The sequence below is a fragment of the Typha latifolia genome, chromosome 1 (assembly GCF_019914945.1).
Source record: "Typha latifolia isolate L0001 chromosome 1, TyphaL0001v2, whole genome shotgun sequence".
NCBI classification, from domain to species: domain Eukaryota; kingdom Viridiplantae; phylum Streptophyta; class Magnoliopsida; order Poales; family Typhaceae; genus Typha; species Typha latifolia.
In genome coordinates this window covers 6,536,368-6,767,089 of record NC_133086.1, presented here as the reverse complement: position 1 = coordinate 6,767,089, position 230,722 = coordinate 6,536,368, and the positions used below count along the sequence as shown (strand labels likewise).

Below are 230,722 nucleotides of genomic sequence, written 5' to 3'. Positions count from 1 at the left end.
GCCCCATCTCGGGTGGATACAATGTATCATGAGTTGATGGGAGCTCGGTGACACCTCATGGTGGATTTGCTAAAATGTTTTCGTTGATGGGTTCGTCACTTCTTTTTCTATTACACTTCTAAATATATATTAAATTTTAAATACGAAACTATTGTGTTTTGTCGGACGTGGTATATAGAGATTTGAAATATCGCTAAAAAAATCAAATTTTATTTTGATAAATAATGTTTACATCGATTAAAGAAAGATCTTCACTTTGCATGCAAATTTGTACAGAGCTTTGAGGAGGTTTCTCCTCGTTTTTCACGATGAATATTAGATGGCTTCCTTTGGCTATTTGTTTATTGATTATAGCATACAGGCTTTCTAGATGATTCAAGACTTTTTAAATAGGTGGAGTTGAACTCATGGCATAAGCTTTTTATCACCACCTATACATACTTGATCCACATTATATCTTCTCGTACGACTTGCTGTGTTGGAGAAATATTATAATCAAGCCACTTAGGCCATGGATTTTTCTTTTTCATATATATATATATATATATATATATATATATATATATATATATATAAACTAATCAAACTAGTTGAGCATTTTGTTTCGCATTTTGTTTTTCTCTTTGCTTCTTTTTTTCTTTTAGAAAGTCTCCTTTTCATAGTATTTGTAATTTCACCTCTTTGGTGGGTGATTCATCAACTTTGAATCCACTAATGTGCTTAAAAGTATATCATCTTTCACTTATCTTGGTCAATTTTAAATGATTCATTGCATCAAGTGATGCAGCATCTTTAGTCACTAAAAAGGGCTTATATTTTATGATTGTGAGCAAAATTATATTTTACTCGTGTTTGGCGTGCAAGTAACTCATATATATTTTTAACTTAATATAATTAATTCTTATATAGTTTAAATTAAAGTGAAACTGTTATTTTTTTCGTCTATATATCAAAAGACCGTATCCAAATAATTGATACCAACTTATTCCATCAAAAAAATATATTAAAATGACTAAAGTACATCTCTATTATTAACTCGTAAACTTACGACTGTATTCTAGTTTGATAAAGTGCATCAATCACATAATAATTTTGAGTCTCAAAAATACATGATCTATATATGCATCCTCCTAAGATCTCTCCTGAGATCTAGCTGATAAAAGTATGATACACCGTTAATCCGCTACTAAACAATAACTTAACATTTTGAGTCAATTAACATAATATTTATTTCACATTGGGTATTCTTATTCTGTATAAAATATTATTAGTTTGTTACCTAATAGCTTACAAACGGGCAACTATCCTAGAAGCTTCAACTTACATAGAATTATGCTTGTTTTTGTCTCTATATTTGGGGGAGGAATGAGCCAAAATCTATCACCCATCCTACTTATTGAATTTTTCCCTACCTACACCGACTTCCGTCTACAAACAAATGAATTCAAGCCTCAATAACAAACAAGTAGATAAATTTGAAAGATATTGTGAATAGAGGGAAGAAAGGGACTAGAATTTGACCCACCTAGAAAGACATGCATTTTGAGATCTTTGTGGGGCCCCAAAAAATATTTTTCTTTTGGTAGGTCAACGTAAAGCTTTAATTACACCAAGAATTCTAAAGAACGCAACAAGAGATAGCATCCAGAAGTAAGCCAGAGAGCATCAAATCTAATGCTTGTAATGAAAGTGGCAGCTGCGAGAAGATTCCCCCCCACCCTTTTCTTTCTTTTTTCTAGCTCACAATATATGTCATAAAAGATATGATAACTCCTTTTGCTACCCAAATATATTGTGTTGCAAAAACATAGCTTTCAATTGCTCTTGGAGAGTGAATGGGTTTGGTTATACTTCACATCTAATAGATTTAGATCTATCTTTTCTCCACAACCATAATTTGTATAGGGGGATTACAGGAGTACTGCTCCAAGATATCGTTAACGGAAATTTATATTATATCCCTTGCTAGTTTTAACTAACGTGCAATCGTTATTTTTTCTTCAACATAATATATATATATATATATATATATATATATATAATTTGTTTCTCTATTCTTAATCTATTTATTGTGGTTTAATTAAGAAGGATACCTGTGTTGCTTAATAAATTAAACTCCACATGATTCATGCAGGAGGCACAAAGAAAGTCAATGCCATATTCAGAAGGAAATATGCTGATTTGTTCTACTTGCAGTTGAAGGTTTGTGCATCCAAGCAACTATTGGATTAAAGTTACTTGCTGCTAATGGTATCTCCAACATCATACTAATTCTTTCTGGGGTCTTCTGATGCCTAACAAATAGTTTTAAGGGCCAGAAATAGCTTCGGAACATTGCTTTCTGATTGATATGTTTCTTAAACTTGGCATGACTCGTTCAATGCTGGCTTTTTTTCTTCCATGAAAAATATTTAATCTACTATATTTAAAGGACATGCTGTTTGAATAGTTAGAGATAGCATAAATGAGCACTGCCCCATTCTTGCTGAATGATCATTGCTGTTTTGGCTCAATATCTATCCTCACTGTAATCTAGACCACAACTTGCTATTATTCTTCTGCATCAAGAGCAGAGGGAGGAGAATATATTATCCATCTCACTCACTATCAAATGCAGCAGTCTGAGTTTTTTTTTTATAATTATTTGAAATTTCTTCTTTCTCAGTTAACTTGGGCACTGTTAAATTTAGAGAAGCTTGTAAACAATGATCACGGCATTCATAAGAATCAGATATCAAGTGATGCCTGCTTTCTTCCAAGGATTTTAATACCTAGAAGAAGGAAGAACACAAGAGCTAAAGATGGTCCCTGGAATCCAAGATCAAGAGGCTAAGAGACAAGCATATGGGGATGTACGGATGCACTGAAGCTGTAGAGGTTGTAGGAGACCATGGGATCAGGGGGGTGGACACAAGATTTTGGGGTGGGGTGGCAACAAGTGAGACAGCATCAAAACCTTGCTTCCAGGAAAGGAGGGGGGGCCACGTGGATTGATTGATTATTATTACTATGTGACATGGTCCATAAGAATATTCTCTTGTTGCAATGCTTGAATGGGACTGTACACTGTCAGTATGTACAAAAAAGAGAGATGCTAGGATATGATTTGGGTCCTTTTTGGAGCATAGCAATGATTCATGGTTTCTTTTTCCCGTTTCAATTTTAATTTTTCTTCGACATAGGTCCAAGAATCTAGTATCATCTCAGAGGGCAAAATGTCCGCGAGTTTATATTTCACGGTAGCAATATAATACTGGGTCATACTTCATTTCAAAAGGCAAAATGTGCTGTGTTTACATTTCAGGGGAGCAATGTGATACTGAGTCATAAGTTCCTTTCACGAGTTAAAGACGAGAAGTCAATCAAAAACTTGGAAAGAGATAGCGTTGCAAATTACAAACTTATAGTTTGGGATGTAGAGTAGAGTATCCTTTTGGTCTTTATCCTTTACGATGAATAAGGGCCTATGGGCTTAAATGCTTGTATAAATTCCAGCCCAAATGCCCAGGGCTACAAGTCCTATCTGTTGTACCAAAATTGGGGATCTTTTCTACTGTTTTTAATTAGTTTTAGGTTGGCTCACATTGGTTAATCCTCAGGTAGATTAAATGGAAGATGCAAATCTTTTCTAGTATAATCATTTAACCTAAAAACTTTATGGTTATTAGATAACATACCAACTATGTATACTATGATGTCTTTAACACGCCTTCTCATGCGCAACATTAAGAGTTGAGGAATAAAAATGGACTTATTGAGGTTTGAGCCCATGACATCTAAAAAGCCTAATAAAGTTAACTAATAAATGATAGGATAGTTTAGAGAAAAAGATAAGCAAGGTGACTTCTCTAAGAACTTCCAAAGAGTTAGAATATTAATCATCATCTATTGACTAAAACACTTTTGATTAATATTATATGACAACTAATTGTAAGTAGGGCCACAAAGATTTAAGTGAGTTTAGACTTAGCCTTAGCTCTGGCTAAATAGTCAAAAAATTAAATTTGATTCGAGTCAAGTTAGTTCGTCTTTTTTAACTTTATATAGGATCAAATACGACATGATGTTTATTATCTCTTGTCCAATTAAAGAGGCTCATATTGAATGAGTATACTCAGGTTCAAATAATCCCAACACACTGCTTTAATTCGGACACTATTATATTCCCACTTCTCGATTTCTCGATTTAAAAATAAAAAAATAACTCCAACTTTCTCTTGGCAACTATTCTCTCAAGAGAAAGAAAAAAAAACTTTTCTTTTAGCAATTAAAAACTTTCCTATTTATGTTATGGACTACAAGTTTTGTACCTTAAAATAGACTAGTGCTAATTTGAGGGTAGGCTATTATATGATCATAGCTGCCTTTCAAAGGAGAACAAACAATTGCATATAGGTTACCAAAATAATAGAACAAGCAATAAATCATACTATATAAACGGCAAACCCATCAATTCACAATGAGCATTGCTTTTGGGTACCCGAATTTGTCCCCCACAATGCCGTCTAAAAAGAAATTTATATAATTTTTCTCCTATTATTAGTTCATAAATCTCTTAGAATGTTGTTGATGGTTATCTGTTAAAAAAATGTTGTTAATAATTATGATTTTCCATAGTAAGATAATGCATGATATAAATATAAGCTTCTATATTTGGATTAAAATTTGATACCAATTGATCAAAGTGAATGGATCTGGATATATCAGTTAAGTTTATTTGATGGAAATATTATTCATAAAATGCCAGAAACTTTAATTAATCTCGTAATAAAATATTTAATTTTTTTCTAAGTTTCTTACAAAGAAAGTAAGAAACCGAGGTTAAGAAAAAGGTCATAATTAATTTATTGAGAAAATTGCAAATAACAACATATATTTTAGTTATATTGTGAATAAAACTCTCTCTTTTTTTTTTAATTATCATTGGCTTCATATTTGCTAAGAAAACACTTCTCTAATATAATCCTTGAGATTAAACAATTGTTTTGGGTAGTCTAAAAAATAGAACATTTTTTACGATTTTTACATAATTGCCATTTAAAATTTTTAATATATTATAATTGTCACTAAAATCTTTTGTCTTTTTTTTTTTCATAATTGTTATTTAGTGAGTTTTATCAGATATTCCTAAAAAATTATGATAAATTTAACAAATATATGTAAATAAATTCTTTTAGAATGAGAATCTTTATCAACGATATTTATTAAAAAGAGAATAGTTTTCATTGTATTATGGTATGTGATAAAGTATTGGATAGATTTGAATCTAAGTTTAATTTTTAATTATAGTTAGTTAGATTTAACTCACGGAACAACATCTTTAGAAGAACAATTATTTCGGTGGTAATTATAATTGCTCAAAGAATGTAGCTATAATTATGATAATTTAAAAGTTTTTGATGGCTATTATATAAAAATCTATTTTATTAATAAATAATAAAAATAGAGGGTCTTATTTATAAAATGCAGCGTGCTAATTGTAATTTTCTCTAATTTACTTAACTTAAGAATCAGATGCAAATCGTGGTCTCTTGCCGGTTCCCGAAGCATTGCATTCAGATAATAATAATAATAATAATAATAATAATAAAGAAAAAACCTGCAAAGAATTCACGCTTCCTCCTCCTCTCTCGCGCGTTTTAGTCACCAATGTCGTTTCCTTCTCGAGAAGAGTAGTTTCTACTGGACCAAGGAGAAGAATCCTCGACTTCATCCGTCTTCCCTCCTCCCTCCATGGAAGGTATTGGAATTTATAACCCCTCTTCAACCCATACACTCTGCATTTTCCTCTAAAAAGTTGTTTCCTTTCTTGGGTCTTCCTTGTTTGAGTCATGCATCGGTTTGCATTTCTCGAAGACCCTCTTCGTCGTGCGATTCGTGGGGTGTTCCTTGTTTTCTTGGAAATTTATTCTTTGTTCTGTAATGGGTTTTGTTTGGATTGTGATCCGTAAATTGTTTGAGTTGGTTTTGGAGGCAATGATATTGCCGTATTCTTATGGCTGAGGGCGGTGCTACGGAAAGGGCTTTTCCCCCACGCGTTGAATGGGGGAAACTTGTCTATTAGGCTTCCTAAATTATGTTCTCATTCAAGGATTTTGGAATTTGGAGCAAATAAGGTGTTTTTTTTTCTTCTAAGGTTCTTGAGGAGTGCTAATTATGTTACTGCGAAATGCTAAGATTTACAGTTGTGAGGTGTAGTAGTTTAGTTCATTTAGATCGTAGCTATGCAATATGTCATCTTTTTCTTGAGAATTTAAGGCAAAATGCAAGGAAAAGAAGTTTATACTAGAGGTCAGAATTTGCTATTATGTAGTCATGGTATTATATACATTTGGAAGATGGAAGTAAAAGTCTAAAGTTATGGTGCTCCATTTATGGAGAAATTATTTGGTATCCACAGGGATAAAATATTTCTCTTGTAACGAGATAAACGGAGGTGTTTATCCTTCACAAACTACTTTATATGTATTTTTCGTAGGTTTTGCTGATAAAATGCTTTCATGAAGATATTGCACCTTATAGAAGCATTTGAAATTGCAAACTTGAAGGTTATATATGGTATCTGTGAGAAATTTTTTTTGTCATCTCCTATCTCACATGAAATATACTTTAGAATTACTGAATATCTTAGGTGTTATTTTCTTAATGTGATATGTCTTTTTTCCTTGGAGATTCTGCAAGAACTACGGCTCCATATTTGTTTAGTTCCCAGACTTTAAGACCAGAGTCACCTTAATTTTGTTCAAAACACGGCTGCATCTTATACCTTTTGGCCCTTCCTAGAAAAGTTATTACTATTTTCGTCAATTTCAGGGTCATACGACATGTATGAGCAGGAGGATACACTTTCTCCTGAAAAAAGCAAGAGAAAGCAAAAGACCCCTGCACAAATTGAGGCCTTAGAGAATCTTTATAAGGGTATGTATGCTGCTTTTGTTGTTCCATGACTATGATGATAATTTGGTTTCTTTTTCTGGCTCAAGTACACATTACTGAATTTGCATAATTATGTTTCCCAGGGCACAAATACCCTAGTGAGTCAATGAAGCTGCTGTTTGCAAAACAAATAGGGTTGTCAGAGAAGCAGGTTTCTGTTTGGTTTTGTCACAGAAGGTTGAAAGACAAGAAGTTGATGCAAGGTGAAACCCACCTGAAAGGGAAACACAATATAATAAATGGTTATGCCAGTGGTCTTGTACAGGAATCATGTAGCAGCACCAAACAGGGGGAAACACATTTTGATCCGAGAGAAGTAGAAAGCAAAAGGTCTTATGGTCATAATTGTTCATCTGTAATTGTTGCACATGCGCAGGGTGGTCAATATATCAGTAATGGATGTTGTACTGCTGTAGATGATCATTTTTCAGGAAGTAGCTCAACATCATATGAAAGAATGCTACAACAGAATGAGAGTCCTTGCTATAAGGAACATTTGAGATCTTCATTCCAGAATGATAATTACACGTTAATGAACTCAAGGGCTGCAAATAGCGGAAGACACATGAGTGACCAGAGATATTCATGTTTGAATGTTGTGGATGGGAGTTCTACCATCTCTTTTGCTAAATGGAAACTAGGAAGACATTATCGTGAAGATGGTCCTCCACTTGGAGTCATTTTTGACCCGCTTCCACCTGGTGCATTCGATTCACCAATAAGTGTTACACATAATGGTAATAATTTAATTTTCCTTTTTCTTTGTCCCCTAATCTAAGCATTCATTCAGCTATACTCTCATCATCGCCATCATTATCAAGCATGCTACCTCTTCGTTCATAATAATCCATATCTACTGTTTCTGCAATTGGACAATCTGAGGATTTGGCTTCTCTCTTTTCCTGCATAGAGAAGTTGTGACCTATACCTGTTAAATTGTGAAAGGGCTAGTTCATCATGGGTGTTCATACATAAGTTCATTGTTCCTACACAGCATAATATACCTCTGGCTTCAAATAAATCATCAGAATAAGTGGTTACTAAAAGATCGTCATCCATATCTACTATGGATTTTGTCAAAATCATATTTGCATATGCACATGTAATTAAGGAAGATTATCATAAAGAAGATATTTCCAGTTTTATATATTATTAAAACGAGAAGATACCTATAACTCCACTTGTACGGCTGCAACCATATCTCTTCTTTATGTTCGTACAATTTAGCATGCCTTCTGTTAAATTTATGGCTAAATGGGAAGATGAATAATATATTTGGCTTTGAGGTGTTGATGCCTCTTTTTATATGTTTTTTTTTTTACATTGATGGTTCAATTGGTTTGGATCTGTTATAATGAGTTCTAAACCTTCTAATTGAATCTGATTGCTGCTAATCCTCCTTTCCAAGTTGCTGCATCTTAGATATCATGATACAACCTCTAATGGTGTCCTTATATTCAATTTCTTGCTAGTCTTCCCAATAGATCCTTGTAACTGTGCAGCTTTAAAAAATGTTGCATCATATTTGTACAAGGAAAGTCCTATCAAGCAGTTTCTACCATCACCTGCTTGATATTTATGACTTACATGTAGAAAAGGTGTCAATGTTAACTAGTATGATGGGTTGACAGAGAATGTTGGTCTTGGAGGGTTGCCTCAATAGTCAATAGAAGTATTTAACATCATTAGTTTTCATCATATAACTATATAAGTAGTCCGCCCTTGGCATATCTTGTCTGAAGAAATGTATAACAGCCCAAAAAAATTCCCATCTATATAGTGAGGGTAGAAAAATGATTCTGAGTTTACACGTGCAAGATGGGAATAAGCAATATGTACGCATGGAGAAATGGCAGACAGAGGGAAACAACTCTGAATACACATGTTGATTAGATGGCAGCTAAACCTGAGATTGGCTACCAAATGACCTATTAAAGTAAGGAAAATGTCTGGTTTTAAATCTAGTGCACATGACACCCATCACTGATATCACGAGACAGTTACTTTGACTTGAAGATCTTGAGAACTTGATCATCAACATTAACTTATCTAAGGAACAAAAACTTTGCCTGAAATCTTATACTTCAACTGGTGTGACAAGATTGGCTTTACAACCCCAGCAATTTAATTGAGGACCAGTCTCTGTGTACAACGAAAAGTACAATATCATATATAAATCTTTATATTTTTACTCGAGGATGCTAGTAATATATCAAGGAGCTTAGATGTGTTAGTTCTTATTGCATTTTGATGCATGCAGGTGATGTAGGTCTAATGTTGGCTATTTTGTGACTTCTCTTGTTAAAAGTTCAAGTCTTTATGTTCATTTATTTGAGGCTAACTGCTTGGTTTTCATTTCCTTCGAAAAAATATGGTAGGGCCATACTTTGTGAGAGATTTTGAGCCGAGGAGTCCCTGTAGCATCCGTAGGGTCATGAGTAATTGTACGGTATGTTTTCAGATTTTTCTACGTCATGACATCCTCTTTCACTTTCCATTTTGAATTAACAACTACTTCCATTGGTAATCAATATGCACTTCTAAAAATAACAACTCATTCATTTTTTTAATACAAAAAAGAACATGTGTGAGTTTTTTTAATTCTATGCAGCTCTTCTTTGGAGGACTACAGGAAATTTCCTTTTCTCCTTGAAGGTTCTTTTCAATATATTGAAACTCTTATTGTCTAATAATAAATTTGATTTTTTCTCCCAAATGTTTTAAAGGGATAATAATATTGGTACGATCACTATTTTTCTGGTTGACCAGTATTGAGTCCCTTGACCATTTGTGGATTGCCGGTACACCCCATGCTGGCAATACTTGATGAGCCACATGCTTATTATTGCTTTTCACTTGACATCGTGCCACTGTCGACTAGAAAATGTGTAAGGATGAGGATTAAGGGTTTATTTCCTGATAAATGGGACGGAGAGATTTTGGTTAGGAAAAGAGCATTCATTCCAATGAATTAAGGAATATGATGCTCTTTTTATCTAGGGTGCCAAATAAAAATGTTATAACTAAGCTGATATTGGAGCAGTTCTTTGTTATATATATTATTGAGAAAGGAAAATCCATGGGATTCAAAATGCCTTTTTTTGCCATTGCTAGTTTTTGGAAGTTCTAAAAGTACATAATATTTAAAGAATTGTCACAGTTTCTCCTGATTCTAAAAGGTCTTCACTTTTTCATATTCTGTACATTATCAATTAGCAGAAATCATAAAATATCTGTACTAAAGTGCATTTATACTGACAGTTTTTCAGAAGACAATATTGGACTTGCAATGCAAAGTATCTGGAGAGACTGTTTCTCATTGCTTATCTGGTCTCTATGCTTTATATTTAAGAACTTCAACTTCTTCCAGGTGTATCATAATTGTAGCAATGGAGTGCTTTCCAGCAATTCACATCAAAAAGGTTCTGGCTTGAAGAGGAAACTGCAGGGATTTCATTGTCTAAGCGATGTTGCAAGACGCCACTTAAACCAAAAGCTTTCATTTCCCAAGAGCAGTAATTTTGCGTCATTTCAAGTTGAAGATTTTGCAGAAAAAGCATCTGACTACAACAGACTTGAGCACCATATCTATATAAATTCCCGAATAGCTGATAGCAACAAGTTATATCCTCATCAGAGTTATAACTTCAACTCTCTAGTTTCAGAGAGAAAGGATCTGACAGGAGCTAAGCTGATGAAACAAAAGAGCTGCTATTCTCTAGATGCTGATGTCAATGACATTGTGCTCCCTAAAGGACTGATGAAGGTTTTATTTCAGTGCCAGTTTAAATTTTAAGTTTGCAATATGGACAGAGAGATGTATGGATAAAAATGTCATTGGAATAATTTTCCAAGCAGACATTAATATCTTTGCTTTTTTGTGTGTGTGTAATCCGCAGAAGAAAATTATTTCAAGAGAAGGAGATCTGCAACTATCCTCCCCTGTTAAACCTGTAATGCTTGGGACGAATGAATTAAAAGTAAGTTCAACTCCTCTATTCTGTTATAAGGTTTTATTATTTACTATTGTCTTTTGTTGTCTACTTGACAATCTTTTACATCTTTCAGCTTGACTGCAAGATGAACATATTTACGCTTCAAGGGCAGGAATTTGGAATGATAAGTTCTCAGAAACATCCAGAATCAAAACCAGTCATATGTAGGACTAAATAGCTATCATGGAAAATACTACCACCTTCATAGAATGAGAAGAATGACGCTGAAGAATTATTCCCGGCAGACTTGTATTTCCATGAAACCTACCTTAGACTAAAGGTGGTCTGTCGCACGGTATGACAGACTGGGGATACCTTTGCAATTCTGCTTCATTACCATCCAATACAAACATCTGCTAGAGTATAGAGAGAATAGTGTTACTTTTTTGCAGTTTCAATTGGCACCCTTTGCCATGTACATAGAGGGTTCTCTCCGCAGACAATACCTCAAACCTTCTTTTTTTTTCACTCCTTGAAGGCTTCTCGTATAGGAACGAGGAAATTGTGGAGCTATGTTGGATCCACTGTATATTGTATTCAATGTAATTTTATATATTTGCTCAGTGGAATCTGATGAGTTTACTTGTGACTTCCTCTCTCTTTCTCATACGATCAACTATAGGATATACAAAGTATTCTCAAGGGCTACTGCATAAATTCAATGTATATTTAAAAATCAATTAATATCAACCTCAATGTTTACAGGGAGGTTTAAACTCATGACTTTCGTTACGAGCCAGTAAGATTCAACTACCGAGCATGGACAGTCTAAAAGAAATAAGGTGCAAGGGACCCCCATGGAATTGAGCTAATGTGAGCAGTGGGCAATATTATGCACCCACTACTAGCATGGGGATGGAGATCAAAAAGTTGTAAAACACCACCAAACACCACTGATGAAATGGGTTCACTTGACTTGGACTTTAAACCTTTATTAGAGAGCCCCCTATGGCTGAAGAAAAGAAAGGCAAATTTGTGGGGATTAATTGGGTCCCTTGAGTGGAAAGTGAACATGGAGGAGTTGCATGTGTCTATATAGATTACCACTCCTTTGGCCATTCCTCTTTTTCTTCTTTGAACAGTGAAGAAATGCAAGCATGGTGAATGATAAGGGGGCCACTACCACCCATACCAGCCCCACTTGCAAGGGCAACTTTCTAGGGCTGTGGAAAGTGAGGTTGTTCATCTTTTGCCCCTATCCACAACATTAATAAAGCTATAGCTACAGTGGTCCTTCACTCTTTTTTGCTAGATTCTCACAATGCACATTCCATATGATGCAATCTCCTTAAGCTCTTAGCTAGAAAGCTTAAACTGTTAGATAGCTGATCAATAATCTATATCATACCTTTGATATACCTTTTCCCCTATATATCATAGTGGAATGGACTGCTGAAAGATGGTAGGTTATGCAACTCTTTACACTGTACAAGAATAGGTTTGAGATCCATCTTAGATAACCTGTTGATCTAAAAACTAAAACTATTATCATACCTTTTATGATGTTCATTCAGGTCATGCAATATTCTCCAATTACTGGTAGTTACAAGTCTTTATTATGGTAATAGGACTTGATCTTTTTCACAGACTAAACCTCCAGTTGACATGAGCTAAATTCTAAATCCTAAATTTAGAGCTCCCATAAAACACTCCAGAGTGGTTTAACTGCATGAATATAGATAATTGTTATTACATATACTTTTGACAATATGCTTAAAATTCTCTTTAAGCATTTAATAAATGGAGTTGTTTAACTCCCATGCAATAAAGTTTTATTAAAAAAAATGGTGCAATAATGCCTTAGAATTGTCCTTTTCTTTTTGGTTCATATTAATCCTTCAACTGATGTATAAAGTAGCTTATTAATATATTTTGGAGGAATCCAAAGCTACTGAAGTCCAGATATCATATAGTTGGAATTTGGAGAATTTTTTTTCCAGAAGAGGTTTATGGGTTTTTTTTTTTTCACTTGTATACCCTTAAAAAGTTTCTTATTTATTTATATGGCCCTCTAAAGTTAATATTTACTTGTATAAAAACACATATTATTTGCATATATATACTGTTGGTTACTTTTCAAATTAAGTCTAAATAATTTAATAGAAATATAATAAATACTTTTAACTAAAAAAATAATTGAAAATTAGAATAAAAATTTAAACAAAAATAAGAGATTTAAAGGATGTACATGCAAAAACTGTATCTTTTGAAATATATATATATAAACTTTAGAAGAACATACAAGTGCATAAGAGATTTTCTAAAACTATATATGCACAAAAAACCTAAAGTTTATTTAAGATTCAAAACTAAGATCCACCCATTAATAATATTTTATAATGTACATTTGATATGAAAAATTATTGCGAATTCACTGATTTGCAAAGGAATTCTAAAATTAATCATAAGTAGATAAGATAATAGTTGTAAAATTAAATTATAAATGTCTATTTACATTATAACAAAGAAAAGAGCAATAATATTAATTTAATTATTTTTTATCTTTATCCCAGCTATCATAACTAAAATTATTTCTATTTCTTATTTTTATTCAATATGTCATTATATTTATCTTTATTTTTTCAACCGAATACAATAAATAGATAGCAATGTCGCTTATTCCGTGATAAGTGCTTATTTTATTCCTATCCTAATTTTTTCTTATTCGACAGCTAAACTGCCCTTCATGTTCAAAACTAAGATCTATCACATTTAGCCCAGGGACTAATCTGTAAAATAAAACTTTTGTAGTTTCCTTATGCATATATTACTCAATATTTCGAAGGGAACTCGATAGCCCACCGAGGGACTTATCTGTAAAATAAAATTGACTGTTTCCTTGTTAAATTAGGCCCAAATTCTTCCTCTTAATTCCATTTAAACCAGTGGAGTAGCAATCGCCGGCGGTAATACTAGCTGGAAAAAGAAATGAATCGAAACCAAAGTAAAAAAGGAGAGAGAGAAAGAGAAGGAAAGCTATACTCTCTCTCCCTCTGCTTGTATTTCTCTCTCTAGCCTTCTTTCGCTTCACCTCGATTCCCCCCCGACACAACTCGCTTAGCTCTGCTCTCTTGGCATTCTTAAACTGAATCCGTGGTCGAAAAGGAGGAATATTGTGGGGGGGAGTTGCGGCCAATCATGGTACCAGTTGGAGCATCTCTTGATGAATTGGAGGGCTGAAATGACTTAGTTTTGAGGGGATGGGAAGTGGGTTCGGTTTGGGTTAGAAGGGTCAGCCGTTGATGCTCGGGATGTCGGGGTCCGCGTCGGATCTTGGCAGGCCGGGGCCAGTCGAGAGGGATATCGAGCAGGTAATGTTTTGATCACTGTTTCGTCATATTTGGGGTTTAATTGGGTTTCTGGCTCGTAAAGGTAGGATCTTTTTGTGTTTTGGATCGAATTCATGTGATTTGGTTACTTTGAGAGCTTGATATTGGTCGATTAAGCAAGGATGGAGAAAGGTGAACGGTTTAAATTTCCAGCTCTTTAGAGCTGTTGATCGGAAAATATGTCATTTAGGGTTTGTAGTACTAGAGTTTGATTCTGTGGGAGTCGAATGAGTTTTTTTGCTTAGTTATTGTCTGATGATACAGTAGCAATTTGGACTTACCATCACCAAATAATGAAGTTTTGGATTTAATGATTTATTCAATTTCTAGGATTTTGTGGTCTGGCTCGCAATAGCCCCACTAGTTCAATGCGAAAGTGGCTATTTAGAACTTTACATATAGTTAAGGTAAACTATGGATAGCTGCCTTGGATCACAGGAGGACTGCTTATATCACATACCTTTTATTGAACTGCTTAACTTCTTTCTCCAAGGAGCTATTTTACCTAGTCAGAATTTTGGTACTTCTATTTAAACTGGTTATGCTTTGAAGTTAGTAACACTTGCCTTCTCTTTTGTTTACTGTCCATTGTGATGTATTCTACGTATCCCGTCTTTGAAGTTACATGTATTCCTTTGATTGTTGACTAGGGAATGTAGCATCCATTTGGGTTTTCCTTTTTTAATATTACAGGAGAACAATTGGCTAGGTTATTTTTTTTTTCCTTTGCTGTCTTTTGTCAGTAACAGAATAGAAAATAGAGATGGATTTGCATGCCACCTCTTGGATTTTGGTTCATAAAATGTTGACTAGTGGTATGTCTATTAGGACAACCCATTGCGCAGAAACAGGTTTGCTAAGGTGATTTACTAGAGTGATAGGCTAAGATAAGTAAACAGGTGATAGTTAGAGAAGCATGTATAGAACATAAAATTAGAGAAATAAGCTATTGTAATAGGTCAGAGACGAGATTGGTGGAATCGAAGTTCGTAGACTAGAGAATGGGTAATGGTAATTGGATGCCAAAAACTTGTTGGAGAGAGCTAGATTTTCAAATTTCATGGCAGGCTTAGGTGGAGGGACTCCTTAATTCTCAATCGTGGCCTACATGTCGTCAGCAAACCACCTAGTTTGGCCAGTTATTTTGTTAAAGTTGACTTGGTAAAAGTAAAACAATATAAGGCTGTAGGAAGAAAGCAAGGCCAAAAGGAAGAAAGAATAATTGTGAAGAATCAACTAATGAGGAAAAGGGGAAAAAATTGAAAAAATTTACTGTGTTGTTCTTATCAAAGTCTTTGATGTCAAATTCTTGTTCCTAATGATTTAATATTGCAAGTAAACCCATTAATCATCTGTATCCCATTGTTTATAATATCACATTGCGTAGTACAGGAAAATTTGTTATGAAGCGTTAACGTGATCCTTCTTTTTCCTATTCCGACAGGCTATCACTGCTCTTAAAAAAGGAGCATACCTACTGAAGTATGGCCGCAGAGGGAAGCCGAAATTTTGCCCATTTCGACTGTCCAATGTAAGCATGAATTTCTATTTATTTCATTCAGAATTATATGAATTGCATGTATCATTTTTTTTCTGTTTGCTTATCCATTTATGACATGCTTAAACTTATATCTTAGTCTTATAAGCATGCACTGAATCTAAGTGACACCAAAAAGGTGTGCTTGCTTCTACTCTATGTTATTGGTTTCTTATACAGCTTTTTTTGTGACAACATGTGCAACAAGATAGATATTACTTTCACAGGTTTGTTGATATTTTGCATTTTCAGGATGAATCTGTATTAATATGGTTCTCTGGCAAAGAGGAGAAACACCTTAAATTAAGCCATGTGTCAAGAATCATGCCTGGTCAACGAACTGTAAGTATTTGTATCATTCTGTTTAAGGTCTCCATGAGACCCTTGATATATAGTTTCAACTGTCATGGAAACAAAAGTTGTGTCGTTTGTTTAAATAATCGTCAATATTGTACTGATGGTTAAGTCTAGACAGCCATCCAAGCCTTTCATATAGAAATTCCTGAGAATCCTCACAGTACGATATACCAATATATTTTGTATTTTTACAATTCATAGTTTATCTGTCTTGTCCCATATAATTTGTACTAGTACAGTTGAAAATCCTATAGTCTGTGTAATGTAGAAAATTAATTGTTCAAGTTCTAGGCACTATGATAGGTTAACCTATATAAAAGGAAGCTACTCTCAAATTTTGGAGGACTATAAAAAGGTGCTTCTTGGAACTTTGAGAACCAAAGAAATGACAAAATATTAGCACAAATTGCTCGCAAGTAAATAATTCCGATCTCACTCATCCCATTTTCTTAAAACTTTAGTTTAGATTGCCCAATTCAAGTGCATACTTTCTCAAATTTGTCTTTAGATGCAAACTAGAACTTCAAGTTTAGATGGTTGGATGGATTGTTGTGAATAATATCCACTCAATTTATTCTTGAAATCATGATATCTTCTTTTCTTTTTCAGGAGGGTGTTTAATTGTTCATGCTTTGGTAATTTGCTTCCTAGAAACTACTAAGCACTGGTTAGAGTTACATTTTTTTTATTTTTCAGGCGATTTTTCAGAGGTATCCACGTCCTGAGAAGGAATGCCAGTCGTTTTCTCTAATCTACAATGATAGATCGTTGGATGTTGTAAGTTCTTCTGTGTCGTGCATATCTTGTATGCTCATCATGTTGCTTCTTTAGCTGATACTTGGAAGCACGATGCTGCTTTATTTTCCTATCTTCCTTTTAGCTGTCTAATTCTGAAAGATGAGTATCTTACTCTAATCTACACCAGATATGCAAGGATAAAGATGAAGCTGAAGTTTGGTTTGCTGGTCTAAAAACATTGATATCACGCAGCCATCACCGGAAGTGGAGAACAGAATCAAGAAGTGATGGAGTATCTTCTGGCACAAACAGTCCGAGAACATATACTCGCAGAAGTTCACCTTTAAGCTCTCCTTTTGGTAGCAATGATAGCATACAGAAGGTGTCACATCTTCATTTTAATTTCTTTTTTACTTCGTTGTTCCTATTATATTGCTTAAAGCAAAGGTTATGGGCCTTTCTTTAACTCAAGATGGTGGTGACAATTTTCAGATCCGAAGTCCATATGGCAGTCCACCGAAGAATGGTCTGAATAAAGCCTTTTCTGATGTTGTGCTTTATGCCGTCCCTCCCAAGGGTTTCTTTCCTTCAGATTCTGCTACCTGTTCTGTCCACTCCCTGTCATCTGGATATTCGGATAATTTAAAAGGGCATCCAAGAGGAAATACAATGGATGCCTTTAGGGTAAGTTTGTCAAGTGCTGTTAGCTCCTCCAGTCAAGGTTCTGGTCATGATGATGGTGATGCTTTAGGGGATGTTTTCATATGGGGGAAGGTACTGGGTATGGAATTTTGGGGGGTGGAAATAGTAGAGTAGGAAACAGTTCGGATGCCAACGTAGATTCCCTAGTGCCAAAAGCATTAGAATCTGCTGTAATACATGATGTTCATAATATCTCATGTGGTGGAAGGCATGCTGCACTAGTTACCAAGCAAGGGGAGATCTATTCCTGGGGGGAGGAGTTAGGAGGCAGGCTTGGACATGGAGTAGATTCTGATGTGTCACAGCCAAAACTCATTGATGCTCTTGCTAATCTGAACATTGAACTAGTGACTTGTGGGGAATATCATACTTGTGCTGTTACCCTGTCTGGAGATTTGTACACATGGGGTGACGGTACCTTTAATTTTGGGCTACTTGGTCATGGAAATGTAGTAAGCCACTGGGTGCCCAAAAGGGTTGATGGGCCATTGGAGGGTATACACGTATCATCTATTTCTTGTGGGCCTTGGCATACGGCTGTTGTATCTTCTGCCGGGCAATTGTTTACCTTTGGAGATGGAACTTTTGGTGTTCTAGGTCATGGAGATCGAAGAAGTGTCTCAATTCCTAGGGAAGTAGAATCCCTCAAAGGCCTACGTACGATGCAAGTAGCTTGTGGGATTTGGCATACTGCTGCAGTGGTAGAAGTTATGGCTGGAAATTCAAGTTCTAGCAATTGTTCTTCTGGTAAGCTTTTCACATGGGGTGATGGTGATAAAGGCCGTTTGGGACATGGAGACAAAGAAACAAGGCTCGTACCGACTTGTGTTGCAGCCTTGGTTGAGCCAAATTTTTGTCAAGTTGCTTGTGGGCACAGCCTAACTGTGGTGCTAACGACCTCAGGCCAAGTCTATACAATGGGAAGCACAGTTTATGGCCAACTTGGAAATCCTCAAGCTGATGGCAAAATCCCTGTTCGAGTTGATGGAAAGCTCCTTAAGAACTTTGTTGAAGAAATTTCATGTGGAGCTTATCATGTTGCAGTCCTGACTTCAAGAACTGAGGTGTATACATGGGGTAAAGGAGCCAATGGCCGATTGGGTCATGGAGACACAGATGACAGAAATTCCCCTACGCTGGTTGAAAGTTTAAAGGATAAGCAAGTCAGAAGTGTTATTTGTGGCAGTAATTTTACTGCAGCAATCTGTATTCATAAATGGGTGTCTGGAGTTGATCAGTCTATGTGCTCAGGCTGCCGCCTGCCATTTAACTTTAAGAGGAAGCGTCATAATTGTTACAATTGTGCACTTGTTTTTTGTCATTCTTGCAGCAGTAAAAAGTCTCTTAGGGCTTCGATGGCACCAAATCCTAGTAAACCTTATCGTGTCTGTGACAGCTGCTATAACAAGCTACGTAAGGCAGCAGAAACTGACTCTTCATCTTACTCTGTGACTAGCAGGAAAGGATATGCAGTCCAGGGGTTCAATGATATGGTTGAGAAGGAGGACAAGTTTGATCCTAGATCAAATGGGCAAATATCTAGATTATCTTCCATGGAGTCCTTTAAGCATTCAGAAGATAAGTCTTATAAAAAGAACAAAAGGTTTGAATTTAATAGCAGTCGCGTATCTCCTATACCCAATGGAAGTTCACATTGGGGTGCCCTGAACATTTCAAAATCTTTCAATCCTGTATTTGGAACTACAAAAAAGTTTTTCTCAGCTTCTGTTCCTGGATCCAGAATTGTTTCTAGGGCAACCTCTCCCACATCTAGAAGGGCAAGCCCTCCCCGTTCAACAACGCCAACACCAACTCTGGGAGGTCTAACTACATCTAAAGTTGTTATTGATGACCCGAAAAGGACAAATGATACCCTAACTCAAGAGATTCTCAGATTGAGAACTCAGGTATGTTGTTTTGATGTGTAGAATCTTTCATACTCTTTTTTCAGATCCAATATATTTACTGAAATATATCTCTTACAGTTCATATGACATCTGAATTGTTGAGAAAGAAGTAATATATTTCTAAGTTTATCTTCTTATCAGTTTTCAAGAAGGATTCTTACTACCAAATAGCAGACACGATGTAGGAGATTTCTGATGTTGGTGGAGGGTAGTGTAGGTGGTTTTGGGTTCTTGTCGTAGTAACCATGCTCACTCTGCTCCATACTTGATGCAAAGTTTTTTATGGGCTTGGTACTTCCTAAGCTCATATGCCAGCTGGGGATTAAAAAACACTGTACTAATTGCTAAGATTAGGCAACTTGGATTCTGCCTCATATAAGTGTCACTGCAGGATTGGGATGATTTGTTGTTCGTTAAAAATATGATATACATTATTAGTTTGTTACCTAATAGCTTAAATTTTTAGTCAACTTATTATCTAACATGGTATAACAGAAATTTTTTTATACCATGTAAAATCATTAATTACTCTAAAAGCTTAAGCTGATAGAGAACGATAATTTTATATATATTTGAGGTCTAGAGTTCAAACCTTGATTAACCCCATTTAATCCTTATTTTCTATTATGTTTTCTTGTGCGATGCGGAGGGCCCAACACTCTAATTCTTTTTTATCTATCCACGTATAGAAGATGCATGTGACAGAGCATGTTATAGGTATGATATAAATTATTGATCCACTACCTAATAACTTAATGCTTTGGAGTAGTTGGTGAGTTAACACTGCTGCTATTGGAATCCTTCTAGGAGTCACATTGAATATCCTATATTATGTCATACTTAAGCAACTATGCATCTATCTGATTTCAATCTCCTATTATGTTGACAGTTGGGTTCAGACCAGGTCCAATTAAATTGCCCAGAAGTGCAGCCCAGCCATGCCATATAGGATTTCCACAGTCCCCAATTCTACGCACGTTGTGCAAGCTTAAATTTTTGCTAACCTTCTTTTGCAAACAAGTGCACCGTTGTGAGATTTCTTAACCAATTGATGCAATCTCTGATGGGGGGTTCAAATCTTCTACTTCATTTCTGTCTAGCTTTTCTTGGAATACATGTTAGGAAAAAGTAAAATTGCTCAATATATGTTTTTTTTGCCTCTGGTGACGGATATGTATCTTAGCTCTTGGCATCCTAAGGTTCAAGATATCATTCTGCTGATTGTTGGCGTAGTACAGAAATGTTTATTGTGCTTTCTTTCATTTTTCACCTACTTAAAAGACCCTGCCAAGACAAACCTTACGTTTGGTATCCGAAATTCTAAACTGTAGGCTCTGAAGCACGCACAGTTCTTTTAACAAAGGAACAAACTCTTCCTTTCTCTTAAGAAGGTGACACTTTTTAGAAGCTTACACATGAATCCTTCTTTTCCAGGTGGAAAATCTAACCCGAAAATCTCAGCTTCAGGAAGTTGAGTTGGAAAGAACAGCTAAGCAGTTGAAGGAAGCTATTGCTATTGCAGGGGAGGAAACTGCAAAATGCAAAGCAGCAAAAGAAGTTATCAAGTCACTCACAGCACAAGTAAGATTGCTTATCTTGAACTTTGACATGTATCAATATCTAAATCACTACAAATTCCATAGGCAATCCTTGGCTTTCCTGGCATCAAAACTTTTGGGTCATCTTATATGTCATATGATATGAGTGTGCTTTTTTTTAAAAAATGGGATTAGGCATTTAGACCCTAATTAGACTGTCATATGATATGATCCCAATTTGTTTAACGCTCAAGGCATGCATCTCAATATTAACTACTCTGAATAATTAAGGAGACATACATGCTAAAAACATAGCTCATAGTATATCTTCATGCCAATGTGCGGCGACATTGCATGTGAAAAAGGAAATAACCTATCCTAGGAAACATGGATACTTTCGCCATATTCGCTAATATATGTGTAGATATAAATATCTACATATATAAGCTATATATTGTAAGCATATTGTATCCTTATTTTTGAAGATTTGTCGTATCGGTTTACCCACATCATATCATATTATATCATATCATATCATATTGAAATACCCAAACCTTCCAATACACGTGTAAACCGCGTGGGTAAATTCTCCCACGCGGTGCATCACATGACCTGTGAGTAATAGAATTTCACAAGGCACACAACAACACAAATTCATACCACAAATAAACTAAACTATAAGAGTCCGGATACAAGTTCCACAGGCTACAACAAGCCTTCTAGATACACATCCAAAATACAATGCTAAAGTCCAAAATATATCGTCAATCATAACACCCTCGTAGGGGCTCAATACAACTAATAGACATACTGAAAAGAAAGGCAGCTACTCCTCGCTACCCGCACCTGCGTCTTCTAGCTCTGAAATAATGCCACCAAGAGATGGTGAGCTCACAGCCTAGCGAGTAGAATCCATACAATCTCAAATAATGAAATCACATGTGCATATCCAATGTATGCCTATATTTGCTAGCAATAACAATATGCTTGTTGAAATGACACCATGAGTTACTAGATCAATGCAAGCAATAAAGATTTCATGTCACTATCTTGAAACATGCTAGTTACTAAACGTATCAAGATAAGTCCACACAGATATCATGCTTGATACAATCTTTTAGTCATACACATCTCAATCATAGTGTTTACATGTTATGCACAGCAATAAAAGAGTAGTTTAGTCATCTCATGCCTACCGAGGCATTAATCATACTTATCATAGCTCACCAAGCTATTCACCACACATGGTAAATACTCTTAAGAAAATCATCCATCACATAACCATCCATCATCTCATACATCGAGGGAGGATATATACACATCTAGCGGTAATGTCACCTACACGTGTATGGCGATACTACATGTGACCGGTTGTCTGTGGTCATCAGACTAAGGACCCCGGTCGTAAGCTCATATCTCATTCTCTAAATCATCACCGCCCTCAGCGGGAGAATCGGGAGCCCTCGGCTCATCAACAGACGGCCTAACCCTGCGTCGTCGGGTACCGTTAGAGATATATCCCCGCCTCACAATCATGTTTTTCTATCATCTTAATCTAGTCCTGACTATGCAGTATAATTATCTGAATGCCACACAGGCTCCCAGGCCGCTAATAGTATAGTCATATAAGATACACTCTACCCTTAACCCCGGGCTGAGTGAGTAACGACACTGCCTAGTCAGAACCCGACTACTAATGATAGGTGGAAGTGGTGCAGTGTCTATGAGTGTATAAAGCATGCCATAGTCATCATGATCGTTACATTCTATATTCACACAGATATTTATGCAAGGGTATATCATATAGGATACATGTAGAATATCGTTATACTAATGTCTATGCTACATTAACATTCTCATAATATCATAATGAGCAAATTATCAATAACTGCATATGTAAAGATATATCATCGTACACTAAATGTATGTATTAATACCGACATTTCCTACAGTGTCATGACAGGTATAATAACTGTAACTACATTATTCTAGACTTGTATAAACTCTACTCGCCTGGGGGGTCTCCACAGTACACTAAATCTCGTTAATTAGCCGGCTCCTCCGGAATCCCAAAATCTTTCTCATGCGATGTCAATCCTATTAATTCACGCAACTCATACGTAAGATTAGCGAACTAATAGAATTAATTATCTTATTAGAGAATTTATGTTTAGGCATATACATGAGTCAAGGGTCTCCTAGGGTGAGTCCTATGTTATCCTAAAATTCACATGATAATAAATTATCATTATGGGGGGTTAGGCTAATTAATCAAGTGGAAATAGATAAACGGAGTTATAGGGTCCAAATGGCCCCAAATGGGTGGGGGGGGGGGGGGTATTGGGTTAGGCCCAAGCCTACCCAATAGGGCAAGGGGGGCTAAGGTGGGCTGGGGGTCCAACCACAACAGCCCACCAAGGTTGGATTAGTGGGCTGCAGTCTGACTGTAGCCCACCTAAGCCTAAGTTGGTGAGCTGCGGCCTACAGCCCACCAACACCTATCTCCCCCCATCTCCTTTGAGGGAGGGAGACAGAGGGGATGAGAAGCGGAGGCCCAGTGCTGCCGGTGGCCCACGCCGCCGGCAGCCCGCCCTCGGGTCGGCGGCTCGCGACCCACGCCGGGGAGGGAAGGGAAGGAAAAGAGGAGGGCTCGACTTGGCCCGACGGGCGTAACCCACGCTGCGGAGGAGCCACCGCCCGTCCTCCCCGCCTACGGGGGAGCGGGAGAAGCTCGCCCCGTGGCCAGGGTGGCCGACAGGGCAGGCAGCGAGGCGTGCTCCATGTCCGACGGCCATGGAGGTCCCTCCTCCCAACCCAAAGGCTCGAAGCCCGACCAGAGAGCCCCTTCCACCGGAGCTCTCGGACCGGCGGCCAGACGTGGGGTCGTCGGCCACCGAGGATGATGGCGAGAGGAAGGGGAGCTAGCTACCAAAATTTAACGACGAGGTTGAGGCTTACCGCGATCCGCGCGCTCAGCTTCGTCAGCTCCGGCATCGGCAACCCACGAGAAGGAGAGGGAGAGAGGTAGTGCGGTGGAGGAGAAAATAGGGGGGGTTGGAATGGCTGCGGTGAGGGGAAGAAGGAGATAATGGAGGTGAGGAAGGTAGCGTGCACGGCAAGGGAAGAAGAAGAAGAAGAAAGGAGAAGAGAGGACGGGGGGAAGGGTGGCAGGGTTTGACACACGTGCTTAGCGCGTGCGTCAGTCATTTTTTTTTTTTTTTTTTTAATTGGGGTGTTACACATATCATATCATATCCATATTCCATATTTGTATCCATGCTTTGTAGCCTATTAGGGAGGCAAAAGGGACCGGTATTTCTTATAAATAATTACTGAAATGGATGTAACCTATATGTTGTGAAGGCAAAAACTGTATTGGCCTAGAAACCTTGATAAATAATCAGTATCAAGATGGAATTAACTGATTTTCAGTACTTCCATGGTGATTATTTCATAGAGCAGATGTTGATAAGTCCAACTGATAAAGAAGGGAGATATCACTTCTTGGAACCTTACTAATCACCTGAAATCCGTATGATCGAAACTCTTATCTACTTTTCCATTCCTTGTAGCTTTTATAACACCTTTTGATTGTCCTTCAAGGAACAATATTTAGGACCTAGATATATTCTAAATATTCAGTAAGATTATCAACTTTGAACTGCGATAACCACCTGGAAACTATATTCAGATATCCTTACCATGTTTTTTCATCTACTTAGCCTGTGAGACAACTTTTCTTTTTCTTCTTTCTTCAAGGACTTCTTTAGAAGTTAGAACCACAGCATAATTTATGTATCCTGTCAGACAATTATCTTTTATTGTTTTCCTTTGTCTTTAAACTTCATCCATATACTTTATGAGGCAGTAAGATAATGAGGGTTTGCCATTACACCTACGATAAGACTGAACAATTATCCGTTTGAGCATGTAATAATTCTTAACTATTAAACTTAAGACAACGTGGATTAGCAAAAGAAAATGTAGTCCATCTGCAGTTGTTAAGATTAAACTTGATAGTTGATACAAATTCATTACATCCGTAGACTTCTATGCAGACTCAAATGTAGAGAAATAATTGATAGCTTGTAGTAGCTTATGCATATTCTTAATTTGTACGAGGAGAATCAAGAATACGTTAGGCAATTCCACATGAGGAAATTGATGTACTTGTGTGAACCTCTTTATGTTAAGGCATGGTTCATCTTGCTTATGGCATTATCTTTTAATAATAGTTGAAGGGCATGGCAGAAAGGATACCAGTAGGAGCAGTCAAGAATGGTAATGTACCTTCTTTAACAACTGTCACTGGTAGTCCCATTTCAAGTGATCTAACAGCAACAGGTGCTGAGAGTGTGAGTGGCCCAGTATCCAGTGAACCAGACTCTAATGGTTCTAATGGGTTATTGGTTTCAAATGGACCAAGTTCCATTAGCAATCGAAGTAGAGCAGGTCATTCAGACACAGTGAGGAATGGAAATAGAGTAACAGATGCAGACACTAATCATGAGACTGAATGGGTGGAGCAAGATGAACCAGGCGTATATATTACCCTCACGTCTTTGCCTGGAAGTGCCAAAGAGCTCAAGCGAGTTCGCTTCAGGTATGCCTATCAATCCCCAGTCTATTTGAGTTGCATATATGGTGATCATTTTCTGCGAACAAAGAAAAAGATATTACTTTATTGCCATCATTTTTATGTTATATCATCATTTATTGTAGTAGTGCTTTATAATTCTAAATTTAGATGTTTGCTCTCATGCATTTCTTCAAAGTAAAATTTGAAAAATACAGCTCTCTTGTGGAAGAATCTAATGGCCACCATGTTCTTATAAGTTATAACTTATAATTTCTGCTGTAGCAGTTAATAACAGTCATTGATTGTTATAAACACTGAAGAAGAAAATAATGGTTTCACGGGCACCAGTTGGGGTTAAAGCTCTCATCCATCATCAATAGTTAAGTAGGCTACATGAGCACTAGAACAGGATATATCCTGTTCTAGTCAGTACTCTTTGTGTTGTATAAGCACTGGTTTGTAACTACAGAGATTGCTATATGATATAGAACCACAAGCAATGTGCTTTCATTATTTCCTCAACATCAAAAGCATGTTCACCTAGATTTCTACCTTACAGGGTTATACATCAAGAACATATTTGTTTGGATTATTTCCTAAGAATCAAAACATTTTTAACTCTATTTTCCAAATGCAGTCGGAAGCGATTCAGTGAGAGACAGGCAGAACAATGGTGGGCTGAGAACCGTGCAAGAGTATATGAGCAATATAATGTACGCATGGTTGACAAGTCCCCTGCTAGTATCGGCACTGACCAGGGTTCTTTCTGATATTAGATTTGAGTTAATAAGTAATTGGAGCCAATCCCCATTCATGAAAAAGCTCTCATTGATTGAGCAGTTGTAAATGAGGCTATAGTTTTATTTAGCCCCAGGAAAGTGTAGAGGGATATGCTATTAAGAGATGTGGGTTGGTGTTCTCATCAATTCTTTTTTATTATTTCTCCTGTTATTGTGTGAGAAAGGTAGAGTGAGTTTTAGCTTGAGCAATGTAAATTCTTAGTGGCAGAGGGCTAGCTTCCATTCTTGTAAATTCATAACTCATAAGTAATTGCAAAATTCTCCTCTCAGCCATTCTCTGACAAAATGTAAAGTGAACTAAGCTGTTTCACATTAATAGTTGGAAGGATGTGTTAATATGGATGCTTCATGAAACCTTTGCTTTGGAGGGAAGCTCTTAACTAAACAGCTGCCTTGCTTGCTGAATTTAATGGCGGCTTCTGAATTGATTATATTGTTTACATATGAAGGATAAGATTGATATAGAACACATCTTTTAATTGACAAATATGTTAAAAATCTCTTGCTACAATACTAACTTATCATCTTTTCTTTAAAAAACCTTATGCTGAGCATTATTATATTTTTGAGGTAAAATGTATAAAAAAATGCGAAGGTTAGATGTTTTAAATAATTTTCCTAAATTTTATAACATCTATATAGATGGGATGTGCCTAGGGGTAAAAACAGGTAGGATAATATTCGAAAAACAAATTCGAATTTTGATATGGATAAAAATTTAAAAGGAAAAAAGATTAGGATTTATAAATTTTATTCCGATACAGATTGAGACCTAAATTCGGATTCGAATATCTGTTTATCAACAAACATATAAATTAAATTCACTAATATTTAATAAATTTTTTAAATTTTCTAGCTCTCCTAATGGGATTTAGTTATAATTTATTCTACTTTTTTAAGCCGCCATAAACCGCATTCTATTATATATGAATTATTCAAATATTTATTAGTATATTGTATATCCTCTAACTTTCTAACTCGTACAATACTCAAATGTGGATATATTTTAATTCGTTCATTTTCCAAATCTATTTAACTTCTTATTTTATTTGTTTTAAGGTTTTGTTGGTATTCAATTTGTATCCAACTCTATTTAAGATTTAATTTGTATTCAAATACATTTAAGATCCGATTAATTTTTTTTTAAATCTGTTTAAGATTAAATTCATATATTATTATCCATTTTATCTGAATATAATTTTATATTTTATTATCCACATTCATATCCAACTAATCCGTTAAAAATAGAGTAACAATTAGATTTCCAATAAGAACGGGAATAAGTCCTTATTCCGCACTTGTATCCTTGATAGAGGAGACGGAGGCGTAGGTTATCTGTCAAACTTATTCACCCGCGGCAGGTATAGATCTCCCGCTGCCGCCATGGCGGCCGCTGCCACCCCATCGCCGGACGTGTTCAAGCTAGGGTTCGTCGGCGCGGGGAACATGGCCGAGAGCATCGCCAGAGGAGTGGCCAAGTCCGCCGTCCTCCCGCCGTCCAGCATCCGCACCGCCGCCTCCCGCGCTGATCGTCGCGCCGTCTTTGATTCTTTCGGCGTCCACGTGTTCGACACCAATGCCCAGGTAAAAGCTTTCTTTATCTCATTTCAAGAATCTCGATGAAGCATGCAGCTGTCGACAAAATTCGATCTTTTCGTGGCAACGTCAGTTTATCGTTTGAGATACTTTTAATGATCTGATTTGTGGACGTTGATGAACTGGTTGTGGAAATGTGGTCCAAGTTTGTATTTTTAATCATAGAAATATGTTAGACTTGTCAATGAAGATTGTCAGTAGATTTAGTTGTTATACTGCCAAACGTTTGAATATCTCAGATGTTCACAGTTTTAGAGATAGAATATACACAAGGAGTTTGTATTTGTGCTGGATAGTCTGACATTATGTCAAAGTCAAAAGCATGACTAATGAATTATATGAATATCATATAGCAATACGACATATGCAAAAGTTCAGTGTTGCCAAGACGAAATATCCAGATTGATGAGAGGCTACTAGCCTACTAATAAAGATATAATAAGAAGTTAAGTGTGTTCAATACAAGTTAGGGGTTAGCAACCGTAGAAGATTACCTATGTGAAAATCAATTGAGGTGATTCAGAAATGTTCCAAGGATACCATATTATGCATTATTAATCTATTATGGAGTGATTTTTTTTGAAGTAGTTGCTTTTCATTGTCAACAACGAAGATAGTCAGCTGGCCTCCAGTTGTATCTCTTAATTTCTCTTTGCTAGTTATGATTTGCTTAGCATCTTCCAGCTTTAGCATGTTAGAGGAGTTCTGTTTTTCAAGATCTAGGGTCTCATTAAAGGGTTTGTGGTTGTTGTTTTTAATTCCACTGTAGTAAATTGTTTTCCGGTTTTTTATGTTACGTTAACTCCTCTGAGCTTGTCATTTTTTCCTCATTAATAGGTGGTTGATGACAGTGACGTAGTTGTCATATCTGTTAAACCTCAAATAGGTAAGCTTTCTTGCATAACCTTCAACAAATAGTTTTCTTCAATTTTGTATTTCTGGATTTCAAATTACAAAAGTCTGCTTCTAGAAAAAAAAAAGTATCTGCACTGATATCACCAGTTTTTTATATCCCAACTTTGTACTAAAATTTGAGGCTACATTGGCCATCAGTTCTCAAAAGAAGCTTATTCTGATGTTGGCATTTTCCTGATGCATTAAAAAATCAGACAGATTCAACTGAATTGTTTATCATTTTGAGCTATTTTGTGTTGATTAAACGTCTGCTCAGATGAGACGGAAAAGTTTAGGAGATTGAAATTTCATCAAGAATCTGATTTTAAGGTCCTCTAGATGCCAGCATTTTGGTTGTTTGTGGAATATCATCTTTCCAGAAAGCTGAAGAGCCTGGGCAATTTTATTTTGAATCTTACGACTCAGAAAAATTAAATTTTACTGTTTAAAGATGTGAACCATTATTGCCCGTCAACTGGCCGTGTTATTGATTTTCAGAACCTATGTTTATGAAGGCTTTTGAGGCTTCATTGTAATCAATTATCACTAAATGATACGCTGATTCTGAACAGTGTTTAGTTTTCTTGCTTATAATAACATGAGCTTGAACAGGACCTGGCTTCTCAAGGCCCTCTCCTTCAAACCCCATAGTTATTAAGGTGCTAAATGAAAGGGTCTCTGAAATCTACAATATGTGTTTGGTTTCACGCTCTGGTGTTACAACTCTCACATAAATGGCTGATAAGCCGATAAGTGGACCACCCTCTGTTTTGAGAAACATCATATTCAGCTTGAGGCTATTTGCAGAAAAAAATTCTTAGATTCTAATAATTGTAGAATTGGACTCTTAAAACTGAATGCGTTTATTTTTTATGCTAAATACGTATCTTTTTTATAATAAAATGCACATAATTTATACAAAAGACGTGCATACAATCGTCTACTTTTACTATTTTAAAAACAAAAAGACCTTTTTGTGCAAATGCACCATTGAGCTCGCTTTAAGATTGCAAATTATTTCTTTTTAACGAATGGTTGTTTGCTGAAGGAATTTTGTAAGACTGCTTTTTTTACCTTCCTCTGGTGAAATATTCCACATAATTTCTCTTAGATGCATACTCACAAATAATTGCAGTTAAACCTGTTCTTCTGGAGTTAAAGCCCTTCTTTTCAGAAGAGAAAGTTCTTGTCTCGATTGCTGCAGGAATAAGAATGAAAGATTTGCAGGTTGTATGCAAATAGTATATTTTTCATCTGTACATTTTAGTTACATTTATGGGTTCCATTGTGGCTTTTAGCATATGCATAGAGAATCAAATTTCCCTTACTTGATCCGTAACATCTTATACATACAGCTGTACAAATTGTGCATTAGTTTTCGCTTCTTCTGAACTTCTCTAATCAAGCATCTTTGTCATAAAATATGCTTGCTATCCTTCACCGGTCTATATTTCTGTTTTTGTGAAAAAACATTCAGCCTAACTTTTTTATATTTATATGAGAAGCTATCAGCATGTCCTCTGTATATGGTAATTATGTGTTGTTTATTTATGTTCTCCATGCAGGAGTGGTCTGGTCAGCAGCGAGTCATTAGGGTAATGCCAAATACTCCTTCAGCTGTTGGTCAAGCAGCATCTGGTAAGAGATAACTACTCGATCCAATTTCTTTATCTAGTCATCATATAGTAACAAAACTAGCAATGCCGATTTTCCTTGATGAGTTGTCAGAGATACAGACTGTGTGAACCTGCAATAACTCTGCTGACTGTTTGAACCTGATTCTGTTACATATGACCGTAGATGTACAGTTTCAAGATCGGACATTTGGATTTGGAAGATTGAGATGAAATTAATGATCGTAGAAGCAGCTAGGTTGATATTGTGGTTTGATTAAAGTAGAATAGAAAAGAAAGCAATAGAAAAGACAAAAAAGTTGAAGACAACAAGCAATATTTGTAAGCACTGGTGGAACGGCATTCTCTTTGTGCACTAACTTGGCTTAGCCCAAACGTTCTTTTTTAGTGAGTTGGCTCATATTCTTGAAATTTGGAGGACATTTCCTCCGAGATCTTTCTAGCCAGAGAGATCATACCATGGAGATTTTTCTAGCACAAATTTTGGTATAGGCGTGAATCCCTACCTTCTCTTTTGATTTAATTATTAATTGGACTAATCAAGTTAATTTGAATCTTCCTATATTTAGGGATTATTTATATCAACTAAAGCCAACCATTAGATCAGAAATTAACTGAATTTGGTGTAGCTTAGATATGTGTTTCTACCTTTAGAGGCCTCAGCCATTATGAGGTGAAAATTAGGCTTTTTGCCGTCTTGGCTCCTGTGCTGCATGCTCTCTTTTGTGGAGAAGAGTGGCAGAAGACCTCACCTGGAATAGGTGAACTGAGACATTGTGCTTCACTAGAACATTCTGTTCTGCGACTTCTTACATTCTTGCTTCTCTTTAGTCATGTGTATGGGGGAAATGGCAACAAAGAAAGATGAAGAACGTGTAACCAGTTTGTTCGGTGCAATTGGAAGTGTGTGGGTAGCTGATGAAAAGTATTTTGATGCTGTAACAGGCTTGAGGTATTATTTGTTGCAGATTGCAGAACTGCCACTTGTTGACACAATAAATAGCTTGTTTTCTTGTAGAGATTAGGTGACTACATGATTGATAATTTACTATTTCAAGTGTAACTTATCATGTTGTATTTATTCAGTGGTAGTGGCCCAGCTTTCATTTATCTAGCTATAGAAGCCTTGGCTGATGGTGGGGTCGCTGCTGGCCTTCCTCGAGATCTTGCTATTGGTCTAGCATCTCAGACGGTATGTACTAGTGCATCCATTTATTTATTGCACAGTTCAGCTATAATATTTTGAAAGATAAATGATAATCTATGTAGCTTTTAAGTTTCAAGGACATATTTGCAATAGTCTCTTCATTCATTCAATATCTGTTGTTATTCAGGACTTCTTCCTTGCACAAATGATTCACCAGATCATTTACGCAATATTTCAAATAGTTGAATTGTCTGCTTTTTCAAAAATTGTACAGCTCGTTCATAGTTTTGAGGTATATAAGAGAAGTAGAAAACTGATTATTTTGAAAATCAGTGATTTGTTTTCTACAAGTCATTATTTCTTTCTTCATTTCTATTATATTTGATGCTTATTTGCTTCAATTTACTTCATAATTGTCTGTATCTAGTATAGGAGAACCGAGTACCAACTTATGCTAATGCTAGAATATCAAATTGCAAGACTGTAAAAATTTATATCTTTATCATAAATAATGATACTATATTTTTTAGTGTCTTAGCAACCTAATTCAATGTCCACAGAACAAGCCTTAAATTTGAAAAGCATGCAATATATTGTTGCATGATCTATACATTTGGAGAAGAATTTAGATATCAAACTTCAGCAGATTTGAATATATCTACATTAGAAATTGTATGAAACATACATACACAACATGGGTATTGAATCACTTTCAACAGTCCGGATCTTCAGTAGATGTTGCATCCTCTATCATTCTCTCTTAAATTTCTGACAGTTTTCTTTGTATCATCTATATTTAGCTGGTTTAATTTCTTTCCATTATTTGCTTAACTCTGGATTTATTCTTTTTTTATCCATAAAAAATCTTTCATCCAATCATTTCACTTCCAATTGTCAAACATATGATTAATAGGTCCAATTTTAGCTTCATGACTATTTACAAGTGCCTCCTCAAACCCATTTGAGAAAAGGACTCTTAGGTTGTTCCTCTGGCAAGTACCTTATTCTTTATCGATCTATAATTCCAGCGGGGTCTGCTTTTTGCATGGCTTGTGTAACTGTAACATGTTGAGCCATACTAATAGGTTCCATATAGCTTTTTATTGTGTGAAAAGTTGACAAAGGACTCTTATCCTGGTAAGTAGGCCCTAATGTATAATTCTCTTCTGTACAGGTGCTTGGAGCTGCAGCCATGGTAAAACATGCTGGTAAACATCCAGGGCAGCTGAAAGATGAGGTCTCATCCCCAGCAGGGACAACTATTGCTGGGATTCAAGAATTGGAGAAGGGTGCATTTCGGGGTACCCTGATGAGTGCTGTTCTTGCTGCCACAAAGCGTTCCCAAGAACTTTCCTAGACATAGTTACTAACATTTGACTCATCTTCTGCAAATGATTAAGCACATGTGATTGATGTGCCGATAATTGAAGGTGCTTGCAAGGGACTTTACCTGCCCTAGATCTTTTCAGGATTATCTAACGATGCTGCCTGTCGCATCTAACAATTATTAAGTTTCAAGGATTGAAAAATTATATGCTTCAAATATTACATGCTGATCTATTGTTTGTAATAGACGTATATAGAGAGAATCATTTCAGTATTGAACAATAGAAAGCTTCAGTCTGCTTGAATAGTTTATTTTTGGGAAGACTAAGTGCTATGCTTACTTATTAATTAGTTTACTTTTGGGAAGACTAAGTGCTATGTTTACTTATTAATTAGTTTACTTTTGGGAAGACTAAGTGCTATGTTTACTTATAAATGAGCCTTCTAATATACATTGCATCTCAAAGAACACATCATGGAGTTGTGCAGTATCTCCATGAAATTTTGCCACCGCCTTTGAAGACAGAGCAGGTAAGCGAGTGTCACAATTCAGGTAATAGTAACAGGAGAGCGAAGGAAAGGAAATGATGACTCTTCTATTTTCCAGAATTTGAGTTGTGCTACTTCCTTTTATTCTGTGAATGGACTAAAATTCTGCACAAGTTCTACTTCTCTTTGTTGAGCTTGAACAAGTTTTCAGGCAATTAATTCTATTGAACTTAACATTTCCCTCCATTCTGTCTAAATTTCTGTTAATATGTTGTACTTCTTTGGTTTCTCGAACAAGTCGTGATAAATATAGTTAAGTTCGTCTTACTCTTTTAGCTAAAGATGCAAAAAGAGGAGTCCAGTCTCGCCAGCATTTTACCCAATCATGATGTAAGATATAAAAAATAATGATTCGTAAGTAGCAATACTACAGATCATATGAACATTGAACACAATATTTCATAAAGTTGAGATAGCCCTGAAAAGTTAAAAAGCTTTACTTAATGGATAGAAAAGTATTGAATGCACATTATTTAAAAATGTCATTGCATGTTCAATAAAAAGGCTGTCATACAATACAAGGGCCAACAAAGGCCAATACAGAAACCACTCCCCAAGCTACAGTTGTTTATATATACATCAGGTTGATATGGAGATTTTCACCGAGTAGAATTCATCACATGTATGGACGAGAAGACCATTTATCTTCATACCTTTCAAATGAGTAACCCAAGGATGGCACCTCAGTAAGATGGAGAGGATCAGGCTCGATTCCGTAGTCCGTCAACGGCCTATGCTCAAGAACCTCATCATGTTGATGAACAAACTCTGGAATCTCGACCTGTCCTTTCTTTATGTCTTCCCATAGATATTGCAACCGACTGATGTACTTGATTTTCCAATACAATCTACAAAGAGTTAAATGGTACGTGATGAAATGTGATTTGTTTATGTAACTGACAGAATTGGGTATAACCAAGACAATTACATAAGACGCATATTAGAGACAAAGGTAGGTGAGGGTAAGTGATTGCCCTAAATTTTAGGACACCTGTACTTCCAAATGCCTCCAGTAGTTTTGTAAATGTCATGACAGATATTGAGGGAAGAAGAGCTGACTGCAATGAAAAGGGTTGCCACTGTCCATCCCGCTTATGCGGTTTGAGGCTTCGAGTAAAACCGATCTCCCCAGTAAAAGGTACCAAGGCTGCATATTTCTTGCACACTCCAACCCATGCATGGGTGAAGACTTTGGGATGCCCTTCCCTATTGTCACTTAAATGAATTAAAGGCTCCCCAGTCATAAAAGAGACTAGCAAATGGCGTTATGGTTGTATAATGTATGCAATTTGCCCTGGCCAAACCATCGTAGCAGGAGCCTCATGTCTCATTTTCCTCCATGAGTTATATAGTGAAATTAATAGAAACAACAGTTGAAGTCCTTTAGATGGTTTACTTGCCAAGGTTTCTTGCTTACAGAAACGATAGTTTTTAAAGGTCTTAGCTATAGGATTACCTGATCAGAAAATATAATTTTCTGTTTTAGTTTCATAGTAATTTGTGAAACTTCAAATCATATCAAATGCATTGGTAATGACGCACACCAGCCAAATGGTCTCAATATAGATATGTACTTGCTATAACTCTGTCACCATTTTTCTCATAATTTCCATGTTCATGTTTCAGAGTTCAGCTGAAAAGGCGTAAGCATGCCATAAGAAATAACAAACTTGAGAGCCAGAATAGAAACTACTTACCCTCCGCTTAAGAACAAGCGTCCAAGTGTAGCAACAGCTAGCCTAGACCGGAGCCCCGGATGCAAGAAGTACAGGACTTCAAGCCTATCTTTGTACTCAGAAGGAAGTTCCTCGTATATCCACCTCAAGACGGACATTCCTGGGTTGTTATCCTCTGATTTCACGGTGCTGTGCATGTACACAATGCAGAATGGACCTTCTGCTAACTCAGTGCGTATCTTGTGAAACACATACCTCTTCAGTCGTTCCCCGCTAATTATTGGAGCTGGAAATCAGGGAGAAAGGCGATTTCTTTAGATAAGGAAGAACATGTAACAAAAAAATAAATACAAAGAGAATTACTCACTACTTTTCATCTGTTAATCACACCCAAGAGGACAACAATTTAGATAGTTAAAATTACTTCATAAAAGAACAATTAAAAAAACTTAAATCATTTAGTGAAATTCTGGAAACGTAAAGACATGTGGACCAATTTTGGAACTTTTAAGCAAAAACTTTTAAGCCGAGCTGAGCCAAACCCACATCAGCTCGATTAGGGCTCATTACTGTAGTTTCAATATATATGTGTGTGTATGTGTGTATATATGTAATGACTTGAGTTATTATGATCCATTGGATCTAGATCCAAAAAATACAAAGATAGCTATATCTCTCTCTAAAAAACCTAAACCCACCTTGCCCTAATATCCTCTTCTAAACTCGATACGTCTGCCCAAATCACATCTTCCAAAATCCCCAAATCACTGGCCACTCCTCTCATCCTCCGGTTTGGCTATTAGTTCGTGTGGCCAGCCCTGTGCCAAAAAGCCGTGGTATCGCTGTCCACATTTCTTCCCTCATCTTCTCTATTGGAAGAGATCCAAACGTTTATATCCGACAGAAAGAAAGACAATGACTTTGGATATGACAGCAACATGATGGCGGGAGTGGAAAAACTGATCTACATGGTCTCAAATGATACAGAGGTGGATGGCGGAGCACTCTGTCAAAGTGGCATTGGGGTAGTTTGAGTATTGCCTCATCAACTGAGTTTGTCGTGAACACCCACCTCTTCTCCAATAGAGGAGTAGAAGTGTTGGTCCACCCCGGTCAAGTGCTTGTGCGTGCTCTTACCTACTGCAGGACCTCTGTCCCCAAACAAAGAAAGAACAGGAACAAGAGGTTGGCCTCTCATGGCAAATGTAACCTTTTTTTCACTTAATGGCAAGTTTAACATGTTGCTCCTTTCTTTCACATAAACAACATAATGCTTTCTTGTCCTTTTGGTCTTCTTTTTCTGTGTATATTGATCTCCTGGCCATTCCAAAAGACATGTGCAACAAAGAAAGTAGGAAGATCTCAATCTTTGTTTCCATCCTATAATGGTTTTTTGGTTCGTTCATCAATTTCTTTAGTAACCTTTAGCCAAAATTCAATTCACTATTAATAATTTGACATAGTTGTGCGACTTGTGTCTTGTGAGAGAGTTCGTTTGTTGGAAAAAAAAAATCCTATAATGCCATGAAACAGTTTGTCGAGCTACCAAGCCTAAGGCGAGCCGATATCGAGCCGGCCTTATCCAGCTTGATTCGAGCTCGGGCTGAGAAAAAAGCCCTATCAGGCTGAGCCGAGCTAGGCCCAGCTCGTTCAAGCTTGGCTCATTTACACCCCTAGCACACACACACCATACTATCTAGAATATTTTTTTAATAAAAGCACTTTGATAATCATCAATAAGATCTCCAATCACATTACATAGTCTATTGGTCAGTAATTTAGTGACTATCTTATAGCTACAATTTAATAGACTGATAGGTCTATATTCCTCAAATTCTTTTAGCTCCACTTTTCTTAGGGATCAGCACCAACATTGCATAATTCAGTCAGTGTAGTGCACCCTTTCCTACATATAATTCCCGGGACACTTTCATCAATTCATTTTTCACCAAATCCTAATATTGATGGTAAAACTTCATACTAAATCCATCTGGGCCTTGAGCCTTATGCTCTGCCATTTCTGAAACAGCTCCATAAACCCGACGAACATACCTAATTAAGAACGTTTATTAATGCAGTCTCTATGCATGAAACGATTAAATTAGCTTAAACATAAGACTGGGATACAGAAACGCTAAGGAGATCGAACAAAGATCAAAACTTTCTATTCAAAATCCTCATATTATGTCCAAACCAAGAAAAATATCCTAATGTTAGGTCAATTAACCACGAATCACGAAATCCTAACCCTAGCGTGACTACAAAGAGAAAGAGAGATGGTAGTGGGACCTGGAAAATACTTCCCAACGATCCGAAGTATGCGATTCCCGGACTTATCGGAGCCCTCCACCCTGAAGGCATGCAAAGCTTCGAGATCAGAGAAGTCCTCGTCGCCGGCGAGGAGGGAGGGGCAGTCGTGCCAGACCTCGCCGCCGCCGCCCTCGTCCCCCTCCGACGCACGGCGGCGTTCCTCCGACGAGAGAAGGGACCGGGCGTCGACCCCGAGGTCGGAGGCCAACACCAACACTGAGAAGTCCTCGCCTGAGTCACGCGCCATCTCGATCCTTTTGTCTTCTCCTCCTCCCTCCGCCGCAGCAGCGCTCTTTACCTTCTTTGGTATCGGATGCGGATTTCCTTGCTCGCACCCGACCCAAGCATAACTAGGCCCATATGGGCCCAAGAAGTCTATATATATATATATAGAAAAAAGATTACACCGATTCCTTTCTAAGTTCCAACACATTAACAAACAAATTTTGCCCTCCATTAATTTAGAAGGAAAATAATTAAAAGAATCTCAAAAAAATTTAATACACATGCATGCAGTAGCTAAACCAACTTCATGAGTATCCGCGCCTAACAATTCACAACCCGGCAGCTCTCCCTCATCTCCCCTCGCCCTCCGGTGAGCACATCAATGAAGCCCATCTTCACCATTGCCGCCGCAAACTTGGCGGCCCACGCCGACCTCTCCTTCTCGTTAAACCGCACCATGTCCACCGTCGATGAGCTAGCTTGCAGCGTTTGATCGGAAGTCAGCAGTCCCCTGTTCTTCAACAAGTTCCTATAGTAGTAGTTGTCGAGACTACCCGGCGTCGCAGCGTCGAGGGCCACCGTCGGATCAGCACCACCACTTCCCGTTGTGGATTTCGGGCACTCGGTCTTCAAATACTTGGCAAAGGTAATGTCCGACGAAGGGTCTTGCACTTGAGCGGAACTAGAGTTGTAGAACCGACTCTGGAAGGAAAAGCAGTGCGAGCGGCCGATCGAGTGGGCTCCGGAGAGCGTCACCATCTCTTCTACGCTCAGCCCCTTCTCTGCGAAATTCACGACGAGTTGCTCGGCGTTGAAGGTAGGGAAGGGTAGGTTGGCGAGGACCTCCAACTCGCGAGAGATCCTCCCGTCGCGCCTACCGGTCGGCACGGCGTAGTCGATCCCACCAGCGAGGTAGGCTCCGTCGCGGGCGGCGTAGGCAATGATGTCGGCGCAGGAGACCGTCTTCGGGCAGGCGGCTTCCACCGCAGCCTTGGCGGCGTCGATCATCTCGAAGCCTCGTAAGCTCGGGTTGTTTGCTATCGACTTCTTCTCAGCGGGGTTTCCGGGCATTGAATCCACGAGTACGGAAGCATCACAGCCCTGGACCGAGTTAATTAAGAAATAATTAATACTTCGTATATAAAATAATTACTTCCTACCAGGCATGCATGTTAATTAAGTTACGTACCCTAACGAAGCAATCATGGAAGTGCATCCGGATGATCCCGGCCGGCGGCGAGTCCGGCATACTGCGCCACGGCTTGGCTTCCGGCGCGCTGCACGATGGCCTCGGCGGACGGACAGGTGTGCCGATAGAAGCCGACTTCCAACCTTTTGCTGAGCTCGTGGCTGAGGCCGGCCATGGCGCCTAGGATGACTATGGAGACCATCAAACAAGCAGCGTAGGTAGCTAGCTACAGAAGGAAGGAAAGAGATCGATCTACAGAGATTGGTTTAGAGGAGGAAGAAGGAGTACTTCTGAGCCAGCTGATGGCCTGAGAATGGTAGAGATTATGATCGAGTATATGTATACGTACGTAGCTGAGATAAGAGAAAGAATGGATTATCCAAAGTTTACCAAGTAAAATGGCAGGAAGACCGACAACTACAGGACGTACAGTTGGACAATTTAATGGACCTCTTCCTGAGCTGAAATGGTCTATATATATTACATACTAGCCTAGCCTATCACATAGATGGATAGATCATAGATATATGGCGTTGATAAAAAATCATGAATCAATAAGTCGATTTCGTTATTTTATTTCTTTCGTATCAAACAGGGATGATGTACGTGTTTATATCTTAGCTGTCCATTTGAATATGGTTAGTAGTTGGAGACTCGGTATCACACTATAATAAAACAAACCTTGTTATTCTGGATGTCTCTATTCTATAATTTTATATTATGAGATATATCCAACTATTATAATCAAACATCCTTTTATTTTATTTCATCACTTTTTTTTTTAAACAACCAAATATCATATGAAAAATAATCTATTTTTAATTTAATTTAATTCTATTTTTTTATAGAGAAAAATTATATTTTACTCCTGTCGTTATGTCTAAATTTACTTTCCCCACTATAATTTTATTTATATTATTTCATCTTTTATCAAATTTTAAAATACTTATTAGATAGAAAACCATTGTACATTTAAAATAATACCGATTAAATATTAAATAATAAAAATATAATAAATATACTAAACATATGTATATTATTATTGTATCAATATTATAATAGATTTAACCCTAACCAAATAAGGTAAAATGTAATTTCTTTTTGAAACGAGCAGATAGGTCAGTAAATTACCCAAAATGTGGCGTAAGATGACAAGCCAAGTGTAAAACGACTACTTGCTAAGATCACCACAAACGGCAGGTACCCAAAAAGTAGCTGAGAAATTTCTCGGGTAACGTGTGAAATGGATTTTATCAAAGAGAAATCATAATCCAATTAGTATACGCACGCAACCCTCCCTAATTCTCCCTCTCGTGTTCAAATTTCAACAATGATGGCTATTAAGAGAAAGGAGGAGATAGAAAATGGACTAGTGTTCTCCCCCATTAAGATAAAAGAATTATTTATACAATTAATTAAGCCCCTTAATTAATTGGGATCCTTCCCTCCCTCCCTCCCTCCCTCCCAGTTGATATTAAATAGCTAAATTTAAATTTCCCAATCCATCACTACCCGTCTATCACTATTCCTCATATCTGGCCGTCCATCATGCGCGCGAAGTCATCGAAGCAAACGAAGCCATCACCGTCCGTATCGACCCCATCGATCATACGGCGGCAGTCGTCGAGGGTACACTCGTCTTCCCCGAGCGCCGCGAAGACTCCGAGGAGCTCCTCCGCCGAGATCCTCCCGTCGCCGTCCGCGTCGAAGACGGCGAACGCCTCCCGGAGCTCCTCCTCCTCCACCCCGGCGCAGACGCAGCTGGCGTAATCATTAATGATTGCCGCCACGTCGTCCTCCGACGGGGGTTCCGGCGAGAGGCGCCGTAGGGCCGATTCGATATCCTGTCGCGAGATCTTGAGATCGGAGGAGGAAGACCAGGAGAAATCGCCGGAGGGGAGGACGGATTTGGGGGTGAAGTCGTCGGAGGAGGCGGCGGATCCGGAGGACGGGGTGTCGGCTCGGGAGATCGAGTGGGTCTTCTTCTTCTTCTTAGAAGAGTTCTTGGAGGAGCCGAAGAGGGATGGGACGACGGAAAGCTTCATGACGGCGCCCGGCGCCTGAGAGGGAAAAAGAGGGACGGATCGAGAGGGGTTGAGGCGAGGGGAAGGAGAAGGGTAGAGATGGGGGAGAGTTAAAAGGAGGGAGGGAGTGGGAAGTGAGCTTCCTGGAAGCTTCGTATTTGCTATCACTCAACGATGACAAAAAAGATATAGTTGGGCTAATTTTATGTGGTGTGAGTGGAAATTTTGAGAAGTAAATTATTGTTTAGGTAATTTGTACATGACTCACGTGGGATTGTGGGAGGCCAAGAAAGTGTGACATATTATATAATACATGTGAATATGTGATGTGAGGATTTGAGAGTGAAAATTTGTTTACCATTTTCATCCTTCCAACTTTATATACATCTCTTCTTTATATTTTAATATTTCTTTCTAAAATATGATAATTATTTTTAATAAATTTATTTATTAATTTATATTTAGTTACTATACGAATAATTAAAATCTTGTTTATAAGTATATATATATATATATATATATATAACTTTATCGCACCCTCTATTTGTAATAAAATTTTATGTATAACTTATCGTGTGATATATAAATGAGTGTTTAATTATAAAATATATTTAAGAGATATTTAATTTATAAATAATTACTTTTTATGCATGAACTAAATGTTATCTTAAAATACAAATAGATAAAAGTTAGACAAGACAACTATGTTAGATACAAGCTCCACACTTTTGTTGTAATTAAGCCGAACAATAATAAAAGCATAATATCAAGAATAATATAACAACTATAAGCATCGATGCACAATCTCAAATGGAGGAGATAGAACAATATCTCTAAAAACGAGCCTCTAACTTAGCTATCATTGATAGCACTAGAGGAAGAACGCAACAAGAGACTGACGAGGCAGAAAAAAAAAACTTCAATAAAGTCAGCCTTAGCAACAACACAAGGGAAAAAAATATCGAAGTCTCATGGCCCCATATCAAAATGACATCGTTAATGCCACACTAAGCAGCATGACACTAACGAGAAGAAGGGAGTTAGGGAGGACAGTATGCTAATTAAGTTATATTTAATATCGTTAGGATCATGTCATAATTAAGTCGATTTGCGCAATCCAAAATGATTAAATGGGTCACATTCATATTTATTATTTCAGCCAATTTAACTCATACATACAAGTGTAATTCATTAATAACTCAATTTTTTTTTATCCATATTAACTATTTACAATTTGTTAATTATTCAAATAAATTCATATTAAATTTTGACTTATTAATTAACTCATTTATTAAATAAATGGGGTCATGTTCTCTAATCATTTCCGGGCCGGGCCACACATGTACTTACTATATCAAGATCCAAGTTAGTTGGGTTTGGACTCGCAAGTCGCAATCCGCTATCGCAAGCCCACTAAGTAGTGTTAAATTGTTAAATCCTTTTGTAACCGCTATTAATTTGAGTTTGAGCAACGTTCTTCCCATCTCTCGACCATTATTATTTACTCATTCCCCGATCGCATGCACTTTGTCCCGCGGCCACCCATCCTTGAATATTTCCACCGACTCTTTCTTCCAATTAGTCCGGTTCTCTCCTGGTTTCTTCTACCGGAAGCGAGGGAGGAAGAGAACAAAATCATCGCCCTTGGAGAACCCAGAAGGACGCAAGCTAGCGTACAAATTAAACGTAGAAAGAGAGAGAAGAGAGTGGATGCCTCCCCACCGACCTTTGTTGTTACGACTCTCCTAACCTTCTTGGTGGCAGTATTTGGCAACCAAATGGCGGAGTTCTTAAAAATCTTCTACAACGCTGACCGGAACGCAAGCGCTTGTCTTCTTCTGTCAAAAATTCCAAGGTACCTCGCCACCTCTTCCTCGTGACCACCAACTGTTTGTCATAATGTCATAACTGCAGACAGTAAACAAAAACAGTGGGTGTGGTATGAAAGTGTGGAACTCCTCCTGACCTGGTATAGTCCGGGCCTCCGGGGAATTATAGGAAAGATTAGGATTCACATGAGGCGGCAAGGCAATAAATTCTTTCCCTTTTTTTTTTCTTTTTTTTTAAAAATTAAAAATTAAAAATGGAGTCTTTTTTTGCCAAGTAAAAATTTGGTAAAGTTAATTAATCAATCATACCATAATTAGGCGTCACAAAGTTTATAATTGTAAAAAAAAAGAACAATCTAAAATGTAAAATTAGACATGCATAATTGAATCCAATACTATCCAAAACTTTGAAGGGCCCCAGAAATATAGAAGAGTCGTTTCCAACTCTGGCTGGTAGTAAATTCTACAGTTGTGTTTCAAGAGGATCCGGTTGTAACAAATTTGTCGTCTTCCTAAAGACAAGACATCCACTACTCGAGTAGCCGTTGTGCTACCAGAAACGACAAACGGAAAGAGCTGCGTGCATGTCACCCCCTCCCCCCCCTCTCTCAATCTACAGAGAGAAGCAGACAAGAACGTAATTAAGGAGAAGCGCTTTGTTTTGTTAGCAACTCGCTGTCAGTTTGCGAGGATAAGGAATAACTTATCCCCCCCCCTACCCCCCCCCCCCCCCTATTCCCATTCCTCCCTACTCCAAGACAAAGCGCTATCCAACGAATGCTAGTGCTTATCGGAAGGTAGTAATTAATACGTCGAATTACTTACTATCCAGCGAATGAGACGAATGTAGTGCAGAAAGCGAGAGAGAGAGAGAGAGAGAGAGAGAGAGAGAGAGAGAGAGAGAGAGAGAGAGAGAGGAGGAAGAGAATGGAGACAAAGTCTGTGCGTTTTTGTCGCTTGGAGTAATGGGAGAAAAAAACAGGAAGTTGAGACTTTTTTTCTGTGGGTGAGGAGGAAGAGGAGGAGGAGAAAAGCATGTACTCTTTCTTGCCTTTCCCTCCCTATTCACATTTAATTTGGGATCCCATGGAGGTTTCGTGAAGACCCAATTTGGAGTTGTAAGGGTTATATTAGCACGCTGGTGTGCTTGCTGTGTTGCCATCTTTGTTTCCAAAAATTGCTCCTTTTCTTGCGCTTTTGCATTGAATTCTATTCGGTTATTCCCCCTTCCAAAGTTTGCTTGCATCTTTTTAAGGAGGATGGCTCGCGACGAGGCCTCGTCGTCGACCACTTCGTCTTCTTCCTCGCCGTTGCAGTCCTTCTCGAAGATGCCGCTGTCGCCGTGGGTGCAGAGCCTTAGCTCGGACGAGCGCGGGCTCTACCTCATCCACCTCCTCGTCAACTGCGCCAACCACGTCGCCGCCGGGAACCTCGACGCCGCCGACGCGTTCCTCGACCACATCTCACTCCTCTCATGCGCCGCCGGCGACGCCATGCAGCGCATCGCTGCGTGCTTCTCCGACGCCCTTGCGCGCACCGTCCTCCGCCGGACGTGGCGGGGCCTCTACCGCTCCCTCCTCCTCCCCACCTCGGTCTCCGCCGCCGCGCAGGCGGCGGCGCGGCGCTACTTCCTCACTCTCCTCCCCTTCGTCCGCGTCGCCGCGGCCGTGTCCAACCAAGCCATCCTCGAAGCGATGGAAGGCGAGAAGATGGTCCACATCATCGACCTCGACGTCTCCGACCCAACCCAACACCTCGAGCTCCTCCGCCTCTTCGCCACCCGCCAAGAAGGCCCACCTCATCTACGGATCACCGGAGTCCATGACAACAAGGAGGTCCTCTCCCAAGTCGCGCTCTGCCTGACCCGCGAAGCCGAGAAGCTCGACATACCATTCCAGTTCAACCCAATCCACAGCAAACTAGACCACCTCGACGTCGAAAGCCTTCGCGTCAAGACCGGCGAGGCGTTGGCCATCAACGCCACCCTCCAACTCCACCGCCTGCTCGCTTCGAACGACCAAGTTGGCCTCATGACCAACCATTTCCCGAGCCCAGACTCAGTCCTATCCTCCTCCACCTCCTCCTCCTCCTTCCCCTCTTCCAAACTAGACATCTTCCTGGCCTCCCTCTGGAGCCTCTCGCCCAAGATCATGCTAGTAACAGAGCAGGAAGCGAACCACAACACGGGGACTTTCGTCGAACGCTTCGTCGAGTCGATCAACTTCTACGCGGCCCTGTTCGACAGCCTGGAATCGAACTGGCCGAGGCACTCGGCGGAGCGGGCGAGGGTGGAGAAGGAGCTACTGGGCGAGGAGGTGAAGGACATCCTGGTGGGCGAAGGGATGGAGAGGAGGGAGAGGCATGAGAGGCTGGAGAGGTGGGTGAAGAGGATGGAGATGGTGGGGTTCGGAAAGGTGGGATTCAGCTACTACGCCATGCTGCATGCCCGGCGAGTGTTGCAGGGGTTTGGGTGCGACGGGTATAAGGTCAAGGAGGACGCCGCCGGATGCTTCCTTCTTTGCTGGCAGGACAGACCGCTCTTCTCTGTTTCAGCTTGGAGATGCAGGAGGTTTTAAATATCCCCCCATATATTATATATCTATAAATTTATATTTTATAGTTTTAGACAAATATCTATAAACTTTCTTCTTCTTCTTCTTCTTCTTCTTCTTCTCATGTTCATAACTTTCATGGTGCTCTATCTCTACTCTAAATTTTGGGTTTTATGAAGATGATCATAATTACTTCTGCTCTCTTGATTTACTTATACTTTTAGCGGATTAAATTTTTGTCGGTAGTTTTCGACACAAAGGTCAAAATCAACAATCTTAGTAACTTTCGGCCTTAGAGTAAGTGGAAGAAATTACTTCATTTTTTTTTTTTTTTTTTGTCTTTCCTTCTTCTTGGGGTGTAACTTTTGACCATAATCTATTAGTGGGTGTGAATGGGATGGACAATTTCAAATGCATTTATTGGTGGAGCTGGCAAGAATGATTCTTGCATCCTTTGATTGTGGAGTTAGGGCAGGCATTGATTTCCAGTAAGATAGGGGATGGTGACTTAGTTTAGATAAGGCTGAATCAAATTAATTGTTTGTTCCTAATATATGTTTTTATTTTAGTTTTTGTCTTTGTAGGGTTAGGTTTCCTGTCAACATTCCAACTCTTTAAAAGGTTTTGTCTGCTTAGTTTCATTAGTCCTCTTGCATCCTGTTTCCATCTGTTCTTGCTTGTCTATGAGCTGCAAGATGCCAAATAGTTCTTGTGCTGGCTGCTTTAAGTAATTCCATTCTAAACAAATTATTCTTATATATTCTTTCTTTTGACTTTCGCCCCTGTTAATGGAACAGGAATAAGAATTGTTAAGGTATAAATCTCCTTATATTAGGGGTATTTGCATAAAAAAATTTAATTTTTAGAATAGCAAAAATAGGTTATTTAATTTTTAGTACAAAAAATAAATGCATTTAGTTTCAAAATTTTAATCCCTATGAACAACCATTATATTAGTAAAATAAGTAAATAATTACTTATCACAGTGTATTATGTATAATTTAGAACTATTAGATCGAGCCAAAGTTAAAGCTAGCTTTGTTTTAAGGCTTGAAAATATACTCCTTCGTCTTCTTAGGCTTAGTTCGGGCTAAGCTCCGTTTGAGCGAAGCCAAGTCTGAACTTAAATCTAAGTTTAAAATTAATTTTAAGTCGAGCCTAAAAGCGGAGGGACAACCGAGAATCCCAACCTCTTAACATTGGCCCATGTTGCCCTAACTTAAAATTATGGCCCAATTAAAATTATTCGGCCCAAATACGTAGGCCCAAACTTAAAAATAATTGCCCCCTCTAATGGACGACCAATTACAAAATTATTTCTTATGCATCATTTAAATCTGGATTTCCTCTCTCTCTCTTTTTTTTTCTATTAAATACTAAATATATACAAATTAGAACGACATTAAAATGGTTCATGCCATACTCGATTAAAACCTCCTTTAATAAAATGTCAAATAAAACTAAAACAATTTACTTTCCAAAAGGAAGCGAAGGACATCTATTCGATGCTCGTCAGTAGCATTGAATCAGCACTCTATCACAATTCACGTTTTGTCATACATTCGAGAATCGGATCCTCCAACCGAGGAATAAATTATTTTCTTTTTCCTCTTCTTTTTAAAAGATTCTTGGCGTAAAATGAGGTCCAAATCCAGTGGAAGAACACTGGAATCTTGCATCACGACGCCATCATATGGATCTCATTGATCATGACTCTCGTCTAAGGAGTAAGGACTCATGCCAACTTGTAGGACACGAGCATTTCGAGTTAGTCAAGTTGATTGAGTAATGCAACAAACTGAGTTTTTTTGTTTTTAATTTTTTAACTTTTGACTAATTATAGTCTCATCCTAATTATTTTTATAAATTTAAATATGAGATTATAAATATACCAAACTCGCACTGACTGACGCATTTAGCAAGTGGAACTTATTAAAAATCTAAATTGGGCACTAGTAGCTCAAATTAAAATTAAGAAAGATTTAAGCCCTTTTGTTTATGGGTTTATATAGGTCTCATAATCTCGTTTTTGGCGTAGATACGGATGGATTGGGACAAAAGATCTGTTTTTATTTTAAAAATTATATAACTAAAAACGACAAGAACTCCTTAAAGAATTTTCGCAGTAAACATAAAAGAGGTTTTGCACAAAAGGCTTAGATTTTGTATAAGTGTTTAGTATAATTTAAATTTTAAATGTGAAACTAAGTATATTGTATCACAACAGCGCTAAGAAGACATAGTTTAGTGTTTTAAGTTTCAAATTGTATTAGACTCCTAATTTTTTTTTTTATTTTAAAAAAAAATAAAAAAGCTGCTGCAGAGTTAAAATAATTAAAAAAATGGCAATTTCCTGGAAACTTTATAATGCTATTAAACACTAATTATAAATTATTTCGCCTAAATGTCCACCTCACCGCGTGATTTCTCGCTCCAAGAGCACGCAAATGCGTGGGTCCCGCCAACCACCATTCGAATCCAGGCTCGTGGTCTCCGCTGTTAACACGTGAGATGGGCCCCACACTTCTCCCGGGTCCCACGTGGCTCGTTTCCCTTCCCCCCGTCCCCCCCGCCCCCCCCCCCCAACCCTTTTTCACGCGCTTTGCTCCTCTGGCGTTTCCCCGAGCTCTGGATTACGTTCGGTCAATTTATTAAGTCGTCATGGCGGTCGATAAACTAACTGCCTTCATCCCGAGTCCAACTATAATAAAATCTTATTTTAATTTAAAATAATAATAATAATATTTGATATGTATAGTGGATTGCACATTTGTAATAAAGTATTTACGATTAAAATTTTGTATATTACTTTAGAAAATTTAAATATTAAATGCGGTAACGTTACCGGTATTAATCCATTCTCTAACGATGAAGGCTAACAGAAACCGCAGTCCACTCCGCCGTTTCAGCGATGCTCTCGAGAACTTCCCCTCCTTTCCCATAACCTCCTATAAATACACGTCTTGGATTTCGGTTCTACTCCCAAAGAAACCAAAGGAAATCCTCTTTCACAAGAATCCAATCCAATCCAATCCTTTTTTCTTCTGTTCTCCATGGGCAAGATCCGATCCCTGTTCCGGCGCCGGAACCGGTCGAAGACCCCGCCGTCGACATCCCGCTCGTCGACCCCGCCGCCGCCGTGCGCGGTGCCGGAAGAGGAGGAGATGGAGCGCGTGTTCAAGAAGTTCGACTCCAACGGCGACGGGCGGATCTCGCGATCCGAGCTGGCGGCGCTGTTCGAGAGCCTCGGGCACGCGGAGGCGACGGAGGAGGAGGTGGATCGGATGATGCGGGAGGCGGACGCAGACGGCGACGGTTACATCAGCCTCGAGGAGTTCGTCGAGCTCAACACGCGCACCGTCGGCGACGAGGCGGCGGTGGAGGAGGACCTCCGCCACGCCTTCTCCGTCTTCGACCTCGACCGGAACGGGAACATCTCCGCCGACGAGCTCGCCCGCGTCCTGCGAGGGATCGGGGAGGCGGCGACGGTGGCGCAGTGCCGTCGGATGATCGACGGCGTCGATCGCGACGGCGACGGGATGATCTCGTTCGAGGAGTTCAAGGTCATGATGGCGAATGGATCCTCCTCCGCCTTAGCCCTCACCAAGATCGGGTGATCCCCCCAAACTCTTCTCCTTCTCTGTCTCCCTTTTCTCCGGTAAGTTCTCGTTCTGGATCGGAAGAGAGATCGACGGTAGACGGAGAGACGAGCTAAATTGTACATAATTGGAACTCCATACTGATCGCTTTCTTGTTCTGCTGGATTTGGTAAGAATAATTCGAATTTTGTCTATTTTAATCGCCTAATTTGGTACTGCAATAAGGAGAGAGAGCGAATATTCTAGTCAAGCTTACTCATTTATTAGTTTATTGGTCGGTGGGATAAGAGTGGAAAAAGCCGCATCCGATCATGTGCAGCTCCGGTACGGGAATTCGTACCATCCAATTATTTTATCTCCATTGCTAAAGTAAATAGCACGAAATTTCCTTTTACTACTACTACTACTTATTAAGTCCGTCACCAATGGCCGGCAATTAATTGCAGTCCAAATTTAAAAACCAACCAACATTTTCACAACTATACGACACGACGACCAAGGTATTGATTCCGCTATAAATACTATATGCTCTTGCTCAATCCGTTTATTTATATTTAGCCTATATAACCTTTGAGCTCACAATCGATAAAAATAAATTTTAAAAAATATATCATATGCCATTTAGTGTCTTATTTTGAATTTTATTAGTTAGTCTTATTTCTTAGTTTTAATTTTTTTTATAGAAAGTAAACTTAATTAAATATGAAAAAAAAATATTTAATTACTGAACCAGTTTAGTTTAGAGGGTCTTAAACTAAGGCCTTAATTCCCTACTGTTTTATCTGTTTGGCATTGCTTCCCATGCTCACAAATAAAAGAAAAGTGATTGAGGAAGATCAACTAACAACTTGCCCTGGTTGCTAACTGCCAGAGAAAAGGGAATGACAACATTGGGAGGTGAACAATATAGCTCAAATGCGACAATGCCACATATAGCCAAAAGTGCAATAATAGCAGAAGAGTGAGGATTAATAGCTGCAACACAATGTTGCAACGTACACTACAAAAGCTATACAAGTTCGTAGAGCTTCATCACCACCTTCCTGTACTCTGCATAAAACAATATAGTAGTAACTGTGCTACGAATTATGTCATAATGCAATCGTACTTTTAGCACCTGAATGTTAACGGGAAATGGACTTAGATTTAAATAGTTGTTGTTTTATATTTTCAGCTAAAGATGGAGCATGATATTATATTAACCCATCAACTACGGTAAAAAAAAATAAGGTGCAGTTAATAAAGCTTCACTGTTACCTCCCAAAAGGCTTTGAATTGAAAGAAGAATGGTTCTCGCATCATAATCCAGATGACCACTTGCCCTGAAAGAAAGAACTAACACCTGCCAGGAGTAAGTTAGGAACTTATTAGGCAGCAATTGGCTTTCTTCTCCCTTGCCTGTGTAAGACTGACATTGAGATTGAAGCAGGAAGTCTCCAGCATCACCTTTGGAGGGTTGAATGGGTTAGTCAGTAGAGAAAGCCGAGGAGAGCTTGTAGACTGTGCCATCAGAAACAGTGTCTTTGCCTTCCGGTGGTGGTCCTTTTCCATCACTTCTGAAGATGATAAGGAGTGCAACTGTGATTACGTAATGCTACCAAACTATAGTAGAAATTTGTGCAAAAGAGTCGCTTGATTCTTTCATCAATAATGCCTTCGGTTCTGACTGGAGCCTGCTTGCATAAGTTGACAAATAGATTAATTATTCAGCATCACTCAAATTTTTTGTTTGCTTTTTTTATATCAAGAATCAGTTCTCAACACAACAATGTATTAATCTCTACCAAAAGAGACTGAGAGAAAAGAAAAGAAGAAGAGGAAGAAAGGAGTGACCCAATTGAGCAAAACCAGAGAAATGGCTAAAAGGGAAGAGATAAAGACCTCCTCAAAACGGATAGGCCATTTCGGCCTCGGTCCTTCTCCACTAAACTGAGGCTGTACGGTGGCGGAACGAGAAGATGGAGGGTCAGCGGCGGCTGGAACATTGGGGGATATTATCTTGGACGCCTTTGGTTCCCACTTCTTGTCATCTTTGCTTGCTTTCTTTCCCTCGTTTCAGAGCTGAGATAGTTCTGATGGTACGCAAAAAAGAAATGCCAGGGAGAGAGAGAAGAGGGTTGCTCTCTTCTTCTTGTACATGTTCTCAATATAACACCAGGAGAGAGATACCTTTTCACTTTGGGGTGTCTGTTGGGGGTAAAATGGTCTCGACAGTCACGTGATACTTAACAAAAATATATCAAAATCTAACGGATAATTAATGATACTAAAATGTTTGAGATATTTGAAAATGAGCAATAATCTTAGTATTTTCTTTGTTTTTATTATTACACCAAACAACCCTGCTGTGTCACATTTACTAAGACGGTCAAAAAAGCTCGAGGCTTGGCTCATTTAGAGCTCGGCTACGAAATAGGCTCAAAATAATTATCGGCCGAGCTAGCATGGGTTTGCTCAGGCTCAACTAGATTAGACTCATATATATATTAGATTTACAACTATTGGATTCTATGGTTAATATGATCTCTATAAGTGAGAGAAAAATCCTAGCTTGGCAACATTCATCTCCCATTCTTTCCAAACCCATCGGCTGACATCCCCAAACTCTCTCCACTGAAACCCAAAACCCCTCATCACCAAACCCTCTCTAGTAAGCATCGTGAAACCCATCTTCACCGTCGACCATCTCCACCCCTCAAGCTCAACTCGTTTATGATGATTGATGACTGGAGCCACACCAGTTATCTTCACCGAGCTAGAGATGAGGTGAATCAAGCTCACCTTTTCCAGTCGAGTCAAGCTGAGCCGAGCTGGGCCCAGTTCCCATAAGCTATGACTAATTTACACCCCTAATCGTTACAAGGTTTGGATAGAGAAAATAAGGGGAGAATGAGAGGAATGAATACGATAGAAAAGGAAGAGAAAATAAAAATAATTTTCTCTCTTCTATTTGGATATACAAGAGAAAAGAAAAAAAAAACGAGTTATATTTCTTTTTCTTCACTTTTTAGAGAAAAAAATAGTAATCTTTAAAAACACTTTTTCTCACTTTCTTCTTTATTCTTTTATAAAAACTCTAATACTTTTCTACACTAATTTTCTCTCTCTTCTCTCCATTCTCTCCATCCAAATAATTTCCTTCTCTTCTCTTCTATTCTACATCCAAACAGGATGTAACTATTGAAAATTCAGTAACTCAAATGTTTGATTACCACTCTTGATATGCAGTTCTTTCTTTTCCCAGAGGAATAACATAGACAGAGTGGAGTCAGTTATTAACTATTACAAGCGGAATAAATTGGGATGAAGGTTATGAACAATCAAAGAGCATCACTTGAGAACTGGACAGATACCAAAAGAGAACAGGAGGTGCTGACGTTCTGCACAATACTGGCTTTCTATATGATATATGAAATAATTTTTCTTATTTACATTTGCACAGAGGAATACATGTATGTCTATGTGAGAACTTATCTACCTGATGAATATGCTGCGGCGAGGAGAGCAGCTCCTATCCCCGATCCATCCTCAGAAACCCTGAGGACAACATTTCGGGTAGCCTCCTCACCTAAGATATCAACCAAAGCTTCATTTAGGTACTCCTTGAAGAGTGAATAGCGGGTATAGAGACCCCCCTCGATGGCGACAACGGTTTTCCTTGGATTGCTTCTTGCTCGTCCACTGAGGACACCAACGCTTCCATCACGTCCAATTTTCTTCAGCATTCCAACAATACCTGCCGCAGCCAACCGAGCGGCTCTTCGGGTGACTATATTGCATACTCTTACTACAAGCTTTCGTGTCTTCAAAGGTATATCTGTCATCTGAAAGAGTAAAAATTAAGAAACAAAAAAGGAAGAGCAACCTAGTTTTCTTAGTCGTCTATCCAGAAGGAAAGGCTATGACTTAAGAAATCAATTATGACCTGAAAATTTTCTTCAAGAACTCTTCTAACTTCTCTCAAATCAGGGGAATCATCCTCATGCATGGCAGCCATCAATCGGGTCCTGGCAAGAAGTTCAAATCAACTTGCTATACTATTAAATTTCATAAGTATCCTCAATAATTATGCTACAGTTTTAATAACCAAATTTGCTGAATCAATCTTAGTGCCCCATGTATCTATATTGATGCTACATAATTTCACATAATGCCAAAAAGTGATGTGATCTGAGAATTTTATAACAGTAGATTCTGAATTAACAAAGAGTCAACTACAAATTATATTAATTGAAGGTCAGTGTAGTTCATTGACAATATCAAAGGTCCCTATGGCCAAAAATACATTTAATCGGAAGATCTGTTGGCTGTTGCCTATACATCAGACAAGCAGATAGGTGGATGTGGTATTCTAATAAGTCCGCTAGGAACCATGCAATTGGAAGCAAACTTCATAGCTTTTGATCTTCATTTGTTTTTGTACTACAAATCATGATGATTATGTAGATTCTTAAATTGGATGATCTATCATTTATTGTGTTGGCATTCACTTTTATGATGGCTTGGTTCGGAGGAAATGGCTCCAAAAGAAAAAGTTTCTTTCTTGTTTCAAAATATTTTTCTTAATGAACAATATGATCAATATTCATTGATCATATGAAATGAATCATCAATTTTTGTGGTACTTCACTGGTAGATCTACTTATCTACCTATACAGATAAATATGTATAATACATATGTATGTACTAATGTACATCATCTAAGCCTTTGCCTAACAAGTTGGTTAGAGCACAACTTAGTGCACCTTGATTCCTATTGATGCATAAACATGATGTGTGTATTATTATCATGATGTGATTGCCATGCTCCAAAACCGATATTGCACTAACAGGTTGATGTAGATCGCATTTTGTCAAGTGCGAAAGCAATGCTGCAAGAGGATAAATGCTAGGGATAGGATGATTAGGCATAAAAAGTGACAGAAGCAAGCACAATAGAAACAACAGCAATCAAATCTCTTTCTTTGTTGAGCACAATCATCAAGTCAAATACATTTGCATGCTATCCAATAGAAATATGGAAAGTGCATAGGAACAGTGGCAAGATAACGAGATAAGAACAGTTCTCTAATTATCTAATTAGATTAGCTAATCAAGAACATATATATTTGAATTTAGTAATCAAGAACAAATTAAAGTAGCAGTAACATACCTTAAACTGAAAGGTTCAGATAAATTTTGAGAAGCATCTCCAAAAATATCCGACTCCTCTGCCATTCTATGAAGCACTCTTCTTGCAATTTCACCCAAATACCTTCCAGAGATCATTTTCTCAAAACCCTATAGAGAAGGAAATACATAACAGTTCATTTTTTCACCTACATTGGCGAGAATTAGGAATTAAAGATAACTTCAAACTGTCTTGCCTGATCACTACGGTTTGGGCTCTCATCATCTAGAGCAATATCATAATAAGTCCTTGGTAAATGAGATGACCAGAAATTCCCCCATTCCATGTTAATGACCTGATGTGAAGAAAATTGTGAAGGGCATATATAACCAGCAACTTATTACTACATGCAATCATGTAGTTCAAGCAAATATGAATCTACACAGAACATATAATGTACCATGCCTCCAGAATTTGTAAGAAGACCTTGGGACTTGATAATTGCATCAGTGTGCTCAATATAGCAAGCATTAGTACCCGTTCCTATTATCACAGCAGCCACTGTGTCCTCGTCATAATAATGGCCCAGAGCTAATGTTCCCACAGTATCATTTACCTGGTTACAGAAAGAAGCACTAAAACTCAAATCCATTTGTTTAGGCAGAATATTACTTCATTATTATGATCTATTTATAATAAAAAGAAAAACTATAGCAACTCGATTAGGACAGACAAAACTGTCAAAAGTGTTAGCACAAATAAGACGGAGAATTCCAGAAAGTATTATAACAAATGAGAGTTCAACAGGTTACTTCAAGAAAATTCCATTTAAACATAAAAATAATAGGACAAAAAATTGGTGCAAGATGCATGCTCAAAACAATCAACAACCTGAGACAGAAGTCAAAGAAATTTGACGCCTGTATATGTGAACTCATAGTATAAAGTTGATTAAAGAAAAGCAATTATCAGCAGGCAAGGGATAGATAACTCGCAACATTGACTAGTACTTCCCTTCAGTAAAGGACATCCTTCAAGAACCCTTGATAGTTCTATACGTCTATATACTATGTTGAACCATTATTCAGCTGCCAGGTATATGATTATAAGCATTCTTACGCATATATATAATAATAATACATGAATTTGGCTTTCATGCAAGGAAAGAGATTGAAGCAATTACTTTAGTAATTGAAGACAACCCCCCACAATATTAGCGATAGTTTTAGCTAGAAGAGCCAGAGATCTCTCATACCAAGGCTGCCACCCGCATGTTCAGTCCTCTCTTGATCATGGCTTCCTCTAAACACTGGGTCACATCTTTTCCAACCTGAAATCCAAAGTCGATATTAGATTCTTCTTGAAATATTGAATTGCAAGAGTGCATCACATTTACCAAGCCAATTTACTAGTACATCCATCTAATAATACAATAACCACAACCTCAAACAGGATTGACAGGGGCGATACTTGCAAGAAGATTTATACATATCTATGTCTATTTCTATAACTACATCAGAGTGTTTTACGATGACAACATGAGTCAGATGGCTGCAGTACAGCTTATGGAAAAGAAGATCTCAGAGTCTCATTTTAACAACTCAAGGTGCATGATGATTGCTAGTTATTTTTCCATGCAGATGATTAAACTAGTCGACACTTGACATCACGTAGAACGGTATACAGACATGTTACACTATAAATCTGCTAACGCCTTCATCAAATATTCATATATGTGGGAAGCTTGTAGGGTAATAAATTATAGAAATTAAGACATAAAATTTCAAAACTTAGTCATACAAATGTGATAATTTGGGGCCAAATGTCAAAGCTAACAAAAAATTGCTCATTTATATATATGCAGAAATATGGAACAAACATATCATGCCCTTAGAAATAAGAGTTTATTGCATCTGAAGATACTACTAACGATTTACATATACAAAGAAGCATACACATCACATGTGGTCATTGTTGATGGCAAATAAAAATAAAAGTTTCTAAAGAAATTAGAAGATCAGTTGAAATTCAAATTTGCAAAAAATATACAACATTGAAGTTTATGTTATGCAAGCAATAACACAATTAGTTTAATTTTTTTTATTTAAGAATAACTCATGACTCAAAAAGACCAAAACAAAAATATTCATGGATTGTCAGCAGTGCCCTAACTTATATTTAAAGAACAAAAGTAGGAAATGTTAATCAGATATACACATCATACATATCGAAAGCGAACCTAATATCCAATGGAGAAACCAAACACTACATATACAGTTAAGAAGAAGCACTGCTAATGAGCTTATGGGCATTCATTAGCTTAAACAACTGAAATATCAAGAAGAACTCGAGTCAGCGAGTCAAAAGGAAAACCGACTTACAGCATTTTCAATAGAGAACCCTTTTGTCCACTTGATAAGAACACCTGAAGAAACAGAATTTTGTCTAACAGGAAAAGAAAATGTAAAGCCAAGTTCCCTTCTATCAATTTCTTTTTGCTCTTCTCTTTCAACAAATCTTTTCAGTGTTAAGGCAATGAAATCGAATAGATTCTGCAAAAAAAAAGAGAGAGAAATTAAATTGGACAATACAATGTAATGGGAACTAGCAAGTGAACATTAGGAAATATTGACTACCTCACTTGTACTGGTCATCAATTCTTGAGGAAAAGGTTCGCATACAACTTGGTGACTCAAGATCATAGACCTTTTACCTCCAAGATGAACCCGCAAGACTCTGAAATTAGTTCCTCCTAGATCAAGAGCATAGTAAGATCCTTCTTCACTCCTGTTTAAACAGCAGATATCGTCACCAAATCTACATCGACAATGAAAGAGATTTACAAGGAAGTAAAAGAAGATTGCATTGGGAAAAAAGCAAACAGATGCGCCTTGCATGTGAAGAAAAAGTTTAGGGAGTTCTACTTAAGTGGTAAGAGAGCATCAAAATCTAAGCCTTTTCCAACAAATATACGGAGTACGCTGTTAAGTTAACACATATTGTAAGGTGGATTACAACCAGCTTACGAACCTGATACAGACCATATTATCAAGAAGTGATCTATGACCAAGAACACATCTTTACCAATCAACTACGCCTAGAATATAAAAACAGATATGAAGAACCATAGTTACTGAAACAGATACACAAGCTCAAGTGACTCATTTACAGTCTAACCAAACCAGTTACAGATATCAAGAAAATACATTCTACAGAATGAATCAAATCGAATGGAGAGAACACAGCACCATCCAAGCAAGACGTAACTTCCTAGTCAGATAAGTAAGCAAATCGCGATATTGCAGTCCACAACCAATACCAAACCGAGAGAAACTAATCGTAAACATAGCCAAATCTTTCAACACGCAAAAGAAGATAGATAGAAGATTAATAGAAGATAGATATATATATGTATATATTATAGAGTGAGTGCATCAATACCCATCGGGAAGCGAGTCGATGAATGTAAGCAGCATCCTGAGCTTGCTTCCCCCGTCCGAAGCCAACCCGGCGTGCATCTCGACCGTCATGGCGTCCACCACCTGCCTCAACCTCCCCGGCGTCGTTTCGCACCCCTCCTCGAACTCCGCCAACAGCTCCACCGCCCGCCGCCACCGCATCCACCTCCTCGCCCTCCGCCGCACGAGCACCGCCGCCACCACGCACGTGACCGCCACGCACCCCGCCGCCACTCCGAACCCCACCCTCCCCATCTAATGACCCAACGCGAAACCTACCACACCGTCGATTCCAGCCGACGAGGCGGGCGGAGGGGTGTTTAGGAGCGGCATAGATAGACAGTACCAATATGTAGTAAAGTGTGAGGGGAAGCGGCTACGGGTTCTTGACAAAAGGAAAAGGGAGCCGAACGGCGACGGGAGCTGCGTATCCGCGCCGCCGTACGAATCCCAGCTGTCCTCCGCTAATTCCAGCTAAGCACCCCCCCCCCCTAACCGCCCATCTGTACCCACTCATCAATCAATGCGGATGCCCTACAATCCTGATGTACACATTCTGGTACAACCTCAGTTTGGCGCGCGTGCGCCGCCCACCCACCCCGCCCCCTAGCATGTACAAAATTTTAGTACAACCCCTCACTCTACTAAGTTTTCTTCTCAATTATCAAATCCTACTAAATCTGAATCTAGTAAGCCAAGCATCAATTTTTGTACAGGGATTTTGCTAGTGCCAACTTTGACCTTTAATTATAAGAATGGGGGGGAGGGGAATTGGGTTACGTACTTACATGGATGGACAAGTTGATAGAGGTTGGGGTAGTGCCAAAAGATGGTTTAAGACCAAAGCTTTTATTAGTTACTACTGACTATCTCAACAAACAAATGCTAGTTGGCCACATGGATGGACAAAAGCTTAGACTAGTCTCAGTAGAAACAAAGATAATGAAAGAATCCAACACATTGTGTCTATGAGGGCAAGGGCAGGGGCCCCTCCTCCCACCCTCCAGACATTGAAGCCTGTGCCTGCCTATATTATTGTGTCTCGTCTAACTGTGGACACTAGACTCTTTCTTTCTACATCACTACAGCGATAACAATTCTGACCAAAGAGGTTATAAGATCGACTCCAACCTTAAGTAGTAGTTTGATGATTTAGCTAAATAATTTGACTCGATTAATAGCTCGACGGTGCTGTTTGTTTGAAGGAGTAGGTTAGCAGCGTGATAATTTAGAGCAGAATTTAGTAGTGGTAGTTTAATTTCAAATAATAATTCGGTGATGCGTACAACTTAAAACCTAGACTATGCAGTTTAATATATTGATTAAAGCTCGGTGGTCAAACTAATGCCTTTGTGGAGTCTAAGTACAACATTTGGGCTGGGCTCTTGAGTGATTAAAAGAAGAAAGTAAAGTCACAACCACTTAAGCTAATGACTTTGTTTTTTTTTTTTATAAAAAAAATGGTTCAAATATGTCAATGGGAAAGTTTTTTGGGCCCTGGTTTAGGCTATAAATCTTGGGTTAGGTGTGGTCCAAGTCCACGTATGGTTCAGACCCATGGACTATTTGGTCTCTAGAAGTAGGGTTTGAGATGAGTTGGCTTATCAATTCTACATGGATTTCAAAATTTTCAATCGGTTCTATTTGGAGAGAATTAATTGATTTTATTTGAAATTTGATCTTATTACTTATTACTTTTAAATAATAATAATCTTGAAAGAAAATTCATCTAATCGTTTTTTTTTTCATATTTTATTCCTGCACATTAATAAAATGTAACAAATAAGAGTTAATTTGAGATTTTTAGAAATTAATTTAAGTGGGAAATATATTTCATATAATCTATACCTCAAATAATTAAATTTCATTATTTATACTTACTAGAATCAATCTAAATCTACTAAGATCAATTTAAAATTTCATCACTTAGTTATTTTCAATAGCGAGTTTGGAGAAATTATAATTCCAAATTAATTGAATTTTATCACTACAAACCCCCGAAATATCTAAAAAAAGTAAGCCGATTCACAATAATAATTTTTTATTTCATAATAATAATATTACTCTCAATCTCTTCAACTACTTAGTTTTTTTTTAATTAAATGGTATATTTTTTGTTTCCTTTCTCCATTTGTCTTAGTTTCTAAATATCCAAAGTCATTTGAGTTCATTATACCACGTCAGCACAGACACCCAACCCTAGTAAGTGCTTAACACGTGAAACGACCAATCATTTGCCTCCACGTCTTCCAACCCCCCCCATCCCATATAAACGCCCGCACGCACCAAGCAGCTGTTTATGGATCCCATATATAGACCTCTACACCTCTGCCGCTGGCCCATGATAATTTGAACTCGTTCGGGCGTTACACCTTACCGCTTATCCCCCCCCGCTCTCGGATCCTCCTCTCCCCGGCCATGGCGACTCGCCGGAAACCCTCGTCGACCACGTCGAAACCCTCTCAGATCTCGTCGGAGTCGGTCTCGCAAGACCGGAAAACGTCGCCGGAGGACCCTCCATTGGCTCCTCCAAAGCTAGGGTTTATCTCCGCCGCCTCCGCTGTCTTGTTCCTCCCTTTCTTCTACCTCCTGTTCTTCCACTACCCGATCGAATCCGATCTGAGGCGGTCCATCGGGATCTGCGCCGCCATGAGCTTTGGCGGCTTCGTCATTGCACTCCGGATGATCCCTGTGGCGGCGCGATACGTGCTGCGTCGGAATCTCTTCGGATACGACATTAACAAGAAGGGAACTCCTCAGGGTGCCATCAAAGTGTTAGTCTTTTCGCACCTCCTTTGATGGATTCTGACCTTGATGTGTGATGTTTGGTAATTTTAATGTGTCTTGGTGTTATCTGTTCTCAAGTTGATATATAGGTTTCTTTTACTGCATAATTTTGCATACAATTCGTAATTTTTCTGCAAATATTAGTAATTTGATTCATTATGTTATGATTTTTTTTACAAAAGAAGATCGCAAATAGGGTAGCTTGTAATTACAATGATAAATCGAATTTTCATAATTTGATGTATTAGGAGTTTTTTTTTATACAGATGTTATCATTGAACTACATTTCCGAGTCTCAAATTAACCTGTGGAATTTGCATTTTTATTCCTCTATTTATCTTTTGCTCCTCCATTCGAGCTTGTTTCTTAGTCGTAATGCCCACCATCTATATCACTAAATGGGTGCCCAAAGGAGGAAGTATATATAAGGAAAACTTTTAGTCACGATATATTTTGTCTTTTATCAACCTTGATGGGTACTCAAACAAGATATTAACTTAGAAGTGTAGCATAAGGGACAGTTACGGAATAGTTAATTAATAGTTAATTAATAGCTAATCAACTAACATAGTGAACCAGTTTTAGATATGTTAAATACCTTTAAACAAGCGGGCCAGTTTTACAAAAGTTATCTGACAAAATTATCCTAAACAGTTAATATATTGCTATGTGTAACAAAATCATCAGGATGGAATGACATGTGAAAAAGGTAAGACACAGTGGTTTAAATCTTTATGCACGGAAGCAAATAAAAGTAGCTAGCTGTTGGGGACAACTATTTAACCTGTTAATTGTTTATGATTTCTTGTTGACATCAATAAAATCTGATTTGTTCTTAAGCTTTCTTGTCTATGGTTTACTGATCTCAGTTTTTTCTGTTTTAGACCTGAGTCACTAGGCATTGTTATTGGGATTGTCTACTTGGTGATAGCTATACTGTTTCAGCATTTCAACTTCACATCAGACTCCAGTGTATGTTTCTTGTTTCTTTGATACGGCATTTATATATTGAGTATTGTGGCTGTTACAGTGTATTATGCAAAAGATAGTTCTTAAAATCATATTGTGTTTTTGGTTCTTTTGAAGATAATATGTTATACTTAATTATCCACTGTTCTAATTTCTATGTAATCCTTGAGGAACAACCTCTCTTATTTATTTTTAGAGGTTAGCCCAGTGCGAAGCTTTTGGCTTGTCTATGCTCAAAACTGTAAGCCAGTGGCACCATCTTTGTAAAATTTATTTAACCCGACAGATTACAATTAGTGCTTTGCTCTGACTGTTCATTCATGCATGCCTTTTCTATTCCGGTGTACTTTCTAATTTGTTAGTTTTAACAACAACAAATGTCTGCTTGTCTGTTACCTTATTGCAGTGGCTTGTCGAATATAATGCAGCATTAGCGTCTATCTGCTTTATGATTCTTCTTGGATTTGTGGATGATGTTCTCGATATCCCATGGAGAGTGTATGTTCTTTATCATCTTTAGTGATTACACAACTTATCTGTACATGTTTGCATAATCCATCTATTTTCCTATTGACAAGTTCTTTCATTTCTAATCTAAGGTTTTTATGATATCAAACTAATTCTAATACAACTGTGAACTTAGGAAATTGGTCTTGCCCTCGTTTGCAGCACTTCCTTTGTTGATGGCATATGCTGGCCATACTTCCATCATCATACCGAAACCTCTAATACCATATGTTGGAGTAGCAGTTTTGGATTTAGGTAAGCTTACAAAATAATTTCCAAGATGAAGTAGCAAAGTATCAACAATATAAGAAGTAAACACTAAGCTGAATCTTAATGTGTTATGGAATTATTTAATTGTTTACTGTGCAAGCTTTTCAGAAATTTTTTGCATAGAAAGAGAAAACCAAAATGGAGAAATTTTGCAACTGCTAAACTTTTTCTTTTCACTTTATTCAGCGAAATATAGTTGGATGATATATCATCAGTTAAGTCATAATCATCATTAACTTAGTTTGGTCCAAAAGCATCTGCCATATAAAGATTCCAGAATACTTTTAAAAAACTTCGAAAGTTAGTTGTTCCAAATTGTGGCATTAAATTCATCTCAGAACGGCAGCTGCAGGCTTCTTTCTTGCAACATCTGTGTAGTATTCTAGTTTTTTGTATTGCTCACATCAGCAACATGAAATGTTACATGAGACTTTAAACACTGAGATTAGCATCAACAACAATGCATTAGTTATTATTTAAAGGGGATTAGAAGTTTCTTATTTGCTACTCTTAGAAATGAGATCTCTTTGTTTTATACAAGGGGAAAACCTGTCAGTCAAATGAGACTATTTACTATGTGCAGGCAAATTCTTAATACTGCTCATATGTGAGTGATGATTTGTGTACTTTTAGCCCTTTGCCTTTTGATGTAATCTATGTTGTAGCTTTATTTATATTCTTTTTGCTTTTTGGGGGGAGGGCAGGTTGGATATACAAGCTATACATGGGAATGTTAGCGGTCTTCTGTACAAATTCTATCAACATACATGCTGGCCTAAATGGTCTTGAAGTTGGTCAAACAATTGTTATTTCAGCTGCGGTAAGAGCAATACCCTACAGAAGAACATTTAAATATATCTCAGTTTCAGCTCTAATGATAATTCTAGCTCTGAGTGCAGATTTTGATACATAATGTAATGCAAATAGGGGCATCTACAGACTCTGAGTATAAACAGGCTCATGCATTTTCCATTTACCTTGTCCTTCCTCTGCTGGCCACCTCATTGGCTTTATTTTCATTTAACTGGTAATGACCATTTGTGCAAAAAAAATTTCTTTTTCAGATGAAGCAATTTTCAGACTTTATTAATTTCCAAATGCTATGGGTTTTTTTTTAAAATTTTTAATACCAGGTATCCATCGTCAGTTTTTGTTGGTGATACCTATACCTACTTTGCTGGAATGGCCATGGCTGTGGTTGGAATTCTAGGCCATTTTAGGTAATATTGCCTCCATTGTTTGCTTTCCATTTGTCAACTGAAATAGCCAGGTTACACTATACTTGTAGGTAAGGTTTTATTTTATTGATAATGTGTTTCAAAATATTAAAAATGTGTAAAATTATTTAGAATCTTTATCACTGGTCTTATAATGAATAATAAAGAATTTCATGATAAGGGATATTGCATAGACAATATAATAAAACAATAAATTAATAACCACGTGCATATCCTCAAGAACCATGACACATACTAGAGATATCACATACTCATAACTAGAGATATTACAGTTCATAAGTTTTCACAAGTTTTCAAGGAGAAAGACCAAACATAATAGAGGCCAAATTAAACTAAACTAACCATTCCGACTAGCTCTTCCTCACAAACTCTCCCCATTTTTGTCAAAATGGCCAAATGATGTAATCAAGGAGAAGGAAAGTGCTGCTGCATAAAAAGGAACATGTTACCCAACAAGGTTCATTGACTCATCTGCTTTTAAGTCTTGAAGAATCTAATTAAGCTGATTCCCCAGACGGAATTGCACAAGACGAATTTCCTCAAGTTGACTGTGCAATTGATTCAAACAATCATGTAGATATCCATGCTCCTCTCAGACTGATAATCCACATCATCAGACTCATCGCAGACTCCTCATCTATGTCACTAGGAGCAGGTGTGGAACTTGACTGACTTGGAGAATCATATTTTTGACTTCTATTCAAGGTTTCCATTTCAAGTGAAGAAATGGATCAAAAAAGGGGACTTCTGCTATGGGCTATGCCACCCATTACTTTCATTGATTTGATGGAGGTTTCTGAAGGATGGACTTAAGCACCATTGAGAACACACAACTTGGACAAGAAAATACCAAAAGTTTTGCAACCCTTCTCTGGGAGAGTCCCTCTGAGCTGCACTGTCAATGCAATCACACATAACGGACACTAAATCAATAGGCATTCCAATGATCATAGCAAAACAATCAAGCACAGTCCCTATTGATCATGGAATGTCTTCTCTTAGGAGTTATGTGTATAAGAAAGATGCAGCATCCGAGGAAACTGAAGTAAACAAACATGCATCACCATGTTGCACACCCACTCTTCATTTGGCCCAAGTAACAACATTGCAACTTTAGTGACAAAGAACTAGTTGGAATGTTTAGTGTAGTTTAGTTTGGTCTTTAGTATTTTTGGTCTCCTTAAAAAGCTTGTGAACTATAATATCTCTAGTATGTGTGGTTTGGTTCCTGAGAATATGCATGTGCTTACTATATGTTCCTTATCTTGACATGAATAACATACTAAAAGCATATTTAGTATGTTTTTCATGTCACACATCCATAGATAAGGAACATCGTTGAAAAAAATGCTTGTGTATATGTTATTCATGTCACACCTGCAGCAGCCTTTCAATACATTGCTAGACACAAGCATTACAACGTCCTAAAAGAGCATATCACAAGGGTTATGAGATTCAAATAAACCTACAAGACTCAAAAATACATATACTAAGGATATTTAGTATGTTATTCATGTCACAAATCCATAGGTAAGGAACATCCAATTACCACTTCATATAGAGGGCATCATTGAAAAAAAAAATTTAAGTCTGATTGTTACGCTGAGTTATATACACGAATTAGTCTGCAGTGACTTACTCAAACATTCATTATGTTGTGCCACAGTCTATTTGGCCATTCTTTTGTTTCTATTTGCAGTGCTTCACAACTCCCAACTTGACAGTAAGTATTCTGTAGTAACAGAATCCATATCATGCTGAACTCTTATATAAGTCGTTTTATGGGGATAATCTAAAAGTTCTAATCAACCCTGAACTCTTGAAATGACTGTCATACTAGATACTAGGTAGGACTCCATCAACCTACTTTTGGACATTTTATGTTGGACTTTGTAGAAGTTGTATTTCGTCCTTGCTGGACCCACGTGGAGCTCGCATACATCATCAGTGCATTTGTGCAGCATATAATGTAACTTATTCTTAGATTACACTTAGACAATACATTATTTTGTGTTTATTCTTCATGGCAAGTATTAATTGATTCTTAAAATAGAATTTCCTTTGTTGGAAAGGTCCCTTTTCCTGAAAAAGTTTCAGGTATTGCCCCTGTACTTTCTACTGATTATGTGCAAGAAGAGTGAAGTTCCAAATGCATGATTAGAAGTTGCTTCTGAGCTGGCCTATGAGTTATCTTTGATTTCAGAAGTAATTGAGAGATTGCTAACTCTCAGTTGATTGCTATTATTTTTTATTACATTTGTCTATATGCAGATGTTAAGTGTGTGCATCATACTAGTGTCCTGAGGCTTCCATCATATTTGCCATCTTCATACATGTAAATGTGCATCCCATTGCTTAATACCATTTTTTTTTAAGTTCCATCTTTGTGATGTGTTCTGCTATGGTGTTGTGTCTACCTAAATTAATTCTCTTTTATATAACTAATGTTTGTATTTGCAGTGAGACACTTTTGCTCTTCTTTTTGCCCCAAGTTCTGAACTTCCTTTATTCATGCCCGCAGGTCTGTATAAACCTGTTTGCTCCTTGGTTTAATTCAGCTAGTTGGGCATTTAATTTTCATTTTCCTTTATTCTTGCAGCTCTTTAAGATCATTCCTTGTCCAAGGCATCGGTTGCCGAGGTAGTTCTATTGTAGCTTAATCATGTTAATGTAGTCAGAAGCAAAGAGGTTCCCTTTGTAAAGATTCTGAAATCCTTGGGCCCTGCAGGTTTGATCCTCAAACAGGACTTTTGACTGGGACAAAGGATGGGACCCTCGTTAACCTATTTCTTCGACTGTTCGGTCAGTGCTCTGAGAAGTCGCTTTGCATCAGACTACTTATTTTTCAGGTAACTTGTATTCCATGTAGAAATTTGATTGTTCATAAGCTATTAACCGTAGTGTTATAATGAACTTTTAGCAATTTAAAGCACCAGTCACTATGGCAGCTTGCATATAGGTGGGTTAATTTTTAAGAAGTCTTCTAATACATTAGAGGGGCAAATGGATCAGAGCTCATGCAATGAGCACTTTCCTGTCATCCATTTCATGTTTACTTAAGAGGAATATAATATTCGTCACCAATCTTAAATGCATAATACAACATTAAGATATAGAAGGATACTGGCTGTTGTAGAGTTTTAGAATTTAGATGAGTCTCTGTTTCAACCTCACCCATGTATACTGTTTGTAAACTTAGTTTATATCTGACGAGTGGTGATTACAACTCCTTCGGTGATATTTTGGTCATTTCGATTATCAATCTTCTAATTTAGTGTCCTTGCATAGCATAAGAATAAATTAAATGGTTAATTACACCATACTCCTTGAACTATAGTTATTTTTATATAGACTCTCTCATTATCTTTTTTATAACACTTTGATTCCGCCAACTATTTTAATATCTTTCACTCTCATGTCCAGGTTAATAGAAATTTACAAATAATCATTTTACGCAAAACTTTTCTCTTTATTTCTTCTAAAGTAAGAGTAAAATTGTCTCAAGAAAGCTTAAAATTGAATGCGTGACAATCATGTTATATTGTTTAAGGAAAAAAAAGAGAGATAATGGCTAACTAATGAAAGGGGCATTTTAAGAGATCTACATGTAACTATCCTTACATTAAATATTGTTCTCTCATTATTGATGGCATGCAATTTAATATGGTTAAGTATTCACTCGATCTATGATTATTGTCAACAGGCTTTGTCATGCCTTCTATGTTTCTGGTTGCGGTACATTCTAGCTGGATGGTACAAATGAAGCTTTGGAAAGTGGAGATCCAAAAGATCGGGATTTTGTACTATTCATTTTATACTGTTTAAACCCCCCAGTCTTGTTATTGTTGCAAAGCTCACAGATCTATTATTCTCGAATGTAGTACAATATGACTAGGAAGATACGAATTGGTTACACATGATGACATGAATGAACGAGAACAATAACATCCTGTTTGTTTGCTTTTTTTTCACACAGTTAATAATTATTCTCATCCATGTTTACTTATTTGTGTAACAAGGTCAATTCTAGAAGAAGCATTCTAATTTTTAATACCACAAGAACAGAGCTGATACAATTGTGTTAGTATAAAAAAAAATTATATTTGATGTGATGTTAAGTTGACATTAAAGGAGTAAAAAAATAGTGAATTTGTGTTAGGAATTAATAATATTTTAAATTAAATGATAAAGATACCATTGATTGTATGTGAAGCAGTAGTAATTATGTGTTGTCTAATTTATAATCAAAACAGTACTTTTGAGTTGTTATTATTAAATTAATTTTTAGTTACTACACTTTGTCTAATACCATAATACGAACTGGAAGCCGATTCGCTCTGCTTTGAGCCCGGCCCTTTACCGAGGAAAGAGATGTTGGGATTAACAGTATAGCTACTAAGTTTTCGTTTTAGATTAACAGTATAGCTAGAAATTAGATGATGTTTAAAGGGCTACATTTGAGTAATATGAGGGTGTCATGATTCGAGCTTACTTAAGCTTGAAAGAAGTTGAGAAAATGTAATCGAAATCCATGGTAATAAAAGTAGACATTAATTTATTTTATTGTAAAGCTTCAATTTATTAACTAATAGAGATACAAATACAAATAAAAAGCACTCTTGGTCTCGGTACAAACCCTTCCAATTTGTTGCTGTTGATGAAAAATCTCAAAAGTGTTATCAATTTCCTCCAATATCTCAAAGATATATCCACATAATTTGGTAGTAGATTAGCAACAAAACATATGTTTATGGAGGCACTCATATATTAGACATAGCCGTTGCAATTGAAACAAAGCATTCAATAAAAGATGCCAAATAGGTTACATACGCACTCTTCCCCGTAGATCGATCGAGGGAGAGAGAGAGTGGAAGTGAATCCATAGAGAAGCCGACGGAGATGAGCAGCTCCAAGATGTTTGGGCGGTACAACCGGCGTTACAATCATTTTAGCCCAACCCTCGGCTGCTCCATGACATTCACCATCTTCTTCCCCGCTTCGCCCGCACCACACACGGAATTCCCTGTAAGCTCCAAGATGCCTCTTCCGATCTGAACGTGAGGTGTTTGATTCTATTACTGTGCGTATGAGTGATGGAGAAGAAGGAGAGGAACCGAGATTAGATACGTGATTAGGGATTCTTGCTTGTGGTTTATATGTCAACGTCCCACTGCATTAGGTTTCCACCAATGCGTACGAGAATTACTCCTCTCGCTCTTCTTGTGGTTTCACAGTTAATTCGACTTGTGATTAATCTATAAAAATTGATCAGAAATTGTTCATGAATTCTTCCTATGTATTTCTTTTTAAAATATATATATATATATTCTTCACTAAGGAAAGTGTGGGCTTTGCAGCACTAAACTATTGATTTTACTGTTAACCATATGCCGGTTTGTTGCTTGTATTGCTGCCTGTTTCAAGTTGACGTTAGTTAAGGATTTTGGTATCTCTAAGTCTTAGTGATTACCGGATTTATGTGTTGCAGATTCTCTACTGGCTATCTGGCCTGACATGTACGGATGAGAATTTCATTACAAAATCTGGTGCCCAACGGATGGCTTCTGCCAAGGGCGTCGCTTTAGTTGCTCCTGATACATCTCCAAGTAAGTAGTAGCATTGCTCTTCTTCTTTATTTTCTGATAACATTCATTTATATTTTCATTTACTATCTTTCATTTTTCACATGCTGCTTGCTATTTGACATATTCCAAATTCAAACGAAATGTTATGACACCTACCACTTGTGGGATTGTCTGATACTGGTTTAAGATGCATCAATCCATACCTTTATTTGTTTAATGATTTTTTTCCTGAAGGTTTAAGCCATGGCGTCTAAATCCTGTTAATTACTTCCTTTTGATGCTAGCTGCATGTTCTTTATACTAACTTAACTCTCCTTCCATCATAAAGGTCGTAGCCCATCCTAACTGGCTACATCAGAATCAGTACAGCTCTTCGACTATACTTATGTTGTTATGGATTTAATTAACTCTTAAACCCCTCTTAAAGGTTTCAAATTAATCAAGGCACTGTCATACATATAAGATATGTATCCTATTTGTCATCATTAGAGGGTCCCCCCTCTTCATGATTCAAAGCATTAAGGAGTTTCTTCCTTTTCCTTACGATGATTACTTTAATCCTGTATCATATGTAACCCTAAGATAGTAAGATGTATTTACTACTAAATTAATCAACACGATCCATTGCAAATTTTCTTCTATTTTGACTTTCTATTACTGGGGTAGTTGGTTGTTGATTATGTATTTTTCTGTGATTTAATGCAGGAGGGCTAAACATAGAAGGAGAGGCAGATAGTTGGGACTTTTGTGTGGGTAAGGCTGGAAGCTATAAGTTTTGATCAATCTGATCTTTAATACTATCTTTTGAATGAATTAATTGCTATAATTTTCATTTAGCTGGTGCATATTTATGCAAGAATAACATGGCTATAAGCCTATTCGAGATTATGCACATATCTCATCATGCTAAATAGTCCCACTAGTATGTCCGTTTAGCTTCTGTTTTGGGAGGAAAAATGCAAATTGGCTTTTGAGCACTATAATGTTTGAGATTACTGAATCTTCAGGATATTATGAATATTGAGACATACCTTTCCTGGATAAATCAAAGAAAAAAGGGTAAAGATTATGACTATGCGGTTAGTTTATATGAGATTTTAAACTACAACTGAAACTTGTCCGTTTGGTCTAGTTATTGATAAAGCTCTTGTCATTGTTATCATCATCCAGTTCTCCTGGCAAAAATAGAATTAAGCTATAAAGCACGACTCAAAGTTTAGAACATTCATTGAGGACCTATTGTCAAGTGTCAACATGACATAAACACTTCAAAACTGATGGAGAACCAGTGCCATTTGGCAAGTAGGGAGATCCGTCTAGCAGTGTAAGCTCATGCAACTGATGAACAATAGTCTGAGCTTGTCCCTGGCTTGCAATGAGTTTAGAAAAACAGAGATGCTTATTTTAGTAAGGCACAAAAAGTGGAAGTGCAAGATGAAACCAATTTATAACTACGTTCCCTTTCCCTTTGCGAAGATTTCATTCCTTCACCTAAAATATGATTATCTTCATCTGCAATATCTACCTTGTTTCTTGCACTATTTTGTTATACTACATATGATATCCATATTTCTAACTACATATGGTTTCCTTATTCCTACCTTGTCACGTTATTTGGAGTTAAGATCTCATCTAGAATGAATCTAATGCTAGCAAATTTCTTCAAATTATGCAACTTGCACGTACTAGGTCCATATACTAGGTCCATATATGGATGACTGCAAAAGGTTTGAAACTTTGAATTGCCAATCTATTTATTCAACTTGGTCTTTGCTCATTGGCTTTCATTTTAAGTAGTTTTGGTGGTTTTGGGTTTCTAGAGCTTTCCATTGGAAATGTATTAGTATTTTGGGGGAAAAATGAAAAGAAGGGTTAACTGGAAGAAGGTAGGAAGCATGAAGGCAATCCTGAGGAAAGAACAGGAAAAAGCATAAGGGTGGGAGGGAGAGAGAGTCGGGGAAGGCAAAATGTGTTTGTGGGAGTTGACAGAGGAGTTCTTGGGCTTCCCACAGTCCTATGTCTTACCAGTTAATAACAATTTGTGAGTTATGGCTCCTGTATAGAAGTGCAATAAAGTCACGGAGACTAAGATATTGGGGGAGACTATGTCGCTATGATTCCCATTTCAAATAACTAGTGATATTCTTGGAGAAGCACACAAATTAAGGGAATTCTTTCCCTGATTCCAACCTACTTCAGTATTAAAATTTAAAAGAGAGCAAAGTTCTAGTGAATCTAACCACTTCCCTATATAAGCACCATTGATAGAATGAAGAGGTTCACTATTCCATCTATATATATATATATATATTTGAATACAGATAAAATGTTTTTCTATATAACAAATCTGAGCACTGTCTTTAGCACATCTTACAGTGAATCTTCTTCTCTTGACTAGGAGCCGGATTTTACTTAAATGCCAGTAATGAGAAGTGGAAAAACTGGCGCATGTATGACTATATCGTCAAGGAGTTACCAAAAGTTCTGAGTGAAATTTTGATCAGCTTGATACATCCTGTGCATCCATTTCTGGGCACTCAATGGGGGGACACGGAGCTCCGACAATCTACTTGAAAAACCTTGACAAATACAAGGTACTTTCTGATGGGTTGCATTATTTTTAAATGGGATTCACAGCTGTTTGTTTTTCAATAAATTTACTAATGAAATCTTTACACGGTGCTTGTCATAACTCGAAATTATTTCCAGTCAGTGTCTGCTTTTGCACCAATAGTTAATCCCATGAAATGCCCCTGGGGTCAGAAGGCTCTCTCAAACTACTTGGGTAGCAATCAGTCAGACTGGGAGGTAAGCATTCAATATATTTCGCTAGTTGAACACTTTACTTATTGGGATAAATTCCTCCATTATCTTTTCTTCTTTGCCAGATATGAGAAATGTATTTGGATTTCTTATTAATTGCAGGAATATGAGGCCACCTGCTTGGCTTGTAAGTGTAACAAAATTTCATATCCCATCCTGATAGATCAGGTAATATGACCTTAATCTTAGAATAGGCTGAATGTGGACCCTATGCATCTTTTCCTTGTTTGCAACTCATCTGGTTCTCCTGCTAATATCCGATCTATTTTTTGAAAACTAGATACTTAAATGCATGCTTCTCGGGCTTCCAGTTACTGGTTCTCAGGAGTCCAACAGCTATTCATAATTTCACTTGTAACACTATCCATGAAATCAGTAGAATTGTTAGTAATTGCTGCCATTGAACAATCTAAAAGGCATTGAGATGCAGGTGGTTATGACGCTGCATAGATGTTTATTAGTCTGTTGTAGATCTCCTATTGATTGCTTACTGCTATCTTGTCATACTGATGACATACCATTCTCACGTTATAATTGTTGTACTATTTTGGCATTGAATGCATCTTATTATGATCAGGGAGAGGATGACAAGTTCCTGCATGGCCAGCTGCTTCCGCACAACTTTGAGGAAGCTTGTAAGAGCGTCAATGCTCCATTAACTCTTCGAATGCAGCCTGGTTATGACCACTCCTACTACTTCATTGCTACCTTTATTGATGATCACATCTGCCATCATGCCCAAGCTCTTACGACAGAGTTCATGACTTGAGAAATCTCCCTATTTGCTGGTTAACAGTTAGGAGTGTAGCGTATCCTGAGTTTGAATTAGAAACTATTTTCCTTGTGAAAATCTTGTTAAGTCTGTACTGCATTTATTTTGACTCAGTGATGACGAAGCATCCATATATGCATCTATTATTGGCTCCTTGGGTATTTTTTTTCATGGCAGAAGCATGCACGTACGAGTTAACTATAGCAAATAATAAAGAACATTAATCCACGTAGACAAAGCAACTAATATATATAGCTCATCATCACATCGATCGATCACGTCTAACATGAAATAATGTTTAGATTTTGGCATCTAACAATGTAAGCTGCATGCGGTCTTATCACTCTTTCTTACTAAACTTATCAGGCAAGGAAACAGCACCTATGTAGATGGAGAATATATGGGCTATGGGATTGAAATAGTTTTGGTGTACTAGAGCTCTTTTGTGCTACATGAATTGACAGGAGTAACATGAATATATACATCTGTGTATATGGATCCACAGCATCGAATCTTGAAGCAGGCTAGTTGTGGTGCCAAAGTGGAAAACTTGCTTTTTGGCAGGATAAAATCTCATCTTTTCAATGCTTTGGAAAAGGAAATGCTGTGTGTCATCCGGGTTCATACATAAGAAAGGAGAATCGATTAATAAACTAGTAGGATATATATACATATATATACATATTTAATGGGCTATTTATAGCATCGATTATTGCCACACCAAGTGAACACGATCGGCCAGTGTGATCTTGTGCACCCTATTATTGTTCTTGCTATATATAGCATTAAAGAGTTTTTGACCAAACTAGTCCTATCTTAAAAAAATTTAATCTTATTAGTCATTTATTTAAAAAAATTTTAATAAAATACTAATAGATTCAACTAGGTGGACCTTAATTCTTTTTTTGATTGCCACACATAAGACGTCTTATATATAAAAAGAAGATGCTAGATTTATTAACATTTATTCTTCTTAAATAAAACGCTAATAAGTTTAGTATTTTACTAACTGCTACAGAAATATAAACATATTTTGGTAGTAAGTTCGGAGTTACATCTTTTTCGTTAAAAAAACAACAACAAAAGTTTAGAAGAAGGCTAATTTAGTCAAAAGAAACTCTAGTATTAAAAGCTAAAAAACAAAACAGTAGCTAGTACTAAGATGGTGTAGTTGGAGATAAAATTGTGAGTGGGGGGAAATGTAGGGGAATGACCATAGCTAAGGCATATAAGTGACACAACATAAATAATAGTGTGATGATGGATGCTTTGCTTTGCCCTGGCAAAGTCTGTAGACAGACAAGGGGACAAGATGGGAGTGGAATGTAGTGAGATGGAGGAGCCAACCATGCATAAGAGAAGAAAGAAAGAAGGAAGAGGAGACTGTAGCCTATATAGCCAATTCCTCCTCCCTCTCTACCTCTGCCTCTAGACACCCACTTTTTCAAAACAGTTGGTGCTGCTTAGTCTTTACATGGCATGATAAATATTCTTGGTTGTGGTGTTTGATCCCCAAAGAGTAGTACAAAGAACTCATTATGTGATCTTTTAATGGATCTTTTGAGTACCACTCTTAAAAGCAAGGTCTCCCTTTCCTTTGTTGTGGCTATCATCCCCCCCTAGCTAGGGAAATTTAATACAAATGAATGAATATTTGCTTCTTCCTAACAGTTACCTTTGGCTTTGCCTCCCATACACCAACTTGCTCTTTACTCTTGGCTTTGGATATATATATTTGAGATTTAATTCTCTGAGTGGCCACATAGATTATAGGGTGGTGCAACCTCTATACTTAGGGAATGATTACTTTAACAACTTGGAGGGGTATATATATATATATATATATATATATATATATATATATATTGATAACAAATTTTAATTAATGCAAACGAATTATTTGGTCAAAGCTAAGCTAGTGTTAAATATTTTTTTTCCTATGTAGTCATATGACCAAGATTCTATAAATTTACTCCATGATTTTGATGGAAATATTATGAAATCCATGCACTTTTTAAGGTTAAGGTGCACGATTAACTTTACTAATAAAAATTGTCTCACGAAACTAATTTATATATATACAGGACCACCGGATCGAACTCACCATGTACATACCCATCTTTCGAGTCATGTTCGGGTCAAAATTTAAATCTAATTCTGGCGCACGCACCCAATCCACTCAAACCCACTTGCATGCAGACTTAACTAAACTAAACTAAACTAACCACTGATCCATAGATTACATAAATAGATATATAAAACCTAGGTACATAGATTGCATGATATCATTGGGCATCCATTGTAGAGAGGATGCAAATAATTGTTGTTGTTGTTGCATCTGGGACAAAGAATTAAAGAGGCTTTTGGTATACTTTCTAGGAGTGAGCTTATTACAGTTACTTTGCACACAACTGTTTGTTAGGTGACCGTTGGTTAAAAGGTAGTGGAAACATCAACTCCTTTATAGATATATGATGAGTATTCAATTGGAACAAACGAGAAAGGAAGAAACAACCCCCCTCCCTTTTTTCTTTTCTCTCTCTCTCTCACCAAATCTTGATGACAGAGAAGGTTCATACAACGGAGGCTGCAGGAAATCCGGTTAGGGGAGGACCCACCATTAAGGTTGGTTGCTACTTGCTACTCGCTAGCTTTTGACTACTGCACACCATCCCACATCACACACGAGTCTAAAGTCGCCCGCCCAATCATTAGACTTCCAATTAGGACTCATCTAAACGTGGACTCCTATTGATGTTAATATTTCTTTTTCTTTTTTTTTCTTTTCTTTTTTTGCGGTTGTTTTAGTTTGTCCCATGGCCGGGAAGTAAGGAAGCACCATTATTTCCCCTTCCATCTCCCAAAGGCCGCCAGTACGCTGATGCACGGCATTCCTGCATCCTATAGCAGAGGCCAACAGGGGGACCCCCCTCCTCCTCCTCCTCCTCCTCCTCCTCCTCCTCCTCCTCCTCCTCCTCCTCCTCCTCCTCCTCCTCCCCCTCCCTCCCCTTCCCACAGGCGGCCAGGCCCCCCCCTCCCCCTAGTATCCCCCCGAAAGTCGAAAGTCGAAAGTCGAAAGTCGAAAGTCAGAAAGTCGAAACCCAATTAAGTCCATTGAGTTGGGGGAAATGCGGCAGTGGTTCCAGGCACAATCACGTGAGTGTGGGCTCCCTGGATCCACTGTCATTTGTGAGTCGAGAAACTCACTGCCTCGGGCCGGCCCGGAGATCGCTCTCGGAGCGGCACTGTTCCAGTGTTGGGCCACAAATGCCACAGCCACCACCACCACCACCACCAACAAAGTGGATCCACGCAGTGTTTGCCATCCCACTCTCCCCAGTGGTGGGGTCCCTTACCTCCTTCCCATCACGTGTCGCCCCTTCATTGCTCTTCTCTCTATCTCTGAAATCCTTGCAAGCAGCTAGTCGTCTTACGGATTCTACCAAACTCCCTAGAAAGCTAATTGGTTGACCAAACCACTACTTGCTACTGCTCCTGCTACTACTACTAGTACTACTAGTCTGCTACTACTACGCTTTAAATCTCCCTCCCATCTGCAAACGAGAACCACCACTTCTCGGCTCGGCTCGCCTCGCCACCCATGCATTCCCACGACTCCAACCTCCTCGTCAAGCTATTCCTGCTCCTAATACTCACCCTCATCGCCATGCACGTCTCCGACCCTGACGTCCCCTCCGCCCTCCAGGCCCTCGCCGTCGACGGCCATTTCAACTTCCACGACGTCTCCTCCGCCGCCAGGGACTTCGGCCATCGCTACCACTTCCAGCCCTCCGCAATTCTGCACCCGCGCTCGGCGTCCGATATCGCCGCCGTTGTGAAGCACGTCTTTCGATTAGGGCCCCGGTCCGGGCTCACCGTCGCCGCCCGCGGCCACGGGCATTCTCTTCAAGGGCAGGCGCAGGCGCCCGGGGGCATAGTCGTCCACATGGAGTCACTCCGGGGAGGTGAGACGAGAGTCGAGCACCGAGGTGAGTCCCCGTACGTTGATGTCTCTGGAGGTGAGCTATGGATCGATGTGCTGCATGAGAGTCTCAAGCATGGATTGGCACCCAAGTCGTGGACGGACTACCTTCATCTCAGCGTCGGGGGCACGCTGTCGAACGCCGGGGTCAGCGGTCAGGCGTTCCGCCATGGCCCGCAGATCAGCAACGTCTACCAGCTTGAGATTGTTACAGGTTTCAAACTATTACAACGTAATTAAACCGTAGATCTGCAAGAGTGTTTAAAAAGAAATATATATATATATATATAGAGAGAGAGAGAGAGAGAGAGAGAGAGAGAGAGAGGGAGAGAGAGAGAGAGAGATGTGTGTGTGTTCGATTGTAATATGGTAATTTTGCAGGAAAGGGAGTTGTTGTGAACTGCTCAGCTACTGAGAATTCTGATCTCTTCTACGGTGCTCTTGGTGGCCTGGGTCAGTTTGGAATCATAACGAGAGCCAGGATTGCACTAGAACCAGCTCCAAAGATGGTAGCTTTGAGAATTCCATCTACTAGTCTAAATAATGCCAACGACAACCTTTTTCTCATCTAGTCTCCTCTTTTTTTCACTCACAGGTGAAGTGGATTAGAGTTCTGTACTCAGACTTCACTAACTTCACTGAGGACCAGGAGATGTTAATATCGTTGAAGAAGACCTTCGATTACATAGAAGGCTTCGCCATAATAAATAGGACTGGTCTTCTGAATAACTGGCGATCGTCGTTCAAGCCACAGGATCCGGCGCAAGCCGGCCGGTTCGACTCTGACGGCAGGACTCTGTTCTGCCTTGAGATGACTAAAAACTTCAACCCAGAGGAGACCCACATCATGGAACAGGTGAACAGTTTTTATTTTATTTTATTTTATTTTATTGTTGAGAGAGAGAGAGAGAGAGAGAGAGAGAGAGAGAGAGAGAGCAGGTGAATAGAGTTGGTTCCTTTGATCGGGACATTGGGAAGAACTTATTCACCAAATTGTTTTCTTCCACGGTTGCAGGAAGTGGAGGAGCTCTTGTCTCGGCTTAGGTACATACCATCTACTATGTTCCAATCTGAGGTCACATATACGGAGTTCTTGAACAGGGTGCATGTCTCCGAAATGAAACTAAGATCAGAAGGCTTGTGGGAAATCCCACACCCATGGTTAAATCTCCTCATTCCAAGGAGCAGAATCCATGACTTCGCCAGAGAGGTGTTTGGCAAAATCCTCACAGACAGCAGCAACGGGCCCATACTACTATACCCAGTGAACAAATCCAAGTAATGCATGCCCATCTTATACACAATACATAACCAGGACTCAAACTCCCAAGAACTCCATGTTTTAACTCGTGTAGTTTTTTTTCTTTTTCCTGCTGCAGGTGGGATAACAGGACATCAGTGGTCATCCCAGACGAGGAGGTGTTCTACTTGGTGGCTTTCCTCTCGTCGGCGCCGGCCAAGTCTTCGCCGTCGGATCGCGACACCTTAGCGCATGCACTGAAGCAGAACAGTAGGATATTAAACTACTGTGGCAAGGCCGGGATTGGAATGAAGCAGTACCTGCCACACTACACTACACAGGAGGAGTGGAGAAGCCACTTTGGGGCGAGGTGGGAGAAATTTTCACAGAGGAAAGAAGCTTATGATCCTTTAGCTATCCTTGCTCCAGGACAAAGGATTTTCCACAAGGCACTACCTTGGTCATGACAACAACAACAACAACAACAACAACCCCTCATGTCATCTTAGATATTTTAGAATAACACACTTATACAAAACCATCCTATGTACAGTTACCTTCTTGGCTTGAAGGTGAGCAAGAGGGCCCATAGAGGAGGACTATGACCCACCCAGCTCAAAGCCTCAAACCCACAGGATTAACTGACCAGCCTGCAATAACTTGGAAATAAGTAGATTTAGTATTAAGAACGAGTTGGGAGCGTTTCGAATGATATGAATAAAAATAAGTGTTTATTCTCCAAGTTGCAGTTGTGTAACGACGAACAGTCCCCACTTAATTTGATAGGATAGTTATATTAACATAAGAATAGCAACGTAGTGGCGAAGAACAAACCTTTATAAAAGTCTAGTATAGCTTGGAGAATCAGAAAGGGATCAAGTATACGGTTACCATATCCCTTTGCTTTGTTTAATATGATTGTATCTTTCAATTGTTTTATTTATGGGGCAAATTGCTACTGTTGTTTAGAAATAGAATCAATATGGTTTTCACCACTCGTACGGTGGGAGAGAGGCTTCGACATTCTTCTACTAGTGATTTGGTCTCGACTTTGACTGCCACTAGCGTCTAGCTGTAATTTCTTGGAAACCTTTTTCCTTTTTCCTTTTTCTTTTCTCAATTTTGAGGTGTAGGTGCAAAAAAGATTAATGCTCGGGTTATGTTTGATCTTTTAATTATTTATCTAAGTATCTTCCACAAATATATGTGTATAATTTGGAGGGGTTGATGTGCAAAAATCAAAATTTAAAAACTTTGGAGGGCATGCTTGGAAACACGCATTATGTAGTTAACTGATTTGAAAAGCCAGTAGCTGATTGCCACGTAGCCCGACTGCAGGAATTCCTACCGTTGGGGTTGGAGATAATCTACTGCCAGCACCTCCCTATTTGAAAACCACACAAGAAAATAACTAAAATAAAACAAAAAACAATTAAACGGAATCGACGTCGCCGCCTTCTAAAAAGCGACCAAAGCGATCGTCGTGAAGCCACGAATCCAAATATCTCTCTTTCCCTCTCTCCCCAATCGGCCGGAAAGTTGATGACAACCGGCCGGCGATGCCGCCGGCGATGGTAGGTCTCCGTTTCCCAGCCGCCGTCGCCGCTGCCGCCTCTAATCAGTCCCCTCCTCGAAACCCTAGCAAAGGTCAGATCTCCGCTCCATTTCCCACCTTCGCCGTCGAATCCATGGATCGCTCAGACCTAGGGTTAGGCTTAGATGGAAGCTTTGCTTCTCCTGCCCCGCCGTTTCCTTCGGCCTCGGCTCCGGCGAGGCCGTCCTCTTCAGCCGGGCTCTCAAAGCCCCGCCTCGTAAAGGTTCGGAAGCATTTGGGCTCTGGTAGGGCAAAGCCCGCCGTGATTGCGGACCCGGAGGATTCCACGGGATTCAATCCCTTTCGCCCGGGTTCTTCCGGGGCGGACGAGAACCCGCGTGATTCTACTGCCCCCAGTTTTGTCTTCGGTCCTGGTTCTGATGCTGGTGCTTTCGTGTTTGGGAGCGGGGCGAAAAAAGATTATGTTTCTAGAGAAAACTCGGTGATGAAGGACTCAGATGGTTTAAAATTTTGTGGTTTTGAGTCAGTGAAATCTGAAAGTAGTGGCTTTCCTTTTGGTGCTGGTTCTGAAGTGAACTTTAGTGCGAAGAACCTTGTGGGTGATAGTGCATTTTGTATTGGTGCCGAAAGAGGTGAGTTTTCTGGTTCTGTGTATGGAGGTAGGGTCAAGAAGAGCTCAGTTGCTAGAGGAAATTCAATGGGGAAGGATTCAGGTGGTGTGACTTTGGGTGGTCATGTGCCAGTGCAGTTTGAAGGTACTAGCTTTGGTTTTGGTGCGGGCTCTGATGCAAACTCTGGTGCGAGGAGCATTGCAGGTAATCGGACATTTAGTATTTATGGCGAGCAAGGTGAGGTTCCTGGTTCGGTTGTGCATGGGAGTGGGTTGAAGGAAAAATCTGGTTATCGAGAAAAATCAGTGGGGAAGGACTTAGGTAATGTAAATTATGGCAGTTTTGAATCAATGAAATCTGGAGGGATTGGTTTTTCTTTTGGTGCTGGTTCAGCGACAAAGAAGAATGTAGAAGATTTGATGTTCAGTTTGGGTAATGAGGGGAAAAGATCACCAAGGCATTCAAGTTTCTCGAGTTTGGTCGGTGTAGAATCAGAGAAGTTTGATAGTTCTGGATTTATCTTTGCTTCTGGTTCTGTATCAGGTTTTGATAAAGAAACCATGGTTCCTGAGAATAAGACTGATCAGGTATTTGCTAATGCTACCAAGGGAAGTAGGAATGCTTCTCCAGATGTTTTTGTCTTCGGAATTGTCACAGAAGGGAGTTCTAATCTGCATTCAGAGTCATCAGAGAATTCAGAAGGCCCAAAGTTTAGTAGTGCCAGATCTGGAACGCCGGAAACAACTGCTTTTGCTTTTAATGCAAATGCAGCACCGCAGGCAGAGAAGAAGAATATTGGTTTTGTTAGTTCCAATACCAAAGATGTTTGGTCAGGAAATGTGCAAAGTGGTGAATATTTTTTTGCTGGTGAAAAAGGTGGGAAATCTGATGCAAAGATCTCTGTATTGGGGAGCGGCGTTGAACAAAATTTCAAATTGCATAAGAACTTTTCTCTTGGCTCTGATGTAGGCTCATTTTCAAAGCTTCCCGATGAGATGGGGAAGCTTAATTTGCAGAATTCTGGCAGTGATGATGGCTTTAAGAAGACAAAGGAGACCGATCAAAGGGATAAGATGGAAGAGAACAATAGTTTCATTTTTGGTACTACTACAGATCCTTCTAGTTCCTTTGATGGTGTTGGGGTAAATATGCTTCCAGGGGAGATTAAGAAGTTGAATATAGGAAGTGGAGCACCTTCAGATGCTGGGGTGTTTGTTTTCGGAAGTGGTGTTAAAGGAAGTTCCTACTTGAATGAGAGCTCTTCTCTTGGCTCTGATCTGAGCTCATCTTCTAACATTCATGATGAGATGAGGAAGCTAAACTTGCAGAATTCTAGCACTGATTATGGTTTTGGGAAGACAAAGAAGACTAAGGACAATAATTTGGTTAATGATGCTAATACAAATGATCCTAGTTTCTTTGGTGGTATTGAGGTAAATGTGTTGCCGGAGGAGTTGAAGAAGCTGAACATAGGAAGTGGAACACCATCAGATGCCCGGATCTTTGTATTTGGAAGTGGTGTTAAGGGAAACTCCTACATTAATGAGGACTCTTCTCTTGGCTCTGATGGGAGCTCAAATTCAAAGCTTCCCAATGAAATGAAGAAGCTCAACTTGCAGAATTCTGGCAGTGCTGATGGGTTTGAGAAGACAAAGCAGACTGATCAAAGGGCTAAGATGGATGGGAAAAATAATTTCATGTTTGGTGCTAATACAAATGCTTCCAGTTCCTTTGGTGGTATCGAAAATGTGCTGCAAGAGGAGTTAAAGAAGCTGAACATAGGACGTGGAATACCATCAGATGCTGGGATCTTTGACCTTGGAAGCGGTGTCAAGGGAGACTCCTACTTGAAGGAGAATTCTTCTCTTGGCTCTGATGTGAGCTCATTTTCAAAGCTTTCCAATGAGACGAGGAAGCTCAACTTGCAGAATTCTGGCAGTGATGAGGGGTTTGAGAAGACAAAGCAAACTGATCAAAGGGCTAAAATGGATGGGAAAAATAACTTCATGTTTGGTGCTAATACAATTGCTCCCAGTTCCTTTGGTGGTATTGAGGTAAATGTGCTGCCAGATGAGATGAGGAATTTGAACATAGGAAATGAAGCACCATCTCAGAGCACAAAAGGCAAAGCAGAGTATCAACCTGGTTCATTTATTTTTGGAAGCAATCTCAAAAAGAGCTCCTTTTCTAGTCAGACATCATTTACTTCATCCATATATGTTGATAAGAATACTTCCTCAGAAATAAATGCCACCAAGGATTTGAACACTGAACGTTCTACGGATGATGATAGTTTCACTAGAAATGAAGATATGCTTTCTAGCTTTAAGGATTCTGCCACTAACGAGCCTAGAGACTTTACCTTTGGAAGTTGTAGCAATTTGGTAGACAATTCTCAGCAGGCTGATGCTTCATCTGCACATGCACCTACTTCCTTCAAATACACATTTCAGGCTGAAAACCAGGACCCTGAATCAAGTAAGGATTCTAATGCACAGTCTAAAACACACACCTATGCAGCAACTACACCTTTTAATCTATCATCTCTTTGTCCAGATTTACAATATGGCGGCAGTGAGTTTGCTTTCAGAAGCACGCATGAAGGAATAGAAACAACATCGATGCAATTTGGAACTCCTCAACAGGGCGCCTTTGGGTTGCATGAAATCAAGAAATTCAATGTCAGCATTAAAAAAGAGAATTTGGTAGGGGATTCTGGGGAGGTTGCTGCTTCAGCTGCTGATGCACCTAGTTCTGTCAAATACACATTTCAGACTAGAAAACAGGATGCTTCTTCAAGGAAGGATTCTATTCCACCATCTGAAACAGACGAGTCCTATGGAGCTGCTACACCTTTAAATCCATCATCTTTTAGTCAGGGTTTACGATATGGTGCTAGTAGTTTTGCTTTTACAACTATGCCGGACAGGAAAGGAACAACATCGATGAAATTTAGAACCCCTAAACAGGAGGCTCCTGGGTTGTCCAAGGAAAGTTGGTTTACTGCACCACATCAAAAACCAGCATTCAGTGAGAAGAAGGGAGAAGCTAAAAGTGCAAGAACAAAGAAAAGGGTTGGAAAGCAGAAGAAATCTGCCCCAGTCCATCAGACTGTGTCTAGGCCAGTTTTTAATAGGCAAGAAAGTTACACTGGAAAAGTGGAACCAGAGTCTCCAGGTGATTATTCCCCAATGGATTATTCTCCTTATAGGGAGAATTTAGCAGATGAACAATGCACAAGGGAAGCTTCACTGGCATCTGATGAGCCTCTCCATAGTTTCTCTCGCTACTCTTCAAGTGAATCACAGAAGTCTCATTCAATAGAAGATCTGGTCTTTGCAACAGAGCACATGATTATTGACAAAAGAGACAAAAAACCGACAGAAGCAGTTGCTGAAAATGTCAATCATGCTGAAAGTTATTCTGATTTCGGTAAAGAAACACATTTACCTTCTACGGGGAGTCTTAGTTTCCAATTCGAGGATGTAGACGGTAATGATGATAGAAGTTCTGCTACAATGGAATCTGAAATTCATCATTCCAGTGTAAATATTGAGAGACAAACAAATGAAATTGAAACAGGGTATACTTTTGCACCCAAGTTAGAAAGTTTTGGTGAATCAAGCTTCACCTTTGCCGCATCACATTTCACTCAAGGTCCATTATCAGCATCAAAGCGCCATTACAGAAGAAAAAGTAAGACTAGGGGTGCTCAGGCTTTCGCTGCTCCAGATTTATTTCCCCTTGCCAGCACTTCCGCACAATTAGATACCTCCAAGGACCTAGAGCGCACATCATCTGTTCCTCAAACCGTAGATGATACAAGAGCAGAAACAACTAAAATATCACATGACAGAAAAGAATCAATAGTGACAGATGCAGGGAGTCTTGCAGCACAGGAAGCCTGCGAGAAGTGGCGAATCAGGTGCTGGCTTGCTTTTCATCCTTGGGTTCCATTTCAATATTCCCTACTTTGTCAAATGACAGCTGATGCTTGCTACTTTGTTTTAACTGGTTCTTAAATGTTTATGCTGAAACCAGCTGCATATCAGTTCATATTTCATACAGTTTTCTTACCTGCTTCTTTGAATGGAAATGATTGTGATTATCTTTCTTTAATGCTCTCATGAGCTGGTTTTCTTGATGTGGATTAGGGGAAACCAAGCTTATGCAAATGGACACTTTGCTAAAGCCGAGGAGTATTATTCTCGTGGAGTTAATTCTATCTCCCCCAGTGAAACATCTAGAAGCTGCAAGCGAGCATTGATGCTATGCTATAGTAACCGTGCAGCTACTCGGATGTCCCTTGGGAGAATGAGAGAAGCTCTCAGCGACTGTATGAAAGCTGCTGCAATTGAACCCAGCTTTCTCAGAGCACAAGTCAGGGCCGCAAAGTAAGGATTTGCTGTCTCTCCTAATCAAATTTATTTATACCTTTAAGATTAATTATGAATTCATCAAGTTAAGTTTAGGCATAACAAAACCTCATACAGCCCCGTCTAGGGTTCTAAAGAGATCTCGGAACCGCTTAAAATCAAATTAGGAGTCGAAGTCAAGTTTAGCTCTACTAATTTAGTACGATCTTTCCTTTATTAGACTTGACCTAGTCAAATAGATTTGCTGCACGACATCAGTTTCTAAAGAAACAAAGAATTGCTTGATCAAGTATGATGTGGATAATAACATTCTATCATTCTATGACATCCTCGAAATTGTAATGCCTATATAAGAATTTATTTTATAGATTACCATTCATATTATCTAGATTACGCTGAGAATCAAGCTATCACATAATCATGTGATCGGCATCGATTCTAAAATTAATTCATCCTGATTCCTCACAACAATTTTTTCTTTATTATTATTATTATTATTATTATTATTATTATTTATTTATTTATTTATTTAATCTATTTATTTTTTGGAACTGGGTGTTACATTGTAACTTTTCTACTGTTAATACAAGACAAAATGTGTATGCCCAAAAAAGAGCTTATCTTAGTGATTTGATTATCCTTTGATTAATTTTAGACAATTCTGCAAATTACTGTGATTATTGGTTACTGCCAGCAGTTGTACATGTTGTATGTACATAAGAAATAATTTTGCTGATTCACGGTTCCTTGGTGAAACCTTTCGTTTCAAGAAACATTTAGAAGTTACAAGAGCTATTAATTTAGTTTATCACACATTCTTTTGTGCCTTTTACTTCCCTTGGATATGAAAAGTAGGATTTAGGGCTAATGTAGGAAGTAACAAAGCAGATATCTACTTTATGGCTTTGGTTCACCATTTCTTTTTAAGTGCTCTTCTTCGATATAAGAAATGTGAGTCAGTGAGCTAATATATTGATGCTTAATTGGTCTAGCTGCCAACTTGCTTTGGGGGAGATTGAAGATGCACTGAAGTATTTCAGGAAGTGCTTAAAATCAAATACTGATGCATGTTTGGACCCAAAGATCATTACTGAGGCTACTGATGGTCTGGAAAAAGCTCAGGTAGCACAACCAGCCATGTTTTTTTTTTTTTGGTGCTTTCTCATTTGATCAGGTTGGAAGTTTTTTTTTTTTTCTTTCTTTTTTGTTTTGCCTTCTGTGGTTTGATGCTGTGGTATGAGTATATGATGCACCAATGAAAGCCTAGAAAAGAAAATTGCTCTTGCACACAATATTCATTTATGAAAAATTATTTCTCAAGTTATGTACGGCATGGATCCGAGGCCTTTAAATATTACGATGTGGTATATATAGCTTAGTTCACAGTATTAAGTTTAGTGTGCAATTAAGGTCTTCACACAGATATAACTTTTGTCTAACAGCACAAACTTTGATGTACTTAATCATTACAATGACTTCCAAGCACTGCAGCAAGCATACTTAATCATTACAGTGACTTCCAAGCACTGCAGCAAGCATGCAACCTTGCTGTACTCACCTAGTCCATTGTGTGATATACTTAACCATACTGATGGAAAAATGAGGTATGCTGTATAAATTTTATTTATGTATTCACTCAAACTAGTGACAGGTTGACATACGTCTACTTCCCATTGTAGGTGTCTAATTTTCATAGATCATATAAGTGCATATTTGGATCTATGTACTCCATGCTGATATCGGCATTACTTGATGTTGGTAATTTAGTCAATCATCTGATAAAGTTGATTAAGGAAAATTTTCTAGGTGCCACTAGGCTGAAGGTAGTGGAGACAATTATTGAGACGTTTAAACAATATCCAGGATGAATCGTAGACTAATGATGAGTGCCAAGCTCAAGAGAGTCTTTTTAATTACTTTAAGTAGGTGATTGATCTACTTAGGCATGTTCTATGATTAGATTGAGCTGGTGAAGACTCTTTGACAACAAGTTGGAGAATTGGGCGGCAAGCTGTCTTATAGAAACTGTTACATGTACCATAAGGTAAGTAAGGCACACTCACATGTCGAAAGAGGCAAAAGTTATGGAGCCTTGGGATGAAGGAGGTCCACATAAGTTTTTGGAGAGGGTGATGTCCTTTAAGGAAATGAGGGACAGAAAAAGAAAGAAGTTCCTCCACTGCCTCCAAATGTCAGAGAGGGTGAGTTGTAAGCCTGAGTAGGTTCATGTGAGAGACTGCTGTTTGGCTTTTAGATCTAACGGCGACCTGTCAAACTTTGTTAAACCCATAGTCTACCAGCGGGAAAAAGAATGGAGGAGAAGGGAATTATCCAGCTAGTTATGTTGGGAAAGGCAGAGGAAAATGAAGCAACCCAGCTTGTGGAAATTTAATGAAAAAAGAGGAGAAAAGAGCAGAAGCAAGCTCGCCAGGCTGTAGAAAAGAAGTAGATGAAAGTGGTGGGCGGGGGCAGATAGAATAGGGTGCAATAAATCTTATTTTCAGACTTTATCTTATTTTTTCTGTCCCTTATTGCTGTATATGGATTCTTTTATAGGCTCTTTTTGGGTTTGGTAACTTTGGTTTAGGTAGGTCTGGTATCAAATTGGTTTTTAACTCAAATATTAAGTTTCTTGTGTCTTTAGCTCTTCAAACTAAATATCCTAACCTTACCAGGAAGTATTTTAATTGTTTAATTAGGAAACAACTTGGACCCACCAATTGGAAGAAATTATGGCTTAATTAGGAATTGAAAAGGGCAATTAGGGAACGTTTGAGTCTCAGTTAGAAAGAGAATTAGGATTATAAATAAAATTCTTGTCAGTTCCTAATCCTATGACTTGAGTTTATCAATGCGGACAACCCCCACTTCTAGGTTAATTAAGCTGGTCAGCCCAACAACTATTTAGAAGAAGAGGTGGCCATTCTTTCTCCTGTCTATGAATAATTTTCCTTTTCTCTACAACATATTTCTCCTGTTTTATAACTTTAAACAACCATAAGTTCATTATAGAAGGCGTACTTTAATCTTCTTTTATAACATCATTAGCAAGTAAGGTCCTAACTATTAGGGTGTGCTGGTTGAATTTCCAAGTGGAAATGGCTCAAATAGGGAAGATATGAGTCTCAATTAGAAAGAGAATTAAGAATCCATAATAAAGAGAATTAGGAATCCACAAATCAAATTCTTGTCAATGCCTAAACCAACGACTGATTCCATTTGATGTGGACAACCCCCAGATCAAGGCTAATTAAGTTTACTAGCCCAACAACTATTTGGAAGAAGAGGTGACATTCTTTGTTCTGTCTAAGAATATTTTTTTCCTTTCTTTACAACACATTTCTCCTATGTTTAAACAATCTTATGTTCATTACTGAAGGCACACTTTAATCTTCTTTTATAACAACAGCAGCAATTAAGGTCCTAACTATTTACTATTTTTGGTTTTCTAGTTGAATTTCTTTGCTTCTTTCATTGTTTTTTCTCATGAAGATGATCCATGCTCTTTGAAACTCAATTATCTTGCTCTTCTGTATTTAATTTTGTTCTGACTGAGGAGTGTTGTCCTTTTCTGGCAGAGAGTATCTGATTGTATTATCCAGTCTGATGAGCTTCTCCCAAAAAGAACACCCAGCGAAGTGGCACGGGCCTTAGAACTGATCTCCGATGCTCTTTTAATAAGCACTCAGTCTGATAATCTGATGGAAATGAAAGCAGAGGCACTTTTAATGGTCTCTGTTTCCCCTACTTTTTTGCTGCCATACTGCATGTTAACTATTTACACTGTGGAAAAAAGTAGTCATTGGTTCATTGCTAATGTTTTATGTCTACTAACTACATATTTGAGTTATCTGATAGAAATTGTACAAACAACACCCCAATAACATTAACTTTTGTAGACACAGCTAACTAATTTGTTCTTGTTGCATCTAACAGCTACGAAGATATGAAGAAGTAATCCAATTTTGTGAGGAGACTCTAGAGTTGGCTGAAAGAAATTCTCTTTCACATGACCCTGATAGTGAAACAAAGAATATTGACAGTTCTCAAAATGTTAAATCATCTTCAAGGCTTTGGCGATGGCGCCTTATTTCTATATCTTATTTCTATTTGGGAAAACTTGAGGAGGCTCTAGAGTTGTTGAAGAAGCATGAGCAAGTGAAACCTGTGCTAGAAAGGTAATATTTATATGTTTTTGTGTCTCTTTGTTGGTTCATAGTTGATAAACTTTTATTGATCTTTGGTTCTAAGTTGATGAGAAAGTTGTTCAGGTATGGAAACAGGTCTACAGAATCTGCTTCATCATTCTCCGACACTGTTCGTGAACTCATATGCCTTAAAGTACGTCTCTTTGTTAACATCTAATTTACCTGTACAAATTGCAGTTGTGAAAAACATTATGTTGTCCTAGTGGCAGTAAATTAGTTACAATGATTTACTTCTTTTTCTCTGGTTGGTTGCAATGTGCTACATTTACTGTTGGATATTTCTAACTAGAAATATGCTATTTCAAATGATGTTTCTTGTCTCAGTTGACTGCTAGAATTTTCCTTTTAGTAGAGGTATATTTGTGAGTCTTGTTCTACAATCAGAATTTGGGCTTAGCTTATTTGTTGTCTTCAACAAGTATATTAGTGCTGAGATGGTGTTGGCTTAGTTATGCTCACTCTGCTCTAGATGGCATCAAGGGTTCTTGATGACATAAGCTGGACAGGCTGTTTCCTTTTCTTTTTTGCCTAGATATAGCTTGATTTAGGTATTAATTGATGACTAGCTGCTTTGCCTTATTCATGCATATAGTCTTACCTTTAATAAGAGAATAGTTAACTTCTTTAGACAGAATATTTTTTAACAGAAATTTAGATGTTGAGAAGACTTAATGCTAATTAGTATTTGATTTGTGTTGGTAGATTAAACTGCTACATCTTTTGGTATACTGATCTTCTTTTTCTCATTTGCTTTTATATATTTACCATGTTCAGGCTGCCGGGAATGAAGCCTTTCAAGCCAGTAGACATTCGGAGGCAGTAGAACATTATACTGCTGCTTTAGCATGCAGTAGTGAATCACGCCCTTTTGCAGCAGTATGTTTTTGCAATCGTGCAGCTGCTTATCAAGCCCTAGGTCAAATTACAGATGCCATAGCAGATTGTTCACTAGCAATAGCTCTCGATCCTTGTTATCCTAAGGTCAGTCTTTTTGACCTTCTATTCCTGTATGCTATTTACAATTTCTGCTGATACTCTTGCTATAACTTTCAGAGTTTGTGGTCTTGTTATCTTTTTAGCATCCAAACAATTTGAAGGAGACCACTAGCTACTTGCTTACATGATATGTTGTTTCCTATTTTGTGCTTTGACATGCAAAATCATTTAGAACAAATGTTTTGTTGATTCGGTGGTAGGAGGATGGACTGATGTAACATTTCTATTTCTGTTCATTTTTTGTTGGATTTATTTTCTGTACTTTTGCAGATAACATTTTTCTTTGCTGCATCTTGTTCCTTTTAGGATTATACAAAAATGAATAGGTAAAGCCAAAATGATGCAGGAACAAATGAAGAAACACAGAAGCAAAATTTTAAGTCCATGGCTTTTTTATATGAAGCTTGTTATTTTTCTTGGTTGGAGAGCACCGTAAGGATAATTTATACATCTGCGAACTTTAATTGTTGGTTTATGATTCTAATTATTGTTACTGTATTTCAGGCAATCTCCAGAAGGGCCACCTTACATGAGATGATCAGGGATTATGGGCAGGCAGCTAATGACCTCTGCAAGCTAATATGTCTTCTTGATAAACAATTACAAGAGAATCAGTCTGGAGCATCTGGGAAGTCAGTGAGCTACAATAGTGACATAAATCGTGCCCGTGGTCGACTGTCTTCTGTGGAAGATGAGGCCAGAAAAGGAATTCCATTGGATATGTACTTAATATTGTAAGTTATTACTAACAGTTACCTGTATGTGTTGGGTATCCTCAAATATCTGCATCTTGGTACAGGATTATTTCCTTGTAGATTTTGTTAGAATTACCGAATATGCCTATGCTCTTGAATTTCTACTCTGCTTTAGGTCTGAACAGTAAATAGTGCTTTTCCTTTCATGGTTTCTCGTTGCTCAACTGCTACTGTGCATACTATCCAGTCATAAAATATGGACTTTTAATACTTGGCTGTTCTTTCCTGATATATACTATGTATTTAGAGATATACATTTCCGTTACTATAAAAATCACAGGGTGGAAGTGAGCTATTTTCTGAAGTCATTTTACTTTATTGGAAAGATTTTCCGACCTGGCCAAATTTTTAGCACTTCTAAATGAAGTCAGAAGATGATTGCAGATTTCTTTTAAAAGGCCTAGGCCCTGAGCTAACATGTTGTCTAGGTGCTATAGCTTTGTTATCTCTTCACAACATCAGGTAGTTGTTTTAACTCTGGAATATAAAATAATATCACCTACTCCTGTTTGCAGAGGAATTGAACCATCTAGCTCTGCAGCAGATGTGAAGAAGGCATACCGCAAAGCTGCATTGAGACATCATCCAGACAAAGTCATATCGCTAACTTGTGCTAGAAACTTTTTTTTTCAAATTTTGTTTCTCTAACAATCTTTGGCATTGCAGGCTGGTCAGTTCCTGGTAAGGAATGAAAATGTTGATGATGTAGTTTGGAAAGAAATTGCTGCTGGAGTGCACACGGATGCTGATCGTTTATTCAAGATGATAGGGGAAGCCTATACTGTACTTTCAGACCCAACGAAGGTATGCATTTTAACTTTGTAATATTACTGATCAATCATGTGTGTTAGCTCTGCTATATTATTCATGGAAACATTTTTGAAAGAATATAGATATCACTTGCCTGAACAGAAAACTTGGAGAAGATCAATGATATATGTGCAACTAAGAAGGAAGTCTTTTGAAGGGTTTGGGTTGACAAATTCATAAGTTGAGGTATAGGGGTGAAAATGGATTGGATTAGTGCTCCAGATACAATTTCGGATATGGATATTAGATGGATAGTAAAATTTAAAACTATATCTTAACTAAAATATATATATATATATATATATATATATATATATATATATATATATATATATATATATATATATAATCAGATATGGATCAGATCTTAAACGGCCACAGATACAAATCAGATACAGATTGGATTTGCAGTGAATACGGATACATATTGGATATGGATCATATTTTAATTGAATACATACTAGAGTCATGCAATCGGTTACCATAAAAAATCAACATTAAAAAAATCACATTGTATACATACAATTCATCCCTTCCTCTTTCTAATAATGGAACCCGCATGCTAATTAACTTTAATTTGCGAATAAGTACAAAGATTACTGAAAAAAATTCAATAGTGGAATGACAACAGAGCTCAAAGTTTCAAATATCACCAACTAGATTATTTCTTATCCTAGTAACCTGTATCCCAAGATTTAATAATTTCAAGATATCAAGCATAATAATAGAACAGCAATTCCTGTTATCATCTTGATCTTTGGTGGATGTAAATGCTGACAGTTGCTAACAAGGAGAGCTAAAACAAATATTAGAGAATCTATGCAGATAGCATGAACAAGTAGCGAAGTAGTTGTTATTAAGTAATGCAATTAAAAACAATCACTTTTAAGAAATCTAATTGCATGAACTAGATTTCTGAAAGTACTGAGATAAAAGTTCATAAAAAAGAAAAAGCATTGAGATAAATGCACATAGACCAAATCTAATATAAGGCATTAACAAGAGTGTGATACTGTGATATAAGGATGAAATTTCATATTTTGGAGATTAATTCACCTCATGCTGAGCAATTGATTTTTCAAAATTTATAGATAGAAATCAGTATTGCCGCTCCTTCCTTATCTACACCTTCTTCAGACTCTTCTCTGCACTTTCCTCCTCAGACACTTTCTTTCCCTGCAAAAATGGTAATACACTTACTCCGAGTGACTATAAGTAGACAAAATGGAATTACAATAGTTTCACATACATCCTCCACATTTTCTGCATTAAGCTCCTCAGTTGCTTTATCAATATCCTGCTTTCAGCTCTGCAGCTTCCTTAAATGCTTCTTCAGTTCTTCTCCTTTTACCATACCAATAAATCCTCAATTGGGAATCAGCACATCCACATATACATATGAGACTTCTATAAGACTATATTATAGACAGCCATTTCCTCTGTTATAGATTTCCACTTCTCTCCACCTTCCTTAACAGCCTTTAACCAGAGAAATACACATGATTATAAGGATACATTCTAGATAATTAATACCACATGGGAATTATGAAAGAAGAAACTGAAGAGATAGATCTTACATCTTCCTAGAATCATCCTTTGTGAAATCAAATTTGAACTATAGGTGAGTTAAAAAAAAAACTTCAAGCTGAAAAATAACAAGAATATGCAAATTAATGGATAGAAGAGTAGGAAGCAATACATGAAGATGAAGAAAGCAGTGGGTGGTGCATGCTGCAGTCTTTGGATTTCTTCTCTTTCTTCACCTTCCTTTCCTTCATGTTTGTAGAAGTAGAAGCCACTCTTCCTAATACTGATCAGAAAACCACCATAGAGGACACCAAGCAATCTATATAAACCAGAATAGTAATCGCTTACTTCTTAAGCTCAATGTCCTTGTCCACAACTTCAGCCTCTAATCCAATGAGTAAAAGAGAATTTGTTAGAAAACCATTTAAGATTAAGGTTGACGAAGGAATGAGGTGGTGGTAGAGTGGCAGCAAGGGGGGTAGGGGGTGGGGAGGATCTACGGAGAGGTGGGAAATGGAGAGAGCAGAAGGTGGGTGTAGATGGGTTGGTCGAGGAGTACGGGGCCGCACTAGAAGAGGTGGTAGGGTTAGCGGGTTGGGTTTAGTTGGATCGGTCGAATTGGGTTGTATTACTAAGTCAGTAGAGCATTAGATTTAGTTATATTTCTGTGGGTAGACGGATATCCGATATTCGAGTCTAAATCGAAAAAATTACTTATACTTGTATCTATATCCAGATTTTTTTTTAAATGTTACCCATATCCGTGTCGGCATCCTGATCGGATAGGGTTTTTTCACCTATATCCGATATGATCCGGAGCGGGTAGCTGGTTGGGTCAGAGTTAATCTGACCCGCTTTCACCCCCAATGGTATATCATAAAGAGCTTGCTTATATTAACTCTGACTAGTTTTCATCCCTAGTGGTACATCTTGAAGAGCTTGCTTATGTTCATTGAACCCAGCAATATAGGGATTCGAAAAGGCATTGGTAGGACTGGAATGTGATGGATGGTTGTCGAATGGGATCTGATAGGCAAACTATTCTGAGGGATCTTGCAAAGGGTTTGAGGAGGAAAATATTATTGGGTTGGATATGCGTGTGAGAGAGAGAGAGTAATGCCTTTGGATATTCTCATAGTTTCCAGTTTTGGTCGATCCCGAGTGGGATTGGCTGAAACGGATCGGGATCCGGGCCGAAACTAGCCAGTTGGCTGGTTTCGGACATAGCAGCCACCTGCAGCAGTAGTAGGCAGCTGTCTGCTGCTGCTGACAGCAGTAGCTAGAGAGAGAGGGAAAGAGAGAGAGAGAGTGAGGGAGAGAGGGATAGGTCAACAACAGCTAGAGAGAGGAGAGAGAGAGGGAAAAAGAGAGTGAGGGAGAGAGAGAGGGGGAAAAAGGAAGAGAGAGTGAGGGAGAAAGGGAAAGATAAAAAAAAATAGAGGGTGAGAGAGAGCGAGGGAAAGATAGAAAGAAATAGAAAGTGTAGAAAAGAATGGATACTTCAGACTAATAGTTAAAAGGATAAAAAAAAAAGAAAGGGAGGAAGAAAGATTTTTAATTTTTTAGTTTTTAGGCTTTATATGTGAGTAATTATTATTTCTTATTTTTTTATAATTTTTTCTAAATTTGTAAAAATTTCTCAACATTTTTAAATAATATTTAGAATTTTATTTAATTAAAATAATCCGATCCGATACAGGCGGCCGATACGGCCGATACGTATCATTTTTCCGGACGGCCAATCTCGATCCCGATACCGATTTTTGGAACCTTGGATATTCTTTTTGTTTCTTCCTTTCTACCTTTTTCTTCTTAATTTGTAGTCCTTATTCTTCCCTCTTTCTCCTTTTCCTTCGGTTGTGTTCTCATATTCTACTTTTTTTCTCGGAGTGCCTATCTATGACAAGCAATTAGAGCTATATTCTAGGAAATAATGTTTCAAGATCTAAACTTTGCTCCTCAACATGCTTGGTTGGATAGTCTTTGGCCTATTCAGCTGAGCATCTTGTCTTGTAACTGCATCCTGCACTGACCAGTTATAAACTTGCCCTCTTCTTAATGTCTATTAAAATGCATTAGAATCATTACTCATGAGTGTTGGAAACAGTTTACTTTATTAATATGACACCTTTGAATTATCTTGTTATCCAACTAAAGGCTTGTTGTCCTTTTCAAGAGTTAAGTTTTGATGCTTTACTTTTGCATATGGTATCATCTAATTACAAGTGTTGTGACTCATAGACTTAAGATCCTTGATGCTTTATGTTTGCATCAGTCACTTCAAAATCTTTCATCCATGCATCGTACAAAATTAGTTGTTCATTTAGAATTACACGTTCTTTATTTTGTTTGTTCTCTTCAAAAAGTCGCATCTAAATTTTCCTCCTTGCAGCGCCTACAATATGACACAGAAGAGGAGCTAAGGATAGCTCTGAAGAAAGGTGGTAGTGTGAGCAGCACACCTAAGTCTGCAGCAGAGTACTACAGTAGCCAATATGACAAAAGTAGCAGTAGACGTCAGTGGCGCCCATATGGAAGCTCATATCAGCACCACCGGTCAGAATTTTCGCGTTCAAATCGGTAACTTGACAGGAGATGCAAGTAAGGGTTCTATGTGTGATCAATCCTAAGTTTTGCCTGTTTGCCAGCTGCGTTATTAGTTTCCTGACAAAGGTTGATGAGAGTGTCACAATTAGCCCATGTGTTCCATGGAATATGGGGCAAATACGGGGCTCGGACATCCTGCCCCAGAGTCGATCGGAGGAATTATGCTGTAAAATGTAAATACAGAGATGCAAAGCTTACCTACATGTACAATCTGTCTGATAATCAAAGTTCGAGGCATGGTGTGATAGTTTTGACGAATTGTTGTTGCTTGGATGAAGTGATGATTGTTTCTCACTACGATAAGATGAATGCCAGAGAATTTCTCCTGGCTTGTTCAAGTCCTTACCCTGACAATTTTGTTTTTCCTTTTTTGAGATTGTGTTGAATTATTTTGTTGTATTGGGAAAGAGTAAAGAAGGAAGTTGTCAATGAAGCATGGAAGAGTGAACAAGGAAATTATCAATGGAACAGTGCCATGATGTTTTCTTTTTCTTTGATTATAATTTGCTCTATATTCCATTTGAGTCCATCTCATGTGATTTGTCTGACGCAAGGACAAACAGGTGCAAATTAAATATCATGACCACACTAGCCTTGTGAAATTAGTAACAATCTTGCCTCATTATTCTGGTATTGTAATTAAATAGTAATTTAGCTTCTTTTAATATATTAATTTAACATTCTCTCCTCTTTTCTCTTACTATTGTGGCAAAGCACACTTAATTTCATACTTAAGTTTCGAAATGTACCAACATTGTAAGAAAACTCTGGAGGGCTAATCTAGTCAAAAACTCTAATTTATACATCCATCTAAAATTCACTACTTTAGTAGCAATTTTATTTAATATAAATTCCTTGGCTACGTGTAAAATGACAATATATATATATATATATCTATATAAATGGCTGAATGCCAATGGTTCAACAGTTTGACCCCAAATATAAAAAACTACTCACTAAGTTAATGATTTTTTGTTGAACAAAATTGTTATCTGATGAAGTGATATTTATTATTTGTGTTGTTATTGAGAGGACTAAATTAAGTCACCTAATCCCGTAAATAAGTTTTGAAACTCACTTAAACTCGTAATTTGACCTCCTCCTCCTCCTCCTCCTCCTCCAGGCTCCAGTTCTCCTCCTACTTCTATTTGGAAGGGAACACGATTCCGAATCCAACGCTCCCTAGGCGCACGTTAGCCCTGTGCCCTTCGCTTTCCTGCTTACCCTTACCCTTACCCTTACACTTACCCTTCTCTCTCTATCTCTCAATCTCTCTCTCTTCTCGCCTCCTTTCTTACGCGTTGGCACGCTCGCCATGCCTTTGTCCCCCACCGCTTCCTCCTCTCCCCTTAGTAGTTGTTGGAGTAGTAGACTACGAAGACCCCTGAGTCACGTGCCCACCTCACGTGCCGTCTCGCCCCTCTTCTCCTGTCTCCTATTTCCTTCGCCCCTTGTGCGCTTCCCAAGCCTCGTCTCTAGGGTTCGGCCTTGTGGGTAGGAAACCCTAAGCGCGCCCGCGCCCATGGAGCACCGGCGGCAGCACAGCAACGGCTTCTCCTACTCCAATCTCTTCAATCTTGAGGTAAATTTCACCGGGCGATCAGGTTTTTCTTTTTTAAATTTTGTTTGTGCTTTCTTGCGGCCTCTTCTGCTTGTTTTGGTTCCAAGATGGTTTCTTTGTGGTGAAAGTTGGGGTTTTGGGGTTAGTGGGGGTTAAATTTCTAATGGTTTTGGTTTTCCATGGTGGTTTGTGGATTTTTGTGTTTGTTCCTAGGTTTGTAGTTTTGTCGTCTTGGGTTTTAGTTGGTTCAATTAGCAGTTGTAGTTTTCTGATCTTCTTGATCTGCTTTGTTCTTATGATCGTGGAGGCAGTTGGTTTTCCAGTAATGCAGTTTGTTTTGTCTCTGGGCTTTAACCATGTAGTGAAATTTCAGTATTGATGCTTGTTTTGATTTGTTTCTTCAACTTAGTTACTTCGTAGTCCTCTTCGCTGGCTCTGTAATTGTTATTTAACTTCCCCTGAAAATAGGGCCACTTTCAAGCTCCAGCCGCCTATTAAGAGAATAGGTCCTGGTTCGATGTTGTCGTTGATCATGGGAATTGCTTGTTTGTCAATGCAGCTTGCCGTTTGTGATTCTGATTCTCAATTGGTTTTGATGCTTTCAGTTTTTATGCTCTTTTAATTGTTTTACTGTGTTTGCTTAGTAGGCTTATTATTTGTATTTAGTTGCTATTAAGGAGCATGTTCAATTCTATATCTTTGCCTTTGCATTCGTTTGCAGTCTTTGGTGAACTTTCAAGTCCCCCAACCAGATGATGCTCACGATGTTTATGAAAATAGTAGTCAGGATGAGAGCAGAAGCAGCCAAGGTAGGCTACTGTTTTATCTTTGCTTGGATTTCTTGCACCTTTTTGTTTATCTACTGTTTCTGGGAGAAGTCCATGTTGTTCATTTAAATTTGGACTTTGATATGGATTCACATTGTATCTTCTCTGAAGTTATGGCTGCTGTACTGTTAGTATCAGTATTAACACTGTTAGTTTTCCTTTAAGTGCTTTAAAAGTTAAATTTGATATTCACAACATCCCATGAGATGCTTTTCTATGGCATGTTTTAATTTGAGGCTTATCTTTCAGGTGAGGGAGCAATGCTAGACAGTTGTAATGGATCCATCACCAATAGGTCCTCGGATGTTACTAAGAGGCGGAAGACACATGTAGTTGAGCCTGAGGCTCTTTTGAGCTCTTCCACAAGGAAAGACACTGATAGCAGTGATGAGGGCAATGAAAACTATGGGACTCGGATATCTGAGGATCACTACCGTTCAATGCTTACTGAGCACATTCAGAAGTATAGAAGGGTGAGGTTCAAGGATTCTTCATCAGGATTGCCTTCTACTAGAACAGCAGTTCCATATCCAAAAAGGACTCATGGTACAAAAGTGAGCAAATTCAGTAATGAGCCTATAGTTTCTGTTAAGGAGGAGGCCATGTTACATGAGAAGGAAGCCTCACCGGAGTATAATGGCAGAGAGCTTGATGCAGAGTATGGTCGTAGTAGTAGGCTTGCTTCATCTGTTGATTCTGCCTATCTGGATATCGGCGAGGGAATTACATATCAAATTCCTCCGACTTATGATAAGCTTGCCACTCACCTTAAGTTGCCAAGCTTTTTTGATATTCATGTAGAGGAGCATTTCTTGAACGGTTCCTTGGATTTACGGTCTCTCGCAGCGATGGTTGCTGTGGATCAAAGAACTGAGGCCCGCAATCGAGGAGGGTTATGTGAACCTCAGTCACAGTATGACTCACTTCAGGCCAGGTTAAAGGCTGTTTCAGCTGCTAGTTCAGACCAAAAGTTCACTCTACAAATTTGTGATATTGGTCTTGATCCCTCCTCAATTCCAGAAGGAGCAGCTGGAAGGATAAGGAGGTCTATTATCTCAGAATCTGGTACCTTGCAGGTTTATTTTGTTAAGGTCTTGGAGAAAGGAGATACATATGAGGTTGGTTGAACTAAACATATCAGGGTTTTGTGTTTATTTTCCTTTTTAATACCAAGGAATGCTTTTATCTTATTATCTTTCTCTTGATTACAGATTATTGAGCGCAGCTTGCCAAAGAAGCAGGTGGTGAAAAAGGATCCTTCTGTAATAGAGAAAGAGGAAATGGAGAAGATGGGGAAAGTTTGGGTGAGTATCGCGAGAAGGGATATCCCGAAACATCACAGGATATTTATGAACTTTCATAAGAAGCAGCTAGCAGATGCCAAACGCTGTTCGGAAACCTGTCAAAGAGAGGTATGGAAATTTTTTTTCTATGTTTGCTGTTTTCAGTTGATCCTTTCACCCTCCATTTCTTCAGTCAGCAATTGGTGCAAATTCTTGTTTTGATGACCTTCTGGTTACGAAATCCAGGTAAAACTGAAAGTGAGCAGGTCATTTAAATTGATGAGGGGAGCTGCAATTCGTACTAGGAAGCTAGCTAGGGACATGCTGATATTTTGGAAAAGAGTAGATAAGGAGCAGGTTTCATCTCTTAACTCGATACATGAGGAGTTTTTCTTCTGCTACATATTTTAATATTGTTCAATGCCTGCAACTTGACTGGGATAACTTACATTGACTTCTGCAATACATCAGTTGATGTCAGTAGAATAATTGTTTGATCCTATTTGAATTGCACAGTTGATTTAGCTATTGCTGTCATTTTTTATTGCTTTTTCATCCAGTAGTAATTAAAGGTTACATGATTATACTATGGATGCCTTTAGAATTTAGATGATAAAAGAGAACCATAAAGCAGAGGTTTGTAGTTGTTTCCAATTTTCATCCACTGTTGTTTCTTTATTAATAATTTTTCCAATCTTGACTAGGTAAAGAACTTGCTAATTGCAAATTCTGACAGTCAATCTGCTTCAAGACCTCACATGATTAGTTTCATAATCAATATTTTAATATACTATTGTTTGGAACTAGTTATTTAGAATCAGATCGTGAGGTACACTCCCTACTTTTCAATCTATTAGGAGTGGGCCATTGATTGGCGATGTCGAACTGTAGTGTAATTTATAAGCAATAAATAATGTCATGCACACGTCCCTCCATCATTCACCTGGGCATACACATGCAAACTCCCCATATACTATAATTTATTATATTAGGGAAACTTTTTGGTTTTTATTCACTATTATCTGGGTATTCACTTGTCTGTAGGTTATCCAAGTTCTCTATTTGCTTTAATCTTTCATGTCCGAGAACCATGAAATTCAGTAGCTTGAATCCAAAAGCTTGGATTGGAAGTGTTAGTAAATGTGAATATGTCCTGTTTAATAGTCATCTTGTTTTCCGTTTGCACATTCAATTTTTGCACAATGATAAAGTAGTTGAAAATCGTGACTTCTATTTGGTGGTCCAAATTGGTGTAGTAAATGCAACAATGAGAAGGCAGCATTTGATAAGGAGTTCATTATTTAGTGATTATCACATACCATGAGCTTTTGAATTTTGCTTTGTGATGCTTTTGCAAAACTGAGAAGTGTTATAAAACTAGAAAACTCTGCAGATATCTATCTATCATCTTCCTTGTTTGGTGCAATTTTCAGTTTTTTAGCAGCCATTTTTCTGCTAAAGGTATAAAAGGCAACTAAGTGAATATTAGAACTCGGGATAGTCAAACTATATACAGTTAGCACAACAGTGAGAAAGCCATTGGGATGACAGAAGTCATGCAAACTTAATCTATTATCTCTTTGTTATTTCTTTTTGTTTAGATTCTAATCCCTTGTCAGTTGGCTCTTAGTTTGACTGATACTGTTTTATGGCATAATTACAGAAAAAAATACAGTTTTGATTGGTGAAATCAAGAAATAAAACCTAGAATTATATTTTCTGTCTTGACTCGGTAGGTACAATATATGATTTTAATGATAAACTTTTTCTTACCGGTTATTCTGTCTATTTGCAGGCAGAACTTAGGAAAAAGGAAGAAAGGGATGCAGCTGAAGCTTTGAAGCGGGAGGAAGAGCTTCGTGAAGCAAGAAGACAGCAGCAGAGACTTAACTTCTTGTTATCACAAACTGAATTGTACAGCCATTTCATGCAGAATAAGCCTACTTCTCAATCTGCTGAAGATATTCTCACAGCAGATGGCGAAGCTAAAGGGCCAGAAGAGGGATCTACCATTGCTGATGTTAAACCAGGGGAAGAGGAAGATCCAGAGGAAGCTAAACTAAGGCGGGAAGCATTGAGGGCAGCTCAACATGCCGTCTCCCAGCAAAAGATGAAAACAAGTGAATTTGATAATGAATGCTTGAAGCTGCGACAAGATGCTGAATCTAGTTTCCCAGCAAATGATTCAGCAATTTCAGGATCTACTAACATAGACCTATTAAATCCGTAAGTTATGCAAACATCAAACTAATAAGGAATAACCACAGGATAAATTCAAATTAAAAAGAAGCAAGACAATTCTTTTGCAGCAATGGATTATCTTATTTACAGCATGAAGCCATTGACACCATTTGATATTTTCAGCTCAACAATGCCTGTAACTTCATCTGTTCAAACGCCAGAGATGTTTAAAGGAAAATTGAAAGAATATCAGCTGAAGGGTTTGCAGTGGCTAGTGAATTGTTATGAGCAGGTATTTGGGGGATTATATTCTATAGTTTTTCTTTATCCCTTTTTTGTAGCTTCTTAATTTCTTTTTCAAATTTCAGGGTTTGAATGGTATCCTTGCTGATGAAATGGGTCTTGGAAAAACTATCCAGGCTATGGCATTCTTGGCCCATTTGGCTGAGGTGGGTTAGTTCACCATGTTGTAAGTTGTTTTGACAAGAACACTAAATTAGTTACTTTTCTGAGATTCCTTGTTTCACTTGTCTGATCACTTGTTTTCTCTTCTTTTTTCGAAATCAGTATTGCAAATCAGTTCATATGTTAGTTAACTATTCTTGTGACAAAATTGGCACGTCAAGTTTTCAAGGATTTATTTTAGTTGTAAACTTGTAATGAAGTTCCTTACCATAATTTGATTGCCCTTAAATATTTGTTTTAAGCAGGAAAAAAATATATGGGGTCCTTTTCTAGTGGTTGCTCCTTCGTCTGTCCTAAACAATTGGGCTGATGAAGTCAGTCGATTCTGCCCTGAGCTGAAGACTCTTCCTTACTGGGGTGGAACTCAAGAAAGGACAGTTCTTAGGAAAAATATCAATCCCAAGCGTCTCTATAGAAGGTAGACCCTGTAGAGCTTGAAATCTTGTGTTGTTTTGGTGCATCTGTCTAGCCTCAGCTCTTAATTTTTCCTCCATAACTTTTGCTAACTCGTTCAATATCAGGGAGTCTCGATTCCACATCCTTATTACTAGCTATCAGTTGCTTGTGACGGATGAAAAGTATTTACGGCGTGTCAAATGGCAATATATGGTATTAGATGAAGCCCAAGCAATAAAAAGTTCAAACAGGTAACTTGACCTGCAATCCTTAATTGCATATGCTATGCAATTATTCATGTTGTATTATGAATTTGCGACTTTACACCGTCTTGATTAAGTTTGGTTGAATTATTTCTTTGGGTTTGCAGTTCACAGATTGGTCTTTCTTCTGCTGTAGGTAGTTGAGCCATAGTTTTACTGTATAAACTTATACATTGTGATTCTTTTGTAGCATTCGCTGGAAGACATTACTTAGCTTTAATTGTAGAAATCGCTTGCTTTTAACCGGGACACCAATACAAAATAACATGGCTGAATTATGGGCGCTTCTTCATTTCATTATGCCCACCTTGTTTGACAGCCATGAACAGTTCAGCGAATGGTTTGCAAAGGGGTACTGCTTCATGAACTAATAACTTTTGCTTGTTTCATTCTTTGAACTTTTTGTTTTATCAGTCTCTTAATTCTTATATTTTGGTTTCTTGTACTAGTATTGAAAGTCATGCTGAACATGGAGGCACACTGAACGAGCATCAGCTAAATAGACTGGTGAGTGACATTGTAACTTACCAAGATCTTTATACTGATAATACTTCCTGTCAATTAGTGTTTCACTTCATATTCAAAGATATCATTACCCATTACCTGGGAATATTTTCTTGAGAACAATAAATGTACTGAGTTTAATAGTAGAAAGGATTAACACTGTTCATGAAAAGAATCTTTTGATATGCCTGTTCATTTCTGTGAAACTAAGAAATTAAGGGAAGAGTTCCATTTTGAAATATAGTGGTTGACACCGTCCTCTTTTACTTATCTTTCATTTGGTATTATTATCTAAATAGCACAATTACAGCCGTTAGTGAATGATACTGTTCAATGTTCCATTTTGCACTGCATTTTTTCCAGTTTGCTACTTACCTGGGATATTGTATTTATTCACTTATCGATATAATATCATTTTTGCAAAGTTGTACAGAATAGTAGCACTTTCAATTGTTAATTTTTCCTTTCCTTTTTGTCCAACAGCATGCTGTGCTAAAGCCTTTCATGCTACGACGGGTGAAGAAAGATGTGATTTCAGAGATGACTGGGAAGACAGAAGTTACAGTGCACTGTAAATTAAGTTCCCGTCAGCAGGCCTTTTATCAAGCTATAAAGAACAAGATATCTCTTGCTGAGTTGCTTGATGGTAGTCGTGGCCATCTGAATGAGAAAAAGATAGTCAACTTAATGAATATTGTTATCCAATTACGGAAGGTAACCCCGAGAAAAAAAAATTCGTGTTTATCCTACATAATCTTGATTGTATCCACTATGATTTAAAGGTAAAGTGTGAAACATTACAGTGTAAGCAAATTTTTTGGTTCATAGGTTATAGATATGTAGAACAACATATAAGTAAGTTATCATGTGTGCATAACCATTGTGTCTCCTACAATAATTCCAATAATGACATATCTGAACAATGACTACACAAGCAGATGGTTCATGCATCTCCTACAATAATTCAATAATGACATTCGAACAATGACTAAGCAAGCATATGGTTCATACTTATTAAAGTCCTAACAATTAGTCCCAGATTGCATGTTAAGAATAGCTACATTTGTAGAACATGTCATTGGTTTGAGTAGTTCAATTTAGATTACAAGATGCTATTCTTTTGAGTTGTTGCTATTTCCATTATAGTAGGAATATAGGAGCTAGATTTGTTATTAGTGCTTATGAAACAAAACTGGACAAGATCTTTTTCCATGACTTGTTCTCAGTTCTTTCATGTACTTTTTTTTTCTATCAGACTAATTTTCATCTTTCTAAAATTTTAGGTATGCAACCATCCAGAGTTGTTTGAGCGTAATGAGGGAAGGTCATACTTGTACTTTGCTAATGTGCCAAATTCACTTCTTCCTCCGCCATTTGGGGAGCCGGAAGATGTATACTATGCAGGGGATCAGAATCCTATAACATATAAGGTGCTTTTCTAAATCTACATGTTACGTTTGTATACTTTTTGTATTCTATCTGCTTAATAAGTGTCTCTTTCTAGTTTCTCATATGTTCTATTTGGCATCCCTTTTTGTTCTCAGCTGCCAAAGCTAATACATCAAGAGATCATCCGCGAGTCAGATTTGCCTTGTTCACTTGTTGGTCATGGTGTTCAACATGGATCTTTTGAGAGACTTCTTAATGTATTTTCACCATACAACGTCTATCAGTCTTCATTTGGACAGTCTAGATGTTCAGATGAGTCTCGTCTGACATCTGGAGTGTTTGGGTTTACTCGTTTGGTAGAATTATCCCCTGTGGAGGTTTCCTTTTTGGCAAATTGTTCTTTACTCCAGAGGTTATTATTCTCTGTAATGAGGGGTGCTAGACAGTTCGTTGATGAAATTGTAGACTTATTCCTGGATTCAGAAGATGAGGACCTTCAGTTCAATCACCGGGATAAAGGAAGGGTTCGAGCTGTTAAAAAGATGTTGCTTTTGCCAACAAAAAGTGAGTCTAGCTTCCTGAGAAGCAAGCTTGCAACTGGTCCAGGTGATGCTCCATTTGAGGCATTAGCCATTTCTCATCAGGATAGGTTCCTATCCAACATCAGGCTTCTGCGTGCAATATATGCTTACATTCCACGATCTAGAGCTCCACCAGTAAGTTCTTTTGTTCCATGAGTTTCTTTACTTAAATTTGTTTTCGTGTTGGCAACTTTTTTTTTCTGATATTTGACACCTTTGTAATGCTAATTATTCTACTCTGCCAGATAAATGTTCAGTGCCCTGACCGGAGCTTTTCTTACCAAATGGTTGAGGAGTTGCACCATCCTTGGACTAAAAAGTTGCTTCTGGGATTTTCGCGTACATCTGAATTTAATGGCCCACGAAAGCCAGTCGATCCTCATTATCTGATACAGGAGATCCACACAGATTTAATTACCCCTCGGCCTATTCTTGAGATGCCATATTGGATTTTTGGGTCTTCTCCACCTGTGCGAAGCTTTGATCCTGCTAAAATGCTTACGGTAAGCCTTTAAGTTATTTTTTTTGGTCCTCAATAACAGTCAAAAGGATATTTGGTCACACTTCAAATGAACACAATGAGAAACAAAAATCTAACTTACGTTCTTCCTCTTTTGGTGCTAAAGGCCATTCTGTTATGCTGTGGACTTCAGAGTAATGCATAAGATGGTGTCACTAGTCACTAGTGACTGTATATTTTTTATTCTCAAGAAGAGACTGATCATGTTGACCAATCTAGATTATCTTTTGTTGTAGGATTCTGGGAAGCTTCAGACATTGGATATACTATTGAAGCGACTTCGTGCTCAGAATCATCGTGTTCTTTTATTTGCACAGATGACAAAAATGCTAAATATTCTTGAGGTACTGTTTGTTCCTTCCAATGTTATAGTCGTGGCATTATCCTTCTTGCTAATTAAAATATCTTTTGATTTTAAGTTCTTGATATCGTGAATTGAAGTGATTATAGCTAGAAGAGCAATGTTTTTTCTCTTTCCAGTCAACTGAAATAAATGATTGAAATAACTAAGATGAGGGAATGATATTTTTCTGTTCTCCTTTTCAATTGGTCATAAGAAAGAGTGCCTAATGTAGTGTGACTTCAAGGCCTTCCACCATGCACCTGGTGTCACAGTATTTAAGTCAAGAGAACCTCTCTAGCAATGAGGTAAGGCTGCTTACATCTCCCCTCACAGTCCCCACATTGGTGGGATGTGGGAGCTTTGTATGTTGGGGCACACTACACCAACTAGTAAATGAACATCCATAAGATTGGCTCTTAGTCTTTGATGAACTAGATCATTTTTACTTTCTTTAGGAATCCAAAGCTTATTAGATGATTGAGATTTTGTTGTCTTCGTTTGAGTTTTATGGCATATGGTTACCTCTACCCAATATTAACTACCTGTACTATTGTCTATCACCAATATATGGTTAAGGATTTACATTTTAAGAATTTTGCAGGACTATATGAATTACAGAAAATACAAGTACTTTAGGCTTGATGGATCATCCACCATCATGGATCGCCGTGACATGGTTAGAGATTTTCAGCGCCGGTAGGCATTTGCTACGTTATTATGTGTATTTCATTTTTCATTATTACATGATAGCCAAAAAGCTTGATGGTGGACCCATTGATTCTCTTAAATCTGATGTCCGACTTATATCTCTTTCTTGCTACAGGAATGATATATTTGTCTTCTTGCTAAGCACCAGAGCAGGAGGACTTGGTATCAATTTGACAGCAGCTGACACTGTTATATTCTATGAAAGTGATTGGAATCCAACATTGGACCTGCAAGCGATGGACAGAGCACACCGTTTAGGACAGACAAAAGAGGTTAGCAAAATTAATATTTCTTTAATTGATGAATGCATGTTTTTTGAGGTTCTAGAAATCTCTGACATTTCTGCAGACATGAACAGATATGAGTTAACCATATTTTGCAATTCATTTGTGGAATCATGTATTTTAGACCCTTTACTAGCAACTTGAGCGAAAATGTTGCAAGCGTAATTATAAGATAATTGTACTATCTTTTTATCTCTTCCTGCTTTAAGTGAATATTTACGTATGGGTTATGGCCATATACGAACCATGACCTGTAACTCTGGCAAATAATTCTATTAAGTTTGTACAAATACAAGATGCAATGTGAAGTTGACAAATTATACGATAATCCACTTTTTTCTATTGCATTATGTTCGTTAAGTAGCTGTTTGTTGTTTTATACTGATGTGATTTGGACCATATCGGATCACCTCGAAATACATTGGGCTCAATAGATCGGGTCTAATTATCTTAATTATTATATTTATGTAATTTAGTCAAGTCTTAGTAGGTTATGGTTTCTTAATTTTCTTGAAGAATAAGAATTTTGGCTGTTGCGTTCGAATCCAGAGAAGTTGCGTCCGCGCCCTGCATATGTTTGTAAATACAGAGAATGTGATTTGCTCGTTCGAACGCAGGAAAGTCGTGTTCGGATGGGCTGTTCGAACGCCTACATAAGTTCGCACATACAGAGAACGTAAATTGCCCGTTCCAACGCGCTTGACTCCATTCAAATGCACTCGGCGAGAAAGCTTGTATTAGGCTTAGTTTTTCAATCATTTGTTGGATAGGCTAGCCTCTAAATATGTGGAAAGTAGCCTCATTATGAAATTATCGATGAATATTAAGTTAATTTTCTTCTCCTTTAATCTGAATCTTCTCCCTCCTCGCTTAAACCCTAGCCGTGTGCTATCTCGACGATGGTTACTTCTAGCCTCTATCGACTATCAGACCTTCCCTCCTCCTTGGAATACCGACCACTTCTCCTCTCTCTTCCTTCACTGAACGACATCTTGTGCAAATCCTACCTATAATCCACGTGCACTCCATCTCCTCCCTCGTCACCGCCACCTATTATCTTCGTCTCTACCGTAACTCTACCTATTTTCGCCTTAGCTACGGTCTAAATTTGCGAAGGGCATAAATACCAAAAACGTATACTAGAAAGATACGGAATGAACCCATCTGTTTTCGTAATTTTCTAGCTACGAGAGAATATTTGACAAATATTTTTCTCCAACTGCGTAGACTGCTTTCCTGTACCCGAACTTGATCAGGTAGCCGAATTTGGGCTATAACATATATTTCTATTCCAACTTGAGTGTTTCACTGTATAACTGGCATGGAGCGATAGTGTTACGTGAATTAGTCTTTATCTCACTTAAAACCTCAAACTATAGCTTGTAGTCATTTTCTAGCTTTTGTCGGCTTGTCTAGCAAGATGCAGGTATCATTTTGCTTGTGTAGGTGCTTATAAGGTAGACATGTTAGTATCAAACAGTTTCATGGTTTGTTCTCTTGTTACTTTGAGTTCATAAGGAACTTGTTAGAGTCTAACTAAGATTAATTTTCATTTGCATATCTGGAAAAATATTTTCATAGCAGATGGATGGATCATTTTCCTATGCAAATTACTTTGATTGTCTATAAGTGTTGTTGAAGGGAAAGAAAGAAATTTTGGGTCATGGAATCTAGTTATTGGTAAGCTGGTTGATTTGTCGGCATATGTTGTTGGTGTTATTTATTGTTTATTTCTGAGTATCTGTAAAATAGTTTGTGCTTCTAATCTTTAGGATTGAGTATGTTTTATATCTGTACATTTTGTCCTCTTTTAGTTCTATACTGTAAAAGGCTGTTGAAAGACAGGAGAACATTTCACTGACATCTTCTGGAAAAAGTTCTCTCTGGATACTACATTTGAATATCAAATCTGGAAATAAGCTCTTCTATTGTTGATCTTTAATTGTATATTTATTCATGCCTATAATATTGCTTATTCTGCTGTATAGGTTACTGTATATAGACTGATTTGCAAGGAGACAGTTGAAGAAAAAATTCTTCAAAGGGCAAGCCAAAAGAATACTGTTCAACAGCTAGTAATGACAGGCAAACATGTTCAGGGTGATCTCTTGAAACCAGAGGATGTTGTGTCTTTACTTCTTGATGATGCCCAATTGGAGCAGAAGTTAAGGGAAAGGGAAATACCGGTGCAGGTGCTTATTATTCACTTTTTTTTGTTTGAAGTGTATCACCTGCTTACGTTTTGTACAAGCAAAGTAATGCTATTTTTTGCAATTTGATTGACCATCATGGATTTTAGAAAGCATACAATTTGAAAACATTATATATAAAATTAAATACATCAATTCAATTGGAGGTCTGTCCGCAGATCTTTTATTTAGAAAAGCTACTCGAAGTCCTTTCTTACATAATATCCTGATGCTGACTGACATGATAGATTAGATCCATGAATCTTGTAGTTTATTAACGTTCCCATATCCAATATATGGCATAGGAGCAGCAATTTATGTAAATTGCTGAAAGCTTGGTGCTACTAAAGGCTCATCCTACTATTTCTTTTTCTCTTTGGTCAGGCCAAGGATTGGCAAAAGAGAAAACGAGTAACAAAAGGTATAAGAGTTGATGCAGAAGGAGATGTGACGCTGGAGGACCTCACAAATCCTAACTCCGAGGCTGCAGTGCAAGAAGATGCAGCTAACAAAAAGGTACTCCTCACAGACCAGATAAATATAACAGCGACCAGAAAATAGTTGATTTGGGTACTCACTGAAATATTTGGAGTTTATTAGCTCATAGGTGGAAAGTTAGTGAGAATTTTTCCAACATATATAGGGATTTTGCTGCAAATCATTTATTGATATAACAAATCTTGTAAGACATGAGTCAACCACATAGTTTTCCTATAAGCTCTTTCATGTGATACTCTTTATTAAGTATTACCTTCAACTACATTTTTTTCTTTTTGGCTAGGAAAGCTAATTGAAACTTTTGATACAATTTGAGCTTTTGGATATGTTTGTTGTGAAAGTGGTTCTTACTGACAACATTACATGCGATGGAAGAGACTACAGATATTAAATTGTGCACTAGAGTAAGATTTAATAGATAACATATGGGCTATCACTATGAAATCAATTCTGATATATAGGCTCTGTCACTATCTAATAGCATAATCATTAATCCATATAGTAGCATCTATAGGACAAGCTGTACAAGTAATCACCCATGACTGTTATCCACTGTAACTATAACATGAGAAGTCCCTAATTTGATCATTCATGGTTGTCATTAATAGGTCAAATGATGAAAAACAATCAATCAAAATACTTGATATGCAAATTGAAATAGGAAAATAAAAGGCGTCATTTGGTTGAATTCGACATAAGAAACTCATGCATCAAGTTTTATTCACCTTCTTACTTCTTACCTTAAACATATTTTGATTTACCGTAGAACCTTCTAGTTCATTTTAGACAAGGAAATTTATTGTAAGGATCAGATGCTTATCCTGCTACATCCACTATGTTAGCTGATGCCTACAAGATATTGAAGCAGTTAGTATATCAAGTCTATGCTTCACAGTGAAGGATACAAATCGTAGGATGTCTAGCAATAGAAAGTGATTAAATTTAGTCTGGCCGTCGTTGAGCAAACTTTGATGGGGTTAGCACTTGCCCTGGTTGTTAAACTTCCTGTTGAAAACTAATATGCAGATCTTGCTGAAACCTTTATATCATGTGAAAAGTTCACATGTGCATTCCATGATCACATCCTTAATAAGTGTTTATTTTTTAAGGTAGTTCTATAGCCTCATTGAATGATTTTAATTCAGAGAAAATCAAATTCCGAGAAGAAAGCTTTAAAACCTCAGGGTTCTCAGAAGACGGACAAGATTTCGGATCTTCCTACAGAAATCAATGAAACTAGCCCAATCGGAAGTGAGGAAGATCACATGATCCAAGAGAAGCCTAAAAGAATAAAGAAGTCAACAAAGAGCATTAATGAGGACATTGGACCTCTTATTGGTTCTGCTGCCAGTATACCTGCGGGAAACTCTGATGAGAATCATCTATCTTTCACTACAGAGCTGTGAGGTAGGAAAGGATGCCTAGTGAAATAGTGCTCATTCTCTAACCGATAGAATTTAAAAAGAAAACGAAGAAGTGGACAGTGATTATTCACATGTTGGTCAGGTGTAAGGTCGCCCCAAGAACTAAATAGTTTTGAAGAATTTCATGCTTTCAAGCAGTATCTCTATGAGTTCAACTCATTGGCAAAGACCACAACCCTATCTGATGATACCGTTACGCCGCTGGTCCGAGCGTTGAAGAATTTCTACTTAGATGGCAATGATTATTCAGAAGCAAGGAATAATCAGTGTTATGTATTGTAGAACAGTCGCTGCACAGACTCAAAGGTTGAGATGTATATGTTTACAGGTAATAGGTGCTCGAGTAAAATATTTCGGATGTATTTGTACAAGTATGAAAAATGTTAACAATTTTTTGATGAGAAAAGGTGATGATATTTTTCCAGCTTCAGCGGCTGTTGGTATGCACGATAGTAGGTGAAATGCATAGTCAGTTTTTATTCTTGTTTTACTATCCAAGCTTGAACAGACTGTTTTCTGTAAATCTATGTACAGGTGACCTTTTGTTTCAAACTTCACTACCCAAATTTTTTTTTTTAATGACAAACACATGGCAGTAAAAAGTATTCGCCTTACATTCATTCACACTTGTTAAAATCTGGTTTGCTCTTTGCTGTTTTGCTGAATTAGTATCGAGATACACTCATAAACTTGCAACATAGCACTATCCTTGTCAGATCTCCCTACTGATGAACAGAAAATTCACTTATCTTCCTTTTGTGAGGGAAAAAAAGAGTCTTTGACTATTTAAAGTCTGCCTCTAATGAACTAATTAGTAATTACTTTTACATGTCTAATTTATTTCAAAAGTTAAAGTACTAGACTATGTTTTTAAATTACCGTTTCAATCAGCGACTTTTCAATATAAATTATTGATTAGGTTAGTAATTTATAATTTTAAAAATTTTAAAATATTTGTCATACAAGTCACTTTACAGATAGTGACTTTTAACTATAAGTTGCTGATTGAATTAAAAACTTATATAGAAACTTTTGTCAAAGACTAAACATGCGATAATAAGTTTTTAAAACCACATAATTTTATATTTAAGTTTTAAAGTGCAATAGAGCATTTATACATTTGGGAAGACTAATTTAGTTAAAATTCAAAAAAGAAAAAAAAAAAAAAGAACCCTTGCCTTCTCGTCACTCCTTATAATTGAAGGGCTATTTCTCTACATTTTGACAACAATATTCTCTCCTTTTCTTCTTGTGATCAGCGTAGTTCTTCACAGTTGCGCACATCATACTCTTTGTTTCACAAGATGGAGGATGAATGCCAACACAACCTTGTATTCATTTCTGCAACAAAGAGACCACTTGTTCAGTGATCTCTCATCTTGTTGCCGTGACGTCGATAGTGTACCTATCAGTGAGTGCAAGCTTCTATCGAGTGTAAACTCAGCTAAATAGCCATCCCATTTCTTCTTGGCTGTTACGGACTTGTCTAATTTTTTCTTCAAATGATGATCGATGGCATGCGTTCCAAGTAATCATTCATGCTCTCTATCGTCAAACTACTCCTACCTCTTCGTGCTTAGTCGTCTAAGTGTGCTCTCTTGCCCATCCTTATAATTGACGACTTTCTTAATTTCCTCTAGTGCTATCTCGTGTTGTCGCCTTAGCCTATAATAAGCGTGCTCGGTAGTCTATTCAAAAAAATAAAATAAATAAGAATAACAGTTAGAATGTCCTCCATTTCTATGCTTGAGATAACAAAATAAAGAAGAGAATAAGAAAGATCAAGTTCTGGGATGTCTAATGTTTCTTCAAACCCCATGGATGCTGAAGTACCTAACTGGGCCAAAATTAACCAGAATTTGAGAGGACTAGTAGTTAATTTAAACCTCTGCAAGTTTTACAACTGTTATTATTTGTTTATAATGTATTTGTCTGGTTGTTTATTTACTGGATTCATGCCAACACTCTAATTAATATTGATTTGGATGGTTTATGTCATGACTTGAACATGGGTTTTCTAGAACATCTTCTTGCATCTCACTTCTTAGATTTGCGTACAGTGTCTCTCCTTTTCAATTAGGCCATTTCCTCCACTTTGATCTCTTTGTCAACCCATAGTGTTCCTCTCTATAGCAGTAGGCCATTGAAGGGAAGGACAGCATCTTAATGCAAAGGTGGACCAAATCTTTTTCCATTTAATTTCTTTGTAGAATTTTGCATTAGTTTAAGATATATCCACAGTTTCTCTTTTTGGTTTTACAATCTAGGCCCTATATGGTTGCTCCTGTAAATGTGATAGAATTGGATGTCTTCTTTGAGCTACCTTAATGGTTTTAGAAAATAATTGGAACTATCTTAGGTTCATCGAAGAAAATTCAAAATATATGGCTATGATAACTGCCTAATTGTTGCAGAATTATATATCTGAAAATAAGCAAGAGTGCTACTTAGTATGAACAAGTTATAGGGTTCATTTCGGCCATCGATCACTATCAAACCTTTGTCTAGACTTTTCCCTTTGTTACTTGGTATGAACAAGAGAAAGTTGTTTAAGATGTTTACAGAAATGATCAATGAGCAACATTATTGCATTCCCAGCTGCATCAATTTATCGCTCTTCTGAACGGAAGTAAGCAAGTAACCTAGCCAGTAACAAGGAAATCAAGGTTTTATCAATGAGTTAGATGCATCTTTAGATATATTTTTGCTTCCACATGATCAAAGTTTAACCTTTTACTATTTGTTCTCATAGATGTCTTAAGCTAGTCTTCCATAGGTCACAATGCTGCCATTCAAGATGAAGAAACTTATATGATATGATTAGTAGTTACAGTTTATTATGAATTCTTATATATTCTTCGAAGAAAAACGTGCTTATGCATGGAAAAAGATACCAATCACGCGTAGGAAGATGTGATGCCGTTCCACAAGAAACGGATCATCGACTAGTCACTATTCCTAATCGTGATAAATGAGAGTTGATCAGGAATAGAAACTGCGTTCTGCCTTGATGGATGGGCAGACTGGTGGGTGGACATCGACCCAATTGTCATGGCTCTTCTCCAAGTGCAAAAATTTCTACGGGAAAACTTGACCAAGAGGAGAATTACTACCTCAATTCTTCTATAAAGGAAGTGAACACCACTAAGGCAGTATAGATATACGTACGTACTTGTTCTTACCATGGCAAGCCAAAGGATATCTCCCATGGTTACTGCAGCATTAATATTGCTTCTTGAAATCCTTGTGGCCTTCCCAAAAAGTATCTCTCTCTCTCTCTCTCTCTCTCTCTCTCTCTCTCTCTCTTGTATATATATGTATATATATTTGTTTATATGAATATACTGTATGTGAGAATGTGCAAGCTTGAAGTCACCTAGTAGTTCTTTTCCTTTTGTTTATATCGTTAAAGGCATGATGCTCATTACTAATTCATTATCTAACAATTCAAGCTTTTGAGCTAAACATGTCTAACGTAACATCAGAGTTAGTTTTCTAAAATTCATGAGTTTAAATCTTGTTCTCTGAAGTTCTATGGGTCGTGCATCATATTATTGATTATCTTTCTACAAGTAATATTAAAGGTTGAGAGACTATATTAAAGACATAATAAACTAATTATCTAATATATATATATCGAAAATGATGGCATGCTTACATCTAGATTGCATATAACTAGATTATAAGTCTAGTACTTTTCAGTAAAACAATCCTGAGTGTTTAACCAAACTAGCCCTTCCAAACTTGTTGCACTTCAGAGCTTAAATACTAAATTAGATATTTTTTATTTTTTTCAGTAAAACTAGTGAATTGGACATTGACTTTAAAATATGAGTCCTTGTTTTATTCAATGATTTATGTGGAAATTTAAAGTCGCTAAGTAAACTATCTCATCTTAGGAGATGAATTTTCATATAAGTCGGTACAAAGATATCTAAGTATAAGCCATTAAATTGGAAAGGTGCTTATGTGAAAAAATTTCTTCCTAAGGATAGCAACTTTTAAATTTTCAGATAATTCGTTGAACTAAAAAGTTGATTTAAATTTAAAAGTCGCTATCTCTTTCAACTTTTTTTCGAAGTAAATAACACTTAAAAAATATTAGCGAGACTTAACATAGTCAAAAAAAAAAAAAATTTGCTAGAAAGGAACTAGTTTTGCATGCGGTAGACTAGAATTAGGTTTAAAACCTTCTAGATCTAAGCATATGCATAGTGATGTTAAAATTCACAAAGAAAATATATACTAATGGATAAAGAGCTACTATTAGCTAATTATGTAAATTTTAGTTCCCTTAATATATAACCAAACCTTATAATTAAATTGATGATCACATCTATATAGTTATATTCTTTCTTTCTCAAAATTTTGACCTAATGCAAGTATTTAATTATTAATTAGCTTAAGGGTCTAACTAAAACTGTGTGCCTCAAATTGATTTCAGATGTGGAGTCCATTGGTGTTTGCTATGGAATGCGCGGTAATAACCTCCCACAACCTAGTGATGTTGTAGGCCTCTACAAGTCTAACAAGATCGGATCCATGAGGCTCTATGCACCAAACACACTAACTTTCCAAGCCCTTAAAGGTTTAAAAAAAAACAACTTATGCCTCGTTTTGGTTCTTGGATAAGATTTTCTCTTTTATATCAATCTTTTTAACACTTCTCTCTCTCTCTCTCTCCATATATATATATATATATATATATATATATATATATATATATATATATATATATTTGTATATATTATAACAGGTACTAACATCCAACTCCTACTGGATGTTCCTAATGACAATCTCCAATCAATAGCTTCCAGCCCTCAGGCAGCAACCACTTGGATCAAGAACAACGTCGCCGCCTACTCGTCGGACGTCGCCTTCCGGTACATCGCGGTCGGCAACGAGGTAATTCCCGGCGATAATGCCCAGTACGTCCTCCCAGCCATGAAAAACATCTACAATGCCTTGTCTGCAGCTGGGCTGCAGGACAAAATCAAAGTCTCAACGTCAGTTTCTCAAGGCGTCCTCGGACAATCCTATCCTCCCTCATCTGGTGCATTCTCTTCTGCGGCTCAGCAAACCTTGGGGCCCATTGTTCAGTTCCTGGCAAGTAAAGGAGCCCCGTTGCTGGTTAATGTGTACCCCTACTTCAGCTATGCTGGCAATCCCAGCCAAATTGATCTAAAGTACGCCTTGTTCACCTCACCGGGGACCGTCGTGACAGACGGCAAAGCTGCGTACCAGAACCTCTTCGACGCGCTGGTGGACGCGCTCTACTCCGCGCTCGAGAAGGCTGGAGGCTCCAACGTGCCGATCGTCGTGTCGGAGAGCGGGTGGCCGTCGGCCGGTGGCACTGCGACGACGCCCCAGAACGCACAGACGTACAATCAGAATTTGATCAGACATGTAAGCAAAGGGACGCCCAAGAGGCCTGGGAAAGCGATAGAGACGTACATATTTGCTATGTTCAATGAGAATCAGAAAGCAGCAGGAGTAGAGCAGAACTGGGGACTCTTCTACCCTAATAAGCAGCCTGTCTACCAGATCAGCTTCACCTGAAAATTGAGAGTCAGTACCATAGATATGCTCTTAATCATTAGCATGATAAATAAATAAATCATCAGGAGCTAGCAATGAGGGTTTCTTGCTACCTTGATCTGCATGTATCAAACTGGAATTTTCATAATAAAATAATTAGCTCCTCTCTGGCAGGAGTGGCAAAGGATATTGGATTGCGTACATACACGTCTTATGCTGCTTTGGCTTCATGCATATATTACGAAAATTACTTTTTAATTTATCAATCTTATTAAATATTTTTTCCAAGAGCTGAAATGAGCTTACTTACATACATTATCTTGACATCTGCTTGAATTAATTGAAAATCAAAATACATTCTCTCAATTTTTAATAAAAAAAGAAAAGAAGGGAGATAAAAGTCTTCTATTTACATTGATTTTTTTTAATAATATAAATGATGCATCTTGAAATTTATGAAACCTGACGGGCCATTATAGAATTCATTTTGATTTACAATCACGTTTGTAGCTATTGCAAGAAGTTTAAGAGCTCAAGACAACATCACTGTGAATTCTGTTCCATCCTCCATCCTTATCCATGATTTTACTATGAATGTGTGAATGTGGCTAGCAAAAGCTGACCAGAAATTCTCATAGGGGCAGCACTGAATGGTTACAGCTAAGAAAGTGATACGATTCGATTTGATTTGTGTTCAAGTTAGAAAATTAGTTTGAGCCTTTGAATCACTACAGTTTACATTACCCGATCTCTACTCCGTTATCATCTCTATCCTATGGTTAGCTTTTATCACTGGTCGCATCATATCCTTAACCCTAGTCACATTTCATCATTATTCACATTACTCCTAACCATCCATCTATCATATCCAAATCCTAAATCATCCCATCTTCTAGTTAACCTTTTCTTTGAGTCCTAGCACCACCCCACGCATCTCTTACAATTTCTGGAAGTCCCACCTAAAAACTCATCCACAACATACTATCAAATCAGCCTCATCATGCTCACTGGTCTACATCTGTGCACACCACTCCCAAAAACCCACATGCAACTAGTAGCCAAATGAGCTTGGTGTGAACCAGCCTCATCGGTAAATATGGCATCCAGATAGATAGCAAAGAAATTAACCTATTTGTTGCCCAGGAGTAATTTTGAAACACCCAAACCTCCAAATACACGTGTAAACCGCGTGGGTAAATCCCCCCACGCGGTGCATCACATGACCTGTCAGCACAAAAATTTCACAAGGCACACAATATCACAAATTCACCATAAATAAACTCAACCATAAGAGTCTGGATATAAGTTCCACAGGCCACAACAAGCCTTCTAAATATCCATCCAAAATACAATGCTAAAGTTCAAAATACATCATCAATCATAATGCCCTCGCAAGGGCTTAATACAACTAATAGACATACTGAAAGAAAGAAAGACAGCTACTCCTCGCTACCCGTACCTACGTCTCCTAGCTCTGAAATAATGCCACCATGAGGTGGTGAGCTTACAGCCCAACAAGTAGGATCCATACAATCTAAAATAATAAAATCACGTGTGTATATTCAATATATGTGCCTATATTTGCCAACAATAACAATATGCTTGTTGAAATGACTTACGATGAGTTACTAAATCAATGCAATCGATAAAGATTACCAGTCACTATCCTGGAACATGCTAGTTCCTGAACGTATCACGATAAGTCCACACAAATATAAAGCTTGATGCAATCTCTTATTCGTACACATCTCAATCATAGTGTTTACATGTTATGTATAGCAGTAAAAGAGCTGTTTAGTCATCTCATGCCTACCAAAGCATTAATCATACTTATTATCGCTCATCGAGCCATTTACCACACAGGGTAAATACTCTTAAAAAATAATCATCCATCACATAACCATTTATCATCTCATACATCGAGGGGGAATATATACACATCTAGCGGTAATGCCACCTACACGTGTATGGCGACACTACATGTGACCGATTATTTGTGACCATCAGACTAAGGACCCCGGTCGTAAGCCCATATCTCACTCTCTCTAAATCATCACCGCCCTCAGCGGGAGAATCGGGAGCCCTCAGCTCATCAACAGAAACCCTGCGTCGTCGGGTATCGCTAGAGTTATATCCCCGCCTCACAATCATGTTCTTCTATCATCATAATCTAGTCATGACTATGCAATATAACTACTTGAATACCACACAGGCTCCCGACCTTAGGTGTATGCCGCTAATAGTATAGTCATATAAAATACACTCTACTCTTAACCCTAGGTTGAGTGAGTAAGGGTACTTGCCTAGTCGAATCCGACTACTAATGATAGGTGAAAGTGGTGCAGTGTTTATGAGTGTATAAAGCATATCATAGTCATCATGATCGTTATATTTTATATTCACAACAGATATACATATATGTAAGGGTATATCATACAGGATACATGTAGAGCATCATCACACTAATGTTTATGCTACATTAACATTCTCATAATATCACGATGAGCAAATTATCAATAACTGCATATGCAAAGATATAACATGGTATACTAAATGCATGTATTAATACCGACACTTCCTACAGTGTCATGACAAGTATAATTGTTGTAACTACATTATTCTAGATTTGTATAACTCTAATCTCGTCAGCTAGCTGGCTCCTCCGGAATCACAAAATCCTCCTTAGGTGTCAATCCTATTAATTCACGCAAGTAACGTCATACATAAGATTAATGAACTAATAGAATTAATTATCTTATTAGAGGATTTATATTTAGGCATATACATGAGTCGAGGGTCTCATAGGGTGAGTTATATGTTATCCTAAAAATTTACATGATAATAAATTGTCATTACTGGGTTAGGATAATTAAATCGGGTGGAAATGGATAAATGAGATTATAGGTTCCAAATGGCCCCAAATGGGCTAGGCTAGATGTATTGGGTTAGGCTCAAACCTAACCCAATAGGCAAGAGGGCCTTGGTGGGCTGCAGTCTGTAGCCCACCCAACATTTGGGTTAGTGGGTTGCAGCCTGCAGCCCGCCCAAGTCTAGGTTGGTGGGCTGCAGCCTGCAGCCCACCCAAGTCTAAGTTGGTGGGCTGCGGCCTGCAACCCACCAACACCTATCCCCTCTATCTCCTTCGAAGGAGGGAGACAGAGGGGACGAGACGCGAAGGCTTGGTGCTGCCGGTGGCCAATGCCGTCGGCAGCTCGCCCTCAGGTCGGCGGCTCGCGACCTACGTCGGGGAAGGAAGGGAAGGAAACAACGGGGAGGAAAAGAGGAGGGCGCGGCTTGGCTCGACGGGCGTTACCCATGCCGCGGAGGAGCCACCGCCCATCCTCCCCGCCTACGGGGGAGCGGGAGAAGCTCGCCCCGCGGTCGGGGTGGCCGACGGGGCAACAAGGTGAGCTCCATGGCCGGCGGCAATGGAGGTCCCCTCCTCCCAACCCAAGGGCCTGAAGCCCATCTAGAGAGCCCTTTCCCGGAGCTCTCGGACCGACGGCTGGACGCGAGGTCGTCGGCCGCCGAGGATGATGGCGAGATGGAGGGAACTAACTACTGAATTTAATGGGGTTGAGGCTTACCGCGCGCTTGGCTTCGTCAGTTCTGGGGCTTCGTCGGCTCCGGCGTCAGCAACTCACGAGAAGGAGAAGGAGAGAGGTAGTGAGGTGGAGAAGAAATGGGGGGCTGGGATGGCTGCGGTGAGGGGAAGGAGATAGAGGAGGTGGGGAAGGTGGCGTGCACGGCAAGGGAAAGGGAAGAAGAAGGAGAAGAGAGGACCGGGGGGGTGGCAGGCGCCTCTGTGACGCAGGCGCATGCGTGACGGGATTTTTTTTTTTTAAATTGGGGTGTTACAAATTTGGTTGTAATCCTTCGTCGGATCAGATCAATTGGTATCAAAGTTAATTGGATCACATCACAAAAATTACCTGCAATGAGTATATACAGTAAATAAAGTGGAGGTCAGTGTTCTATTAACCCATATGAAGGAAATGAATCTAACATCTTATCCAAATGTTGCTTTCACAATGACATGCATATATCTAATTGCTCAATGATTATATACCTGTTTCAGTAGAATAAACACAAATTCCTTAATTTAATAGCAAATTAAGAAGAAATTAATCTGAAGCCCCAGAATTATTGTAAAAATACTAAACTGTCACAAAGAATGTTAAATAAACCTTTTAGTGGAATTCGTTGTTTCTTGCGCTAGAGGTTGAACTATTTAATGCAAGTAGCCCTATAATTTAACAAGACCGCTTGTACCACCTGCATATATAATTCTAGTTTTAGAAGTTTACATACATTTTCATCAAAGAGAAGTCCAAATAACAATTATAACATCCATTCTGATATGCTTGACAAAACAAGTCCAAGAGCAAGACCAAAAAGAATAAAAAGAGTTCTGGGGATGTCTAATTAATGTTTCGTCAAACCCACAGATTCCGAAATACAAATGCTGTTATTGTTGATATTTGGATTGAAAGACAAATGAAGAAGAGACTTAAGAAGCCTTTAGTAAAACTTTGCTTTAGATGATTTGGTTTTATTTGGCTTGATTTATAAATAAGACAAACCTTGCTTTTATAGGCTTTCTAACTAGTAACTCCACTACTCAAATTAACTTAACAATTACTCATGAGTTTCTCTTTTATAAAGAAACCATTACGTTACTCTTTCATGCTTATATTTCTCATGCACTTAATAAGTTAGAGAAGTTTCTCTTAACGTGAGAACTGAAGTGCATTAGTTTCTAACTGTTATTGTTAATTTCCTGGTTGTGTATTTACTGGATTCCTTCCAACTAACACTCTAATATTGATTCGTATGGTTTATGTCATGACTTGAACATGGCTTTCCTACAACATCCTCCCGCTTCTCACTTCTTACCTTTGCATATAGTGTCTCTCCCTTTCAAGTAGGCCATCCTCCACTTTGATTTCTTTGTCAGCAGTTAGTGTTCCCATCTATAGCAGTAGGTCATTACATCTCAATATTGCAAGGTGGACCAAATCTTTTTCCACTTCTTTGTGGAATTTTGCACTACTTGCAGATATATCCACGGTTTCGCTTCCTGTTTTACAATAAGACCTATTTGATTGCCTGTAAATTTACTAATTATTGAACGATATTTATCCTTGTTAATGACTACTCTATCCACTACTGGAACTAGCTAGTTCAATGAAGCTGTCAAAACATACACATACGATAACTGGCTAACTATTGCAGAATTATATATCTGCATAATAAAAAGAGTACGTACTGCTGAATCTAGTAGACTAGCTAATTAAATTTCATGAGCGTCAAGTTGCAAGATCTATTTTCGCCATAGTCGATTAGCCAAGTCTCGTGAGAGTCAAGTTGAAGGCTCTATTTTGGCCACCGATCACTATCTAACCTTTGTCTCATCTTCTCTATTTGTTCCTTAGTGTGAACATTATTGCAGTTCCAGCTGCATTCAATTATAACTAGTGACAAGGAAAGATTCTATCAATGAGTTAGATGCATCTTTAGTTGTATTTTTTTTCTTCCATATGATCAAAGATAAATAAACTTGTTTTTTTTTTAAATGCTAGGTGGCATGTACCACAGAGGGACAAGCTTCTCCTATATGATCGAGTTAATTAAGATAGTTTTGATTCTTATAGATCAATTATTGCATGTGGACAGCCATTCAAGACGAAGAAACTTAATTATATAATATGATATATATATATATATATATATACAGCTAGGTACGTACTTATAGTTTGTGTATTTTTTGAAAAAGATGCCCTAGCTTATGCATGGGAAACGATAGATCGAGATGACAACCCCATGTAGGAAGAAAAGATGCATGAATCGATGAAATAATAGTCATATAAAACAATATTATAATTTGTATTTAGGGAATACGTCCAGAAAGCCAAACAGCAAGATGAGAAGCCGGTTCCTCAAGGAGAAGACTTGTCAATCCTAGTCGTCATCTAAGAGTTGATCAAGAACAGAAACTGACTGCCTTGATGGATGGGCAGAGACTGGTGGGTGGGCATTGACCCAATTGTCATGACCCTTCTCCAAGGGCAAAAATTTCTCTCAGAAAAATTGACCAAGAGGAGAATAAGTATCTCAAGTTCTTCTATAAAAGGAAGTGATCGATGAGTACTTCATGCTAACAAATAACACCACTAAGCCGGTATAGAGTTATAGTAGTTGTTCTAATTATCATGGCAAGCCAAAGGATTATTTCCATGGTTGCTGTGACATTATTGCTTCTTGAAATCCTCGTGGCCTTCCCAAAAAGTCTCTCTCTCTCTCTCTCTCTCTCTCTCTCTCTCTCTCTCTCTCTATATATATATATATATATATATATATATAATGTGTGAGAGTGCAAGCTTGAAGTCACCTATATAGTTGTTTTGCTTATATTAATTTTGTTGAAAGCACATTATATATTGTTTGTCTATTATTTAAGAACTTAAATTTTTAGATCAACTAGTATCAGAATTAGTTTTTGTGGACGTCATCGGTTCAAACTTTATTAGTATTCATTTATTCCCCAACTCCAAGTATTATGGTATAGTGGGCCGTATTGTGTGATATTGAGGGTTGCACAAGAGGAGACATGTTAAGGATTTAATTATACATTGTTGTTATAATATATACTGCAATGTTCTAGAGGTCATAGGTTCCTATAATATTGTATCGCATGTGAGGAGTCATTTAAATATATATTATTGGTTCATTGCGTAACAGTTATTAAAGTTTTGAATCAATTGTTTATCTAATATATTTTTTGCAAATGGTGTCTCACATACAACAAGATTGCAGATTGCTAGATTTTTACCTGGTATTTCTTGGTAATATTTTGAAAAAATGGTATAGCCTTGAATGCGGTTGATTAGAATTAGATCTAAAAAAATCAGGAAGAGACCATACAATAATGGATAGAGCTACTACAGCTCATTTGCAAACCTATAAATATTAATTTTTAACTCTCTTAATATAAGTGTGGATCACATCTGTATATATATTATACTTTTTAATTCTTTCCCTAGCTAAGTTTTGACTTAATGCCAGTATTTATTAATTGGCTCAAGGCTCTAACATACCGTCTATCAACTTGATTTCAGACGTGAAGTCCATTGGTGTTTGCTACGGAATGCTTGGTGATAACCTCCCACAACCTAGTGATGTTGTAGGTCTCTACAAATCTAACAACATCGGATCCATGAGGCTCTATGGACCAGACACAGCAGCTTTGAATGCCCTCAAAGGTTCTATTTAACTCGGCTATCTTCTCTAAAAACTTTTATTTTTCTATGTTTTTGAGACAACCTCTAAAAACTTATCAGTGTCCTTTATCTATCCTTTATATTCTATATTAAATCGGTGAAGATTTTATATTTTAATTGACAGATAGGTTTAGTGATAATTCAATCTTGAAACCTCCTACTATATGTATCGTTATATTTATTCACTATCTTACTTCATATTTCTAACAGGTTCTAACATCCAACTCTTACTGGATGTTCCTAATGACAATCTCCAATCAATAGCTAACAGCCCTCAGGAAGCAACCAATTGGATCCAGAACAATGTCGCCCCCTACTCGTCGGACGTCGCCTTCCGGTACATCGCGGTCGGCAACGAGGTAATTCCCGGCGATAATGCCCAGTACGTCCTCCCAGCCATGAACAACATCTACAATGCCTTGTCTGCAGCTGGGCTGCAGGACAAAATCAAAGTCTCAACGTCAGTTTCTCAAGGCGTCCTCGGACAATCCTATCCTCCCTCAGCTGGTGCATTCTCTTCTGCGGCTCAGCAAACCTTGGGGCCCATTATTCAGTTCTTGGCAAGCAAAGGAGCCCCGTTGCTAGTAAATGTGTACCCCTACTTCAGCTATGCTGGCAATCCAAACCAAATTGATATAAAATACGCCTTGTTCACCTCACCGGGGACCGTCGTGACAGACGGCCAAGCTGCGTACCAGAACCTCTTCGACGCGCTGATGGACGCGCTCTACTCCGCGCTCGAGAAGGCTGGAGGCTCCAACGTGCCGATCGTCGTGTCGGAGAGCGGGTGGCCGTCGGCCGGTGGCACTGCGACGACGCCCCAGAACGCACAGACGTACAATCAGAATTTGATCCAGCATGTAGGCAAAGGGACACCAAAGAGGCCTGGAATAGCAATAGAGACATATATATTTGCTATGTTCAATGAGGATCAGAAACCAGCAGGAATAGAGCAGAACTGGGGACTTTTCTACCCCACTAAACAGCCTGTTTACCAGATCAACTTCAGCTGAAAATCGAGAGCCAATACCATACATATGCACTTAATAATTACCAGGATATATAGTGCAAAATAAATAAATGAATCATCGCTCCCAATGAGGGTTTCTTTCTTCCTTCGAGTTGCATGCAACCGGAAATTTCATAATAAAATAAGGTCATCTTTGCTTTACGGATGTTTAATGTGAAATTTTCATGATGAAAATATCTTAGTTGTTTGCTATCAGTATTAGCCATTGTTCAGCTGAGCTATTTTATTTTCCCATCTTCACTGAACAATACTATGATACAACCGCCTCCAAGTATCGAACATGAGCAAATGATATATCAAATAATGATTTTGTCCTCATAACCAGTATGAATAGATCTCTCATAAAAATCAAGATATTGAATCGGGTATTGACTAGAATTTAGAGTAGATAGGTTGAATTGTTTCAATTGGCAGCCATGGCAAATGGTATTGCATCGTATGCATACAAGTGTTACACTTAACAAAATTTAATTTGTTTTACAATCACGTTTCTAGCTATTGGAAGAAGTTTAGGAGCTCAAGACAACATCACTATGTTCAGTTCCATCCTCCATCCTTATCCATGATTTTACTGAGAATGGTTGTTCAGTTATCTGGATAATCCTTGCTCCTCGTGGCCAGTTTCCATAGCCACCATAACCAGTGTGGCGAGCAAAACACAACCAGAGATTCTCATAGGGGCAGCACCAATCTAGCCCATGGTTATGGCCAACAAAGATTGCCTGCAATGAGTACAGTAAAAGAAGTGGAGGTCAGTCTTGCATTAAATTATCTAAAGATAATGAACTTATCTTATCTAAATGTTGCTTTTACAATGACATAAATCTAATCAGTTAATGAATATATACTGTCTTCTATAGAGGAAATGCAAATTCCTTAATTTAATAGCAAATTGAGAAGCAATCTGATGCCCCAGAAGTAATTTAACCATTCTAAATTGTCACCAAGAATGTTAAATAAACCTATAGTGAAATTTATTGTTTCTTGCGCTAGAGATTAAACTATTTAATGCAAGCAGGCCTACAATTTTCGTTTGACTGCTTTCCTATGTCTAGCAAACAGGATTTCACCAAGATCAATCATTGTACAATGTGAGGGGAGTATGTAATAAATGTTTTCTAGTGGAGTAGAGATTTTAGGATGATCTTTCGATTCTAAGTCATTTCAGAATTAGTTATTCTTATATTGTGGGAAGAGAAAATATGGTCAATCAAGAGAGATTGAACCTTTCTTGGGACATAATTGATACATACTATCATGTTTTTTGTTTAAATATGATTAAACCAGCTTCCAAGTTGAAGTCACTATTTTAACATACAAAGGACAGACAGGAATTATAAAACAAACTCTAGAGAGAGAATTTCCTTTTGAAATATTTATATCCCCTCTCAATTGATGGAACTCCCCTAGGGTTCATCTAATTTTTCATTTTCCTATAAACAAAGCCATGAGAGCATTTGCATAACATATTTACCTTAACAGAAGGTCTGCTCGCGAGAATATCCATAATGCCCCATTCAACTTCTTGTGAAGCTACTCCTTCTTTGTTGATAGAACCAATGCAAGGCTTGTGTATTTCACAATTAGGTGTAGGAGCTACTTTTGAGTATGCTATACTTGGTACATGCCAAAAGATAAGCTCAGGGACCCTGTACAATGGGAAAGGTGAAATGTCTTGAGCTCATGTCTTTCTTAAATGCAACTAAAGCAAATCCGCAATTTAATATAGTATTTACTAGCCCTTACTTTCTATCTGGGTTAATCAATTGGGATTGCATCTGGAACCATTTAACCTGAGCATTAGCTATGACTTCCGGATAGGTCCCACCGCCAGAATCAAGGAAATATAGGAGTAAAACCGGTTCTAGGTCTCTTGAAGACAGTACTTGCAAGACATAATTGGAAACGCTAGGCCAAAGTTCCTTAGGGCCATTTTTTGAGTAAGATAACCTATTGTTGTTGATTTCCATCTTCAATATTTCAATGCGTTGTGTTCCTCTAAAGCTGCACACTCCATCGTCTGCCAAGAATGTCAAGACACTTTAGATTATTTTCAAGAAAACAAACATACTTCTGTATCCGTGCTAGTAGATTGAAGACCTGGTAAACATTATACAAAGAAACATAAGGATGTGGATATGAAAACTTATGCACATGCACACATATATAAAGAAGGGTGTCCAAGTGCACACAAATGAGGTCTCAGAAGGGCAGGATGTAGAATGAAGGAACAGCCTTAGCTGAGAAAAACACATAAATAACAATCTAATAAGTCAAGTTCTAGAGGTTAATTTGACCTGAATAACCTAACAAAGGATTATGTAGGGTAATATCACAATTTGTTTCAAGTTTTTCATCAACTATGGCACACAAATAAATAGGATTCATTTACACATTACTTATGAAAAGAATGCTAACTTTTATTATGGTGAAAACATAAGCCAGCATTTACAACTATTTGAGAAAGCTGTATAAGAACAGAGAAGGAGAGCAGATCTATGATGATAATGATCGTATGAGGGCAACCATTGGATGGGATTCCATATTCTAGAACCATATGTAAAGACACATTCATTTACCTAACAAGCACAATGTAGATAGGATAATACAATCCATCCTTGTAAGATTTAATATTTATTTTCACCTTGGAAGCAGCCAATCTAAGATAAGAACTGCTTAGGCTGACTTAAAGATGGAACCGAAAGAGAATTGACAATAAATATATCCTCGAACCTGAAAATGACATGTTTGCAGGTGGACAATAGACTTGCGGAATTCCAGTAGAAGAAAACCAATCAGATGGCCATTCAAATGGTGCATCATCATGGTTCCCAAATATTGTTGCCCAGGGTATCCCTCTTCTTCTGGTTGGAGAAATAGCCCGATCCCAGTACAAGCTTGCATTTGGAATTGGAAGATTGTTTGCAGTAATAACATCACCAAGATAAATTACAAAGTCTGCAAGAGTCAGAGGAAAAAATCTTCATTAAACAACCTTGGCCAAAAACCAATGAGAGAAACAAGCATAAATGAGAACATGGATATTAATCAAAATCATAACATGAGAGTCCTACTTGAAACATTTATGTCTCAAATGTTCCTCAGCTTAGTTCATGAATAATATTCCCTAATTGCCCATCAAAAACACTTTGAACAAAAATTTCCTTACTCCAAACAACTTGGAAAAAGGAGATCCTTTTCCTCCATACAGCTCTGTTTGGAGTTACATTTTCCGTCAAACAAATTGAATTTTTCTTCGATCCACATTCTATTTGAATAAATTTAAAAAGGATCAATACATCTATCTTGCCTATTAGAAGAAGCGAAAAGCTCGCTAATATGTCTCCATAATTGAGTGTTACCCCACAACCACCACATTTATCCCAAAGAAGACGAACCCTCACCTGGGTTCTCCTTGTCGAGCACCGCCGACATGACGCGGTCGGATTTGTCGTCCTGGGCGGGCCCCCAGTCGGTCCACGCGTTCTCGCCGTAGTGGAGGTCGGCGAAAAGAGCGATCTTGAACGACGAGACGGCTGAGAAGCGGAGGGAGTCGGGATAAGAGAGACGGAGCAATGTCGTCTTCTTGTCATCGTCGCCGTTGTTCTCCTCTCGGCAAATGGACGTAGAGAAGAGAGCAAGGAGGAGAAGGACGAGGAGTAATAGCGGAGAGGAAGAGGTGGAAAGGTGGACCGCCGACGCCATGGGGCAAGTGTGGGAAACAGAGCGAGGCGTCTTAATAAGAATGTTTACTAGGATTTATTTATTTTTTTAACAAAGGCAATGATATTACCTTAAACGAGAGGCGCAAAAATACATTTGGTATCCGAGGAATATCCTCTGCATCCCTATACAAACACTATGAAGACAACTTTGAACAATCGTTAGCCTAATAAGACGAAAATGTTTACTAAAATTTCAATAACATGAGAATATTCTTTTGTAATATACCAAGGAAGAATCTGTATTAATTAAATGCCACCGGCAGTCTACCACACTCAAAGCTTCGCTAACATGGCATGGCTCCTCCTTAAGCTGAGATTAGGGGTGGCTCTTATCAAGCTTCGATTGAAATTAATTTCAAGCTCGACTACGTGATCAAGCTTGAATTGAAATAATTTTAATTTGAGCCAATTTCAAATATTTTGAACTCGAGCCGAGCTCAAGCTTAAACGAGCTGCTTAATTGACAATTTCAAATCTTATCAATTCAAGCTATTTTCGAGCCTCAGCAAATTTGAATTGATTTAGGTTTGAATCAAGTTTGAAATAAAACTTAATTCAACTATAAAGATATAAAATATTATAAAAAATATAAATTACAAGTAATAAAGATAATTGTGTTAGAAAACTATAAGCAACCAAAATATAAATTACAAGCAACAAAAATAATTATGTCATAAAACTACAAGCAACCAATATATATATATATATATATATATATATATATATATATATATAGCCTTATTGAGCCGACTCGATCGTGCCAGCTCGGGATCAAGCTTGGCTCAGCCTATATTTGAGTCGAGCTAGAGCTCGAGCCGACTCAATTATTTTGATAACCCTAGCCAAGATGACGTCGGTGGGGCAGGCTTCATAGTTCGACTGTTTAACTGTGCTACTCTTTATGTAGGTATCCAATGTGGTTAGTTTAAGTCTTTTTGATTGCCGAGCAACCGCGATCCACAAGGTGCTTTTATTCTTAAAAGACAAAAACGTCCAGAATATCTTTTATAGAGTCTGATTTCTTTATCCTCGTCGATTGCCTGAAGTTAAAGGGGATATCTAAACTTGCCTAGTCAATTGACGGTTTAATCTACGATATTAACTTCTTAACTAGTAATTTTTAAAATTATAAAATTAAATATATTTTTAGAGAGACAAATCATGCAACAATTAGGGTAGAACCACAAACTATGGTTATATCAGAGTGGGCCATTCTCATAAGTTTTTCTATAGTTTTTGGTCACTTATTTTGACGAAACTTTTTTGTAATGATAGAAATTAAGCTATTACGTAAAATAACTAGCTAGACAACTTTATCAAAAAGTAATTTAAATAGTTTTCATTAAAATTCAGAGTAGCAAAGTAAACGAAGAGCACCTCTTTACCAAAGTAATAGTCGCTGTTATATGACGTTGAAATTGGCTAGATTCCACACGAAAAATTTACATGTAAGCCAAGTTGATCAACTAATTTATACCTCGATGATCACAATCCTCTAACTACATCTAAATGGGGATTACACAAACTAACAATTCAAGCGATTCAAGTTAAGACCATAATTTTTTTTAATTAAAAAAAAGTAAATCGATAAATAGCACCTTCTAAGGAGTGATCAGGTCAAATGGTGGACCTTACGTGGCTACAAGAGACGGGGAATCTCGTAGCCACGTCAGCTGCCCCGGGTAACGCTGGCCCCCAGAAAGCCGCTGCTTTTGTCGCCGCCGACACGGCCGATCCGATCCACACCACAAGACGACACAATCCCACACTTGCCCACGATGGCAGAAGCCGTAAATTTATCCTATCCCGCAACGCCCTAATCATCTACCACCAAAACCTAAGACTAGATTCCGACTCCGACTCCGACTCCGATTCCGACGACTGCGAAAAGGAGTTTAAAATAATAATAATAATAATAATAATAATAATAATAATAATTTCTTTTCGTGGCGACTTCGCGGCATCTCTAGAAACCGACTCTGTTTCTTATCCCACAAAGCAATATATCTCTCTTGGTTATTTGAGATTTATCTCCTTGATTTCGTCCCTCCTTTTGCATCCATCCATCGTTTTCCTGCTACTCTCTGCTTCATGGGGGAGACGAGAAGAAGGCAGAAGGACCGGTGGTGTTTCCCCACAAAGAAGTACGGCCAGCCGCCTCTAGCTTCGTCGGGTAATTTTCCAAACGTGTCTCGTTTATTATTTTGAATTTATTTTTTTCTCTCAAAAGCTTTCTTCACTTAGTTTTTTTTTATCTATCTGATTCTTTCTTTCGCCTCTGTTTTTGAATTACTCCTTTCTAGTCTTTGTTCGAGTTGACACAGGGATATTTGTGATTCTGAGAGGGGTTTTGGGTTCAAGAATCTTACATGAGTTTTTTTTGTTTTTGTTTTTGTTAATGATTAATTTTGAATTCTAGATGCATGTTCGTAGTTCTTTTCCCATTAAATCTTTGTTTTGTTTGGATGGTAGTTTTATTCTAGTTTGTGTTTCCGGTGAATTTCTTGCTTGGAGTTTTGTTTTACTTGGGTGGTGCACAATGCACAGTCTCTTCTCTAATTATGCAAAGCTTTGTGTTGATATTACTGTTGATCGTTGTGATAAAAGTAATTCAACGTTTCATTATATGTCTATGTGAAGTTCTGTGTTGACATAAAATAGATCTTTGGCATGGAAAACTACTCTACGGATTAATGTTTGCCCTTGATAGATAGAACATTTAGCTAATTCTCTTCTTTCTTTATGATTCCAGGCCAGCCAATTCTTGCCTGGGAAAGAGATTTCTGCACAGCCGAGTGCTCGATTCCATTGAAGAAGCTATGTGAAGCTAAAAAATTCATGCACCTGTATGCTAATGTGGTCAACTGGGATGACTCGGAAGGAAGAGAGGCCTTCGAAAAGGCAAAGTCCCGCTACTTTGCCAAAATCCATGGTCTGCCATGCAATATACCATTGCCTGATTCAAATATGTACATCGATATGGTCGATCATGATTCTTTCGCGGATCCTGAGTTGGTGGAGGACCTATGCAAACAGCCACCGATATCAGAGGATGAGGAGGAGACAAGGAGTACTTGTACTTGGGATTCCTTTTTGTTTGCTCATCAGCCTGTGCCAGTCAGTGGATGGGGTGATGAGGAGGAGGACATAGGAAACATAGTTGCTACTGGATGGGGTGATGTAGAGGATAGAATATTACCTTCAAACACCACGTCGGATTGGGATATTATCCCGACAGGATGGGGCAATTTGGAGAATCCAGTTTCGAGTAACAAAATCGTGGGTGGGCAAAAGGCTGATGATGCATTTGCTCATAGCAGTGGCATTGCATGGAAACGTAATAATGATAGGTGCTGCAATGACTCAATGCAGCAGAAGCCATGGCAGAACTGGGAGGATAGGAGCTACGTAAGGGGGAGAAGTAGGCGAGGCCGCGGTGACTCGAGATATGCTAACACCCATGGAAGGAAGAACTAGCATATGATAAAAGTGAATCCCATCTATGCAGCAGGGAAACAACATGCAATTTTTAATGAAACATTTTTTTTTTTTTTGGGTCAACGAGTCCAAGGAAACTTATATGTAAAATTTATATGTATATGTATTCATTAATAATTCAATTTTCATTAACAGTAATTAATGAATATATGGATAAAAGCACGACCTTTTATGCAAAGCCGTTGCCGAGTTCAGTTGTAGAAAAAGGAGTAATGACTATAAAAGCGAAAGGGGGAAGGAATAGTAGAATAGCGGTCGCCCGAAACGAGAAAGAGTCCGTGAAATTTCACTCCAAAATGCCGACTTCTCCTCCTTTCTCAGCTGCGCAAAGGTTATTAGATCGAGAAGTCCTTCCCCCGTGTTAATAAGAAGAGGAGGGAGACTGCGAGAGTTGTCCCAAATCGGAGAAGACAACGGCGAAGGAACGATGAGCGGGCACGATTCCAAGTACTTCTCCACAACCAAGAAGGGGGAGATCCCTGAGCTCAAGGAGGAGCTCAATTCCCAGTACAAGGTTTCTTCGTTCTCTCTCCCCTTTGAACCCTCTTCTTTTAGATCCGCTAGGTTTTGTTTTCATACTCGTACAACAGACCGATCCAGATGTGCATATCTCGCAGTTCCATATAGCCATTCACATTTTTAAGATCTCAAACTTTTGAGGCTGTGATTGTTGGGCTACTTTATATTCCTTGGAAGCAATCAAGGTTATTGGTTTGAGAAAGAATGAATCTGACTCGTATAATTAGGATTCCATATGCTGTTCTATTTTGCGAAGACATGATATAATGATCATTCGTGTGGTTCGCTTTTATCGATAAATTATTGCTCATGAAAGAAATGCGGTTCTTGTTTTTGTAAGTCCTTTTTTTGTAAAGAATTGATGCTTTGAGGCGGAAATAAATACGAATGAAGTAAGTTAAATTAAGAATATGTCTTAAGGAATGTATTCAAAATTTGCAATGGAACCTAGTTCTCCCCAAAAGCTATTTGTTGCATTTAGCAAGCTAGCTACCCTTTGGATCTGCCGAATAAACTTTTGCTAACAAAGGGAGAAATAATGTTGGTATTCCCTGTTAGATAATCAATGGTCCAAAAGTGTTAGTTGTCAGATACCCAATGGCCCAAAAGTTGTTAGATAGCATAGTGAAAAATCAAAATATAAATTAGCCTTAACACACAGCCCCTTCATGTCTGGCCCTTATACATTAAACATGAACAAATTATATATATATATATATATATATATATATATATATGATCGAAAATAGAATTTAATTAGATTTTAATGAGGATTGGACTCATGGCATCCAGAAAAAGAAAAAGAAAAAGCTCTGATACTATGATAGATAAATAATTGATTCAAAATTTTAAGTTGTTAGACAATGATCCAAACAATGTATATCATGCATTATTATTTAATGTGATCATTTCCATCGCGTCATCATTCTAGTCAACGTGTCCTATCCTTTGCCATGGAAATTTCTGGATAGTTCATCATGGACTCATTCTAGGCAATATTAGAAGTTCTAGCTATGGCCCTTGCTTTGCTTACTGTGTTCTGTACCATCCATTAGACTGTTTAATTTCATATTATTAAATATTAATGAGACTGCTTTATCTAGGATGCTTGAGCTTACATGTGCTCAACTGTTCTGTAGGATAAGAAGAAAGATGCTGTAAAGAAGGTAATCGCTGCGATGACTGTTGGAAAAGATGTATCATCATTGTTCACAGATGTTGTGAACTGCATGCAAACAGAAAATTTGGAGTTGAAGAAACTTGTCTATTTATATCTCATAAACTATGCTAAAAGTCAACCTGATCTTGCCATACTTGCAGTAAATACATTCGTGAAGGTACAAACTATACTTGCTCCAATATGATCTAATGCTACTTCTTATTTAGGTTATCTATCAATTTTTTGTTTCCGTAAGTTCATTTCTCATTGTTATTTATCTTCAGCCATGCATATGAGATAAGGCCTAAATATTTAAAGTTGAAAATGAGAACTTTACTTGCTAAATGCTCGTACATTATTAAATGGATTAAGACAAAGTTGGTCTAGAGTTTATACTTGACTAAACTGATTAATTTGCCTTGCAAAATAAGGGATAAAAGAGTAGGTAAACTTATTTCACATTCATTAGCGTTACATGCCTAGAGGATGAATTTGATAGTCAAAGCAAAATCAAGAAAGAAGATTATTGTCTCTTAGAAGATTATGTTAAAGATTCCTTTTTTTGCAAGCACAAAACTTCAATTCAAACTTTTGTCCTAGCTGTAGCCATATGCCATTAGCAAGTCAGAAGACGATGTTCATGATATCTTCAGTTTTTGCATTTAAAAGGTACTGGATTGTTGCATTTTGCAAGGTTGATCAAGACCTTGGATGCTCAAATATATTTTTTAGAATTTACCAGCAAAAATCATGCTACCAGGCTTTCATCATATGTAATCATGTTGAAGATTTCCCTCAGTATTTAATGATGATATGCTATGTCTAAATCAAGGGGACTGTTGGATATAGCCCATTGAAATTACAGCAGAGGTCATGCTAGGATTGCTACATGTGATTTGAAACCTAGCCTGGTAACAACTGACTTTATTGGCTGGGTAGTTCTGTGATTCAGCTTCAATAGTTTGCTAGCTTTGATGGGTTGCTTTCATGTGGAGTTGGGAAGATAGATGAATTTTCAGTAATTCTTGAACTTGGCAACTTCTTGGAATCATGATGTTAATATTTTAAGCAAGCTTTTCCTGAATATTTAATAAGATCATTAAAAAATTCTAATTAAACAAGCTATTTTCCAGGACTCGCAAGATCCAAATCCACTGATTCGTGCTTTGGCTGTAAGGACAATGGGCTGCATCCGTGTTGACAAGATTACAGAATACTTGTGTGATCCCCTCCAGAGATGTCTCAAGGTCTCCTTTTCTTTCTGTTGCTTCTGTTATTACTTTGGCTCTTCTCTTTAATCAATTTTCAGCACCTCTATTTGTTAATCTTTTGTGTTAACTGCAACACCTTCTGATTTATATTGAAATATGTATTCTCTTTATAGTTACTTTTTTGTTAGACAAGCTTAATTCGAATTAACAACACCAGCATACTTTATCATCTTTAACTGTTATTAACTATTTGAGTTTCAAACTGATCATACAGGATGATGATCCTTATGTTCGAAAGACAGCGGCTATATGTGTAGCTAAACTTTATGACATAAATTCTGAGTTAGTAGAAGATAGAGGATTCTTAGAGACTCTCAAAGACTTGATATCTGACAATAATCCAATGGTAGTAGCAAATGCAGTTGCAGCACTTGCTGAAATTCAAGAAAATAGCATGCAACCAATCTTTGAGATTACCAGTCATACACTTTCAAAGCTTCTGACTGCTCTGAATGAATGTACCGAGTAAGTTTACATATATATATATATATATATTCTATGATAGTCTTAAATTTTGCAATCTTACTTTTATCGCACACTATTTATTCATGCTCATGTGCATTTTCAAAAATATATAGATTAACTCTTTTCCATCTAAGATATCAGTACAAAGTTCATAAAAAAAATGATTAGCTATGTTAGTCCATATATTGGCATAATCTTACTCTAGAATCCTTTTCTCTTCTTCTATTACTTTGTTTGAAGTTCTTAGACCTTCTCTGCTTGTAGTTTGCACCTTTCTGCATATCTGATATTACTAAGGAAAGTACAGTCATACAGTACAGTTCACCTCAGTGACTAGTAGTTATAGACAGGTCACGGGTGTATGTGTGTACATCCATCTATGGTATGCTAGTAACCAGTGCTATAAAGCTATTCATAGGCTGTGAAGTACAATCTCATTTTCTGCGCTGTTATTTGTGTTGTCTTATGATGAGTTTAGAATGTTGTGTGCTCTAGCCTTCTTGTTGAAATACCTACCCAGTTACACATACCCTTCATGTGGTTGTCACGTGACTTGGTAGCCAAATTTTCCACATAGTGCAAGAGATAAAGTCAAATGTACCAAATAAACCAAGCAAGGAAAGTTCAAACGTACAAAACCAAGCTTCTAGAATAACATATATCCATAATAATTCTAAAGATGTAGATGTACACAAAAGGGCTACAACACATTGAGCTCAAAAAGACAGAGGTAGAAATATACTTGAAGTCCAATTGGAAACAGCGACACCTTGCTCAAAATGTCAACCTCCTCTAAATCTATAAAAGGGATCCATCAAAGGTGCTGAGCACAAGACCTAACAAGTGTAATCTAAAATAACTCATAAGTGATAAAATATATGATAATTAGGATAATGAAAGCTTAAGAAAAGCGACAAATAAGTACTTTTAATATACTAGGTCAACAATATCCATTCAGGGACCCATCATACATCACTACCCATGATAATCAAATCAAGCTCACATAAAGCATCAAAACCATAATAAAGCATTAACATCAATCTCAATCAGGAGAGTAGTTACCTAACAGTAATGTCACCCATATATGCCCAGTCATACTGCATGTGATCAATTATCTATGGCTATTAGATCAAGAACCCCATCGTAAATCCATATCCCTAACTCCAACATCACTACATAACTCCGACTGTTGTTGACCACCACCACCGGTGTTGTCTACATATCAGCCGACCCAAGGAATCACACCAATAGGAAGAGAAAGATGAAGGAAACATGACCATAAAACTAGTTTGTCGATCAGGGCTGCCGCCAACAATCGGACAACACTCGTAAATGGCCGGTGACCATAGGAAGGTCCAAATCATCCAACAGAGCTACAAGGGTCCATACAGATATCACCCACGTCTACTACTCATAGAGTGGAGCGACGAAGGAGATTGGAGACAAGCCGAGAATCTGGCGGCAGGAGGCTACTAGTATAGCCTCCCTTGCGGACCTAGAATTCCCTTAAGGAGTACCTAGGGAAAGAGTTCCCTATGGCGAAACTCCTCAGACCGAGACACTACTGCCGCACTGGCGAATTTGCCAATGGAGTGGAAAACACTAAATGAAGGCAATACGACTACACACATGAAGCTAGAGAAATTAACTAGAGGGAAGGAGGACTTATTGAGGGGTCAATTGGTAGGGCCCACAAGATTCGGCAAATGCTTTGACAACGAGAACCACATGTCGAACACTTCAGATTAATCTCCCTAGCTCCATTAGAGCCATCAAACGAGCAAGAGAGAGAAAGGGGATGATGAACAGTTAAGTGTGTGTTATACGGGTGTTCTTTTATTTGTTTTTTAGAGAGAAGTGAGAACTTAATAATGTTCCAATTAAACTGATATCATTGGAGTCGAACCCGAAAACGCTCATGTAACATGAGCCCTTTTTTTATACTGGTGTTACATTCATACTAGCCTATGTAGAGATTAGACATTTCTTGTCAAAGAATATGTCATGGCCCTCATGGGATGTATTGAAAGCACAAATGATGAAAGTTGATTATAAATAGGCATGTTGACCCAACTATTTGGGCTACATGTCTTTTGGTCCATGCATCTCTATTTAGTGCAAAGGCCTATTCAAATCAAGTACTATGATGCTCCTTGTACAACTTCTTCTCATGTTTTTGGTCTTCCCCTCCCTCTCAAGACACCTTTTGCTTAATTGAAAGCATTCCTCCGTGCTGATGCACTAGATAGATTCTGCTAGACATATCCAATTTATCTTAGCTGATTTTCATGTAACTTATCCTCTTCTAATCGTTCATAAATTACTAGTGACATAATGGAAAAAGAATTGCTGACCATCGATGAACTGATCGGATTAACCAACCAAAGTTGGCCTCAGTCATTATGTATTGAACAGAGGAAAAAAGCCTTTGTATCGGTTGGGCGATAATAAAAAGTCTAAATAAACAATGTTGTGCTAGAAAACCATCTTACAGTCCATAAATGTAACTGTCTCAATTGTGTCTTTATGTTGATGGACATTGTTGGTTTTCTTTCCAGCATTTGATGACAGAGAAATCATATATGAGGGTTCACTTAGTAATTATAAGTCTTGTCTTCTTGCTACTATTCACTTTAGGAGCTTGGCTTCAGGACACAGAAGCACCTTCTCTACTTGAAGAAAAAAGGCATAAGGTTTCTTACATTTTGGCCTCTCAAACTTGTTGGTGGGAGCCTCATGCACCTGGGTACTTTTCTAATTAAGAAAATTATATATAATTCAGATTATTACATTTGAATATCGTCAAGTACTCTACTCTCATGACTCTAGGTACAAGATTTCATAAACAACTCTCTTAAATTGAAAATTAAATGTCAATCTATGATCATGAGAGCATACTTCCTCAGAATTAGTTCCTGAAAATTGTCCCCAATTGTTTGAGTTGGTGCTTGGACAGTTGGACCTTGATTTTTAAACATAGGTCAATATGCATGGATATGTATGTTCCTTTACTAGTGTACTATGCTTGATATCTGTCAGATTATCCACTTAAAATTGGTTAGTAATAAGAATTAGATTCTGCAAAAGATTATCTCTTTTCTTCTCCTGTTCGGATGGTTCAATCTTTGATGAAACATCTCATAACTTTTGCTGTTGTCCTGCAGATGGGGTCAGGTTTTTGTTTTGGATGCCTTATCAAGGTATAAAGCAGATGATGCTCGTGAAGCTGAAAATATAGTGGAGAGGGTTACCCCACGTCTGCAACATGCAAACTGTGCGGTTGTTCTTTCTGCTGTCAAGGTATGATAAGCTTCCTGGATCTTAGCACAACCTTTGTTATTAGTAAGATCGCAAGGAAACTAATCCACTTAACAGAAAAAAGACTACATTGAAGATGATTATTTTGTCTTTTTCTGGTCCTCTATTGTGATGAAGACTAAGTATTAAGCTTACAATTATGCTGAATATTAAGATGTTGCCACATGGGTGATGGAAATTACAGCAAAATTATTGGGAACAGATTTAAACAAAGACTTCTCTGTTTGGCACTCCATTAATTATCTAACCTGAATTGCACATCAATGAAAGTGTTGATTCTTCTTCTGACATCTAGGTGTATAAACAGAAGGCATTCTAATACATTTGGTTAGGGTCTTTTCTTATTGTATTAGTTGTTTATTTTTATTAAAATAAAATTCTTTTAAGTCACGTTTGAACGCCCTTGCAAACGCCTGCATCAGGTTCGCAAAAATAGAGAACGCAAAATATGCGTTCAAACGCGATCGGCAGGAATCTTCTAGAATTAGGGTTAATAATTGTATTTTAGTTTGTTGGCTAGCCTCTATAAAGGTGTGGATGGCAACCAAAATCATTATGCTATTGGATTATTGATTTTTTACCTCCTATCTTTTCTCTATTCTTTTTACCCTAATCTTCCTCCTCCCTCTTCACCAACCTACCATTTCTACCGTTAGCAAGGTCTCTCCTAACTTCTAATCTCCCTCGTCTGTCGAGTCCTCCCTCTTTCTTGAGATCTCGACCACTTCTTCCCCTTCGTCTTTATCTCTTAAACAACATCAACCATCCACCCTCATCTCCATTATCATCCATAACTCTAACATCCACTCCACCTGTCACCACCACCATCATTTGCAATATATCGTGTTTTCATCCTAGTTGCAGTTTGAATCTGCGAAGGGCGTAAATACGAAAAACGTAGACGAGGGAGTTACAGATCGATTCTACTTGGTTTCGTAATTTTCTGACTACGGAAAATTATTTGGTGAATATTTTTCCTCGGTTGTGCGAAATGCTTCCTTCAATAAATCCAGATCTTGAAGGAATCGTTTCGTATACTTATCACATTATAATCTTCGTAAGTATCTAAATTGAATTCAATCAGCTGTTACTCGCAAAAGTCACCGATGCATTGCAAAGTGATGTGACTTTGCTGTAATAAGTAACAACATAGTAATTATGATGGAACTTCATGTCAAACTTCAATTCTGAAATAGATTCTTTTGTAGGACACAAGATTCCTATGAGAAGGTGATCAGTCACTCATTTATGTGTTCATGCTTCATAGTAGGTAGTAAATGGTACCATCAAAAAAACAGAAAAAGAAATTGAAGACAGAAATTAGGATATATAGATTCAGAACTACGGCAGTATGTAATGATATTAGTTGGGAATGCATTTCTAGTGAAATTGCTAGTGCTTTTCTTCTCAGAGTAGAAATTTCCTGCATACATGAGGTATTCTCTGGCATAAATGAGAAAAAAGAAAACCTACAATTTGGAAGACTTGCATAGTGCAGGAAGATATAAATAAGAAACTTACTAAATGAGAGATTCTGGAAGATGGAATAATGGAACTACATCTTCAAAATTTTGTTTTTAGTGCAAACCAGAAGTATCAATATAGCTCCTTAGTTAGATACTTGGAACATAAGTGAACAATTCAAAGAACTAAGATTCATTTTCATTTTTTCATGTGTTGGGAACTCTGAATGCTGTACAAGAAATATAAAATGTCTTTGAGTGGTAGGAATGAGCTGTAAGACTTAAGGCTTAAGACTTAAGATTCACTTCTTCGTTGAGTAAATTTGTCTTTTCACACTTCATGTTATTTCTGTTTCTGCAGATGATCCTTCAACAAATGGAACTTATTACTAGTACTGATCTTGTCCGAAACCTTTGCAAGAAAATGGCACCCCCTCTTGTAACTCTTCTGTCTGCAGAACCTGAAATACAGTATGTAGCCTTGCGCAATATCAATCTCATTGTACAAAAGCGGCCTACTATACTTGCACATGAAATTAAGGTGAATCAAATAGTTATTTCTTTCTTATCGAGCTTATCGTTGTCCTCTGAAGTTCATGTTTTCTGATTTTTATTTTCCCCTGAAAATATGGAATAGGTTTTCTTTTGCAAGTATAATGATCCAGTTTATGTTAAGATGGAGAAATTGGAGATTATGATAAAGCTTGCCTCAGACAGGAACATAGATCAGGTACAGATTATAACTTCATAGAGATTTAATTTGGTCATGGATTCATGGTTAAAAAAATTCTTTTCTTTGTATAGAAAAAAGGTTTGTTCAAAATGCAATGTTGTACACTTTACTCTCTCTGCTTATCATTCTTCCTCTCTCTATCTCCTGCTGCTATGCATGTTTGCCACATGGTTAGGCCTTTAAATTTGGTTATTCTTTATGTCTCAGTTTGAACAGCTTCTTCTTTTTTGTACTTCTTGGATAATCGATTTTGGAGGATTGATTTCAGGTCAATTTTTAGGTGAACTTGAAAAGTTTCGATGCTATCAAACATTTTGTGATGTGTAATTTGTTGGCATAGCTTTCTATATCATTATTTGCGTCATTTTCCTTACTGCTCTCCTGGCAGTGACTGCAATAATTTTTCAAGAATATTGATCCGACAATTGCGTGATGCACCTGTTGTATTCTAGCTCTGTCAAGTGTTGTTTAGAATTTTACATGTTCCAAGAACACTCGAGGGCCTGGTGTGCCTGCTGTTAAGAATACTGAGTAAGTACTTGCCATCATGTAATAACAAGTGCTTGATATATATATATACATACATATATACATACATACATATATACATACATACATACATACACATATATATATATATATGTGAATTTCCATGAAGCTTGAATAATGTTATAAATCAACTTATTTTGTATTCACTTAGTTGTGATTGGTAATTGTTTCTTCAGTATTCAGCTTTGAGATTATTGGTCTGGCAGATCATATGCACCAGTGGCTCCTTTTCAGAATCTAACAGCTTCCTCCCAGGTTTTATTGGAGTTCAAAGAGTATGCTACAGAAGTAGATGTAGATTTTGTTAGGAAGGCTGTACGTGCAATTGGAAGATGTGCCATTAAGTTGGACAGAGCTGCCGAACGGTGCATCAGTGTTCTGCTTGAGCTGATAAAGATCAAAGTAAACTATGTTGTGCAGGAGGCTATCATTGTTATTAAAGACATTTTTAGACGCTATCCTAACACGTGAGTTTGGATATCCGTCTTAGTTTTGGAAATTGTATATGTCACTTAACAATCTTATTCTTCATTATAATATTCACATGCAGCTATGAGTCCATCATTGCAACGCTTTGTGAGAGTTTAGATACTTTAGATGAACCAGAGGCTAAGGTAATTGGCTATGCTTTAACATTCTTACCAGAAGTAGACATTCACATGTTCATATTCATATTCTGCTGAACTGCTTTACTTACTGTAGGCATCAATGATCTGGATAATTGGGGAATATGCTGAAAGAATTGATAATGCTGATGAGCTCCTTGAGAGCTTTCTAGAAAGTTTTCCAGAAGAGCCTGCGCTAGTGCAACTGCAATTGCTCACAGCAACTGTCAAGTTGTTTCTCAAGAAGCCGACGGAAGGGCCACAGCAGATGATACAGGTTTCTGCATTTATCTGTTTATTTGTTTCCTCATGTTGCTTAAAACCAGATTCCGTAATCCTTTTACGGGGAGTTTTCTTTGCACTAAATTTATCTAATGTGCATTCCAGTATTATGGGTACTTCGATGTGCACATATTAGTTTTAGAAGCAGTTGTGTAGATTTCTCATGTTTCACTGACTTTTCATCTACATTGACTTCCCTTTAGGTAGTATGAATGTATGACTGCTAAAATGATACAAACATGTTTTTTTCCTCAATTGATCAGCTGTAATGCTGACTAAATATTGTTGTTCTTTTTTTTCTCTTTGTTCATGAGACTTGGGTGTTTTTCCATTGGGAGGAGAATATTAAAACCATTTTTGCTAGTTGTAATAATGAATATCACACTCTTTTGGGTTGCAACTTGGAAGTAACATAAGGTTCAAATCTGGACCATATGATATTTATAATAACCCAAGAGAGCTGGCGGAAATATTGACTAGGTCTTGATATCTGACTTCTTCCTGTCATTAAATTTGGTGCCAGTCCCTTGATCAAGGCATTTTTGTTTGAAGAAGTAACCCTTCATGAAAAGAGGTGTTTAGCTGCAGTTGAGAAACCTCTTATCTATTTCAGTTAAATGTAAAGCTAGTAAAAATATCTTGATGGATTTTCTACTAAAAATAATTTGACAAACTGCAAAACTTTAGATGCAATTGTTTCTCAGCCTTCCACAGTTTGGAAGACCTTTAGAAACAATTGTTTCTCAGTTTCTTTTTTCTCTTATCTACAATTATGAGGACTTTGAACTGTTTATGGTCTTTCTTCTCTCTTTCTCTTTGTAATGGCCTTGTTGATGCCAGAATAAAGTTCTTTTATCTGTAATTAGTGTTTATGACCAGGATAGGGTTCTTATTATGTTGCACAATACATGAAAGGTTTTTATCCATAAGATTCCATAACCATTCTCTGAAGGTTCATCAATAATCTAAAATCAGTTTTCCTGGTGTCTTCTGTCCTAATTTGCATTAGCTATATCCTGCAGGCTGTTCTGAATAATGCCACTGTGGAGACGGACAATCCTGATCTGCGTGATCGAGCATATATATACTGGCGACTTCTTTCTACAGATCCTGAGGTATAATGTTCCTAGGATGATAGATATTGGTTCACTATTATTTGCTCGCTTATGCCTGTTTCTTTTCTCAGGCTGCAAAAGATGTTGTCCTAGCAGAAAAGCCAGTGATCAGTGATGATTCAAACCTCTTAGATCCTTCTGTTCTTGATGAGCTCCTTGCGAATATTGCTACGCTTTCTTCTGTTTATCATAAGCCTCCAGATACATTTGTTAGCCGTGCGAAGTCAGCTGCGCCAAGACCAGATGATGAAGACTACCCTGATGGGGTTGAAGCAGGGTATTCTGAGTCGCCCTCCTATGTAGTTGATGGTGCATCACCCCCTGCTAGCACGAATACTGTTTCACAATCTTCAACAAAGCTGCCAGCGCAACCAGCCCCTGCACCAGCTGCTCCAGTTCCAGATTTGCTTGGTGATTTGATTGGTCTAGATAATGCTATTGTACCGGTTGGCGAGCCAACAACAATGTCAGGGTGAGGATACTCACTCCCAGTGTTATTTTTTCAGCTTCTACTTTTGGCAGTAGCCATGATATTAAAGATGTTGACGAACTCCAAATCATATAGCTTATAACTACTTATTCTTGCAGGCCTCCTCCACCTATATTACTGCCTTCATCAACTGGTCAAGGTTTACAGATAAGCGCACAGCTTGTCCGGTGCGATGGCCAAATATTTTATAGCTTGTTCTTTGAAAATAGTTCACAGATTGTGTTAGATGGATTCATGATACAGTTTAACAAGAATACATTTGGCCTCGCTGCTGGTGGACCTCTGCAGGTGATGTTTTTCTCTATAGCTCCAGAAAGTCTAAAGTATTAATTGCTAAATGTTGATATTTTCTTTAATGTTTGAATAGATCCCACCACTGCAACCAGGAGCGTCAGCCAAAACCCTTCTGCCAATGGTTTTATTCCAGAATGTCTCACCTGGACCACCAAATACACTTCTGCAGGTGGCAGTTAAAAATAATCAGCAACCTGTATGGTACTTCAATGATAAAATCTCATTGCATGTCCTCTTTGTGGAAGATGGTAAAATGGAACGTCCAATTTTTCTGGAGGTAGGTAACTCTAGTTCAGTCGCATTTTAAGCATTATTTGCTTAACCTGGAAATAGTTATGGTGAGGTCACATAATGGATCTGATTATATTTGTTTCAACAATGTCGTAAAATCTCTGGCTCACATTTGAACTTCCCTAAGAATTCTTAAACTTGATCATGTTTGCTGCCAAGTAGATCATTGTGTCAGAGTATAGTATGTTCTTTTCAGAGTTCTCTTTTGATCTTGTTGAAGGTGCTGCAGCCTGCTTTGAATCTATACAGCAGACCCTTTAGTTCTAATTGACACGTTGCCAACCCATTTATATTAGGGTTTAGATGGTCCATTCAGTGTCATTCACATGCCGAATCTGCATAATCGTAATATGCCCCAGACCCTGATCCACCTGCACAGGAAACACATCATCTCGCAAGTTATTCCCTGACACTCTTTTACTCACTCTCCTAGATGCCATGTAGTTGTGGCCTTACGGGACTCGAACATGTATTTCCTAGTTATCATCCTCAAAAATCTTTGTATCTGCAAGCTGCACCTGGTTTAGGAGAAAAGAGAAGTTTTTTTTTTCATTTAATTGCTATTCCAATTGCCAAATTACCATTTCATCTTTCATATACCTGGAACTTGCAGACATGGAAATCCCTTCCTGATGCAAATGAAGTAACAAAGGATTTGGTGAACTCAGTCATCAACAGTGTTGATTCTACAATCGAACATTTGACTGGTTCTAATGTTTTTTCTGTCGCCAAACGCAAAAATGCAAACAAGGATGTGTTGTATCTATCCGCCAAGATCCCTCGAGGAATCCCATTATTGATAGAGCTCACAGCTACAGTTGGTGTTCCAAATGTAAAGTGTGCAGTTAAGACACCAAACCCCGAAATGGCCCCTCTCCTTTTTGAAGCCATGGAGACTCTTCTTAAGTGACCACAGTTGTAACAGATTCTGTGATATTTTCAGACCATTTTTCTTTCAATTTATTCAATGTCGGGAAGCTTTTCTGTATATGCTATATTAGATAATTGCAATTCTCCAAGAATGTTTACTGCCTCATGTAGCTGATATCCTCTCTTTTGTTTTTGTTTTTGATTTTGAAGCCTTCATGTTGATGAACTGTTTTGATTGCTCTTTAACGAATCGTAATGTTCATGTGAATACTGTCTAAGTGATCCTGTCTGTCATTCCGTGTTGGATAGCAGCAGATGCTATTATTGTAAGCAATCTGGCACTAAAACCATTATTATGTATCTTGCTTCCCCTCTGCTCTCTGGAAGGAATATATATAGAGGCCTGATGTTTTGGTGTTTCTTAAAATTGGTTGAAGGGACTTTGCGTTGTTTCTGTTGTTGTTTTGGTCTTTCCCTTGGCTCGAATAGGTTCCTCTATCCTTGCCTAACATTACCTCATGTAAGACGTGATTGATGTGATGTTGAGCTATATTAGTTGCTTTGAAAACCAATTGAACATTAGTCGGGTACTTGGCAACTTTCCATTGGTTCTCAAAGGATTTCATTCTCCACATAAACAGACTGTAGCACATTTCCTACCTTCGACACTGCAGGTGATCTACTGCCTATGACAATTAGTTTATCTTTTGATAGAACTTTTAAACATTTTAATACTTCTTTATCAATTCAGAAATCACTTGTCTACAGAAGGGAAAAAAAATACATTTAAAGTATCACTGACCAAGAATAAGTTGAGAACTATTCAAAAATCTGGAAAATTTTGTGCAAAAATGATTCTGAAAAAAAAAAATCTGTAGATCAAAAGAACCCAGAAAAGATTTATGTAGTTCTAAATACAGGATACTGAGAAGCAAAACATTAGCCAAAACAAACGGTATTCTGCTTATTTGCACACACACCATTTCAATTAGGAGGATCTCAATTTATTGTACTTCAATTTGTTGTCCCAATATACATGATAAACCAACCTAATTTGTGCAGTACTACAGTAGCTTCTTAGTACGTGCGACATATGAACCAAGGCAACTGCATGCTAGTATCAGCTCTAACAAGTCCAGTTTAAAACTAAATCATACATTACAGCATGACAGATCAGATCCCTTTCCTAATTGTTTCATTGTAGAAATTCAGGAGTTGGCGTTTAAGGTTGACCAAGAAGTGATGGCCGGTAAAAAGCATGGCTTTGGGCTATCTCGATCCTTTCCCGAGGATCATTCATGGTTTCATCCCTTAGTGCTTGAAGAATGTCCTGCGGACAAAGTTCCCTGCAAATTCCAAATGAAAAGATCGAATTAAACAAGGTCTAACTGAAAGAAGCAATCTAAACCAATGTCAAACAGAGTAACAGATTTCAGTAGTATGCCGTCTGTTTTTTATTCTTAGAAAAGGAAAGGGTGTGCACTTGATCTTTTAGAGACTCGTGCATTCAGGACATAACAAAGCAGTAAAGTTCATTATAAGATATCTGAAGCAGACAATTATCTGATTGCAATACTATCAATACTTGTGAAAGAAAAAGACTAGCAACTAATGCACATATCACTTGAGTGAAATCATATTCAAATGATGGATCTGGGGAAGGATGGCTATCCTTTTTCTGAAAGGTATCGAGAGATTAGAGACAACATTGTGAAGAAAACAATTTCAACCTTTTTATTAGTATTTTGTAGAGCCTTTTCAGGATTGGGCACAGTTGAGCTGGAGCAACAGGCTTATTGTCCTTGGGATGCAGCACACTTAAGCTGGGCTGATCAAGTAGCTCGTAAAATGCACCAATGGCAGAGACACCCTGCAGGATGGAATAGTTAATGATGAGCAACAAAACCAAAAATCCAAACAAAAAGCAAAGCAACCTCTTATGCGCCTTATGTTACAACATGCAAATAAAGCACAACACACATACATATGCAAAGCTCAGTGCCTTATTAACATGATGTGATCTTTAATTGTATCATTTTGACAAGTTAGAAGCACAACATATCATCTGGATCATGTGTAGCTTAGAGTGATGAAATTAATACACACAGACATTTTTCTTGCAGGAATATTTGCATAGTAAGATCAATAATCAAACCTGAATCATCCCTTTCCCTTTGATGCTATCACCCATGTCAGGACTCAGTTCTCCCTTGGCCAGCATTTGTCCATACCATGCATTGCGACCTTTTAGTAGGGTCACGTATGTGTCAGCTAGAAGGGGGCCAGCAAGTTTCTCTGGCTGTTCTGCCAGCAGATGAGTGATAAATATCATCTCAGATGTGCAGTGAGCAAAGTATACTGATTTGCTTGTTGCACTCTCATTTGTCAAAGCTGCTACCATTCCTAAAAAATAGGGTAAACATAAACAGATTAGGATTCTGAGAAGAGAAGGGAGAATCTAAAATTGCAATCTTTACATAGATGTGAATCTACTCGTATAAACGCATTTATACAACACCAGTGGAAGTTACAGATAATAAGTTACAAAAGCGATAAGGAAACTACCGTTTAGAGTTCAGGACAAATTAGAGTGCATTTTTTATGATAGGATATATCTCGGAGATACTTATGTAATTACGATACGATACATCTTGCAAAACCAAAATCTGTAATTTTGGAAGGACAAAACATCACAATAGTTTAACTAGTTATACCTTGTATGCATGATATTATGAGATTAAACCAAGATAACAGATTTGATTTCATATCCAGCGACCTGGCATTATGAGTGTATGATCCATTGAACTCCAAAAAAGTTTGTATGCTCAGCTATTTAAAAGCATTTCTTCGAGTATGTAGGTTTCATTCATGCACTCTGCTTCCTTAAAGATGTAGAGTGTGGACTGAGGAAGGTAAATTACAAGGTAGCATCACAAATACAGAGAATAATACACCATAGATTACAATTGTTCTCCTTATTTTATTAGGAGTTAAATACTATACATGTTCCAAGTGCACCATCTGATAATGGTTAAGAGGAACCAATCAATAGGCACTATCAGAAAGAAAAGAAAAACTTACCAGCACCGATAGCATAGACATTCTTAAGGCCACCCATAACTTCATGAGTGACAAGATCACTGTTGTCCCATACGATGAAATGTGGCTGCCTCAAAAACTTAGCAAGAGGTTTCCTCCACTTGTCAGCTCCACAGATTCGAGCATTAGCATATTCTTTGTTGTAAATTTCTGAAGCAATATTGGGACCCCCAAGATAAAGAATGTTCTCTATTGGAACTCCAGCTGCAGATCATATCTCAAACTTTGATACAGAAGCCTCAAAGGAACATGATATGGGCACAATCATCACAAAATGAAAACATGCCAAGAACATAAGAAAGTTTGATGAAGGTGGACAAACTTGAAACATGACAAGCTAAATTCAAGAAGTATATCTTATACACGATATTAAGGAAAGAGACATGAAATTATCATAACTTTGAGAATACCCCAAGTAAATCTAAGTTAATGAAACAGCAATTTTGACAAGAATTGTCAAAGTTGTCTTTGAAATTTAAAGTAGATCTAATGCTTACTAGGAAGAATTATGGGAAGATAATAATAACTATGATATGTCTATATGAGTAATAAAAGGACAATAAAATTTATCACTAAAGGACAAAATAAATTTGCAACAACAATTGATACATACACATGAACAAATAGACTAAGCTTTGCTAGACCAATTTCAGCATTCTCCTTTTTTTTTTTATACAGCGTGATAAAACTATTAGCCTAAGAATCCGACGTAATACTCTTGATTAGCATATTCTGCAGGGACTGGAGAGAGAGAGAGAGAGAGAGAGAGAGCGAGAGAGAGAGAGATTTACTTGCAGAACTGATCATCTGTGTAGGTGTTATTATACGTGGAACCGGATCCAAAGCAGCCTCTATACCCTTTGCGAGAGAGATAATAATGGGAACACTAATCCTCTCCTTCCAATACCTGCTTATCTCCTCAAACACCTCCCTTGTCTCTGTGGAAGGCAAACCATTCACTACAATATCGGCATCCCAGACAGCCTCCTGCAGGTTAGTTACAACCTTCATAGGGCAGAGAGGTGTCTCAATCATGTTTAAACAGAAACCATCTCTTAAAATCTCATCTGCATAGAGTGTTCGATCCCCAAGCCTCGCCTCAACATATTTTAAATATGCACAACGACGGATCAAACGCCTCAAGACATCTTCCCTCGAATTGATTACCTCAAATAGATGCTCCGCTGTGGACCTATCAACTGATCTCCGCGGCCGTCTCCATATTCTGATCTGGACCTTTTCACGGAAGTGACCATAGGCATCTTGCAAGAGGGCGGCAAACACACTCCCCCATGCACCAGCCCCTATACCAACAATTTTCAATAGATCACCATCAGATTTTCCAAGAAGCCGGCGGAGCTCATCCAGCCTTTCCTCAGTACCATTTGTGCTGTGAAGAGATCCATTTGAGTGAGCAGAAGTTTGATCACCTTCTACAGTGCCAACCATCTTCTCTCAAGCGGTCTTCAGATTTGCGGATGGATTACTCTGCCAATCAACAAATGTTTGAAATTACAGTACTAGTTATATGACTAAATCAACTAGAGCTCATTATACTAAAAGCAGAAATTTTCGTACTTCGAACAGCTTCTATCAAACAATAACGACAACGATTTCTTGAGAGCCCAAGTATTAACAGATAAAAGAAAATATCCCCAGAATCCAAATTCAAGACACAATTTCGCTTCTTTTACCATAAAGAATTCTCGACAAAACACCAAAAACAGCCGAGCTTCCTTAATTGCGCATCTAGCAAATCGCACGGATCCCTCTTTACCAACCTTCAAACTCTCTCTCTCTCTCTCTCTCACCAAAATCAAACATCAAAGACGCAAGTAACAACTACATACCTTGTCAATGCCGCTAAGATTTTGGTCATCCACCGCCCCCAAAAAAAAAAAACAAATAATAGAAAAGGTCGTGGTTTTCGTGTCGGAGACTCCAAAGTTATTGATACCGACTTGTCCTTCCTTGCATTTTTAGTCCTTTCTTCTCTACTCCTCCCGACCGAATCCCACAACTGCGACACAAATCGCCGGCAATGTGGTTGGGAAGTGAGATGGGCAGTTGGGCTTCTCCGAGCTCTCTCTTATATACGGCGATGGGGTGATATTGGAATGCGAGAAGATGCCGAAAGCTAAGGTATGGGCTTTTGCTGGTGCGAGGAAAGAGAGAAGATTTTTGGATTGGGAGAGTTGGGTGGAGGCATTAATGGCTTCTGATGCTCCCCCAACTTCCAAACGGCCATAAATGGCAGTGTTTGTGAGCTGTTGAAGGACGAAACATTGGATATCATACTCAACTCTAATGTTGGAAATAAAAGACTTTAATATATTTTAGCTAGTGTAATTAGGACTAAAATTATCTTATTAATTAAGTTGTAACCATTAAGTTTTAAATTTAATAACAAATTACCGATTTGAATAAAAAAATTATTTCACTTTTCCGCACTTTTATTTTATGTCACCAAGTCAACTCTACTTAACAAAGCAGTTTGTTAATAGATTAACGACATTTGTATTTATAATTTAATTAAAAGTGTAGGAAGATAAAATATATTTAATTGTTTAACCATTGATTGTAAATTGTAAAAAGATTAAAAGATGGAATTGGAACAAAAATATATTTTAATAATTATATAAGACAAACATCTCTGAGTGATTCTTTTATGTTCACCAACCTAATGATAAGGAGGGGTGCAATAATGTATGATATTGCTTATGGGATTAAAAAAAAAAACCAAATTCCCAAATAAAAAGGAAAGATAGATATCATGAATCATGATTGATATAGCATCATAAGATTACATTATGTTTTAATGACCAAGATATCACTTACTAAAACAGTTGAAAATAGACTAGTTAATAGGAATCTAGCAGTTTAGCTGGACAAGGAATTTATGTATGTTTCAATCAGTTTCAGTAAGCATCAATTTACATGATTTAAACTCCATGGTTACAACTGCTACCCGCCCACTTAATTGTTGATGTAGGTCTCAAATGGAATTAAACTTTTCCATTTTTTGATCGGATGATAAACTTCTCAAGTATAAATTTTTAAAAAAAAACTATAGGAGAGAAGTCAGCTGGAGAACTCCAAGTGGCAATAAGTTCTCTAGATTTAGCTACTAACACACTAAGAAGGCTTGATCTTCTGCACTAGGATGTGAAAGATGGAGATCATGTAGATACTTTTACAAGAAAATTCAGCCCCAGTACGAGTAAAAGATGTAGAATTATACTTCATAGGTAGTGAAAATGGGTATTTATCATTGCTGAAAGTGAAGCAAGAAGAGGGGTTGGATGGATAGGAGAGACTGGGAAAGAAAGTTTTCAACAGAGTAGAGACTAGAGATGGATGAAGAATTGACAGCCTTATGTAACAGTTAGGCAGGTAGGAAGGTTTCTAGATAGCATTTATATATTGGAAATATAAAACAATAGATTGAGACAGAGAAAACCAAATTTGTCTACATTTATCCGGAATGCGAGAAAACCCGAGGGATACATAAAATGAAAGTGACAAAATCTAATCGTGATGATATTACTACTCATACTCATACAACAGGAATGATAAAAAGCTAAATATGCCTCCAGTCCATGCATCCTCACAAAATCACTAGGAGGAAAACTGAGCAACCTTTGTTCCTGTTGGAGAAATCTTGGGGCGCTAATTAGTCAGCTCCATGATGGCAGTGACAATGTCACCCTCTGCAGCTTTGAGTGCCTTGACAGCCTTAGACCTCGAAACACCAGCTTGCGTCATCACTAGTTCGATGTCTTTCGGCTCAACGCCCGTCTCATCGACCTCCTCATCATCCTGGGCTGTAGCAGATGTCTCAGTCTTTGAGATCACATGGCTAAGATCAGGTGCCTTGAACTGTTCTGCAGCCTGTGTCTGCAGCTGAGAGCTCAGATCCTCAATCTTTGCCTCTCCAAAAATAACGTAGGTGTCTGAATTTGGACTCTTAAAGACATCTGGTTTTGAGATGACAAATAGTATCTGGAAAAGCAAATAAATGTTAGTTACATGGACAGCCCCAAAACATATTCTGTAACACGCAACAACGATAGAGAGCTAACATTCTTGCTCTTCTTCACAGTCACACGACTGACACCAAGAATGGGTTTCATGCCAAGCTTCAGCATGGCCTTGCGACTCTTTTTCTCACTTCTGCTTTGTTTTGATCTTCCACTAGCATCGCCTGCTTGTCCTGCAAATATAAGTGATGTTCATTTAACTTTTGCGACTAGAAAATCAAGGCATACAAATACAGCACACAATTGCAATCAGGAAGAGTATATACTGAAGTAGGCAAAAGAATAACAGCTTGACCAATTACAACCAATTGCAAGAAGAAGCCTCAACTATAGAGGCCTGTAACCAGGATTAAAGAGCTTATAGTTGGGATTTTGTTCGAGAGAGGGACACAGATAAGACACATAAAAAAAGGGTAAACCAGTCATGTTTTACTAACCCCAAGCAAAGTGTTTGGGATCTGTTTCATTACAGGGGATACAGAATGAATGGAAGATTTATGTGGCTGAGCCCAAAAAGGCAATTTTTCGACATCCATAGTTCAAGATCTTCTCTCGATGTTCGACTCAACAAGAATGGCAATTGGCTCGGATACAAGTCAGATGATCTTGAGCATAATGCCTTTGCGTTTACAAAGAAATATGCTAAATTTGAAGTACTAGGCAAGATTTAGTCTCAAATTTCTGACAACTGATACGAGGTATAGCACCTTGCTAGCTGCAGTGCAATCATGATGAATTAGGGGCACAGATCCTGCTAGAACTAGAAAGACACAATAATGATAAACTTGGAAATGTCAACTCTTTCTTCTCCTCCATCTAACCTACCTACAATCACCCTTTCAACTTTCCAACATCTTACATATCTCATCCAGGTTCTCCTAATAATAATATGTTTTAGTTAATAATCTGAACCCTCAATCCAATCCTTGTGACATGACGGAGATTCTCCATGTAGAGAAATTACAGAATTTGGAATCTCCTTTTCTTTCCCTCAAATAATACATCAGTTTCCATATAAAATCCAACTCTTTCAAGAAGACAAAGAAATCATTAAGAAATTTACTAGTGCATATGTTTTCTTCAACATAGAAAAAGAAAGGCCATAGCATCTTGAGATATGAATATTTTGAAAGAAAGAGGTAGCAAGAACCCATATACTATGCCATTATAATTAAATATATTGCCTTTCCCACTTGATTATTTTTTCTTTTTCACTAGTTGAAAGCAGTTTAAAAGGCACATAGGAGGACAAAATCCTAACTTACCCTCAGCATCATCATCATCATCTTTGTCATCCTCGTCGTCGTCGTCGTCATCATCATCCTCTTCATCCTCAACAACAGGTTCATCGGGCTGCAAATATTTTAAAATTAAATTATACTTCTTCAAGCTCCATCTCTTATACATGTGTACCATGAAAATAGGAAAACACAACAGTTGACGTCTTAAAACTTAGGTTAACCAAATAATATATCCAAATGCAAATAAACAATTAAAATTGAGACATACATCTCAAGTAGTCAAACAAAGGATCCCATTAGGTCATTAGATGTGTAGTCTTCATAAGTTCATGCATATCAGTATGGCTCTAAGTGGCCATATTAAAATGCGTGAATAACATACAGGTTAATAGGGGAAGAATCATAACACTGTTGTTTAGACATTAACAAAGAGAATTTCACTCTGTCAAAGGATCACACTGCTCACTGCACTACTCAATCAAGCAAAAGCCCAGATCAGTCCCATTAAAGCCAGCTAATCAAATGATAATGGATATTACAAAGGTGCCATTTGATAAATTAATTGCTTATCAATCTGTAACCATATTATTGAATCATCAATTATTTTCTGTTCAGAAGTACAAAATAAGTAAGGATCTACTTTCAGATGAAACCAGAGAGAGCTCAGAGAGGCTATAGGTAACATTATATGTGCCATAATATTAGCCCCCCAACAAGCATTCGTTAAAGCTAGAACATTTAGAAATATTCCATGGAATTATATACTAATCACTTAAAGTAGCATCATCCATCTACTACACCACTTAGTGTTTACATGCCACAGTTATATCAGCTTCTATTTTCTATGCAGTTCCTTCCAATAAGCCAGTCTCCACAGAACACTGCCTTTCAAATGTTCCTAAGCTAGTTAATAATCACACAAACCATTACAGTCAAAGTAAGAAAAAGGGCAGAAAATAGCTAAAAACCATCCATGTACTGCAGGCAAAAGGAACAATAGCTTTTTTTTTTTATTGTTATGTGCAATACATCTCATCATTCACAACTCACAAGCCCTGCAAGTCTGCAATGCATGATAGGTGGATACGTTAGTATAGGTAAATGACACTCTCACCAATGGAAGCACCAGGGGGAATGCGACACAAGAAGGGATAATATTACATCTGGCATTCAAATGATAACTTCCTTGAGGTTTAACGAATGTGCATTCAGTTACATAGTGATATAGCCTTTCTCACAATTATAGGTTAACGATACGTAAGCTTACACTCTGCTATAAAAGGGTCGTTAACCTAGATTTCAGTCACAAATTAAGACACATTTATATTACTCCATTTACAGCATATATATAAGAGCATATAACTGATTCACTCTGAGTAGATTATTGATTGAATAGCTTTATTTTCTACTCGCAGAAAACCAAAACATTTTAGACATTTCTATGGACCTCTTCAGTACTAAAGGAGAAACAGATTCGCAGATCTACATTTCATGAGAAGCTCCCACTGCAATAAATGTACTCAAGATGACAGCTTTCTCACAGAAACATCATTACGAGCTTAGAAGAAATAGAAAAAATAGAGCTTTTTCGCGTCAAATCTTCAACTAAGCAACAGGCACTCCTCCTATATTAGACGGGGGAAAAAAAATCGCATCTTTGGGATAGAACGAGGGATGAGAGAGATCTCACGTTAATCTTTTGCTGCTCGAGATGAGCGGCGAGAAGCTCCTCCTGTGTTTGGGCCGTCATGGTCAAAGGCGCCGCTGCTAAAAGGAAGAACCCTAGATGATATCCCTAAACCCAAATTAGGAGACGGCGGCGGCGAAGCAGATGGAATTTATATAGGTGGAGTTGCTATTCTTACAATTACAGAAATGCCACTTACTAAATATTACGGCTTGTATTCAAGGTTTATTCCAATTAAATTAGGTTCAAGATTAATACATATTTCCATTTACACCCCCACGTACATTAAATTTACAATAGAAATTTTTTTCCAAGTTATTCAAAATGAATTTGGATTCAATGTAAAATGCACCCAGATCAAATCGCATGGGTTTAAAGCCATTCTTACAAGAGAAAAAGGAATCTATAGTAATTGCTATTAGTCTCATTCTTATATATATATATATATATATATTAAAAAATTAAAAAGAAATATATTAGAAATCAGCCACCTTAAAAAAAGCTACCTTAGATTTGAAGACAAAAAACTGGGACAGCTCAGTTGAAAAACTACTATCCCATATTTACCCATATTTGAGGATCCTACTCAGAGAACTAATTTGCTTTCCCAAAAATATGCTTAGTTTTACCAATCTCAAAATTATGAGTTAGAATATTAATATCATCAATAAACAAGTCAACAGCCACCTTCATCAAAGGGATAGAAAAATAGCTTCCTTCGTCGCTACCGCAGTTTGATGACTGTGGCAGATATTTCCATAAGAGCTCAGAGTTTAGATATAAAATAATAACATTGGAAATCATATTTGGATAGAACATCTTCTACATATACCACTGCATCCAAGATTAAAATAGCAGTCATATGGACAGAATCATACTAACATCCTCAGCAATTCCACATTGTCTTAGCACCAAAATAGTTAACAAAGTGCATGTTCCAGCTGTTGCAGCATAGTCAGAAAGATTCCTCTGATAAAATGATATGAAGGGTGAAATTAAGCATGAGACAATGTTTTCCTGAAGAGTGTTCTGGTATAGAAGGGGCAGCATGATAGGTTCTTATGATTCCTCATTGGAAATAAGTAAGAAATGCCCCTCCAACATAAGCAAAGGAGAAGTATTCACAATGTTCCAGGTACAAAATTTTATCCTCGACTCATTTTCGTCAATATCTGGAAAAAGTCACATGTTCCTGAAGCCCTATGATACCTGGAAGTTCATACGAATAAAAACAAATACTTGTTAAGCTTCGGTTTACCCAATTTCAAGTTGACAAATGCACAGCAGGGCTGAATCAAAATAAAGAAAAGAGAGAAAAAGGAATCCACCGCAAGCAATTCTTCCACCTGCATTTCCAGTAGTTTTGCTAAGCTCGTGTCCACCTAAAATAAGATAACATGATTGATGAAGAATCGACATATTAATATGTTTATGGATAGCAGATAAAAATTCAACTAACTGATAACGTTAGGAACAATTGTTCTGAGATAAAGGCTCCTAAAAACATTATACCAAATTTGAAGCCTGTTTAGGTGCAAGAGCAGCAGAACAGCTGCATTCAGAAGTGAGAATCTAGAACACACTACTGCAATAAAACTGGAACAAGAGGAGGATTCAAAATATAGAGGACACACAAATGGCATTCTTAGTTACCAGACATTGGTAGTATTAAAGTTTCTTTCCTATTAAAAGTCCATGGTTCAATAATTTAATTTAAGGTAACAAGAAAACCAGAATTCAATTCCATAATCAACACATGCACTTCAACTTATGCAAATATTTTTCTTGAAAACAACTTCCTGCCCCACCTAAAATGTTTCTTCCAATAACTGCACTGAAGAGTTGGTTAAGACTACACAAGAAATGATAAACTCTTACAAAGCCAAATTCAATAGAAAAACATTAATAAAACAAGATATCAAAAAGCAACTCGTTTTTTTTTTCATTAGCTGTTCATAATGCAACTCCAAGACGGATGCATAACCACTAAAAAGCCACCATGAAGCTGTTCTAATGAGAAACTAAATATTTCCCACTCTGACAACAATAGGTTGAAAAAAATATGGCAATTTATTAAGAAGAGCAATTACCCTTTCCAAGATCATCCTGGTCAGCATGGACCACCACAGCTCTTCCTATGATGGAATTTGGTCCAGAAAGTGGGATCTGTGATGAGATAAGACATAAATTAAGTCTTCAAAAGAACTTCAAGAGAACAAGAACATAATAACAAGAGCATCAGAAATTAATTACCTGTCTGTCAACAACAATAAAATGAGCAGTCCCTGAACATTCAACAAAATCCAACATCAGAGTTATTCACCGTAGAATGATTGCATCATAACAGAGATAAAGAATAAAGCCATTAATATAGACTCCAGTATCACAGATTCTTTTCATCTTATAGGCATGTAAAATTGGTGAATTACAATGAGCAGGAACCCTACCATCATTGCCAGCTGTCACATTTCCAAGATCACCAGCATGACGTATCTCATCTTCAGGTGCCCCGTGTTCTTTTCCAGCAGGATTAAAATGTGGCCCTTCATGATGAGAGAAAATTAGGGCAGTCAATAAACTAACTCATCTTGACATCCAATAGAATCTTGATGGAAAGTCATCAATGGAGATAAGAACCAGACTACCAGTTGACACGCAGCCATTTGTGGTGTCACCAAGTGCATGAATGTGGAATCCATGAAGCCCAGGCTTGAGGCCAGAGATGCTTCCAGTCACAGTTGTGGGACCTAAGCAATGGAAGAGTGAAGAAAAAGTAAAAACAGAAGCAATGCAATGGATCAGTTTCCGACATAATTCAATGTTGCAGTCTAAATTCAACAAGAAGTTGTCAATGGCACTATGTTTACCCACTCCCTCTTGGCTGAAGTAGATTGTGCCTTTGACACCCTCATTGCCGCCAACAACTGCAACAGCCTTTACCATTTTCTATGTGATCTATAAATCAGAAATCCAAGGAAAGCCAAGAATTAAGCATGCAAAGAATAGGATAATGAGCAGTACAAGAGGCCAGGTAATAAAGTAGGCAGAAAAAAATGGCAAAACTCATGATGCGGATGGAATAACACCAACTGCATTGCTTACACTTCACAAGCACCCGAGGAGATTACTAAATCAACACCCAGAGATACATACACACAGCTTTCTCTTCCTCGAAAACAAATTAAGATTAATAGATCATATCAAATACCATCTTCAAAAGACACAATTGAGACCCCTGATAGAATCTTTTGCCGAGCATAGTCAAGAAACTTGGTGGTTCTACTCATCTCCAATTTCACCACAGTTAATTAAGCACTTCATCACATTATACACAGTGAAACTCCGAAAGCAAATAAATTACCAAGTCCACAGTCTTATACAAATAATTATACTCAAGTAAAACTTAACAATTTAGAATCTAAAGATACCTAGAATCTCTCAGAACATTGAATACTATTGAATAAGAATAAATTCCACACCCATCAGAGAATATAGATGTTAAAACAATTAAAACTGTATTCAACTAATGGCAATAATAGTACTTCTGAATCTATCCCAAGCTAGCATTTTCTCCTGGAAATTCTGTTATTACATTAACGAACACCCATTTCAAGATTATTTGCTAGGAGGAGGAGAAGGTACTGTAGCACTTGGCGTATGCATCTAATAAGTGAATTACAAATCTACGGACAGGAAACTGCAAGCTTTTCCTTCTAAATGTCAACATTCTTCTTTGGTCGGATAGCTTTCTACAGTACATAGCAGGTCCTTGCATTACCAATAACACCATACATCAAGAGCATCAAACAAACAAGAGAAATAGCATATTAAATGATCTAAACCTAATTTTGGACCATTCCAAGAACAAATCCGATACCTAATCAAAGAAGGGAGAATAAATTATCCAGCCTATCTACCCCGGGACTAATTGAATTGCAAAGCAAAGGGTTAAAATTCCAATTTTGCGCAGAAAAAGTTGAACCTTTTTTAGAACCTCACCTCAGGCGACCCCTTCGTGGCGAAGACAGAAGAGACAAACTCTGGGTATTGTGTTCGCAATGTTTCGTGTGGAGGAGTGGATCAGCCGACCAAAACCAACTCCACTTTTTTTTTCTTTTTTTTTATGGTCGTATTGGGATAATTGGCTTACCTCATCTCTAATCTTCATATCCACTTTAAAAACGTCTGGAAATTTCAGTTTCTGGACATTTCTATTTGAACCCCTTTCTATTTCTTATTTTTGAGTCGATCCTGTCTTTCTCTATTTTAAATAAATCGTGATCACTATACTATTGTGGTGTTCATAATTTTTTTTCTTTACACATACACCTCTGATTAGGAGGTTAAAAAAGACCGTGGGCTTCTGGGCTCAACTCAACTGAGCCGAGCTGGAGCCCAAATGGTCTGTCTCCTTCCTCCTCTAGCCATACTCCCCTTGAGGTGGTAAAAGAAGCGGGACTCGAGGTCGGCGAGGATCGGGAACACCTCCGAGAGGAGATCGGTCGATCGGTTCCGGCGAAATCTAGCGTCGTCAAGCCCTCAAATGTGCAGGAGTCAACAGGAAAGTGGTTGGAGTGGGTGGCGGAGGGCTTTGGAGGAGGAGGGAGGAGGTTGCGGTCTTGGAGGTGGAGATGATTGTGAGGGTTGGGGCTGGGTCTTGATCGAAATCGCAAGATTTGTACGAAATTTATATCAAAATTCGATCTTTGTGAAGGAAAATAAGGAGAAATGTCGCAGAAGTAACAAAATTCTCACAAAAAAATCCATTCTTTTTTACCTGGATAGATAGAGATGAGTATAAACATGGAACTTAGAAAGTGCGATGAGATCAAGTTGCCTCTCCCACCGTGAAGGAACCTTCATCTACCTCTATCATCCATCAAACCTCCTCCTCCTCCAAGCAAATCTCTCGTCACCAATTTCATCTTCCCTTCGCCTTCTTCTCTAGTTCCACTCATCACCCTCGCCACCGATCCAATCCATCCAGTTTTATATTAATTTAGATGTCGTATAAATATCTTATAAATATTTATTGGGACTGCGTAAACATTAATTTTCTGCAATTTAAATATTTAGACTAATTTCTTACTCAAAGTCCCCCCATAATAAACAAAGCCATGATCACTAAAAGAATCAGAGGAGTTGTACAAAAGCACATAATATGACTTGGAAGCTAAGTTTTCTCTGGCAAAGGTATATATAATGAACACCATCAAAAGGCTTCCCCATGCATTGCAATATTTTATCAACCATTGCTTTGTTTACATTTTATTATATTCTTTGTTAATATCTGTAGCAATTAGCTGTGCCTCCTCTGAAGATCCATAGATTCCTCTTCTTGCAAGACCCACACAGTAGAGCCCATTCCTTCCTCTCCAATGGTTGGGGTAATTCTCCTTGGCCATCCCATCTTCTCCAATTAAACAATCATCACTCTGGAAGAATTCATCCAAAGATTTGTAAATTTTAGTGATTAACTGCACACTTTAGATAGTGGGTTTAGATTGTTTAGTACCTTGAGCCATTCTTTTACTGAGCTTTTGTAGCCTGTGGCAAAGATGATGGCATCAAAGTGATACACTTTGCCATCAGAGAATGTCACAAGGTTTCCTTTTATGCTTGTCAAAGATGGGAGGACCTGTTCATCATTTTTCAGCTTTTCAGAAGGTCATAAGTACTGTCTGAATCATAGTATAGTATTTGAAACACAACAAGTTATTTAACTACATTGCTAGACAAATAATGTTCATCTTATCTAATATCAGTTCACTTCATTCTTTTAAGTTCAATACATTTCTTTGAAGGAGAGTACTACAATTTTGAAGTGCAACAAAGAAGTATGCATAGGATTCTGATCTATTTTAAAACCATGCAGCTTTATCCAAAGTAGATTACTTTTAGCTTATGTGAGATATCATTTTGAATGCCCACTAAAATAGATGATCTAATCAACGACTCGTATATTAAGCACTTAGACCTCGCGTGGTCTTGACTAAAGTATAATTATTATTTTTTAAAATTATATTTGATTAAATCGGAGATCAAATTTGAAGATCGAATTAGATAAACTTTTAAACATATTTAAAATAATACTTATATAAAATTGATTGGTATTAATTTAGATGCATAACAAAATTTATCCAATCTTCGATAACTTTATCATTTTTTATACTAAAATATGATAAAAAAACGAACAATTGTACGTAGAAATTTTATATAAAGTACAATTAACCCATTAAAGAGCACTAAGAACCGCCGATCATCGACTCACTCACGACCTACAAAAATTAAAACTCTCTCTCTCTTTCTCTGCCAATTAGCCCACAAATACTCCTATTTCTGAAATCTATGATACACCTAAATGCAAACCATGATGCATAAAAGTTAGAAATTAAAATCATAAAGAGAAAGAGAACATCACCTTAATCTCTCCGCTCTTGATCTTCTCATAAGTGCCAACATCTACAACTGGATAGATTGGAGTATGTAGCTTCATGTAGAAGGGTCCTATGGGTGGTCTCTCTATACCAAACTTGGACGTATCCCCAAACTTCAAATAACAAAGCAAGAGGATGAAAGCGTCCAACAGACGAAGTGGCAAAACCTTTATCAGAATCATGCCCAAGAACCATATCCCTCTGGATACTAGATGAAGCTGCACACAATATATAACACCCCGTTAGTATTATGAAATGTAATAAGATAAGATACTGCTCTTTTTCTTAGAGATGTAATGAAAATGAAACCAAGTGGTGTGATCTATTTTTATCGACTTTTTTATCACCTAACTTATGACAAAAGGTAACGGGAAAGGGTTAATTATAATTTATAGCTTACCTCAATTCTATAAAATTCTTATATATTTTCAAATTAAGCACTTGATTAGTTTATAATTTTGACAAAAAGTGGTGTAATTATTATTTTCTATTCATATATCTAATTCAAAAACATGTTAGCAGAAGTTTAGTAAAGTATAATTAAAAAATAATAATAATCGTCTACCTATGAACCGGACCACTGGTAGAATCCAATTAAAGATCCAAATCGAAAACCAAGCAATTAGTTGCTTAAGCGAAAGAAGCCTAATTATGATAAAATTGGACTCACCTCATTGCGGACCACAATAGAGACCCTGGCCCCAGCCTCGGCCAAATCAAGGGCAATCTCCATCCCGGAATTCCCACACCCAACCACCAAAACCCGTTTCCCCTTGTACCCCAAACCGGACCGGTACCGGCTTGAGTGAACCACCGGTCCACCGAACCCACCCAGCCCGGGCACCTCGGGCACCACCGCCACGTCATTCTCCCCAGCCGCCACCACCAGGAACCTCGCCAGGTAGACCTCCTCCTCCTCCACGTCACCATTCTCGGACGCGACCCGCGCCACCACCCGCCACCTCCTCGCATCCCGGTCGAACTCGGCCGACTCGACGCGGCGCCCGAACCGGATCCGGATCCGGAAGCGCGCCACGTAGGCGTCCAGGTAGGACACGAAGTCGAGGCGCGGGAGGAAGGTGGGGGCCCCGCACGGGTAGGGCGCGTGGGGGAGCTCGCAGAACTGCTTGGCCAGGTGGAGGTGGACGCGGTCGTACGCGTGCTTGCGCCACAGCGGCGCCACGCAGTCGTCGCGCTCGAGGATCAGGCTCGGGATGGACCGGATCCCGAGGCAGGCGGAGGCGGCGAGGCCGGAGGGGCCGGCGCCGACTATGAGGACAGGCTCCTCCATTTATGATTCAAACGGGATCCGTCGCCGACTTAGGTGGGCTGCTAAGGGAGGCGGTGGTAGTTGTATGTATATATAAATGTGTGTGCGTGTGTGTGTGTGTATATATATGTGGGGTGGAGTAGTGTACAAGGGACTCACTCGCACAGTCGCGCTGTGTACACCTGGCTTTGGAAAATGAGTGAAGGGGGTGGCCAGGCGTGCTTGCGTTCTTTGGATCTTCTTGTGAACTGTTCTTTTAATTCTTTCTATTTTTTAATTAAAACAATATTCATTAATCAAAACATTACTATTTTTTTAAAGTGAAATTCCATAGGCAAGTAATCATTTATTTTAACCATAATTACATAGAAGAATACACAAAAGCCCACTTGGTGAACATCATATAATACATGGGCTTTAATCCTATTAGCTTCGAAAGTCTTTCCAAGTTCTTACATGGATTACCTATTAAGTGTTGGCCAGCGACCATTCACCAAGGTGAAAAAAAATTAACAAACAAAGTGTGCCACAAGTCCAAGATAAAGGGCTTCCGTAGACTCCATCATGACTATGCCCGTCAAAATAGCATGTGGGCTAGTGAGCCAGGCTGAGCTGATATATTAGGCCTAAAAAAAAACTATTGAGTTAAGCCGAACCAGCACTGGCTCGCTCAAGCTCATATCAATTAGGCTCAAATATATATATATATATATATATATATACACACACACACACTAGGTTTATAATCGTTAGATATTAGATACAACGGTTTGTACGATATGTATAAGTTATGAAAAACCCTAGCCTCCAAACATTTCCATCAAACCAAACATCACCACTGAAATCCTCCCCAAACCTTCGTCCTCTCCGTCCACCTCCACAACTCCGCCTTGTCGATGGTGATGTGACAGGCGACAGCGACAATGGATTCGAAAGTGAAAAGGAAGACGCAATGGCAAATTTAGACCTCGAGAAGTGGAGCATCGCCAGGATGTCGACATGGTGCACAGTCTTTGTCGAGGAGTGAGCCGGCGTCGTCGTGTCAATCTACATCGTCAAGATGTGAGTCCGCTTCTCGCCTAAATAGCAACTTTGTCAATGAAGGAGAAATATCCCTCCTTTCCCAACCGAGGGCTAGGAGGAGGGGAGAGGGAAAAGTACACCGACGATGATTGACAATGGAGAAAAACCTCCAGTAGAGAGAAGAAAAAATAACTCCAATCCTAACAAGGGCCAGCGAGGGTTGTAGTACCAAAAAATATTACTATTGATTGTGATATTGATTACAATATCTCAAAATTACCAAATGAGCAAGTTTGATGTAACCCGAGTCTAATCGGATCAATTCAGAGGGATATTGGGCTCGATTGATTGAGTCTATTTATCTTTTAATTATTTTATAATTAGTTTAGTCATGTGAGTTATTAAGACAAGTCGAAATAAGTTATAACAACCCTTAAAGCAAGTCTAGTTAAGTCAAGTAAGTCTTTAAGACAAGTCTAGTTAAGTCAAGTAAGTCTTTAAGACAAGTATAGTTAAGTCAAGTAAGTCTTTAAGACAAGTCTAGTTAAGTCAAGTAAGTCTTTAAGACAAGTCTAGTTAAGTCAAGTAAGTCTTTAAGACAAGTCTAGTTAAGTCAAGTAAGTCTTTAAGACAAGTCTAATTAAGTCAAGTAAGTCTTTAAGATAAATTTAGTTAAGTCAAGTAAGCCTTTAAGGCAAATTTAGTTAAATCAAGTAAGTCTTTAAGATAAGTTTAATTAAGTCAAGTAAACATCTAAGACAAGTCCAATTAAATTATGTAAACCTAAAAATTACACATTGCTTCCACGACCATATAAGATACCGGCGGTATATTTGCACAAAATGGATATAAACTCAAGCATACTTGGGCCATCCAAAAAAAAAAAAAAAGAAGAAGAAGAAGAAGCAAAGGTTAATCTAGAGTGGTTTGCTAGCTAGTTAGATGATTAATTAAGAGTGAAGTTGTTAAAAGTAGATGTTCAGTATCTTCCGAGATGTTCTTCAAGTTCCAAACACTACAAGAATTCGGATGAGCATTTGGAATTAATCTCCACATATAGATCAGAAGCCCTAAAGTTCTGTCCTGCCCAAGAGATTCACTTAGGGCTCAGGCAAGATAAGTACTAGATTTCTCATCACTAATATTGTTAACATGGGCACACCTTACTCTAAGCATTATTAACCCCCACACCACATCTTGAATTGACCATACTTATGCCTCGTTCAAAGCACCCATAAAATATTAAAAATGTTAGAATTCATCAAATCAAAGTGGGTCAGGTCAGCCTAAGATTCCTGAAATCGAGGCCACCTCTATCTTTAATCTTTTAGGTAGATTAACAGTGCTCCAATTAATCACGTACATCCCCCACTTATCACCATTAGCCCACGGAAAAGTTTTAGCCTTAACACTCTATCAAGCACCTCAATGCAATCATGAATTCAAAGTCGAAAAGGAGAAATATTAGTACTTTGATAACGGAAAGAGAAGGTCCCATTAGAAATGTCAAGGAAACTCATAGCTCCTATTTATTTTAGGAATAAATTTTTTTTAATTTTAAAATATAATTATTTATTTCAGAATAATAGCTAAATGTTATAATATTCTTATTCTAGAACTACATTTTATAGTATGCGCTAACGTAATTATTAATTTACCTACTCTATATCAAAATAAAACATAATTTTCTCATCTTTTCCTTCACTTTATATCATATCAAAGATAGTTATTATATTCTTATTCTAGAATACAAGTGAACACAAGAATAATTATTCTTATAATAAAAGTCTTGTTTTAAGAATAACAAAAAGGAATACCTATTTTAAAATTAATATTATTTCTAAAATAAACGAGACCTAATATCCCTAGAAGGGTTAATCCAAATAAGGACATAAAAGGCATATTAAGAAAAATTAATTTACTGGTCGGTAACAGCTCCATAATACTGAGAAACATCTCTAATGACATCACAACTAGCATAAGAAACTTTAGTAATAAGATGATAAATACTAGAAGTAGCACACACTAGAAATCCAGTGATACTATCATCCCACATTTTAGCATTCAACATAAAGAAGGGACAACGAGTTCCCTAAGCTCATATTTCGAAATGAGTAAATGAGAGTCTTACTTAAAAGCTTATTGAAAAGGTGTTCTTCCACTTTGCCCTTCTCTCTTCAAGGATCTGAGGATCTATAATGAGGAGATTAGTGCTCGTCAAAAATGATGCTAGAAATTGCAAGCTTAGAGGATGGGACGGAGGTCGTCGAAGAAGACGAAGCATTGCTAGGATATAGCAAGGAGCATAAGGGAGGAAAATCCATATATATGAATGTAGTCCTAGATTTGAAAGAGAGAAAAAAGTAAATAATATTTAGAATAATTTCTTAGGCCTTTATCTAATACCTTAAAACTTTATATAAGATTCTATTACAGTGAGACTAATAGGAAAAGAAAAAGGGGGAAAAAATAATTTTCTCGCTAACTTTGAAAAAGAAAAGGAACGGAAGAGAAAAGCTAACCTGTCCTTTGTTTTCCTTTTTATCTCCCATCCAGACATAGGAATAATTACCTTCCATTCCAATCATAGTCGAAATTTAACATTAAAAATTTGCATGCATAATGGCAGAAGTGGCCCCTATCTATCAGACAAACGTAAGCTGATTGAGGTTTAAAGAAAGAATAACGCAAGGACGTACATTATGCACACACTGTGCTCCTGCCTTTCATGTGCTTGTCTAGTTTAAGGCTTCTATGTTCATATGGGATCATTGCCAGTAGAGAATAATTCACCATCATATATATATATTATGCACACACTGTGCTCCTGCCTTTCATGTGCTTGTCTAGTTTAAGGCGTCTATGTTCATATGGGATCATTGCCAGTAGAGAATAATTCACCATCATATATATATATATAGATTGCTTGCAATGGTACTATCTGTGGACCCCTCCAGTGCTTCTTTTTTTGCAATAAATTATGGGGGTTTGCTGCATGTGGAAGAAGAAGAAGAAGAAGAAGAAAAAGAAGAAGAAGAAGAAGACAGATCTGAACGTCTCAGTTATGTGATAGCTGGAAAGGCAATATGATGATAAATTTTACTTGTCTTGCTGTTGCTTTGTCTGCAGTTGCATGTATTCTCAAGTTAACGAGAAAACAAGGCAAATTTGCACTTCATCGCCTATCTTTTTCTTTCCTTTTTTTTTTGGCTCGTAATATAAATCATATTATATACATATTAACATTTTGCCTTTAATGACTTTGCAATCTGACTCTTCTTTTTTTTTTTCTATAATTTTTATATAACGCGCTGAATTAATTTAATCTAACCATAACCAAATAGCAAAGTACGAGCAAAAAAAATATTCTCTTAAAATATAATGAGTAATTTGCAAAATGCCTAGATTATCTCTTGAAAAAAAATTTCGTTTCAGAAAAAAGATTTTAATTTTGTGGGGTCTATGGTTTAGTTTTGAGAAAGATAATTTCGATTTAGCTAGTGTGGATTAGATCATAACGGTTACTTTAGTAATTTGATCAGTAGAGTTACATAATCTATATATTTAGGTTAATATCAGTTAGTCAAAATAATATCAGATATTATATAGAAATTAAGGATGCTAATAAAAAATTAGGAAAATTTATACAATGTGATTTGTTAAATTTCCTAAATTTTAATGTCCAAATAATACCTACTATTTGGATTAGTTTAACAAGAGACAAATAGTGTAAGTGTTTCGGATGGTCAAAAGGGTTAGCTCTTATATTCAATTAAAAAGGGGACAATTCTCGTCAAAGTATATAACCATTGTAACTGTTTAAGCCTTCCCTTTACTACTAACAAATATCACATAGTAGTAGGCATATTCTCATCAAAGTCTGCAACCATTCAAGGTATATACAAATTGGAATAATTTACAAGAATAAGAATAATGTACGCCTTATTATTCCATAGTCACTTATCCAAATATATATATATATATATATATATTTATTTATTATTTTTTAAACCTAATTCCTTTCAAGCCTTCAAGGTATATCTAGGTGCATAAAGTGTATTTTTTAGGTGTATGCAATTAAAAAGAATAATACAAGATATTGTAATATTTGAGCAAGGTCAGTTAGGGTGGACTCGAAGCCCATCAATGTTCAACCCGATAAAACTAGGCTAAAGCTCAATTAGACTCACTTTGAGTCAATCGAACTGGCTTGACTCAAGTACTTTGCTTCCAACCCATCTAGCAGAGCCTATAAATAATGACCCATTTATTGAGGCCCGCCCATATTTATTAAATTTAAATTTATTAAATTATTTTTTTTTCAATTTTTTAAAAATTCTTTGCCATCTTTGTTAACAAAAAGCACTACGTAGGCCAAAAAAATAAATCAAAATGCATTCAATATGAAAAGTATGTAAGAGTAATTATTATTTATTTTTAGTCATTTTATTAAATTTTAGTTTAGAAGAACAAATACAAGAGGTTAAGCGATATAAAATGATTCTATACCAAAGTATAAGTATAAGTTAGCAAAATACATTTAACCGTTTTCCTAATATTCGTTTCCATCGTTGCATTTCATGATAACGGATTTGGTTACATGGACCCTCTTTACCAATATAATCGGGTCGGATCCCAATATATGCAGTAAACCAAACCCGGCCCATTATAAGAAGGGAGGATTTCAATTTCGTTCGACTCAGCATCTCCCGCCTCTTTCGCTCAAATAATTCACCAATTAAAACACCCCAATATTAATTTATTATCCCATAACGCCCCCAAGTTCGACTTTCTCTTCTTTTCCACTCCCTTCTTCGCCACTCTCCTCTCCTCTCTTTGATTCCTCCCATTTCTTCCACAAAGTAAAACCCTTATCTCGCCATGAACAACTTCCACGTCTACGAGGCCATCGGCAGGGGAAAGCATTCGGTATTTTATCTCCTTGTCTCCGTTGATTTAATTTCAAATTTAGGGTTTATACAGAAGTAGATCGAAGCAGCTCGATTTGAGTTTTCTGGACGATTTAAAACGCTTATTGTATTTTTGGGGTTTTTCTCTGTCCAGACGGTTTACAAAGGGAGGATGAAGAAGACCATCGAGTACTATGCCATCAAGAGCGTGGAAAAGTCTCAGAGATCGAAAGTTCTTCATGAGGTGAGCGCTCTATTTGCCAATATTATACCTTTCTGGCGACCAATTCAGGATTTTTTAAGTTTCTCATTTGTGGGTCGTGTAGATCTTCTCGTTTCTGTGCAATCCGAGAGATAAGTAATGGTGTAACTAATGATTCTAGGTGGTTCAGGGAATGTCATATTAGTGTTGCAGTTCTATGACAAGAGATTTGCTACTCGTTAGGATGTTTTATCTGTTATCATTGTTTTTAGCAATATGATATATTTGGGATATTGTGTGGATACTTTATTCAACGAATGATAGTCTCTATTATACTTGTTCTGTGCAATTCGGCTTGATCACTGCTGATTTTATCCTTAACCTTTGCAGGTTAAGATGCTTCATTCTTTAGATCATGAAAATGTCCTGAAGTTCTATAACTGGTAAGATGCTACTGGCCTTCAATTTGGCAACAATTTCCTGTTTCTTATTTTTTTCTGTATGTATGAAGTTTCATATGGCTCGTCTATTCATACTTTTGCAGGTATGAGACCTCTGCGCACTTATGGTTGATCTTGGAGTATTGCGTTGGAGGAGACCTTATGAGCTTATTGCGGCAGGTATCTACTAGTGAGTTGTTGTAACTTGTTCATGCTTTATTCCTTTTAGGATTAATTGTTTCCTTTTTGCCTTGTTCTTGTTATTCTGCCAGACAATTATATAGTGGTCGAGCATTATCCCAATGCATGACATTTTTATTCTTGCCACCTTCATGTGGGAAGTGCCTAAGATGATTCATAGCTATGAAAGGATATATATACACAAAATCCATTAGGAAAACTATTTAAATATTTTTAGATCGTCGTCGATAGAGAAGTTATATTCCGAACACTACCCTGGACCCGCATGTTTAAATTATTTTTACGGAATTACATTGATCGTCTCAATGGTGCTAATAGACATTACAGTGCTACCATGCACATATTCATTTTATCATATTGAATTGCTCATGAACAATTTTCTCAGACTTTTTAACACCTTTTCAGCTCAGGAACTCGCAGTGCTCTCTATTTTTTTTTTTTGTTCCTTTTATCTTCATTCTCTAAGCATTTCTAATTAGTGATGTGTTAACTGTTACCTCCAGGATAACAGGTTCCCTGAAAATTCTATACATGATATGGCTTGTGATGTTGTCAAAGCTCTTCAGTAAATGCTCTATCAACGCTCTTTATTTCTTCTCCCTGAATTGTTTAAGTAGTTTGAATTAGCTGAAACTATTCTATTGTTAGGTTCTTGCATTCCAAAGGAATCATCTATTGCGATCTCAAGCCATCAAACATTTTATTGAATGAATACGGATGCATGAAGGTAGTCTTTTTTAGTATGATTCACAATTTACTGCTTCATTTTGATGTCGATACAAATCTAATTTATTACTTCCTTGGTCATAATTTTGTCCCAGCTGTGCGATTTTGGATTAGCAAGGCGGTTAAATGACATAGAGAAAAGTTCTGTTGCAGCGGTTTGCCCCTTTTTGCCCCTCTTCTTTTTCATTTAGCTCTCCATTAGTTTATTATATATTAATTTGCTGTTTCCATGAATCATAAAAATGATTTATCTCTTTTGTGGTTTCCAAATGTTTTCTCCTAGTTGCCACCATCCATGCGAGGAACACCCTGCTATATGGCTCCTGAGCTGTTTCAGGATGGTGGAGTCCACTCTTATGCTTCTGATTTCTGGGCACTCGGTTGTGTGTTATATGAATGCTATGCTGGAAGGCCTCCTTTTACGGGCAAGGAATTGACTCAGTTAGTAAAGTCCATAATTTCAGAGCCTACACCACCTCTCCCTGATAACCCCTCAAGGTCCTTTGAAAATCTGATCAATTGTCTATTAATGAAAGATCCGGCTGAAAGATTAAAATGGCCTGAACTTTGTGACCATAGCTTTTGGAGAACAAAGCTCCCTGTAGTCCCTCTGCCTTCTCAGCCTGCTTTTAGTAATATGCTTCAACTTTTTGCTAAGCCATGCCTTTCAGAGAGAAATGGTGATAAACCTTCCCGACAGAGAACACCTCCCAAGCATCGTGAATACAATGGAAATGGTGTCTATAAGCTGAATGAAAATTCTGGCAAGGTTTTTGAAACACCAGTTAAGAATTTGCAAAGTGGCAGAAAAACTAATGCAAAACCATCTGGCAGAATTGATGCTGCAAAGGGTGTCAATATACTTAGACTATCTAGGATGGCTAAGTTGAATTTGCAACGAGAGAATGAGAAGGAAAATTACAGGAGGCCTCTGCCTGAGACTTGTGAGAATGGGGCTGAAGTTAAAATTGAGAATAATGATATGGAGCTTGATTTCAGTGAGAACCCTGAAGATGATGCACCTGATGATTCTGACGGAACTGATAATCCGGCATGTACTCCTGGAGAAAAACTTCCAACTCAAAATACTGATGAAACAAGTGAAGAGACGGATTTCAACACGAACCAAGAAGATATGATCATCGAGAATAATATATCTGGGACTGAGGATGTGAAGAATTTCGATATAGATGCTGGTCGAGAGAAGCTTGAAGTGGCTGCAACTCCACCTAGTGGTAGTCTAAGGAAAGTTCAGCGTGTGAAAGTGAATTCTGGGACTGCACCTGATTCCAACTCACCTAACAATTTTCTTGAAGTGTTTTGGCACCCAACAGATCTTTCAGTGAAGCCTGTAATGCCTAACCGAAAGGGTGATAAATCTGTGGATACTGTTTCTAATCTTCCTTTTGAAGTTCTTCCTGCTAGTGATTATGCTAAACTACCTTTGGAGCGGCTGAATGCTCTCAACAGTCGCATAATTCATAGTTTGAGTGGAAGTTCTCAGGTTTCAGAGAAACAAAATATTATCAGATACCTTGAGCTGTTAAGCGGAAATACTGATGCTGCAAATGTCATTACGAATGGGTCGGTAATGTTATTGCTTGTCAAATTGCTCCGACTGTCAAAGGTGTCAGTCTTACGTGTTCAGATTGCTTCGGTGATTGGTTTGCTGATACGCCACTCCACAATTATTGAAGCTGATCTGGCAAATTCTGGAATTGTAAATGCATTGACAGATGGCTTGAGGGACAAACAGGACAAAGTCAGGAGGTTTTGTATGGCTGCTTTAGGGGAACTGCTCTTTTACATCTCTACTCAAACAGATATTAATTCCACAGATTGCAATACCCATGAGTCTCCTTCAAAGGACAATCGCTCTTCAGCTTGTTGGCAGGTTTGTATCTGTAGAACTTTGATCTTTTTACTCACCTTGTTCATAATTGCTCCATGCAAGTAAAACAATGCACTGAATATGAAATGCAGACCATCAAAGTTGGTGAATTATAACTGGTATATTCACTGGATACTCGAAAAATATAGGTCATGCAGTGATGTAGGAAGTGAAGAAAGATATCATATCGTAGCATGATTCATGATATTGTTGGATTTTGCTCATTTAGAGTATTCTTTAAATGCCATATGTCTTCTCAGTCTCTGGAGTGTTTTAGTTGCTGGTCTGCCCAGGTATTGTGTTTCTGAGCCACCTTAAACTTTTAGAGACATGATCATGATGAAATTGCTGAACTCGTGGAATCATTTTATTTCTTATACTTCTTTTCTCCATAGACATGCGGTGACATCTTGCTAGAAGAACATCCTATGATTTCCTGTGTCTATTGCACGAGTTGTTGCACGCATACATGCATTTGAAGTAGGCCTTTTTCTTCTAGTTTTCTTCTATGTTTTGTTAGCTTATATTCTTCTGTGATCTTTAATTTGATCATCATTGGTGCAATGGGTAAGTAAACAGGTACCCAGTTCTGTGATTGCATTGGTATCATCCATCTTACGTAAGGGTGAGGATGATCTAGCGCAGCTTTATGCTTTAAGAACAATTGAAAATATATGTAGTCAAGGAGGGGATTGGACATCACGTTTTGCATGTCAGGATGTTATTGGTAATCTCTGTTATATATACAAAGCAACGGGGAAGCAGGAGAACACAAGGCTTATTGCTGGATCTTGTTTAGTCCGCCTAGCACGTTTCAGCCCATCATGCATTCAGTTGGTGTTTGATAAGTTGTCTTTCAAGGACACTGTTTGTACACTCACCAAGGGCAGCCCACGTGAGCAGCAGATCAGCTTAAATCTTTTGAACATGGCATTTCTCAACAGCCATGTCATAACAAATATGAGCCGCCATATACTTTCGCTAGCAGAGGAGAAACTCCTGGTTCCAGGTCTAATATCTCTTATAGAACAGGGAAGTGAGGTCTTGCGTGGAAAAGCACTTATATTTGTTGCTCTTCTTTGTAAGAACAGTCGAAGATGGCTGCCCAATTTCCTTTGCAATGCCAAATTACTCTCTGCAGTTGACAGATTATGGAAAGAAAAGGATGTCTTTATTCACCAGTGTACAGAATCATTTGTGCAGTTGATTGCTTCTATTGTTCCGGGTATCCTTGAGACAGTTTTTGGAGATATACAACAGATGATGGGAGGTAAACGCCATGGACCTATTAGTGCTCTGACTGGAAGAGGTAATCCAAAGAGCTCAACTCATCTGTTTCCTGTTATCCTTCATCTTCTTGGAAGCTCATCCTTCAAACATAAGGTGGTAAGCAGTCATGTGATGCTACAACTGGCAAATCTCATCAAACTTCTAGAGACACCTTTCCAGGTATACGCTCTGGATCTCCATATCTCTCCCCCCCACCCCCCCCAATTTTTGAAACTATGTAGTCTAGAAAATTCAGTTAGTAATACAGATTGTTGTCTTTTTTTTTTTAATAAAACCAACTGAATACCATTATCTTTAAGTAATACAACATATTTAGATCCTCAAGGAATTCTCACATTCTCTTCTGGATGCACTTCAGGGTAGAGATGATTTTCAAATAACATTACTTCGTGTATTGGAGTCGGTTACGGAGGAGCCTTCCGTTATATTTGGCGATCATAAGACATTTACGAGTCAAATTCTCCCAAGCTTGTCCACTTTGTACAAGGGCAACAAAGATGGAGATGCCAGATTTCTGTGTTTGAAAATTTTATTTGACGTGATGGTTGTGATATTCAGTGATGCTTCACTAACTGTTGATAAGCAAACCATAGAAGACTTGAAAAGAATCTCTCACACTTATTTCCTCCCGCTCCATCCAATGTTGATTGAGGATGAAGATCCCATTCCGATGTATGCACAGAAGCTTCTGGTAATGTTCATTGAATATGGTTATGTTAAGGTGTCAGATATTCTACATCTCAGAACAGTCTCACAGTGTTTTGAATTTTTGCGTGGGGAACTTTCTAATGCAAATGTGAACAATGTCAAGCTATGTCTGGCTCTGGCATCTGCTCCTGAATTGGATACTAAAATTTTATCTCAACTTCGGGTTGTCAGAACAATTGGAAATCTCCTTGAGTTTGTGACTGCTAAGGAAATGGAGGATTTTCTTGAACCAACTTTGTGCCTTTGCAAGGCCTTCATCCTTCGTGGCATTGGTAGTGATAAAGGCATTTCTCTTTCTAAAGAGCCAGCCCTACTTGGCAATAGCGCCTTTGACATGAGTATTGCTATTGATCAACAGTGTTGCGTCAAAGATGTTGGTGACTTTGGTAGCAATGTAGGTGTGTTTCTTGAGTTGGCTGCAAACTGTGAAGCACAAATTATGGATTTGGCATCAGAATGTATAATCCTGTTACTTAAGGCATCACCACGGGAAGCTGCTATGGGTCTCTTACAGAGCCTTCCTAAAATAGGCAGTCTGCTGGAATCTTTGCACCATGAAGCCTCTTCTCTACAGCTGCTACGCCTTTTGTATGGACTTGCCTTTTCTTGTAGACAATATCTTTCTCAGGCAATGATTCTATCTATACCATCATCAGCTGTCTCACGGATAGCAGCTATTGTTTCAGCTCTTAAGAGCTCAAATTTTCCTGGTGTTGCAGTTGCTGCTTCATATTTGGCCATAGAATTGCAAAGATTGCCTCAACGCACCTGAGCTGTAAACTGTGGCAATGTTGATCATCTTTAACTTTCACTGCAATATGAGGTGCTACCCTTGGTGTTTTCTTTTTCATCTGATCTTCTATGTATAGAGACCTTAGTGGTGCAGAGGCTGTACCTACTCGACAGAAAGTTGTCTGCTCTTGTTATTGTGCTTCTGTTATCTGGCATTTCCTTCTGGGTGAGTTTAACTTCTCATATGACGCAGAAGGCCAATGCGTGCTTCTAAATTTGTTATTTGCCTCCCTTTAATATGTTAAACAGCTTAATGGTTACTCTATCTTAATAACCGATGCAAAGTAGAAGGCAGTGAAAGTTCAACATATGCTGTTCTGTCAACAGCGCCCATCATTTTCTGTTAATTGGATGTAATTCTATCTCAGTATATTTGTTCCCTGTAGCATACCTGTGTTATTACAATGTATTGTTGTTCTTCAGTTCTCTGAATAAACTGAGTTGAACAAGCACTGGTGAATTGTTTTAGAGGAGGCATTTTACAGCCCACATTTATGTCTGTATAACTAGAATATATGTATATGTGGTTCATTTGTCTAAACACAGATAACTGAAGGTGAAAAATATGAAGCAGCAATTGGTTATTCTCAATACTCTCTTCAAGGCTCTAAATTCATAATTTGAGCTATGAGCTTTATAAATTTGTGCAGTTAGCAATTCTATATATTATGACAAGTATAGGTCGTATCCTGTTCAATTCTTTTTTTTAATGTTTGATCTAGTGTATGCAGACTACCTTACTTCTGATACTCTATCTTGACAAATGTGATGTTCTGCTTGCTAAATGTGATCGCAGATGAAAAAGAGCCGGTATAAAAGCATTTTCATTGCTTACATATCCAACTTTTGATTAGTAGTCTTGTGGTTGTTTAAAGTCTTCAAGATAGAGCTTAATGCTACAATTAATCCATAGTTTTGTAGAGAAGTACTATAATTTCCTGCTTGCCAACATGTGTGGTTTTCCTGTGATGTTACTAAAGTTATATATTACAGACCGGTTGCAATAGGCTGTTGAATAATTTAATTGAAGTAGCACGCCATAAATGACTTCCACAACTCCTGTTGTTGGTAGAAGAAGACATGGACCTTTTGACCAACTTTTGGTGGTCCAATAAACTGCGGCTCGGGTCCGCTCGGGTCAGCTCGGTTCGGCTATAGTGGAGATAAGCTAAGATAAAAATTTTAAGCTCAAAATTAATCTTGAGTCAAGCCTAAGCAAAAATTGACTCAGCTCTCACATTTGTTGATACTCTAGTCTTCCTAATCTTTTTTCCTCACAACTATTTGATAAATAAAAATTAATTCATGTACTGTTGTAAGAAATATATGGATTGTGGGACGACACAGAAATAAAAAACAAAAGAAATCATATTTAGTTCCTATTGAAAGGATACAAACCTTACAAGCATATTATGTACTCCACTGAAAGGATACAAATCTTACATTCATTTCACACAAATATGATATTATTATTGGGATAAGCTGTATTTCATGTTATTATTTAGTTCATTCTAGATAGATCAAATAATACATAATATTTGGGGGGGAACATTGATCAAAGAATTTGCCGGAAGAACTAGGAGATGGTCCATCTCTGAAATCTACTCTTTCACACTGATCTATTAACATCAATCTATTTCAAGGGCGAAATTGGTGCCTCTAATTAGTGGCAGTAGTGCAACACCCTTGACTTACTAAGTCTTTCCATTCTAATAAAAGACTCAGGGTATGCTGAAGTCCATAAGACTCACACTATAAATCCATCAAAAAAATCCAACATAAAATTTACAGACACCACCAAATCACCTCAAATCTAATGGGGAAGACATTCTGTACTCAGGTAGAGGAAGATGATTTAGACCTCATGGGGTTCTTCATGGTAGTGGTGATAGCTCTGGTTCTGATGGTTATCTGCACTCCACCGCGCCGGCGGCTAGCACTGGTCACCGTCTACCCTGGGGTTCCCCTCTACTGCACAAATTGAGATTCAAGCTATCTCTTCTACATCTTTCTGATCATTAGTTTCAAGTTTGGAGCTATTATAATTTCTATTCAGCTCTTTCCTGTAAGCTGCTTCTCATATAGATCTTTATTATGGATAATTCCTTTTGTGTCAATCTTGTGCTTATTATGTAAACTTGCTTTCTGTTACATGCTTCATTATCTAGTCTGTAACAGGCAAGTAAAAGAATTATGAGAATAATGCAAAATTATACTTATATATATATTACACTTTAGGACATAGTCCTAGTGAGATTCATGGGTGGTATCTGTTCCTCTGAGTTGAGTTCTGGCACTTAACTTTATCAGAAAATTGAGAATTATGACATATAAACTAGAAATCCGATTTAACCCAGAAGACTAAGCTATTAGATCAATAACATATATCAAACACTTCTTCAATTGTTCCGTATGGAACCATTTGTCACATTTAAACTCAAAAATATACTTATTTTACGTGATAAACAATAGCATAAATTTGCCTCTCCTAGAAACCACTTATACGAGATTGTAAACTTCTAATCCAGGAATTAGCTGCTCCACTAAGAAGCTAGTCTAGAATTATCAAGCTACGGAAGTGTGATCTTAAATTCTTAATAGTATAAAAAAAGAGAGAGGGGAAATCAGAAGAAGGAAAATGAAAAGGAACAAAGGAAGTAAATATATCAACTTGAAAAGACTTGATAAAAGATGGCATTAGAATGCCAAATTTTATAGTATTATATGTACTTCTTCCATTTCATACATACAATTTGATAAAAGATGTACCAATTAGTGGATCCCATGTCCTAACTACCTTTTCCATAGCTCCTTTTATGTATCCTAAATAATTTGAGGCTATGGTGACACACAGCATTATTGGTGCACATCCTTTTTAATGTGATAAATCCTTCTCTGTGCTGCCCATCAAGAATTAATTTAGTTGGGACCCCTCTCTCTCTCTCTCTCTCTCTCTCTCTCTCTCTCTCTCTCTCTCTCTCTCTATATATATATATATATATATATATATATTGGTTGGGATGAACAAAATATAAGTAATAATATATCTACTTTCTACTTCCTAATGTCATTAAATATACTGCTAGTGATACTAAAATGGTAGACATTAGCTCAACTTTTGTTCCATAGTTACGGGTTAATTATGCCTAGACAGATTAAACTCCACTTTTTTACTCTCAATTTTTTTTTTCTAATTATGAGTAAAATATTTGCAATTGATCAAAGTTTAACAGAGAAACAAATGAATCACAAATAAATAAATAAATAAATAAATGGATCATTTCATAGAAAATAAATATGAAGGTTTAAAATAAGCATGGGGAAATAGTTAAAGAGTCTATTATCCCTATAGTTACTGATTGATATCCGAAATTATATTTTCTAATAGGGTAATATAATTGGTGTTGGTGGATAAGATTTAGCAAGTTTATTCTCCTTATTCGATTGGATTAAGCCTATCGCCGTCACTTTGCATATTAATTGCATGCATGTCTTCCTTGTGGATAGCCTATTCCGGAGGTTTACGCTATCCGAGTCCGACCGACAGATAAGAAGGGGCATTCTCGTAACTTTAGGGCGTCGCAATTTGCATCCTCGCAGAGTTCTTCTCGTGTACGAATAAAACGACGCCGATACGAAACTGAAGGAAAGATCCTGTCTTGTTCGTAGTTGCCGTTGTGATCGCGCCCTATTCTCGATTCCACTCCACCCTCTGTTTTGGTTTGGGGAACCACGAGGAGACGGCAATTGGATTGCGATTTCGTTGCTTGGGAGGTATTTAAAATCTCTCCGTTCTTTCTTGTCTCGCAAATTAACTCATTTAGAGATTGACCAACAGGAAAAGAAAAAAAGAAAATTATCTCGGTGGTGGACATTTCTTTCTTTTGGTTGGAAATTGGTGTTGTTTTGATTTTTTCGTGTATTCTTAATAGTCGTTTTGTTGCTTAATGCGTACTAATGAAGGCCTTCATTTTGTTAAGGTTTTTTTATTGGTAATTTGTAGGTTATGGAACGGTCGGGATGGCTGAAAGCAGTGTTTTTGATCTGCTTATTATCACTTTGTCAAGGGAGAGGTGATTTTCCCTTTAATCAAAATTTATTTGTGCAATTTGCTGTAGACATTGTCCGCCGAAAGTTCTCTGTCGACGGCTCGTTCAGACGCTTCCATTTGTTCCCTTTTTTTTTTGCATTTAAAGTCTTTAAATTGATTTGGAAAAATTAGGATCATGGTTGTAGCTAGAGTAGCATGGAACTGTAGTTTATGGTGAGGAATACTTATATTTTTGGAGAAAGTATCAAGCAACTGCTATGGCTTGTAAATAAGGACATACATCGATCGTAATGATATGATGAAACCTTGTGTTGGTCGTTCAAGCTCAAAAGTGTTGAATTCATGACTTCTTCAGACATTAATAACAGTGGGCCAATTTGAGTTCAAAGTAGGACTAATTCTTCATAATCACTTTTTACTGTATTGGAACTTTGTTATACTTAATTGGGTGCTTTATTGTTTACTTTTTATTTTTCTTATATTCTTCTTCCTGAAATTGTGACCTTTGCTTATTCTTTCATGATTACAGAACTTAGGATCAAGCAAGATGACTACAGTTCTGTTTATAACGAGACTCTTGCCAGGATACTTGTGGAATATGCTTCTGCTGTAAGTTATACTCTCTATTAGTCTTTCTGCATTATACAATTATCTGTCTGATTCTATTTCCTCACCCAAAAAAAAAAAAAAAAAAATCTGCGAATAGTTAATGCTTGGAGTTCACCATTTCCATTGAACAGGTTTCAATTAACCATGGATGTCAATTGTTTTGTGAACTAGAATATTTTCTTCTGATGAGATACCTGTTAGTTTTTCTCAGGTCCTCCTTTTTCAAAAGGATCTCACTTGCATGATAATACAACTTGCAGGTTGCCATGACAAATATAACAGCACTATATACATGGACGTGCTCAAGATGTAACGGCTTGACAAAGGTACATGGATTAATTGGTTTCTCTACTCGCGCAATAGTACTTATTATTTTCTTCAAGATGGTCATCATTCTACTGTTGGCCAAGATGGTATACTGTTTATTAACTTGGTCAGATTGTAATCTCTGTAGTTTTGTTAGAACAGGGGTTTGAGATGGTAGAACTGATTGTTGACGTCAAGAACTGCTTACAGGTTTGTCTGTACCTTATTTTGAAACCTAAGTGTTGACCTCCTTGCAATTGAGTTACTTAGGTCTTTTGATGAACTCTTCATGCAGGCATTTGTTGGTGTAGCTCATGATATTGATGCTATTGTAATAGCTTTCAGAGGAACACAAGAGAACAGGTTTCTTCCTAGTGCAAACTGTTATGCTGAACCTGCAATAGTCCTTCATCTTGTGGTCAACTGTTGCTTATGTAGATTAGTGTTCTGTAAAATATTTCACTTGGTATATGTATACTAACATGATGAATCATAAATTTTTCTTAAATTTCTTCTTCTTACTACTTATCAACTTATTATATCATCCATACTTCATACTCATGACTCATGAGATTTTGTCTGGATTGTATTGTTTACTCAAGATATACTAGTCCCATAGGTATGACAGGTATCCTAAGAAGGGGGTTGGAAGGAAAGGGTGGAAGGGAGAGTCAAATTCTTTTGGTTTCAAATTTCAATGTATAGAATTTGGTTATTTTGAATGTTTCACATATGCAGATGAAGTTCTCCAATGATGTAGTGGCTAATAAGAATGACTGCAATATTGCCACTACTAGATGTTTTACCATTGCATTTGCATTTTTTCACATATAACCGAAGCAAATTAATTGGGATTTATATTTTATACCTTGTTGTTGATGTTTTTGTTGTACTGTGGTATGCTTCTATGTTTCTAGGGATCATTGTTGGAATTCTTTAGTATTATCACGCAATTAGCTGGTGAACATTTAAAAGAATTCTGGAATTGAAGAATTGACAATGCTACTGGACATATTAATTTAAATACTTTTGATTGTCTTTCATTAGGTCGACAGTTTGAGGTTCTGATTACTTTCTTCTTCTTCTTCTTTTTTTGGGGGGGTGGGGGGAGGGTATGCCATAATAACGGCTTGATACTCTATTTGTTTGGTGCTTGATTTTTGGTTAAGTAACCATACTTTTTTTTAATGTTTGTCATTGGTGAGATTTTATATAATTTCAGTATGTGTGCTATGTTGATAACGTAAGAAATTGAGCAACATTTCTATTTGCTATTCTTCCTACATGATTTAAAAGAAATTATTATCTTTCCATTAGAATATGATGAGCATGTCAATTTGCTGAGATGATATCAATTGAATTTTTCATTTCTTTTCAGCATCCAAAACTGGATAGAGGATCTCTTATGGAAACAGCTTGATCTGAACTACCCAAACATGCCTGATGCAATGGTTGGTGTTGTAGAAAATTTTTAAATGCCAGTTGAACATTTTTAGTTACTTATCCTTTGTATTTATTGAAGGTACATCGTGGATTTTATTCTGCTTACCATAATACAACGGTACGTCCTGCAGTTGTAAATGCTGTTCAAAGGATTAAGAAGTTATATGGAGATATTGGTATAATTGTCACTGGGCATTCCATGGGAGGGGCTATGGCTTCATTTTGTGCTCTTGATCTTATTGTAAGTACCAGGAACTTCTTCTGAGGATGCTTATGTGGTTTTGAGTTATTTTCTGGATTCTTAGAGCCCTTCTTTGAAAGAGTGAAAAAGAGATTATTCAGATATGGCTGATCATGATATTTAATAAGAGATTCCATCTCCTACAGAGTCCGTAGATCTAGAATTAAAACATGTGACACTGATTTGCATTTGGTGTAGCTCAGTTCAGATTTTTGCTGTGACAATATCTAGCAGTTAGAGTTGTTCTGAGCACATTATCTTATGATATAACTATGCTCTTCAGAAGTTGGAGTACCCTTTAGTTCATATTTGCTTCACTATTCTTTGGATTGCATTTGTAGAATTTAATTCATTTGTTGCTGCACTTTCTATTTTGTTAGTCCTTTTGCAGAATGCTTGATTCTATATGGGAATTTTGCCTCTTTGTTACCTAAGATTTTTTCTGTTATGTTTTAGTGCACTTTTTCCTCTCACAGATTGATGGATCTCTTATGTGGTGATGCAATGCAGTCATGAAAAAGTTCTACTTTCTTTGTAGGTCAATCATGGAATGCACAATGTTCAACATATGACATTTGGCCAACCTCGTGTTGGCAATGCAGCTTTTGCTTCATACTTCAGCAAACATGTACAACATGCAATTCGGGTTACTCATGAACGTGATATGGTGCCTAATTTACCACCTTACTACTCTTACTTTCCCAAGAAAACGTATCACCACTTCCCAAGAGAGGTATACGAAGCTAAATACTGTAGATCTTTTGCACATATATTTTTAGATAGCTCGGTCCTTTTGGGATGATTTCTCTGAACATACTTTGAGTATCGAGCAGTTTCAGCCCGCTTATATGTCATTTCTCCCGGCATTAATCATTAGAAATGCTAATAATGCCTTCTTTTTTTATTCTTCTACTCCGTTGATGCTCCATCATTTTCAGGTATGGCTACACAATATTGGGTTAGGAAGTTTAGTTTATATGATCGAGCAGATTTGTGATGGTTCTGGTGAGGATCCATCTTGTAGCAGGTATATTGATCTCATCTTGCACTTCCTCTCCCCCTGCACCTATTTAACAGATGCAATAAAGATTCCGACAGAGCATTTGAGTTCACACTTTTGGTTTCTGTTGTGCTGATCATGTTTGCCTAATATTCTGTGTCCTTTGCAAGGTCTGTAAGAAGAAACAGCATTTCGGACCATCTGTATTACTTTGGTGTAGATATGCAGGCTGACTCCTTGGGATCTTGTGGAATTGTCATGAACTACAGCACCTTCCCATATCAGATGGACTCTGATGGCAACATTGTCTTGTCAAAAGGCCCAATTGCTCAATCAATTGTACTTCCTGGCACACTATCAGATACCAACAGCAGTTATGTTCGACAAATATAAGGGGCTCACTGCGTTCTTCTATTTTTATTACCCCATACAAAGGAAAGCAGCAAAGTTATTAGCAACGAAAGCAAGAACTGGATGTATATGTTTCTTGTAAGTTACTATCATCTCCAAATATGTAAACATGCATTCGATCCCGGGATGAACATCTTAATGTAAATAATCTTCTCTGTCTCTAACTCATATTGTGAAGATGGTCAATTGTTTTATTGATGAAGAAAGTCAAAAATTTACATCATCTTTCAGTTAGTGTTTCCTGTGGAGTAGTTCTTTTTTAAGGGGAAACTAAAAATTGTTATACCCAATTATATTAATGAGATTAGAATGTACGAAGGAAAAAGTCACAAAAGATAGGAGAGGTTGGGAGAAGAGTTATGGTTGACAAAGAGTGGAAAAAACCTCAAAGGAGAGGAGACTCGTCCTAGGAAAGTAAGATTTCCACTTCCTCCACAGAGGTGCTAACTCGAGGAAGAAACCCGTGGCAGCCAAAGCCGAGGAATTAAATATTTTGTTTTCTTTCTCTCCAAAGTTTTCCACTAGATTACTGGTATTAGCATATGCAGTCCTATCCGAATGGGTGGTGGAACCATGTTGATTCTAAACATCGTAATCTGTCCCAAGATTTCGACCAGGTGTTGATATCTAATCTTAGAGATATACAATTGTTTTTCATAAAATTCATATTCAAAAAAGATTTGGTCGACTGCTTAGATTTCTCATTGCAGAGCACACAGATTGTCGATCTCGAGAACGAACCCTTTCTTAGTAAGATTATCTTATGAGTTTGGTGGGGGCTGTGAGTTTCTATATTCTATTCTTACTGCCCGATTCAATCCCAGAGAGTATCCTGTAAGAATTGTGAGTTTCTTGTTTCTTGTTTTATCTCTGACTAGATTGCGAATATCTTGAAGCTCTTTATGAGAGGTTAGGTTCCCCCTATGAGGTTCCTGAAGATTTGAGGTCAGCTCTGCTCTGTTAGAACTTTGATATAGCGAGGCTGGGCTTTCACTGCTTCTGATGAAAGGTTCCTGTGGAGTAGTTTGAGTAATGGTACAGCTTTTTATGTGCTGGAATTGCCTGCCCTGAAGCTGAGAGTATCCTGTAAGAATAGTTCCCCTGACAAGTAGGTCTGATATCTGATTTTCTCTTGGATAAGAGATTTAAGCCAGTACTCTTCTGATGCAAAATTTCCTACTCAAGAAAGGCCTCGCGCAAGAATGCTGATGATTTGAGTTTGCCACAAGAGTATCTTGATCTTACTCCAAAGCTCTAGCTTCGAGATGAGTTGCCGATAGATGAATATGATCGATAGGGCACCAAAGTTTAAAAATGGATGAAGAGAATCCATGGGTTGCAGTAGTTGTGGCAGGTGCCCAAGCAGTTGAAAATTAGCCTACCTGCAAAGGTAGTTGCAGGCAACAAAGCAACTCTAATCATATAAAGTAAAGCATGTATCAGTATCAGATCTTGACCTCATTCAAAAGTAAATCCTTTATGAACAAGCATGAAAGACAGAGAAGGTAAGTATTGAGTTCTACTTGCTAAGTTTGTTACAATCAACTCACTGAAAAATATTTACATGACTTTTCTTTTACATATTAAAATTGTATAAGGAATCTGAATGATCTTATTATATGCGCAATCAGAAACATGATCCACTTTATTTTCATAGTCTTTATAAATTGCTCTTCGATGCCAATACTTGACTCTAATACCAGGTATAAGGAAATATCTACTGACATCTTCCAAGGGCTTTTTGCATATGACCACCTACATATTTGCAAAGAAGTCTCCTTTTTCAGATATATTTTGCATTCTGCATAGGTGAAAAAGTTAAAACGAGCATCCAGAAACTGCAATTTATATAAATTGGTGCAACCACAATTCATACTAAATCAGACGTACCAAACAGAGCATCCAGAAAAAAGAGAATTGAACAAGTGTGTTTTGTCTTAAATCTATAAAGAGTATATATTACATGATATTTGTATGGATATCAGTAACTCTGATATCAAATGTAAACTTATGGAGAAAATTTTCACCTGCTAAGGCTTTAATACTATATATACAAAGTGCAACCAATTGCAGATAGAAACACTGTGATAGAAGTATTTGGAGACTAGTCTTTGTTGCCATTCTACACTATGTAAATGTACAATTTTCTTTTTCTTCTTTTGCAGTTTCTTTTCCAGAAAAATGACAAGGTTCCAGATTAAGGCACTCAGTCTTCTGTTGATGGAATTGACCTGGAGAAGGCATCTAGAGGTCACACATTCTACTACAACCCACTGGCTGGCGAATAATACCTTTTTGCTATGAGACTGACCAAAATCAAATGCATCCATGTCAAGGATTTGCCTGGAAAGCTGAACATGCCTGGTGCATTTTCCTGCTTTTTGTCTCTTCACTTCTAAACTTTGTCTTCTAGAATAGCATACCGTCCATTAACAAATCATTGAAATTCTCTAGTAGTAAAGTCCATAGCCTTTGGCTGCATCAGCTTTATGAACATTGGTTCCATGGTTTACTTTCCAGATAGGTTCCCTCTTACTGAAATTAGGAGAATTCTGATTTGGCAGTTGGACACCATGTTCATCATCAGAACCACCATGGGGGGTTCTAATATTATCCCTAGCCCTTGGGGTAGATGGACTGGCTCTATTACCTTGAGCAGCAGCTGCTTTTGGACTAGATGCCTGCTTAGCCAGAAATAAAAGAGCAGCAGAAACTTCCCTCATAACAGGCCGATCTTTTGCTTCATCTTGCAAACACATTGCAGCTATAGCTAAAGCTCGTCCTAGGTCCTTTTTGGGAAACTGACCTTGCAACAATGGATCAGCCATTGTGACAAACTTTGATCGGTTTTTGAATAATGGGCGAGCCTGCAGAAAGATTAAGTGGTTCAAAATCTATTCAAAGGTCAAAAAATGGAAAAGAACACGTAATAGCTAAGAACAATACATAATTCTTGGGATTCAACTTACGACTACCAAACTATAGCATATATCCCAGAAGAAAATAGAATTTGCAGATCACCCTCTAGATTAATTAGTATTAGTCCCAAGTATAATGAGAAGTGTGGATATAGGAGAAGATATTTCTTACATGTAATTGAAAAGTTCCAATTGAAACCTAACAGAAGTTTATAAAGTTTAGCAGAGAAAATGAAGTGTTACCAGCAAAATCTTTACATATAATGAAAATAACTATAGTGAAAATTGCGACATTAGTACAAATAACTACCATTAAAAACTTTCACAATATCTCATATGAATATTCAAAATGTGGTAGAAGTAGAACCTACCCATGCAACTAAATCTCGCTGTCCCAGAGGTCTGGTGTCATCAAATGCTCTTCGCCCAGTAATCAATTCAAGGAACACGACTCCAAAACTATAAACATCAGATTTAACTGTTAGCTTCCCTGTCAGAGCATAATCAGGTGCACAATAACCATGTGTTCCCATGATACGTGTTGAGACATGAGTATTGTCACCAACAGGACCAAATTTTGCAAGGCCAAAATCTGATAGCTTTGGATGGTATCCTTTGCCAAGAAGGATGTTTGATGGTTTGAAATCTCTGAAAATTACAGGAGGATCTATCTTATCATGCAGGTATTCCAAGCCTTCAGCTGCACCAGCGGCTATCTCCATCCGTGTTTTCCAGTCAAGAGGTTTTTGATCAGGTGGAAGGTCTATATGTACAGGAGTCCATCAATCATCTTGTAAATTGTCCATGTTTTTGAACCTCAATATATACATTATACAGAATAAAATTCAATAATATGTAGAGCGGACTACAAACTTATATTTTGAAACTATGGGAATAGTTTTAATACCTTTGCTACCACTAGTGATTCATAGAAACATATCCCAACATAGAGAGAAAAATGTGGTTCACCTTTGGTCAGCACAACATGAGGATCTCAATGCACATTCAAGGGATAGAAAGGTGACAAATCCTTAGATTATATAACATAAAGTTTGTAGTCTATCTCAAACATGTTCTTTCACTTTATAAGCCATGTAACAAAAGGCTTTCCTCTGTAGAAGTTTGACTTAATCTGTCTATGAGAAATGCACATAAATGATCTTTTCCAGACAAATAAGAAGCAGATCAAATTACAAGCTCTAATGGATCTCAGATTGCAACTCAATGATGAATTTATGCCCAAATTACTTTGGATATTCCTGTGATTCGAGCTGATGTACATGATATTTCTTGCAGGTTCTACCAAGTAAAACAACGTTTCTAGTATACAAGTCAATCTATGATTTTCTAGTATTATGCTGAAAAGTATTTTACTCTATCTCAATAAGTTCCTCACTAATTTGCAGATAAATTGCTAATAACCTAACGATTAATAGCATAAAATGGTGCTGAAAAATGTCGGCAACCATGGAGTGGTTAAATCAGCAGACCAGAGTAATGACAGAATTTAAACAGTCCAGTCTTACCAGATAATGCCAATTTAAATGGTAAGCACCATGGTTATGAAGTGCAATAAATCTTGATAAACTATTCACCACAGGGAAATTAGAGATTCTAACCATGCAGATGATCTTCTAGTGATCCCAACGGCATGAATTCATAGACAAGGAGGCATTCACCGAAATCGGCACAGTAACCAATCAGATTGACTAGATTGGGGTGGCATATGTGACTGAGTATGTGAACCTCTGTAAGAAACTCTTTGTTTCCCTGAAGACTACCATGATGGAGTTGTTTCACAGCAACAACCTGCCAAAAATCATATAACTTATTCAGTTAACTCTGACAGTCTAGAAATAATAAACCATTACAAAATTATACTTGGAAATTACATGTCATCCCAGTTTCTATATTGCACATGAAATTATCGAAAAAGAGAAAAGGAGAACTAGAATGGCGCATTATTTCCCCAAAACCTTCCAAGTGTAGCAATCATCCTTTCAATAATATGCACAAACTACTAATGCCTTAAACCATCACCAAGGAGATTGACCTGTCCGTTGTCCAAAAGTCCTTTAAACACACGACCAAAACCGCCAGCACCAAGAAGGTAAGCATGATTGAATCTATCAGTAGCAGCAGCAAGGTCAGAAAGCTTGAATTGCAGTGCTCCAATGCGTGTTTTCTCTCCTTGTTTGTGAACTGGCGCTTCCTTCTTGGACTCCAGATTGCCCCGGATCTCTGATTTTTCTGGTGCCACCAACCAACTCATAATTAATCATATTGATAAAAAGGATGACATCAAGAGGACTAAGCAAAGTTTTATTAAGCATTCAGCTCCAGCACCTGAATTACATAGAAGCACAGAAGAGATTATACACATACTAGCATCAATATGCGGAGTCAAGCAGAGGGAGAGGCACTATATTGTCTACTTTAAACAATTAGTAATTAGCATTCAGCAACAGAAATGAGAAATATGATAATGAATGCAGAAAATGATTGTTATAACTCAATTAACTCGACCCAATTCCTAATTCTTGACTGTTAATATATAAAAATAGACAGACAACAACTGATGGCAATATGGCATCATCTCTTGTAGAACAGTGTAACTTTACTCTTACAGAAGATCTATTTAAAAGAAGAGAACAAGAGCTCTCGCTGAAGAAAAGAGTAGAAAAAGAAGAGAATGACGCAGTTCCGCGTTCAAGAGTAAGAGCTAAATCCCCACCCATCATAGTGATACAACCAATTCACACTATTGGGTTACCACACATCTCCAAAAAGATCCAACCTTTATCCAACAAAACGACCAAAATTTGTTCACCTGAGCTGACGCTAGTCACGCGACTAGTCGGCGTGCCACCCGAAGAACTGCTCCTGGAATCTCCATCATTCCCTTCCTCCTCGTCCCTGGTGGGAGGCCGAAAGCATTTGAAACGACGCATATCGAATTCCGAGGGCACAAACCAAGAAGCTCTCGAATCCGGTAACTCTTCCGACCGTCGCGGGCGATCAAATTAAAGAAACCCAAGAAGAAGAATTAAAAGAGGAGGAAGGGAAGACAGAGAAATCGAAAGGATCGAGAAGAAAGGTGAAACTTTCAAAAAGAGAGAAGAGAGAGAAGAAAATAGATTTATTATAAATTAGATTGGGTAAAAGTCAGCTTTTAGCCACTGGATAGTGATTGAAGAGTATATATAGAGAGAAATTCGATTGCGTTTATTTCAATTAAATAAATAAATTTAATTAACAGGCGCCACCGGTTCTTCAAAACAATATTATATTCATCCAAACTGCTTTCCAGTTCCAAAACTACCCCTCAAAACTATGAACAAAACTATAGAAAGGTGGTTGGGACTTTGGGTCCAAAAGTAATTTTCCCACACGAAGCTCACATTTCAGAAGTCGGCCATGGTGGGCTTTCCAACGCAGACTTTGGCTCAAATTTCAAAGTTGCTCTTGAATTTTTCCTCCCCAGATAAAAAGATATATTTGCAAGTTGACTCCTTCTTTCTCATGCAACGCCGTTGGATAATGCCAATTGACTACTACTTTTTAAAGAGAATTTAGTCTCTATTGCTGATGGTATTAAAGAGAAAAGAAACAATCTATAAGTTGAGGATAAGTATAGTTATTAGTTAATGTCATCTTGGTGGTATATTCAACTCCTCAACAATTCGTTGACAAATTTTGTCTTCTTTTTTTTTTTTTCTTTTGTCAATTTAACAGTTGCTTAATTTGAATGCTCGTGAGTATTAGTGTTAGGAGATTTTATCCGTTCAGAGTGTCTGGTTTCTTCTGTAGAAACCTCTAATAATTTTAGTTTTCGACAATTCTTCTTCTTCTTCTTCTTCTTCTTTCTAAGCAGTTGAAAAGTTTAGTCCGTCTGCTGCGATGGTAGTTGTAATAGGAGAAACAATTTATATTCTTTGATCAGGCAAAGTAGGAAAGAATCAAAATGGGCATCAAGAACACAAGAAACTCTGATGAATTCTGATTCTTGGTACTGTTGCATTGGAACAATTGGACTTTACATAGTAGGTGCATGAAACATTTGTAAATGTGATGTCAAAACAAAAAAAAGAAAGAAACAAAGGAGATGCCTACTCAGATCTAGTGTACAAAAAGTTTTCCACTCTTCTCTTGTATCTAAGGCTCAAAAGACTCCATAAACCAGAGCTGCAAGAGATAGAAGAACATTCTTTTTCTTAGTAGCTTCTCTAGTGATCATACTAACTCTAATTGAATTCTGTAGGCAGGTATTTGAAAACATCCAAGCATGGGTGTACTAGTATCTCGCACTAATAAAAGATATACAAAAAAGATTCTTATAACAAAATCAATTCAATCAAATCTTGATTGTTTTAGGTATCAAGTTTGAAAGAGAGCAGCAACCTTCTTCAATCAAAAGGACCATTTAGCTAGAATTAAAATTTTAAAAAAAAATTCTGGTCTCTTACAGAAGACCCACTGCAATAGACAGTGAGAGCTACAGCTCTACAAGGAATTCGTATTATCAAAAGGAAATGAACAAAAACAGAGCCATATTAAAGGAGTTGTTACCAAAGAAACGAAACGAAACGAAACAAAATCCAATTTCCATCCATATACTAATTAAGACAAGCAAGCCCTCACAATCTTTATCCATTTGAGTCCCTTGGGGACTCACTCGAAAATCCCCAACTCCTTCCACCTTAGTATTCCTCTCCGATTCCTCCTCCTTGTGAGATCCAAAGCATGTTATTGGAAAAGTCGTTAGAAGTCGTTATCCAATCAAGTTCAACTGCAGACTTGGCTATTCCCATGACTTACCAATTTCCAACTTGGACTCAGACTTATTTCACCCTGAGGACGAAGAAATGTAATCATTTGAACATTGATTTCTTTTTCGTACAAGATTGAAAAAGAAAAAGAAGCTAACCCCTCGGTCATCTCATCGATGAGATTACAATTTAAGTACAAAGGTAAGAGATCACAAAGTTGAGATCTACACTTTGCTAATTTGAAAAATAAAATGATCTCCTTTTAATCTAGTCCTAAGAATAGGTGAATTATTCGCCGCATTAATTTCTAAATTCCAGTGGCAGGTATCCAGAGGGTTGAAATTGTTTACCTGCAGTAGTAGCTGTGAGCAATTTCAGTTGTTGCAGGTGATAGATCATCCTCTCTCTCCTCTCTCTCTAGAGCTAGAAGAATAAGAATTCATTGATTGTGTACTCATCTGATGATAAATTCATCTGATTCACATTTTGCTTTCAGTCTATGATGTGTACGCAATTACCGCGAACATATCATCAGGATGACAGAAGAATCTTCCATGCTTGTCCTATTCCTTTTTTTCTTTTTCTCCGCACAAAAATGCTCATTAGCGTTGTCCATTCCTTGATTAAGACTCCATTAGCACCGATGCTCATTAGCTGAATAGCTAAAATACAAATTTTGCCATAAAAACTAACACTATATGTTGATCAGAATAGCAATAAGTATGTTCTCATGATGTTTGAATTAACCAAGAAAGAATTTCACATGGTATTTCTACGAATTGTGGTGATGATGAAGAATCTCGGTAGTAGTGCACTCCTAAAGTTTGCATCTCATTTTCTTCATTTTTTTTTCTTCTTCTTCTTCCCTGTTATCCTTTTTCTGTTTCTCTTCCATTCAGATCACACATAAAAGTGCTTAGAAGTGGCAATTGTAGTTTGGATAAATTGGCCTTATTAATAGAACACAAAGGAATCAAAATTGAATTCCTACTGTGACAGTTTCTTGCCAAGAGACTGACCAAATTCAAACGCATCCACATGAGGGATTGCATTGAGCAGCATTGAATCCCTCAATTCTTATTAACATCTTTTGGAAATTCCACAGTACTTGCATGAACTGTATTCCGCGACCGAGAGATTCCTGGGCTTCTATTCATTCAGCCAGGAAGAACGTCTCTGATCATGAGATCCACCAGCTTGATTTCTAGCAACCTTCTTGAGCCTTGGGTTGATGAACTTTTTGTGTAACTTCAAGCAGGAGCTGTTTTTGAATCAAAAGTTTGTGAAGCAAAGCTGTGAAACTTTTTCTACAATGTACTCGATGGTAGGTCGATGTTCTGCTTGACTATTCAAACACTGTGATGCAAGGGACAGAGCCTGATATAAGCTCATCAGGGGATATCGGTCTTGCAGCAGAGGATCAGCCATACAAGTGTGCATGACCTTTGATTCATAAGTGAGCAGCCAACAAGCCTGCAGATCACATCAATGGCACAAATACTTATCCTACTGAACTAAATTCAAGCATTCTGAGAAAAGAAGATTTGAATCATCATCTCTACTCAAGTTTGTAAAACAGTGCAACTGAATTTGCAATCATACTCAAAATATCTGAGACAAACATTATGTTAAATGAAGATTCTGAATTCTATCACATGATAAGAGAAAGTTATATGTTTGCTGATGATACTGTTGGATATGTTTGAAATAAATGGACGCAAACTGCAGTCTAGGAGAAATTAAGCATTAAATCATTTTTCCTGGATGTTTGATGAGCAGTCAAGGTGTGGTAGAACCTACCCATGCAACCAAAAGTTGTTCTCCATGACACCTTTCGATGTCAATTGCTTTTCTCCCTGTAACCAATTCAAGGAGGAGTACACCAAAGCTATAGACATCAGATTTAACCGATATCTTTCCTACCAGAAGATCTTCAGGTGTGTGATAACCATATTCTGGCATGGCATGAGTTGGGCAAAATCTTTCGACTCCGACATCTGACAGCTTTGAATGATATCCTTCGTCAAGAAGGACGTTTGATGATCCGATGAATCTGTAAATAACTGGAGGATTCATCTTATGGAGGTACTCCAAGCCCCGGGCTACGCCTTCAGCTATCTTCATTCGTGTATTCCAGTCAAGAGGTTCCTTATTCGGTGGAAGGTCTGTAGGAGAAGATGTCTTTCAATCACATTGAAAGTTGTCCATGTAGATGAATTCAAACAAATAGTGTACCAAATTCATGATAATGCTCTCCTCTCTTAGTAGATACATAATAGAAAAGGAAAGAAAAGAAAAGAAAAGGAAGCACAAATACATGCTATTACTGCACAAGGCATCTAACAAAAGGTTGCCATGCCTAGAAAGTTTGGATTCTATCCATCTAAGAGAATTGAAGGCATATGACTGTTTTTCAGACAAACAAGAAGTAAATCAAGTTAACCTCAAGATCTAGTTGAAAGTGAGATTCCTTCCCACAAATATAGCCAAACTAAAGATAACCTCAGAGAACATCTACAAGAATGTAGGACAATTGCCGAGGTAGTGCAGACGTGCACTACGAGTTCTTCAACTACCATGCTCGAAGAAACGGGTTAACTTTTTTCTTTAACAACATTGTATATCGATTTGAGTAGAATATCTATTTTTCAGATATAAGTTGAGCAGTAAAGCTTGATCAATTCTTCACCACCAAGAAAGTAGAGAATCTAACCATGTAGGTGATCTCGTAGTGATCCCAATGGCATTAACTCGTAAACAAGATAGCGGTCATCACCGTAAGTACAGTAACCAATCAGTTTGACTATATTAGGGTGGTTCAATTGACTGACTATGAAGACCTGCGTAAGAAACTCTTGAGCTCCACTGTCTTGTTTTAGTCGTTTCACAGCAACAACCTGCCGAAAGTCGTCTATCTATCAGTCAAATCTGACGATCTAGAAAGCAAAATCCATCACAAGATTACACATGAATATTACAAATTCTAGGATTTATATGTGAAACTATCCAGAAAAAGGTAGAACTGAAAAGGTGGTACATTGTTTCTGCAAGTAACTCCACCAAGATATTTATGTTTAGTGCTGTTCAACAATATCCAATATGAACTGCTCGATTAGACCAACTCTAGGAAGACTAACCTGGCCGTCCTCCAAATGCCCTCCATAGAAATAATCTAGAGCACACGACTTTAAGTTCCCAGTAGCAGCAACAAGCTCGGAAAACTCGAAACACCTTGGTAAAATGGGCACTCTCAATTCTTCTTTCTGATCTGCAGTCCTAAACACCAGTGACTCCAATTTGTCTAGTGCGAACAAACAATTCAAAATTAGTAAAAGATGATGAAGAACTGCCCAATTGCCAAATAGTAAGTTATGCTAATAGAATGCTTCTTGTACTAATGCAAGATATAAAAAAAGATTCTTGATCGTTTATATCAAGTTAGAATGGCATCGCTTCCAATTTAAACAAAAGAGCCATTAGCTAGAGACCAATTGAAAAAGTAATGGGTAATTGGAAGACTCAAGAAAATGTTGTCTGCTCTCACAAAGGACCCATCGCACTATACACTGAGAACTACATCTCTACAAGAAATTTCCTGATCTCGATCGGCCTGTAAAAGTATAACATCAAAAGGAAAAGAACAAGAAGGCTTCCTGCCAAAGAAAAGAAAGAAAACGAAGTCCAATTTCCACTCATGTACTGAAGAAAGCAAGCGGTCACAATCTACACTATTGGATTACCACAGTTCTCAGCAAAAGATTCAATCTTTGTCCAAGAAAACAGCCAAATTTGATCACCTGGGCCAGTACCCGTCGCAGGAGAAGGCGGTGGATCTTTTGGGGACTCGCTCCGGGGATCCGCACCTCCTTCAACCTTAGTATTCATCTCCTTTTCCACCTGACTACTAACTACTCTTCCTTTCCTCGTTCTTGGGAGGCCGAGTGCACTGGAAACACTTCATCTATTTTCCAATGCGGAACCCAAATTCTTGGAATCAATGAAAACCAACAGAGAGAATCAAAAGAGAAGAAGAAGAAGAAATCAGAAGGAATCCGAAAGAATGAGCCACGAGAGAGAGAGAGAGAGAGAGATTAAGTGGGCTATGCTATGATACATAAATAAGAAACTCTCTTAAATCGATGGCGCCATTTATTCTGCAAAATAAAGATTTCGTTCGTTAATCTGCTATATAATACCCAAATTACCCCTTATTACTGGAGAACTCGTTAGAAGTCGTTAGAAGTCGTTATCCAGGTAAGCTCAATTGCAGACTTGGCGATTCCCATGATGACCAGGTTCTGTAATAGGAAACCCAATGTTCCAATTTTGGGCCCAACGATGACAAAGAATTCTTTATTAGTGCATTGAAATTATTTTTTTCACCGTGAAATTAGAGCTTGATTTCTGTATTTGGCTCGGCAAAATGAGTAACAAAATTTCTAAGTATTATTTCATGATATGTTCTAATCCTTCTGTATTTACCATTCACTAAATTGTCATCCATTTTTAGGGTGATTATTTAAGGAGAATTCAGTCTCTATTGCTGAAGGATTAGAGAAAATTTTCTAAATGCACTCCCTCTGCACATTTGTTAGAGACGCAATACCACAAATTTGGGATCTAAATTTTGGATTTTGGAGAGTGATGTCCTCTGAAATTAAGTAAATAAGTATATTTTTAATCTCTTCTTCCGAATCCGCAAGTTATTCGCCGCATCAATTTTCTAAATGCTAGTGGCAGGTATCCAGACAGTTGCAGTTGCTTTCTTTGCAGCACTTTGTAGGCAATTTCAGTTGTTGCAGGCAACAGAACTGCTCCAATGTGAAATCTACTGACATCTTGGCATTCAAACGATATATAGTAAAAAATCTCCATCTCTCTAGATCTAGAAGATAAGAATTCAATGGTTGTGCAATTATATGATAAACTCATCTGATTCACATTTTACTGAATAGGTCAGATGTTTTTGTATTCTTAAACTACAAGCCCTCCATGAGTGAACTAGAAATTTACTGAATAGGTCATTTCAGTTTCCTAGTAGATTTGCGCTGTCCATTCCTTGATTAAGATTCCGTAGTCGCCAAACAGACTCCTGAAGTAATTAGCAATAAGTATGGTTTTCCTAATGTTTCAATTAACATAATAGGAAAGTTAATATTTCCTATGGAGAGAATTCTCACCTGTTGCCTTGTGCCTAGAGCTGAAAAAACTCTATATAGTGCAACTGCTATCTTGGCAATGCATTTTCTTGCGATGGTAGCAGCGGTACTGTGGTAGTGACAGATAAAATTGGCCTTATTAACAGAACATTAGGAATGAAAATTGAGCAGGCCTTTTGTTCCTACTTTGGCACTTTTTTGCTAAGAGACTGACCAAGATGAACCGCATTCACACGAGGGATTACATTGAGCAAGCATTGAACTCCTCAATTCTTCTTCATCCTTTTCTAGTAGTGCTCATATTAACTGGACGGTCCGTCCGAGATTCCTGATCTTCTATTCATGCAAGGTCCTTTCCTTTCCAGCTACTGGCCCCATCAGCTTTGCTAACAGTTGATCCAACATTATAACTGAAGTCATGAGAACTTCTTTGATCATGGGATACACCAGCTGGATTTATCTCAGACTCCTTAGGCCTTGGGGTTGATGAACTTGACGTATAACTTTGAGCAGCAGCTGTTTTTGGATCATAAGTTTGTGAAGCAAGATATTTAGCTTTGTCTACAACATACTCAATGGGAGGCCGGTTTGCTTCTTGACCATCCAAACACATCACCACAAGGTACAGAGCCTCATGTAAGCTCATCGGGGGAAATTGGCCTTGAAGCAAAGGATCAGCCAGACTACTGAACTTAGTTTCATCAACTAGCAACGGACCAGCCTGTAGATCACATCAATGGCACAAAATACTTATCCTACTGAACTAAATTCAGTCATTCCAAGAAAGAAAATTTGAATCATCATCTCTACACTAAAGTTCATAAAACAATGCACTTAATTTGCAATAATGGTAAAATATCTGAGACAACATTATGTTAAATGAAGCTTCTGAATTCTATCTTATGATAAGAGAAACGATATGTTTGCTGATAATACTGTTAGTAATGTTGAAAAAACTGTATGCAAACTGCAGTCTAGGAGAAACTAAGCATTAATTCACTTTTCCAGAATGTTGATAAGCAATCAAAAGTATGGTAGAACCTACCCATGCGACTAGAAGTTGTTCTGCATAACACCTTTTGCTGTCAATTGCTTTTCGCCCTGTAATCAATTCAAGGAGGAGTACACCAAAACTATAAACGTCAGATTCAACCGTTAGATTTCCTTCCAGAATACTTTCAGGAGCACAGTAACCATATGCTGTCATGGCACGAGTTGGGAAAAATATTTCAAGTCCGACATCTGATAGCTTTGGATGATAGCCTTCACCAAGAAGGATGTTTGATGATTTGATGAATCTGTAAATAACTGGAGGATTTATCTGATTATGGAGGTATTCCAAGCCCTGGGCTACACCAGCAGCTATCTTCATCCGCGTGTTCCAGTCAAGAGGTTTTTTATTAGGTGGAAGATCTGTAGGATAAGATGTCCATAAATTAAGTTGGAATTGCCCATCTATATGTACTTAAACATTGACAACATAGGATCAATGATTATTTATTCTCTCCTTTTTGACATTGAAGCAGAACAAAATGGCGCTTTTACTGCAAAGGTCATCTAATAGGCTGTCATGTCTGGAAAATCTGATTCTACTTATTTCAAGGAGAATTGAACACATATGATCATTTTCTAACTTAACATCAAGCTCAAGTAGATCTCAAAGCGATATACTTAATAATGAATTTACACCTAAATAAATGAACCTTAGCTGACCAAGAAGTACAAAAAAAAATCTTTACATATGTTAACAATCTTCTCATTACTCTCTCCAAAAATACAGTGGTGTCACTTATGAGCTTAATTTCCTGATAGTTTATGCACCTCTGGGTAGTCATTTTTTCTCTCGTGAACATCTTGGAAACATCACGATGAATATCATCCAGTACTATTCACCTTTTAACTTCATCTTATTTTTAAAGAGACTTCAGGTTAGATGTTTACAATTTTATTTACTATCTATATCAAGATTATCTAGACCTTTTCACTGAATAACTTGTGAAAGAAACTCCTCTTGAATCTCCACCGTTCTTTTTAGATTAATGTCGGTTTAGGAAAAGTGGCAATAACCATGCCGCAGTTTAGACTGCACGTATGGTAGACATTCAGTAGTACGAGGCAATTAACTTTCAAACATAGAGAAAATAGAGAATCTAACCATGCAGATGATCTTCTAGAGATCCCAATGGCATAAACTCATAAACAAGGAGGCGTTCATCATCATCAGCACAGTAACCAATCAGATTAACCAGATTAGGGTGGTTTAGGTGACTTAGTGAAATGAAATTTGCAAAAATCTCTTCTTTTCCTTGAACACCATCTTGATCAAGTTGTTTCACCGCAACAACCTGCAGAAAGTAGAATTACCCCATCTGTTGAGTGTGACAATCCATAAAAATAAGATAGCATTTACAGAATTTTACATAAAGAAGTTACAAGCTACAATGTCCTTTATTCCTAAGTGAATCCAAGAATCCCATATTAGAAAAGTGCATTTATTTCTGCCAGGAAATTCACAAACTTGCTAAAAATTTATAAATGTTTAGGGTGTCAAATAATGTGCACAAAAAAGTGATGCATCGCACTGGACTAGGAAGATTGACCTGGTCACCCTTCAGCGGCTCTCCTTTATATACACGACCATAATTCCCCATACCCACAAGGGATTCTATGTTGAAGTCATTAGTAATAGCAGCAAGCTCCCAGAGCATGAAAGAATTTGCTGCATTATGTGTCTTATCTCCTCCTTTCCCAACCGGATCTTCATTCTTCATGTCTGAATTGCCCAATGACTCTGATCCATTTAGCGCCACCAAGCAATTCGAAGTTAGTAAATAAGTAAATTAATCAATAAACAGAGGACCTAGAAAACTCAATAAAGCTCTTCAAACATTTTTTTAACTCCAAAACTACATAAGTTTAGCAGTATAAAATCAGAATCATGGAAATAGTAGTATCAAACTTATTTACTCCATCAAACAATGAGTAATTGGCATTCAGGAATAGAAACCAGAATTACACTCATAAGTCACTTCCTGTAATAATGCAAGCAAAAGAAATATTGATATTCCTGACTTAGTTCAATCAGTTTCCCAATTCTTGCATGTTCTTGTATCAAGATAAATAGGGCAGCAACTGATAGCATCATTTCCAATAGAAGAAGAAACCATGACAAGATATCATTCATGTTATACAATTTGATCCGAAAAAAAAGAAGAGAAAAAAACTAAGCATCATTTATATATCGATTTCCAACTCCTTACAGTTTCTATATCAAGATACACAGAAAGCAACTAGTCTTCCAATGATCGTGCTAAGATAAACGACTGGGCATAATTGACGCTCCTGGGCTACCATACTTTCCAAAAAGATTCAATCTTTATCGTAGAAAACAACCAAACTTGATCACCTCACCTGGGATGCTGGTCGTCACAGAAGTAGACGATGCCAGGCCTTCTCTCCTGGAATCCCCAACTCCTTCCTCGCTACTATAATCCTTCTCTTCCTCGCTCTTGGGAGATCGAAAGCATTGGAAACACTTCATCCCCAATTCCAATGTATTAGCTCTAGAGAAAAAGATTTTAAATCTTGAACAGAATCTCTTTCCCGCGCTTCCTCTCCACCTCGCCGAATCGATTAAAAAAAACCAAGAAAGGTGAAAGAACGCAGAGAGAGAGAGAGAGAGAGAGAGAGAGAGAGAGATTCTTCCAAATTTTCTAAAATAATCTTTTGTTCATCTAATTTGCTCTCAAGTACCCAAATTACCCCTCGCAACCTAAGAAGTCGGCGTTCTGGTATTTTTAGTGCACACTCGGTGGCCTTGTTAACGGAAATTTTCACTTTGCACCCCAGATTCTTGGTACTATTTATTTTCTAAATAGAGTCCTATATTTATTGAAATTTATTTCAAATAGCAACCTCTATTAATTTTAGTATACTTACTCGAAAAAGTTGTACATCTCTTTCATTGTTTCGTGTAGAATTTTTATTCAAAGTTTATTTTAATTTTCCAGCATTTTCTCAATAGTTACATGCTATCCTGACCAGAGAATACAAATATCATCTTAAAATTTAAAATAGTATAAATAACATGGTATCAGAGCCAGAGAGCGCCTGCTTCTCTAAGCAGCAGGACAAGCTTGCCCCCAAGGTGAAGTGACATGACCTTATCGGTTGGCCCGATCAAATGGCCGCCGATGAACACTGCAGGCACGGGCGGGCTATGGCCGACCATTCTGGCGAGGGCTCTCTCCATGTCTTTGCCGTTAGGTTCTTTGTCTAACTCATGAATAGTTGGATTTACGCCGAGCTCGCAGAAGAGCCTCTTGATGGTGTGACACATGCAACATGAGCTCATAGTGAAGATTACTACTGCTCTCTGGGAGGCCAACCTTTTGATCTTATCCATCTCAATATAAGCTTCTTTTGTTAGAGTTGTGATGAGACAAAATTTGGAAGTTTTCAATGGAAAGAAAAAAAAATATATGAAATGAGCAAATTAGTACTTTGGAGTTGACATCCCACAAGAGACCTATTTATACATGATATAAAGTGAAGGGTACTGATGCAAATGATTTTAGTGGAACAAAGTTGTCCAAGATATTTCCCCCTTATGAACCCTTTTCCTAAAAGAATACTTAGTTAGGAGAGTAGTATTTAATAAAGTTTCTATTGGAAAGTGTTATATGTGCATGATTTAGGTTTATGTTATCTAGCCTACGATTGGTCTACTAGCCCACAATCTATCAGGAAAAAAAAAAACACTTGTGATAAATAAAAATACTCCTTTGTATGGGAGGTAGGAAGCCCCACCATTATGACTAGAGTTTCCATATTCTTTATCTATTCAATATTTAAGGTTTGAATCTCTCCCAGTAAGTTATTTGGGGTATGGTAGATCATTTGGGTGGGCCATAAATCAGGACAGGATGCCATAAGATTTAACTTTTTCTTTAAATTGTACTACGATGTGTTTCACAATCTAAAGAAGCTTCAATGTCAGCATGGGAAGTTATCTTTCCTTTGTTAAGACCACGTTCAACATCACATCAGCAAGGTGGGTTTAGAGGGAATAACTTTAAATCCATAGGAAGAGAGAATTCAGGGGGCGTCACTTAGTGCAATGGCAAGGGGTATAGATTCTAAAAACTACTAACGGGGATAAGATTTTATTATATATTTTGTTCTCCTAGGATGTTGTACTGGCCGGAGCTTTGTGTACTAGAACGCTTTTATAAGAGATGATGCTTTTATGTATTCTTTTAAATATTTTTACAAGTATAGCTTACATTATTGTTGTTTTGTTTTATATATATAAGCTCAAGTTTTTAAGAAGAGGAGTAATGGATGAAGTGTTTCTAGATTGTTGCGTATATTGGCTCAATATCTCCAAGATTATTCCTTTTAGAAGGAAAAGGATTCAAAAGAAATATATCGTCTATGATGTTTGATTAGTATACTGTCATTGATTCCACCGAAGGACAAGATTTGCTGTACCCTCTCCTTTTGACAACTTGTAAAGTTGTAAAAAGTTCCATGAAGCAGTTGTGGAGTCAAATGCAACATGCAACGCATTGATACGATTGATCTTAGTTTATTGAAGCTAGATCATGATTAAGAGTGGAGCGAAAAGCACTTAGTTATTGTTTTAGTTGTTGTTGATGATGATGATGATGATGATGATGATGATGAGGTACTACTACTAGTTTGGAAATTAATCTGGCACTACTACAATATTAGTTCTTTCTTTAGCATGGCAAGCCGCTGAAAATTTTTCTATAAACTTTCACATTTCAAACACGTTAAAAGAATCAAGATACAGAACTGAGAGGTAAAATCTTTACGTGAAATAAGCAATTTTTTACGCACGTACTCAAGAAATGGAATGTCGTCGCTTACGTTGGAAGAGAGACCTCGGATCAGTAGGAGGCTTCAGACTCATCGCCTTAACATCCCACAGTCGAAATAGTTGATTCAGTTTGCCGAGTTTCTTAGTGAAAGATCGAAGCAGATTGTTCGCGGGATTTGATCTGACGAGCTCTTGCTTCATTGATACATGATCTTTCTCCAGATCATTGAGCCTCATCCTCATTCTTGCAACCTCAAGCTTGAGCTCCCTGTTCTCCCTCCTCACGGATGCGTAGTTGTCTCTCGGAGAGAGAGCGCCACTCCCTACTCCACTTCCTGATCTCTGGGGATACTGGCTGCCGTTTGCTGATGATCCGAAGAAGAAGTGATCGTGGTTACCGTTCATCGCATTTCGCAGTCTGATCTGTTCAAAGTAGAGGACTTGCACTGCCATCTGCACGGGGAGACGTTCGTTCTGCGCTGCATGGCTGCATGCTTCTTGCGACAGCTTCTGGCAATCGATGGTCTTGCATAGGCGGTAGCGTTCCGATTCCTTGATGTTTGGATGAACCTGAAGACCAATTATTCGAAGTCAGCAGTGCATGCTAGTTAATTACTGATAAAGTGTATCAGAGTAAGATTGTTTGTACCTTTAGGAAGATATCAACGGCTCTATAAAGGCCGTCGTTGACTACTCGAGCATGGTCAGGCAGAAGCTCCGCTAGAGAGATAAACTTCGATGGTGTCAAATTGGAATCTAGTGCAATTTCTGCAAGAAAACTGTCTAAAAGTTTCGACACCTTGAGTATCAAGCTCATATTTGGAGATCTTGGGCTGTCGACAAAGTCATAGCAACCATTGCTATTATTATCTCTGAGTTGGTTCCCCTCATCCTCCTCTTCATCCAAATTCAGGAACATCGAGAAGATCCTCGTTACCGAATCTGTGTCGTATAACGAGTGGTGGCCGGTGTGGCTGTTGGCTGGAATTAGTATGTCTTCGAGAATGGATTGGTCCAATTGCAAGGCAATTCGTCGTTCTATGTCTGCCCTACAGATGGTGGATGCGGAGGTCATGGTTGCGGTCTTCAGAAGGCCTGAAAGAAACGCCATGGGCACTGGGCTCTTCCTCGATTGGGGTGGTAGTAGGCCGACAATAGCTTCAACTATGATTCGTTGCTTCTTTAGCGCCTCCATATCGGAGAAGCTCCCTGATAATGATGATGATGATGATTGGATGTCTCTGACCATGAGGCCTTGAAGAGTGTTATGCGCGTAATTGACTAGGATTCTACTGATAGTATCCTGTTTGAGGCCCTTAGATTTCAATGCAGAGAGAACTTTTTGGAAGAAATCCAAGCTAAGAAGTGCGAGAGCCTTCCCCCACCAATCTGATGGTGGTTCTGATTCCATCAGCATTGGCCTGAGGGGTGAATTCTGCTCAAGTTTTGAGAGCCCAGATGTCAACTGCTCCTTGCACACATTCGTCGTGATCACAGTAATGATTCGGTTGACCAAATTGATCTCTTCAGCTACTGGAAGTAACGTCTCGCAATGGTGGAGGACAGTGATTGAGTTTGTAATGCTTGGGATAACTGTATCTTTCAGATAGATTTCAGTCAGCTGTTCTAAGTTCTTGTCTGCAAATTCCTCAGTCATCTGTAAGTAGTGAGCTGCGCACCGCAGCATTGCGACATTCGATATTGTGATCTCGATATTTACTCCGTAGCAGAATTTGGCTGCAAGTTCAAATGCTTGTGGTCCACCTGGTGTGCCGTGGAGATTAATTCGTGTCACCTTCAAATCCTTCGCCTCTGATAGGAGCTTTCTAATCTTTCCACTCCGAGAAACAAGAGGAAACTGCAATAGTACCATTATTGAATTTGGAGTTCTATATATCACATTAACTTTGAAACAGAAATTAAAAAAAAAAAAAGAATCTATTTGCTTTTGTCATATAAAGCATAATTCTCACAATTCATCCATTAAGAGGATGACAAGATAGTTTAGTTATCCTATTTTCACCTTGTGGAGTGCAAAACTTGAGGTTCCAACTTCAACTGTGAGATCACTAGATACATCAGTAAGGGGCCTGTAAGGTAGATCAACGGTTAATGAAAAGATAAGACTGAGATAAAGCATTTATTGGCACAGGATCCAATAGACCATCTTAAGTTAATTGATAACTTTGTCTCAGTGTTGTCATATGCCTAAGGCTAATGTGGTGTTCCAACTTCCAAATGATTTGCTAGTTCAATCACAGAAAAAACATTTCAATTTGCAAGAATTCTGGATTGCAACTCATTCATTTACAAGAAGAAATAGAACTCATCTTTAAATCTTTATCTTGGTGAACAATTTTGCTAGTATGTCTTTTATATTACTACTTGCTGAGTAGTTCTTTCAATGCTAATTGCCATGAAATAGTTTATCTTTCTTTCTAATTCTTTCATGGTAAGTCTATAAATACGAAAAAAAAGAAGAAAATGTTGATGAGTTTCAGAATACTGATTCTCCTATATGAGATGCAGCAACAAAAGGAAAATGTGAAGTATTATGAGTGCCAAGTATTTTCTGCTCAGTTGTTTCAGAAAACATGCAGCAAAAGGAAATTCCGACGTCGAAAAAATTCCGTGAAAGTACAGTTTATGAAAATAAATTGAAAATTAAACATGGTCTTTGAAAAGGAAATAGAATTGAAAATTCACTTGACTTAACATGCATTTACATCCTTATAAATAGTTATTATACATATAATACCATAATATCAACTAGACTGCCAAAACAATCATCTGTATCACATGATTAAGGAGGTACTATCTTAATTCTAATAATTCTTCTACTCAAAAATTAATTGACAGCATAAGGCAAAGATGAAGAACAAGAACAAGAACAAGAATGATTATGATAGAGTTTTACCATTCAGTAGCATGCCGAGTGCTTAAACTAGGCCTAAATGTTCTCTTCCCTGAAACACTCTGCTTCAACTCAGTAAAGGTTGCAACTCCCATCTCTTTCTCTCTCTCTCTCTCTCTCTCTCTCTCTCTCTCTCTCTCTTCTGAAGAATGCAGGAGGTGTTCTTCTGTGATCTGGTCAGGAGTCACACTTTCAAGAGGGTCTGTGGGAGAAAGGCAAGTGTGACTTTTATGAAGTAAGAATGCTGTTAGATTAACGAAGGCAATGCATCTGATGAGAGTATTTGTTTTTTTAAAAAAAAGGTTCTCACAGCAGTTGCATACTTGATGATGGAATAAGCCTTTCTGGAATGGCATTTCAATTTACCTAACAATAAAGGCAAAAGAATTTAATAAGTTAGGAGGCAAAGCACACCTTTAATAATTCTATGCTAGAGATTAGAACTGATCACTTTCTACAAAAGAAACTACAAAGCTTATAGGCCTTCATGTTGAGTAAAGTCCCTTTACTCATGAGAGTGCCATTTCCTGTGTTATATCACTAGAGATTAATATGCATTAAGATGGCAATAAATATTCAGGTAACAGTTGTGGCTTCCTTCCATCTTCTGTCCTAAAAGTTAGTCTTGGCCTCATGAAATCCAATTGATTGCTACTTGATATGTGTAAGAAATGGTTTGCAGGATTCCTGTGGGGCTTGCATTGCTTTTTTTATGGAATGCTATCATGGCTAATGACTAAGCCTAGAGAATTATTAATCACAAAGCCAACCTTAAGCACACACACACACACCAAAAAATAAACTCTGGAAAGGCTGATGTGCAGGCTAATTAGGACCGTTCGATGTCGATCAGAAGATCGAGAAATTTCTTGGCCATTGTGAAGTGAGACATTGTACAGTGATTGGTCTCCATTGTTGGAGTTAATGTGATCAAAAGAAAGGATAAGTTTGAGAGAGGGTGGGGGTGCAAGTATAATATGTATCTTTTTTGCAAGACATTAGTGGGAAGCAGGTGATTAGCATCATTAGGGATAGGAGGAGAACCTAGTGGCCTTCATTATGGCTGACAAAAAAGAGCCTTCATCAAGTTGGCTTGCCCCCATAATGCGTAGCCTTTTCTTTATTACATGATTGCTGTTCTAATCATCAACAACACCTTAACTAAAAGTTCATAATTTTATTTTTTTTCTTTTGTGTGATGTGGGACTATTTTAGAAGTTAAAGAAATGAGATTGTAATATCTTAATTTTGTGAAGGGAGACTTGGAAATGTGAAAGCTCCTTTTAAAGCCTGGGATTATTTGGACTCTGAGTGGATGTAATCTGATTTTAATCCTTGGAAAGATTGATTGCAATCTTAGTTTCTTATTACTTTTCTTTGTGTTGGGATTAGAAATTTCCTTCTTTATTTTTATCTTGCTGATGATTCTGCTTGGTTAACATATACATATATACGAATAGATATCAATGGAGAAAAACTAGAGAAATTTATCAAAAACGTCCTACTTTTTTTATTGTTGTTAGTATTTTTTTTTTTTACTTACCATAAATATAAATAATCTTAGTACTTTTGAGTAAATTTTTACAGCTCAAGCTAAAAGTAAAAGGGGAACAATTTTAAGATCAATTTAAGAATATTTTAATATATTTATTTTTAAAAGAATAAATTAGTTTTATTTTCGCTAAGGTGAAAGCTAACTTAAGGATATTTTTGAGGCATTACTTTGAATGATAAGTATACTTATTATACAAGGTAAATGATAATAAAAGTAAAACATAAAGCAATTTTAATAAAATTTTAAGAAAATGGTACCAAGAGTTCTTTTCTTTTGGAGTTTTTGTCTATTTTAAGTTTGCTTATAAAATATTGTATACCCAAGTAAGTGAATTTCTAATTTTCTTTTTCTTTTCTTTTTTATATTTGCACATGTATACAAAAATTATTACATGAGTTTATCAATTTTATTTAATATAAATATATAAATCGCTGAATAAATGAATCAATGATTTACACAACATCTATTTTACTACTACAACTACCAAAAATTGCTCAAAGTTAGTCATTTTTGTTGAACAAAATGCATGGCACTCATATAGACTCACTTAGTCATTTATATGGGTACAATTTTTAGGTGAGCATACTATCATGGCCTATATTTTACTATTGTTATAAGTGAATTATATGCATTTTAAATATCTGTATTTATGCTCAAAATCACTTTGTCTCTCCTCAGTATTTTAAAAAGCTTCAAACTAGTCGTTATACTTATGACTAAAGTAAAACTCTAAGTTTTTATATTAAACTTAACTGAATGACGTCAAAATGATCAAAATAATTCTATCGTGTTTGTTAAAAAAGATATGCAGATTTTGATATAATAGAACAAAATAACTAAAATATCCATGATACTCAGTTAAATTTAATATAAAAATTAACGGTCTCACTTTAGTTATAAAATATTTTAGGTATAAGTATAAAATATATTTAACCCTATTATATTATATTACACTAACTTTCCTAGCCGGTCCTTCTCCAAGTCAAAGCCACTGACATCAAATCAAAGCTAGACTAAGTCAAGACTCAAGCTAGCCCCTAGGAGTCAAAAATGGGCTGGGCTAAAAGGCCCAACTTTACCCATGAGATATAAGCAGTACCATTTTTCCCTTTTTATAGACAATTTTATCTAGGATTATTTTAAATATTTTTTTATTATTTTTTTAATCTTTAAAAAATAATAGAATATTTTCTTCTTTGTTAGCTCAATGTGTTTTCAAAACAACAAGTCATTCTCGGTCCCGCCATGAACCAACATTGTATTCGAACTTGAGCTTAGATCAAGCTCAAGCTCAAGCTCAAGCTCAATCCATACCCCTCAACTAGCTTGTATAATATTAAAATCATTTACAATTATATATCTTATATACAGCACATGTTAAACATGAGTATAGAAATTAAACACCTTTCCTATAAAACCAAATTGATTAAATTATAGGGTCTACAGTGAAAATGTACAATAAAGAGTGATATACTACTATTATTATCCAAAGGGGTAGGGGACCCAAGGAATGATTTGGTTGGTGCTAGGCCTAGATTGAACCAGACTCTGCCAACCTAAGCCCAGGCTGTGTACCTCACCATATACAAAGGTTTCGATTTTGTCACCCTCTTTTGGACCACCGTTGAGTTCTTCCCCAGTGACGTTACGACCTTTCCCAGAAGCATAGTTTGTCTTAGTATGTTTTATGAATAAATTTATAGTTAAATTTGCATATAACAGCCTGTCTTTTAATGAAATTAAATTTATACCTTAAATTTTTACTATTTATAAATTTAGCCATTAGTAAATATGTGCAGAAAATATCTTGCTGTTAGATCAATTAGTTAAACTTAATCAAATCTCTGAGTTGAATTAATTAAAATTTAAAAAATATCCTCAATTAAATTATACTAAGGGTGTTTTGATTATTTTAAAAATAAAATATTCCTACTTAACGGAATATTCTAACGGTGTTAGTTCAAATCTAACCCAGGTGTTTCCTATACATATTCTCTAAATTAGATTATTCGATTTATAAATAGTTAAAATATTAGGTGTAAATCATAATAACTTTATAAAGTAAGGTGTTATATACAAACTTTATAAATTTATATATCTCAAAGTTTAATCAATATGATACTTTGATATTCTAAATTTAATTACCTAAATAAGTTGATATTCTAAATTTATTATCTCAAGGTCAAGGATGCCTATTTTTGACACGTGAGCTACTAATAGATAGGTCTGGCAAAAAAATATTGAAGTTATCAGTATTAAACATAAAATATCAAAAAGATTTAATTTAATCAGTGTTTTATACAAGAATTACGCATACAAATATTTGGAATATACGAAGAGAGTTGGGAGAATCGGAAGATTTGATTTGCATTTATTTTAATCAGATTTAAATTCTATACTTTTTCTCTAAATAATGTAATTTTAACATGATAAATCTCTTTATTTTTACCTCTAATTTATCTAATTAATAAATAAATATAAGACAAAAAAAATAAATAGCTGAACTCTTCAACACTATAATTTATATAAAAGATAGTAAATGCTTATATTTAAGTTAATGCTTGAGTAAGTTAAAATTATAAATTATAAGTTATGCTTAATTTATTGTTTGTATTCATATATTTAGGGAAGAAAAATGAGTTTTAACATTTTGAAGTTTTAACTTTAGCACATTTGCCTCGATCGATAATTCTTCTGCTAAGCCAACCCTTGCTTTGCTAGGGTTTGGTGCAGTAACTTTCTTCCCCTTGTTGAGAAGGAGTTTTTCTCCTTTTAGGCTTTCTTTCTCTCACATCTCTTAGCCCGAGTGGCCAGGAGAGGGGAGATATTCCCTATTCATCTTTTTTTCCTTCTTCTTTATTCTTCCTCTTATTTTTTCTCTTTAAATTCTATTTGATCCTTATCGCCTTTGTTGTTGCCCCTTCTCGATGGCCACCATCCTCCTCTCTAGCTGCTCTCTTTTTTGTGCCAACACTGCCCCCAACCTCTCTCTCTCTCTCTCTCTCTCTCTCATTCTCTTACATCTTACCTCCTCTCTCCTTCTCCTTCATAGTTCACCATCCATTGCTTCCACGAGCTTACCAGTGTTGTCGTTGCCTTCCTCGTCATCATTGTTGTCCCTGTTAGATCTCTTTTGCGCTGAGCTAATTCTCTAACTGCTGCTCCAGTCAGCTCAACTTCTCTCTAGTCAACACCACATTGAGCCTTTCCAAGGCCTAGTGATGCTTGGTCAGTGTTTTTGTGTTAGCATAGGTCTTGGCCGTAGCCACAATAGTGAGTGTTTGGTGGTGCATGGTTTAGGTTTCAACTAAACCTATATCATGCCATTGTGTGTTATCTTTGTTAATGATTTAACTTTTATAGGATATAGTTACAATGCCTGATACCCTCTTGATTAGGGAGAAGCTAATACTAGCTTATAAAGCTTGAATATTTTGAGTATTTATGATTCAAAATCTATTTACTTTTTGGGTTGATGCTTATTTTTCATAGTGTCGGTAAAAGAGCTCTTCAAAATATCTCTCATTTTGCATATAAAATTTGACTGGATATATATATATATATATATATATCTACGGGCTTTCCATAAAATAAAAATAAAAAATATTGTGAAGTTTTCAAACAAACATCTAGGTCGTCTTCGGTTCCACTCCAACCACTACAAAAGTCATAAGCTAAGCTACCCAGGAACAACCCCCAAAGGTGACGTGGACGTCGCATCAACCGTTGGTTCCGTCGCCAGCGCCAAGATTCCCGCGCCGCGCCAACTTCCACGGCGGTCCTGGCTTCCCTTAGTACCAGCGCCCCCCACCGCGCATCTCTCTCTCTCTCTCCCCCAAGCACGTGACCGTGGGCCCCATTTCCTCACACCTCCCACGCGTCTCCGTCCCATTGGTAGAACATGACGTCACGCTTTTGTGTCCGTATTCGCTGCGCGCAGGTGGGACCCGGCCCCCTTCGTCTCGCCCGGACAGCGCACGCTACGAAACCACCCGAAATGTTGCCGTTTAATCACGGAAATGCCATCATTCTATTACCCTTTTTAATGTGGGCAATTATTGAGACACCCTTGGGCGAGCCCCATTGCCGACATTTTCTTCTCCCCCTCATTTCAGCAACGCACCGAATCGCGCCACGTTATCTAAGAAATAACGTAGGGCTACTCAGTATTAGCACTAAAATTAGTCCCTAAAACAAAATAAAATTAACGTAGTAGGATATTAAAATAAGGGAGAAGGAAATAGGAAGGGGTATTTAGGGTACAATATTGATAAAAAGGACTCTAAGCTTGAGTTCCATTCTCATAATATTGTGGGGGTACGTTTGGGTACATATTATGGGTCCACCCACCCCTAAGCTTTGTTCTAAATTAAAAAAACGACCTTTTGTGGCGGGTATATAAACCAACAGACGAAAAGAGTCCAAAGAAGAATCAAAGCGCTTTGAAGACGGAGAGAGAGAGAGAGAGAGAGAGAGAGAGAGAGAGAGAGAGGCGGAGAGAGAGTGTGTGTGAGAAAAATTAGGGAATAATTCGATCGAGCGGAATCGATCGGTTTTTGGACGACAATCTCCTTCCATTCCCTCAAACTCGCCCAATCGCAGCTTCCGGAACATTCCAGAACTCCACCTCGGCCCGCATCGCCCGGAGATGGAGCTGTACGGACGAGGCATCGCCCCCGGGGAGGGATTTTACCAGGATCCTAATACCGGTCTCGAAGGTGGTTAGCTTCGATCCTTGATGAGTGTTTCCGGTTTTTCCTGATTTTGGGGGGGGGGGGGGCGGGGGAGATTTTTTTTTTTATTGGTGGGATGGTGTTAGGTTTGGGTTTGCTTTTGAGGGTTTAGTGTGTGGAATGGAAGTTGACATTGAGTTAAAAGCAGTAGGTGGTAATATTTATTGTGCTTTTGTTGCTTGGCGTCGTAGAGTCAATGTGGAGGTTGGGATTGGGCGGCGACGGCAGCGGCAATCTCCCGTACCCGGAGAGGCCCGGCGAGCCAGAGTGCACCTTCTACCTCCGCACCGGGACATGCGGCTATGGCAAGAGATGTCGATACAATCACCCTCGCAATCGTGGTGGGGCGGTATGGATTCTACTTTATTGGGACCAATTCAGCTAGGGCTCACTGTACTTGCTTCTTTTGGAAGTTATTTACATGTCCAGTTGTTACAGTAAAGTTAAAATGCATGTGGTTTTCGTGCTTCTTCATCTCATTGTGAAATTAATGGAGCAAGATTTTGTCGAGTTACTGAATTTAAAAATAAATGAGAACTTTATGTTAGTTGCCTATTGCTGACAATTGGGTAATCTTTTCCATGCATTATAAAGATCTCGTGTCTTCTTTTCTGGGACTGATGCAACTAGGGTCACTTTACTGACCTTCTTTTGGAAGTTCTTATATCTCTGATCATTAAGGTTAAATCTAATGTGGCATTGTTTCTTCTTGGTCTTGAGTATGAATTTAATGAAGCAGGATTTCGTCTTTTCTTATTGAATCCAGAAAGATGGGAACTTCATGCTTGGAAGTTATTGATACCTATGATTATTAAACTAACAGTATGTGTGGCTTTGTTTCTTCTTGGTCTTGACTGTGAATTTAATGTAGCAGGATTTCCTCCTGTATGATTGAATTTGGAAAGATGATAACTTCTACGCTTATCGGCTATTTCTGACAATTGGGCAATCTCTCATTCATCCCAAGGATCTTACCATCCATTTTACTTGGACCAATTCAGACAGGGTTCACTATTCTGTCCTTTTAGAAATTGCTGATAGACCTGACTGTCAAAGTTATGAAGGATGTGACTTTGTTGCTTCTTGATTTGGGTGTGAATTTTATAAAGATTTCCTCTTGTACTATTGAATTCAGAAAGATGAGAATTTTATGCTTATAGGCTATTGTTGACAATTGGATATTTCATTCATCTTTAGGATATTCATGTCTGTTTTTTGTGACCATTTCATCTTGGCCTCTCTGACATTCATTTGGAAGTTATTTACATCTCTGTTAATTGTAATTAAATTGTGTATAGTTTTATTTCTTCTTGGTTTGAGTTATGAATTAGTGAAGCTATTAACTTACCAACTACACTAAAATATTAAATTTAGAGAACCTTTGATACTCTAACACAACCCCTCATTTCTAGGCTCAAAATTTTCTAATAGGCTCAAGAATTGGGTTTGAATTAAATAGGTAAAGGATTTTATTATTTAAATGACAGATATACCTAATGAGATTTGAACTCAAGACCTATTACTCTGATACCATATTAAATTATCAATTACTTTAAAAACTTAAGTTGATAGGAAATGCTTTATACTCTAACAAAAGCAATATTTGTAGAGTTATTGTATCTAGAAAGATGGGAACTTTTTGTTTGTTGGCTACTGCTGAAAATTGGGTAATCTTTTCATTCACCCAACTGTCCTTGGTGTTTGCTTCTTTGGGACCAAGTAAACTGAGGCTCACTTTACTGACCTTGTGGAAATTGGAAATCAACTACATCTCTAATGGTTAAGTTTGTATGCACGTGACGACTCTATTTTTACTGTTTATCGCTGACGATTAAGAAACCAGATGTTCACTTTTGTGGGATTCAGCTAGGCTCACTGTATTGCATTTTAAAAATCATAAATCCCTTCTTGTTTAAAGTTAAAAATGTGTGTGGTCTTGTTACTTCTTGGCCTTCTGTATGAATTTAGGGAACAAGATTTCATCTTGAATCATTGAATTCAGAAAGATAACTTTTTTTGGCTGTTGCTGATAGTTGAGTAATCTTTTGATTCACCTTTAGGATCTGGATGTCTGCTTCTCTGGGGCCAATTCAACTAGGACTTTTCTGACCTTTCTAAAATCATTTACATCTCTAACAAGGTTACGTGTATGTGGTTTTGTTTCTTCTTGCTCTTGAATATGAAAATAATGACACAAGATTTATTAAATCAGAAAGATGAGAACTTTATGGTTGATCGCTATTGTTAACACTTTGGTGATAATGATAATAATTTAAATCACATTTTGTCTTGGATTTTAGTTTCCTGGTGCTGGAAGAACTGGAGCAGCAGAATATCCAGAGCGAGTGGGGCAACCTCACTGTGAGGTACTAACTTGCTCTTTCTGGCTTGGATTTCATTTTCCTATAAAAAAGCTATAATATATGAGATAAAAATATCAGAATTGAACTTGTTGTAATGAGGGAAATAGATGTTGTGCAAATCCCTGTGATTCTGTTTTCCTTGCTCCATGATAATGTGAATGTTTTGCAGTATTTTTTGAAGACTGGGACTTGCAAATTCGGTTCTACTTGCAAGTATCACCACCCAAGAGAAGGAGGTGGATCCGTGATGCCGGTCATGTTAAACTACTATGGATATCCCCTGCGGCCGGTTAGGGCTTTGTTTATTTTGTTTAATGTTACTGCTTTTGAGTACTGAATGCTTTCACATTTGTTCATTGGAAATGTGCCAATCAAGCTTTTCAAAATGCAGGGTGAGAAAGAGTGCTCCTACTATATGAAGACAGGCCAATGCAAGTTTGGCTCTTCTTGTAAATTCCATCACCCACAACTTGGTGATGCTTCACTTCCATCACCTGCAGCTCCAACTTATCCAGTGGTGCAGCCTTCTTCAGTTCCCTCAACTCATCAGATCCCACCTATGGCAAGTTGGCAAGTTGGGAGGCCTCCAATGCTGCCTGGATCATATATGTCGAGCTCTTATGGTCCCATGCTGCTCTCTCCTGGAGTCGTCCCAGTGCAGGGGTGGAGTCCTTATCCGGTTTGTGAAAATATAATGTGCATGTAGTTCATTACTTTCCTGCTGTAAAGGTAGAAGTTTCCAATAGAATAGTGGATCTCTTATCCTGAATTTTTTCATGTGAAACAGGCACCTGTAAATCCGTTAGTGTCCCCAGGTGGACAACAAACAGTTCAACCAGGACCAGCGTATGGCTTATCACATCAAATGCCTCCTTCAATGCCTGCTTACGCAGGTTCTTATGTGCCAGTGTCTTCCTCTGCTGGACCTTCTAACAGTAGACAGAGAGATTACATGTTTCCGGAGAGGCCCGATCAGCCTGAGTGTCAGTTTTACATGAGGACAGGTGATTGTAGATTTGGTGCTGCATGTAAATACCATCATCCTCCAGACCGGAACATACCAAAATCTAATTGTGTTCTTAGCCCTCTTGGTCTCCCTCTTCGTCCGGTATGCATCTCTACAACCTGCTATTCTGTCATGATATAGAAATTTGATTTGATTCCTTGTATCATTATTTTCTTCCCATGTCAAATAGCATCTCCTAAGCATTGAGAAATGTTGAACACTTATACTGTCTGATTCTTGCACAGTTGCACTTCACCATTGGTTATACAGTTATAGTGATTGAGGAAATAGAAACTGTAGCTTCCAGACTCACGGAAATTGCAGGCAGTGTAAGCTAGAATAGCAATGTGATTCCATCATCTGTTAATGATAAACCTCTCAGCTTCTACAATAAATTTATTTGGATTTCAAAGTCCATATGATTTTATATTTCATTTAATTAGTAAAAGTTGATAACCTTGTATTGAAACTGAGTTTCATTTTTTGCATTGCTCATCCCTCTGGAACCACATCTTGATCATTCGGTCAGTAGTTACTTATATAAGTTATATAGAAAAACTTGGAAAACTTCTATTAGAATGCCTTTCTCTTACAATGAAATTGTGGATGTAAGAGAGGAGGCTTGAAAGAAGGGCATTGATGTGTCTAGTCTTCTATCGCCATGTCTTGGTAGATCACTGAAAAATGAAGGCCGTATTTAGAAAGAATAGCTGCATTTGGTAGATTGGCAATCATTCTCCAGGTTACATGCTAGATTTGAGTTTGAAGTGAAGAAAAGTGCTCTTAATACTCAATTTAACAAGAAGGTGCTGAATGCAAGCTCCTAAATTCAGTTGCTGGAGATGATATATACAAAGAGGGCAAATAAATAAACTTCGACATAGTCTGCCCAGAGGCGAATATTAAGAACGAGTAAGTTCATTAAATTTTATAATTTTTTTGATACAGATATTACTATATTTAGGACAGGGCAGTGCAACTTTTGTTTAGAGTTAGGAAATAGGCCAATACAAGACTTATTACTTTGATAGTAGTTTCAATTTCTAAGCAAACATACTCTTTTCATATTTGTACATGAGAGAGTTGAATCATTAAAAAAAATCAAGAAAGTATTCAGCATCCGACTCCCCAACTATGGCAATACTGGAGTCTCTTTTATTACTTCATCTTGATAAATCTTAGTATTTCAACACATTTCGAATTTTCCTTTTAGTCTCTTATGTAATTGTATATAGGCTTGTACACTTGAAAGTTGAAACTAGTTATATGCATCCAATTCCCTAACTATTGAGGATATTAATGAGCAAAGAATTGTTTTTTATACTTGATCCTGACAACCCTTATTATCTCAAGCACATCTAACATCTTTTTCTTTTTTAGTAGTGTAATCCAATAGATCTTGCGCATTGTGGAACTGGTTGCATGCTTCCTGAGCAAAACAAGATTTTTAATGCTGCAACATATTGAGTTTTTATTCTTGGTCATTTGAGAGAAACTATTTATGGTGGCTTATGTTGTATATCCAACATTTTTTTACCTGTCCATATCATGACTCTCACCATATGTCTATATTGGGTTCAGCCTCACGCTTGCGTTACACAGGGTTGGTACATTTTTTGAAAGAATCATGTACTATGGGTTTGATTTGTGTTGGCAGGATAGTCATGGTAAAGAAAAAAGATGTGATGGAACAATTAAAGAAAGATAAACTGAACGAGAAAAAAAGTAAAGACAAACTAACTTTAGGTAATATTAAGAAGTCCTGGACCAATATGTTCTTTTATTTCACCTAATGTAAGTATAAAGTAGTATCTTCACATTTGAAGTCGTTAGCTCATATATACTACCTTGTCTATTTGTAATGATTTCTGATTTCTGATTTTCTTTATTCTTTTTCTCCAGTTCACTATCTGGTTAAATTCTTACATGAGCTTTTTCTTTCTACATAGGGTGCTCAACCTTGTACATACTATGCTCAGCATGGAGTTTGCAAATTTGGGCCGACGTGCAAGTTTGATCATCCAATGAGTACTCTTAGCTACAGTCTTTCGGCATCTTCGCTTTCTGACATGCCTCTTGCTCCCCATTCAATTAGATTTTCTGTTGCTACAATGGCTCCTCCATCATCCTCAGAGCAGCGACCTGAATTCTTCTCTATGGAGTCATTTGCCACCAGAATATCATCATCTGAGAATATTTCTTCCTCCATTGGTTCAATCTTCTCAAAGGGAGGTTTTGTTCCCCACCCTCTTATCCATCCTCAGGTTTCTACAACCAGTGGCAGCAGCAGCACAAGAGATGGTGGCGAGATCTCTAGCACAAACTGAGAGAGCTCTCTTCCAGATATAGTTGCTCTCCAAAACAAAATCCTTCCCCCTTGACCGAGTGGAAGATGGGGCATCCATGCGTTCTATCTTCACTCGCACTAATTCAAGTCTTCCACAAGTCCTTCATGTGATATTTGTTCATCCCACATTTGTTCTGACAGTCCTGCTCATACAATCTTTATCCAAGCAACTTCCTCTCATCTGAATAAAAGCTGCAGCCGACCTAGAGAAGGCATAGCAGAACACTGTGGTCTTCTCTCTTTCCTTTTTAATAATTCCAAAGCAAGCTAAATCTGCTTGCTGTTTTCTCTTCATTCCTTGATATTTAAAATAGAAAAGAGGAAAGATCATATTACATGGCTTACCTCCATGCTATCAGCATTAGAGCTTTACTGCCTCAGGTACATAGTTCTTCTCAGAGCAAGCAACCAGTTTCAGTCTTTCAAGCAAACCTATGTAAGCAAAGGCTACTGGGGTTTGGTCTCTTCACTTGTCCAAATGTTTGTTTTTTGTACCTTTTCAGCCTTTATATGAGCACCACCTCTGGAGACTCGAGTAATATATGATTAGACTTGCTTGAGACAAGTGATGTTGTACTGGAAATATTCTGAATGCTTAATTTAATCATTCTCTTAAAAATCCTATTAATTTGTGCCTAGGTGTAAAAGGTTTATATCCATCAGTATTCCAACTGATCTGCTAATTGATTCAGGTTTCTACTCCTGTGTAGGCCTTCTAGTTGAACTCAAGTTGTAGTTTATCAAATGGCTCTACTGGTATCTTCAGGTTGCTGATTCATCAAACATAGTCAGAGAGCTGCTCAGATTGCTTTCACATGAAAAAGAAGAGTTACTTTCAACATGAAACATTATTCGGATTTCAGCCTACGACTAAACCGAAATTTTATCCTTCACTCCAAAGGACATTTGGATATTTGCATATCAACTTCCCAATTGCCAGGTGATTTTAAGAAAAAAAACCACCTTTCTTTAGCTCACAAGTAATGTTAAAAACTATTCTCTTCCACTGCTGCCTCTAGTAAATATTTTCTGTTCAAATGAGTTCATTCTGATAAAAATAAGTCTCTGATTATGAGTTAGCTAATACTTTTATTGATGCTACTTGTTAGCATAAAAGGTTGAAGTGAAACATATGGCAAGATAGATAGTGTTTTGTTGGACCTAGACCCTCTTATTTATTTTGTTATAATGATACATTAAATTTTTTAATGATCTAAAACCTATAAAATGCTTAAATTTATTTATTAACAAAATATTATGTGACGGACTGTCTCGTAATTAATTTTAGGCTCACAACAGAGCATTCAACCCATATTTTAGATTAAAAAAAATGTTAAGAATAAGATCGTGGCTCTTTTTTTTTTCAATTTAACACCTTCAATATAACAAATTCTACTATCTATGTGTATGTATATTAGTGTCTTGATGGTCGTTTCTAGCATCATCTCCTTTTTAAAACCTTTTTTAAACCTCTCCTCCTCACCGGGAAGAAAAAAGAAGGGGGAAAATGGCGCAACTACTCCGATCTACCCTCAACAAACCACAAAATCCCATCCAAATCCTCTTTTCTCTCCTCCCATGGCGATCTCTGACCTCCCTACCACCCAATCCGACCACAGAGCCCATAACAAAGCTCGTCTCCCTCCTCGAGCTAAACCGCTTCCACGCCGCCGTCAACCTAACCAAAACCCTAGTCTCCTCCCAACCAAACCTCTTCCCTTCCCCTTTCCACCTCTACCAAACCCTACCCCTCTCCTCCACGCCCCTACTCTTCTCCGCCGGAAGCGTCCTCATCGCCGCCTGCGCCGACCTCAGGCTTGCCGACGACGGCCTCAGACTCCTGTCTTACATCGCCAGCGACCACCTCCCGTTCCCTTCCCTCTCCTCCTGCAACCTCTTCCTCGAAACTCTTGTCTCCCTTCGCCGATACAAGGATACTCAATTCGTCTTTTCGCAGATCGAAGCCTCGGGGACTCGACCCGACGTCTTCGCCTACAACAAGGCGATACAAGCCGCGGCGAAGTCTGGGGATCTCGATGGCGCGTTGGATTTGTTGGCGCGGATGGAGAGGAGAGATGGAGTAAAGGCGGATACTTTCTCCTACAATGTGTTGATTGCTGCCCTGTGGAAGGAGAGGCGAGGAGAAGATGCCGTTAAGCTGTTCGATGAAATGACTGAGAGGAGAGTGGCAACAAACCTTGTTACTTGCAATACGATGATCGATGGGTATTGCAAGGTTGGGAATTTGGATGCTGCTTTTGGGTTGAGAGGTAGGATGGTGGATTTAGGTGTTAAGCCGAATGTGATCACATATAATGTTTTGCTTTCTGGGCTTTGTCGTGCTGGCCGGGTGGAGGAAACGAGGGGTTTGTTGGAAGAGATGGTGGCGAATCGGCTGGTGCCGGATGGGTTTACATATAGCATTCTGTTTGATGGGCATTCAAGGTGTGGGGATACGGAGGCTTCCCTTGCTCTCTTTGAAGAATCTGTTAGGAAGGGTGTCAAGATTGGGGATTATACTTGTAGTATTTTGTTGAATGGTCTTTGCAAGGATGGAAAAGTTTCTAAGGCAGAAGACGTGCTGGAAAGAATGGTGGAGAAGGGGATGGCTCCGACGACTGTGATTTACAATACGATTGTTGATGGTTATTGCCGGATTGGTGACTTAGAGAGGGCTTCGTCGGTGATGATGCAGATGAGTTTGCGTAAAGCAAGGCCAGACCACATCACTTATAATTCACTTATAAATGGATTTTGCAAGCTAAATAGGATGGAAGACGCCGAAAATTTAGTAAATGAGATGGTGAAAAATGGAGTGGCCCCTAAAGTAGAGACATACAATACCCTGATTGATGCTTATGGGAGGGATGGACAGTTTGAAAGGTGTTTCAGTATTCTAAATGACATGCAAGAGGAGATGGGTCTCAAACCAAATATTGTGTCTTATGGCTCTCTCGTGAATGCCTTGTGCAAGAAGGGGAAGATAGTGGAAGCCGAAGCAATCTTCACCAGCATGGTGGATAGAGATGTCTTACCAAATGTACGGATTTACAACATGCTTATTGATGCATATGTTGATACTGGTGCTATTAATAAAGCTTCTCGGATGATTGACGACATGAAGGGTAAAGGGATCTCTCCAAGTATTGTAACTTATAATTCTCTTATAAAAGGTTTTTGTGGAGAAGGACATGTATCTAAAGCTGAGGAAATGGCATGTCGTTTAAGAGATGAAGGATTGATCCCTGATGTGATCACATATAACACGCTAATCTCAGGATGCTGCAATGTTGGCAATACTAGTAGAGCTTCTGAACTATATGAAGAAATGGGAAACCTAGGCATCAAACCTGCATTAAAGACGTATTATGCATTTATCAGTGCTATGGCTAATGAGGGAAAAATACAAGAGGTTGACAAGTTGTATGGACAAATGTTACAGAATAACATTACTCCTGACAGTGACATGTATAGCTTACTAGTGCGTGCCTACAAAATATGTGGAGATGAAGTTAAGGCACTTGCCCTTCAGGAGGAGATGAAAGAGAAGGGAATCCCAGTTGATGAGATGAATAGCAATGCTTTGGTGATGGAAAACTCTGTGAGGAATGTATGATATCATCATGGATATAAGTTAAACAACTAACAACAATCTTATGTACGGCATGCCCGATCAAAGGTCTAAGCGACTTGGTTGGCACCGATGTCTTTCATCAACTGTGGTTAAGAATCGGAAAAAGGTGCCAAAGTATTTGTGAAAGGAAACAGAAGATAGCTAGCTATCAGTTCCCTTGGGGGAGATGTTCTATGTATGAAGATTCTGTTGATTCTACTCACAACAACTAATTTACCAAATTCAGAAATCTGAGCGACAAGCTGCAGATGAAGTGTGGAAAGTAATACTTCCTTGAGCAAAAACATATTGCCAATTGGAATGAAACAGAGAAGAAAGAGCTGTGATCAGAAGAAGACGGGTATGCTTATATGTAGTTATTTTGTCTTTACTGTAGAGTCCATGTAGAAAAGATCTATTAAATGTCATGAGGGTTTCTGTTTAGCTATGAGATTAATTGTTCCATGAACAACTCAATTGAAATCAATTTCTGTAAAATATTTTTACCAACTAGCTTTTACCATTTGTTTTAAAATGCGTTCATGATATCACATTTTGTGTGACTATTACTTTAGTTTCTAATTTTTCACATGCAAATTTTATTTACATCAACTATAAGATTGTTGGACTACAGACTGCTACAGAAGTGTTCGTGCAGGGAAGACAGACCATTCACAACAACTCAATCTCATCCAGTTCATCATAAAGAAATACTGCTCTCTTGACAGATTATGTTGTAGGTTGGCCAGTATGGCAGCCACTAATCTTATGTTTGATATTTAGTCCCGTCCAGAGTAACACTGCTTGCTTGGTGGAGCTATGTTTTAGTCCAAACGCTACTGGGAAAACACGGATGGATTACTGGAAACTGGATTTACTACCACAACTTCCATTATGTTTTCATGGTTAATTTCCGTGTGTCTTATATTGTGGTTACGAGTAGGGGAAGTTTAAAGGGGTCATGCTTGAGCTGGATCATACAATCTTACTTCAAGCCTTAGCTGGAGCTAGGTAAATATTAAGGCCCCATTCACTTTGGCGTTGTTCACTTAATTATTGTTTAGTTATTAATTTTAGAATAAGAAGGCTTATGCAAGAAGAAGATTGTTCCTATTTCACAATTGAAAGGAAGATTTGAGCCTTTGAGAAAGTGGTTATCTACCAAGGGGACAGATTGTGCCTAATTTACTTGCAAATTTTGCATAATGGAATAAAAAAAGGATTAAAAGCCATCTAGCTATATATATATATATATATATATATATAATGTCATATAACTCAAAAAGATTTTCAGATGATTTGAGTATAAATAATGAAAAATAATAATAATAACGACCTGAGAGAAGGATTTTGAGAAGTTTTTATGTGCAAATATCAAATTTATAAGGTTATACAGTTTACACATAAATAAGAGACTCTGCGAGGGGTATACGTACAGAAAAAGATCCTAGAAAAATCGCCTCAAGTGAACTCTAGATAGTATACGTACGGACAAAAGATCCTAGTAAGATCACCTTCGCGAAAGACAAAAGTAGGACCTCTTGCAAGTAAAGTGCACTTGGTAGAAGTAAGTTTAGTCTTCCGTAATCTCGTTTTCTTCTGCTCTGCAACTTCCCACAAGGAGATAGTATTTATCACAAACCAAACAAAGTGAAACGAAGGATTTAGACGGGTAAAATATTAACTACTGATTGTCATGGCATACTCAAAAAGACTTTCCACTGATTATGATACAGTTCCTGACAACATAAAATATCGACTAAAAGGTAGAATTAAAAACTTACTAAGTTGGTAACTGTCAGCTAAACTTCAATAGATGGCAATGAACAACTTACCTTGCTCAGCGGCCATCAGATAGATATCTTACACCATCTCTCGCAATTACCTAACCGACTAGACATAGTAGATCATACCAACTTCAATGAGACTGATGTGAGGGATGTTCAAGGCCACAGATGGCCCCCTACAGTTCTTCCGGAGGAAAGAGTAAGCAACATCTATGACAAACTTCTTCAGGAAAGAGGAATTTCTCCTGGCCTTAATATAAGAATGGCCCATGATGTATGCAACACCAGCATGCTTAGCCTCTACAAGTGCCAATAGCTCTTCTTTCACTTGAGGATCCATATGCTGTGATTCAGGCAGCTCAAAGCGCACCCGGCGTCGGCGGCTTAAACTCGGTGATTCCTGCTCGTATATTGACTGCAAGCTCTGAAGTGTTTCTGATTTGCTGCTTCTAAAAGTAATGGAGGCACCTATATCGTCATCAGCATCTGCCATTACCAGCCTTGTGCAAGATGCATCAGAAGTTTGTATGACAGCCATTCTCCCTTCGGTAGATGCATCATAACTCCCAGAGGAGGAAGTTTCATCAGCTTCCATCTGAATGAACTTCGCAATGCTCATCACCAAATGGTTCTCAAAATTGTCATCATCCCTCTGCACATCTTTGTAACCGTACCTAATAATGCACCTGTACATTCGGTAGGGTCTAGGTCCGATCCGTCCTATAAGATATCGTTCGTCTGGTGGAACATACGGCACTGGCACTGACTTCACACAAACAAAGACTAAAACTTGATGGAAAGCAGGAAGATTTGTAACAAAATGGGAGAAGATAGAAGGTACTCCTGTCACTAGCTCTGTGTAAATGAGTCCAATTCCAGGGACACGAACTATTCCAAGGCTGGGGCCGAGGGTGAGAATCCATTTCATTGACACCTTGTTTTGAAGGTCAAACAGATATTTTCTCCGTGTCCCATAGTGCCATACATACATGATAACCATGAAGACAAAAGAGAGTGCAAGAGGTGCCCATCCTCCTTGGGGAACTTTTATGAGAGAAGAGGAAAGATATATGGCCTCAATTGATCCAAAAAATAAGAGGAATAACAAGGCAAAGATGACATTCTTTTCCCATACAAAGATGATAACTAATGCCATCAACCATGTTGTCACAAACATAACCGTCATACAAGCAATACCTGAAATTAACAGGATACCCAGCTTAGATGATGTCCTTATATACATATGGGCCCATTAGCAACTTTCTTTTAGCAGATTAAGAATGCACAGTTGGCAAGACAAGATATACCCATTGAAGAAATAAACATGATTATAAAAAAACAATGGAAAAATACATTAAGATGATGTATTAGCATATACATATACCAATATGCCCTTATAATGTAAGTATGTAACCACTTACCATAAGCATTTCCAATAACTGTTGTGTCCTGGAAGCCGATTGTTACAGCCAAACAGAGGACCATCAGGATCCAGTTTATCTCAGGTATATATATCTGACCATAGATCCATCTTGATGTATGAACAACCTTGACACGAGGAAAACAACCCAAAGCATGACACTGCTTGACAATTGAAAATGTTGCTGAAATGACAGCTTGGCTAGCAACAATAGAAGCAAGAGTTGCCACCACAAAGATAGGCCAGAAAACAGGACCTGCAAGATAGACAACGATATAATTTCAAAAGTTATCATATTGAAAAAAATGAAATCTATACTACTAATAGTATAAATGGAGACTTACGTGGAATAGATTCATAAAAGCTTGTAGGCACATCAGAGAAGTTTCTAGAAAGAAATGCTGCCTGGCCCATATATTGCAGTACTAAACAGGGATAAATGACACACACGAATGCCAGCTGCATATAGACAGGTGGAATTAATATAGGAAAATTAGATGGAAGCAGAAAAGAGTAACATTGAATAATTTCTTGGTGGAAAGCACAAAATTGAGAAATATGAATTATTATAGGAATGCATGAACATCTGAAATGTGTAGGACATCACAGGTAATAAATACTATATAAACAAGAAAATGTTGATCCTAGGGAGTCAATCAAACAAATATGTTCAACCGGTGTGGAGTTTCTCAGAAGTGCAATGAATCATCAAAGCTTCACATTGCCAAACGTAGAGGATATATAAGTCATGATATTGAACAAGTGACATGAAATCAATATTGATTTGGAAGGAAAAAAGATCCTCCAAATATAGCAAACGAACTCATGTATTTGTTAAATTAATGTCTTCAAATCTTCAGAAGTTTGCATATTAATCCTGCAATCTTCAGTGCGACATCACTGAGCTGACCATAAAAATTTAATATTCTCCAAGTGACATTATGTTAATAGTGACAAGCCTGAACTCCTAAATACTTCACATTTTTAGCAGCATGATGGCGTTTTCTTCCTCCTCACAACCCCTCATTTCCAAATTCTAACTTCAAACTGCTTTTCCTTACAAATCTAGCCATTTGTTTCCCCTCTTCCGTGTGATTCTTTTTCAAATTTCCTCCTCATTCTCTCCTAATACTCTTTTTTTCTATAACCCTTTCTATATGAAAACTGGCCTAAGCCCTTATTTCACTTTCTTCTCTCCATTCATTTCAACTATGCTACATCATGTTTAATAGAGTACATCTGCAAATATTTCTAGACATTGATTCTGTATTGAGGATGTCGAGGCCTTAATTCTTTTTCAATCCTCTATTTATTATAATATATAAAAATACTGCTAGACTAGAGAATTTATCTAGGTATCCTAAACAAAAGGTCATGAATAGATGCCCTTTATTCATATGATTGAAGACTTGAAGTAAAACGTAGGCTCATCAGGTCATCTTTTAAAATCTCCATTAAGGATTTTCTTGTTGCACCACTCTACTGTGTTGGCCATGAATGGAGGCCATTCTTATTCAGATGATATAAGTAAAAAATCATCAAAGGCTGATCAAATAATCATTTCCTCCATCCTTAATGAGCCATCATGGTTTGCCCAGTTGAACATAACAAGGTGACACAAAGCATGTTATGGAGCATACACTGTCTGTGGCCATCAAATCCTTGCCCTGGTTGTGAGTTTATTTCTTTCGCATATGTCCTTTTCCAGCCAAAATTTCATGTTACTAAATAATGTTGCAGCATATGACATGCAGAAATCTTGCTAAGCAATCATTGGCAGTGCCAGTCCAATCCCAAGTCTGGGCCCTCAGTCCATTGGTGAGTCCTTTCAGGATCACTGCCCTCAGCAACAATATCTTGCGACTGGACATCATTCTTGAATTCTAGTCAGTCTGGGGCCTAGATAGCTCCTCTAGCTCCCTGCACCCCATTGCTGAAGAACCCCAAGACTCCTCATTGATTTGCATTGGTCAATATTTCAGCCCATGCGTCCCTTCTCTCCCATCTGCATCATGCTAGCCTGATGGATGCTGATGAGTCATCCCCTTCAGTTTTCTCCTTTTCTCTATAACTAAGTAATTTAACTCGAGGTAATGAGATACATATTTCCAAGCTGTGACGAGTGAATTGCAATAATTGACAGATCTGAAATACATATTATGAACTATCAAAGTCTTCCATATATCAGACATGAGTACTGAAATTGATGGTGCTAATCTGGCAAGTAAATAAGAGGATGGAATTCTTTAACTGAAGATCAAAGTATTGATCTTTATCCAAATGATAAAAACATATGGAAACCAAATTTCAACTAACTGCACGGTTGCAAACTACAAAAAACTCCTCATCTTAACAACAAAAAGGAGCTAGTCCCACTAATTTAAAATCTCTCCTACAGAAGCAGATGCACCTGTTGCTTTTAGTGGAACTATTATATAATGGTGAAAATATTTTTAGAATGTACAACCACTTCTAGCAACATCATTCAGAGATAATAATAATATGATAATCTTTAAAGCAAAGCAGGGTTGGTTGTTTCAAAGAACAATGGAAATAACTTTAAACAGAAGTATGAAGTACTACAATCCACAGATATCTTGCGCTCCCATACATTAATATGCCAACTTAAATAACAGATTTCTTCTATACTTGTATAGCTATTCCCTATTATCCCTTGGTCACATTTTATATTATTCTTATCTGGAACCCTTATTTATCTCCGTTACTATCAACATAAATTTGATACAATAAATCTGATGACTACACTTAGCTCAGCATACCCTAATAGATGCTTCAGAGAAGTGACCAAGATCCGCAAACATAGCTTCTGTACCTGCAAACGTTACGTATACTCATAAATTCTATGTTGTTTATAGATGAAAAAGAAAAGGCCGCAGATCGCATCAAAGTAAGGGCTGGTTCTGTCATTCACCTGTTATTGAAAGAAGTATTCCTCCAAGAGAAATCCAACCATCTTTTCCCGTCGTTTTGAAGAACTTAACAACATAGTATGGAGACAAAGCATGATATATTCTGGGGTTCCAGTGAATGATGTTGTATACTCCAACTGCAGCAATGCATAAGAGCCAAATGATAACAACAGGTGCAAACAGGAATGCCACCTTTTGAGTACCTCTGTGTTGTAAAGCAAAGAGGCCAATCAGCACAATGCATGAAATAATTACCACCGTTCCTGTATACCAGGGAAAAGTTAAATACAGAAACCAACAATACAACAAGATTAAAAAAATACTGAAGCTTTTACGCTGACAAAAGGACAATATTTTCTTCCCTACAAGAATGGTGCAAATCTCTGTAAGCAACTTTGAAACTTTAACAAATGTAGGTCCCAAAAGTATAGACTTAGAGGACGCTATTAAGAGAGCGCCAAATTTAATTTTTTTTTTTTTGAAAAAAAAATCTGCTACAATGAGTTTTTCAGATAAAATAGTTAGGAATGATAGAAGATTGTGTATTTCACCTTGTATTTCACATCCCTAATCCATCGCAAGCCATTGTCTTTTATTTAAAGCAAGGAAAGATAAGAGAAGGAGAAGTATTGAGGACCATCAAAGATGAATGACCAATTAGATAACACAAAGAAGAGGAGAATGGAGATCAAGGGTGAGTGCATAATTGGCACTATTTGGTTACGTTGGCCAAATCAATCTGAGTTGCATGCATGGAATATTAGGGCTTCAGGGGTCAGTTCCATTCCTTGGATGATATATTAGCACAAATTTATATTGAAAGCTTTGAGTTGCATCCATGTGAAAGCCCCTATATACATTCCAAAATTTGAGAGGTCAATTATCAACTTACCATATCAGAAAATACAAGCAAAGGTTCCTTATCTGATCTATTCGAGCTATAATGATTGTTTACACACGTTCTCTGCTATATGTATATAGAAGGAATATTCCTTATGCATAACTAAAACATGTATATCCATGAATGCAACATGTACATTCTGCTACGTAAGGAAATCAAAATGGTTCATGTGATATCATTCAATCACATAATGGCCTCAATATGACCACATTCAGCATTTTCAAATTTGCACTGGCAGATGCTTCCTAGTTTCTGTCAAGCCAAACTTTTTCCAACTACCATCTTAGGAGTGGTTAAATGGTCAAGACAAAAAGCTTATTGTGCAAGGAATAAAAAAAATTAGAATAAGACATTAACCAAATTCAGAAAGAGATAAACAACAGCAAAGAAACACAATATGACAACCACCTAATAATCCACAGGAAAAAGGAAAAGGCACATACCATCATGTAATCCAGTGGCACGGACTTGCAATCCAGAAATGGACGACAAAACTGAAATCACAAATTGTAAGAGAAGAGTCTTACATGAAATGTGATAACAAAGGCCATAGGGACTATGAAAAATAAACTGAAGATTATCCAATGGCAAAAACTAAACACAAAAATGAAAACACAGAAATAAATTACACAGCATCCTTACCTGAAATTGCTGGTGTAAGGACACCATCACCTATTAACATGCAGGCACCAAATAAAACTATAATAAGTAGACAAGTTCTCAGCCGTTTATGCTTCTCCAGAAACCTTTTCAGTGGAGAAGAAATGTGATTGCGATTTTCGAATCCATTCCTATAATATGTAGAGAGTTCCTCATCAGCTGCTTGCTGATTTGGAAGCAAACTGAACTTTGCATGCCTGCAAAGGAGGGAGTATAGAGCAAATGTTCCTCCTGTACATATTTCCATAGTTATAAGTAATGCTCAAATGCATAAAAAGAAAAGATATTGAATCCATGGGTGCAGGCAGGGCACACAATCTGAACCAAATAACCCAGGCTTGGCAAGGTAACAGCTTGGTTTCCAGCACCTTTTCTTATCAAAAAAGTCCATCTCCATCTTATTTAAAGAGCTCTGCTAATAATAAGCCAAGATTGATCAAAGGTAATTTGATTGATTTAATTAAAGGTCTACTTAGTTCATTAAAAGCTCGTTTCACAATTTTTCAGATATTGAATTGCCCGAGCTTGAACATCAATTAGTGCTTAAACTCAAGCTGAGCTTGTGATTATTTGAGCAATATAAGTACCAAGCCAAGCCTGAGAATTTTATTTGCCTTGCCTCATTTGCTGACCAACTTAAAAACATCAAATTGCGCACCTTCGCCATTATCATCCGCGCTCAACACAATTATGACATACTTGAGCAATGGGATCATAGTGAAAGTCCAAAAAATCAAGGAAAACACGCCAAATATTGTCTCTTCATCTTGGTAACGGTGTAGCCTCCCTGAAAATGTACTTTTATATACATAAAGGGGAGATGTACTTAAGTCACCATATACAACGCCAAAGCTCTGATATGATAAAAGAAGTAGAGTTTTGTAGTAACTCCTCCATTGGAACTGCAATAACAAAAATCAATAGGGGTTGAATCAGTTATCTAGCAGGTACCGCATATAATTGGACGTCTTGTAACATCGTGACAATATAATTTGGTACAATAATATTTCACCAAACGGAATAGGTGGTCCCCTATCAGCTGATTTACTTGCCTGTAAAGAAAAGAGAGGATGAAGGCTTGTTGCAGAGAATACTTTGTATTTTATCCACAACCTTCGTGCATGTATTTTCTCTTTCACAAATGTCTTGCAAGTATATACATATACATAAATTTATGGTTTGGACTTTGGATTTTTGGACAAGAAGAAAAATAACTGCCCAAACTCACTCAAAACCAAAGGATAAATTCATTACTAAGATGAGACCAACAAAGATTGGTGATTTGACTTTGGTTTAAGACTGTCGACCAAAACCAATTTGTTTTGGCCTAAATATTTCAGTTTTTCTTGGGGTCAAAACTGATACTAACTGGACATACATATGTGCGTCTGGAACAGATATTGACTTTTAAATTGCTGGTTAGTTAGCTTTAGATTAAATATCTCCAACAATTCATGCACCGTTGTATCATTTGTGTGATGATGTCAAGGTTTTGAAACACTGTACACCTACTAATCAAGGTGGTTCAAAAACTTCAGATAAAAGAAATTATAATTAAAACAAAAGTTAGAATTGATACGTAAAATCAATGGAACATATTACTGCGAGGGCTTAATTCAAGATCAGCCTACATATCGACATAACACCTAAGGTATCTAAACCGATCCGAGCTGTACTCCATCTAAGGCTGGTCCCTAGGCGATAAGGAAGTTGTTTCTAACAACCTATGGGACTCGTCAATCAACCGAAGAAGCTCGGGGGCACCCCTTTGATAAGATTTGTATCCCAGAGGAGATGCAAAGCAAACCACAACAGCGCGGATCAGTTATGCATGTAAAGATACCAAACTTTGATCATTCAAATTGGTCTAAGAATTACGAATCATTCTGGAACTTGTCTAACGTCCAACTCTGTCAGGTTGAGGCCGAATAATCCTAAGAAAAACCCTAATCCGATTCCCACACATTAGATTCTTCGGAAGAGATGGTCTCACCTGTTGATCGTTGGAACTCGTGCCCCTCTCCTGATCCATGGAGGCAGCGGCGGATTCTTCTCTCCCTCACTCAATCCTACCTCGATTCGCCTCTGCTGATTGCTACAAGCGAAAGAGAGATCGAAAGTAAATCGCCATTGGAAGGTCGAAGGAGAGAGGGAAATGGAAAAATAATGAGAAGTGAACAAAGTAATTAGGGGTGGGGGGAGAGAGAGAGAGAGAGAGAGAGAGACGGGTTTTTATTGGTCATAAACGATCGGGAACGAAGAGGGGAGGGTTGTACGGGGCCCCACACTCGGCGCTGGAATGTAGAGAAGCTCGTCACCTTTCGTCGGGATAAGGGTGCTCTCACCGCTGTATTAGATCCCGAGAACGGCCAGAAGTGCTTTAGTACTTGTGTTAATTAGTTAATTTTATTATTAAATTTTAATTATTTGAAGAGTAAATTTGATTAGATATAAAAATAAATAAAAAAATATTTAATTACTGAATCAGATCGAGGGATCCAAAATTTAAAAGCAAGTCTACACTAAAGAGAAAAGGAAGGTGACGGGATCTTAAAGATACCACAGACGTACGATCGAGAAGGAAGTGCAGTAAAACGAACGGCCGAGATTGGTACGGTCAGCCTGCGTGAGCCGCGTTGTAAACGTGTGGCGGTCTATGTGGTGAGTACACGTGGACTGTGTGACTTTCCGATAAAACAACCACAATAATGTACTCCAA

The 230,722-nt window shown here is 37.6% G+C and overlaps 30 protein-coding genes, 1 long non-coding RNA gene and 2 pseudogenes across 43 annotated transcripts; 17 read left to right on the top strand and 16 right to left on the bottom strand.

Annotated features, from left to right (window-relative positions):
* Positions 1-5,605: 5,605 nt before the first annotated feature.
* Positions 5,606-11,520, top strand: LOC140786178 (uncharacterized). 2 transcript variants are annotated; one of them, XM_073134426.1, is made up of 7 exons: positions 5,606-5,740; positions 6,814-6,918; positions 7,020-7,673; positions 9,315-9,385; positions 10,307-10,702; positions 10,836-10,916; positions 11,005-11,520. In XM_073134426.1, exons 1-7 carry the CDS (start codon positions 5,734-5,736, stop codon positions 11,107-11,109), a joined length of 1,419 nt encoding a protein of 472 aa, XP_072990527.1. In that variant the 5' UTR covers positions 5,606-5,733; the 3' UTR covers positions 11,110-11,520. The 2 variants fall into 2 exon arrangements, with proteins under 2 accessions (XP_072990527.1, XP_072990535.1); XM_073134434.1 differs by lacking the exon at positions 5,606-5,740 and adding an exon at positions 5,756-6,116.
* Positions 11,521-13,841: 2,321 nt separating this feature from the next.
* LOC140786172 (PH, RCC1 and FYVE domains-containing protein 1-like) lies at positions 13,842-26,704 on the top strand. The gene is given in 10 exon segments (XM_073134414.1): positions 13,842-14,242; positions 15,705-15,791; positions 16,050-16,139; positions 16,851-16,931; positions 17,080-17,274; positions 17,385-17,661; positions 17,664-19,501; positions 20,936-21,082; positions 25,275-25,642; positions 26,256-26,704. Coding segments are annotated over 10 exon segments (3,285 nt in total). The 5' UTR covers positions 13,842-14,173; the 3' UTR covers positions 26,389-26,704.
* A 938-nt stretch (positions 26,705-27,642) lies between these two features.
* LOC140786191 (pyrroline-5-carboxylate reductase-like) lies at positions 27,643-33,337 on the top strand. The gene is made up of 7 exons (XM_073134447.1): positions 27,643-28,002; positions 28,852-28,900; positions 30,044-30,135; positions 30,474-30,546; positions 31,374-31,494; positions 31,629-31,734; positions 32,864-33,337. Exons 1-7 carry the CDS (start codon positions 27,802-27,804, stop codon positions 33,044-33,046), a joined length of 825 nt encoding a protein of 274 aa, XP_072990548.1. The 5' UTR covers positions 27,643-27,801; the 3' UTR covers positions 33,047-33,337.
* Positions 33,338-34,033: 696 nt separating this feature from the next.
* On the bottom strand, positions 34,034-38,870 carry LOC140781472 (uncharacterized). The gene is made up of 3 exons (XM_073127452.1): positions 37,530-38,870; positions 35,262-35,526; positions 34,034-34,412 (listed from the first exon to the last, which is right to left on the bottom strand). The coding sequence occupies exons 1-3, from the start codon at positions 38,005-38,007 to the stop codon at positions 34,181-34,183; spliced, it is 975 nt and encodes a 324-aa protein (XP_072983553.1). The 5' UTR covers positions 38,008-38,870; the 3' UTR covers positions 34,034-34,180.
* On the bottom strand, positions 37,983-39,289 carry LOC140781465 (peroxidase 5-like; annotated as a pseudogene).
* Positions 39,290-40,187: 898 nt separating this feature from the next.
* On the bottom strand, positions 40,188-41,158 carry LOC140781478 (probable calcium-binding protein CML36). Its single transcript, XM_073127462.1, has one exon. It carries the CDS (start codon positions 41,007-41,009, stop codon positions 40,494-40,496), a length of 516 nt encoding a protein of 171 aa, XP_072983563.1. The 5' UTR covers positions 41,010-41,158; the 3' UTR covers positions 40,188-40,493.
* Positions 41,159-42,499: 1,341 nt separating this feature from the next.
* Positions 42,500-45,566, top strand: LOC140781455 (scarecrow-like protein 3). Of its 2 annotated transcripts, none has more exons than XM_073127422.1 (2): positions 42,500-42,843; positions 44,073-45,566. In XM_073127422.1, the coding sequence occupies exons 1-2, from the start codon at positions 42,509-42,511 to the stop codon at positions 45,391-45,393; spliced, it is 1,656 nt and encodes a 551-aa protein (XP_072983523.1). In that variant the 5' UTR covers positions 42,500-42,508; the 3' UTR covers positions 45,394-45,566. The 2 variants fall into 2 exon arrangements, with proteins under 2 accessions (XP_072983523.1, XP_072983531.1); XM_073127430.1 differs by lacking the exon at positions 42,500-42,843 and adding an exon at positions 43,651-43,935.
* A 2,678-nt stretch (positions 45,567-48,244) lies between these two features.
* On the top strand, positions 48,245-49,162 carry LOC140780769 (probable calcium-binding protein CML10). The gene has a single exon (XM_073126524.1). It carries the CDS (start codon positions 48,423-48,425, stop codon positions 48,984-48,986), a length of 564 nt encoding a protein of 187 aa, XP_072982625.1. The 5' UTR covers positions 48,245-48,422; the 3' UTR covers positions 48,987-49,162.
* Positions 49,163-49,328: 166 nt separating this feature from the next.
* LOC140780770 (ubiquitin-conjugating enzyme E2 20-like) lies at positions 49,329-51,128 on the bottom strand. Of its 2 annotated transcripts, none has more exons than XM_073126525.1 (4): positions 50,850-51,128; positions 50,382-50,641; positions 50,226-50,310; positions 49,329-50,018 (listed from the first exon to the last, which is right to left on the bottom strand). In XM_073126525.1, exons 2-4 carry the CDS (start codon positions 50,517-50,519, stop codon positions 49,978-49,980), a joined length of 264 nt encoding a protein of 87 aa, XP_072982626.1. In that variant the 5' UTR covers positions 50,520-50,641; positions 50,850-51,128; the 3' UTR covers positions 49,329-49,977. The 2 variants fall into 2 exon arrangements, with proteins under 2 accessions (XP_072982626.1, XP_072982627.1); XM_073126526.1 differs by having other exon boundaries at positions 50,415-50,641; positions 50,850-51,119.
* A 1,213-nt stretch (positions 51,129-52,341) lies between these two features.
* LOC140780576 (hexokinase-3-like) lies at positions 52,342-58,023 on the bottom strand. Of its 2 annotated transcripts, none has more exons than XM_073126216.1 (9): positions 57,520-58,023; positions 56,715-56,865; positions 56,460-56,630; positions 55,334-55,408; positions 54,539-54,694; positions 54,335-54,433; positions 54,121-54,248; positions 52,894-52,975; positions 52,342-52,792 (listed from the first exon to the last, which is right to left on the bottom strand). In XM_073126216.1, the coding sequence occupies exons 1-9, from the start codon at positions 57,789-57,791 to the stop codon at positions 52,439-52,441; spliced, it is 1,488 nt and encodes a 495-aa protein (XP_072982317.1). In that variant the 5' UTR covers positions 57,792-58,023; the 3' UTR covers positions 52,342-52,438. The 2 variants fall into 2 exon arrangements, with proteins under 2 accessions (XP_072982317.1, XP_072982326.1); XM_073126225.1 differs by having other exon boundaries at positions 52,342-52,785.
* A 1,809-nt stretch (positions 58,024-59,832) lies between these two features.
* On the top strand, positions 59,833-67,313 carry LOC140801883 (uncharacterized). The gene is made up of 11 exons (XM_073157242.1): positions 59,833-60,310; positions 61,208-61,295; positions 61,699-61,790; positions 61,936-62,054; positions 62,774-62,889; positions 62,969-63,096; positions 63,203-63,289; positions 65,768-65,828; positions 65,907-65,947; positions 66,036-66,156; positions 67,011-67,313. The coding sequence occupies exons 1-11, from the start codon at positions 59,955-59,957 to the stop codon at positions 67,068-67,070; spliced, it is 1,269 nt and encodes a 422-aa protein (XP_073013343.1). The 5' UTR covers positions 59,833-59,954; the 3' UTR covers positions 67,071-67,313.
* An 841-nt stretch (positions 67,314-68,154) lies between these two features.
* LOC140796243 (S-formylglutathione hydrolase-like) lies at positions 68,155-72,628 on the top strand (annotated as a pseudogene).
* A 3,370-nt stretch (positions 72,629-75,998) lies between these two features.
* LOC140795777 (cytokinin dehydrogenase 9-like) lies at positions 75,999-78,451 on the top strand. Its single transcript, XM_073148547.1, has 5 exons — positions 75,999-76,683; positions 76,851-76,978; positions 77,065-77,325; positions 77,485-77,747; positions 77,849-78,451. Exons 1-5 carry the CDS (start codon positions 76,089-76,091, stop codon positions 78,174-78,176), a joined length of 1,575 nt encoding a protein of 524 aa, XP_073004648.1. The 5' UTR covers positions 75,999-76,088; the 3' UTR covers positions 78,177-78,451.
* A 694-nt stretch (positions 78,452-79,145) lies between these two features.
* Positions 79,146-95,657, top strand: LOC140780629 (uncharacterized). Its single transcript, XM_073126301.1, has 12 exons — positions 79,146-82,353; positions 82,432-83,800; positions 84,030-84,269; positions 85,244-85,373; positions 87,830-87,982; positions 88,188-88,429; positions 88,523-88,592; positions 89,234-89,440; positions 89,960-90,189; positions 90,726-90,804; positions 90,877-91,014; positions 94,940-95,657. Exons 1-12 carry the CDS (start codon positions 79,269-79,271, stop codon positions 95,129-95,131), a joined length of 6,135 nt encoding a protein of 2,044 aa, XP_072982402.1. The 5' UTR covers positions 79,146-79,268; the 3' UTR covers positions 95,132-95,657.
* Positions 95,658-96,294: 637 nt separating this feature from the next.
* LOC140780630 (chromatin-remodeling ATPase INO80) lies at positions 96,295-110,994 on the top strand. Of its 2 annotated transcripts, XM_073126303.1 has the most exons (23): positions 96,295-96,736; positions 97,437-97,524; positions 97,792-98,660; positions 98,754-98,954; positions 99,072-99,182; positions 100,621-101,051; positions 101,190-101,298; positions 101,375-101,455; positions 101,717-101,889; positions 101,993-102,118; positions 102,321-102,482; positions 102,580-102,637; positions 103,118-103,348; positions 103,918-104,064; positions 104,179-104,739; positions 104,850-105,107; positions 105,361-105,468; positions 106,069-106,163; positions 106,291-106,447; positions 108,448-108,651; positions 109,033-109,164; positions 110,292-110,553; positions 110,653-110,994. In XM_073126303.1, exons 1-22 carry the CDS (start codon positions 96,677-96,679, stop codon positions 110,550-110,552), a joined length of 4,623 nt encoding a protein of 1,540 aa, XP_072982404.1. In that variant the 5' UTR covers positions 96,295-96,676; the 3' UTR covers position 110,553; positions 110,653-110,994. The 2 variants fall into 2 exon arrangements, with proteins under 2 accessions (XP_072982404.1, XP_072982403.1); XM_073126302.1 differs by having other exon boundaries at positions 110,292-110,994.
* A 2,683-nt stretch (positions 110,995-113,677) lies between these two features.
* LOC140802705 (glucan endo-1,3-beta-glucosidase-like) lies at positions 113,678-124,559 on the top strand. Its single transcript, XM_073158257.1, has 5 exons — positions 113,678-113,832; positions 115,015-115,158; positions 115,327-116,127; positions 123,227-123,370; positions 123,599-124,559. The coding sequence occupies exons 1-5, from the start codon at positions 113,754-113,756 to the stop codon at positions 124,399-124,401; spliced, it is 1,971 nt and encodes a 656-aa protein (XP_073014358.1). The 5' UTR covers positions 113,678-113,753; the 3' UTR covers positions 124,402-124,559.
* Positions 124,560-124,772: 213 nt separating this feature from the next.
* Positions 124,773-128,195, bottom strand: LOC140794569 (probable inactive purple acid phosphatase 16). The gene is made up of 5 exons (XM_073146649.1): positions 127,823-128,195; positions 127,152-127,376; positions 126,165-126,438; positions 125,893-126,067; positions 124,773-125,140 (listed from the first exon to the last, which is right to left on the bottom strand). Exons 1-5 carry the CDS (start codon positions 128,121-128,123, stop codon positions 124,928-124,930), a joined length of 1,188 nt encoding a protein of 395 aa, XP_073002750.1. The 5' UTR covers positions 128,124-128,195; the 3' UTR covers positions 124,773-124,927.
* A 1,929-nt stretch (positions 128,196-130,124) lies between these two features.
* On the top strand, positions 130,125-145,231 carry LOC140792642 (beta-adaptin-like protein C). Its single transcript, XM_073143753.1, has 16 exons — positions 130,125-130,316; positions 130,896-132,155; positions 133,300-133,497; positions 134,453-134,566; positions 134,805-135,055; positions 138,220-138,355; positions 140,198-140,377; positions 140,474-140,566; positions 141,374-141,585; positions 141,669-141,732; positions 141,821-142,000; positions 143,028-143,120; positions 143,192-143,592; positions 143,709-143,898; positions 143,978-144,181; positions 144,809-145,231. The coding sequence occupies exons 2-16, from the start codon at positions 132,069-132,071 to the stop codon at positions 145,103-145,105; spliced, it is 2,700 nt and encodes an 899-aa protein (XP_072999854.1). The 5' UTR covers positions 130,125-130,316; positions 130,896-132,068; the 3' UTR covers positions 145,106-145,231.
* An 816-nt stretch (positions 145,232-146,047) lies between these two features.
* Positions 146,048-150,412, bottom strand: LOC140780463 (probable glycerol-3-phosphate dehydrogenase [NAD(+)] 1, cytosolic). Of its 2 annotated transcripts, none has more exons than XM_073126042.1 (6): positions 150,015-150,412; positions 148,956-149,652; positions 148,147-148,368; positions 147,221-147,468; positions 146,796-146,935; positions 146,048-146,411 (listed from the first exon to the last, which is right to left on the bottom strand). In XM_073126042.1, the coding sequence occupies exons 2-6, from the start codon at positions 149,611-149,613 to the stop codon at positions 146,288-146,290; spliced, it is 1,392 nt and encodes a 463-aa protein (XP_072982143.1). In that variant the 5' UTR covers positions 149,614-149,652; positions 150,015-150,412; the 3' UTR covers positions 146,048-146,287. The 2 variants fall into 2 exon arrangements, with proteins under 2 accessions (XP_072982143.1, XP_072982144.1); XM_073126043.1 differs by lacking the exon at positions 150,015-150,412 and adding an exon at positions 149,859-150,001.
* Positions 150,413-151,608: 1,196 nt separating this feature from the next.
* On the bottom strand, positions 151,609-155,325 carry LOC140784602 (nascent polypeptide-associated complex subunit alpha-like protein 1). The gene is made up of 4 exons (XM_073132098.1): positions 155,136-155,325; positions 153,470-153,557; positions 152,247-152,377; positions 151,609-152,166 (listed from the first exon to the last, which is right to left on the bottom strand). Exons 1-4 carry the CDS (start codon positions 155,193-155,195, stop codon positions 151,834-151,836), a joined length of 612 nt encoding a protein of 203 aa, XP_072988199.1. The 5' UTR covers positions 155,196-155,325; the 3' UTR covers positions 151,609-151,833.
* A 579-nt stretch (positions 155,326-155,904) lies between these two features.
* On the bottom strand, positions 155,905-160,169 carry LOC140784585 (superoxide dismutase [Cu-Zn]-like). 2 transcript variants are annotated; one of them, XM_073132088.1, is made up of 8 exons: positions 159,910-160,169; positions 158,000-158,087; positions 157,778-157,879; positions 157,580-157,675; positions 157,386-157,417; positions 157,223-157,298; positions 156,461-156,514; positions 155,905-156,341 (listed from the first exon to the last, which is right to left on the bottom strand). In XM_073132088.1, exons 2-8 carry the CDS (start codon positions 158,073-158,075, stop codon positions 156,298-156,300), a joined length of 480 nt encoding a protein of 159 aa, XP_072988189.1. In that variant the 5' UTR covers positions 158,076-158,087; positions 159,910-160,169; the 3' UTR covers positions 155,905-156,297. The 2 variants fall into 2 exon arrangements, with proteins under 2 accessions (XP_072988189.1, XP_072988181.1); XM_073132080.1 differs by lacking the exon at positions 159,910-160,169 and adding an exon at positions 159,132-159,295.
* A 66-nt stretch (positions 160,170-160,235) lies between these two features.
* On the bottom strand, positions 160,236-162,962 carry LOC140784577 (probable indole-3-pyruvate monooxygenase YUCCA10). The gene is made up of 4 exons (XM_073132069.1): positions 162,240-162,962; positions 161,554-161,787; positions 160,648-160,770; positions 160,236-160,567 (listed from the first exon to the last, which is right to left on the bottom strand). Exons 1-4 carry the CDS (start codon positions 162,858-162,860, stop codon positions 160,394-160,396), a joined length of 1,152 nt encoding a protein of 383 aa, XP_072988170.1. The 5' UTR covers positions 162,861-162,962; the 3' UTR covers positions 160,236-160,393.
* A 5,673-nt stretch (positions 162,963-168,635) lies between these two features.
* Positions 168,636-175,346, top strand: LOC140800557 (serine/threonine-protein kinase RUNKEL). Its single transcript, XM_073155335.1, has 10 exons — positions 168,636-168,791; positions 168,927-169,016; positions 169,365-169,417; positions 169,519-169,594; positions 170,119-170,180; positions 170,264-170,342; positions 170,437-170,496; positions 170,625-172,235; positions 172,812-173,681; positions 173,881-175,346. Exons 1-10 carry the CDS (start codon positions 168,744-168,746, stop codon positions 175,000-175,002), a joined length of 4,071 nt encoding a protein of 1,356 aa, XP_073011436.1. The 5' UTR covers positions 168,636-168,743; the 3' UTR covers positions 175,003-175,346.
* Positions 175,347-176,772: 1,426 nt separating this feature from the next.
* On the top strand, positions 176,773-183,306 carry LOC140797794 (lipase-like). Of its 3 annotated transcripts, none has more exons than XM_073151463.1 (12): positions 176,773-177,087; positions 178,530-178,796; positions 179,003-179,095; positions 179,603-179,682; positions 179,943-180,008; positions 180,151-180,198; positions 180,284-180,351; positions 181,367-181,439; positions 181,511-181,672; positions 182,211-182,405; positions 182,611-182,699; positions 182,843-183,306. In XM_073151463.1, the coding sequence occupies exons 3-12, from the start codon at positions 179,029-179,031 to the stop codon at positions 183,063-183,065; spliced, it is 1,071 nt and encodes a 356-aa protein (XP_073007564.1). In that variant the 5' UTR covers positions 176,773-177,087; positions 178,530-178,796; positions 179,003-179,028; the 3' UTR covers positions 183,066-183,306. The 3 variants fall into 3 exon arrangements, with proteins under 3 accessions (XP_073007564.1, XP_073007555.1, XP_073007572.1); XM_073151454.1 differs by having other exon boundaries at positions 176,774-177,087; positions 179,026-179,095; XM_073151471.1 differs by lacking the exons at positions 176,773-177,087; positions 178,530-178,796 and adding an exon at positions 178,840-178,909 and having other exon boundaries at positions 179,026-179,095.
* A 121-nt stretch (positions 183,307-183,427) lies between these two features.
* Positions 183,428-186,887, top strand: LOC140797809 (uncharacterized). Of its 2 annotated transcripts, XR_012110721.1 has the most exons (3): positions 183,428-183,700; positions 183,794-184,588; positions 185,249-186,887. It is a non-coding gene; the product is annotated as an uncharacterized lncRNA (long non-coding RNA). The 2 variants fall into 2 exon arrangements; XR_012110718.1 differs by having other exon boundaries at positions 183,428-184,588.
* Positions 185,001-189,157, bottom strand: LOC140797784 (probable serine/threonine-protein kinase PBL7). The gene is made up of 5 exons (XM_073151443.1): positions 188,832-189,157; positions 188,055-188,251; positions 187,621-187,810; positions 186,373-186,764; positions 185,001-185,950 (listed from the first exon to the last, which is right to left on the bottom strand). Exons 1-5 carry the CDS (start codon positions 188,950-188,952, stop codon positions 185,534-185,536), a joined length of 1,317 nt encoding a protein of 438 aa, XP_073007544.1. The 5' UTR covers positions 188,953-189,157; the 3' UTR covers positions 185,001-185,533.
* A 2,762-nt stretch (positions 189,158-191,919) lies between these two features.
* LOC140802697 (serine/threonine-protein kinase PBS1-like) lies at positions 191,920-193,809 on the bottom strand. Its single transcript, XM_073158246.1, has 5 exons — positions 193,774-193,809; positions 193,484-193,685; positions 192,571-192,935; positions 192,089-192,243; positions 191,920-192,031 (listed from the first exon to the last, which is right to left on the bottom strand). Exons 1-5 carry the CDS (start codon positions 193,807-193,809, stop codon positions 191,920-191,922), a joined length of 870 nt encoding a protein of 289 aa, XP_073014347.1.
* A 2,141-nt stretch (positions 193,810-195,950) lies between these two features.
* LOC140798304 (probable serine/threonine-protein kinase PBL7) lies at positions 195,951-199,676 on the bottom strand. Its single transcript, XM_073152118.1, has 5 exons — positions 199,341-199,676; positions 198,530-198,720; positions 198,085-198,274; positions 196,975-197,342; positions 195,951-196,650 (listed from the first exon to the last, which is right to left on the bottom strand). The coding sequence occupies exons 1-5, from the start codon at positions 199,468-199,470 to the stop codon at positions 196,270-196,272; spliced, it is 1,260 nt and encodes a 419-aa protein (XP_073008219.1). The 5' UTR covers positions 199,471-199,676; the 3' UTR covers positions 195,951-196,269.
* Positions 199,677-199,942: 266 nt separating this feature from the next.
* On the bottom strand, positions 199,943-200,422 carry LOC140780261 (glutaredoxin-C1-like). The gene has a single exon (XM_073125681.1). It carries the CDS (start codon positions 200,332-200,334, stop codon positions 200,023-200,025), a length of 312 nt encoding a protein of 103 aa, XP_072981782.1. The 5' UTR covers positions 200,335-200,422; the 3' UTR covers positions 199,943-200,022.
* A 1,246-nt stretch (positions 200,423-201,668) lies between these two features.
* On the bottom strand, positions 201,669-204,936 carry LOC140797687 (BTB/POZ domain-containing protein At1g03010). The gene is made up of 4 exons (XM_073151323.1): positions 204,692-204,936; positions 203,798-203,864; positions 202,424-203,632; positions 201,669-202,344 (listed from the first exon to the last, which is right to left on the bottom strand). Exons 1-4 carry the CDS (start codon positions 204,781-204,783, stop codon positions 201,799-201,801), a joined length of 1,914 nt encoding a protein of 637 aa, XP_073007424.1. The 5' UTR covers positions 204,784-204,936; the 3' UTR covers positions 201,669-201,798.
* A 5,731-nt stretch (positions 204,937-210,667) lies between these two features.
* Positions 210,668-217,320, top strand: LOC140788939 (zinc finger CCCH domain-containing protein 6-like). Its single transcript, XM_073138492.1, has 7 exons — positions 210,668-210,961; positions 211,168-211,325; positions 213,277-213,342; positions 213,509-213,628; positions 213,731-214,018; positions 214,127-214,447; positions 216,295-217,320. The coding sequence occupies exons 1-7, from the start codon at positions 210,892-210,894 to the stop codon at positions 216,670-216,672; spliced, it is 1,401 nt and encodes a 466-aa protein (XP_072994593.1). The 5' UTR covers positions 210,668-210,891; the 3' UTR covers positions 216,673-217,320.
* A 776-nt stretch (positions 217,321-218,096) lies between these two features.
* On the top strand, positions 218,097-220,856 carry LOC140788933 (uncharacterized). Its single transcript, XM_073138479.1, has one exon. The coding sequence runs from the start codon at positions 218,200-218,202 to the stop codon at positions 220,306-220,308; it is 2,109 nt and encodes a 702-aa protein (XP_072994580.1). The 5' UTR covers positions 218,097-218,199; the 3' UTR covers positions 220,309-220,856.
* A 786-nt stretch (positions 220,857-221,642) lies between these two features.
* Positions 221,643-230,174, bottom strand: LOC140795279 (probable potassium transporter 2). 3 transcript variants are annotated; one of them, XR_012110281.1, is made up of 10 exons: positions 229,997-230,174; positions 228,662-228,905; positions 227,986-228,234; positions 227,787-227,837; positions 226,445-226,705; positions 226,293-226,345; positions 223,857-223,971; positions 223,514-223,768; positions 222,141-223,289; positions 221,643-221,915 (listed from the first exon to the last, which is right to left on the bottom strand). XR_012110281.1 is itself a non-coding variant. In XM_073147777.1 (9 exons), the coding sequence occupies exons 1-9, from the start codon at positions 230,033-230,035 to the stop codon at positions 222,199-222,201; spliced, it is 2,358 nt and encodes a 785-aa protein (XP_073003878.1). In that variant the 5' UTR covers positions 230,036-230,174; the 3' UTR covers positions 221,969-222,198. The 3 variants fall into 3 exon arrangements, 1 of the variants encoding a protein (XP_073003878.1); XR_012110280.1 differs by having other exon boundaries at positions 221,643-221,909; XM_073147777.1 differs by lacking the exon at positions 221,643-221,915 and having other exon boundaries at positions 221,969-223,289.
* Positions 230,175-230,722: the final 548 nt, after the last annotated feature.

What these genes read in the sequence shown, in the direction of transcription:
- LOC140786178 (XM_073134426.1), top strand. An exon ending in GGGTCATGAGTAATTGTACG is followed by an intron (nt 9,386 to 10,306) that starts GTATGTTTTCAG and finishes AACTTCTTCCAG; the next exon opens with GTGTATCATAATTGTAGCAA. An exon ending in TTGGGACGAATGAATTAAAA is followed by an intron (nt 10,917 to 11,004) that starts GTAAGTTCAACT and finishes TACATCTTTCAG; the next exon opens with CTTGACTGCAAGATGAACAT.
- LOC140786191 (XM_073134447.1), top strand. Translation starts at nt 27,802, where the DNA reads ATGGCGGCCGCTGCCACCCCATCGCCGGACGTGTTCAAGCTAGGGTTC. An exon ending in TGTTCGACACCAATGCCCAG is followed by an intron (nt 28,003 to 28,851) that starts GTAAAAGCTTTC and finishes CCTCATTAATAG; the next exon opens with GTGGTTGATGACAGTGACGT. An exon ending in TGTTGGTCAAGCAGCATCTG is followed by an intron (nt 30,547 to 31,373) that starts GTAAGAGATAAC and finishes GCTTCTCTTTAG; the next exon opens with TCATGTGTATGGGGGAAATG.
- LOC140781472 (XM_073127452.1), bottom strand. Translation starts at nt 38,007, where the DNA reads ATGGAGGGCAAAATTTGTTTGTTAATGTGTTGGAACTTAGAAAGGAAT. An exon ending in CGTTGGGAAGTATTTTCCAG is followed by an intron (nt 35,527 to 37,529) that starts GTCCCACTACCA and finishes CCTGATTTCCAG; the next exon opens with CTCCAATAATTAGCGGGGAA. An exon ending in CGCTTGTTCTTAAGCGGAGG is followed by an intron (nt 34,413 to 35,261) that starts GTAAGTAGTTTC and finishes AACTCTTTGTAG; the next exon opens with ATTGTATTGGAAAATCAAGT.
- LOC140781478 (XM_073127462.1), bottom strand. Translation starts at nt 41,009, where the DNA reads ATGAAGCTTTCCGTCGTCCCATCCCTCTTCGGCTCCTCCAAGAACTCT.
- LOC140781455 (XM_073127422.1), top strand. Translation starts at nt 42,509, where the DNA reads ATGCACTTTGTCCCGCGGCCACCCATCCTTGAATATTTCCACCGACTC. An exon ending in CTTCTGTCAAAAATTCCAAG is followed by an intron (nt 42,844 to 44,072) that starts GTACCTCGCCAC and finishes CATCTTTTTAAG; the next exon opens with GAGGATGGCTCGCGACGAGG.
- LOC140780769 (XM_073126524.1), top strand. Translation starts at nt 48,423, where the DNA reads ATGGGCAAGATCCGATCCCTGTTCCGGCGCCGGAACCGGTCGAAGACC.
- LOC140780770 (XM_073126525.1), bottom strand. Translation starts at nt 50,519, where the DNA reads ATGGAAAAGGACCACCACCGGAAGGCAAAGACACTGTTTCTGATGGCA. An exon ending in CTTCCTGCTTCAATCTCAAT is followed by an intron (nt 50,311 to 50,381) that starts GTCAGTCTTACA and finishes TACTCCTGGCAG; the next exon opens with GTGTTAGTTCTTTCTTTCAG. An exon ending in AATTCAAAGCCTTTTGGGAG is followed by an intron (nt 50,019 to 50,225) that starts GTAACAGTGAAG and finishes TGTTTTATGCAG; the next exon opens with AGTACAGGAAGGTGGTGATG.
- LOC140780576 (XM_073126216.1), bottom strand. Translation starts at nt 57,791, where the DNA reads ATGGGGAGGGTGGGGTTCGGAGTGGCGGCGGGGTGCGTGGCGGTCACG. An exon ending in ACATGCGGGTGGCAGCCTTG is followed by an intron (nt 54,695 to 55,333) that starts GTATGAGAGATC and finishes TTCTGTAACCAG; the next exon opens with GTAAATGATACTGTGGGAAC. An exon ending in GCCCAAACCGTAGTGATCAG is followed by an intron (nt 54,249 to 54,334) that starts GCAAGACAGTTT and finishes CCTTCTCTATAG; the next exon opens with GGTTTTGAGAAAATGATCTC.
- LOC140801883 (XM_073157242.1), top strand. Translation starts at nt 59,955, where the DNA reads ATGGCGACTCGCCGGAAACCCTCGTCGACCACGTCGAAACCCTCTCAG. An exon ending in GCTTTATTTTCATTTAACTG is followed by an intron (nt 63,097 to 63,202) that starts GTAATGACCATT and finishes TTTTAATACCAG; the next exon opens with GTATCCATCGTCAGTTTTTG. An exon ending in TCCTTTATTCATGCCCGCAG is followed by an intron (nt 65,829 to 65,906) that starts GTCTGTATAAAC and finishes TTATTCTTGCAG; the next exon opens with CTCTTTAAGATCATTCCTTG.
- LOC140795777 (XM_073148547.1), top strand. Translation starts at nt 76,089, where the DNA reads ATGCATTCCCACGACTCCAACCTCCTCGTCAAGCTATTCCTGCTCCTA. An exon ending in CCAGCTTGAGATTGTTACAG is followed by an intron (nt 76,684 to 76,850) that starts GTTTCAAACTAT and finishes GTAATTTTGCAG; the next exon opens with GAAAGGGAGTTGTTGTGAAC. An exon ending in TACCCAGTGAACAAATCCAA is followed by an intron (nt 77,748 to 77,848) that starts GTAATGCATGCC and finishes TTCCTGCTGCAG; the next exon opens with GTGGGATAACAGGACATCAG.
- LOC140780629 (XM_073126301.1), top strand. Translation starts at nt 79,269, where the DNA reads ATGCCGCCGGCGATGGTAGGTCTCCGTTTCCCAGCCGCCGTCGCCGCT. An exon ending in TCGATCCTTGTTATCCTAAG is followed by an intron (nt 89,441 to 89,959) that starts GTCAGTCTTTTT and finishes ACTGTATTTCAG; the next exon opens with GCAATCTCCAGAAGGGCCAC. An exon ending in TACTTTCAGACCCAACGAAG is followed by an intron (nt 91,015 to 94,939) that starts GTATGCATTTTA and finishes TCCTCCTTGCAG; the next exon opens with CGCCTACAATATGACACAGA.
- LOC140780630 (XM_073126303.1), top strand. Translation starts at nt 96,677, where the DNA reads ATGGAGCACCGGCGGCAGCACAGCAACGGCTTCTCCTACTCCAATCTC. An exon ending in TGAGAGCAGAAGCAGCCAAG is followed by an intron (nt 97,525 to 97,791) that starts GTAGGCTACTGT and finishes CTTATCTTTCAG; the next exon opens with GTGAGGGAGCAATGCTAGAC. An exon ending in CCCAAGCGTCTCTATAGAAG is followed by an intron (nt 101,890 to 101,992) that starts GTAGACCCTGTA and finishes GTTCAATATCAG; the next exon opens with GGAGTCTCGATTCCACATCC.
- LOC140802705 (XM_073158257.1), top strand. Translation starts at nt 113,754, where the DNA reads ATGGCAAGCCAAAGGATATCTCCCATGGTTACTGCAGCATTAATATTG. An exon ending in CTACCAGATCAGCTTCACCT is followed by an intron (nt 116,128 to 123,226) that starts GAAAATTGAGAG and finishes ACTTGATTTCAG; the next exon opens with ACGTGAAGTCCATTGGTGTT. An exon ending in AGCTTTGAATGCCCTCAAAG is followed by an intron (nt 123,371 to 123,598) that starts GTTCTATTTAAC and finishes TATTTCTAACAG; the next exon opens with GTTCTAACATCCAACTCTTA.
- LOC140794569 (XM_073146649.1), bottom strand. Translation starts at nt 128,123, where the DNA reads ATGGCGTCGGCGGTCCACCTTTCCACCTCTTCCTCTCCGCTATTACTC. An exon ending in TTGATTAACCCAGATAGAAA is followed by an intron (nt 126,068 to 126,164) that starts GTAAGGGCTAGT and finishes CCCATTGTACAG; the next exon opens with GGTCCCTGAGCTTATCTTTT. An exon ending in CGAGCAGACCTTCTGTTAAG is followed by an intron (nt 125,141 to 125,892) that starts GTAAATATGTTA and finishes TACTCATTGCAG; the next exon opens with GCAATCTTTGTTGGCCATAA.
- LOC140792642 (XM_073143753.1), top strand. Translation starts at nt 132,069, where the DNA reads ATGAGCGGGCACGATTCCAAGTACTTCTCCACAACCAAGAAGGGGGAG. An exon ending in GCTCTGAATGAATGTACCGA is followed by an intron (nt 135,056 to 138,219) that starts GTAAGTTTACAT and finishes GTTGTCCTGCAG; the next exon opens with ATGGGGTCAGGTTTTTGTTT. An exon ending in GGCCACAGCAGATGATACAG is followed by an intron (nt 142,001 to 143,027) that starts GTTTCTGCATTT and finishes TATATCCTGCAG; the next exon opens with GCTGTTCTGAATAATGCCAC.
- LOC140780463 (XM_073126042.1), bottom strand. Translation starts at nt 149,613, where the DNA reads ATGGTTGGCACTGTAGAAGGTGATCAAACTTCTGCTCACTCAAATGGA. An exon ending in AAGGGAAAGGGATGATTCAG is followed by an intron (nt 146,936 to 147,220) that starts GTTTGATTATTG and finishes TCCATCCTGCAG; the next exon opens with GGTGTCTCTGCCATTGGTGC. An exon ending in TACAAAATACTAATAAAAAG is followed by an intron (nt 146,412 to 146,795) that starts GTTGAAATTGTT and finishes TGGAATTTGCAG; the next exon opens with GGAACTTTGTCCGCAGGACA.
- LOC140784602 (XM_073132098.1), bottom strand. Translation starts at nt 155,195, where the DNA reads ATGACGGCCCAAACACAGGAGGAGCTTCTCGCCGCTCATCTCGAGCAG. An exon ending in TCGAGCAGCAAAAGATTAAC is followed by an intron (nt 153,558 to 155,135) that starts GTGAGATCTCTC and finishes AAATATTTGCAG; the next exon opens with CCCGATGAACCTGTTGTTGA. An exon ending in CTGTGAAGAAGAGCAAGAAT is followed by an intron (nt 152,167 to 152,246) that starts GTTAGCTCTCTA and finishes TTGCTTTTCCAG; the next exon opens with ATACTATTTGTCATCTCAAA.
- LOC140784585 (XM_073132088.1), bottom strand. Translation starts at nt 158,075, where the DNA reads ATGGTAAAGGCTGTTGCAGTTGTTGGCGGCAATGAGGGTGTCAAAGGC. An exon ending in CTTCAGCCAAGAGGGAGTGG is followed by an intron (nt 157,880 to 157,999) that starts GTAAACATAGTG and finishes TCCATTGCTTAG; the next exon opens with GTCCCACAACTGTGACTGGA. An exon ending in CCAGGATGATCTTGGAAAGG is followed by an intron (nt 156,515 to 157,222) that starts GTAATTGCTCTT and finishes ATCTTATTTTAG; the next exon opens with GTGGACACGAGCTTAGCAAA.
- LOC140784577 (XM_073132069.1), bottom strand. Translation starts at nt 162,860, where the DNA reads ATGGAGGAGCCTGTCCTCATAGTCGGCGCCGGCCCCTCCGGCCTCGCC. An exon ending in CTATTGTGGTCCGCAATGAG is followed by an intron (nt 161,788 to 162,239) that starts GTGAGTCCAATT and finishes TATTGTGTGCAG; the next exon opens with CTTCATCTAGTATCCAGAGG. An exon ending in TCAAGAGCGGAGAGATTAAG is followed by an intron (nt 160,771 to 161,553) that starts GTGATGTTCTCT and finishes AATGATGAACAG; the next exon opens with GTCCTCCCATCTTTGACAAG.
- LOC140800557 (XM_073155335.1), top strand. Translation starts at nt 168,744, where the DNA reads ATGAACAACTTCCACGTCTACGAGGCCATCGGCAGGGGAAAGCATTCG. An exon ending in TCGGCAGGGGAAAGCATTCG is followed by an intron (nt 168,792 to 168,926) that starts GTATTTTATCTC and finishes TTCTCTGTCCAG; the next exon opens with ACGGTTTACAAAGGGAGGAT. An exon ending in GTCCTGAAGTTCTATAACTG is followed by an intron (nt 169,418 to 169,518) that starts GTAAGATGCTAC and finishes ATACTTTTGCAG; the next exon opens with GTATGAGACCTCTGCGCACT.
- LOC140797794 (XM_073151463.1), top strand. Translation starts at nt 179,029, where the DNA reads ATGGAACGGTCGGGATGGCTGAAAGCAGTGTTTTTGATCTGCTTATTA. An exon ending in ATCACTTTGTCAAGGGAGAG is followed by an intron (nt 179,096 to 179,602) that starts GTGATTTTCCCT and finishes TCATGATTACAG; the next exon opens with AACTTAGGATCAAGCAAGAT. An exon ending in TTGTGGAATATGCTTCTGCT is followed by an intron (nt 179,683 to 179,942) that starts GTAAGTTATACT and finishes TACAACTTGCAG; the next exon opens with GTTGCCATGACAAATATAAC.
- LOC140797784 (XM_073151443.1), bottom strand. Translation starts at nt 188,952, where the DNA reads ATGCGTCGTTTCAAATGCTTTCGGCCTCCCACCAGGGACGAGGAGGAA. An exon ending in GACTTTTGGACAACGGACAG is followed by an intron (nt 187,811 to 188,054) that starts GTCAATCTCCTT and finishes GATTTTTGGCAG; the next exon opens with GTTGTTGCTGTGAAACAACT. An exon ending in ACTAGAAGATCATCTGCATG is followed by an intron (nt 186,765 to 187,620) that starts GTTAGAATCTCT and finishes CTGTACATATAG; the next exon opens with ACCTTCCACCTGATCAAAAA.
- LOC140802697 (XM_073158246.1), bottom strand. Translation starts at nt 193,809, where the DNA reads ATGTACCACCTTTTCAGTTCTACCTTTTTCTGGATA. An exon ending in ACTACGAGATCACCTACATG is followed by an intron (nt 192,936 to 193,483) that starts GTTAGATTCTCT and finishes CTTCTCCTACAG; the next exon opens with ACCTTCCACCGAATAAGGAA. An exon ending in AACAACTTTTGGTTGCATGG is followed by an intron (nt 192,244 to 192,570) that starts GTAGGTTCTACC and finishes TGTGATCTGCAG; the next exon opens with GCTTGTTGGCTGCTCACTTA.
- LOC140798304 (XM_073152118.1), bottom strand. Translation starts at nt 199,470, where the DNA reads ATGAAGTGTTTCCAATGCTTTCGATCTCCCAAGAGCGAGGAAGAGAAG. An exon ending in TGTGACGACCAGCATCCCAG is followed by an intron (nt 198,721 to 199,340) that starts GTGAGGTGATCA and finishes TAAATGGATCAG; the next exon opens with AGTCATTGGGCAATTCAGAC. An exon ending in AGCCGCTGAAGGGTGACCAG is followed by an intron (nt 198,275 to 198,529) that starts GTCAATCTTCCT and finishes TACTTTCTGCAG; the next exon opens with GTTGTTGCGGTGAAACAACT.
- LOC140780261 (XM_073125681.1), bottom strand. Translation starts at nt 200,334, where the DNA reads ATGGATAAGATCAAAAGGTTGGCCTCCCAGAGAGCAGTAGTAATCTTC.
- LOC140797687 (XM_073151323.1), bottom strand. Translation starts at nt 204,783, where the DNA reads ATGGGAGTTGCAACCTTTACTGAGTTGAAGCAGAGTGTTTCAGGGAAG. An exon ending in ACTCGGCATGCTACTGAATG is followed by an intron (nt 203,865 to 204,691) that starts GTAAAACTCTAT and finishes TCTACCTTACAG; the next exon opens with GCCCCTTACTGATGTATCTA. An exon ending in CCGTTGATATCTTCCTAAAG is followed by an intron (nt 202,345 to 202,423) that starts GTACAAACAATC and finishes ATTGGTCTTCAG; the next exon opens with GTTCATCCAAACATCAAGGA.
- LOC140788939 (XM_073138492.1), top strand. Translation starts at nt 210,892, where the DNA reads ATGGAGCTGTACGGACGAGGCATCGCCCCCGGGGAGGGATTTTACCAG. An exon ending in TGGGGCAACCTCACTGTGAG is followed by an intron (nt 213,343 to 213,508) that starts GTACTAACTTGC and finishes AATGTTTTGCAG; the next exon opens with TATTTTTTGAAGACTGGGAC. An exon ending in TTGGTCTCCCTCTTCGTCCG is followed by an intron (nt 214,448 to 216,294) that starts GTATGCATCTCT and finishes CTTTCTACATAG; the next exon opens with GGTGCTCAACCTTGTACATA.
- LOC140788933 (XM_073138479.1), top strand. Translation starts at nt 218,200, where the DNA reads ATGGCGCAACTACTCCGATCTACCCTCAACAAACCACAAAATCCCATC.
- LOC140795279 (XM_073147777.1), bottom strand. Translation starts at nt 230,035, where the DNA reads ATGGATCAGGAGAGGGGCACGAGTTCCAACGATCAACAG. An exon ending in CCTTACACCAGCAATTTCAG is followed by an intron (nt 227,838 to 227,985) that starts GTAAGGATGCTG and finishes TTGTGATTTCAG; the next exon opens with TTTTGTCGTCCATTTCTGGA. An exon ending in AATACTTCTTTCAATAACAG is followed by an intron (nt 226,346 to 226,444) that starts GTGAATGACAGA and finishes TAACGTTTGCAG; the next exon opens with GTACAGAAGCTATGTTTGCG.